General features: G+C 42.9%; 2 protein-coding genes and 1 pseudogene across 5 annotated transcripts in view; all 3 read left to right on the forward strand.

The window, feature by feature from the left end:
* The first annotated feature begins 19,125 nt into the window (after positions 1-19,125).
* On the forward strand, positions 19,126-217,220 carry ATF2 (activating transcription factor 2). 4 transcript variants are annotated; one of them, XM_073633852.1, is made up of 14 exons: positions 19,126-19,488; positions 25,312-25,475; positions 52,024-52,094; positions 56,547-56,643; positions 58,304-58,422; positions 58,980-59,108; positions 65,243-65,299; positions 80,314-80,489; positions 91,618-91,732; positions 109,743-109,829; positions 133,993-134,142; positions 140,791-140,997; positions 173,183-173,288; positions 212,816-217,220. In XM_073633852.1, exons 3-14 carry the CDS (start codon positions 52,047-52,049, stop codon positions 213,043-213,045), a joined length of 1,521 nt encoding a protein of 506 aa, XP_073489953.1. In that variant the 5' UTR covers positions 19,126-19,488; positions 25,312-25,475; positions 52,024-52,046; the 3' UTR covers positions 213,046-217,220. The 4 variants fall into 4 exon arrangements, with proteins under 4 accessions (XP_073489953.1, XP_073489954.1, XP_073489957.1 ...); XM_073633853.1 differs by having other exon boundaries at positions 19,126-19,338; XM_073633854.1 differs by lacking the exon at positions 19,126-19,488 and adding an exon at positions 22,667-23,173.
* A 20,409-nt stretch (positions 217,221-237,629) lies between these two features.
* LOC141101968 (5S ribosomal RNA) lies at positions 237,630-237,748 on the forward strand (annotated as a pseudogene).
* Positions 237,749-266,685: 28,937 nt separating this feature from the next.
* CHN1 (chimerin 1) overlaps positions 266,686-288,358 on the forward strand; it is a 194,131-nt gene continuing 172,458 nt past the window's right edge. Inside the window, exons 1-2 of the mRNA XM_073633857.1 lie at positions 266,686-267,000; positions 267,095-267,181. Coding sequence (XP_073489958.1) covers positions 267,163-267,181 — 19 coding nt within the window. The 5' untranslated portion in view covers positions 266,686-267,000; positions 267,095-267,162. The remainder of the gene's footprint in view (positions 267,001-267,094; positions 267,182-288,358) is intronic.

Genomic DNA, 288,358 nt, shown 5'->3' on the forward strand with positions numbered 1-288,358 from the left:
TCCAGCAACCTTGGTACTTGTACTTAAAAGGGAGAGCCAGGGTTACTTTGGGCAGCATACTATAGGTACTGTGACATCTAAACTGCTTCTAAACACTTTTTTCAGCTGCACTCCCTGAGCATTTGTAATTTTAGCCTGGGTTCACATGAGTGAATTGGATGCAGGTTTCCCTGCATCCAATTTGCATTACGGGAGATTGTGACTGGCTCTCAATGGAGCTGGTTCACACATCTCCATGACAGCTACAGAGCAAATTGCACAGGGGTCCTGTGTCTTTGACTCTGTTTTTCAGGTCCAAATTCAGGTAAAAATCTGAGCCTGATTCATCCCTGAAATGGAGAACAGGGACGCACGGGACTCAGCAGGGCTCAGCAACCTGGTAGATCATGATCTACCAGTAGATTGCGGCCAGGTGACTGGTAGATCAGTCTGGGTATGCTGACCTGCCATTATAGAGCATCAAAGTGAAATGCAGAGGGACTACTCGTAAAGTTAAAGCTGTAGTAGGGAGCAAGAGCTGCATAAACAGAGGTCTCCTGCAGTGCTGACTCCTGTCACATGCGGAGTCATACCAACTGCACTCAATCTCTTTTCCTGGCTAGTGCACTCCAGAATTTTGCCAGCAGCAGGAAAGCTCTTCAGGTCAGTGAAGAAATACACTGGGCATAATGGTATAGGGCTGTTTTCACACTTGATACACTGCGGTTTGCCGTGCTGAGACGAAGTTCCGTTGCACCAATCCTGTGGGTTTGGTGCAGTTTCTAAAAGTGCACCAATGCAGTTAACTTAAAGTGGGCAACACTGCTTGGTGGTTGACTTCTCCCATGTTCAGGTAGATCTCCCCCTTTTTTTTTTTTTTTTTTTTTTTTTTTTCCCTCCCCCCTACTCCTGTGCTACAGTATACAAATGCTCAAGAACCTAAACCTGACACTAGTGTAACAATATTGGGTTTTATTTTTTATTTATTTCAGGTACTTATATAGCGTCGTCAATTTACGCAGCGCTTTACATATATATATTATACATTCACATCAGTCCCTATACCCTCAAGGAGCTTACAATCTAAGGTCCCTAACTCACATTCATACCTATACTAGGGCCAATTTAGACAGGATCCAATTAACCTACCAGCATGTCTTTGGAGTGTGGGAGGAAACCGGAGTACCCGGAGGAAACCCACGCAGACACAGGGAGAACATGCAAACTCCAGGCAGGTAGTGTCGTGGTCGGGATTCGAACCAGCGACCCTTCTTACTGCTAGGCGAGAGTGCTACCCACTGCGCCACTGTATTAGTTATATTGTTAGGCTGCAACCTGGGTAATTCTGTCATTGGCAACAAATCTGCAGCAGCTTAAAGTATAATTAAAGGCAAAACTTTTATTTTGAGGTATAGGAATGCTTGTCAGGTTTTATTGCTGCCCCCCCCCACTAAGGAGATTCACCCTCTTTGTCCTGTTTACCATTATTGAAAGTAAAAGCAAACCCCCTAATTCTGGGTTGTATCCAGAAAAATAAGAAAAACCTTCCTATGAGACACTAGTTCTGGTGACCTGGGGGTCCCCAAGGAATTCCCTTTGCAGGCATGTCCTCTCACTTCCTGTTTGGCTATGGGACAGGAAGTGAAGGGAAATCTCCACAATAGGACACAGATGAGGAAAAAAGTGACAGGGTTTATGACCCTCCCTTACTCTGTCCAAAATGAGTTTTTGCCTATGTATAGGATTTGTTCCCTCAGGTAGTCTCATAGTGAGATGGTATTCTGTTGCTAGCCCTAATGGTGGGGATGACAACTCGCTGCCTCGGCTACAAATGTGCATTTTGCTGGATCCTGCAGAGCAGTGTACCCGTAATCAGCGGTGATGCCAGGCTCCTAGTCAATCTCAGTATTGCTGTCTTCCTGTACGGGCAGAAGTGCAGGAAGATCAATGAACTATGACCAGTGCCCCAATTCATTGAAGGCTTAAAGCAGTCTGCCACAATGGAGGACTGTAGTTCTAGTCCATTCACAACTCTGAATGATGCTGTGGGTGCAGAGCGCACAGCTTTTCTCTTTAAATTGTGGGTGTGGGGAGAAGATCCTGCCTGCTGTCACAGCAGGGGATTTGAGGGTTGCAGGCAGGTGCTATTTAGTAACATGTTGCCAAAAATTAACTTATTCTTTTAATGTGCGATGTGTCCTGCTGTTTGGCACTTTAAGAAATGATTATCCTTTGTCCATTGTGGGATACAGGTTACCAACTCAAGTTATGTGACTACCTACAGTAGGACACTGGCAAACAAAAGTCAGCTGACTATAACCCCTCCAACAACTGCCATGCCTCAGCTTTATTGATTTTTGAAAAAAAATCTGTTTTTCCATACCAAATACAGCTGGTCTCTATGATAAAAGCTATCCAGTGTGGTCTAACCACCTCAGGACTTTGGAGCACTATGACTAGAAATGGTGGAGAGACATAATCTACCCAACCCTCCACCTCTGCCAATCAGAGGAAGCCTTGCATTTGTATATAAGAAAACACTGCATTGTCTGATGTACATACTATCCTGCATTTAGAGTAGTTTTTATCAACATTTTGGTCAGTGGGTGTTATTTACTAAAACTAGTGCAAAATCTGCAGGGTATCAAATCGACTTCCCAGTTTTATTGCCAAAGCTTAATAGAACAAACTGGCTACTATGTACAGCTGCACCAGATTCTGAGTGCTCCAGTTTTAGTAAATCAACCTGTGCTTCTTAATTTTCAGTCTCAAGGCACCCCACTTTAGGGCCTCGTTCACACATGAGGTTGGGGAATGATAAAATCATGCAGTTGAGCCATGTTTTACCACCCCACAACTGTGCCTCATTTAGCTGCAGTGACCAGGTTTGTGGTGTGCTGCAGAAATTTTACCCACTCATGTGAGTACCTGGGTATAAGTGTCAGGAAGCTAGTTAATTTGGTCAGGGTATAATTCTCAATCCCCATTAAATTAGTGGGTAAGATGCCTCGCGGGTGTAGAGATGTGACTCGTTGTACATCTTGAGGCTTGTATGCATTCCCTGATCATTCGATTGAGGGCGTATACTGCTGTGCAAAATGTAAGCATGTTTCCCTGGAAGCCCAGGTTCTGAATCTAGGGAAACAACTGTCAACACTGAAAAGACTCTCCATACTAAGAGTTGGGATCATACCTGGCAGGTGCCAGCATAGAGGTGGGTGGAGACAAAGGTGTAGGCACCAGAGCAGCGTAGATGGGTGACGGAGGGTAGAGGGGGGAGTGCCAGAAAGGCCGGTCCTGGGTTGGAACATCCCAATAAGTACGCCCCGTTGCGTGACAGTGGTGAAACTAGTCAGGGACCAGAATTAGTGGAGCAGAATGATGCCCTTAACTACCAGGGGAATAATTCCTCCAGTGAGGGTGGGGAGTAAAGCCAAGGGAAAGGAAAGACAGATTATGGTGGTAGGGGACTCAATTCTTAGAACGGAGAGGGCAATCTATCACAAAGACCTGAAGTGCCGAACTGTATGTTGTCTACCGGGTACTCGGACTTGGCACATGACCTGGTGGACAGATTACTGGGAGGGGCTGGGGAAGACCCGGCTGTCATGATGCATGCTGGCACCAATGACAAAGTCAGAGGAAGATGGCGTGTCCTAAAAAATGATTTTAGGGACTTGGGTGCTAAATTGAGGAAAAGGACCTCCAAGGTAGTGTTCTCAGAAATGCTATACTGATACCTCGAGCCACTTCCAGAGGATAGTATTGGCATTAGTGGTAGGTTGACTAAAGCACCTAAACCCAAGGTTAGTACAGTAACTAGTCCTATTTGTAGCCTTAGAACACCCAATAAGGAGATGGTATGTGTCCGTACTAAACTATGTGGCATGTTCACCAGTAGACGTCACGTATGACGAAACATGTAGGGCGTGGCCTCGCAGTGCTAGCCATCACGTGTTCTGGAAAGTCTATTTGCACGGGTGTTCTGCCTTTGATTATGCCGGCTTTTTTAATAGAATTTTAAATCTGGATTTTTATGTTCACTTGTGGTTTGTTTTAACCAATAAACATTTCAAACGTTATCACACTATTGGAGTTTTTCTCCTTATGCCGTTTTTTCCTGTATGTGGATTTTTCCATTTCCGAGTTCCCCCTTCGAGATTGGGACAGTTGGACCATCCCGACCATACGGAAGTCGGCGGTACATGCTGCCAAGACCAGGAGACTAACAGCTGGTCCCTGCAGAGGGCGAAATCTGCAAGCTAATAAGACCTTGCCACAGGGGAGGTCCATCTTTTGGGGTAAGCGTACATCTATTACTTCCTCCATCGCTATCAATGCACATCTGATTTGAAGTATCTTGGTGTACCAATCCTTAGTGTATGGGGACGAAATACATGAAGTGGACTTTCTGGTCAAAATGATTCATATTATTATGGACGGATTATGAGTGGCTTTTTTTTTATTTATGATCACTGATTTTTAACATAATTTCTCCACTTTTGTATAAACACTTTATGCACTTATTGTTTATATATATATTGTGTTTTTTAAGCACTCCTAATTTATTTTTCACTAAAGAATAAGTTTGTTGTTTTTTTGCTAGCGCAATTTAGTTTATTTTATATGTTCACCAATGCCAGGAGTCTGGCAGACAAGATGGGAGAACTAGAGCTACTGTTGTACGAGGAGGACTTCGATTTTGTGGGAATTTCAGACACTTTGTTCAACAGCTCTTATGATTGGCTGGCAACCATCCAAGGGTATTCTCTATATGGCAGGGATAAGGAGGGTAAAAAAGGGGAGGGGTATGCCTGTATATCAAAAATGATGTACAAGTTAATGTGAGAGATGACATCGTTAAGAGGGCTAGGGAGGAGGTGGAATCCTTATGGGTAGAGCTACAAAGAGAGGAAACTTAGGGAAAAGTAATACTGGGAGTATGCTATAGGCCCCCTAACCGGAGGGAGGAGGGGGAGGCGGACCTCCTCTCACAGTTTGGGTTAGTGACAAGTATGGGAAGTGTCATTATAATGGGGGATTTTAATTATCCAGACAGACTGGGTGGATGGACCTGCGCATTCATTTAAAAAAAACAAATTTGTTCTTCATATTTTTGGTAAAAAAAATCGAAATAAGCATATATTGATTTTGCACAAAAGTTATAGCGTCTACAAAATAGGGGATAGATTTGTCATTTTTATATTTTTTTTTACTAATAATGGTGGTGATCAGCGATTTTTTTTTTTTTTTTTTTTTTTTTTTTTTTTTATCGTGACTGACATTGCGGCAGACAGATCGGACACTTTTGACACTTTTTTGGGACCAGTGACATTTATAAAGTGATCAGAGCTAAAAATAGCCACTGATTACTGTATAAATGTTGGCAAGGAAGGGGTTAACACTAGGGGTGATCAAGAGGTTAACTGTTTTCCCTCAGTGTGTTCTGACTAGGAGAGGAGACCGATTGGTGTTCCTACTTAGTTAGGAACACACGTTCTGTCTCCTCGCCCCTGAGAGAACCGGGATTTGTGTATTTACACACACACAGATCCCGGTTCTTGCTCTGTCACGAGCGATTACAAGTGCCCAGCAGGCACGCGCATCAGCTCCGGGGACACGCTGCGGGTTCGCGTGCACTTGCTAAAGCGTCTTAAAGAGCCCATGTACAGCTATGACAGCTCGCGCAGGGGAGCCAACCTGCCGCAGTACAACTGCGGCAGCTGGTCGGGAATGGGTTAAACTGCGTAGAGGGTTCTTTACTGTAAGAGCGGTAAGGATGTGGAATTCTCTTTCACAGGCGGTGGTTTCAGAGGAGAGAATCGATAATTTCAAAAAGCTATTGGCTAGACACCTGAACGACCACAACATACATGGTTATACAATATAATACTGACATAAAAGCACACACATAGGTTGGACTTGGTCTTTTTTCAACCTCACTGACTATGTGCGGCAGGCTCTACTGCCTGATGAATGCATCCAATCAGGGTGAATGGTGCCACGCTGTAACCACATGCATTGCATGGCGGTGCTGCATTTAGGGGATTAAAACAGATGCCGAGAAGGTGACCAATTGCTTCCTCACCGCTTTTCAGAGGAGTAGCAGTCAATGCTGCTATTTTGAAGGAGCCCTAAAAGTAGCCCCACTGGCTTAGAAAATAAGTTCTGATTGGTCAGGATTAACAGTAATGTACTTGCAACTGCATATAGCCTTTTTTAACAAAAACAAAAAAAAACAGATTTGCTGTACCTGCACTGTGGGTTGAACTGTTCACACAGTATTGTAAGAGGGAAGTGGAACAGGTCTACCAGAAGCCATGATTGAGTGCCCACTGTGCTGTTGTACAAATTGGAACTCCACCTACAGTATATCTGCTCTCTTAACAGGGCTGAGACCAACAGAGCTTTAAACTATGCTATGATACAGTGAGAGCTTGATCAGGGGCTCAGGTGCATTTAATGCTGCGGCTCCACTAAACTCGGTAGGTTGACAGACTGATTAGAAGGTTAGCCTGTTATTTCTGGTCTCAGGTCTTTCAGAGCACCTATAGCTGCACAGACCTTCACATTAACATCTGCATATTCCTCTATGAGAAGTGGAAGCACCTTGATGGGTCTTGAACACACCTCTAAATGTCTACTAGATTTAGCCCTGCTCCACACTTCTGCTGGTGTTCAAATACAGTTGATTGGAATCGCAGCTGAACCCGCACTGGCTGTGATCCTTCAAATCACATTATAAAGCTTAGTTTTTTTTAAAAAAATGCGCTGCATCAGTGTAAACCTAGCCTTAGCCCCGATTCACACCTGTGTGGCTTTGATATAAGGCTACGCTGCACATCAGTGCAATTTGCACTGCCAATTTCATTGCGGCTTGCGACTTCATTTAACAGAAGTCAATGCAAGTCGCAATGAAATCTGTAAAAAGTAGTGCAGGAACTTTTTTCATAATTGTGACATGAAAAGTTCTATTGCCAGCAATGGGGTGTGACTTGTCATGCGATTTGGAACTGTCAACTGACAAGTTGCACTGGTCTGAACAGGGACCTAGACTCTTTGGGAGACATTTTGCTAAGCAGTGGTTCATACCCACTGGATCTGCAAGTAACCCACCTTCACTGGGAAACCACTAGGCCAATAGAGAGCATTTTCAAATGCTAGGATTCTACAGCCCAACATTGAAGTCCTTCTAAAACTCTGTACCCACTTGTAAGCCTCAAAGAGGAATTCTGGAAAATATATCCCCCCCGCCGGAAATCTGTTACCTGTGGCAGATTGTGTCAATTCCTTCATAAGGGATATTTTCCTGATTAAAGCAGGGGTGGAGCCTAAATGCGCAGAGCACTCTGGCTAAAGTGCTGGGATGCTGATATTGCTTCTAATGAGTGCCTAACCTGCATAGCCTTCAATACACATTTTTTGGACTTATTCATGACAGTTTTATCAAGGATGCCAGAGCAGCTATCTGCCTCAGCAAGAGAAATTTCAGTTAAAGTGGTGTTCCATCCAAAATTATACTTTTTAAATAACAATACCCCTATAATACACAAGCTTAATGTATTCTAGTAAAGTTAGTCTGTAAACTAAGGTCTGTTTTGTTAGTTTATAGCAGTAGTTTATTATTTTATAAACTTACAGCAGGCCAGGGCCATCTTAAGTGTGGGCATCTGAAGCCAGGCTGTATTTCTTCCTGTATCTCATCCTTGCAGATCTCGCACATGCTCAGTGCAGCACAAGCAGTGTAATAGGTTTCAGGTCAGGTTTCCATAGCAACGGCAGTGTCAGAGGAAGTTGCTGCCCCTTCCCAGAAGGCACTGCAAACAGGAAATGATGCGATGGGCCACTGCCAGGGAGGAGGAAGTGAAAAATGAATACAGCAGATATACAGTAGGTGCTGAGAAAAATAATAAAAAATTATCCAATTCGTTTACAGTGCAAAGTTTAGTGAGGGATGCTAAAGAGTTGTAAAAGTGGGTGGAACTCCACTTTAAGATCAGCTTAGTCCCCTTTCTTTTTTCCCTAAATTACTTTCAGGACAGCCTGAAAGTAATTTAGGGACAAGAGTAATTTAGCTACAAGATTTAAGCCCCTCCTGCTCCAATGGACCCTCAGATTCGGTGTTTCCTCCAGCGGGGAGACATCGCTGGGAACCAGGGCTGATCAACTGGGGAGGTTGAAGCCGTTTTTTCCTGTGGGGAGAAGCTCTCCCTATCTTTTTTTTCGGTTGGCGGAGCCTTGGGAAACGTAACGTTAGCCACCCCAGTTTCTCCTGAGGGTGGGGAAAAAGCTTCGGGGGCCACGCTCTCATTCTGTCCGGGGGGGGGGCGTCGTCATAGGTGCACTGTTCCCCCCCATGTTTGTGTGGCCAGTGAGGGAGCTTGAGGCTGGACCAGAAGACGTAGTGACGTCATGTCCAGTGGGGGCGTGCACTTCTGTCGGGGTTGCGGCTTTCGGTTCCAGCCACGGTTTATGAGAGAGGGCCAGGCTCTGGCTGGTGTGAGCCTGTAAACGCTTTAGATGTCAGCGAGCGGCTCAGGAAGCCGAGACCACCGCAATCCTCAGCTGGAGATGTCTGGGGCAGAGGAGGCCCAGACTACTCCTGGTAATGTCAGCACCAGCCACTAAGGTGAGAGGAACCCTGGGGTGGGTCCCTTTCCCTTTTACCTGATAGCTCCATGGGTGTAGACCCCTCTGGTGGTCGAGGGGTTGGGAGGTGGTACTGGGACCTTGGTGGTGTTTGGTCCTAGGGACACTCCTGGTGACACTCTGCTTAGGAGTATGGCCTTGCATTTGGTTTTAAAAGTGAGCTGGAGGACTGCACAGCCCAGTATGCTCTTTGTGCAGTAAGCCTGAGGAACTGCAAGGCCCAGCATGCCCTCTGTGCGGGAAGCTTGAGGAACTGCAAGGCCCAGCATGTCCCTTTTTTCAGTCAGGTTCAGCCCCAGGCTGGCCCCCCCAGCTCAGCAGAGTATTGCACCTGCCCGCTGCTCTTATCCTCCGCTAATGGAGGGGCATTAGGGGGGCACTAGTGACAAGCTGAGGAGGAACCAGTTAGCGCTCAGGTGGAGTCATAGGGAGAGGGGTTGGGTGGTGAGCCCTTTAGATCCTCTCGCTACAAGCTTTCGCTTGAGGGGGTGGAGGATCTCTTGGGAGACATCCGTACCATCCTGGGAATCCAGGAGAAGAAGCCGCTATTGCTCTATGACTAAATGTATCAGGGCTTGTGGGAACAGAAGAAGTTGTTCCTGGCCCAGGAAGGTCTGGTCCAAAGATTGGCAAGACTAAGGAACCCTTAGTTTCAAAGGCCCTAAAGCCTAGGTTTTCTTTTTTCATGAAGGAAGGTCCGTCAGTCGGTAGGGTACCCAGACTGGACTCAGCCTTCTATCAGGTGTCCATGCATACACACCTTACCTGGGAGAGATCCCATGGACAAGAGGATGGATCTGCTCTTGAAGGACACCTGGGACTCTACTTTGGGGCGCACATAGGGGCAGGGATGGGACGGAAACAATCTTGTTGTCCTTTCCCATGCTCTTGCGGGGGGTGGCATATAGTGCAGATGCCTCGACTATTTCACTGCATATGTCTGCCAGATCCTCAGCCATAGTCATCTCAGTTAAAGCAGTAGCACAGTGCGTCCAAGGCTAAGCTCTGCGGGATTCTCACGGAGGGCTTGTTTTGGTTAGGTCCTAGTCTGGAAACTGTTTTAGATCGGACAGCTGATGGGTGAGAGTCCTTTCCTGTCTGGTGTAGTACAGGGAAGCAAGCAAGGAATAAGTCTCACGCTCAGAGAGATTTCAGGGTCCCAAATGCAGACGTTCCAAGGAGGTCTTGGGGTGAGAAAGGTAGGGCAAAATAGGGGGTTCGTCCTCCCGAATGGTCAGAAGGAAGATTGGAGGCCTTTCTCCCATAGCGGGTAGTGGTCTCCTCCAATAATTTCTTTTGGGGATTGTAAGGAGGGGTCACCGGCTTGAATTTGCAAGCCCACCTTGGCCGCTCGTCATCAGTTTGCCAAGCTGCACGGAAAAAGCGCCAGCCTTACTACCCTCCCTGAAAAATCTTAAACATTATATCAACAGTGGCTTAGTGGCTGGCACTCCAGACTAGCAGCACTCAAATCATAGGTTCAGTCTCGGACAGGGTATCGCCTGCTTGGGGCTTGAATAGTAAACAGCAGAGTATCCTGAAAATAGGCAAGGGCCTAGTTACCAATGCCACATCAGTATGTTGTTTTGGAGTCAGAGGTAGAGAGGTCTGTTCTTCCTCTGTTGTTAAACATAACTCCTGACTCAAGGACTTCCCTAAATTCAGGGCCTGGGAGAACAGAATAACTTACAGAAGGCTCCATATTGACTCAGTCCCCCCCCCCCAAACTGCTTAATGGCATTTACAGACTTGAGGGACACTTATCTGCACATTCCCATGGTGGAGAGCTGTCAAAATTTTCTCAGGCTGACGGTAGAACCAGGGAAGGCAAGTGACTCGTGGGCATTTCAATAATCGCCTATCTGGACGGCCTGCTCCTATTTAACTTCAAACCAAGGTTAAGTCTCCTATTCTCATTGCACTGCATTGGTCCAGGAGGCTGTGGTTTCCAAGCCTGTACAATTTGGTGTGTAACCTTCCTGGATGCTACCAATCCGGGAGGACCTTCATCTCAGGGTCCATTCTGCTGTCCCCAGGTGGAGCGGTGGATTCTCACTGCGTGGCTTCCGAGGAAGAATTGCTGAAGGCAAGAGCTTCTCGGATGGGGTGGTGGCCCTGCTAAGTATCAGGAAAGGGGAAACCAGCTTCATCTACCGGAAACATTTTCAACAGCTGGTACGCAGAGGGCATTTCCAATCAGGGGCCCTCTTTTCTACAAATATTTCTGTACCAGGTGTTTTTTAAGAGGGTGGCCTCGAAGTTTCACAGAGGCCAAGAAACTATCCTGTCCTACAAGCGGTGGTCCCACCTTGGGGTTAAGTGCTCGTTTATCCTCTCAAAGGTGGCTGTCCTGAAAGACGTTTAGGGAAAATCAGAGTTACGTACCAGTAACGTCTTTTTCCAGGAGTCTTTCAGGACAGCACCGATACCCACCCAACAAATGTGTTTGTAATAAGGAGGCTGCCCACTGGCTAAGTGGGTAGCAATTGCCATCTAGCAGCATTGGGGTTGCTGGTTCAATTCCCCAACATGCTAATGGTGTCCCTGACAGGTGAACAGTCAGGAGGATTAAAAGTTATGTGTATGACATGTTCTTGTTCTCCCCAGGTGGCCAGAGGTACTCTTAGAAGGCTGAGGGTCCAGTGGCGTAGGAGAGGCTTAAATCTTGAAGCTAAGGCAGTGTTTCCTGTGAAGGGAGGAGCGAGGTCTCTCAAAGGTGACTGTCCTGAAAGACTCCTAGAAAAAAAACGTTACCAGTACATAACTCTGATTTTTCACCTACTCCTGAAGATGTCACACCTAGGCCTTCAAACCTGATTCTCGGGCTCCCGCATGACCTGGGATTCAGGAGAGTTAAGTGTTATTGCCTTTCTCTTTTTTTTCCTATTTAGACTGTTTGTTATTTGTTCCAATTTAATTCAATTGTGTGTGTGGGGGGGGGGGCAGACTTTTTATTCCATCTGAAAATTGTCTGGTTGGATCAGGATGTCCAGCTTCATGGTTTTGGTCCATGATTGGTGGCTCTCTCATGTTGATGCATTTCTTCCTGGTTAAGTAATGTTACAGTTGTTCCATGGGCATCAGGCGTGGTTACCTATCTCCTGGTCTGGCTACTCCCCCCCCCCCCTCCCCCCCCTTTATAGGTGGTGGTGGTGGTGGTGGGGGTTTCAGCCTCATCTGATGTCCACTTCAGTTTTGGTACCTTTAGGGCGCTCTTGAGTTATAGGCAGTTCCCATATTTAGTTCATGTCAAGTTTGTTAGCAGTTGGTTGCTGTTGCCCACCCCTCAATTGGAGATGCTTTTGAATATCCTGACAGTTATTGACTTCCTGTGTCCCTCAATGTATTATAAAGAAATGAATTAATACACTCACTATAATTTCTTTTCCTTGGAGTCTATTGAGGGACATCAGTCCCACTCCTCTGCTTATATTCATGCTCTTAGTACTAATTTCTACAAAACTGAGCCATTATTGTTGTAGGGCTGGCTTACAATTTTTTTTTTGTCTAAGAGTGTCCTATCTTCTGGTGGGGGGTAGTGTTATTTGACAGTTAATAATTTTCTGTGTTCATCAAAAAAAAGTCCAAGAAAAGGGATTTTATGGTAAATACAGATATCCTATATGCATACCTCCAAAAATTCTGACACTACAAAGAACTTAAAGTATGTAAAGCATAGGCAGGTTGTTCCAAACATCGTGGAAAACCAACCTCAGATCTTCTGTGGATGTAGGCTTCCTCAAATCAATCTGTCTCCTCATGTAATCCCAGACAGACTTGATGATGTGGAGATCAGGGCTCTGTGGGGGCCAAACCATCACTACCACTCCTCCTTGTTCTTCATTATGCTGAAGATAGTTCTTAATAACATTCGTTGTATGTTTGGGTCATTGTTCTGCTGCAGAATAAATTTGGGGCCAATCACACGCCTCCCTGTTGGTATGACACGATGGATAAATATTTGCCTGTATTTCTCAGCATTGAGGACACCATTGAACCTCCATTTGTGGAAATGCAGCTTCAAGCTTGCAAGGAACCTCCACCATGCTTCACTGTTGCCTGCAGACACTCATTATTGTACACTCTCCTGTCCTTCAGCGAACAAACTGCTACCACCAAATATTTCAAAGTCCGGATCCACAGCACCTGCTGCCATTTTTGTGCACCCCAGTCCCTCTGTTTTTGTGCATAGTTGAGTCGCTTAGCCTTGTTGCCACCTCTGAGGTATGGCTGTTTGGCTGTGATTGTTCCATGAAGACCACTTCTGGGCAGATTTCTCCAGGCATTAGATGAGGGAACCCGGGTCCCACTGGTTTTCCCCAGTTCTGTTTTGATGGTACGGCTGGTAATGTACCGATGTCAAATGGAAGTAAGCATGATGCATTTTTCATCTGCTGCATTAAAGTGATTCTAAAGACTTGGGTTTTTTTTTTGTTTAAAAATAACAAAATGTTATACTTACCTGCTCTATGCAGTGGTTTTGCATAGAGCAGCCCAGATCCTCCTCTTCTCAGGTCCCTCCCCGGATCTTCTGGCCCCTCCCCCCTGCCGAGTTCCCCCCACAGAAAGCAGCTTGCTATGGGGGCACCCATGCTGCTGCTTTGTGTGTCTATTCAGTCATGGAGGCCTGGGCCCACCCCCTCTCTCTCCGCATTGGCTCACTGACTTTGACAGCAGCGGGTGCCAATGGCGCCTGCTGCTCTCTCAGCCAGACAGCCGAGCCTCTTGTGCAACACCGCTGGATCGAGATGGGCTCGGGTAAGCATTAGGGGGGCTGCTGCACACAGAAGGTTTTTTTTATCTTGATGCATAGAATGAATTTAAGATGAAAAACCTTCTGCCTTTTAAACCACTTTGTTTCCTTGACCGATCACTGCGACTACGATCCTCAACATTGCCCATATGCTTTGAAATCTTTGCCTGGGATACTGCATCAGCATGGTCTCTATCTACCTTGTGTCTTGTTCCTGTTCTCAGTCTTGCCACGGTGTATGACCTGTGACATAAAAAAACTGTCTTCCACAACCTCACCTTAGGAGCAGAGATTGGCTGTTCCTCACCCAGGTTTAAGCCTTATTCAGAGCTGTTTCTGTTTCAGTTAATGACTGTGTTTAAGCCCCTGTTCAAACCGGTGCAACTTGTCATGCGATTTGACAGTTCCAAATCACACGACAAGTCACACCCTATTGTTGGCAATGGAACTGTTCAAATTGGTGCGACTCCGACTTCGTGGTGCCTCACCAAATGAAAAAGAGTTTCCTGCACTATTTTTTAAAAAAATTTTTATTGCGACTTGCATAGATATCTGTGCATGAAGTGGCACAGATGTCAGCCAAGTAGCACCTGAAATCGCGTTGACCTGCTACTTTAAAATCGTGCTACTTCAAGTGAGGTAGCATTCAATGTAAACCAGAAGTCAACCTACGTATGAAATTGATGATCTGCTTGGTATAATTGGTAAATCACCCACATGATTATAATCCTACAAAATCCCTGTGTGCAAGTGTAAGAACTGATGCTGGTTTGAAGCCAAAGTGTGGTCACACCAAATTTTGATTAGATTTACATTTTTCTTCTGTTTGCTCACGTTGCATTTTGTAAATTGATAAAAATAAACGATAAAGTATATATTTTGAGAAAGCATTGTTACTTTACAGCATTTCTTCACACCTGCCTTGTGAAATTACCTGGACCAGGAACCAAGAATATGCAAAAATCCATCAAGCACGTGTTTTAATTTTTTTTTTGTATCACCACTTTTCCTTTAGGCTCCATTCACACTAGCGTGTTTTTTGATGCATTTTGCAGAAATGCATGGGAATTTTTTAACATGGGTTCCTATGGAACATGTTCACATCAATGCTTTTTTGTAACTCAGCGTTTTTGGAAAGGGTCAGGGACTTTTTTTCATGCAAAATGCAGCGTTTTACATGTAATAGAATTCAATGGACCAGCATCAAGAACGCAAGTGCAGCGTTTTTGCAGCGTTTCTACAGCCTTTTTGCAGCGTTTTTGATGCGTTTTGTGTTTTTGGCCTCTTTTTTTTTTTTTTTTTTTAAACTGTATACAGTCTAAAAAAAACTGTAAAAAAAAAAACAAAAACGCAAAACGTGGCAAAAACACCGTAAAAATGCGGCAAAAACGTGGCAAGCATCACAAAAAACACTGCAGAAACGCTCAAAAGCAACATGCATAGGTGTGAATCGAGCCTTATGGCCTGTGTCAATCTGTTTATTATCAATTCCAGATGCTTCTGGGGTTATTTAGAATTATTTGACAGGTGCATTTGACATGCTTCAGGTAGATTTATCATTCCCATAGATTTCTATGAAAATGCAAAACTTGCTAGATGCAGACTCCCGTTGACAGAGGCCCTTGTACTGGCTTTTCAAACTAACAAATTAACTAATTATGACTGAATTCACACTGCTGTGTGTTGCAGTGTATGTGGTTATGCATGGGGGTGAAGAGGCCCATACAGTTTCCCTTTACTTTCCATCACTAAAATGCAGGACATAGATGTGAGCCAGCCGCATTGAAAAGAATAGAATTTCTGCTTATTGTTATACAAAAAAAAAAAAAAAAAAAAAGTGTTGCTTCATAAAAACAGACTAGTGTGAATAGGTCCTTAGGTTACATTCACACCTGTGTGATCTGATGTGTTGCCCAACGAGTATTAAAGTGGAATTAAGCCCATCATTTTCATTTTTTCACTAAGGCTCCATTCACACTTGTACGACTCCAAAGTTGCGCCAACTTGGAGTTCAACTTTGACGCAACTTTGGATGGGTGCAACCTGGATACAACTTTGGCTTTGACCAGTGATAATGGACAATTGTTGCATACAAGTTGTATTGTGTAACATTCAGGTACGACTTTCTTGCAACTTCTGAGAGTTAACATTGAAGTCTATGGCCCTCAAGATGAAAGTCAGACCAAAGTAGTGCATGAACTACTTTGAAATTGCTGTAACTTGAATGGGCCATACACACGATTGCATTTTCCGACGGCAAATGTTTGATGTGAGCGTGTTGTCGGAAATTCCAACCGTGTGTATGCTCCATCGGACAATTGCTGTCGGAATTACCGACAACTGTTTGAGAGCAGGTTCTCAAATTCCGATCATGTGTACACAATTCCGACGCACAAAAGTCCACGCATGCTCGGAATCAAGCAGAAAAGCCACACTGGCTATTAAAGTTCATTTTTCTCGGTTCGTCGTATGTGTTGTACGTCACCGCGCTCTCACGTTTGGAATTTCCGACAACATTTGTGTGACCACGTGTATGCAAGACAAGTTTGAGCCAACATCCATTGGAAAAAAATCCACGGTTTTGTTGTCGGAATGTCCGATCGTGTGTACATAGAATAAGTCGCACATATACAGTATTAGTGGTTATCATTGGAAAACATAGGGAACAATTTATCATGCAACTTTGATGCCAAAAGTTGCATGAGAAGTTGCAAAAGTGTCAATGGAGCCTAAATGGTAACATTTAAAGCTGTAGTAAACCGCAGTTAAAATAAAAAAACTTCCCCTGCAAGGCAGTGTCAAAATGTGCTAGTATGCATACCATACTAGCACATTATGAGAGACTTAGTTAAAATGCAGCCCTCCAGAGGCGCGCTGTCACCGCTGACAGGGCTGCCATCTTCGCCCGGTCTTCCTTCGGGGTCCGGGGCCTCCGGCTACATGAGTGACTGGGGGCACGATGATGTCACTCCCGCGCACGGGAGCTGCCATTTATGGCATTGCTCTGAAAGTCTGAGTCGATACGCCTGACCTTCAGAGCGCATGCTTCAGTGACGTCACCGGCTGCGTGCAGTGTGAGTATCTCCTAAAGTCCTAAACAGTGCAAGTTTAGGAAATATTCACAGTACCTACAGGTAAGCCTTATTATAGGCTTACCTGTGGGCACAAGTGGTAAAACTAAGTTTACTACCACTTTAAAGCATGCTGTGAATGATAACTGTCACAGTTGCTTGTGCTCTCATCCAAACTGTCAAGCCATCAAATGGCTGGTGTCATAATTAATAACGTGCAGAATTATGGCAACTAAGGATCAAACATAGGCTGAAATGTTAGTTTCCTTGGCTATAAGGCCTCTTTTACAAGGGACGTATGCATTGGCACCCTATGTGAGGGCCGTGTATACCCCCACGAATGTCAGATTGGGGGCAGCCGCTGTGACCCAATTACCAGCCATGGGGCTGCAGGGAAGACCTGTGCCCCCCCATGTGGGTATACACGGCTCTCATATGGGGCATATGCTCTGTGTAAACAAGGCCTGAAGGATAGGAGGGGTTAGTTCCTCTTTAGGATTGCCACTCATTTCCATGGAGCCCGTTCACACTGCTGGGCTGCCATGCATTAGGAAAGGTGCGTTTTCCTGGTGCATCAATGCGTGTTTTTTGCCCATATACTTCAAAGGCAGTGGCCTAACAAAATTACGCAGAACGCAAGAAAACGTGCGTCAAAAGTGCACCAAACAAGCATGGAAATGCAGACGGGTGTGAGCCTTTCTCAACTGTTTCACCACAGATGACCCTCAAAAATGATTTTAAGATCTTTGAGAACCCCTGCAAAAATCAATCAGAAGTCTGCCCCCCTACAATGGTGGTCAGCATGCCACACTTACAGATTGCCCAAAGACATTGGCATCTGCTGCTGGTTCTGCCACAGCTCAAGGAAACCCTGGTGAGCTCTGGAGGAACCCTGACTGGGAAAGGCTGGTTTAGGGATTTGTTTTAACCACTTCCTACCAGTAGGACGTCATATGACTTTAAGTGGAGATACATACCTTCCAACTTTTTGAAATGGGAATGAGGGACACCTATGGGCAAAAGCATGCAGGCATAGGACACACCCATTGCCACGCCCCCTTAAAGGAGAATTGTACAAAAAAACAAGATTGGTTAAACCCACAAGTGCTTTTTTACCACTACTATTCCTTTATATTGGCTTTTGGAATTTACAAATGCAGCAATTTAGAAATCAGATGAAAGGTTTAGTGCTGGAAAACACGTCTTAATAGATAAAAAGTGCATTTTATATAAAACTTATAGATCAGATCAAAATGAGGGAAAAATGAGGAGGAATGAGGGTCAGAGGGACATTGCTCCAAATCAGGGACAGTCCCTCAAAATCAGGGACAGTTGCCAGCTATGGAGATATCTGAATGATGCCTGCAGCTACAGGCATCATCCAGATATCTTTTTTTTTCAGCCAGTGATTCCCTACAGTGTAAAAGCCATTTTAGCCGCTGTTTAGCCCCTTGATTGCTTTTACAGGCGGCAGGAGGGGACATGCGATCGGGGAGCCAGAGAACGGATCCGGCGGGGGCGGTTGTCCATAGAGCTGGCCAGCTCTATGACCCTTGGAGGCTGAAAGGGACGTCATGACGTCACTTATGGTTTTGGCAAATGTAATCACTGAATTTTTTTTTTTTTTTTTTATGCTGTAAAGCCTAAGATTATTATTTTTTTTTTGGTCTCAGGTATTCCAGCATATAGGAGAGATGTGGGGACTTATAGACCCCAGATCTCTGCAAAGAGGACCTGTCATGCCCTATTCCTATTACAAGAAATGATTACTGCTTGTAATAGGAAAGAAGTTATTAAAAAATTAAAGGGAAAGTGTAATTTTTTTTTTTTTTTAATGCGTCCACATCCCCAGAAGCGAACGGATACGCAGGTATCACTGCGATCGTTAGAGCGAGCGCAATAACTCTAGCACTGGATATCCTCTGTTAACTGTAAACTGGTAACCTGTAAAAAATGTGAGTGTCACCTATGGAGATATTTAGGTACTGTAGTTTGCCACCATTTCGCAATTTTAAAGTGTAACATGTTTGGTATCTATTTACTCAGCGTAACATCATCTTTTATATTTTACCCAAAAATTGGGTTATCTATTGTTTTATTGCATTAAAAATTTTTTTTTTTATTTAAAAAAAAAGAAGTTTGAAAAATTGCTGCGCAAATACCGGGTGACATAAAAAATTGCAACAACCGCCATTTTATTCCATAGGGTCTCTGCTAAAAATTTATATATATATATATATATATATATTGATGTATATCTATATATATCTATATAAATATATATCTATAAAGATATAGATATATATCTAATGTTTGGGGGTTCTGAGTAATTTTCTAGCAAAAAAATGATTTTTCCACTTAGGAGAAGAACGCCAGAATTGACGGGCTGGAAGAAGCTTTATACTGTATGTGATGATTTGATGCATAGAGCGTTGTCCAATCACCACATTTTTTTTGCGGAGAGCCGGAGACATATTATGGATCGCTCATCACCTTTCTGTATAGAATTCAGAATGACAGGAAGAATCTGATTGGCTGTTATAGACACCAACACCGTTCCTTCCTCGGGCTCATTCTGGTATAACAATACCACGTAATCCAACCACCCTACAGCCGGTGACGTTGGTCAGTGGGCAGGGAAAGGTTCCAGAAAGGCGGTACTCTACCTCTGAAGCCCCCACCCACCTGAGCGCCGACGCCGCCATTGCCACTCCTGGCAGTCCCGTAGCCGTTCCGATGACGTCACCCTTTTGCCAGCACTCACCCTCAGCGGGAGCAGCGGACGGCAAACAGATTCCCCCCGCCCAGCTGTCAAGCGAGATATCGCGATAACCTGACAGGAGCTGGTGGGATTTGGCCTTGAGCAAGGTTCAGCCCTTGTGGGGGGTAAGTTTGTAAACACGGAGGGTGCTGAGCGGCGGTAGAACGGGGTCTGGCATGCCCGCTGCCCTCTAACATGGCGGAACGGGCACTACCATTGTCAGGCTGGAGCTGCTGAAGGACCTGCAAGGACAGCAGTCCCCATTCCTCAGGCAGGTAGGTTGGATGGAGGGGAAGGTGCTGCTCTGTCTGTCTGTCATGTCTGGTTGCCAAGGCAGCAGCATCCTTCTCTGGAGCCCCCTGGACCACACACTCCCCTGACACCCATAACAACCCCTGTCTGTCTGTCTGTCTGTGTCTAGAATGTTCCCTGACAGACACACACCTCCAGCTGTCAGCAATGAAGGAGCTCATCCTATACATCATGTCCTCCTCTCCATTCCCAGACCTTTGTAGCAGGAAAGGCTGGCGGGGGCAAATGCATGGCCAATGTTCTGCGCATGCGTCCCGATGTCAGCTACACGACTCCGCGTCACACCAAAATCACACTTAGCGCTAACACACTGCCATTATTTACCAAACCAGGCGCTCCGGAGTGTTATCGCTTTGTGCCATGCCAGCTGGCGTCCGCTGTTCATGTTTACATTGTAGACCCCAGCTGGATGACGGCTCCCGTTATAAACAATGGCCCGTCATTCCCACCTTTATACATCTTAGTGCTGATCTCCTGCAGACTTTCAGCTGCATTCCAAATCATTAAAGTGGTTGTAAACCTCAGACATGAAATATGAACAAAGCATATCCTTCTATAGTGTGTGCTTGTCTCAAATAAGAGCAGTAAGTGTCATTTCTGTCTGCTGCTTCGTTCCTTTGCATGAATCGCTTCTGACAAGTTTTCCGGACAACAAGAGAAAAATGGTGACAGAGGAGGGAGCTCCATCTGATTGACAGCCTCAGCTTTGTTGCTGTGGGAGGGGGGAGTCCCATCCCATCTCCCTCCCCCTCCCCTTTCCTTTTCCCTCCCCCTTTCCTTTTCCCTCCCCCTTTCCTTTTTCCTCCCCTTCTCCCCTTTCCTTTTCCCTCCCCCTTTCCTTTTCCCTCCCCCTTTCCTTTTCCCTCCCCCTTTCCTTTTCCCTCCCCCTCCCCCTTTCCCTCTCCCTCCCCCTTTCCTTTTCCCTCCCCCTTTCCTTTTCCCTCCCCCTCCCCCTTTCCTTTTCCCTCCCCCTCCCCCTTTCCTTTTCCCTCCCCCTTTCCTTTTCCCTCCCCCTTTCCTTTTCCCTCCCCCTTTCCTTTTCCCTCCCCCTTTCCTTTTCCCTCCCCCTTTCCTTTTCCCTCCCCCTTTCCTTTTCCCTCCCCCTTTCCTTTTCCCTCCCCTTTCCTTTTCCCTCCCCCTCCCCTCTCCCTCCCCCTCCCCTTTCCTTTTCCCTCCCCCTTTCCTTTTCCCTCCCCCTTTCCTTTTCCCTCCCCCTCCCCCTTTCCTTTTCCCTCCCCCTTTCCTTTTCCCTCCCCCTTTCCTTTTCCCTCCCCCTTTCCCTCCCCCTCCCCCTTTCCTTTTCCCTCCCCCTTTCCCTTTCCCTCCCCCTCCCCCTTCCCTTTCCCTCCCCCTTCCCTCCCCCTTCCCTTTCCCTCCCCCTCCCCCTTCCCTTTCCCTCCCCCTCCCCCTTCCCTTTCCCTCACCCTCCCCCTTCCCCCTTCCCCTTCCCCTTCCCTCCAATCAGCCCCCAGAGCTCTCTTCACTGAGCTCTGAAGAGTGTAACTTCAACTCTCCACCCCCTTTTTTCTGAACTCTCAGACAAGCTATACATTGTGGACATTGGGCCAGTTCACACCACATGCAGTCCAGTGCATTTTTTTTTTTGCTGCATCAAAAGCACATGGACAGTAGGTTATATGTTTCCCAATGGCATAGTTCACACACCAGTGCAGTCATTTCCATGGCATTCCAGTTCCAGAAAAAAAAAAGTAGAATATGGTGCATTTTTCCTGCACTGGAATGCGGTAAAACGCATAAAAATGCATCAGAATGCACTAGAACGCATGAAAAAGACATACAATATGCACCGGACAGTGGAAAAAAAAAAAACAGGAAAAAAGCATCTGTAAACATCAAACGCACTAGAACGCCTTAAAAACGTGCATGTAAAAACGCATCTTGAACAAATTGGAGTGCATTTGTGGTGTGACCCAGCCCAAAAAGAAGAAAAAAACACCAGGAATGCATCAAAAACACACTGGAACGTGTTAAAAAAGCACATTCAAAAACGCATCTGGAACAAATCTGGAGTGTGTTTTTGTGGTGTGAACCAGCCTGAAAAAAGCATCTGGAATGCATCAAAAATGCACTGAAATGTGCCAAAACCGCAATAAAAACGCGCATGCAGAAACTCATCTGGAGTGCATTTTTGTGCTGTGAACCAGCCCTTCGAGTGGATATAGAGAAGAGAATATTGCAGATAAACAGGTATAACGTATGTAGAAGGATTTGTTTCATCTCTGTGTATCATCTGAGGCCAGTCACTTCACTGGGTATATGTGAGGGTTTGCATCCACTTTAAGACAGTGAAAATGGTGGATAATCCCTGCGCAGTGTGTCAGCACAGCCACTTGTAGTCACCACCTGGGAAGCATGTGACAGGATGACAATCGGTAAGATACCACCAGCACACTATAGAAAGACATTAAAGCGGAATTTCACCCCAAAGGGGAAATTCCACTCTACCTGCTCCCCCCCCCCCCCCCCCTTAACATTTGGCACTTTATTTTTTTCGGGGTGGAGTGGGTACCTGTTTTTGTTAGGTACCTACTCCCCCACTTATAGTCAGATCGCCACGGCGATCCAAGCGGAAGTACACCCCCCCCCTTCCTTACCCTGCAGCCTTCTGGGACATGTCACATGTCCTAAGGAAGCTGCAGGATCATTCAGATATCATTTAATGAGCAGCTGGCTGTGAAGCCGCAAGCAGTCACAGCCAGCTGCCCACCGTTAGTATGCCGTCGCCAAGGGCCAGTGAGGAAAGCGCTGAATTGTGGGAGAGGTAAGTTTCTGTTTATTAAAAGTCAGACGCTGCAGTTTTTGTAGCTGCTTACTTAATTTTTGAAAATCGTCCTGAAAGGTCACCACTTGTTGGTGGGGAATAAATGCCCTATCCTTAAAGTGAAACTAAACCTTCCTATTGTTTTCAGCCAAGGAAGCTGCTGTCTTGGCCTCCATTTGATCTGCAACTGCCATGATGCTACACATGTGATCAGTTATGACACCAGTCATTTGATGGTTTGACAGTTTGGTTGAGAACACAACCAATATGACAGTTACATTCCCTACTAATCATTCCATGGCTTGACAGTTAAGTTGTGACAGTTATCATTTTCTGCATGCAACGGTTATATCAATGAATATAGTTGCACTTTTTAAAAAGAGGAACTAAACCCTTCTATCCTTTTCATACAAGGAAGTTGTCATCTTAGCTTCTGTTTGATCTGCAACTACCATGGTGCTGCACATGTGATCAGTCATTGGATGGGTTGACAGTTTGGCTAAGATCACAGCCAATGTGACAGAAATTCTGCCATTCCAGGAAAGTAATTGTTTTTTTTTTAATTGTTTAATTGATGGGTTTAGTCCTTCTTTAAAAAGTTACTTTAGTCAGAAAATGAAGTCCTGCTAGATCACATCAGGTTGGCCCCTTTTGCAGGTATAGCTGATGTAAAACATTTAAAAATAAGTGTCTATATTGTTTAAAATCCAGTAATACACTGTCTCACCCTGCTCTGCACATGCTCAGTTGCTCTCTATGTTTAGGCACTGCTGAAATTGTAGAGGCCGATCTACTGACAGCCATAGGGCCAGTTCGCAACACATGCAGTCCAGTGCGTTTTTTTTTCTCTGCATCAAAAATGCATGGTAAGTAGGTTATATGGTTTTCAATGGCATAGTTCCCACCAGTGCTTGCAGTTCCAGTTCCAGAAAAAAAAAAATAGAACATGCTGCATTTTTCCTGCACTGGACTGTACTAGAACATGGTAAAATGCATCAAGAATGCACCTAAAGGCACCGAAACCCACATGTCTTTACTTAATGTTAAGATTAAAGAGGGGGAAAAAAATGCACTGGGCTGCATCAAAACCTCATCAAAAAGGCGTCAAAAATGCATATGCAGAAAAGCACCTGGACTATGTTTCTGTGGTGTGACAGAATTAAAGGAGAATTAAGCCATCCTATCCTTTACAGGAAAGGAAGCTGTTTCTGTGTGATCTGCAACTGCAATGGTGCTTTACATGTGATCAGTTATGACACCAGCCATTTGATGGTTTGACAATCCGGTTGAGGACACAAGCAAATGTAACAGTTAGCAAACCTGGCATTCCAGGAATACTGTTTTTTGAAACAGTTAATTTGATGGGTTTAGTTCTGCTTTATGATTTACTGCTGTTCAGGAGGTCTATCCTCCAGCAAGAAGAAACAGGAGCAATGCTGGGGGCAGTTTATAGCACACACTCATTTTGGTAGCATAATTATTAATGTGGAATGTATGTTCCTTGCTAAAGAACGTTATTTTGTTATCAAGTTGTTATGGGTAAAGTTCTGCTTTACATAGTTGCCCAATCGGACATCAAAATGGTTCATTTAGATTGCTGAACTCCATTGCTCCTTGCACCCTAAACCACATTAAATGCATATGGGGACGAATTTACTAATATAGCACAGGATGTTCAAGTTGCAAAGTGACTGTTAATAAATAAAATGAAGATATGTTCGCTTTGAATGACCAATCATGTGCAGAGGAAAACAAAATGGATTTTTGTTAACACATGATTTGGTTCATTGAAGTAACAACAGCTTCCATTTTTTTTTTTCATTTGAGCAATGTTAACCGGTTCAATACCGGGCAATTTCACCCCCATCCTTCCCAGGCCAATTTTTAGTTTTCAGCGCTGTCGCACTTTAAACGTCAATTGCGCGGTCGTGCGACGTTGTACCCAAAAAAAATTGACGTCCTTTTTTCACCACAAATAGAGCTTTCTTTTGGTGGTATTTGATCGCCTCTGCGTTTTTTATTTTTTTTGCGCTATAAACAAAAGAAGAGCGACAATTTTGAAAAAAACACAATATTTTTTTACTTTTTGCTATAATAAATATCCCAATTTTTTTTTAAAAAAACAAATTTTTTCCTCAGTTTCGGCCGATACGTATTCTTCTACATATTTTTGGTAAAAAAAATCGCAATAAGCGTATATTGATTGGTTTGCGCAAAAGTTACAGCGTCTACAAAATACGGGATAGATTTATGGCATTTTTAAAAAATATATATTTATTTATTTTTTTAGCGGCGATCTCGATTTTTTTTCGTGACTGCGACATTATGGTGGACACATCGGACACTTTTGACACATTTTTGGGACCATTCACATTTATACAGCGATCAATGCTATAAAATTGCATTGATTACTGTGTAAATGTGACAGGCAGTGAAGGGGTTAACCACTAGGGGGCGGGGAGGGGTTAAGTATGTTTCCTAGGGAATGATTCTAACTGAAGGGGGAGGGGACGTACAAGGGGAGGAGACCGATCAGTGTTCCTCCGTTCTGGGAACACAGATCGCTCGCCTCAGAGCTGACAGGCTGTGGATCTGTGTGTTTACACACACAGATCCACATGCCGACCCGGTTAACGGGCAATCACGGGTGCCCGGCGGACATCGCGGCCGCCGGGCACACGCACTGGGTCCCGAGCAACGCGGCGGGCGCGCGCACCCCCTAGACGGCCGGGAATCCCAGGACGTCATATGACGTCCACCCAGGATGGGAGATCCCATCTGTGGACGTCATATGACTATGGGCGGGTAGTGAAGTGGTTAAGAGTCTCTACCCTTATAGTGAATTACCCCCTATATGTTTCTCTCTTTTTTTTTTTTCAGTGTTTTAAAGCAGTATTACAATCAAAAACTGATTATATTGCAGCTTATTCATTCTTAGATGTGATGGCTGCATTAGTTTTCTTTTTTTAAGTTTTTCTTACTTTATTTATACCTGTTATTCTAGCCACTCCCCGATGACGTCCTTGGTGACGAAACGCGTCGGGTTGGGCCAACGAGAGTGACGCAATCACACCAGCCGGAGCTTGGAAATTAGACACGCAGCACAAGGAAGGAATTAGGACGTCTGTATTTTGATATTATACACCTCTCGTTTGTTATATTGCCCTTGTGAGTATGTTTTAATATTTATAGTAAATTGATTTTAACCAAATACTACACCATGAGAGTCTTTTTGCTTTTCTCTTAACCTGGATGGATTCCTTTTGGAGTGTTTATATGGAGAGCTGTTGTCTGGAGGTTTGATGATTCCCTACCACTTTGAGTATACACAAAGCTCGTTTGGTCATCCGTTATAGGTGGTCAAACATTCTGGTAAGGTGCATTTACTAGAGCACGTTTGTGTGGTGGAGGGTTATTTCACTTCACTTGCTGGCAGAGAAGCTGCTTTGGAAGATTTGTTACTAAATTTCTGGAATTCCTTAAATAGAATTTTATTCTGTATGGACTTATCACATACAGACTTTATGTATATAATTCTTCACATGGTTTTTCACTTGTGTGGAGTGTTTTTCTCCTCTTAAATAGACTTATCTTTTTTCAAGTTTTTTTTTTTCCACTTGATTTAAAAGCAATTGTTTTTATTTAATTTGCCTACATATCTATTCTTGAGCACTACACTTCTTTATGAATTATCTGTATAGGATTTTGTATCAAAATCTTAAAGTGTTGGTGGCTATTTTTACACTTTAGTTCTGAGAGCAGTTTTTTTCTTCTAAGCGATCTTATAACATGGACATGTATACTGTTACTATATAACTACTTTAAAGTGGTTGTAAAGCCACTTTGTTTTATTCCTAGAATCCCCTGTGTTCGATTAAGTTATGTGCCCCAGTGTATGTGCTTTATAAGAAAAATATGCAGCTTCATACTCGTTTCAGAGCGTCGTTCTGTGCTCACGTGACCACCCGCCGCTCTCCTTCCCCGATCTGACAGCTGCAGCGCTGAGAATCCCCTGCTGAAGTCAGCCGAGGGGAGAGGAGGGGCTCTGAAATAAGGTATGAAGCTGCGTATTTTTTTATAAAGAACATACACTGGGGCACATAACTTAATCAAACACATGGGATTCTAGGAACAGAAAAAAAGTTATTATAGCAGCAGGAGGGGAGAGGCAGGGAGCAAGTCGGCACTAAGACTAGCTGACAGGCAGGGAGTGAGGGGTAGAGACAGTGGGCTGACCGAGGCACGTAAACTGATCACAGTATTCTAGATCAGCAGCCAGTTTACAGAGGGGAGGGCATCAGCCAGGTAACTTAAATTATAGAAAGGGACAAATTACACAGCACAAGCACTGTGCTGTTATTCATGCTTTAAATGAACAGGATCCTTTTTTTTTCGGGTTACAACTGCTTTAAAGAGGAAGTAAACCCTGATGGGGTTTACTTCCTTTTATGTTTACAGCAAAGCCTGCAAAGTAAAAGCATAATGAGCTAGTATGCATCACATACTAGCCCATTATGTGGCACTTACCTGCAAACAAAGCCCGCGCTGTACCCGCTGCAGGAAGCATCCATCTTCACCTCCCTCCCTTCCGGGGCCACGGAGGCACGTGACCTCACTCCCGTGCATGCTCGCTGGAGCCGCCAGTCAATGCACATGCTTGGGAAGAAACGGCACGGAGGTCCGTTTCTTCACAGCGCATGCGCCGATGGAATCATCGGCGCACTACAAGGTAAATATCTCCTAAACGGTGCACGTTTAGGAGATATTTCCAATACCTATAGGTGAGCCTTATTCTAGGCTTACCTATAGGTAAAACTCACAATCGGGGGTATACAACCACTTTAAGTTGTCAGTGCATTGGTACAATAGATATAAAAAGTCTACACACCCCTGTTAAAATGTCAGGTTTCTGTGATGTAAAAAAAAGGAGAAAATAAAAAACTAAAATAATGTGGTTGCATAAGTGTGCACACCCTCTTATAACTAAGGATGTAGCTGTGTTCAGAATTAAGCAGTCACATTCAAACTCATGTTAGATAGGAGTCAGTACACACCTGCCATCATTTAAAGTGCCTGATTAATCCCAAATAAAGTTCAGCTGTTCTAGTAGGTCTTTCCTGACATTTTCTTAGTCGCATCCTACAGCAAAAGCCATGGTCCGCAGAAAGCTTCCAAAGCATCAGAGGGATCTCATTGTTGAAAGGTATCAGTCAGGAGAAGGGTACAAAAGAATTTCCAAGGCTTTAGATATACATGGAACACAGTGAAGACAGACAAGTGGAGAAAATATGGTACAACAGTGACATTACCAAGAACTGGAGGTCCCTCCAAAATTGACGAGAAGAAAACTGGTCAGGGAGGCTGCCAAGAGGCCTACAGCAACATTAAAGGAGCTGCAGGAATATCTGGCAAATTCCAAAGATGAGATGCACCTAAGCTCCAGTTGTGTAGCAGGTGTGTCCACCTAATTGCCCGCTATGACGGATTGGGTGTTTTACCCTTTCCCTTCCCTCTTTTTCTGTTATATATGCACATTTGGTCTTTTATCAAATTAGCTATGAGTAAGCATCATTCGATGTGAAACGCGTTAGACATTTGATTCCCGTTGTGTCCACTTTTTGTTAATTGTCTGCATTTTGGGATTTTATTCATATTTTTCAATAAAGATGCTTTTTCACAGAGTGCGACAGTCCAGGATTTTCCTAGCTCCTTACAGTGAGGGCCTTTGGGAGGAAGGATGCCTCTTTACATTGGTGGTCAACGGGAAATGAAATGCCCCCTTACATTTATGGTCAGTGCAGGGAAGACTGCTGCCTTACATTGAGGCTTATTGGGAGGTAGAATGTCCCTTTACATTGGTGGTCATTGAGAAATAGAATGCCCCCTTACAGTGAGGGGAAAAAGAAATTTGATCACCTGCTGATTTTGTACATTTGCCCATTGACAAAAAAAGATCAGTCTGTAATTTTAATGGTAGGTTTATTTTAACAGTAAGAGACAGAATAACAACAAAAAAATCCAGAAAAACGCATTTCAAAAAAGTTATAAATTGATTTGCATTTTAATGAGTAAAATAAGTATTTGACCACTTCGAAAAACATGACTTAGTACTTGGTGGCAAAACCCTTGTTGGCAATCAGAGGTCAGACGTTTCTTGTAGTTGGCCACCAGGTTTGCACACATCTCAGGAGAGATTTTGTCCAATTCCTCTTTGCAGATCCTCTCCAAGTCATTAAGGTTTCGAGACTGACGTTTATTAACTCGAACCTTCAGCTCCCTCCACATATTTTCTATAGGATTAAGGTCTTAAGACTAGCTAGGCTACTCCAGGACCTTAATGTGCTTCTTCTTGAGCCAGTCCTTTGTTGCCTTGGCTGTGTGTTTTGGGTGATTGTCATGCTGGAATACCCATCCACGACACATTTTCAAGGCTCTGGCTGAGGAAAGGAGGCTCTCGCCTAAGATTTGATGGTACATGGGCCCGTCCATTGCCCCTTTTGATGCAGTGAAGTTGCCCTGTCCCCTTAGCAGAAAAACAACCCCAAAGCATAATGTTTCCACCTTCATGTTTGATGGTGGGGATGGTGTTCTTGGGGTCATAGGCAGCATTCCTCCTCCTTCAAACACGGAGAGTTGAGTTGATGCCAAAGAGCTTGATTTCTTTTTCATACATCATGGGACACTGAGTCAGGCTAATATTCATTACCTGCTAGTTATACTTCATCTCCAGGTGAATGGACACTGGTAGACCAAAGGTCTTTAGACAGGAAGTGATCCCCTATATAACCCCACCCACCAGTGTCTGCAAGGTGAATGGCATGGTTTGTTTGAGCTCTCTGAGCTCCAGGTCTCTAGTCCCACAAACGGTTCTTAAATGAATTAAGGGATTGACAGATCGGATCCATTTGTCACAGGCTTTATATGCTTAGGTAAATGGTATCCGAGCCTCACAAAGAAGACTCAAGATCCTGCAAGGTTTTGCCTGTAATGCGGCCTCCGGGCGCTGGACCTTGCAAAGTGGAATCCTGGACAACACAGCGCTAAGGCATTCCTGCAGGGTGCTGTATAGGTCCAAGGGAGTGGACCCTAAACAAGAAAAGGGTACCCAGTCCTTGAAGGTCCTCAAGTGACAGGAACCCACCGTGATGGGTGAAGTTTGGGCTCTTAGTTTCTAAGCTGCCCTGCGCCTGGACGGGTAATTGAAACCCCTTTACTTATTATTGTGGGGTGTCCCAGTGATTGTAACAATCAGTTAAGCTGGCTAGAGGCTGAACACCTGTGGGCGGCGACCATATGGGGGAGTTTTGGGCTCGCTGTGGGTCTTTGCAAAGTGTACCTTTTTTTTGCTTGTGTCTGGCTGTTTTTTACCTGTATGATGGAGCACGACGGTGCACCATTTCTGCTTGGTACACCATGGCGCACATGCTTTTGCAAGAGTGCCGCTGTGCTCAGCAGTGGTTTTGTTTTGGCAGCCATGGCGCACGTGCATTCGCAGAAGCGCCCCTGGACTTCGCAGTTTGGCGGCCATGGCGCACACTGCTTCACCGCACATGCGCAGTAGCCTTTACCTGGGTGCATGAAGATTTGTGTCATACGCGAATATAGCCACACCGGTTTGCCGGGACCACGCACATACATGTGCATGCATGCACAGAACGTTCCGGCACACAGCCAGCTTTTTTAAGCTGTATATGCCAAGCTTGCGCTGCTTCCAGAAGGCAGCTGTGGGACACAGAGCAGACTCTGAACAGGCACTTGCAGTGGCTCATTTCTCCTTACCCGGTTCATGTGAGTTACCAAGTGTTGCTTGGCAGGCTAAGGTGCTTTGCAGGATTGTTGCATAGGGAATTGGTGAGCCCTATTAAAGGATCTCCCTTCTAAGGTGTTTTAAATACCACACCCAAGTACACTTTTTTGTGGCTAGTAAATGTCTTCAAAAAAACGGAGTGGGACGTCAGTAGTTCCTGATGAACCTAGTCTTATCCCTTGTGTTGTATCCCCTGAAGGACCAGAGGCTTCCGGGCAATCTGAGCCGCTGCGCCTATCTGGTATTGTGCCTATAGTCAATGCTGCTGCTTCACCCTTTTATCACCAAGGATGAACTGTTCTCGGCTCTAGCCGGGTTAGAGCACAGGATGGCACGGTGGCAAGAAGCGTGACAGATCCCCCTCTCTGGAGCCTCGTAGTTTGGAACAGGAATGGGTTGAGAATGGGGAAGAGCTAAAAGCTCAGGATTCTGTGGAGGGCCAGGTGGATGAGTCTGCTTCTGAACAATCTGGACAAGAAGATATCCAGTTGATGTCTGCCTCTCAGTCGCAGAGGCTTTTCATCCTGACTCAGACCAAAATGGTTTGTTTTGCCTTCAATTGCCTCTTGCAGAGGTGACTGAGCCCCCCTGGTCCTCTTGGGATCCCTGAGGTCTCTTCAGGCTGCACAGGCTTTCCCCCTACACCCGCTGCTGGAACAGGCGGTGTATGCTGATTGGTTACATCCTGACAGGATTTTGTTCCTCTTAAGAAGTTTTCCCCTTTTTTATATCCCATGGATGAAAAATTTGTTAAAAAAGGGAGCATGCCAGCCATAGATGCAGCAGTCTCTTCCTCTAACAAGAACTTAACTTGTCCGGTAGATAACGCACAGGGCTTGAAAGACCCTGTTGGCAAGGAATTGGAGTTATTATTAAAGGCTTCCTTTTCTTTAGCCAGTTCAGCTGTGCAGCTGTTGCAGCAATTGGTATCTGCCAGTCCGTAAAGGATCAGGTCAAACGGCCTGATAGGCCTAACCAGGAGGATGATCTACCTGAAAATAAGACAGATATTCCTTGAGCACTGTGTTTTGCTGTTGACACCTTGAAAGGATTCAATACAGCAGGTTTCTCGTTTGGCTCTCTTGTCTGTACATATGCACAGACTTTTTTGGCTTAAGAACTGGTCAGCCGAGCTTCCTTGTGAAAAGTTATTGGCAGGTTTCCCCTTTCATATTGAACATTTATTTGGTGATCATTTGGATGCATGTATCCAAAAGATTTGCGGGGCGAAGAGTTCTCTACTTCTTGTGAAGAAAAGTACCAGGCATCCTTCATTTTAAAACTTCAGGGACTGCTTCCTCAAATGTCTCAGCGCCAAGGCAGTTTGGCCGCCAACAGGGCACTAGGGCCATTGTTGCAACTATACCAGATCTTTTCCATGACCTACCAACCTGATTGGGTAAAATTGGAAGCACAAGCTAGTACCTCACTCCCCATTGACCTTCTGCTCTGGATCTCCTCTAAGGAACGTAGAGCTATTCTAAGTCCCTCCCTCTCATATTCCCGGAGTCTCTGGGATGCGGTGTGTAAAATATATCCTCCTGAAAGCACCCCATACCCCGGTGGCCCCTATTTTTAGGAACCCGCAATTCCCTCTTGGACAACACCTGCAACAGTTCACATGAAGTTTCCAGTCATCCAGGACACAACCAAAGGTTTTGTTATTTTTTTTTTTTTTCTTCTGACGGGATGTGTGATCTTTCACCTGTCCCCTTCCAAGAGCGGGATCCTAACCAGGGTGAAACTGGCTAGGAATCCAACTAGCTTCTCTGGAGGGTTTTCCCTATATTTGTTTAATTCCTTTCTTCTTGTCCCCTGAAGAGTTGTGGAAATAACTCAGCCTGGCATGATACCCTACCTGGGAGCTGAATACAGGCTGAGGGTTGGCTGTTCTTTGCTCCTTAGCGGGGTTCAAGAATAACTTTAGTGATGGCTGGGGGCTGTAGGAGCATGCTGTAGCTATGGACCCGGCTGCCTATTGTTCCTAGTTTCAGGAGCATGTGCAGCGGTTTGGACATCCTTTTTCCTAGGGGGCACCCAATCATGCCTCCATCGTGTTCCAACATGCTTTCCTGTCTCCCTGGGCAATGCGGCCTCCACAAAGGAAGATGGTGCAAAGGCATTTCCCTCATCACTTCTGCCCTCACATTGGACAACAGTGGGCAAGCAAGGGATGAGGCGACCACTCCTGCTGGCAAGTTAGCAGCTCCTGCAACTCATGGAGTCCCAGTGTGGCATGTTCCTTTTACTTGCACTGGGCAGGGTACATCATGCAGTAAGCTTATTAACACCTTATGTTCTTTTCCTCCTATCTGTATGTCCTCTTGTCTGGTGAGTTTACCCTGTATTGGTAAACCGGCAGAAAAAGCAAGTTACCATTAAAGACACTGATGCTATAGAACTGGAAAAGGTTCTAGTGTTGGTTTACCTTGCAGTTGGGGGCCAAGAAAAGTATCCTAAAATAGAACAAAGCTTTCCCATTCCTTACGGATAAGGAAGCCGCTTTTTTGATCGTAACTGTTTTGGGAAGGTTTAATCTATGCCCTTAGTTCCTCTTTTGAAAGCGTTGCTTAGATGAGGAGGGACTGACTCAATGGCAGTTTCAAACTCTTCATTTTGGCCTCCCAGCAGTGACATAAATCTTTTGCCAAGAGCAAGGCCGAGGTCATAGTACAGCTTAGACTTCAGCAGGTTTCAGAAAATTATCACTTCCTGGTCTTTCAACAGACAAAAGACAAATTGATTTTGGAGTCCAATTCGTTCTGGAAACGTTTTCATTGATGGAAGCTATAGTATAGAAGATTACCATTATGGGGGTGGTTGGTGGGGGGGCGGCAAAGGTTTGAAGATTTCAACAAAACAAGCAGACACTGAATGTTCAGCAGCGAACAGCTGAATATTGATCCATCTATGGGCAGGCTGGTTGTACAGAAGCTGATTTTGAGATCGACTTCTATACAACCAGCCTGTTGAAAAATGTTTACTCCATTAGTGCCACTGGCTATAGCCGGCAGCACTAAGCAGTGTATTCCAACAGTGGGGAAGCCTCCCCGATGTCAAAGTGCAATAGCTCCACGGGAGGGATTCCCCCATCCACCTCAAATGTGTTGATGAGGGAATCAATTTGTTTATTTTTGTTCAACCTACTGGTTGAACAAAAGAAAATTAATTGTGTCTGGCCTGCCTAAGGCTGTCCATACACAGTTTGAATCTTGGCCGGTTCAGCAGGTACCAGCTGAGAATCAAACCATTATTGGGCAGGCTGAATATACCATGTTGATCAATCGATCAACTTGGGTACAACCAGCCTGTGTGATTATCTTGCGATTATCGCTAGAGGCTGCTATAGCTAGCAATAATCACTATCTTGTCTCCCCCCCCCCTCAGGAGAAGACAATGACCTAGCAGGAGGGATTCCCGCATCAAAACTGTTTCTTTCCTGGAACCCGTGGTTAGCTTAGGTTTTATTTACTTTGGAATCACATGTAACATATTTACTTTGTGGTGGTGAAGTTTTTTGTTCTATTATATTTTATTGTTGTTTGAATTATAAATGCAGTTGTTTATCACAGAAAAGAGTGCAGTGCTAGCTTTTTGGCTTTCCTTTTTTGTGAGTTGTCCATATTATACAGTTATAATTTGGGCAGTTGTTATACTTTTGAGTTCTTTGTTTTGTTTTTGTTGTTTTTTTTTATGTACTGGCATTTGTTACTCTTTGAAGAGATACACATTCAAAATATATTTTAAGAGTATTAAAGAGGAAGTAAACCCTGATGAGTTTACTTCCTCTTTGTTTCCCTGCAAAGGTAAAGCATAATGGGCTACTATGCATCGCATAGTAGCCCATTATGTGTCACTTACCTGACAAGGGAGCCTGCGATGTCACCGCTGTCCCTTCTTCTACGAAGCGTCCATCTTCTTTCCGGGTATTGCGGCTCCAGCGCTGTGATTGGCCAGAGCCGTGATGACGTCACTCCCACACATGCTCGCTGGTGCCGTCACTAACGGCATGATCGCCGTTAGAGACGGCACTCTCAGTGCACATGTGTGCCGTTTTATACGGCACATGCACCGTAGACATCGTAGCCTGTCTTTTGGAAATATCTCCTAAACCATGTAGGTTTAGGAGATATTTCTTGCACCTACAGGTAAGCCTTAATCTAGGCTTACCTGTAGGTAAAAGTGGTCTGTGAGGGTTTATAACCACTCTAAGCATTTGTTTTGAAATTCTAAAGAAGCCATCAGTACCGCTTTAGGGATGTGGAATATAGACCCAGTGGGACTGCTGGTTCTAGCATTGACCAGTCTTGCAGCAGGCATTAAGCAAACTTCAAACTGTTTATTTCATACCATGATAATAAATAGCCTGAACAAATTTCTGAAAGAGCATAATTTAGGTGTTAGCAAGTAAGACATTTAAAATTTGCAAATATGTGTAACCTGATTTCATGTATTACATGTATTACTGAATTCCATTCCCCAAGATCTACTAACCAGAGGTAAATTCTAAGAGACAGATTTAGGCCCCTTTCACACTGGGATGGTTTGCAGGCGCTATTGCGCTAATACTACTAAAATGCCTCTGGCAGCTTTTTTTGAGCTTTTTTTTGTTCATGTACTGCAAAAAATGCTAATAAAATGCAAATGCTCCTAAATGCTTCTAAAAGCTACTAAAATGCTATTATGAGCATTTTTCATCCAATGTTTTTTTTTCTAGCTTTTTTTGAGCTTATGAAAAATGCTAGTGTGAACAGAGCCTTGAAGTGAACATTTGCACAATTTAGTGTGTGAAGACTTTCAACTTCTTTTTTAAATCGGCCCAGTGATGTCAGAAATGGCGGCTGGTGCTCAAAATTTTTTGGGGGGGGCGCAAAAACAAACCTGAAATATTCCGTCAATTGCAGCCTCACTGCGCCCATCAAGTGCAGCCACTGTGCCCATCAAATGCAGCCACTGTGCTCATCAAATGCAGCCTCACTGTGACCCCCGCCCACCCGCTCACTGTCTGACCGGTACATACCCCATATTGGTGGCAGGTCAGGCAGCGGGTCACAACGGCAAGCTGTGGGATGGGCAGCGGATCAGGTGATGGCTCCTGTGTCCTCTATGCTTCCGGTGCATCTCTTCTTCCCTTCTGCTAGCCATCCAATAGGATCGCCTTTGTCTTCAGCCAATCACGTGATTGGTATTAGACCCGCGCTTCCTGATTGGCGGAGAGGCGGTTCATTTGCTTTTCTAACACACCTGGGTGGGCTCCGAGCGCAATGCTCTGCGCTGTGACCACCACACCTTTTTTGAAGCCTATTAGAGCCTATGGTTCTAATCGGGTGCTTAAAAAAAAAACACCCCCGCCGCTGTAATTCAGGCGCCTGGCGTCTGAAAAGGGGCCGGACGCCTGAATAGGGGGTGGCCACGGCGCCATGGGTAGATTCATGCAGGGCCGAAACAACTAACCGATTATGAAATTAATCAATTACTATTTTCATAATCGATTAATCGGCCAGTAACATAATGGGGTTAAAAAAGCTAAAATTGCCCTTTATAGTACAAAAAGAGCAAATAAGCTCTACTGTAAATATTACTTTCACTGTTGCACAGTAAAAAAACGAAGGGCTAATTTTAATTTTTTTTTTTTTTAACTCCATTATATTACTGAATGTCTTAGGCCTGGTTCCCACCCATGTGTTTTTGGGTGCTTTTTGCAGAAATGCACTACAGTTCATTTAACGTTCGCATCTATGCTTTTTTTCAGCTGCTGTGTATTTGGAAAGGGTCAGGGACTTTTTTCAATGCAAAACGGTGCTTTTTTGGTTCAATATACTTCAATAGAGAAGCTGCAGAAAAGCATGTAATATTACAGTTCTAATTGAAAATCTGCAAAACAGTCTAGAACTTTTTTTTTTTTTTTTTTTATTTATATAAAAAAAATTTGATCTGAGTCTGATTATATTTACCAGATTCAACCTCTAATAGTATATACTGTATCTCTCTTCTGTCTGTTATTCTCAGAGTGGATTAGAGATTTTGCTCTCTGACCATATAGTTGGTTATTTATTTTTACCACTGCATAGAGATATTTAAGAATAAATTGCCTTTTTTCAAACTTTTATTAACTAAATTATACACCACACTTTTTTTTTAAGGTTATTAACCGATTAATCAAAACAATAATTGGCCAACTAATTGATTATGAAAATAATCGTTAGTTGCAGCCCTAGATTCATGCTATGCATGAATCTATCCATTCTACATATAGGGGGTGGCACGATAGAGGGGGCGGCACCCGTGCGCTATTAATGGATGGGCTGCCCCTGGACTGAATACCAATTGTAAAGCTACCCATAAATGGATTGAAATTTGACCAGCTCCGCCACCATCCCCTCCCCATTTTATGTTACTTTATCCCCTGAGGGTCTTTTACCTTGGGCTGCCCCAACTGAGAGATAGCAGCACTGGGTTATGGAAAATTGTAACTTTAAGTACGATATTAGGCCTCCTGAGTAACATGCCGTTTTTTTTTTCTGTATACTTTCTAAATGTTACTGTTGGTGAGAGCACCCTCCATCATAGGAGGGGGTCCCTCCTATGATGAGCTGGATATCCCCATTTGGTTTTTGGGGATTCCTTGTTCATTGTGGGTTGCAGGGCGCGACCCCTTGCATTTAAGTTGGCAGTCGGCAGACCCGGGCTTCAGAGTTTCATGCTGCTTTCGACTTAGTGTTCCTCTGTGTGTCATGCTTACTTTTATCTGTTTTGGTTACTAATGAAGGTTTACAAAAATGAAAATAAAAACCTAAAGAAGCTAAATGGGACTTTATATGAGAGCACAAGGCATGTAACGCCAGGCGTCTCCATCCCTAATAATTTGAAAGAGGCCCTTCATACCTGCGTCCAACTTCTTTGGCATTCTTGTAAGTGGTCGTGGCGAATGGGGATATTTCCCCTTTTTCCCCACTCCTCTCCCTATACAATCCATTTATTATTTTGTACAGTTTATACAAACTAATTATGTGTTTCAGTACCTAGACATCTACCTCATTCTTGCTCCTGAAGAGTGGCAGTCGCTACAAAACGCGTCGCGCCAATAGATGCCCTCTCGTTCATATTTTTATTTATTATTAACTGCCATATTTATTAATTGGACTGTACCAACAATTACAGTTACACTTTTTACCAGGGAGACGCTTCAATGAAAGTGTTTTTTCTACCATATGTATAATATGAACTTGCTATGTCACTAGTGGATTATGCTATCAATACCACTGTTATATTTTATGTATCCTACTTGTATCTGGTTTTTATTATGGTCTACATTATGAATTTATTATGCCATTAATTTACCTTGTGAATACTATTATTGCCATATACTTTATACCAGGGCTTGACAAATTTGCTTAGAATCTAGGAGCCAGCTGAAAAGGTTAGGAGCCAGTTTTTTAAATCCTCTGCCCAGCGCCCAGAACTGCATGTCTGGGGCATTGGGCAATAAGAATTGCTCATGCCTGATGCCAAGCGAAAAAAAAAAAAAACCCAAAATATTATTACAAAAAAAAATCAACTTTTGTTTTGTTTGTTATAAGATTTTGCAAATAAGTTTTTTTTCCTCCTTCACTGTTGTGCTCTGATAGGCGGCACTGATGAGCACTGATGGGCTGCACTGATGAGGTGGCATTGAGGTTGGAACTGATGGGCACCAATAGGCAGCACTGAGGTGCCACTGATGGGAACTGACAGGTGGCACTGATAGGCAGCACTTAGGTGGCACTGACAGGCAGCACTAATGTGCACTGACAGGCAGCACTAATGTGCACTGACAGGCGGCACTGATAGGCAGCACTGACAGGTGGCACTGATAGGCAGCACTGATAGGCAGCACTGACAGGTGGCACTGAGGTGACACTGATGGGCAGCACTGAGGTGACACTGATGGTCAGCACCAATGAGCACTGAGATGGCACTAATGGGCAGCACTGAGGTGGTACTGACAGGTGGCACTGATGGGCAGCACTGAGGTGGCACCGATGGGCAGCACTGAGGTGGCACTGATGGGCAGCACTGAGGTGGCACTGACAGGTGGCACTGATGGGCAGCACTGAGGTGGCACTGATGGGCAACACTGAGGTGACACTGATGGGCAGCACCAATGAGCACTGAGATGGCACTGATGGGCAGCACTGAGGTGGCACCAATGGGCAGCACTGAGGTGGCACTGACAGGTGGCACTGATGGGCAGCACTGAGGTGGCACTGATGGGCAACACTGAGGTGACACTGGGCAGCACCAGTGTGCACTGAGATGGCACTGATGGGCAGCACTGAGGTGGTACTGACAGGTGGCACTGATGAGCAGCACTGAGGTGGCACTGATGAGCAGCACTGACAGATGGCACTGAATGGAATTGATGGGCAGCACTGACAGGCAGAACTGAGATGGCACTGACAGAGGGCACTGAGGTGGCACTCCCCGTCCACAACGGCGGTAAGGAACGGGCGACTGATCATGCCCGCAACCTCATCCCCAGCTGTCAAACTGAGAAGATGATGTCGGAGGTAGGCGGGCAGTGAGAGCACGCCATGCTCATCACAGCACCGCCCACCAGAGGAGGGCGCTGGATCGCAGAAAGGAGCGTGTATCCCGCTCCAGCAGGCCGCAAAGCCGTGGCCTCAATTTTGGCCAGCCCGACCTAAGTCTGCGCACCTGCGGGGGGGTGGGGGAGGCACTTTGCAGGAATCCAGACCGCTGCTGCAGTGTAGCCCAGGCGCCAGGATGCAATTTCCAGTCGCCATTGCGACCTGGCGCCTGGGTTTTGTCGAGCCCTGCTTTATACAATAAATCAGTGATTGCTAAATACCTGTTTTACAATATTATTGATGTTCATGGCTTTGGTATACCGAGTATTGCCCACTTTCATTTGTATCGTGACATCTCCAGGGATTCATGTTTCATATAAAGTCCCACCCTCTTTTCCTTTTTCAAATTATTAGGGATGGAGACGCCTGGCGTTACATGCCTTGCGCTCTCATATAAAGTCCCATTTAGCTGCTTTAGGTTTTTATTTTTATTTTTGTATACATAACAGGGATGGAAGCATGCACCCATATCCTTACCTACTATCTATATGCTGGTACCTTCCATTGTCATACTAAATCAGATGTGCAGCTATTCAAACACATATGCTTTTATTGTCTAATTAGAATCATATGTATACTTTAGGTGTAGAGTAGCTCAGACATGTGTTAATCCCCATTATTGCTATGGCCACCCACTATGCTGTTTTCATGGTTGCTGGGCCATGATATGTTCTGGACTGGTTCTCCGGACGGGATTTGCCCAGTCCCAGGAGCTGCGATGCGCTCCTGGGCCCCACCCCTTCCCTCCTCTCCCCATCGGATTGCCTAGGGATTGGAAGGACGCCCAATTGCGCATCGACGTCACGTTCATGGCGCCGTCGCACTGCGTCGCTCTATAGTGACGTCAGTGCGCCAACGCCATTAGTCCAACTGACGCCCTTCACGAGGTGGCCGACGCCGGACAGGGTTGGGCGGAATCCACCCCTCGTTTTGGCATCAAATCCCCCTCACAGGCCGTTTACGTGTCGTTGGTGGACACCCATTAGCCATTATGGAGTATTTATACTCCTCCCAGGTGATTCAGTTTTCCCTTAGGGCTAGCCCCCACCACATTGGGAAACTCTCATACTTCGCTCAGCTTCACTGGTAATACAGGTATATCTACTGGCTTTCCTTTACCTCCCTCCTTGATACCTTATGTATTCACCTTCATTCTCAATACTTTTTTATTGTTGCTATTTATGCTCACTCTTGGGGTTAGCTGGTTATCCCTCACTTTTACACTATTCCACTATTACTATGAAGGTCAATTTATCACTTTTAACACACTCTACCTTATGTTACTCTCTTGGTATCTCCATACAATCCATAGTCCCTGCACTAATATTCCCACCTTTTGGCCCGTTGTTCACTATCATTATTTTTATTCTGATTTAATTTTTGTATTTAGCCACTTATCATACCCTACCCGCTGGCCTATTCTACATTTTTCACCACATACCGCCTTCCCCCTGTTTTACAGATGTCCACTATCCCTGGATCACTTTTCCTATGCCTAAGGTGGCCAATCCCTAGGTTATATTGCTTCTTCCTGGCTATCCATCTCTGCTTGGGTTTATCCACCTCAGCTCCCGGGACTGACGTTGTTTCTGGTCGGCCCCCGGCCCTTCATACCTGCGTCCAGCTTCTTTGGCATTCTTGTAAGTGGTCGTGGTGAATGGGGATTTTTTTTCCCCTCTCCTCTCCCTATACAATCCATTTATTATTTTGTACAATTTATAACTTATAACTAATTATGTGTTTCAATACCTAGACATTTACCTCATACTTGCTCTTGAAGAGTGGCAGTCGCCACGAAACGCGTCAAGCCAATAGATGCCCTCTCGTTTTATATTTTTATATATTATTATCAACTGCCATATTTATTAATTGGACTGTACCAACAATTACAGTTACACTTTTACACGCTTCAATAAAAGTGTTTTTTCTACCATATGTATAATATGAACTTGCTATGTCACTAGTGGATTATGCTATCAATATCACTGTTATATTTTATATATCCTACTTGTATCTGGTTTTTATTATGGTCTACATTATGAACTACTTATGTTATTAATTTACCTTGTGAATACTATTATTGCCATATACTTTATACAATAAATTAGTGATTGCTAAATACCTGTTTTACGATATTATTGCTGTTCATGGCTTTGGAATACCCAGTATTGCCACTTTCATTTGTATCGTGACATCTCCAGGGATGCATGTTTCATATAAAGTCCCACCCTCTTTTCCTTTTACTAATGAAGGTTTATTGGCTGCGTGCTGGTTTCCCGCCTTGGGTTCCCCCATTTGTGCGTGGGTGTCTCTTGGTGCCGATGACCAGCTTCAGTAGCACAGTTATATTAATATGGTTATGAGGTTGTTTCTTCCTCTCTTCAGTTGTGCCTTTTAAATGTCCTTTTAATATGTTATGGGCTTAATGTTTTTTTTTTATGTATTGATGACAATTCTACTAAAGAAAGTTGCCGAGTGGTTCCGATGGGCCACTGCTCCCCCAGATGTGCCGAAACTTGGCCTGGGCAACAGTCCAGACCAACCTCCGACCCCCCCCCCGTAGGCCTTTTGTCCCACTACTCTGCGCAACCATGCTTTACTTGTCTTTTTTGCTCTGAATATTACTCAGTATTTTCATACGTGATCCTTTTTTTTCTTGTGCTATGCTTGACTCTCCTTTCTTTTCACCCTTTCTCCACGTGGTTTGTTGAGGAGCCAATTTATGCTTTTTCTCGTATTTACTGTGACACTAAATTGGTTGTTCCTGAATGTTCAGGGCATGAACTTGCCTCAGCAGATAGATATTGCTTGCTTGCAGGAAACCCATTTTTCAATTGCCTCTTGCCCTAAATATTTTGATGCTTAATATCCACAGGTTTTTTTGGCCAATGCTCCGACCAAGCAAAAAGGGGTGCACATTGCCTTTCGCAAATGAGTTCCTTTTAGGTGCACTAAACAGATAGCAGATCTGGACAGTAGGCATCTGTTGCTACAAGGTACTATTCAGGATACGGCGATTTACTATCATGACTTATGCTCCTAATTCTACCCTGGAACCTTTTTTGACCCATGTCTGTTGCTTACAGACATCCCACCAAAAGGGTACTCTTCTTCCTGTTGGAGACTTGAATCTTAACCCTTCTATGGACAAATATTGATCGGAACGCGCTGTCCCCTCCCCTGATGTCATGATCTGGTCGATCTCTGGAGAGAGTCTCATCCTCTGGATAAGGATTAAACGTATTATTCCCAGCCCCCATCATTCTCACTCTAGACTAGATCATATGTTTATGTTAAGGAAGCATAGTGGTATCTACTTCTATTCTTGCTGCCCCATGGTCAGATCATGATCCCGTTCTGGTAGTTTGCCGCTCTATTCTTGATAAACCTCAGCACTCCCCCTGGGTAATGAATGACTCCCTTTTATCCCTCGAAGAGGTTCAGGCTGATATTCTGAAAGCCTCTTCGTAGTTTTTCTGCACTAATGTAAGGTAGGTCCGGTTTCATCTCCTGTAACTCTCTGGGAGGCATGCAAGGCGGTTTTCAGGGGCCACATTATACAATTGGCTTTGAAGCCTAAACGGGATTGATGTCTAAGATTCAGAGGCTCGTCTGGAGGTATTCTCTACGGCATTTAAACTCCTCTTCTGCTAATCGTAAACTCTTGGATCAAGCCCGCTCAGAATTGGACCTCTGTCTCATGGATGGAGCTGAGCACATCTTATGTTGGTCCCGCCAGAAATGGTACGCTAAAGCGAATAGGCCGAATCAGTTGTTGGCCAACAGGCCTAAATTCACCCCTGTCACCTTGCGTACTCGACATAATGTACTCACTGGTAACCCAGTGCGGGTTTTGGAGGAGTTCCGTTACCATCTCACTAAACTGTATTCGGCCCCTGATCAGTCGGGCAGCAGTCGTCTCTCGCTCCCCACGCTGACTGAGGCTCATATGACCTTTATGGACCGGGACATTCAAGTTTCGGAAGTTCTCCGATGTATTAACTGCTTGCTGACCAGCCGCCGTCATTATACTGCGGCAGGTCGGCTCAGTCCCTTGAATCGCCGTAACTGTACGTCGGTCCCTTTTAACAGCTATAGCAGGCGCGCCCGCTGCACAGTGGGGGAGCTGATGCACGTGGCCAAAAACCGCAATGTCCACTGGCCACCCACGATCGCTCCACAGAGAGCCAGAACAGGGATCTGTCAATGTAAACAAATAGATCCCCCCACAACAAGAAACACCTCCCTAGGGAACACTTAACCCCTTGATCGTCCCCTAGTGTTAACCCCTTCTTTGGCAGTGTGATTTATACAGTAACCAGTTTTTTCCAATTTTTACAGCACCGATCGCTGTATAAATGTCACTGGTCCAGAAAAAGTGTCAAAAGTGTCTGATCTGTTCGCCGCAATGTCGCAGTCCCGCTAAAAGACGCTGATCACCGCCAATACTAGTAAAAAACAAAATTAATAATAAGAATGCCATAAATATATCCCTTATTTTGTAGACGCTATAACTTTTGCGCAAACCATTTTTAAAAATTTTTTTTTACCAAAAATATGTAGAAGAATACTACATACATATTTTTGGGGATATTTATTATAGCAAAAAGTAAAAAAAAAAAAAATATATATATTCAAAATTGTCAGCCTTTTTTTGTTTATAGTGCAAAAAATAACACAGAGGTGATCAAATACCACCAAAAGTTCTATTTGTAGGGGAAAAAAGGACATCAATTTTGTTTGGGTACTGACTCACACAACCGCACAATTGTCAGTTAGACCCCTTTCACACTGGGGCGGTTTGCAGGCGTTATTGCGCTAAAAATAGCGCCTGCAAATCGACCCAAAACAGCCGCTGCTGTTTGTTCAGTGTGAAAGCCCGAGGGCTTTCACACTGAAGCAGTGCGCTGGCAGGAGAAGAAAAAAACTCCTGCAAGCCGCATCTTTGGAGCGGTGAAGGATCGGTGTATTCACCGCTCCTGCCCATTGAAATCAATGGGACAGCGCGGCTATACCGCGGCTATAGCCGCGCTATACGAGCTGTTTTAACCCTTTTTCGTCCGCCAGCGGGGGGTTAAAACCGCACGGCTAGCGGCCGAATACCGCGGTAAAGCAGTGCTAAAAATAGCGCTGTTTTACCGCCGACGCCCCCTACCGCCCCAGTGTGAAAGCAGCCTTAAAGCAGCGCAGTGCCGTATCGCAGAAAATGGCCTGGTCATTAAGGAGGTAAATCTTCCGGCGCTGAAGTGGTTAAAGACTTAAAAGTGGGTAGATGACCTGGACCGGACGGTTATACGGCACTTTATTCTAGGAAGCTAGCTGATGTTATAGCCCTACATCTGACAGCAATGTATAATTCCGTTAAAGATATCCAGACTTTTACATCAGATCTTTTGACCGCTAAAATTCTGATGCTCCCTAAACCTGACCGTGATCACTCCTCTTGGGCTAATTTCAGGCCCATTTCTCTTATTAATATAGACATGAAAATCCTGAAAAAAATTTTGTCTAACTATTTAAACTCTTTTCTTCACCCCCCTTAATTAAGAAAGATCAAGTATGTATTGTACCGCAGAGGCAGGCAGGGGACGCCATCCGGCGAATATTGCAGTTACAACATATAGCCCATAGCTGCTCGTTAGAATCAATGCTTTTGTCTCATGATGTGAATAAGGCCTTTGTTACTTTGTTGTGGCCTTATCTTATGTCTGTACTTAGTCATTTTAGATTCGGTGTTTCATTCCTGCGATGGATGATAGTCCTTAATGACTCCCCTCGGGCTAAAATTAAATACTATGGATTTTGAGTCACCTCTTCTCAATATTGGGAGGGGTACTCGTCAAGGGTGCCCACTCTCGCCACTTCTTTCTGTTTTAGCTCCAGAGCCATTTATTGGAGGCGGTTCATTCCCATCCTGATTTAAACGGTATAGATGTAGCGCTCTCTTCCTATAAAATATCCTTTTCGCCAATGATATCTTGTTAACTCTAACCTCCCCTAGAATCTCTTTACCAAACATACTATCTCTTCTAGACACTTTTGCCTCTTTCGGGGCTTCGTGTCAACCCTTCCAGATCTAAAGCTCTGTCAGTCAATCTTTCTCATCCAGTATTAACAGATTTGAAAGCTGCCTTTCCCTTTCAGTGGTACTCCTCTTTGCCCTATCTGGCAATTCCCCTTACCTAAACATATGTGGGATTGTATCAGGCCAATTTCCCACCCTTGTTCAAAAGATTGTCTGATATGCTGTCCTCCTGGACCCATTTACCATTGTCCTGGTTCGGTAGGGTGACTTCTATCCGTATGTCTCCCAATCTCCCAAAATTGCTGTACTTCTTTCAGGTCTTCCCTGTTCCAATCCCTTCACATATTTTATGTATACACCACCAACGTAAGATTTTGCATTTTATACGGGGAACTACTCATTCTCGAATCGACAAGCAGGTTTTGTATGCTCGACGGATCAGTGGTGGCCTTTCGGTATCTAATTTGCAGGCCTACTACACTGCAGCAAGCATAGCTCCGCTCTTCCATCTTCATGAAACGTATCAGCTGCCGTTATGGGCCACAATTGATCTTGTTGATTCCGATCCCATTCCTGTCTGGTCTCTACCCTGGCTCCCTCCTATTCATCGCCCGACTACAATAGGACCTTGTTTAGCCCACTCTCTACAATTACGGGACTCAGTCAAATAATCTACAGGTTTGATTTTTTTTTTTCCCCTAACTCTCCACTTTTATGATTTCTTCATTGTCCATTATTCCCTCCATGTTGCGAAAAACCAGCCCAATTTTTATTGTGGACCACGAATGTGTTCAGGGAAGTGCATTCCCTGTTTACCCCTACTAAGATAAGGAAATGTAACGCCTTAGGCCCCTTTCACACGGACGGATAGAATGGTGCTTTTAGCTGCGGATTTTCTAATTTTCTACCGCAGCTAAAAGCACACAATGCTTTCCTATGGCCCCATTCACACACTGCGTTTAGCTGCGAATTAGATACATGCGGTTCCGTGCAGATAGAAAAAATAGAATTGACTGCGTCCAGGAGCGATTTAGCGCAGCTATCCGCACATAACCGTAGGTAATCGCAGTGCACTGTGTCAGCTGCGGATAACAACGCCGAGCTGCTCATCGGGAAAGGAAAAATTATTTTTCCTTTCCCGATGAGCGACAAGCACGGGGATCCGACTCGGATCCCCGTCAATGCCCGGCACTATTTGGTATGAATCTTGAGGGGGAACTCCACGCCAAATTTTAAATAAAAAACCCCCAGGGGCATACCTGGCTGCAGGGCTGGACTGGGATAAAAATTTGGCCCTGGAATTCATCCAGACCAGCCCACTTTAATTGTGCAAACAAGCACAAAAACAGTATATAAACTATACGCAATTGTGCAAAAAAACATAAGAGGCATAACTTAAGGAGTCCTCACTAACCTCTTTTATTATTTCACTTATTCTCCTCTGTATTTTTCTCATCTTTCTCACATCACTGCGTGAAGTTGAGGGCGAACCAAGAAAGCCATTACTTTGACAGGCTACCACTGAAACCGGCCCACAGAGCCATCAGCCCACCGGGAAACTCCCTGTAGTCCCAATGGCCAGTACATGCCTGCCTGGCTGGATGCAGTCCACAGAGCTTGAGCCTACCAATTCCCCTTTCTGAAGCCCTTTGAGTCCTATGTGACAGTGCCTTACACGAATCTCCCTTTCTTTGCTGACCGGAATCTCTCTTTGTATGGGTAATATACATTATGATTTTCCTTATACTTTCTTTGCTGCTACCCTTCACTGTTCTTGGATGGTGGGGGACCCTTGATGTCCTGTCTCACTTGTATTCATCCTATTCATTTAACCCTTACATTGGAGACTCTACTGTTTTCCTGCCACGCTGCTTTTTGTTTTACATGTTTGCAACAAACCCCCTGTTTTTTTGTTCAAGTACTGTACCCTCAGGTGACTGGGAGACCTGCACCTCATTTTAACATGCCGGTTAGACCTACCTGGAGACTCCTCCTTAGTTTCAAGTTGGTCATAGACCCACAGCCTCTTGTGCATATTGCCCCCAAGGGGTAAAGCTTCACCATGAACAGTCTGGGGATCCAAGCCACCCTTAGTTTTAAGGGGGTGGGGGTAGGGGGGATGGTTTGGGGTCTTTGTTTTTTTTTTTAACTGTTTAATTTTGCTACAAATGCACAGTATTCTGACTTATATGTTACTGAAAATGTTGATGATATTAAGAACTGCTTATAGTGGATCCATCTGGGTACAGGGCTATGTTGCTACCATGTGTTCAACTTGTCTCTATTTGCCCCAATGGCTAACTTTAATATAGTCTCCTGGAACGCCAGAGGGTTAAATTCCCCTGTAAAAAGATCCTGCGTGTTTCATTTCCTTAGGTGTTATAACCCACACTTGTGTATTCTTCAGGAAACGCACCTGGTGGGTAGTAAAAAAGCTAGGAGGGTCAGTATTTTGGTAAGGAAGTCACTAACCTTCCATTTCCTGAACTTGGAACTGGACCCAGATGGATGCTACGTTGTATTACATGCATAGATCGATGGACTAGAGTTAGTGGTGGTTGGATTGTACATCCCTCCTCCAGCCTCATCAAACATTCTGCATAAGATAACTTCCCTAGTGGCCACTTATGGTACAGATAATGTCATTGTTATGGGAGATTTTAATATGCCCCCAGACCCTGGGGTGGACAGGCTCTCCTCCACTGGAGGTCCTCTGACAGACTTGATGGCTTGAGCGGAACTCTATGGTCTGGAGGTGGAAGAATCCCACCTCTAGGGAATACACCTGGCACTCGGCCACTTACAAGACATTTTCTCGGATAGATCTTGCTTATGTGGGGGCCCTCTCCTCTGCAGAGTTCAAAATGTAAAAAATCTGCCTAGAGGGATTTCGGATCATGCTCCGGTCCTGCTACAAATCTCCCTATCTCAAAATAGACAGGACAGGCTCTGGAGCTTATTTAGATTTTGGATTAATGACCCAGAGGTGGCCGCTGCTTTTCACTCGCAGTTGCTTGGGTACTGGAGCACTAACCCTGGTTCCGCTGCCGAGTGGGATGCCTTCAAGGCTGTCAGTAGAGGACAGTATCAAACGTTGATTGGCCAGGTTCGTGGTAGACTGAAGGCAGACTTGGTTAAAGCGGAGGAGGCGGCTGCTAGGCTTGAGGAACGATATATTCTGACTAAAGACCTACAAGACTATAGCAATCTACAGGAAGCGACTGGGCGGGTTCTCCTACTACGTACTTCCCTGACTAGGAAAAAACTACTCCTGAAGTCGCAGAGAATCTTTAAGCAAGGTGAACATACAGGTAGATTCCTGGCCTGGCTTGAGTGTCCCTAGAATAGCCTCGCTCACTGGGGAGCTTTATACTGAGTCAGGCCCCATTCCAACCTGCTTTGCCACCTACTGTGCGGGACTGTACATGTCTAAGGTGAACTACACCCCACAGAGTTGGCCCCATACCTGGCAGAGGTAGACTTCCCAGTGTTGACGGACGAACATAGGAGTAGACTGGACTCCCCTATAACTCTGAAAGAAGTTCAGTTAGCTATTTCCTCCCTACAAGCTGGGAAGACCCCGGGACCGGATGGTTTTCCAACAGAGTTCTACAAGGTATACGCAGGCGACCTAGCACCCTGACTTCAGGCTATGCTCGTACACTCCTTACAAGAGGGAACGCTCCATTTATCTATGTCTGAGGCGATGATAGTGGTTGTACCTAAATCGGGCAAAGATCCAGAGCAATGCGCCTCTTATCGTCCCATTTCTTTACTGAATGTGGATCCTAAACTGCTCACAAAAATGTTGGCCCGTAGGTTAAATACGGTTATCACCGCCTTTAGTACACCCGACCAAACTGGCTTTATGCCGGGCAGGGGTACCAACATAAACATTAGGCGGCTATTTACTCATATCGGCATTTAGACCGAGGAACCCCCGGGAGTTGTCGCCTCATTTGACGCTAAAAAAGTGTTCGACTCTGTGGAGTGGGAATTCCTTTGGAAGGTCCTTGAATCCTTTTGGTTTGGGCCCAACTTTATTGGGTGGTTGAAATCACTGTATCGCAGCCCAGTGGCTAAGGTTCTGGTCAACTGGATTCTCTCTTCTCCTTTTCCTCTACATAGAGGGACAAGACAGGGGTGCCTGTTCTCACTGGGACTGTTTGCCCTGGCAATTGAACCCCTGGCAATTCTTCTCCAACAGGGCTCTAGAGTAAAGGGCATTAGGGTGGGGCCCCTACAGAGGAAGTTATCACTTTATGCAGATGATGCTCTGCTGTATCTCCAGGATGCGGACATGTCCCTACATGCAGCATTAGACATCATAGATAGTTTTGGACGTTTCTCAGAGGTGCGTATTAACTGGGAAAAATCAGTCCTGTTTTCTCTTAGCCCCTTGGGGGGGGGGGGGGGGGGGTCGTATCGCACACACGCCATTACAGTGGGTGGAAGAGAGTTCGCTTACCTGGGTATTAAAATCCGAGCTAATTTAGAGGCATACAGTGGGGACGGAAAGTATTCAGACCCCCCTTAAATTTTTCACTCTTTGCTATATTGCAGCCATTTGCTAAAAATCATTTAAGTTCATTTTTTCCCTCATTAATGTACACACAGCACCCCATATTGACAGAAAAACACAGAATTGTTGACATTTTTGCAGATTTATTAAAAACTGAAATATTAGATGGTCCTAAGTATTCAGACCCTTCGCTGTGACACTCATATATTTAACTCAGGTGCTGTCCATTTCTTCTGATCATTTCTTCTGATCATCCTTGAGATGGTTCTACACCTTCATTTGAGTCCAGCTGTGTTTGATTATACTGATTGGACTTGCTTAGGAAAGCCACACACCTGTCTATATAAGACCTTACAGCTCACAGTGCATGTCAGAGCAAATGAGAATCATGAGGTCAAAGGAACTGCCTGAAGAGCTCAGAGACAGAATTGTGGCAAGGCACAGATCTGGCCAAGGTTACAAAAAATTTCTGCTGCACTTAAGGTTCCTAAGAGCACAGTGGCCTCCATAATCCTTAAATGGAAGACGTTTGGGACGACCAGAACCCTTCCTAGAGCTGGCCGGCCAAACTGAGCTATCGGGGGAGAAGAGCCTTGGTGAGAGAGGTAAAGAAGAACCCAAAGATCAATGTGGCTGAGCTCCAGAGATGCAGTTGGGAGAAAGTTGTAGAAAGTCAACCATCACTGCAGCCCTCCACCAGTCGGAGCTTTATGGCAGAGTGGCCTGACGGAAGCCTCTCCTCAGTGCAAGACACATGAAAGCCCGCATGGAGTTTGCTAAAAAAACACCTGAAGGACTCCAAGATGGTGAGAAATAAGTTTCTTTGGTTTGAGACCAACATAGAACTTTTTTGGCCTTAATTCTAAACAGTATGTGTGGAGAAAACCAGGCACTGCTCATCACCTGTCCAATACAGTCCCAACAGTGAAGCATTGTGGTGGCAGCATCATGTGGGGGTGTTTTTTCAGCTGCAGGGACAGGACGACTGGTTGCAATCGAGGAAAAGATGAATGCGCCCAAGTACAGGGATATACTGGACGAAAACCTTCTCCAGAGTGCTCAGGTCCTCAGACGGGGCCGAAGGTTTACCTTCCAACAAGACAATGACCCTAAGCACACAGCTAAAATAACGAAGGCGTGGCTTCACAACAACTCCGTGACTGTTCTTGAATGGCCCAGCCAGAGCCCTGACTTAAACCCAATTGAGCATCTCTGGAGAGACCTAAAAATGGCTGTCCACCAACGTTTACCATCCAACCTGACAGAACTGGAGAAGATCTGCAAGGAGGAATGGCAGAGGATCCCCAAATCCAGGTCTGAAATACTTGTTGCATCTTTCCCCAAAAGACTCATGGCTGTATTAGATCAAAAGGGTGCTTCTACTAAATACTGAGCAAAGGGTCTGAATACTTAGGACCATGTGATATTTCAGTTTTTCTTTTTTAATAAAAATGTCAACAATTCTGTGTTTTTCTGTAAATATGGGGTGCTGTGTGTTCATTAATGAGGAAAAAAAATGAACTTAAATGATTTTAGCAAATGGCTGCAATATAACAAAGAGTGAAAAATTTAAGGGGGTCTGAATACTTTTCGCCCCCACTGTACCTGGAGAAAAATATTGACCCCTTGGTTTCCCAATTTGCTCGGAAGTGTCAGGCATGGCGCTCCCGCTATCTTTGGTGGGTAGGGTGAACTTAGTAAAAATGCTCTATGTACCCAAATTCCTATATTTCCTCAGAAATACCCCAATCCCGATTGCTAAGGTGTCCTTTGTAAAATTGGATAGTATAATTAGCTCTTTTGTGTGGGGGGGTAAGACCCCTAGGCTGGCTCAGACCACTCTCCAACTACCTCTTACTCAGGGAGGGCTGGCCCTGCCTAACCTTCAGCTGTACTACTGGGCTGCTGTGCTTGTTACGGTGCTTTGGTGGTGCTCAATTTGTAAGATATGCACAAGGCATGGTAAAGAGGTTGTTCCTTTTTATTTAAAAATAAAAAAGGAAAAAATTGTAAAATATCTGCAACCGAATAATGAGTCATTTTTTTAAACCACGCATAACCTGCTTGATTTTGTTACTATTGGTTTAAAGTGCAGTTTGATCCTTACCCTTCAGTTGTAGAATTATAAAACCTGAATGTTAGGAACTACTAGTTTGAACATAAAGTTCTATACATACAGAGCTCTATCAAGAAAGTGTCCTTGCCATTCCTGTTAAGTGTGTGGTGTGTGTGTGTGTGTTTTTGTAGTTTAGCTCATGATTAGCTCACAGGTATCATGAAAAAATTGAACTTTGTTCTCTAGTCTAAGCATGCACATTGCAGTGACCTAAGTGCCTTTGCACACCTATTAGATGCCATCACAGCATTGTGAGTTTCCTGTGTGTTCTGGGACTTTTTAAGGCAGTGCTTAGAGCTTTGATGACGTATAAACTGCAATAACCAAGCAGTCGGGTTACTGTTTATCATAATGAGCATGTGCCTACCTAATGACGTGGTGAGTTTGTAAACATATACTTTTTTTTCAATTAGAAGTGATTTTATATAAATTGTTGAAAGCTACATGTTTTATTATTTGTGTTTACCATTTTTAAGGCTTTGTTATAAGAGAAAATTACAAAAATGCAATGCATATACATATTGTCAAAAGGGAACATGAATTTATATACAAATATATGTGGTTATTCAGATATAATGTGCATGGATATGTGATAATGTATTTATTTCCCCCGCAGGTAAAAACAAGGACCTGTAGAATATGAGTGATGATAAACCATTTGTATGCACTGCCCCTGGATGTGGCCAGGTAAGACTCAACTCATGTACAGAGACTAAGCAAATATTCACAAGAAGTAAATTTGTATCTGTCAAAAACATAATACACTTTCCTTATCCACATCCTGTACTACTTTTTGGGTTCCTGCATTGTGAGAGCTATCAGGAAGCACTTGTGCTGCAGTTAGGCCTATATTTGACTAATGCCCTGTACACACGGTCGGACATTGATTGGACATTCCGACAACAAAATCCATTAATTTTTTCCGACGGATGTTGGCTCAAACTTGTCTTGCATACACACGGTCACACAAAGTTGTCGGAAAATCCGATCGTTCTAAACGCGGTGACGTAAAACACATACTTCGAGACTATAAACGGGGCAGTAGTCAATAGTTTTTGTCTCTTAATTTATTCTGAGCATGCGTGGCATTTTGTGCGTCAGATTTGTGTACACACGACCGGAATTTACGACAACAAAATCCTTATAGCCTGCTCTCAAATTTTGTGTGTCGGAAATTCCGATTGAAAATGTGTAATGGAGCCCACACACGGTCGGAATTTCCGACAAGGTCCTATCACACATTTTCCGGCGGCAAATCCGACCGTGTGTACAGGGCATTAGTCAAAACTTGCTTGGGATTACTTGGGGTTCCTGGAGCACAGGGGCAGCACTCTTAAGGTAGTGACAGCGGTCCACAGACTGTTAGTGTCTGCTAACTACACATAAGGTTAGTGTACATGCATTGCATAGGTTTTACTGTTTTTTTGGAATTCTGTTAAAAACCTAAAAAAAAAAAAAAAAAAATTACCTTGGCGTCACTTCCACTTTACCCACTGTTGAGCCATTGGGTGTTACAGACTTTAATATTCAACATCTTAAACCAAAATTCTAACACCAGATTTTTCCACAACCTAATCTTCTACTATAGAGAGGAATGTATACCTGTAGGTAATTTTAAAAAAAAATGATTAACATTTGCTTCAAAATTTTAGCTTCACCTTGCATCTGTTATGACTCCTTATTGGTCAATAAGGGCCTACAACATAATAGGGAGTCTGGGTAGTAGGTGTGGCCAAGCTCTGTTATGCATTAGAAGTCAAGATCTGCATAAAGCTTCAGCTTCTCTTATCTATTTTTCAATTGATTGTTTTAACTTGCAGTTTTCACTGAACATGACATCTGTTAATGTATTTTTTTCTTCAAATGCCCTGTATTCCCTTGTTTGTAAGTTGTATACATTAATGCTACAATAGACTGATCTTTGTTGCTACTGAAGAGGGGACTATAGCAAATAGGGTTCAAAAGTACCCTATAATGTTCACATTCCCAATTTAGGTCAGTGACTTTTTTTTTTTTCTCTGCCTACTACTCTACTCTACTCTACTCTACTCCTTCAGAACTTTTTATTTCTCTTCTATGATCTCTACAATCAAACCAGGTGGCCATCTTTGTGACTGCAGAGCCATCAAATTCTTATTACCCTGACTCATTATTTTTATTTGGGGCATGTATAGTAAAATGACTCTTTGCTATAGGAAAATATAATTATTCTTGAAGGGTTTTTTCCCCGTTGACTAATATTTCATTTATGGGTAGATTTTGGTGGATTGAATCAGTTTTTAATATGTCTCTAAATTGGCTTTTAGTCGTGAGCTTTCTCTTTTGGACTTTCAGGCTTTTCCTTCCTAGCCATAGAATCCCATTCTTTCTGCTGCAGGAATATTAGTGCTCATACTGCATTCTCCAGAGAAAACGAATTAAAAACCGAACGGGTCAATTTAGAAAATCACATGCAGAGGTCTCTGTATCAGAAACCCCACTTTTGTGGATTAGGTGGTTATTCAACCCATTAACATCTTCTCAAGATCAGTTTCAGGTGGCCAGATCATTTCATTTGTTGCAGAGATTTTCAGGATGTTAGAAAATGTTGGTGGCCAATAACAAGCATCACGATTGAAAACATTATTGGCTGAGATATGGTTAGAACCTTTTGTTTTCATTGCTGTTTGTATCTCTGTGGAGTTCACCTCCTGCCCCTGTTGCCCTTATCGAAAGGAAATGAGAAAGAGGGGGGAGGTTGGGACTTTAAATGAGGTGCGCATGATGCAGCCCAATCACACTCACAGAGGTGCAAACATATGTATGTTTGTTAAGGACCAATGATCAACATGGCATAAAAACGCATTGCATACATTAGACATAAAATAATTGCATATAGACAATAAATCTATGTATATACAACCATGGGACATGTGTAGGTACAATTATGCATCCTAATCCCCAAGCATAAAAGTCATGTGAAGTAAAAAACATCTGAAAATTGGTCAATGTGTGTTTGATGCACCAAAGGTACGCCCGACGCTGCGTTTCATGGACTTCAATCCACTCTTCAGGAGCCAGATGCATCTAAATTCTATAAAAAATGTATGAAAAGCAATATAGTTTCATGGGTCTAACAAAATCAGCAGAAAAGGGGGAAATTTGGGCATAATGGGCCATGCCAAAAAGGTTACTCACATGATAGCCAAAACTGATGCATTAAGATGCATAATTGTACCTACCCATGTCCCATGGTTGTATATACAAAGATTTATTGTCTATATGCGTTTTTATGCCATGTTGATCATTGGTCCTTAATAAACATACATATGTTTGCACCTCTGTGAGTGTGATTGGGCTGCATCATGCGCACCTCATTTAAAGTCCCAACCCCCCCCCTCTTTTTCATGATATTAAGGATGGGGGCGCACATTTTCCCTTGCGTCCCATTTAAAGTCCTAAGTTCGCTTTTCCCCCTATTGCTTGCATTGATTAGGGATGGAGGTGCTCATGATTGTAGTCCATCGCTCTCTTATGGCGGATTCCTACCGGGTCCGGCCGTAATTCAGCATGCTTTATATGGAACGTTTATTGCACTGACAGTTCACATACTTTGATCTTTTACTACTTTATACATTTTTTACTCCCTGTGGCCAGACTGGGTCTGTGTGACTCATTGTCGGTGGGTGGGCAGATGTCCTGTTTCCCGGGAGCTGCGATGCATGCTGGTGTCTGCCCTCCTACCTCCCCTCCACAGTGTTGGGGGTGGGTGGCTGGGCGGATCTTTCCACCGTGCATCGGCGCCATGCCCCCGGCACTGGGCATGTGACTTCCTTGGTTGGGCATCGCACACACAGACGTCCGGTATATGAGCTGGGCTGACATGCGGTGAGCTTCTCTGGCGTTCGCCGAGGTTTTACTCCACTGTCGTGCCTGCGTGATGCTGAGGGGAAGCTGGCGTTCCATGCTGGGGCTGCATCTCACTCCCTGCTTCATGCTACTCAGAGATGGTGCTGATACAACCTATGCACACCCTGATCCTCTCCTATTTATGTGGCTTCAAACATCACATGCATTCTTCAAGGTAATCTTCCGGGTGCTTTTTTCAATCACCTTGGCGATATCCGCAGCTTATATCATCTCGTTTTTTGTTACTTGTATCATCATAGATACATTTTATATATTTCCTACATTATAGAAGTCCCCTCCATTGTGGGGTGTTGGTGTGTGCGGTCCGGTGTTCCTCGTTGAGGTCCCCCTCTCAGCTCCGGGCCATGCTCCATGGCTTACCCCTGGCTCTGTTTTGTTGCACGGTCCCAGTTTTGGCTATCATGTGAATAACATTTTTGGCATGGCCCATTATGCCCAAATTTCCCCCTTTTCTGCTGATTTTGTTAGACCCATGAAACTATATTGCTTTGCATAAATTTTTTATAGAATCTAGATGCATCTGGCTCCTGAAAAGTGGATTGAAGTCCATGAAACGCAGCGTCGGGCCTACCTTTTGGTGCATCAAACACACATTGACCAATTTTCAGATGTTTTTTTACTTCACATGACTTTTATCTTGCTTGGGGATTAAGATGCATAATTGTACCTACACATGTCCCATGGTTGTATATACATAGATTTATTGTCTATATGCGATTATTTTATGTCTAATGTATGCAATTCGTTTTTATGCCATGTGGATCATTGGTCCTTAATAAACATACATATGTTTGCACCTCTGTGAGTGTGATTGGGCTGCATCATGCGCACCTCATTTAAAGTCCCAACCTCCCCCCCTCTTTTTCATGATATTAAGGATGGGGGCGCAAACTTTCCCTTGCGTCCCATTTAAAGTCCTAAGTTCGCTTTTCCCCCTATTGCTTTCTTATCGAAAGGAAAGCAAGTCTGTGGAAACCTTGCCAAATGGTGTAATGGTACAGAAATTAATAAACTGACAAAGCCTATTCCTTAATCTTTGCATGCCCCCCAAAAAAAGCTGAAGATTTTAATCAACTCCAGTAGGTGGGCAGATTTTCACTGTAATTCTTGGGTCACTAGCAGCACATATACAAACTGGGCTTTGAGTTATTTTGCTACAGCTGCTGTAATAAAATATTATGATCTATTATTTTCCTCGATAAACAATTTCTATTTTAAATTACTTGACAGCGTTTTACCAATGAAGATCATCTGGCTGTACACAAGCATAAACATGAGATGACACTGAAGTTTGGGCCTGCCCGCAATGACAGTGTAATCGTTGCAGGTTGGTATTCCTGAGGGAGAAGAGTCTGCTTTAATTCACACCTACATGAGATGTGTTGATTACTTACTCTGAAGTCTTATAGCTGTAGTGACTTCAGCAGCTTTGCATTAGCGTTTGCATATATTACGTGTTATACTTTTAAAAATAGGTGAACAGACCTGTTTGTTTATGCTATGATATATATATAGTTACTTTACATATCAGTGTTCCTTATGTCGATGTGTATGATGAAAGCACGCAAATCACAGGGCTCAACTATCTTTGCTTGTTAGTAGTAAAGTGTTGCAGCTCATGCTAGGAGAGAAGAGGGACAGGCTTTAGCTTAGTATTAGGCCCCATGCCCACTAGGCATTTAGCCACAGTTCATAAGATCCTGGTATTTTGGTGCAGAAGGAAGGCACAGGGGCACTGTCAAGCCCCTTGCTGACAGCCTGTAAACTTCAGAGGCTGAAAGCTGCTATGACTGGATGGGGTTGGAGTGGTAGTAATGGTTAGGACTATATGCACTCGGGGACAAATGCCCAAAATGCAAGCAGTTTTTGTTTAGACATTCCTTCATTTACATATATTTAACCACGTGTCTAATCGGATACTTTAGGCACAGATTTCTGTTTTCTCTAAACACAGCTAAACTGACTGCACCTAAACATGGGTAAATGAACAGTGTAAATGGAACCATTAAAATATTACCTGCATTTATGTGTGTTTAGACTTGTCTTCTAAGCGAATATCAATGCAGGCTTGACACTGGCACTGTAAAGAAGGCATTAATAAACTAGATCCGCCTTTTTCAACCAGGGTGTTCTGAGATTTCTTCAGGGAAGCCTTGGCAAAATGCCTAAAAATTGCCCCAACATTGTTTACAAGCCGGTGGGTGGATGAAACCTGCCTTTTAGTCACACAAAGCCACAAGTTTTTATTTTACACCATTACAACCATCTAGCTTCCAACCTCCTAACGACCAATAACATCAGTTGATAAGGAGGATGTCCATTGCCTGCATATCATCCTTGTTTGATCCTCCCTTGCCGCTTTCCATCAGATTTGGGGGTCTCAATAGCTAAGTGACGGATAAAAACTGAGGAGAGGAGAAACATTGGAATACTAGTCAGTATCCGTTTGCAAAAGTGTGTTTGTTTGGAAGAATGAATCACCTTTAACATTGTCCTACGTGTACTGATGTTGCTGCATTATGTAAAACTATTAAAATACATTTTACATTTTAGAATGGGGCACCTCAAGATTGTCCATAAATGTGGAGGGTACCTTGACTGAAAAAAGGTTGGGAAACCCTGAACTAGATGATCATTAGTGCAGACAGACTTCACCCAGTATTATGATATAGAAAATATGTATATATTTTTTTTATCAAGTTAATGCTGAGAAAGTTACTTGAATGAGTGCAGACTTGTCTTCAACATTACAGAACAAGCCCAATTAAATGTGACTACTATTAGCAGGTTGCATGTTTTTTGTTCATTCTTCCTGAGACCTCCTATGTTCGCTTTCAATACGCTAAACACGTTTAATAAAGTCACTAGTAAGCATTGTTTATTTACACCCTTAATAATGTCAGAATGTGTTCTGCGCTTCGGCTATCAACATAAGGTCAGATTTTGCTGCATATATTTGCCTTTTCTTTTACTGTTCGGAATTTCAGATCAAACGCCGACACCCACTCGATTCTTGAAGAACTGTGAAGAAGTAGGTCTTTTTAATGAACTTGCAAGTCCATTTGAAAATGATTTTAAGAAGGCATCAGATGATGACATCAAGAAGGTAAAAAGCTCAGTAGACAATGGAGTAAAATCTAATCAGGCTGGAAAATAAAAGGATACTGTAGATCAGTGGAGTTATGATAGAAGTTCTACTACAAAATGGAACAAATAGATAGTAATCACTATTTACGCAGTTTGCGGGTATTTTTTTCCCCTATTTTACAAATTTGGCAAATGGTTCCTTTAAATTAAGGCACGCACTTTTTTCTTTATTACTGTTATGAAGGTGTTTGTTTTATCATGTTTAGCCTCATGAACCAATTATTTACTGCAATCTCTTCATATATGCACGTTTCCTGGCAAACCTATGGGGTTAGATGTCACTAGTGATACTCTGAATAAGAACAGCTTAGCATGCCATGTAACTATCCTACAAGCTTTGCTATGGAGGAACACAAGTGTAGAGCAGCTCTTTATGAATGATGCTTCCAAAATATACAAAAGCCTTCATTATTAGAAAAAACAGTTATAGTGTTTACCTCCCCTAACATGTTCTTTTACTCTACCGTTTAAGTGTTCTCCCGGGTCTGCTTAATAATATCACATTTTCTACTTTAGATGCCTCTGGATCTCTCTCCTCTTGTAACTCCTGTTATAAGAAGCAAAATTGAAGAGCCAGCTATAGTTGAAACAACACATCAAGACAGTCCATTACCTCATCCTGAGTCTACCACAAGTGACGAAAAGGTTAGTAAGATTGTTAAACACCTTAATGTTTTCTTTCTGGTGTGTGATAGATAATGCTAGTTACATCGAAAAAGTATACCCAGGCAGGTTATAGTAAACCAAAAAGCCTTATATTATTCCACTATTAGTAGAATAGAGCGTTTTTAAAATGCTTTTAAAGGCTGGATTTCGTTTCCTAAAATAATAAACATGTTATACTTATCTTCTCTGGTAAGTATAATGGTTGCACAGAGTGGGCCGGAAGTATAATGGTTGCACAGAGTGGACCGGAACCTCACGCCAGTCCAGGCTCCACCTGTTCTCTGTGGGTGTCCATAGTGAGCTGCTTGCTATGGTGGAACAGCTGTGGGCTTGCTCTCGAGCCTTGCTGTGTGTGTCCATTGGCACACACAGCGTAACTCTGCCCTGCCCCCCGCTCCCTCCTCACAGCATTTGATTGACAGAAGCAGAAACCAACGCCTTCTGCTCGAGTCCCTGTGAGAAGTGGAAGAGAGGGAAGAGAAGACCTGAAGCCGGGACAGTGCTCAATCATTGACAGGCTCAGGTATGTGTTTGGGAGGGTAATAGTAGGTGGGATGATTTTTTAGCTTAATGCAGGGAATGCATTAACCTCCCTGGTGGTAATCCCAAGTGTGGCTCAGAGTTCATTTTCATCATCAAAATCGGTAACCCCGAGCCACACTTGGGATTACACCGTAGTATCCCTGTACTGTTACTTACCTTGTCCCTATGATCCCCCGATGTCCTTCGGCCGACGCATCCATCTTCCGGGTTCCTACCCCTGCGAGCGCCGCAACGCAGGGGGGTGGAGTCGGGCAGGAAATTCAAAAAGTTCAAAACATAACATACACACAATACATTGTAATCTGTTAGGATTACATTAGAGTATCAAATCATTTCACCTCAGTTTTTTCCCTAGTGCATTGTCCAGTGCCCTGCCTGCACTTTTACCATTCTTTCTGCCTGGAAACTTGAGAACGTCCATGGCATCCAAAAACCGTCCCTTTAGGACAAAAGCGGTTTTAGACAGCTAGAAAACAGCGATAGTGAATTAGAATCACTTTCAGAATTGAGCAATAGTGATTCGTGGGGAAATTCGTCATCAGACACTAAAGGTGACGACAGCGACAATTCTGCAACTGAGCTCAGTAATGTGCGAAATTGGTGCTCTATTGACTGTGGTACGGATCAGGCAGCACTCCCAAGATTCCCATTTACTAGAGAGCATCTGGTATGAAAGTGTCAGGGCTGGGCTCAGCCCTTCCTTCTCTGAGCTGGCCTCTCAGCTGTCGGCTAATTGCCAGCTCCTATCCCTCCACAGTGACTCACCTGTTGATGATATCCTGCTCGTCAGTCCTGCCTACTTAAGCTGTCCAGCCCAGATGATCTCTGTCTTCGCCTTGGTCACATCTCTAGAGACGCTCTCCTGTGTTCCTGTTAAAGACTTGCTTGGCTGACATTCCTTCTGGCTCCAGATCCTGCTTGCTGTTCTACTAAGCTCATCTCTGGATCCCTGTCATTTTGGCTTGTCTGACTACTCGTTCCGGTTCCTGGACTCTGGCTATGTTTTGACTACGTTTACTCTGTTTACCTTTTTTTTATTATTATTTAACAAGTGAGATTTAACTGTACTTCTGTCTCAGTCTGATTCATGGTTTCTGATAGAAAGTAGATGTTGAACACGACAACCCCTTGGCAATACTTACAATTATTTCTGACCGACGAGGTTATTGAAAATATAAATACTGAGACAAACCGGTTCAAAGAGCAACAATTCGCTACTATGCATCGGAAGTTTCCAAGAAGCAGAAAGTGGGAACCAGTGACCAAAGATTACATTTGGAAATTTCTGGGCTTAATAATACTTCAGCGAGTGGTGGGGAAGTGGTATTGGGCAACTAATAAATTACTTGCCACTCCATTCTTTTGCACAGTCATGTCAGAGTACAGATTTTCCCTGATCATAAAATATATATACCCTACAAAAACAACGAAGAATTTGATAAAACTACACATCTTGCACCAAAACTAAAGAAAATTTGGGAAGTATCTCAAATGATTCTAAAGAATTTCCAACGGAGCTATGTACCAGAGATATCAGCATAGATGAAAGTCTAATGGCCTACAAGGGAAGGCTCAACTTGGTACAATACATTGCATAAAAGAGAGCATGATTTGGCTTAAAATCCTGCATGCTATACGAATCATCACATGGCTCCGTTTGGAATTCAGTCATGTACACTGGAAAAGGAACAAAATTCAATCCAAAATACAGCAACTATGGAATGGCAACATCTTCCGTTCTTTCACTCATTGTTGGAAGGCAACATGGTTTAATATCATATTTCTGGAGTTTTAATTCCTAGTTGATACAGCCAGGTGACCTAAGTTTGAAGTTGCAAGTTGACCCAGCAGAATGTTGATTCATGCCCCCTGGCAGAGGAGTAGAGCTTGGCTCCAGACTACCTGGTGTAATAAAGATTGAAGTGTTTGATTAACATGTCTGCAAACAAAGCTTCAAAGAAGGCCACTGCTGCCAAGATGACTGATGGGCTGAGTTCAAAGAACAGCTGTCATTGAGGATTTGATCAGGGCCGGATGGCAATGTTTGATGGACAAACGCTGCCTCTAGGAACACTACAGCATGCTTCCTGGAGGATGGACAGATATTAGAAGGACTGCCTCTTATCTATTTCCCATTGGATGGAAGGCTAGATGGTTGTTGTATAGGTGGGGTCCGAATGCAGTTTAAAAGTGCTCATTGAATGGAGTGTCTCTCTTTTGACTCATGGCACTCTTGCCATTTTGAGCCCAGCTGACGAGACAATATATCAAGAACGACCTTACATAATGTATCATTGAGTGTTTTTGTTAGTGTTCCTATTTTCTTGGGAGATAAATAAGACCCTGGTTTATATAAGTAGTGTGTTTTTATTTTCAATAGCTAACCTTGTTATTGTACTATCACCAGTAACTATACCAGACCTGTGATGGTCTAGCTAACTATAGGAATAGACAAGTTAATACATATATGGTATAAATAGAGGGAATCCATAACTATAACCACCTAATATTTATTTAGCTCATTTAAGCCATTGCTAAATCAGGGCTATTGCGTAACAACCGACAACTTTTATACGCCTCCTGAACTTTGAGTTTCTTCTGCAAAACAAAACAGAGGCCTATGGAACCGTTAGGGCTAACCAGCGCGACATGCCGCCAATGTTTGGCAATAAGAAGCTGAAGACTGGAGAAATGGATGCCTGGAAGAAAGGCAAATTGATGGCACTGCGATGGCGTGACAAGAAAGATGTGTGCCTAATGAGCCCTGTTCATAGTACCTCCACTGTTATGGTACACACGAAAGGTGGGAAAGAAATCATGAAGCCACAAGTAGCGATAGACTACAATAATACCATGGGAGGTATCGACAGAGCCGACCAAGCAATGACATTCTACCCAGCAATGAGTAAATGGCAAAAGAAGTACTACAAGAAGATCTTCAGGCATCTTGTTGAGCAATGCTTGTGGAATGCCTACATTCTGCTAAAAAAAAGTGACAAGCCTGTGATTCATTCTGACTTCATTTGGAAAGTTGCCGAACGTATCTTTGTGAATCACCAAACACCATCAATGGCTGTGACTAGAGCTGGACATTGTGTTGTTGGCGTTTTCAACCCGGAACGCCTGACTGGTCGTTACTTCATGGACTACATCCCTCCAATTGACAAAGTCAGCACCTACAAGGATGTGCGTGGTTTGTTGCTTGAAGCGAGATGACAGTGGAAAGAAAATCAGAAAGGAAACCAGGTTCTATTGTCCTGAATTGTGACGTCAAACTTTGTGTAGTCCCATGTTTTAAAATTTTTCATACCCGGGATGTTTACTAAATCAATATGCAAGATCTAATATTACAGTGAATAGTAATATTGCACCCTTGTTTGGACGAATTTCAGTGTTTTTGTTTTAATTACATTATTGAATAAAATGTATTATTATATTATTATTTTTTATAATTCTTTATTATATTATCGTGTTTCAAACTTTATCATGCCCAGATGTCTACTAGACTCTTGTTTGGACAAATTTAAGTGAGTTATTTCTAAGAATTACAGGCCTACAATATAAAACAACAAATTTCCATTCAAAAATACTGACCTAATCAGACCGCCAGGGAGGTGCATCACCCGGTGCATCACGGATCACGGTAAATAGCCGCTGATCGCGGCTGTTTACCACGTGATCGTTCCGCCAAATGACGGAGCGATCACTTGGAAACAAACCGGCGTCACGTCATGATGCCGGTTCCTCCCTACCGATGGGTACAGTGCGGGGGGAGAGGGGGAGAGATTGCAGCAGCGCTGTGAGCTGGATGTTTAGTGCCCACAGCGCTGCTCAGTGTCAATCTGCAATACTCTGCAACACTGTGCAATACTCTGCCAATACTCTGCAATACTCTGCAAAACTCTGCCAATACTCTACCAATACTCTACCAATACTCGCCAATACTCGCCAATACTCACCAATACTCTGCCAATACTTGCCAATACTTGCCAAAACAAAGATGTATTTTTTTTTTATCGAATTTTCAGTCTTTTTGGATTTATAGCTCAAAAAAATAAAAAACCCAGCGGTGATTAAATAACACCAAAAGAAAGCTCTGTTTGTGTGAAAAAAAGGACAAAAATTTCATATGGGTACAGTGTTGCATAACTGAGTAATTGTCATTCAAAGTGTGAGAGAATCGAAAGCTGAAAATTGGTCTGGTTAGGAAGGGGGTTTAAGTGCCCAGTGGTCGAGTGGTTAATCAGGTATTCTTTATTGAAATTTTTTTACACACAAACAAAGCACCATGTTTCACAAAATCAAAACTAAATAAGAGTCAAGAGAAACAAACAAGTTAAAAAACAAAGGTTATACATCCAGTGTGTAAGAGAGGACATTGTGCTATCTAGAGTAGTACAAAGTGTTAAAGGGGTTGTAAAGGTAAAAATTTTTTCACCTTAATGCATTCTATGCATTAAGGTGAAAAAACTTCTGACAATACCGCCACCCCCAGCCCCCCCGTTTTACTTACCTGACGCCTCGAAAGTCAGCTTCTCGTTCCCGACAGCTATTCCTCCGCTCACCCTGGCCGCTGATTGGCTACAGTGGATGGATTGGAAGCAGCGCAGCCATTGGCTCGCGCTGCTGTCAATCACATCCAATGATGCGGCGCGCTGGGGGGCGGGGCCGAGTGATACAGTGAGCGGCTATAGCCGCCGGCTGTATCACGGGAGCGCGCCCGCAAGCACTAACCACCATGCGAGGGAGCTCGCATTAAGGTGGTTAATGCTTGCGGGGAGGAGCTGAAACAGCCGCCGAGGGACCCCAGAAGACCAGGTTCGGGGCTACTCTCTGCAGAAGGAGCTGCACAGTGAAGGTAAGTATAACATGTTTGTTATTTAAAAAAAAAAAAAAAATTTACCTTTACAACCCCTTTAAAGCAGATAAACACATCAAAGCGAGATAGATTCTGAGACCCACCACTAAGGAACTGATGCACACTTGGGGCGCTGAATATCAATATATAGGCACCAGTACTAATAAAAGTTCCACATATCTAATAGTACAGGCAGAACGACTTCCTATTACTTTAAATCGACATCTACAAGTGGGGAGGTGTGGGTTGATTCATGGTGAACATGTCTTATGATACTTGAACATGTCTTAGGACAACCCCTATTTTTCTAGGTCAGTTCTTCCCTATGTAGCTTAAAATGAACTGCACCCCACCACTGAGAGACGGTAGGGGGCGTGGGCGATGGCCATTTCTGAAGTATTCATTTATGGGCTAAAAACAAAGCCCTAGTCTAGTGCAAACTGACCTCCGCAGGAAGTGTGTCCTTCCGAATAATACCCAATATAGCTAACTTTGGTTCTAACTGTATCCACGTAGTGCAAATACTGTTAAGTATATTGAAATTGGATGACCAGTAATGGTAAAGTTTGGGGCATCACCACAGCCTATGAATAGGGGTACCTGTGGCATTAGTATATCTAGGACAGTTAGAAGAGGACCACTATAAAACAGAAGGGAATTGCATGTAATACATCACAAATGCAAAAAATAAGAGGTTTATTCCTTATTTAAGGATACTAAGAGGGACCATGGAAATGGAATATCAAAAACAGAAGACCCTCATCCTAAGGTAATCCTGAGGATAATGCAGCTTTTTAAATTGAGAAATTCAATGTATTTTTCACTTTTTAGGGCTGGTAAATGTAGTTCAGCATAGGTTACATATGTGTATTTGTGGTTAGGATCATCGTCCCCCGATGCTGATGTGATGGATAGAGCGATCTCAATTGAAATACACGCTCGGTTGATTTAGCATTTAACATGAATAGATAGGATAAAATAGGTATAATAATAATAATAATCATCAGCCTGTGTTTCCTACTTTCCCTCTGCTGCTTTAGACTCTTCATTAAGGTGATAAAATAAACAGTACTAAACAGTATTTTTATTTTCTTAAAATAAATCATACATATCCACCGATTAATGGCCATGTAATCTATGTAAACGTCCATGTGAGCTCCCAAACCTATCTACATCCCTAAATGCACTGGGACCATGGAGAATGACAGGAAGTTGGATCACAGAAGCAAAAAAAAAAGGAGGATTTGGAAGAGGCAGAGAGCAATAGAAGTTACTTTTTTACTTTTTGGAGTTGAGAATACATATCCGAATAGATTTTTTTTTTTTTTTTAAACAGAATTTGTTGTCACTTTAAGTACTTCCTCAGTGCTAATTGCTGAGATTTCTTCTTTTGACCCTTATGTGACTGCTCGGTCCTGCATTGACATAGGGGTCTGTGGAAAGAACTGCGCCTTGTGGTGGAGGACACAGGCATCTGTGGAAATGTGCAATGCTGAAGAGTATGGAAGAAGCTGCAGAGCTTGCACAAAGGGAAAGTAGGGAACATGGGCTGCCAGAGTACAATGCCTTGAAAAAAGTATTCATACACCTTGAAATTTTCCACATTTTGTCATGTTACAACCAAAAACGTAAATGTATTTTATTTGGATTTTATGTGATAGACCAACACAAAGTGACACATAATTGTGTAGTGGAAGGCAAATGATAGATGGGTTTCAAAATGTTTTACAAATAAATATCTGAAAATTGTTGCGTGTATTTGTATTCAGCCCTCTTTATTCTGATACCCCTAACTAAAATCTAGTGGAACAAATTGCCTTCAGAAGTCACCTAATTAGTAAATAGAGTCCACCTGTGTGTAATTTAATCTCAGTGTAAATACAGCTGTTCTGTGAAGCCTTCAGAGGTTTGAACATTGGTGAACAAACAGCATCATGAAGGTCAAGGAACACACCAGACAGGTCAGAAGTTTAAAGCAGGGTTCGGTTATAAAAAAAAATATCCCAAGCTTTGAACATCTCACAGAGCAGTGTTCAATCCATCATCTGAAAATGGAAAGAGTATGGCACAACTGCAAACCTACCAAGATATGGCTGTCCACCTAAACTGACAGGCTGGGCAAGGAGAGCACTCCACAAATCTGCCCTCGATGGAAGAGTGGCAAGAAGAAAGCCATAGTTGAAAGAAAGCCATAAAAAGTCTCGTTTGCAGTTTGCGAGATGCCATGTGTGGGACACAGCAAATGTGTGGAAGAAGATGCTCTGGTCAGATGAGACCAGAATTTTACCTTTTCACCTTCCAGGACGGCAACACATGAGAGATGATAAGCTCATCCCTACAGGAAACACAATCAGTTCACAGCTGTTAAAAGGCCCCACCTTCCCCCTTGTCCCTCAGTATTGATTGTATTTCTCCTAAAGCGAAACATTTATTATTTTCTTTGACCAGAAGACTAAAAAGTTGGATGGTACCCCTGTGAGCCAGGTTCAGGAATGCCGGTGAGGGCTGCACTACCCTGCCGCTTCAAGGTTCTCACAGGTTGCCCCAGGGTGTGGTGCAGGCAGTCTGGGTATTTCTAAGGTTCCCCCACTGTTGCACACCACTCAGCAGCTCGGTTCTCCTCCTATCCTCACCTGTGTGCAGCGGGCGCCATTTTGCCAGAGTCCAGAGGAAGTAAGACACGAGGGTGAGGACACTTGTGCGCTCCAAGCCTCACTCTGAAATTGGGACTCCCGGTCAGGGCAGGAAGGGGGCAGGGCATGCCCTGCACAACCCAGGAAGGGGAAATAAAGCATTGAGTAGACGCCGGACCCGCGTGGCTGTGGAGACTGAAGGTTCCCTGTCTTCTGCCTGGACCCAGTGAGCTGCAAGGAGAGAAAAGTCTGCTGTAAAAAATTCCTAGAGGTCCCTAAATTGGATGCCACCCGCTCCTAGGTGACAAAAAGGTCTGACCTCTCATTTGAGGATACAGGGAGGGAACATCCAAGATGCTATGGATTGCAAATTGGAATCCTTTTTGAAAAAGGCATGGGAGGCCACTTCCTCCACTATGGCCCCAGCATTAGTAGCTAACTACGTTGCCAGGAATGCAGACTTCTGGATAGGGAGGCTTAATAAGCACCTCTCACAGGGTAATGAGTCTCAAGAAGTTCTGGATTCCCTCGCAGTAATAAGAAAGGCTGTCGCCTTCCTAGCAGATGCACCTGTGGATGCAGTAAAAGTGTCAGCCAAGACAGGTGACCTTATTAACTCGGCCAGGAGGGCCATTTGCATTAAAGCCTGGGAAGGGGACCGCACTTCAAAGGCTAAACTTTGTGGTCTCCCCTTCGAAGGGTCCTTACTGTTTGGGCCGGGCCTTGATAATGTTTTGTCCAAGTCCTCCGAGAAAGGCAAGAGATTTCCTGTCAAATCTAAAAGGGAAAGGTACAGAAACTTTTTTTCTAGGCCCCTCGGGACAAAATCCGTAAAAAGCTAAGAAACAACCCAGCAGGAAGGGGAGGTACTGCAGAGGTAGGCAAAAAGGCAATTTGCTCTTTCCTTTTCCAGCCCAAAACACCAAAGATTCCAAGTGATGCCAGAATCAAGGTGGGGAGCCGACTGTCTCAATTCATTCCCCAGTGGGAGGAAATTTCAGACAGTCCATACATTATTCAGCTGATCAAGGAAGGCTACCGCCTAGAATTCTCAGCAAAGCCCCCGCTTATGATTACGGTAACACATCCTCCCAAGGATGCATTTAAAAAGAAAGCCCTACTAGAAGGGATTCGGGAACTGGTGGAACAGCAGGTAGTAGTACCAGTACCAAAAAGCCAGCTATACCAAGGCTTTTACTCCCATATTTTTGTGGTACCCAAACCATCAGGGAAGTACCGCCTTATCATAAACCTCAGGAACTTAAACAAATTCCTAGAATACTAGAGGTTTTCCATGGAGAGTATTTACTCAGTGGGAAAAACCTGCTAAAAGACGTCTTTATGACTACTCTGGATGTCAGGGATGCCTGTTTGCATGTCCCAATCCAGGCATTTCTGAGATTTGTGGTGGTAACCCAGAAAGGGACTCTGCAATTCAGGGTCCTTCCATTCGGGCTAGCAGCCAGTCCAAGGCTCTTCACGAAGATCCTAACTGAAGCAGTGGCCTATCTGCATCTCCAGGGAACAGCTGCTCAGGTAGAGGCAGATACCCAAAGGGCAGTTTTAGTCCTGCAGAAGTTGGGCTGGCTGGTGAGTGTGAAAAAATCATCCCTGGAACCGGCTCTGTTCCAAAACTACCTAGGCTATCGGGTAGATTCACGGGCCCAAAAGCTCTTCCTCCCAGGGAAGATGGTGGAGAGTCGCAGCTGTCTGAAGTCTGATAGGCGCACCTGTGTGTTCCAGGAGAGATATTCTCAGGGTCCTGGGACTCATGTTGGCTAGCATCCCAGCAGTCGCTTGGGCGCAACTGCATTCCAGAGACCTTCAATTTTTCCACCTTTCCTCTTGGGACAAAAGGAATGAATCCCTAGAGGAAAGTTTTTAGTTATAACCCCTCAGGTAAGATCTTCCCTGGAGTGGTGGTCAGTCCCAGACAATCTGGAAAAAGGCAGACTGTGGGGTCAGTGGGATCCACTGAAGCTCACCATGGACGCAAGTGCCTGGGGTTGGGGAGCTCACTTAGAAAAAGCCAAGGCACAGGGCACCTGGGACAAGGGAGTAGCCAGATCCTCTTCCAATCTCAGGGAGCTCAGAGCAGTGGGCGAAGCCTTAAAGGCCTTCGAAGGCAGAGTCTTATGCAAAGAAATCCAGATTTGCTCACAGTCTTATGCAAAGAAATCCAGATTTGCTCACAGTCTTATGCAAAGAAATCCAGATTTGCTCAGACAACGCCACGGCTGTAGCCTACCTAAACCACCAGGGGGGAACCAGATCCAAAGCCCTTTTGGACCTAGCAAAAGAGATTTTGAGCTGGGCTGAGCACAGGGTACTCACTGTCAGCAGTCCACATAGGGGTCAGGCAGTCAGGAACCAGACTTCCTCAGCCACCAAACTGTCAGACAGGGATACTGGGAACTGAACCCCAAGGTATTCCAGGTATTTGTCCAAACATTTGGCTGCCCAGAAATATAACTCCTTTTTTTTTTTTCCATAAAAGTTTTTATTGTGAACAAAGTGTTGATACACAGTTTTTACAAACAAAAGGTGGTTAGACAACATGAACATTTTTGATATGACTTTACTCGCTGAAACATAGCGAGTCAGATATGTTTATCAGAAAACTAAACAAGAAAAAAAACCAAAAAAAAAACCACCCAAACTCAAGGCCCTCCCCGTCATCTGAGATCTATAACTTTATAAAGCAGGAAAGCCACTTTGATCATAGCTCCTGGGGTAAGGGGCTATTTATAGAAGTGGCAGTAGGCATTTAGGTATATATCTGTTCGTTTATTCCTGAGCAAGTATGGAGGTGTTGGGTTTTTAAAGTGGGGTGTATCTGTGTGTGTGTGTGTGTATCTGTGGGGGGGGGGGGGCAGTCTCATCAGTCTTTTTAGTGTGGGGAGTAATTGGAAAAGTCAAACACATGAGCTGGAGTAGTCATAGGGATACATAAGTGGTTATCATCGTCCAGGCGGGTAGGGTAGGGGCGTAGGAAGGGGGAAGATATCAAGGGGAGGGGGACTCGGGTGAAGAACAAGAAAACAGGGGGAAGGAAAGGGAGGCCCTGAGGTATCCCCTCCCCGGTCTCCACCGAGCGTTAAGGGTATGAAGGGTTTCGTGAGAAGATCCCTGTCTGAAGGGGTTTTCCCCTTGGGATCTGCATTAGGGTGAGAGTGGAAAAGTCTGCGGGTCATATTGACTAAGTATGTTTCTAGGAAGAGTTACTTGGGGTGTCTCGGTCAGCTGTTAGAGGGTTCGGGACGGTTTAACCCCATGATGGAGGTATATCTCTCTGTGGTACAGAAGTGGGTGCAACAGGCCCATGTCCGGGAGTATTTCGATGGTAAGTCTCGTGCAATGTGGATTAGTTCCTCCATTTCAGCCACCCTACCCACACGGGTAAGCCATTCAGATATAGTTGGGGTAAGGGGAGATCCCCAGTGGGCTGAAATGCATAGTTTAGCTGCATTGATCAGATGTACCCCCAGAGATTTCCTGTATGAGTGGACTGAAATGGAACAGTGGTGGAGAATAAGCCTAGCTGGAGTATAATCCAGAGGGTATGTGGTCACTTGAGAGGTGATGTCATGTACCTGTGTCCAGAAAGTCTGGAGAAGTGGGCAGGACCACCAGATGTGTAAGAATGTACCTGCTTCATTTGAGCATCTCCAACATTTGTTTGATGTGTCTGGATTAAATTTATTTAGTAATTCAGGTGTACGGTACCATTGGGATAGGGTTTTGTAGTTATTCTCTTGTGTCGTGACATTGAGTGAGCCTTTGTGCGCTATTATGAAAATGCGTTCCCAGTTCTCTTCTGTTAAGTCTATTTGTAGCTCCCTTTCCCAAGCCAGGCATGCTTTGCTGTCTTTAAGGGAAGTCGAGGCATAAAGCATAGAGTAGATGTTCGCAATCATATGTTGCTGCGGTGTAGTTTGAAAGCATAGGTTTTCAAATGGGGTTAGATCTCGGGATAGAGATGGGTTTCGGTTCATTGTTTTAAGAAAATGGCGAATCTGGAAGTAACTCCATAGAGGGAGGGGGTCGCTATCTATTTGTTGGGAGTGAAGTACGGTCTAGAAATTTACCATCCTGAAAGAAGTGTTGGGCTAATATGTCTTTGTGTGGCCAAATATCTGTGAGGAAGTGGTTGGACATCCCTGGAGTGAAGGCCGGGTTAAGTCGAATAGGTGTAAGGGGCCCCGGGTTAGAGGAGAGTTGGGGTTTCTTACATACCTCTCTGAAGCTACTCAGGGTGGCTTCTATAAGGGGATGCTCTTTTAGGGTTCTAGGAATATGGCAAGGGAGAATCCAGGGGGTGTTTCTGATGGCCAGGTGGGAAAAAGTCTTCTAGTCTCACCCAATCTTTAACCCCCTCGTGTACTGTCCAGTCTACGATTCTTCCCAGATGGCAAGCTTGGGAGTAGTTTCGAAGGTCTGGGAGACCAATACCCCCTTTGGTTTTGGGTTTCGAGAGTTGGGCAAAACGTATCCGTGGGCGCTTAGGTTTCCATAGAAACTTCAGAGAATGCTGTTTGATTGTCTGAAAGAATGCTGCGGGGAGCTTGATGGGGATTGTTTGTAGCAGGTATAGGATACGGGGGGGATATTCATCTTCAGGATGGCCGCACGACCGAACCATGAGAAATGGGGTTTATCCCATCTGCGCAGGTCATCTGAGATTGTGCGAATCAATGGGATGAAGTTTTTTGCATAAAGGTCCGGTAAGTGTGTGGTCAATTGGATTCCTAAGTACGTGATGGCGTCCTGTTTCCATACAAAGGGGAAATTGTTTTGGCATTGGGTGACTAGGTCTTTCGAGAGGGATATATTGAGAGCATGGGATTTTGAGAAGTTGATCTTTAGGTTACATATTTGCCGGAATAAGTCAAAATCTCTAAGCAGGTTTGGAATCGAGGTTAGTGGGTCACTTAAGAATAACAGGGTGTCGTCGGCGAAAGCCGCTAACTTGTAAGTGTGTCCTGCTATGGGTATGCCCTTAATGTTCTCGTTCGATTGTAGGCAACGTAGTAGGGGTTCTAGGGTTAGAATGAAAAGGATAGGGGATAATGGGCATCCTTGTCTTGATCCATTCCGGATAGAGAAGGCGTCTGACAGGTGGCTGTTGACCCTGACTTTTGCTGTTGGTGTGGTGTATAAAGACATAATCGAGTTGAACATTCGATTCTGTAGTCCTAAGTGGCGCAAGACAGCCCCCAGGTAGTCCCAAGCCAGCCTGTCAAACGCTCTCTCAGCATCCAGTGATAGAAAGAAGCCTCCTTGTTTTTGGGTGGTTAGCCAATGGTGTAAGTTGATTGCCTTAATGGTGTTGTCCCTGGCTTCTCTGCCAGGGACAAATCCTACTTGGTCTTTCCTTATTATTGAGGGTAGGAGGGGAAGGAGACGGTTTGCTAAAATTTTGGCAAATAATTTAATGTCTACATTGAGTAGGGAAATTGGTCTGTAACTGGCGACTGACGTGGCGTCCTTCCCCTCCTTCGGTATGACCGTAATATGCGCTTCTAGTAATCTATGGAACGGTAGTGTTGTTGAGGTAAGGGAGTTAAATGCCTTAAGGAATGGGGCTGAAAGTATATCTACGAATGTCTTGAAATAGGGTGCCGAAAAGCCGTCTGGGCCTGGACTTTTGCCCGTTTTTAGTTGTTTAATCGCTCTCTTGAGTTCATCCTTGGATATGGGGTTGTCTAGTTCGCGGGCATCTTCCTGGGGTATGGGCTTGGGGCTGTACTTTTTAAGGAAGTCTGTGATAAGGGCTTTTCTAGGATTTTGGCCTACAGGCGCTTCAGGTTGGTGGGGTAGATTGTTTAGTTCTCTGTAAAAGCGTTCGAATTGAGACGCTATGTCCACTGAAGAACTTGAGTTGCCTAAGGGATCTTTTATGGTGTGGACGTTGGTGTTAGCTCTCTTAGTTTGGATAGCTCTGGCTAATAATCTCCCGCACTTGTTTCCCTGTTCATAAAGAGTTTTTGATTTAACGTAAATTTGCGTCGGGTTTTGCGGTCGAACTTTTAGGAGTAGCTTCCTAGTTTGTGTAAGTTCCAGGTATGTGTCTTGTGTTTGTGACTGCTTGTGAACTAGTTCTAGTCTCCTTATTTTGTTGGTTAGTTCTAGCAGTGTTCTGTTGTGCTTTTTTCCGTCTAACCTTAAGTGTTAAAAATTCCCCTCAGATGACACACTTGTGTGCCTCCCAAAGGGTGAGAGGTGCTGTCTCGGGGTTGTCATTCTCCAGGAAGTAGTTACCTAGGCTGGTGCGGATGTGGTTGATATCACTTTCTGAAGTGAGGAGTGAGGAATCTAGTCGCCAGATCTTCGTGACCAAATTCCTTTCTGGGAATGTTAGGGAGAGGGTTATCGGGTGGTGATCTGAAAGAAGTAGGGATTCAATGGTAGCAGATTTTAGGAAGGGAAGATCTTTTTGGGAGAGAAAGAGGTAATCTAACCTAGAATACCTATTATGGGGTGCAGAGAAGAAGGAATAATCTTTCTCATTCGGGTGTAAGGTACGCCATGTATCGTGTAGAAGGAGTTCTTGCATTTGTATCTTGATTTTGTCTTAGTGCTCTGTAAGGCAGGGTAGTGGACCCCGAGGAGGAGTCTAGGAGGGGTTGTAGTGTCACATTAAAATCGCCCCCAAGGATTGTACTCCCTGATTGGAAGCCTGCGAGGATGGTTGTGATAGAGCGGAAGAAACTGACCTGGGCATTGTTGGGGCTGTATATATTTGCTAGAGTGACCGTCCGATTATGAATAACGCCCTTTAAAAATAGATAGCGGCCCTCTGGGTCTACGGGGGAGTCTGTCAGTTGCCATGGAACATTTTTAGATAACAAAATCGATACTCGCTTCGTTTTGGCTAGTGAGTTGGTGGCATGGAAGGATGTTGGGTACATACAGCTTGCAAGGTTAGGGATGTTGTTCGTGCGGAAGTGAGTTCCTTGCAGAAACACCACGTCTGCCTTTAATTTACTCATCATGTTGAGGATTTGACTTTGCTTCTCAGGGATGTTTAGCCCTTTAACATTTTGAGAAACCACTTCAAGTGTGGAGTGTTGCAGACTAGAGTTTAGGGAAGCCATGGTATTTGGGTGTTATCGAGTTGATGGATTAGGCAGAAGGTGGAACTGCCTTTTACATATGTGGCTGATGTGGGTAGGTGGAATCTGTGGGATATTGTGCGCCCTTGTTGAGTCCTCAGTCGTTACGGTGAGGGATGCTACAGTGGAGACCAGGGGAGGCGAGACCCAGGTAGAGAAAAGGGGGGAGAGGGTAGGAAAAGGGGGAAGGGATTGGGAGAAAGAGGGAAGGAGGTTAGTCGTGTGGGGATTGTTAGCGAGGAATAGGGTGTTCTTGCCGGAGGTATAAGTAGTCCAGCTACCTTACACTGTTGGAGGTTGTGACGCCCGGTATGGGTCAACGAAGATAGTCACTATCCCGTTGTGTGGAGGAGTGGAAAGTGTCCGGAGGTAGGTTTATAGGATGTCTAGTCCATGGGAGGTCATCAATGGTCTACTTAAATTGTGGAGAGGGAGCCTGCTTTCATGGCAGAGGAGAGAGAGGTTAGGCAGAGGTAGTGAGGGATCTCAGATCAATGTCGTGGTATCATAAACAGTCAACATTATAGACAATAGAAACAGCAAACTTTAGGCTATGTACAGAGAGGATGTTGCGCTGTGCTGGTAAACTTGGAGAGGTCACCATCCTGAGAGCAAACAGTTTGGAACAGGAAGAGTTGCATAACTGTGCCATATACAAACATATCTTAATAAGTCGGACTTATTGCAATATATAAACTCGTATTTGGCCATGAGGATTTGTGAGGGCATTAGGAGCGTGAGGGGGAACATTTTCATAAAGGCTAGCTAGCTAAGTCTGTGAACTGGTCAAGATTTGAACAGTTCGGAGGGATAAGACAAAACCTCACCTCAGGTGGTTGTGTTTTCTAATAGTGGCCTTTAGTCGCGTAAAGTAATAATCATCAGTGCGTTAGGTACATAGTGGCATCTTAAGAATAAACAGTGGTTAGGACATAACTCAGCGGTGTTAGCCCTAGGGTTATTAGCTCAATGGTACATATCCACCATTAGGAGGTTCGTCCCACATGGAGGTCTCTAATGTGGGTACAACGTGTGATAGTGTGTTGTTCAAGGAGAGAGATATTTTCCATGTGGGACGGGCCCCCCCCTTCACAGACATATGCAGCAGGTAAAAAAAAAAAAATGGGGGGGCTGTAAGTACCTGAATAAATAAAGAAAAGGAAATACAAATAAGGATAAGAGAAAACAACATATGCAAATAGGAACAGAGTGGAATACCATTGGTTAAGAACCTTGCTTATACTTGTATCAAGCACTCGTTCCGTCATAATGGTACAACTCCTTTGGTCTGAAGAGGGTACCTGGGCGTGTGGGGGGGGGGTTGGGAATGGAGGGGGAGGGGGGTGAGAGGGGGGGGAGGAGAGAAAGGGGTCCCATGGGGTGTTGATAACATCAGAGGAGAGTTAAATTTGGATGGTAGAGATCTGTTCCATGCTGTCATTCGCAGTCTGAATGCCGGCTAACGGTTGGATAAGGACATTGCTGGATCGTATGGTAGCCAGTTATTTGTTCAGTTAATGTTCCATTGGTGTTGGATTCAGCTTGATCTCGCGTATTAGGGGCACGGTACTTTGGATTCTGTGGGGGTCTGTGGAAGAGGGTCATTTCTCCTGAGGGGATATTTTGTTGTTGAGCTTATATGGAGGGAGATTGCATAAGATCCTCAGTTAGTTCTACAATTGTAGAGAGGCAACAATGTCCATCCGTACATGGGGGGGGTAGGTCCGAGTCATGTGCTAAATAGGCCGTTTCAGTTCAGGTTTGAGGCGACGGTCAGCTTATTATCCTGTCCTGGATAGATGGGGCAGGGGATTGGGATGGGGAGCCACCTGGAAAAGACGGCAGCTCTGAGTATGAGTTATGCCATCATCGTGGGTCTGAAGGGAAATCATTGAGACTTGCCTGGCCCGCCTGTGGGCAGGGGATGCTGTTGGGCTTTGTCGATCTCTATCCCGCTGATCCCTTTGAGGAAGTGGTCTTGGGAAGGATGACCTGCGCCTTCTGATGTGGAAATCATCTCTTACCGTTATAGCTTCCACAGAGCTGGTTCTCTGGAGATGGGGGGTACGGAAGGCTCTGTACCAGTCCAGGAGCTCGATGAGTGGTATTTGTAGTGTGTTGCAGAACCCCCTGAGATCTTCCGGGACTTTCAGATTGGCAGTGCGTCCAGCATTTGATGCAGATAGGCAGAAGGGGAATTTCCAGCGGTATTGGATCCCTTTATGGCGTAGCAGATCGAGCAGCGTGCGCAGGTCCCTTCTGTTTTGTAGCGTTATGGGGGACAAATCTTGGAAAATCTTGATTTCTGCTCCCTGATACAGCAAACTGCGGTAATCCCTAGCTCTTCTCAGGATGTCCTCCTTTAATCTGAAATTTACTAGGCAGCATACCACATCCCTGGGAGGATCTGTGTCCCTGCCTCTGGGTTTGAGAGCTCTGTGTAGACGCTCACATTCGATGGGGGTCTCAGGGGGTCTACCTAGCAAATCCTTGAAGGTCTGGATTGTGGCTTGCATTAGGTGGTTCTGTTCTATGGATTCGGGAACACCCCTTACCCGTAGGTTATGGCGGCATCCACGATTATCCAAATCTTCCATGTGCCTATGTAAGTCTCTGAGACGGCTGTTGGTTGTATGCCTGCGATGAGTGCTGTAGCTGTTGTAAGGTGGTGTCATGGCGGGTTGTGGTTACTTCTAGGTCGTCAATCCGCATATGCATCGATTGAATATCTCTCCTGAGTCAATGCAGCTGCAAAAGATTCTTTTATATCTTCTACTACTGATCTGAGATCGCTCATGTTTAGTGGGCGAGCGGCAGAGGGGCTCTCCGTGCATTGAAAGCTTCTCCTGGCAGGGCTGAGGCTGGAGGAGCGTGCTCCGGAGTAGGCCGGAGTTGAAGCCGGGGCCTCGCATGGTCGAGCTCGGAATATTTACGGTATGTTATGTCCGGAAAGCGAATACGCGCCTCTCAGTGATCGGGATTGGGAACAGGACTTCGATGCTTTGTCCTTCAGTTTCCCCATGTCTGCGGTAACGAAGGGCTCCGATAGTCCGTTAGCAGGACCTCCATGGGACAGAGCGGGGAAGTCAGGCAGCCATTCCTTGTCGGCACCAAGCCACGCCCCCTTATATACCTCTTTGCCAGTTTCAAGAACAGGAGGGTAAAGAATTTCTTCTCCCTCTCTCAGGAAAGAGAGTCGGAGGGCCTGGATGCCCTAGCCCAGGAAAGGAAGTTCCAGTTGGCTTACGCCTTCCCTCCTCTGGCACTGATTCCTCAAGTCATTCAAAGACTCAGCTGGTCCTCGAGCTGCTTCCTCCTGGTTGCTCCATGGTGGCCAAGGAGGGTGTGGTTTGCAACCTTGAAAGCCCTGTCAGTAGTGCCTCCCTGGAGGCTTCCAGACCTACTCTCTCAGGGTCCAGTGTTGCACCCCAGACTGGAGTTTTTCCATCTAACAGCCTGGTTAGTGAGCGCCAGATCCTCCAAGGTAAAGGCTGCTCAGACAGAGTGATAAACACTCTCCTCTTGAGCAGGAAACCTGTAACCAGAAAGATATACTTTTTAAAGTATGGAAAACCTTTTGTATTTGGTGTAAGCAAGAACAGGTTGTTTCCACCTCGATCCCCATAATCCTATAATTTTTTATGGATGGGGTAGAGAAGGGTGTGGGAGTCAACACTCTTTGGGTACAAGTGGCCGTGCTTTCTGTTTTCCTTGATGCTAGGTTATCAAAGGAACCCTTAGTTAAAAGGTTTTTGGTGGCCAGAGAGGTTCCCGCTTTGGGACCTAACCAGGGTTCTAGAGGCATTATCTAGACACCCCTTTGAACCCATAGAAGAGGTTCCTCCTAAGTTCTTAAGTTTAAAATGAGCCTTCCTGCTGGCAATTACCACAGCTAGAAGGGTAGGAAACCTACAGGGTCTTCCCATTAAAGAACCTTTTTTGCTGATCCTGCTGGACAGGATCAGCCTCAGACCGGATCCTTTATATCTGGCCATGGTGTCATCGGTCTTCCATAGGACGCAGGTAATAAACCTACCATCCTTTTGTAACAACCTTAAAAATGAGGGGGGGGGGGAGAAATTCCATTGCTTAGATGTAAGGAGATGCCTCCTCCCTTATCTAGAAAGGGTTAAGGATTTTAGGAGATCCAATCACCTCCCTAATCCTCTTCTCTGGACCAAGGAAGGGACTTCAGGCCTCAAAACCCTCAGTCTCTAGGTGGATAAGGCAAGCCATTTCTGTAGCGTACGAAAGCTCAGGTATCCCTGCACCAGCAAAGTTGAAAGCACACTCAGCTAGAGCCCTGTCAACCTTTTGGGCCAAAAAAGCAGGAGCCTCCTGGGAACAAATTCGTAATGCATCCACCTGATCCAGCCAAGACACATTCCTGAAGCACTACCGAGTGGAGGTCTTATCGCAGCAAGACCTAGCCTTCGGACGAAAGGTGCTACAGGCAGTGGTCCCACCCAAAGGTAGGCCTGCAGATTACTTGATAATCCTCTCATGTGTTGCCGTCCTGGAAGGTGAGGTGAGAATACTGACGGTTACTTACAGATAATGTGGTTTCTATGAACCTTCCAGGACGGCAGGCCTACTTCCCGCCCTGTTATGGGTGGAGGAAAGAGTGTATACAACAGGTAATAAGTGCCTAAGTGTCTAAAAACCCCTCGTGAATCGGTTGGAGAATTACTTTACAACAACTGAGGGACAAGGGGGAAGGTGGGGCCTTTTAACAGCTGTGAGCTGATTGTGTTTCCTGTAGGAAGGAGCCTATCATCTCTCATGTGTTGCCATCCCTGGAAGGTTCATAGAAACACTGTTATCGGTAAGTAACCGTTGGTCTTTTGGCCTATCAGTAAAATGCTATGTTGGTGGAAAACTAACACTGCACATCATCCTGAGCACACCATCCCCACCGTGAAACATGGTGGTGGCAGCATCATGTTTTGGGGATGCTTTTCTTCAGCAGGGAAGCTGGCCAGAGTTGATAGGAGGATGGAGCCAAATACAGGGCAATCTTAGAAGAAAACCTGTTATAGTCTGCAAAAGACTTGAGAATGGGGTGAAGGTTCACCTTCCAGCAGGACAACGACCCTAAACATACAGCCAGAGCTACAATGGAATGGTTTAGCTCAAAGCACATTCATGTGTTAGAATGCCTCAGTCAAAGTCAAGACCTAAATCCAATTGAGAATCTGTGGCAAGACTTGAAAATTGCTGTTAACAGACCCTCTCCATCCAATCTGACAGAGCTTGAGCTATATTGCAAAGAAGAATGGGCAAAAAGTTCACTCTCTAGATGTGCAATGTTGGTAGAGACATCCCCAAAAAAGACTTGCAGTGAAAGGTGGTTCTACAAAGTGTTGACTCGGGGGCTGAATACAAATGCACACCACACTTTTCAGATATTTATTTGTAAAATAACTTTGAAAACCATTTATCATTTTCCTTCAACTTCACAAGTGCCACTTTGTGTTGGTCTATCACATAAAAATCCCGATAAAATCCATTTCCGTGTTTGTTGTAACATGACAAAATGTGAACATTTTCAAGGGGTATGAATATTTTTTCAAGGCACTGCATAATGCCCATTTTTTTGCAGGGACCTGCTATTGGAATTGTATTATAAGGAAATAATATAATTTATTATAAGCTATACATATATTCATTTGAAGAATCCTTTGGGATGATTCTCGCATCCTGAGACATGCCTTTATTAACCAGTAGGAAGATGAGATCAAGCTTAGCTTTTAGAAGAAGCTAAAATTTGCCCATAGTTTCAGTAACCTGTATCTCTGTATCTGCCTATTAACAGTTTTCCCTAAAAATACCCTTTGCTTATGTGTTTTTTCATTGTGTGCTCAGGCTACGGTTTACTTTATTATAGTGATTCTGAGAATGAATGAGATTTCTCTTATTGTGCTCAGGCTACGGTTTACTTTATTATAGTGATTCTGAGAATGAATGAGATTTCTCTTATTGTACCATGGGCAATGTTTGTGTTCATAATGTTTTTTTTTTATTTTTATTGCTAGGAAGTGCCATTGCCAACCGCACAGCCCACATCTACCATCGTTCGACCTCCATCTCTTCAGGTTCCAAATGTGCTGCTTACAAATTCAGAGTCAAGTGTTATTATTCAACCAGCGGTACCTTCCCCAACATCCAGCTCCGTAATTACCCAAGCGCCACCTTCTAACCGGCCCATAGTGTAAGTAATCTGCAACAGCACGTTGTCTTAATTGTTAGTAAAGGGAATTTGAATGTAAATGTGCCTTTCAAAAAGGCAGAGAAACAGCCTGAGGGGGCTACCACAGAAGAGAATCCTGGTATAAGAGGATTCCCCAGAAGCATAATGAACCTATCTGCCAGAGGAAGGGTTAAAACTTCTGTTTTACTGCAGTCAGCAATTACCAACTCATGTTTCGAGGGCACAACAGTCCACTTTGTAACAGCATACCTTGGAAAAGTGGACCTGTGTGCCTAAGAAACAAGCATCAATGGTTGCTGTTTGCAGTAAAAAGAGCTATATCTTACAGAGAGTTCTGTCCTTTTTTCACTGGTAACTGTTGAGGAAATTCTGTATCTCTTCCTGTCCTGACACCTATCTCCTGAGCAGGAAGTGAATCTCCCCAGCTGTCTGTGTCCCCATTGGGGGCAATTTCCAATACTTCCTGTTCTGACACCTGATTTTTCCTTTACTTCCTGTTCTTGTCGTATTGACGAGAAGTGAGGAGAAAACTTCCACATGGGGACGCAGACAACATTAAAAAGTTGGGATTGGTTCTTTCATTCAAATTTCAAATGCTGCACTTGGGAAGATAAACTGGGTGAACATTCCAATTTTAGTAGTACTGTTTTGTGTCATTAGACTGTTTTAAGAATAATCATGGTTTTGAACAAAATCTATCCTAATCATTTATGTAAGGCAATTAAAAACCCCAGTGCTGCTGGACTTCGGCTTGTTCAAGCTCCAGTTTGAGTTAACACTAAACTCTTAACTTATACACTGGCTTCACCTCTTGTATGGGCTACTTGCCTTTTCAAATGCCTTTGGGATAGGGCCAAAATATACAGTCCCCTCCAAAAAACAAAAGGGGCCAGAAATACTCTTGCACTGATGACTACTGATCTGGGCAAATGTACCTTGTCATTGCCCCAGCCTGCTGTGTTCTGAAATGTCATGAATGCCCCTGGTCCCGGTCATAGAGCAGAGCTTGGCGCATGTGTCCAGTATGACTGCCATTCCGTGGCTAGGCCTAGCACAAGTGACTTTTCAGAGGACCACCAGCAATGCCAGCATTATCCAGATCCAGGGATAGTCTCTTTCAGCTGAATATGGTAATGAACTTTCACTGAATTACCTTTCATTGCTACAGTGAATTTTTCTTGTATATGAGAAAAAAACAGGCTATGCAACCCAAAACTTTACTGTATGTGCAGCTGTATCAGTTGGGCATAAATTAGGTGTTACACGGAATTTTACGCCTGAGTACATTTTTGAGATGTCACAGAATCCAAACATTATACATTCTGATAATTGGTGGTTTGCTACAAAGCCCTGCCTCTCAATATGTTTTAGCCGGAAGGAGGTCCAACTTCTTCACTAAAAGACGCTCCCCTTGTTAAGGGGGATCTGCTTTGAATATATCGCATTTTGACTTGTTTACCTGAAAGTAATTCTTAAGGTGACTCACATTTGTAGGTACTTGCTGCTTAGTTTATTCATGGCGGTATTTTATACACAGCTTTTTAAGTTCTCCTTCTAGTGGCTGTCTGTATCCTTGCTGAAGATCTGGTGAGTTAAGAGAATATTAGCCAATCCATGCAGACTTATAGTGGGAGATTTACTACAACTGGTGCACACAGAATTTGCTGCAGCTGTGCATAGTAACCAATCAGCTTCTAGGCTTTATTGTCAAAGCTTAAGGCTCGGTTCACACTGGGACGACTTGGGATCCGACTTGTCGCCCCTCAAGTCGCCCCAAGTCGCCCCAGAAAGAGATTCACATGAGAGTGAATGGGAGCGTCTTAAATGACACTACTGAAGTCGCTCCGACTTCAGAGCGTACTCCCTGTACTACTTGGATCCGACTTGGTAGGCGACCTGTACCATAGAAATCAATGGAAGTCGCCTCCAAGTCGGATCTCTCTGTAAAGTCAAGCGACTTTGCAGGGAAAACCCCTCCCTCCCCCCCTCCCTCCCAGAGAGCTGATTGGCCACAGGCGAAGTCGCCTGTCATGCAGGCGACTTCAAGTCGCCTTGTAATTTGCTAAAGTCGCGTCGAAGTCGCGTCGAAGTCGCGTCGAAGTCGCGTCGAAGTCGCCGTGCAAAGTCGCGCTGAAGTCGTGTTGCCCCAGTGTGAACCGAGCCTTAGGCTACATGCACACAGGACGTTTAAAATAGTCTTTCTGGATGTCGAATTATTGGCAGGAAAATGCTGCTTTAAAAACGTGCTTTTAACAGTGTTTTTTAAGCGCGTTTATGCATGTTTTTCAGCATTTTTGGGTGTTTTTTAAATTACATCCAGTTTACATTCAGCTCTGCAATGAAAAAAACGCTGATAAAAGCACGTTTTTATGTGTTTTTTTTGGGGTCAGAAGAACTGCTCTTGAATGCAATTTTGGGGCGTTTAGACAACAGCCCATAAACTCCCCTGCTGATAAACCTCAATAAGCATCCATGTGTGCATGGACACATAGGATAGCATAGAGGGTAGTTTAAGGGCTGTTAAAAACAAAAAAAAAAAAAAAAACTCCCAAAAATGTCAGTTGATCAGCTTCAGTGTGCATGAGGCCTAAGTGAACAAATAAGTTTAAAGCTGATTGATTACTATGCTCAGCTGCACCAGATACTGTATGCACCTGTTTTAAATCTCCCCATAGGCTTGCATTGAGAGAGAGGAGAAGAGTAAGCCAGAATCACTGTAAATCCCTGCTATGTAGTAATAACGGACAGGATATGAGACCGGTAGGTGTGGCTGCACTCATGTTCATAAAAATGTCCATATATACGCAGAAAACATTTTTTTATAGCATTAAGACACACTTGTAGGATTACTTGCATTTACATTACAGGGGAACGTAAGACTAAACTTTGAGGAAAGGGGGTATTGTTGTCTTCCCTTACTTCCTATGTGATCACAGAGACAGTAGGTAAGGAGCAATATCTCCGTCAAGGACACAGATAGCTAATCCTGCTTTTAGTTGAGTGGGGAAGAGTGGAATCCACTGCCAGGTTTTTAATTACTTCAGTTTGCTCTTCAGGGTAGATTTTCCCTTAATTCTGTAAGGGGAATATTTCAAACAGGGACACAATAATAAAAGCCTGACAGAAATGTTACCCCTTACATACATTATCCAAAAAAATAGTTTTGGCCAATATTCACTTTAGGTTGATTATATTAATACTTAATCTACTAAAAAGTCTAGAGGTTTCCTTTAAAAAGGATGATCACTTTGTGTTTAGTATTACTGCTTGTTATGTCTGCTGAACCAGAAAGCTGAATTACTTAATCTAGAGCTATGTGTCACCTGTCTGGCTGTGCAGTTTAAAAAATGCATGAGAATTACAAGACTGACTAGAGAATTTCAGAACCTATGACATTACCAGTACCATAACCAGGACACTTATGCACTTCAAACAAAATTCCAAGCAAAATTAATTTAAATTCTAGGCCTCATTCACACGGACACTAAGACCTGTACATTATGAATGAGGTGTTTGTTTATGTGCCTGGAGCTGTGTGCTGGCAGCCTATTATTATTATACAGAATTTGTATAGCGCTAACAGTTTGCGCAGCGCTTTACAACATTAGGGCAAGACGGCACACTTACAATACAATTAGTATAGGAGGAATCAGCGGGCCCTGCTTGTTAGAGCTTACAATCTAAGAGGGAAGGGTCAAGTGATACAAAAGGTAATAACTGTGGGGGTGAGCTGATGGAGAAAATAAAAGTACAGTTGTTAGGTGGAGGCAGAATAGGCTTCTCTGAAGAGATTTGGGTTTTCAGGGATCATCTAAAACCATACAGAGTAGGAGATAGTTGGATAGATTGGTGTAGGGAGTTCCATAGGATGGGAAAGGTCCTGGAGACGAGCATGGGAGGAGGTGATGAGGGAGCTAGAGAGCAGGAGGTCTTATGTAAGTGAATGCATATGCAGCAGCTGTACAGATACAGCAGGAAGCGGTGCATGGCCCTAAATGCACACCATGTGCATCTGGGGCTGCTTTACCCACCCCTGCACATCTATCAAATTAGGATGGCAGCTGTGTCATGAAAGTCACTGCATCTACTTACATAGGCTACCCGCACATAGCTCCAGCCACACAAGCAACTGCCTCATTTATGTTGTAGGGCAGGGTTTCTCAGCCATGGTTCCATGGATCCCTAGGGTTCCTTCAGAGGTTGCTAGGGGTTCCTTGAGCAATGAGCAATTTCTGCCTCTCAGATAAGTTCCCACTGACACTATTGATCTTTTTAGCTATCTGTAAGGGGGTAATTCTTCCTAATGACAACAAGTGTAAGGAGCATTCTTCCCACTGACCATCACACTAATGCAGTGGTCTCTAAACTGCGGTTAGGGGGCCAGACTGCAGCCCTTTTCTTCCGGCCCTTGGGGCACTATTTCATTCATGGATACCAACAATGGGGCATAATTCCCCCCACACTGGGACCAGTAAAAGGGCACAATTCCTCCCCTATGACCCAGATGATGGGCACAATTCCTCCCAATGATACCAACAATTGGGCCCAATTACTCCAATGATGGGGACAAATCTCCCACTGACCTAAAAGACAGGATATTGTTTTCTCCCACTGATGTCAGGACCTTTTCTGTTTCCAATAGTCCAGTTCCCCAAAAGTCTGAAGGACAGTAAACTGGCCCCCTGTTTGGAGAGTTTGGAAAAGCTTGGAGACCCCTGCACTAATGTATCATGAACTGTAGATATAGTTATTTTTAGCAGGGGTTCCCCCTAGAAACGTATCCCAAGGCTTCCTTTGTGTTGGAAAGGTTGAGAAAGGCTGTTGTGTGGGTTTCAGCTCTTGTGTGAATGAGGCCTAAATAATCACAAAATCAGTGAGCTTTTAATTATACATGAAGGCAGCCATATTTGCTTGTTACATATATACTGTATGATGTACTTCCCACTTAGTAACCCAACATAGTAATTGCAATTTGTATCCTAAAGCGAGTCATTGTGTCTGCTCAGACCTCTGACTTGCTAAACACAATACAATCTAGATAGCTTATCTTGTAACTGATTTTGTCTCAGCAGTCACCCAGCAAAGATGATTATTTCACTGCCTGATATACAAATAGCCACTAGAGGGAGAATCTACAACTCTGCATATGAAATACCATCATGAAAATATGAAAAAGCAGGAAAGTAAAAATGTGAAAGTCACATGAAAAAATTACTTTCAGGTAAACTTTACAATCCTTTGTCTATTATCTCTACTTAAATAATAATTCAGTGTTATGGCATCAGTTAGGTTATGTTAGTTTAGTGTCAAGGGTTAAGATTATGTGTTAAGGTTAAAGTGAACTTCGGCTTTGTCCTCGCAAGGTAAAACAATAGATTACCTTAAAGTGGGGTTCCAATTTAAAAAAAAAAAAAAAAAATTAAAAGTCAGCAGCTACAAATACTGCAGCTGCTGACTTTTAATTGGACACTTACCTGTCGCAGGGTCCAGCGATGCGGGGGATCGAAGCCCCGCTCGTCCCCCCCCTCCACTCAGCGGTGCCGGCATTCTAACTGTGGGCGCCTGGTTGTGGCTTCACAGCCGGGCACCCACTGCGCATGCGCAAGCTGCGCGCTGTCACTGGCCCCGCAATCATCTGGGACCGGTCACGTGTCTCAGATGATTGACAAGAGGGAGGGGAGAGAGGCAATCTCCCTTCCTGCGCCGAGGGAAGTGACGTCAGGAGCCCAGGCACCGAAGGAGGCAGACTACGAGGGACCCCCCCTAGCAAAAGGCATTTAGAGGTGAGTAAAAAAAAAAAAAATTTTCTCCAAATGTTTTTTTTTTATTTTTTTTTTTTTTTTGGGTTGGAACTCCACTTTAAGAGCTTACCTCACTCAGGGGTAATGCTAACCTTCCCTTGACTCCCCTTCCCCTCTGATTGCCCACAGTAGTGAAGATAATAAGCCTGTGGAAGCTTCAGATCAGTGTGGTCAGAGCTTACACATGGCTTAGAACTCTCTCCTATGGAACCACACTGGTGCTCAGCCAGCTGTCGCATGTGCACATGAGTGAAGGAAAAGTAAGCGCATATGGGCGAAATGACCGTTTTAGGATTTGATTCTTTTTTCTTTTCATATGTCTTTATTTATTTACAGTATATTATATTCACATTTACATGAAGGATAAGCTGTCCAACAAAAATGATTGTGACTGCATTTGGGACAACCTATAACGCTGCTGGGGTTCCCTTTAGAGATCATCTTTTATTTAAATGCTTTCTTTTTTTTTTAAACTGTAGTTGCAACTGCTCAAGATGCCCTGGCACTGTAATGTTTTCTGGGGGGCTTGGTCTGCATGTAAATGTGAACAAAAAACATAAAGGAGTGTGAAAAAAAATGGAATTCATATACTAAATTACCATTACCATGTTATCAGAATGGAATATTTTTTTGCAATAAAGAAAAGAAAAGAAGTTCAGTCAAAAACTAAATCTATTTGTAGCCACATTCTAAAACTAATATACCTAACCCCATTATACCTAACCCCATAAAGCAAAAATTGCTGTAATATAGCTGCTGTCTTGTGCTATATTACATATTCCACAAATCTTCACCAGGTTCTCCGAGTAGTACACCCCCTGGTGGGTGGGCAGACCCCCCTGCCCTGTCCCTTGTTTTGCACATTTGCTGGTGACAGGATCTTTACATTTTATTTTATTTATGTTTCTTTTACACTGCATCTCTTCCTGATGTCTAAATGTATGTTTATGCAAGATGTATGTTTTTTTTTCTTTGTGAATAGAAATAAAAAGTTATTAAAAAAAAAAAAAATGCTATACATACCTTTTCTGAAGCAGATCGGGTCCAGTCTCCAGCGGCAGATGGTGTGTGCAGGAGACAGCCGACCCAGCTGGGAAATTCCTGGGAAGTGACGTCACCTATAGAGTTACTATGGGGCTTCCATTGTTGGCTGCCTCCTCTGCACATGCCTACGCATAGAAGCCGCTGCTGACAGCTCAGCATGGGACCGGAGCGGCTGCAGAAAAGGTATCTATAGAAATTTTTGCTTTACAGGGCTAGATAGATTCGTTTTAGAATGTGGCTGTGAGTAGATTTAGACCCCTTTCACACTGAGGTGTTTTTCAGGCGCTAAAGGGCTAAAAAAAAGCGCCTGTAAAGCACCTGAAAAAAACGCCTCCCCTGCAGCCCCAGTGTTAGAGCCCGAGTGCTTTCAGACTAGAGTGGTGCACTTGCAGGATGTTAGAAAAAGTCCTGCAAGCAGCATCTTTGGAGCTCCTCCAGCTCCTCTGCCCATTGAAATAAATGGGCAGTGCTGCCGAAGCGCCTGAAAAGCGCTTTGGCAGAGGCGCTTTTCTGGGGCATTTAACCCTTTCTTCAGCCCCTAGCGGGGGTTAAAAGCGCCACTAAAGTGCCAATAAAACTAGCGCCGGTTTACCGCTAACACGGGGGGTCTTGTTTTTGGCTGAACTTCTACTTTAAATTGACCCTCACATTTAAAAGCAAACATTTTATTATATTGAAGCTTGCCTATTCTTAGATGTGATGACTGCATTCGTGTTCTTTTTAGCCTTCTTTTTCTTTATTCTCACTTGGTGATCTGGCCAGGAAGTCTGTTGTCTTTCAACAGAACAAGCTGTCCTGCAGCTGTAGCAGTTACTGGGTTGAGACAGCCATTTACTACTGACAGCGATGTTTACAATGTACCAACTTTTATTTATTTAAAACCTTCAAATAAACTCTAATACAGTGGGTTAATGGGTGGATCACCAGGTGAAAACAGATGGGAAAAAGCCTATAAAAGAAAACAAATGCAGCCGACACATCTAATGATTGGTAAGCTACAATATGTTACATTTTTTGTTTTGGGTTTAATACAGCTTTTAAAGGTTAGCTAAATGGTTTAATGTTGGGTTGTGGTTAAATCTTAAAGGTGACATTTAGTATAATTGTTTTTTGGATACAGCATCATACATATTAGTTATGTATAATGATTTGCATCCCATTACCTGCTGGCTACTGCGTCTGCTAAAATTTTTTCCTGCTTTGCCTCTTCAGAACTACTGGGTACTGTCCTAAGCAGCTATCTTATGACACGTTGAGAGTTAACTTCAGCCTCTGCTACAGAGAAAAGTTGCACCACTTTCCTGCCCCATTCTTCCCTCCCCACTATTCATATTGCTGGTAGACGTCTCCCAAAATGCATTGAATTCTGGGTGATAGATGGGTGGTGGAGTAGTTGAATAATAGGATTACACTGCCCATTCATGAAATTCAGATTGCAGTAATACAAATTATGTTAATAGCAGAGAAAGAGAGCAAGGGGGCGGAGGAGTGTTGCAACTTTTCTCTGTAGCAGCGGCTGCCGTTAACTTTTACAGCGCCGAAGATAGTGGCTCAGGACAGTATCGGGCGGCTATGAGGAGGCACAGAAGGGAGGAGTTTTGTAGCTGCCTGCAGGTAAAGAGATGTATATCATTATACATGACTAGTATGTATTGTGCTGTATCCCCCCCAAAAAAGCTAAACTTCAGCTTTAAGGTATAATTTTGGGGTTTTTATAGGCATAGGCTGAATTCAAATCTGTATGTTACAGTAATGCATAAAATATAGTGTGGTTCTTGAATGGCAACCAAACATACCTAGCAAGCGCAGTAAAATGCCTATGCATTTAAGCGTGCCATAACCCCTAGATTTGAACCGCCCTGAGCGTTGTAGTGCGCTACAGTTAAAACATTGCTATAGAAACCTGCATTATAGTGTGCATGCAATCCAAATCAAAATGAATGGACTGCCTCATGGCGACGCTGGGAATAATGTTAAATAAAGTGTATGTAATAACACACAACAGATGTAAATCGGCCTTTTAGCGTTTAAGTTTGGCACTGAAAATAATTATGTAGGGTTCTAGCATTAAAATACAACGCAGCACTCTGTAGACAGTGGAGACTAAATATCATAAAGTTAAAGGTAGTGATTTCAGGGAGAAGACTTTGAGGTTGATGTACTAAAGGCACATAGAGCATGTCTACTTTGCAACATGAATTTTTACTTGGGTCAATGAATGAGGCAACGCCAAGTAAAAATTCAGCTTGCAAAAGATTACCAAATTACATATAGGAAAAGTAATAAAAACAGGCTTTTTGGTCTTACATGATTGGATGATTGAAGACAGTATCACTTCACCTCATTCACCAATAATAGGTAAAGAGTCTATACGCCTTTAGTAAATCAATCACACTGTGAACAGATTTTAAAAAAAAGGTGTGTTTTGAAATTAAAAAGCTGTCCCTGAGCATCGTATAAGTGATTGTGCCTAGGCTGTCTAGGAGCAACTCAGGAGAATTATATCAGCAAACACTTCATCTCTTCTTCCCAAGGGATTCCTGTTCTCACATACTTTCCTGTAGCTCACAAGGTGAGAGGTGGCTATAATTGCTAATCTGTGTGAGACAAACTGTGTACTCACAGCAGAGAACATAAAGGAGGTGGTACCAGAATTTACATGTTAGCAGATGCTGACCCTGTATGATGCCTAAACAGAGATGGGGCCACGCAGACACAGGGAGAACATGCAAACTCCAGGCAGGTAGTGCCGTGGATGGAGTTCGAACCAATGATCCAAGTGCTGCTAGGCAGAAGTGTTTGCAGGGGAGGCTATTCCATCCATGCTGTATAGCGTGGATGGACAAATTTATTAGAGAGAGAGATCTATGCATGTATGGCTAGCCTAATGCCCTGTACACACGATAGGATTTTCCGATGGAAAATGTGTGATAGGACCTTGTTGTCGGAAATTCCGACCGTGTGTAGGCTCCATCACACATTTTCCATAGGAATTTCCGACACACAAAGTTTGAGAGCTTGCTATAAAATTTTCCGACAACAAAATCCGTTGTCGGAAATTCTGATTGTGTGTACAGAAATCCGACGCACAAAGTGCCACGCATTCTCAGAATAAACTAAGAGACGAAAGCTATTGGCTACTGCCCCGTTTATAGTCCCGATATACGTGTTTTACGTCACGGCGTTCAGAACGATTGGATTTTCCGACAACTTTGTGTGACCGTGTGTATGCAAGACAAGTTTGAGCCAACATCCGTCGGAAAAAATCCTAGGATTTTGTTGTCGGAATGTCCGATCGTGTGTACAGGGTATTAGAGTTGTAATAAACACCTGCAGATGTTACAGGGATACATTACTTAGCATGTATCCACATAACCAAACAAATAGCTCTGAGGTTAGGTCCACATTTAGGATATACAATGTCCACTTCTTGAAGGTTTTTTTAGTATCTGGCTTCACAGTAATAAAGGTTATATCAACAGCACTTTCCATCAACAGAAGGTAGGAACACCTTTGATAGCCCCTATTTTACCCTGGCAGGGACGTGTTTTGCAGCTGCTGTGCCATTTTAGTAAAAAGGGAGTGTGCAATCACAGCATTGCAAATCAGTACCCTTATGGAATGTCCAGCATGCTGAGCAGGGTCTCTCTGTTCATCAGCGCCGGTGTAGCAAAGTGAGGGCATAGTCAATGTACAGCTTCTTTTAGAATGTTGTCAGAGCAAACCATAGCTATCTTGACTTGCCAATCCCTGTTTTCACTTTAAAACAGACATTTTAATGCAAAAATTAATTTTGCATTACAAAGTCGCATTTCTGAATGGGAGCAACATTATTACTTTTTGAAATGAGTCTTGTTGTGTAACTGCTTGCATTGTATAGTCACAACATGCAATGCAAAAAGATTACTGTATTTTAAAATCGACAAAAAAAAAAAACATTTATATTGGCAATAAAAGAAAAGCTTTCTTTGAGTTGGTAATGTAAAACTCACACTTATTACAGGCGATTTGGGCAACATAGCATTTGAGCAACATAGGATTCTAATTGTCTCGCTTTTATGAAAACAGTGAAAAAAGTGAATTGAAAATGAAGGGGAGTTTTGTTTTATTATCAGCTTTACACTACAAAAATATAACGAATAGTTACCTTTTGATTAACACCCTTTTTTTTTTGCCTTGCATAAATGGCCACAACATATATGTTTCTATTTTTCCCTTTATTTCTCATGCCTGTGGTTAGCTTGTTTTTAAGGTGAGAACCCTGCTTTTTTTTCTATCCTCAGACCAGTTCCAGGTCCTTTTCCTCTCTTGTTACATCTACCTAATGGACAAACCATGCCTGTTGCTATTCCTGCCTCAATCACCAATTCCAATGTACACATACCTGCTTCAGTCCCAGTAAGTCTGCATGTGTGTGGATTCTCCTAGTAGTGTTGATGTGTAGATATGTGTAGTGGACTATTCATTGTATACTTTTTCATTTCCCTTGTGTTCATCTCATATTACCATTACTTTCTTTTCTACGTATTCAAGATTAGAAAACATATTTTTGCGTATAAGTATACTTGAAGACCTTCTCCAGCCTAAGAAATTTTCTTTCCTAAAGGGGCTTTACATTGCATCATGTGAGGGTGAAAGCTCATTGTTGGAGGACGTTCTGAAAGGCAGGAGCAGGGCCGTCTTTAAAATTGATTGGACCCTGGAAAAACATTTGCTTTGGGCCCCCCCAGGGTCAGGTCAGGCAGCAATTGCAGTTGGTTGTCAGTTGTTACAGCATATCATTACTGCTCATTGACTGGATGCTAGAGGTTACCACAGACCTTATGACTCATCGATCAGTTGCTAGAGGTTATAGCACAGCATTTCTGCTAACCGATTGGTTGCTAGAGGCTACTGCACATCCTCACCGCTCACTGACTGGTTGCTAGAGTTTACATATTTTCTGCTCACTCATTGGTTGCTAGAGGTAACATGCTTACTGCTCACTGATTGGTTGCTAGAGGCTAAATGCTTACCGCTCACTGATTGGTTGCTAGAGGTTACATGTTTACCGCTCACTGGTTGCTAGAGATTACTGCACATTATTACTGTTTAGTGATTGGTTGCTAGTGGTTACTGCACATTTATTACTGCTCAGTGATTGGTTGCTAGCTTACTGTGCATCATTAACACTTATTGGTTGCTAGAGGTCACAGCACATAAATACCGCTCACTGATTGGTTGCTGAAGGTTACAGCACATCATCTCCTTATTGCCTGCACACCATGGACTGGAGAGGTGAAGGGAGCCGCCAATAGACAGAAAATTCCTAGAACTTGCTATTAGCAATGAGCAGAGCACACACAGCTATGAAGGTTAACTGAGTGCAGCTAGGAACAGAGCCCAATAGAAGCAGTATCCCTGAGGACAGGCTGTCAGAAATAAATGACTAGATATGCCACCTGTAGTAGAACAGTGTGGAGGGGTGAGCTATGTACAGAGTGCAGGGTTAAGGGGTGAGCTATGTACAGAGTGCAGGATTGAAAGGTGAGCTATGTACAGAATGGGATGAGCTGTGTACGGAGTGTAGGATTTAGGGGTGAGCTGTGTACGGAGTGCAGTATTGAGGGGTGAGCTGTGTACGGAGTGCAGGGTTTAGGGGTGAGCTGTGTACGGAGTGCAAGGTTTAGGGGTGAGCTGTGTACGGAGTGCAAGGTTTAGGGGGGAGCTGTGTACGGAGTGCAGGCTTTAGGGGCGAACTGTGTACGGAGTGCAGGGTTTAGGGGTGAGCTGTGTACGAAGTGCAGGGTTTAGAGGTGAGCTGTGTACGGAATGTAGGGTTTTAGGAGTGAGCTGTGTATGGAGTGCAGGGTTTAGGGCTGAGCTGTGTACATCCAAGTCCCCCCCTTCCCAAGTACAAAACTCTCCTCCCCCCAGATTCCAGCTTGGAGCTCACCCCCATCAATAAACATTCTTCTGGCATCAATCCCCCCTCCTCCCCCTTTCAAAACTGAGCACATTCATAGGGTGAGCTAAATAACGTCAGAGTGGGGCTGCAGAAGAGCAGATGTAACTTACTGCATGTCCGTGGCTTGGAGCAGCTTTTGCCTGTGTAGACCAGGGGCAGCTGCTTTGGGCCCCTCAACAAAGGCGAGCCTGGGCAGATGCCCTGTTTCCCCTGGGCAGGAGTGACCACCCTTGGACTTTAACGATGTAAAATAACTTGTAGGGGCTAGAAAGTTTTAGAACTGCTCAATTTTTTTTTCTGTATATTGCAACTTTCATTGTAGAAGCCACTAAATTCACTCTTTGTTGCTCAAAACCCATATTAAACAGCTGAACTAGTGGAGGTCCAAGGGTCACGACTCTGCCTTTGACCAGAATTCCTAAAACAAAGGTGTTTCCCACTGTTGAAATTGGAAAACTACTGAAAATTGGCATAATTGAATAATACTGTATGTTGTGTTAGGAGTTTTCTGTAATTATAAAGTTGACTCCTGCTTCAGATTCCGCACCCCTGAATATTTCAACATGGATGGAGTCGCCCACAGTTTTATGAGAGTCATATTTTCACATTTTACCTCCATAGCAAGTGAACATGGTGTTGCTGTTAATGTCTCCTCTTACTTCTGCATAGCTGGCTCATGTGCCACAAAGAGAAAAGGGAAGCTATCCGAAGCTTGTGATGCTCATGTTAACATTTATATTCCCTAGAGCAACTTATGTTACAATGCAATATATACAGTACATAAAGTACATATATTGGTATATGACACATGAAGACAACTATCAACCAATGATTTCAAAAAGTGAATATGTAGGGAAAGCTGTTTGTATAAATGAAAAGGAGTAGTTAAATACAGCTATCCTCACGTTATTATTGTGCTTTACTGTATGTCTTTATTGTATGATTTGTATATTCTATTGTTTGTATATTAAATATAAATTGCAGCTACTATCCCCTGCCTGGTTATAGGGATTCTCTTTCACAGTAACTGCGGTGACCAACATTTTGGACTCAATTACTTTGACATACACTATATTACCAAAAGTATTGGGACACCTGCCTTTACACGCACATAAACTTTAATGGCATCCCAGCCTTAGTCCGTAGGATTCAATGTTGACTTAGCCCACCTTTTGCAGCTATAACAGCTTTAACTCTTCTGGGAAGGCTGTCCACAAGGTTTAGGAGTGTGTCTATGGGAATGTTTGACCATTCTTCCAGAAGCACATTTGTGAGGTCATGCAATGAATGAGAAGGCCTGGCTCGCAGTCTCCGCTCCAATTCATCCAAAAGGTGTTCTTTCAGGTTGAGGTCAGGACTCAGTGCTAACGCCACCTTTTCAGCATGTTACATACCCCTATTATTATAGTGTAACATATTGTTACCCAAAACCCCACCCCTGTACCTCTACAGCTGGAAGACTAGTATGCAAAAGCCTGGCATTGCACCAGCGATTTACTGATCGCAGGTGCAATGCTTTGCAGGCTCCTGTGTGAAAAATAATAATGAATAATGTGCATTTATTACTTTTTAAATAAAATTAGCCTTTAACCCTAACAATAAAATGTAGCCTATACTCCCTAATCCCTGACTCCAACATCAACTAAACAACCCTAAGCTAAGCCTATACACTATACTAATCCTTTGTTCTGTATACTCACCTTATCCTGTACTGGGAACAGCAATGCCAAATCCTCACAGCTCTGGGCTAAAAGCGCTATTCTTTCAAGCTTGATCTGCTTTGTCTGTGTAAGTACACCTGATATTGCCATGACTCTTGGCTGCTGTTTAGGATGGAAAGGGCTACATGCAGGCCCAGGTTCTTATGCCCCGTACACACGGTCAGATTTTCTGACCAAAAATGTTCGATGGGAGCCTTTTGTCGGAAATGCCGACCGTGTTTAGGCTCCATCAGACAGTTTCCATTGGAATTTCCGTTGCACAAAATTTGAGATCTAGTTCTCAAATTTTCCCACAACAAAATCCGTTGTAAATTCCGATTGTGTGTACACAATTCCGATGCACAAAGTTCCACGCATGCTCGGAATCAAGCAGAAGATCCGCACTGGCTATTGAACTTCATTTTTCTCGTTTGGAATTTCTGACCAACTTTGTGTGACCGTTTGTATGCAAGACAAGTTTGAGCCAACATCCGTTGGAAAAAAAAAAATGGATTTTGTTGTCGGAATGTCTGATCGTGTGTACGAGGCATAAGAGTGTGTTTTTTGAGCAGTGTAATAGGATGCAAATGCTTTTCTAAGAGATCATCAGTATTAAACTTACCAACTCAATGAAACACTGAATCGTGCCAAGAGCTCACTTTGAAACTTGTGTCCATGAAATCCAAGTCCACCGTTGGCGTACAAATAATGTATTGGTTATTGTCCCCAGTTGCATTTAGGGTTAATGAGACACAGGGAATTTAGTTTTTAGAAATTGGAGTCTGTAGCAAGGAGGTATTCCTTTTCACAGCTAATCTAAAACACCACTTTAGTAAGTCATTTTCTGGTAAAACTTCATTCTTAGCTAATATTGCAGTTGGCTTTTGCAGATATGATTGGCTGCAGAGTGCTTCTTTGCAGTGATGCTCGTTGTATTACTAATAAATATACAGTGCATCTCTAGAGCCTTCTCAACAAAAGAAATATAGTAAGAATTCCCGGGAAAAAATCTTCAGTAGTATAAATTTACCATCCAGTGCCAACAGAAGTAGAATTCCGTACTTATAAGTGAAATAAGAGCCTCTTACCAAATAATGTGGACAATGTATAAAAAAAAAAAACAATGCACATCATCACTTGTTAAATAAATTCAGCATATACAGGTGTCTTCACCATCCAGTGCACATCACCAGTGTGTTAGCACTTAATTCCATGTAAGACTATTAGCCTCTTACCCCACGGTATGGACCGCTAAAGTAATACTAAACACTCACTGTTTAATTTACATTATCCCTTCTCTTTCTGTATATGGATGATTGCACTGTATTTAATCGATATAGAGCTGTCACATGACCCAGATCTTTCCCAAGCCTGTCTGCAGGGAAATATAAGCAGGGGAAGCTTCTAGTCCTCTGCTGCTGGTCACATGTTCCAAATAATAACAGCCTTTGGAATACAGAGTAAAAATAAATAATATCAATAAACTGTTTTAAATTGTTATACAAATATATATCAAATCTTTATTATTTTGTGGAAATGTAGGTGTGGGTTGGATTTCTGCCAGTCACAGGCTGTGTCATGCCCCTCCAGTCTGTGTCTTAAAATAAGAGCGAGTTAAAGCCACCATTAATCTATATGTAATATCCCACCCACATTCTGCTTAGCTGGTTAGTGGGCATGGAAGAGGAGGAGGAGGGAGTGGGCTATCATTTACCACTGTGTATACACTCGCATGTGTGACTCTGTAGTCACATGGGCTGCTCAGATGTGATCGGGAGGAAATGCTCAGCATAGAAACTCGCTGAAAACTGATCATGTGCAGTGTTGCCACAACAGCTGCAAAATCCCTAGCTGAATTGGGGATATGAACAGAAGGTGGAGATAGAGAGCAGCGTAATCAATCAGGTTTTTTGCAGAATACAGAAAAGAAATCTCATAGTGACTGAGTGAGTATGAACAGCATGTAATAGAAAGTTTTTATTTTTATGATGTGGGTTTAGTGAAACTTTAATAGTTAAATGGTTCATAATAGAGTGTATAGGAAGCCCAGAGCATGTGATACAGTCCAGGATTCTGCACAGGCTATGCGTAGAGTTTGGATGATGGGGGAATCCTACTCTCCCCCATTTTCGCTTTATCCCTGACCCTCAAATATGGGTGAGGTATGGTGTCAAGACATTGGCTGATATAATGCCTTCTGGGTTCTTGCTACCCTTCCCTCAGCTTTCCCGTCTTTTCCACTTGCCAAGAGAGATGTTGTTTTGGTATTTTTAGCTGCAGCACGCGGCCAGGGCACAATTTCCATCCGTGACGCCATCCCGCTCTGCGCTGCGCTCCAGCCCTCTCCTTCATTTCCCAGCTGCGTTGCAACCCTCTGTTTGGACACGCTCGAGTTCCAAAGATTCCTGCTGGACTGGACGCCAGCTCCATCTGGACTAGCGAGACATGGTAACAGTGCGAGCCATTGGACATTCTTGTGCCTTCATACAGATATCTCTAATGTGAGTTTTTAATGCACCCTCTTCCATTAAAAATGACAATGTTTACTCAGAGGCACCTGTGTCTTTCTCTCTCTTTTTCACAATTTCAACAACCACCCATTCTCCAGGGTTAACCTATTAAAAAGCTGCTGGTCCAGGGAGATCTAAAAAAAATCTCTATCCTCCCTGTATGGTGCGCTGCTCTGTGTCAACTCCCCTAAGATAGAGCGCTTGTGGGAAATTTAGAAAGATGTTCCTTGTCTGGATAAAGAGGACTGGGAAGACTGTCTGCAACAGGGTCTCAAGCTCGTCATCTCTTCCAGAGACAAATTTTTACAGGTCAAATTTCTGCGTAGGGTCTATTTTACCCCTTTGAGGCTTTCTCGGATGTCCCTGGGGCAGGACTCTTTTTGTCCCTGCTGCCGGATACACCCCGGGGCCCACCCCCGCAGACCTAATTTCCTGATGAAGCACTTTGGGTGTGGCTCAGACCTGACATCACGTTATCCGCCAGCTGGCATTCAACTTTCAGAAACCGCCTGGCTTAAACGGCATCCTATGTTGTGTAGCTGCTGTGGAACTTCTACTTTTGTAAGTGTACATGTTTGCTGGAATAAAGAAGTTACGTTTGGAACATACTATGCTATGATATGTGTTTATTGCTTTCTCACTTGGTGCTGTTAACTGCTGCTGCCATGGATGGTCAGATGAGTTGTGGTTTGGGGAGATCCCATTGCATCTGAAGCGCTTATGACCATTTCTCCTAATAGTCCATACTGTGGGGCAAGAGGCTGGATAGTCTTACTTGGCATGAAGTGTGAACACACTGGTGATGTGCACTGGATGGTGAAGACACCTGTATATGCTGAATTTATTTGACAAGCGCTGTTGACTATTCTTTTTTTTATACATTGTCCACAGTATTTAGTAAGAGGCTATAATTTCATTTACCGTATATAAGCACAGAATTCTACTTCTGTTGGCACTAGATGGTGATCTATACACTACTGAAGATTCTTTCTGGGAATTATTATATTTCTTTTGTTATGAAATTAGACTTTTTTTTACATTATTAATTAAGGACTTTATGGATTATTGCACTTAGAACAGTTTTGAAGTTAATAATTGTATGTTTTTTTTTTTGTTTTTTTTATTATGAAATATTGACAAATCAAATTTTTGTTTTATTTATTTGCATATTTATTTTGTTGAGAGGTATCCAGCACTGCACTGTATATATATATATATATATTTTTTTGGTGAATTGGTATCACAAATTGGGTGTTAGCCGCATTATCCTGAATTTGTTTAACCCTAGTGCTAATTTTTTTTTGTTTCTTTGCTGGTTTCATTATGTTATTAAATCCAGTATTGTTGAGTTGGATTACAGAAGCAGCAATAAGTGTTTTATTTGTGTATTTTCCTCATCTGGAGGCAATGCATGGCAACCTTTTTTCTTCTTTGTAAAGCTCGCCCTCTAGTGGTATGTCCTTGTTTTTTTTCTTATCACTGCAGTTTGAACTGATATTCAGAACAAATTTGTTCCCGTTTGACTTAGATAATTTGTTGCGCTTTATTTAAATGCATCATTAACTGTGAATAAACTGATTGTTTAAATGATTGCATTTTTAAATCGGTACTTAACCCAAAACCAAAAATGTAAGATATATTGCAGCCTACTCTATGTGTGTGTGTGTATATATATATGTGTGTGTGTGTGTGTGTGTATATATATATATATATATATATATATGTGTGTATATGTGTATAATATTCTCACAAAAGTGAGTACACCCCTCACATTTTTGTAAATATTTTATTATATCTCTTCATGTGACAACACTGAAGAAATTACATTTTGCTACAATGTTACATAGTAGGTGAGGTTGAAAAAAGACACAAGTCCATCAAGTCCAACCTGTGTGTGTGATTTAATGTCAGTAATACATTGTATTTCCCTGTATGTTGTGGTCGTTCAAGTGCATATATAATAGTTTTTTGAAACTATCGATGCTCCCCGCGGAAACCTCCGCTTGTGGAAGGGAATTCCACATCCTTGCCGCTCTTACAGTAAAGAACCCTCTACGCAGTTTAAGGTTGAACCTCTTTTCTTCTAATTTTAATGGCTACGTGTCTTATTAAACTCCCTTCCGTGGAAAAGTTTTTTATCCCTATTGTGGGGTCACCAGTATGGTATTTGTAAATTGAAATCATATCCCCTCTCAAGCGTCTCTTCTCCAGAGAGAATAAGTTCAGTTCCCGCAATCTTTCTTCATAACTAATATCCTCCAGTCCCTTTATTCGTTTTGTTGCCTTTCTCTGTACTCGCTCCATTTCCAGCACATCCTTCCTGAGGACTGGTGCCCAGAACTAAACCGCATACTCCAGGTGAGGCTGGCCCAGAGTCTTATAGAGTGGGAGATTTATCGCTTTATCTCTTGAGTTAATCCCCTTTTTAATACATGCCAATATTCTGTTTGTTAGCAGCAGCTTGGCATTGCATGCCATTGCTGAGCATATCATCTACTAGGACCCCCAGGTTTCCATCCTTGATTCCCCCAGAGATTCTCCCCCCAGTGAGTAGATTGCATTCAAATTTTTGCCACCCAAATACATTATTTTACATTTTTCCACATTAAACCTCATTTGCCATGTAGCTTCCCACCCCATTAATTTGTTCAGATCTACTTGCAAGGTTTCCACATCCTGCGGAGAAGTTATTGCCCTACTTAGCTTAGTATCATCCACAAATATAGAGATTGAACTGTTTACCCCATCCTCCAGGTCATTTATGAACAAATTAAAATAGGATTGGTCCCAGGACAGAACCCACTTTCCACCCCTGACCATTCCGAGTACTCCCCCATTTATCACCACCCTCTGAACTCACCCTTGTAGCCAGTTTCAATCCATGTACTCACCCTATGGTCCATGCCAACAGACTTTACTTTGTACAGTAAACGTTTATGGGGAACTGTGTCAAATTCTTTTGCAAAATCCAGATACACCACGTCTACGGGCTTCCCCTTATCTAGATGGCAGCTCACCTTCTCATAGAAGGTTAATAGATTGGTTTGGCAAGAAAGATTCTTCATGAATCCATGCTGATTACTGCTAATGATACAGTTTTCATTACTTGAATCTTGTATATAGTCTCTTATCATCCCCTCCAAGAGCTTGCATACTATTGATGTTGGCTAACTGGTCTGTAATTCCCAGGGATGTATTTTAGCCCTTTTTTAAATATTGGTGCTACATTGGCTTTTCTCCAATCAGCTGGTACCATTCCAGTCAGTAGACTGTCAGTAAAATTTAAGAACAATGGTCTAGCAATTACTTGACTGAGTTCCCTAAGGACCCTCGGGTGCAAGCTATCTGGTCCCGGTGATTTTTTAATGTTAAGTTTCTCAAGTCTATTTCTAATTCTGTCCGCTGTTAGCCATGAGGGTGCTTCCTGTGATGTGTCAGGATAAACACTGCAGATTTGGTTACTGAAGCCACCCGATTCCCTCCTGAATACTGAGGAGAAGAATAAATTCAATACCTTTGCCATCTCACCATCCTTTGTAAACAGATTTCCTTCCTCATTCTTTATAGGGCCAATATGGTCTGAGCTCCCTCTTTTACTTTGTCTTTTGTGTTCTATCTTAGCTGCTCTAATTGCATCCTTACATTTTTGCATTCTTTGTAAAGTCTGAATGCTGATGATGATCCCTCAGCCTTGTATTTTTTGAGGCCTTCTCCTTTGCTTTTATATGCATTTTTACATTGGAGTTAAGCCATCCAGGACTTTTGTTCACTCTTTTAAATTTATTTCCAAATGGGATGCACTGGCTAGTGCCCTTATTTAATATGCTCTTAAAGCAAACCCATCTCTCCTCCGTGTTCTTTGTTCTTTAGATTTTATCCCAATTGATATCTTCTAGCAAGGTTCGTAGTTTAGGGAAGTTGGCTCTTTTGAAATTCAGGGTCTTTGTATTCCCCTTATGTTTCCTATTTGTGTGATTTATACTGAAGCTAATTGACCTGCGATTGCTGTTTCCTAAATTGCCCTTTATTTCCACATCCATGATCAGGTCTGTATTGTTGGTAATCAGTAAGTCTAGTAACGCTTTGTTTCTAGTTGGTGCATCTACCATCTGACCCATGAAATTGTCCTGCAAGACATTTAGGAACTGGTGAGCCTTAGACGAATGCGTGGTTCCTTCCGCCCAGTCTGTGTCTGGCTAATTAAAATCCCCCATTATGATGACACCTCCCATCCTTGCCGCTAATCCAAATTGTAATTTAGGAGGTCCATCTCCCCTCTCCTCCCTTGGGTTAGGGGGCCTATAGCATACTCCTAGTATTACTTTCCCCTTAGTTTCATCCATTTGGACCTCCCTAGCTCCCCTAGTGATGTCATCTCTCACATTCACTTGTACATTATTCTTTATATACAGGCATACCCCTCCTCTTTTTTACCCTCTCTATCCCTGCGATAAAGGGAATACCCTGAATACCCTTGAATGGTTGCCAGCCATGTAAAGTAGTGAGTGTGCAGCTTGTATAACAGTACAAAATTTGCTGTCCCCTCAAAATAACTCAACACATGGCCACTAATGTCTAAACCACTGGCAACAAAAGTGAGTACACCCCTAAGTGAAAATGTCCAAATTGGGCCCAATTAGCAATTTATATTATATTTATATATATATTACACACGCAGTATCTCACAAAAATGTGTGTGTGTGTGTGTATATATATATATATATATATATATATATATATATATATATATATATATATATATAATATAGTGGCAGAGCAAGGCTCTGTCCCTATGAAAATGGGGTTAAAGTGGACACAGAGTCTGCATATCAGCTGAGTGCAGAGCTACAGAGCATACGTTTGAAACAGAGAAAACTACTCTGGCAGTTTTCTCCAGGTTTTGCTAGTTCCTTATGGGGCTCTGTAGTTTGGCGATCCTTCAGAGTCTTGGGTGGGACGGGATCTCCAACCCTGTGTCCAGGTCTTGTGGACAGCCCCAGCCCCAGGTGCACACAGCCCATATAACGAAGGGCTGGTGAGAGCAGAAAGAGAGTGGAGGAAGGTGGAGTTGGAGCAGTGGCTGCCTAGTAAGTGTCTCTGTGTGAGAATAGATGCTGTGTGCATTGAAGGGCTTGAAGCTGTGTGCGTCCAGGGAGCCAGAAGCTGTGTGCGTTGAAGGGCTTGAAGCTGTGTGCAGCCAAGGAGCCTAAGACTGTGTGCATCCAAGCAGCTCATTTGAGAGGCCTGTACCTATAGCAGCATTACTGCTGAAGAGTAGCCAGGTGGGCTAGCATTTTCATTTGGATTTTGTGTATTTAATTGAAACTTGGACCCCTGCGTGGGATTCCTGGATGGACTTTTGTTTTGTTTTTCCCTTTAATAAACGCGGCTACCAGGCCCTTAACTATAAATGCCTATCTGATGTGGACTCACTGCACCAAAACGCATCTATCCACTTGAGCTGAACAATCCCCAATGTCACTATATATATATATATATATATATAAGTTTAGACATGGTTCACCCACAGACATTAACCAAATTCAAATCACAGTTTAGAGCAAGGGGGAATACCACTATAGAAGAACTTGTTTCATGCCTCATAAGATGAGAAATTAGGAAAAGTAATCAAATTTATCTGATAAAATACAATAACTATGAGAAAAATGATCCAATCATGGCAAACGGATATATTCCAAAGAGCCATCTTGAGCTTTGGAAGCCCCAGAGGAGAAGGAGGAAGTCCAGTTACAGCGCAGCCGGAAAGTATTCACAGTGCTTCACTTTTTCCACATTTTATGTTACAGCATTCCAAAATGGATTAAATTCATTATTTTCCTCAAAATTCTACAAACAATACCACATAATGACAACGTGAAATAAGTTTGTTTGAAATCTTTGCAAATTTCGTAAAAATAAAAAATGAAAAAAATCACATGTACATAAAAATTCAAAGCCTTTACCATGACACTCAAAATTGAGCTCAGGTGCATCCTGTTTCTACTAATCATCCTTGGGATGTTTCTACAACTTGATTGGAGTCCACCTGTGGTAAATTCAGTTGATTGGACATGATTTGCCACATACCTGTCTGTATAAGGTCCCAAAGTTAACAGTGTCAGAGCATAAACCCAACCATGAAGTGCAAGGAATTGTCTGTAGACCTCGGAGACAGGATTGTATTGAGGCACAGATCTGGGGAAGGGTACAGAAAAATGTCTGCAGCATTAAAGGTCCCAATGAGCACAGTGGCCTCCATCATTTGTAAATGGAAGAAGTTTGAAACCACCAGGACTCTTCCTAGAGTGGGCCGCCCAGCCAAACTGAGTGATTGGGGGAGAAGGGCCTTAGTCTGGGAGGTGACCAAGAACCTGATTGTCACTCTGACAGAGCTCCAGTGTTTTTCTATGAAGAGAGGAGAACCTTCCAGAAGAACGGTCATCTCTGCAGCACTCTACCAATCAGGCCTGTATGGTGGCCAGATAGAAGCCACTCCTCAGTAAAAGGCACATGACAGCTCACCTGGAGTTTGCCAAAAGGCACCTGAAGGACTCTCAGACCATGAGAAACAAAATTCTCTGGTCTGATGAAACCAAGATTAAACTCTTTGGCTTGAACGGCAAGTGTCATGTTTGGAGGAACCAGGCCCTGCTCATCACCTGACCAATACCATCCCTACAGTGAAACATGGCAGTGGCAGCATCATGCTGCATGGATGTTTTTCAACGGCAGGAACTGGGAGACTAGTCAGGATCGAGGTAAAGATAAATGCAGCAATGTACAGAGAGACATCCTTGATGTCTCCCTGAAACCTACTCCAGAGCGCTCTGGACCTTGGACAGGGGCAAAGGTTCATCTTCCAACAGGACAATGACCCTAAGCACACAGCCAAGACAACAAATGAGTAGCTAGGGGACAACTCTGTGAATGTCCTTGAGCGGCCCAGTAAGAGCCCAAAATTTAACCTGATTGAACATCTCTGGAGAGATCTGAAAATGGCTGTTCACCAACGCTCCCCATCCGACCTAATGGAGCTTGAGAGGTCCTGCAAAGAAGAATGGGAGAAACTGCCCAAAAAATGGTGTGCCAAACTTCATCATAGTCAAAAAGACTTAAGGCTGTAATTGGTGCCAAAGGTGCTTCAACAAAGTTTTGAGCAAAGCCTGTGAAAACTCATGTACGTGGGATTTTTTAAAATAAATTTGCAAAGATTTTGCAAAGATTCCAAACAAACTTCTTTCACGTTGTTAAGATCATTAGAGCACAAGTCGCATGCCAAAGTCGGATCAGTTAAGACCGCGATCCGACTTCAGTGATTTTCAATGGGCTGAAGTAGGATCAAAGTTTGGACCAAAGTAGTGCAGGTAGCATTTTCAAAATCGGACCGACTTGTGTCAGACCGGTTAAGACGGGTCTCATAGGGAAACATTGATTTTCACATGTCATGCGATATGAGCGCCAAATATCGGAGCGTCTGTTGTACTAGTGTGAACCCGGCCTAAAGATCCCTGAAGTGCTGTCAAAACAGGTAGCTGTTTATTAGTGTATGCACCTGAGTAGCTGTGCTGTTCAACAACAGAACAATGACTGTTTAGTAGAGTTTTCATTTCACTTAGTAAAGGGGAATGACAGAGGAGTTTATCTCCATGTAAGGATTGTGTAGCTGAGAATTGTACATCTACCTGAGTATGATCTCATTAACCTTTTCAGCAGATGACCAGCATTATCTTCATTATCCACATGCCCAGTTTTATTCATTTATATATAATTATTTAAAGCTGAACTCCGGGTAGAAATGTGTGTGTGTGTGTGTGTGTGTGTGTGTGTATATATATATATTTTTTTTTTATATATTTTCTTATTCATTTCTTGGTGTTATAGTGCACAGTTTCCTTGCTAGTCAGAAATCCAGCCTTGTTTGTGCTGTGATGAGCCCTCTATTCCCCTATTATCCCATTCATAAGACCGGTGGCTGCTGTGTCCTCTATTCTCTTGGCCACCGGTCTTGTACATTCCCCTCCTGTAGTTCTCTGTAAGCAAGCAGTGATGTGATTGCATCACTACTCGCTGCAGTTGATGGATCTGAGAGTCTCAAACTCCCAGCCTGGTCTGCCCACTGTACAGGCCAGGAGTCCTGATTCATCTCATTCACACCCACAGCCCAGCCCACCCCACCCCACCCCACCATGCCGCCCAGTCAGACTGTAGTTATTAGTAATGTGAGCGGTGATGTGAATGGGCGGGACTGTGCGCGTGAATAAGATGGACCAGACTCCTGACCTGTCAACCTATTATCAAGATAGAGCAACATCAGCTGTGGGTGTGCGGTTGCCATCATCCCTATTTGTTTACAAGTACAATTGATATCCTCTACTGGGATTTTAAGGCAACCAAAAAATTGCATGAAAGAAGATTTTCTTTACATATGAAACATCTTTTACACTGTATTACATGTCCCTAAATAAAACTCAAATAAAATCAAGTATCAAAATTGTTCACACTATGTGGAATATGTTACAACGTTCATAAGTTCAATGGTACAACATAATAATATTGAAGTGTTGAGTGGTACCCCCAGAACAAAATAACACTGAGCAACCATAGAATCCTAAGATTGCCAGCTTTCTCCAATGGACTGGGATATCCAAATCGTTTCGAATCTTTAACTTTCATCTTTATCAGGGATAAAGTACCACTCTGCAAGGCAAGATGCTACAGATGAAACCTATTTTCAAAAGGGAAATTAACTTTATAATAGTGACAGCCTTTTCTCAGTATAACATTGGTATGCAACACTTACAAGAACAGCACTGAGCCCATTGTCCTTCCATGCCCAGGTGTCAGACCTCCCTGGAGATGAGTCATGAGCATACAAGGAGTATATGTTTTCATAGGTACTTATTCATACTCCCCAGGGGCATAATCTGGGCACCAAAAAAAGCTAATATATGATATAAAGTATACAATTTCCAGCTTCCACGAAAGAGGATGGTATACACTAACCTGCCACTATATTAGGTACACCTGTTCAATTGCTTGGTAACATAAATTCCTAATCAGCCAATCACATGGCAGCAACACAATGCATTTAAGCATCTATATGTGGTGAAGACGACTTGCTGAAGTTCAAGCCGAGCATCAGAATGGGGAAGAAAAGGGATTTAAGTGACTGAACATGTCATGGTCATTGGTGCCAGACGGGCCGGTCTAAGTATTTCAAAAGTTGCAGATCTACTGGGGTTTTCACACACAACCATCTCTAGGGTTTACAGAGAATGGTCCAAAAAAAGAGAAAATATCCAGTGAGCGACAGCTGTGTGGATAAAAAAATGCCTTGATGTCAGAGGAGAATGGGCAAACTGGTTTGAGATAATAGAAAAGTAACAGTAACTCAAATAACCACTTGTTACAACCAAGGTATGCAGAATCCATCTCTGAACGCACAACGCATCGAACCTTGAAGCAGATGGGCTACAGCAGCAGAAGACCATACCAGTTGGCACTCCTGTCAGCTAAGAGCAGGAAACTGAGGCTACAATTCCCACAGGCTCACCAAAATTGGACAATAAAGATTGGAAAAAACATTGCCTGGTCTGATGAGTCTCAATTTCAGCTGCAATGGTAGGGTCAGAATTTGGCGTAAACAACATGAAAGCATGGATCCATCCTGCCTTGTATCAACGGTTCAGGGTTGTGGTGGTAGTGTAATAGTGTGGGGGATATTTTCTTGACGCACTTTGAGCCCCTTAATACCAACTGAGCATTGTTTAAATGCCATGGCCTACCTGAGTATTGTTGCTGACCATGTCCATCCCTTTATGACTACAGTGTACCCATCTTCTGATGGCTACATCCAGCAGGATAATGCACCATGTCACAAAGTTCAAATCGTCTCAAACTGGTTTCTTGAACATGACAATGAGTTTTCTGTACTCCAGTGGCCTCCACAATCACCAGATCTCAATCCAAAGGAGCACCTTTGGGATGTGGCGGAACAGGAAATTTGCATCATGGATTTCTACCTGACAAATCTGCAGCAACTGCATGATGATATCATGTAAATATGTACCAAATTCTCTGAGGAATGTTTCCAATACCTTGTTGAATCTATGCCACAAAGAATTAAGGTAGTTCTGAAGGCAAAATGGGGTCCAACCCTGTACTAGCAAGGTGTACCTAGTGTCCAGTGAGTGTATATCTGCAACAAGCGAGGGTGATGCCAATGCCCAGGAGCCAAGTTTACTGAATATATTGATAAATCTCCCTCATGTAAACAAAGACATGAAAAGGAGCATAACAAAACCAAACGAAGATAATTTGTCCACATATATTCACCTGTCATTGGTTTGAGAGTAAGCTGAAATGGTTTCAACAAAACATTCAAAGCTAGGTACTTTGGTTGCCTTAGAAATCCCAGCAGAGGATATCAATTGTACTTGGCCTGTCAATCTATGCTGCATAGTGGGCAGATCGGATTGGGATCTGAGATGTGATTACAATTGGTCTGAGGATCTTGGTGAGAGCAATTTAGTGGTTAAGTCCCAAAGAAGATATGTACTGCTCAGGTTCTAGGAGAGATAGGTCTCTGGAAGTCAAAGTGAATATAGTGTAGTCGCCTATAAATCCAGAGTGCCTAATGGAGAGTGAATGGCGGTAAAGTTGAGTGGTGTAAGACCCAATAGTGAAGCATGGGAGAAACAGGCTTGGGTGTCACTAACTGTAAACAAATGGTGGTAGTGTCAGGCCTCAAAAGAATCTGGACCTGGATGAACCTGAGCTCGAGGGAGAAGACCTGGATCAAAAGTGCTGTCTTCTATGTTCTCTATGAGGGGGACGTACAAGCATTGGTGGTTCCTTGGTAAAGTCAAGCCACTTGATCTCAATCACCCCCAAGTAAAGAAATGGAAAAGGGCAGAGAAATTGTAGGATTATTTTTTTGAAAGTCCTTTACTATGATTTTGCTGTTACAAACTCACAAAACGGAGGCCACCCAAACCAGGGCGGTAGCAGAAAAGGTTGGCTACACAGAGTCCAAACCATGGAACAACACAGCCTCAAGTAGGAGTGAGTAGAGGCAATGGTACCATATACAAGTATATATCTATGTAGCCAACAACTGGAAAATAAACCAAAAACACAGAAACCATACTTAAAACCATATCAAAGCATTTTTCTTCTATCCCTCTGGCTACAGTACACCCAAAGGAAATTTGCCTCCATGGTTTAGATGTGGTCTGTCTCTCAGCCACTGCTTCCTCAGGAAGACTAATTTGTTTTATATTCTGGATGAACCCTACAAGGCTACGTTGCCTTCTCAGTTCACCATCTCTAGGTGATTTGGGCAGAACATCATCCAATTTTATGGTCTTGTGGAACACCACCCTTTCCTGTCAGGGTGCACTCTATTACTCTTTTTTTTTTTTTTTTTTTTTTTTTTTTTGGCATCATGCAACTTTTCTCAGTTTACAAGGCTCACAGCCTGGGCTTCTGTTTTTGTTTTCTAAGTTCTACTAGGTGGATGTTCAGGCCTAATTTGATTATAGCTTCAGGTATTGGATCCTTCAGGCGGCTCTTTGACCTGTATGCAGTGCATATTCTATTCTTTGATCTTGGGCCTGTAAGCTTTGTTGCTATATTGCCCACTCCTCTGTTGGACTCCCTTTGGACAACCAACAGTCTAATAATTCCTGTGTTTGTCAATGGACAAGAAACAAAATAGATTTTTTGTACTTGCCATAAAATCCTTTTCTTGGAGTCCATTAAAAGTCATGGGTTTCCCTTTTCTGTTTTTAATTTCATGCACTCAGTAACTACTTTGCAACAAAATTGAGGCATGATGGTTGTGTTCGGGGTTATCATATGCTGGTCAATGGCTTCTTTTTGTTACCAGTGTCCTTTACGCCTGTGGGCAGCATTAAAATCCAACAGTCTAGGAATTCCTCTATGCCCAGGGAGAAGATCTTAGTGGGTCCCAGTGCTTTGGTAATCGGACGGACAGCTGTTTTAATACTTCTCAGTATTGGTGAGACATTTATTCATCTACCTAGCATAAGCCTTAATATTATGCCAAAATAATTATATGCAAAAAAAATTAAGTGACAGGTGTCCTTTTATGTTGCAGCTTTATCTTGGATACACATCCAACATCTAGTAAAGTATACTTGTAAATTTAGAAAAAAAAAGCAATTTTATGTTTTTAAAATAAATAGGTAATAGGCATGTGGATAAAATATGTTTTCTACATTTTGCAGATTGTCAGACCCGTCACCGTGGTGCCTACTATCCCAGGGATTCCAGGCCCTTCATCGCCACAACCTGTCCAGTCAGAGGCAAAGCTGGTAACGCATTTTTTTAATGTTGTATTTTACTAATGATGGCAGGGTGTAGATTTATTACACGAATAAAGTCTTAAACGGTCAGTCCACCTAAAAATGGGATTTCGGGGTTTGGATGAAAGCTGACCAATTGAATCGCCCAGTAACTCCTTTTATAGCGGAATTCCACCCAAAAGTGGAACTTCCACTTGTCTGATTCCTCCCCCCTCACGGTGCCATGTTTGGCACCTTTCAGGGGGGAGGTACCTGTTTGTTTTTTACAGGTACCTATCCCCACTTCCAGGAGACTGGGCCATGGCAAATTGTTAGCAGCTCGGCCACCCTTCTCCCTCCCCTTCTGCCGGGATAGTGAGAGAACGCAGCGAGCTTCACGCATGTGCATTAGGGACCCGGTCGTGAAGCCAAAAGGCTACACTGCTGGGTTCCCTTACCCGTGATGGCGGTGGCGGCACCTGACCAGCCGATGTAAAGTAAGTTGTGAGGTGGGGCCTTCATGGATCAGACTTTTTTTTCAAGCAAATCCCAAAGATGCTCAATTAGTTTGAGATCTGGAGAATTTAGAGGCCAAGTCAACACCTAAAACTCGTTGTTTTCCCCAAACTATTCTTGAGCCATTTTTACAGTGTGGCATGGCACATTACCCTGCTGAAAGAGGCCACTGCCATCAAGGAATATCATTTTCATGAAGGGGTGTACTTGGTAACCAACAATGTTTAGGTAGGTAGGTAGGTGGTACGTGTCAAGTAACATCCACATAAATGGCAGGATGCAAGATTTCCCAGCAGAACGTTGCCCAGAGCATCCCAATGCCTACACTGGCTTGCCTTCTTCCCATAGTGCATCCTGGTGCAATCTCAGGAAAGAGATGTACACACTCAGCCATCCACATGATGAATACAAAAACGCAATTCATCAGACCTGGCCACCTTCTTCCATTGCTCCCTGATGCAGTTCTGATGACCACGTGACCATTGAAGGCACTTTTGGCTGTGGACATTGGTCAGCGTGGGCACCCTGACCGGTCTAAGGCTATGCAGCCCTATACAGAACAAACTGAGATGCCCATTTTTTTCTGCTGTCAACACTTCAACTTCAGGGACCACATGTTTCCAGCTGCCCTTTGATGCCAAATTAGATAATGCCTAACCTGTCTGTGATCTTCAAATTATGGGTGATTGGGGTGGGTGGGGATGTGTGTGTGTGTATATGTGTGTGTATATATATGTGTATATATATATATATATATATATATATATATATATATATATATATATATTATCTCTGCAAGACCCGTAAGTGCCTCTAAACCAGTTTTGGATTTATATGGATTTTGTTATTTTGTTGTGGGTGAGCGCCTGGGCATTTACTTCAAAAATAGAGTGCCCTGGCTAGCTTTGGAGCTATATATAGATAATTTTTCATTCTACCCACGTAAGAATTATTTTACCTCCCCCTTTTGTAAATATTTTTTATTGTATTTAGTATGTAAATATACTGTGTATATAAGCTGCCACAGTGCCCCCTGGTGTTATAATGCAAATACAGTTATGAAAGTGGGTATCCTGTTTTTCATATCACAAATTAAGAGTTATTGCTTGTAAATCATAATTATTTAGTTATATATATTTATATTTTCAGCATCCTGCTGACTAGGGTAAAACTGTAAAAGACAGAACTGTAACGCAGTTTATTCCTATGGCCATATGTAATGCAAATGAGTAACCATGGTAACTAATGCTTGGCCACCTGAGGTATAAATTGACATAGCTCAGTGTGCTCTATGATGGTGACATGAGAAGGGATGTTTCAGGGGAAAATATGAATATGTATTATGCATGCTGACCCTACATCAGCTGGCTTTTGCTGAGCTTTCATTTTGATGTTGTCAGTCACAATTCCCAAAGCACAGAAGATAATGGATGCGGATCACTGAATCATTGCGATCACTGTGAAATCCCCATCTGATGGCAAATCTCATTCTTGCAGTCAGACCTCAACATGATGCACTAAAGGTGCCTATGACCATACATACAGCACACTAGATCATTATTGACCAAATCTGTCAATAATTGGGCTACGTATGGTCCGCCCCAATATTCAAGACATCATTCTATATAAAGAATGGCCATGATGGTCAAACACAGGCTATGCCAGTATATGCAAACCAGCACACATGGCACTCTGCAGCATGGGGTTATCCAGTTTACCTTGTATCACAGTAATGTATAGCACTTTGTTGCTAAGTGCAGCTTAAGGCTAAGTGCACCCTTCCTTAGGTGCTTACACAATCTTCGTCCATTATATGATAGAAATTATATTCCATAAAAGGATTGGCTCTTTCCAGGTCTTTTCACTTTAGCTGTGGAGCTTCTAGCAATGCTCATTCACACTAATCCATATAGTCACATTCTGCGAGTGGGGTCATTGGAGCATAAGTTATCCTTATATGCAGATGGTTCATTGCTATACATGAATGATGCTCAATCTTCCTCTACCACTCTACAGACCTTTTATGGATTTTGGACATTTCTCAGGTAGTATGATAAACTGGTCTAAATCTTCACTTTTCCATTTAGATAACAGTGCACCATTGCTCGCAGTTCCTACCCCTTTGCAGCGGGTCCGGAAGTTTAAATATCATTATACAGGATTTGTAGAACACCAATAGTTTGCGCTGCACTTTACAATATAAGGAAGACAGTACAGTTACAACACAATTCAATACAAGAATGTTAGGAGAGCCCTACCTGTGAAAGCTTACAGTCGTATAGGGTGGGGCAAATGGTACAAAAGGTAACAACTGTGAATGATAAACTGATGGAAGAAATATAAGTTCAGTAGTTAGGTAGAGGCAGGATACGCTTCCCTGAAGAGGTGAGTTTTCAAGGATCGCCTAAAGGTGGACAGAATATGAGATAGCTGGACAGATTGGGGTAGGCAGTTCCAGGGGACGGGAGAGGCTCTGGAGAAATTGGGGTGGGCAGTTCCAGGGGATGGGAGAGGCTCTGGAGAAGTCTCAGAGGCTGGCATGGGAGGAGGAGACAAGGGAGCTAGAGAGCAGGAGGTCTTCAGAAGAGCAGAGAGGATGGTTTGGGTGATCTATTGAGACAAGATTGGTGATGTAGCATGGGGCAGAGTTGAGGATGGTTTTGTATGTTGTTAGTATTTTGAATTTTATTTGTTGGGTGATTAAATATTTAGAAATTAAATCTTACTTGATCTCAACTTCTTTTGAAACTTGATATCCCCTGATTATTTCCCAGCTGTAATCCAAGTGTAAATCCTTCTCTGTCCTTCGTAAGTAGAACAGATCTTATCAAAAAATGAACTTCCTACCTAAATTAGCCTATGTTTTCAGACAATCCCACATATGGAACCTCCCAACAAATTTTTCTGAAGATAGGTGTAATACCCGTGGCTTTAATATGGCCAGGTAGGCCCTCTAGAATAGCACTTACTACTCTACAACTCCCTACAAATAGGGCAGGCCTTGCCTTGCCTAATATGCAATTTTACTGTTTGGCATCTCTTATAGTCACTATTAGTTGGTGGTTTACCCTACCTTCTTAAAATTTAGCTTTGAATTTGTAGACAATTGTAAGTGGATTCCCTACAAACTTTACAGTTCCCAGTATGTCGAAGTTGGCTTTTTTTTTCATCAGAGGTCACTTTACCCATGAAAACAACACTGGGAGCTTGGTCAACAGTTATTAAATGGTCCTAAGCTCCTAACCACTGGCTGCTCACACCCCCTGTGTAACAATCCCACATTCCAACATTTGAATATGATACCAGACACCGCCACATGGACCCGAGCAGGTATTTGTTCTGGACCAACTTTTTCAGGCAGGTGAAATCTGCACTTTTGACTTTTTAAAAATGGAATTCAGACTTCCTAATTGGAATTTCTTCCAATACCTAAAAGTGAGACACGCTGTTAGAGCTCAGTTCTCACACACACACACTTGCTATTCAACAGAACCCTCTTGAATCCATGTTGGGAACATAGGAACTCCTAAAACCTCTTTCCTCTGTATATGCCATTCTCATGACCATCCAGAGCTTCAAAACCTCTGCTTAAACTGGAATAGCAATATATCAATCCACCCGCGAGAAGGATTGAGAAGATGGGGTAACACAGGGAACTGAACTGATGATCTCTGCCAGAAACCAGAAAATTTGTTCAACTGAATTTTCTCCACAAATTTAATACACTCCAGAGATTACATCACATTGACCCAGCCCTCTCCCATACTTGCAACAAAATGTTTGTGTGACATTGGTTTTACCTTATGGCACATGGTTCATGACTATTGGCGCCAGGCTGGTGTAAGTGTTAGGCATACCCCTGACACTGGACCTCCTTGTGTTTAATCTAGGCATCCAGGATAGTCTTTTCTATGCATCCTATTATGCCAGTCAGGGGATACTCCTCCGATGGAAACTTCCTTACCCTCCGTCCTATAGTGACTGGTGTTCAGCTATTCGAAGTGTGCTCCCAATGTACCAACCAACATATATGATCAGAGGCTGTCCAGCAAACTATAATAAAATTGGTTCCACAGGGGGATACGCTCTACCTGAATCTACTGTACAACCCTCCCCTTCCCACTTCCCTTTTTTATCCATGATCTATCCAGTGCCACTACAGCAGGGCACTTTTGCACATATAGTGGAGCACTAAATCCTCTACCCCACCAAGTGTTTCTTTACTACTATGTTTATGGCAAGCCATTGATGGGAACGACACATTGATAATGACCACCTTTATTGAAACCAACACTGTGATGCACACTTACTTAAGAACTCTGTATGTTGTACTCTTTTTCAATGCATATGTATATTGTATCTAAGATGTGGTGATCATGTAAATGTCTGTTTTTGTAAACTTTTAATAAAGTTTTACTGTTAAAAATAAACAGGGATGACCAACAAACGTATTCCAATAGCACTAGTAGGTGTATACAATAATCAGTCGATTCAGGAGTCATAAAACAATGCAATAATTTAGTACGCATTCAAATAATTTTAGTTGATGTAAGTTTAACCTACAGATTCGGTGCATCTCTTGTTGTGATAGCAACCTAAGAGAGTTAACCTCTCTTGTTCAAGCACCCTCTATGTTATAGATGCAAATATGCTGAGTTGACTGAGCTATAATGCATGTGTTGTTTGCAAGGATGCTTATTATTTTTTGCAATGAAAGCTGAACATAACAATCACTTAAAAATGATTATCATTGTGAAATATCATTTTATAGCGTTACATGAAGGCAAATAGTACTGAGTGTTAATAAAGATATTCTACTGGCATAGAAGAAGCTCCTTTCAGCCTCATTCTTTCTCATTGAAACTTTATACAAAGATGAGAGAGGAAAGTGAGCCATTGTTCGGACTCATTTACTTGCGTGCACATTTTCAGCATGATCTATTGAGCACATGTAAAAGGAAGCCCAAAGCTCCACCTGCTGGCTGTATGTAAGGTTGCTTAAAGAGAAGCTTCAGTCAGATGTGCAAAATTTAAAAGTCAGCAACTACCAACTGTAGCTGCTGACTTTTAATAAACAGACACTCACCTGTCCAAGGATCCAGCGCCATCCTCACCCGGATTGGTTCTTCACCGGACTTCAGGTCCCCGGCACGGACATGTTAACTGTAGGCAGACAGTTGTAACTCCTTGCAGCTTCACAGCCGGCGACCCACGTGTGAGCCACGCTGCACTTTGTGAATGGTCCCGCAGAGACTTTTCCCAGAAGGTTGCTGGCAGGGAGGAGTGGAGGAGAACTCCCACTCGGATCAGGTGATCCGAGTGGAAGTGGGAGCAGGTACCTGTCAAAACTAGGTACCCACTCCCCCCCCCCCCCCCCCCCCAAAAAAAAAGAAAAAAAAAAATGTATATATATTTACATAATCCAAATATGACAGAGGAGGAGGAGGAAGAATGGAACTTTCCCTTTTGGATGAAGTTCCCCTTTAATATTAATATGCATGTATTTTTAGTCCCAGCCATAGTAAAAATAAACTACATAAACCATTATGTATAGATAGAAAGAGGTGGGTGGCGCTGCCCCAATGTAAGTGTATAAAAATATAACAAGTGTGTTTATTGTCATGTACTACCCCTTTTAAATGTTACATAAAAGGATGATGCTACCGTATGAATCAGAACACAATAAATATGTATGAAAAATTAAATAACAACCCAAAAGGGGGGAGTACTCGGCTCTCATGCACAGCGCTGGATCATGAATAGGCTCAGGTAAATAGAAGGGGGCAGAGGGGGATTCTGTTACACAGAAGATTTTTTACCTTAATGCATAGAATGCATTAAGGTAAAAAAAAACCTTTAGGCTCCTTTCACACGGGCGGACCGACCGGGTCCGCCTGTCAGTTGTTTATTCAGACCCGATCGGACCATCCATTGCATTCTATAGAGCTGTGGATGCAAATGGACTTGTGCCCGTTGACACCCACCGACATCAGATCCTATCCGCTAAAAACAGGAGGATGGTGGATCTGTTTCCCATCTGTCAATGGGATCGGATGACAGTCTGGTGTAAACAAACAAACGGTCAGTTTCCATCTGACCGCTAATAGAGGAAAGTGGGCTGTGTCTGCTCTGCATAAGTGGAGCGGGCAAAGACCTGTCATCCACCTGCTTAGCGAGGATCAGCAGATAGATCCCTCGCTGAGCAGGTGGATCTGCTGGCGGAGTCTGGCAGTGTGAAAGAGCCCTTTAAACTTTAGCACAACACATCAATACAACTTGCCACCAACAATTTTCTATCAACAAAGTTTATTACAGGATGTCTTGGGGCCTGAGTCGACAGGCATATGTTTGCTTCAAGCAGGTGTTTGCATTCCTGTATAAGTCTATAAGAATGCTTGACTTACTGAAAACAGGTCAGAAGGAAGTCAACTACAGGTCAAATGCACCGGTCGATGAATACTGAATGATCTCGGAAGCGTCTCTAATTGATGCCATCAAGAGAAGGCCAAAGCTTGTCTATACAGGTCCTTAGGCCTCATTCACATGGCAAACCGATCCAAGGTGCATCTTCATGCATGCGTGATGCACAGGTGTTCCGTGCAGGCAGCCTGTTCATATCTATAAAGGGCGAATAGCTGCATTGATCTCCAAGTTCATCCTGGAGTGTACGGGTTTGATGCATGGATGGTAGACAGGGCTCTTTTGCACAGACCATGGTACAGTTGCAGAGGGTAGATGGCCCTGTACAGTAGATTGTTGCCATCACTAACAGCAAGAGTAAGTCACTGGCAGGATAAATGGGTATAAATCAATTTATAAAAAAATATAGGCACATAATGCTATAGAAATGTATTTTAAGGGGAAAATATGTATGTATGTATATACATAAATTTTATTATTATTATTTTTCTGATGCTTTTAGCCCGCTTGTCCACCCAAAATTTATTTCAGATTAGGGTTAAAGTCAGAGTACTGAATCATTTGCTAGCTTCTTGGGTAAATCTCTCTACCTAAATTACTACCTACATCCGGCTGCTGTGGCAGTTACTACGATGTCTAGGTCTCTCTGCTTAATGTGTAACTTATTTAACATATGGGGAATATAGCAGCAGAAGTGAGACTCCCTTCCCCTTCCTTTGCAGTGGCTTTAAGCGAGGTCATAGGAACTCTGACAGCTGGATTCCCAGAAAGATAAAAGTAGCCAGTTGGTGATATGTGTCCATCCATAACTGAAATTCCAGTTTTGGATCAATTACCTTTTCATTAAATGCTGTTCATGAGTTTATTACGTTTTAATCATTACTCCTAAGAGTATCTATGTAACTACAGGGCATTTTAATAGTTCTGTACACGTCCCTTCCTGTGTAATGCATTTCAGTGCACGTCTCTACTTTTATATTGGAGTGCTCTAGTTAAACTAACTGAAAGAGCTGGAGGGGGAGGGAAGCACAATCAAGAGAACATTAAAGCAAGTTCTACCCTGTGGGATCCGCCATGTAAAGACTTTTGTGACAAACTGTGAGTTATCTTTCTGCACGGTATGAAGCCAGTAGGTTTACTGCGGGAGGTTTCTATTGAGAGCTGACAGAGGGCAGGCTGGCAACTATTCAGAAAGCTACATTAACTTGGTTGAGCCCGGCATGGAACCTTGTGTTCAGCAGAATTCTCCTGACCTGCCTCTCTGCATGCCAAGCTCATCAGCAAGCACCTAATGAGCCCCCCTCTAAACAGACCCTTTCCAAGCCTACTTCATTTCCCCGTGTCCTCTGGGGGAGGAGAGACAAGACTTCATGAGGACTGATGATGCTGCAAAGACCACAATAATGATAATTAACTTGCTGAATTTAGAAGATTATGCTGTTAATTAGTTGCAAAATAAAGATAAGTAATAGAGTAGCAGATGGTCGGATAACACCCAGGAGAAGGAGGGTTATTACTCTGATGAGCTTTTGTGGCAGATATGAAATATGGATCTGACTTTTTCATAAGTTCTTCCTAGAGAATAGTACCTGGTTTCTAGAAGCTGATGATGGAGCGACCTATTCCTACCAAATTCTGACAGATGTCTGAGGGGATTGTTTTCAAGGGTACAAAATACACAACTAACAGAAGTCTGGGTTGATAGACGTTAATGGAAATTCATGTGTGTGCTATATTCTTTAATAATAGTGTCAATATATACAATATGTATATATTATGGTGATGGCAAAAATAAAGGCTCCCAAGACCTTCTGGAATCATTGTTTGTGATATGGGTGGATGCTCACTTGCTAAATCCCCCTCAGGTTTTTATTGTTTCTCAGGGGGCCATGTAAATGATATTTGCCTGCTGAAGTTCAGGAGTTTGTCTCCCCAGCCGCTGGGAATCCAGTAAACTGATCCTGCAAATTCGTGCACAAAAAATTATGTGGAATATCTTTGTAAAAGGTGTGACAGGGGTGAAGACAGGAATTATGATGATAAGATCTTAAAGTGATTCCAAAGGCTGAAGGTTTTTTAACCTTTGTGCATAAAGGTAACAAAACCTTCAGTATGCAGCTCACCCCCCCCCCCCCCCCCCAATACTTACATGCATGTTTTCTCTCTCCTCGTGGACACACAGACCGGGACTTGGGAGCGACTCGGAAAGTGGCTTTCTATGGGAGAACTCAGTGGGGGGGAGCACCAGGGAGGGACCTGAGAAGAGGAGGATCAGGGCTGCTTTGTGCAAAACCATTACACAGACTAGGTAAGTATGACATGTTTGTTATGGGAAAGTTCCCCCAGAGGGGTTTTTTAGCAGCGAAGTGAATAGATAATAAATGTAATTGGAAAAATACGTTCTTTATTCAAAAATTATTGGCATACAATGTTTCCACAAAAGTTAAAATATGAGCTCTAAAGGGGGCATGCTCAAAAATGCGTTTCAACCCATTTCGTTGGGGTCTTCTTCAGAGCATAGGTTTGCTGTAAAGAAACATTGTATGCCAATAATTTGAAGAACGTATTTTTCCAATTACGTTTCACTTCGCTGCTAAAAAAACCCCTCTGAGGGAACTTTCCCATAACATATTATCCGGGGTGTGCAGTACTACTACTTCTCTCCCCTCTTATTTTGTTTTTTTTAAACATTTTTACCTTTTAGTATCACTTTTTAATGAGAAATTTTTAAAAGACACCAGAAACAATAAGTAATTCCTCTGCATAAAATGATTTTGTTGCTAAAAAATAAAAATAAAAGCTGATGTCCACTAACCACAAGCACTACTCAAGCTGATAAACCTTCAACATCCGACACTTCCAGGAGTGTCTGATACCTGAACTGTGTTTGTGATTCCATCTGCTGACCCCCCCATCACTAGAAAACATCAGTGACATAGGGGCCAGAAGAAGGAACCAAAAGTGTGCTGATGCAGAAGTGCTAACTTCACAACTGTTATAGTGCCACCTATAACCAGAAGCCAGGGTAGCTGCATCAAAAATCCAGACCTTATTAGAGTAATGGATGTCACTTGTAACGTAGTTTGTAGTGTAGACTGTTGTAGTGTACATACCGTATGTGCTGCAAGAAAAAAGGTTACATTACTGTCCAAAACGTGCAGCTACTCCTTTGGCTAAGAGAGTCAGGAAAAACTGAACACCCAATACCAGCCTTTCGTTCGTGGAATTTCACTCTCTCAATCAACATTAACTTTTTTGAATCCTTATCCACTTGATCTCTGAAAAATGTACCCCTTTCATGACAAGGCTATTTTTGCTATATGGCACTGCTTTACTTTAACTGACAATTGTGCAGTCATGCAACATTGTACATAAATTAAATTTATGTCATATTTTTCCTACAAATAGCGCTTTCTTTTGGTGGTATTTGATCGCCACTGGGTTGTTGTTTTTTTGCGCTATAAACAAAAAATTACTGACAATTTTGAAAAAAAAAAAAATATATTTTTTACTTTCGGTTATAAAACCTATCCCATTAATTTTTTTTAAAGAATCACATTTCTTCATACATTTAGGCCAATATGTATTTTGCTACCAAAAAAAAAAAAGTTATTGTGTCTACAATCTATGGTGTATATACTGGAATGTGTATTTATTTTTATCTTTTGCTAGTAATATCAGCGATCAGCAACTTATAGCAGGGCTGCGATATTGTGGCGGCCAATCTGACACGAACTGACACTTTTGACACTTTGTGGGTACCAGTGACACTAATACAGTGATCCGTGCTAAAAATATGTACGGTCACTGTACTGATGACACTGGCATCTAGGATGATCAAAGGTTTAAATGTGTGCCTAACAAGTGTTTTTTGTTTATCATGTGGTGCTTTCACTAATGGATGTGCTGGATTTGTATTCCATTTGCAGTGAAACAAAATCCAGCACATCCCTGCTGACAGGACAGAGCTCTGCCTATGCAGAAGGGGAAATTGTGCTTGTTGGCATCCTCCCCCCTTCCACTGCCACATTTTTTTTGAAGGGGGGGACGGGTACCTGCTTTTTGACAGGTATCCACTTCCTGTCAGGTACGCTGCGGCGATCTGAGCCGGAAGTTCAACCCCCCTTCTTCCCCCGCAGCCTTCTGGGACATGTCACAGACCATTCTGGGACACGTCATGTGAGACCATTCACAAAGCGTGGCTTGCCCATGTGCAGTAGGAACCTGGCTGTGAAGCCGCAAAGCTGCACTTCCAGTTTCCCTTACTTAAAGAGATTGTAAAGGTACATTTAAAAAAAACATAGAATCATAGAAGCAAAAGAATCGCACAGAGCGTCTGGGAACCTCCTCTTTTCGGGTCCCCCGCCGGCGCTCCTGGCCCCTCCTCTCTGGCCAGTGCCCCATGGAAAGTCGCTTCCCATGGGGGCACTCATGCGTGCTCTCATGCGATTCCCTCTGCTGCATCCATTGACACAGACAGCGGGACTTGGCACCGCTCCCTAGTCACTGGTTTTAAATGACAGCACTGAGAGCCAATGGCTCCCGGTGCCCCAGCAAAACCCGGAAGTGAGGCTGGATTGAATGAGGTCTCAGGTAAGGTAAAAAAACATTTTTTACCTTCACGCAAGGAATGCATGAAGGTAAAAAATGTTTAGACTTTATACAACTACTTTTAGATCTCTGCACCTGCATCCGAAGCCGATTGAAGAATCGGCTCAGGTGAGGACATCACTGGATCCTTGGGCAGGTAAGTGTCCTTATATTAAAAGTCAGCAGCTATAGTATTTGAAGCGGCTGACTTGTAGCCTCCCTGGCGGTTTTCCCGAGTGTGGCTCGGGGTTAAAATTCAGTACCATTAGCGGTAACCCCGAGCCACACTCGGGATCGCATTGCAGGATCCTGGTGCGGCGTTACTTACCTTGTCCCCGGGATCCTGCGATGTCCCCCGCAGTGTCCGAGGGCTCCGTCCTCCTCCGAAGCCTCTCCGTGCCAGGCTCCGTTCCCTGCGAGCGGCGCGACGCACGGGGGCGGAGCCTGGCGGCAAATTCAAAAAACTGTCAATCATAACACATACAGTACTGTAATCTTACAGATTACAGTACTGTATGAAATGATTTCACATCCCTTTTGTCCCCAGTGCTCTGGCCCATGCCCTGCATGCAGTTTTACATGATATACACTGTTCTTTCTGCCTGGAAACTGGAGATTGTCCATAGCAACCAAAAAGTGTCCCTTTACGTCAAAAGTGGCTTTAGACCAGCTAGAAAACAGCGATAATAAATTAGAACACTTGCAGAATTGAGCGATAGTGAATTGTGGGGAAATTTATTTTATTACTATTTTTTTTAATTTTTTTTAATTATTTATTTTTATTTATTATATTATAATTTATGTTTTTGTGTTTCAAACTTTATCATACCCGGGATATCTACTAGACTCTGGTTTGGACAGATTTAAGTGTGTTATTGTTAAGATTTACAGACCTACAATATAAAACGCCAAATTTCCATGCAAAATAATGGTACCGCTTTCAGCACCTAAAATCCGAAATAATCATACCGCCAGGGAGGTTAATTTCTTTTGGGGGGGGAGCCTGAAGCTCCTCTTTAAAGAAATTAATAGAATAGCATTTTTTGTTTGTGGTGCCCAGATGCAGTGTAGTTCTGCGTTAACATTTCTGTCAGTGTTTGTTTTTGTCTCCTTTGGGGAGATTATCCCTCAGCAGCTCCCCCCCCCCCGTGATGCTCATATAACAAATGGGGGTTGTGGATGCTATTAGGACAGGATGACACAGACACCAATAAAAAACCTTGTCAGGAGTTCAGTTCTTTCCACAGTGTATTGAAAATGTGTTTTTGTGTCGATATTGTTTTCTATCACTTTTCCAGTCCTAACGGGAAGTGAAGGCAAATTTCCCCCGTAAGGGCACAATATTTAATAAAAACTTGTCTGAAGCTATAAAGCTGAGCATCCACCGATAGATGTTTTTGTTAAGTCTGCAGACTGAGCAAAAAAAATTAACGAAGTCTGCCCAGCTGCTTTTTTTCCAGTCATAGGCTGTCAGGCAGGAAGGTGCCAACAGGGACACCCACAAAGTTCTGCCAGATCAGTGTATGGCCAGTTTAACCCTCACACTCTAAATTTTTGGCTTGAGATGGGTTTGAAGTAAAGAGCAGGTAGGCGAGCTTCCGCCTTCTGTAAAGATAACCACACACGGCGTCTGCAGGGGGCATGTCCGGATGTGAAGCAAGGCAGACGTGCAGTAGCTGAGCTGCACTTCTACCTAAATCCTTTTGATCGTCCTGCCATCATGGTCGGCGCCCTCAAGCTCATATACTGGTGTCCGAAAGGTGTCTCTCTCTGGTTTCACGCTACTCCTGACCTCCTAGATGGCTCAGGGAAAGAGAAAATATGGCAAACACACAGTGCCCCAGGCTCGGTCTCCCCCATCGGTGGCCATCTTGGCCACGCGCTCTACCCCCTCCTCCTCATCCTGTGTAACAGCGAACACTCAGATGGCAACTGCAGGCATGGGAGACGCAGAGCGCTCATCGGCAGACCTGATGGCTGCTATCACCTCTATCAGACACGTGCTGCCAAAATCGACACAGTGACCACGGAGGTCAGTCTAATCAGGTATGATATGGACAAATTTTGGTCCCGAGGCGAGTCTCAGGCGGAATCCCATATATCCCAGGTGGAGGACACGGTGCATGCGGACTCCAGAGAATTGAGGATCCTCCAAAAACAGGTACAAACCTTGCATAAAAAGACCGTGCGCATGGAGAACAGACTCTGTCGTAATAATCTGCGGGTGGTGGGGCTCCCTGAACGGGCTGAGGGGGCCAAACCTGCTGAATTTGCTGAAGGGTTCCTCGCCACGCTGCTAGGTCTCACGGATATCCCATCCACATTTGTAGTGGAGCGGGCTCATAGGGTCCCTACTACACCATCCATTCCTGGTGCTCCACCTAGACCATTCCTGATTAAGCTCCTCAATTACCGGGACAGGGATAGACTGCTGGCAGCCGCCAGAAATGCCGCAAAGCTCTCCTTTGAAAACTCCAAGATCTCCCTGTACCCCGACTACTCACCTGAAGTGCAGCAACGTCGTCGCTCCTTCATGGAGATCCGCAAGCGCCTCCCGGAAGAACAACCTGACATACAGCCTCCTGTACCCCAGCAAGTTTAGGGTGCTAGATGGTAGTGCCACCCGTTGCTTTGAAACCCCTGCAGCAGCTGTTTCGTGGCTTGATTCCCGCTGATCCTCTTCAAGACCTCCTCACTAGATTACAATTCTGCCTGTTGCAGCCATTCATGGAGGCTGGGATCCTGCCATTGGCCACATGCTCCAGAAGCGGAGCACCTCGTCTACACGGCACACTGCTGAAGTTGACCCCAGTTTTTCCTCACCCCCCTTGCGTCTGGAACTTACCAAGTGGCTTGGCAAGGCTTCACGGGGTCCTAGCGACCTGAAGTTTTCGCCTTTTTTGACAAGTTCTGGGAACAAACCCTGCATCCGTTTTTTTTTTTTTTTCTTTTTGGCCCCCCTTTTTTTTTGGTCGTGATGTTTTTTTATATGGTGTCAGGGTAGGGAGTTATTTTTTTGGGGGAGAGGAGGATGTATGTTTTATGGATTTACATGTACTTACTGTTGCTCAAACATGTTTTAGTCAAAAGGCTCACACAGATAATGCTTTTTTCTTTGACAACCATAATGCGGATTGGCTTGCTGGTCTTATCCTGGTCCTGCACCCACCTGGTATTCCATGATGGCTAATCCTTGTAAAAAGTCTTTGACTATTTTGTCATGGAATGTCAGGGGGCTCAATTCCAAGTACAAGTGGTCGCTGCTGTTTCAATATTTGAAAATACACAATTCCCATATAGTTTTGCTACAAGAGACCCACCTAATGGGAAGCAGAGTAATGGCTCTCAATAAACATGGGTACAAAAAGCATTTCACGCGACCTACTCCACATACTCTCGTCGGGTGTCTTTTCTGATCAGTAAGCAAATACCGTGCACAATTCATGATGTCCATCTAGACCCCCATGGGAAATATGTTATGTTGGTGTTGACTATATACAACAGGAAATATATTATTCTCAAGGTTTACCTGCCCCCTCCTAGTCAGGTGCAGCCCCTGTACTCATTATATGAGAGGTTGGTTCCGCATTGCCCTGCCCAAATTCTATTCATGGGTGACTTCAACGCCACCCTATCACGAGACTTAGGCCCTCATCTCAAACTAATTTTAATTCTGATCTGGGTACTTGGGCACATCCCACGGACTTTACAGAGGTATGGAGATGGTTACATCCTCAAGACAGAACTTACTCCTGTTTTTCTACCACCTTTAAGACTTCATCTGGCCCTTGGGATCATAATCTGCTGAAATTGACCATTGGAACCCAAAGGTCGAGTAACCATGCCCTTTGGAGACTGCAACCCCATTGGATTAACCACGAGTCGGTTCAGGACCGAATTTCTCCCCATTTGAAGGAAGACTGGGTAATTAATGCGGAGTCAGCCTTCCCTGGGGTGACTTGGGATGCGTTCAAGGCTCACAGTAGGGGACAGTATATCTCTGCTGTGGCTGTTGTGATGGCGGAGCACAGAGATACCGCCTGCTCATTACAACACAAGGTTGATAGGGCCTTAGGTCAGTATTCCGGTCAGTATTCCGCATCGCCTACTGCTCCAAACTTTGATCACCTCTCCTCACTTAGAAGGGAATTGCATCTTCACATCTCTGAAGTCACTAGACTTGGCATAAAGTCTTGTAGGCAGGAGTACTTTGAGTTTGGGACCAAAACAGATTGCTGGCGTTAGCTAGCACAACAAGATAGACCCCTTGCAGTTGTCTCCAAAATCCTCACAGCAGATGGCATGATGGCCCTCTCACAGGAGGACATCCTGACTGAATTCACTAGATTTTACACTACGCTGTACACTTCCTCCTTGCCAGATGCTTTTGACTCTACGCCCATGACCTCTGTTTTGGATACGTTGGGCTGGCTCTCTGATTCCGAAAATAATCTTTTGGTCGTAGATTTCACCCCGGAAGAAATTACACTTTTCATACAGTCTTTCCCGGTGGTAATTGTGATATCCAGACATAGTAGGGACTTTGTGCAACTCAACCTGGATCCTGTGCTGGCTGGGGTTAAGACTAGACTGAAGGCATGGAGTAATCTACCCCTCTCACTAATTGGACGTATTAACCTCCTAAAAATGAAGGTCCTCCCCAAATTCACATAGAGTTTTAGAAACTCTCCATTAAACAACTTTTCACGTCCTTTATCTGGGGATCAAAATCACATATATATATATATATATATATATATATATATATATATATATATATATATATATATACACTTTGATTAGGCCTGTGGATGGCGGGGGAATTGGCTCTTCCCGACTGTTATAAATATTTTTTGGCTACCCAGCTAGTGACCGCCCATTGGTGGCCTGATCTAACCAATTCTGCTGTAGTGCTGGAGGCAACAATTGTCAACTCTCTGGAGGCCTTACAGGGGCTGTTTAGGGGGGAAAAGTCCCCACACCATCTCACTCCTTCCATGTGCACCACCATACAAGTGTGGAAAATGAGTGAAGCTCTGCAGACACCCCAGCCGAACTCTTTCTCCACATACACCATTGTGGCTGAATCCCAGCCTCCCACATTTTTACACCATCCCAGACCCACAGGCTTGGGCCAAACACAAAATTGTAAAGCTGTTACATATCATCACTAACACTGAGTTGTCTTCTTTCCACACTCTTTACAATCAAAATTTAATGTACCCGCACATGCCTATTTTAGATACCTCCAGATTGCTCATGCCTTCAGGTGTCAATTTATGGGTCAACCAGTAATGCTATCATACTCGGAATTGGGACTGGATGAGGATGACTGGAGGGAGATTTGGGACTTCCCCTTCTCCCCCCTGGTCTCAGCCAGGGATAAAATGGTTCAATATAAAATTTTGCACAGAGAATACTATATACCTCACAGGCTCCACAGGATGTCTGTGGCACAAGCATAGTTAATCCTGAGCCGAACCCTCTCCCCACATTGGGGTAGTAGTTTAGTAGATTGTTTTAAGTTATTATGTTATGTGTTGCTGTATGAGAATGAGACCTGTTGGTCTTGCCCCTGCGTGGGCTACAGCTGTATGTGCACTTTGAAAATGAAATGAAAAAGATTAAAAAAAGGCTTGACCAGCTTTGGTCCAGTTCTTGAAGAACCTGGCAAAGTTTGCTCTGTGGGTGGCCCTGCCGCCACCTTCCCACCTGACGTTCTTCAGTTGAAAAAGCAAAGGAGCTGGACTGAAAATTGAAGGTCTAAACAGTGGCTGTGCCCAATCAAATGCAGTCACTTTTCAGGTATTCTGACAACCGCTGGTGCCAGCTCTCAGAATTAATAGTAGCAGTGGGAGATTCTTCCAATCGTGCTGTATAGTGTGGATGAAGGAATATTTTAGATTTCTTTTAATTCGTCTTGCAGGCTAAACGAAAATACTCCAACCATGTAGATCTATTCGAGCAGAACTGTATGTTCTCAATGTACAGTTCACTTATACAGGTTTATATTTATTTGTGTCATGCTGATTTATGTCAGTCCCACCAGATGTGTTTGTGGCAGTATAATTTTGTAAATGGAGAATGAAGAAAATAAGTGCCATTCTTTAGACTAATCTAGCCATTGTTCTCTTCTGGCAGCTTTTTGTTTTGTATTAAACTGTACATACAGTTTGGTAAGCACCATTAACCCTCAACTGCTCCCAAAAGAACCAGCAACATATTGCTCTAGAGGGGTATAAAGATTAAGCAAATCGCATTGTGTACATTTATTTCATTTAACAAATCTAGAGGGGAATAAACAGTATCCTTGTTTTTGCCCTACAGTGCTAAGTCACACCTAATCAGTTAGTTTAAACTGTGTGAGACGGTGACATATTGCTCATGTCTGTGAGACCATACGGTATATGCTGTGTGTTCTGGGCACATGAGGAGATGATGAGATATCATGGCTCTGCTTGCCTTGCATGAGTTTGCTGTCTCACTCTGCAGTCATTCTTCACAATAATGATATTTATGTATTTTAGACTGCCTTGTATGTATAGCATCCAGATATTTTTATTTTTATTTTTTGCTCATAAACTACTACTGAACGAATGTCTATGTAGAAACTGACCTGCTGCAGATACACAGGAATGATGGCACCCTTATGGGCATGCTCTACCTTTTCCAGGGCTAACAAAGTGTAAACCACAATGCAGACCAGTTTCAGGATACCAGTGGTTGGTATCCTACAACCTGGTGTGACCAGAAATATGCAACTACACAAAAGGATACTAGACTCCAGTTTTCACTTTCAATAAGGTTACATTTTAATATCGTTCACCTTTGATTGGTTTACAATAAAATGAAAATGTTCATAGAAGACCAGATGCTTGTCTTTATTAATAGTGAATTAAACCAGGATAGTGACTAATGTAGCAAGGGTGTGTGATCCGCAGTACACTCTCTGCAAGTAGAGGAAAAAGAGAAAGTAGGATGGATAGAAAAGAAGAGATATGCCTGGGGAAAATAGGTCATGGGGGAGCAAGGAAAGATCGAACAGGGGGGTGAGGGGGGAAGAAGGCTCCAGAATCTCTTTTGTCCCTACTGATGTGGAAGCTTTATAAAGAAGTATAGCTATAGTCGGAAGTGACGCATGGTCTATTGGAATGGATTTATTTGGACCATATATTAAGACATTTCTTATGGGTATGCATGAGTATGCTTGAGAGTTTCTTATTCATGAAGAACAGATACATGTGTTGCTTGACCTCAGTAAAGAGTACAAATTGCTTCCTTCCATGCTTTCTCAATGGTTTGTTTGGCTGCCAACAGCACATACGTAGTTACTTTAAATTGGGGTTTAATGAAGTAGGCTTTGAGGTGTACATTCCAGTTTTTGTGAAAATAAGATAGTTTAGTCAAAAGAACAGAAAATGTGACGTAAAACAACAATGACGACTATAGGGAAGCTTGTGAAAACACATGTGCAGCAGTGAAAACTAACCAAAAAAAATAACTGTATGCATATGGCAGGACAGGAAGGAAGTGTAATCAGGGATATCAGGTCGAGCAGAATCAGAGGGGAATGCAGTGGGGTGGGTAGCAGAGCTAGCAGGAGCTGATCCAGAAAGGGTACAAATTCATAAATGTACAGAGTAGTGCATGCACACAGCCAAAATGCTGAGGCCCTGCACATTAGGCCAGGTGGGGCCAAATAATCTTAAAGGGGTTGTAAAGGCTCGTGTTTTTTCACTTTAAGGCTCGATTCACACAGGGGCAACACGACTTCAACGCGACTTTGCAACACGACTTCAACCCGACTTGTGGATCCGACTTTCAATGAACGGGGATCCGACTTGGATCCCCGCCACTGTGTTTGGTATGAATCTTAAGGGGGAACTCCGCGCCAATTTTTAAATAAAAATCCGGCATGGGTTCCCCCCCCAGGGGCATACCAGGCCCTTGGGTCCGGTATGGATCTTGAGGGGAACCCCCCTACGCCGAAAGGACGGCGTGGGGGGTCCCCCCAATCCATACCAGACCCTTATCCGAGCACGCAGCCCGGCCGGACAGGAATGGGGGTGGGGACGAGCGAACGCCCCCCCCCCTCCTGAACCGTACCAGGCCGCATGCCCTCAACATGGGGGGGGTTGGTGCCTTGGGGCAGGGGGGCGCGCTGCGGCCCCCCCACCCCAAAGCACCTTGTCCCCATGTTGATGAGGACAAGGGCCTCTTCCCGACAACCCTGGCCGTTGGTTGTCGGGGTCTGCGGGCGGGGGGCTTATCGGAATCTGGGAGCCCCCTTTAATAAGGGGGCCCCCAGATCCCGGCCCCCCACCCTATGTGAATGAGTATGGGGTACATGGTACCCCTACCCATTCACCTAGGGGAAAAAAAGCGTCAATAAAACAAACAGTACACAGGTTTTTTAAAATAATTTATTAGGCAGCTCCGGGATCTTCTTCCGACTTCGGGGGTCCTCTTCCGACTTCGGGGGTCTCTCCGCCGTCTCCTCCCGGTGTCCGCATCTTCTGCCGGCTCCTCCGCTATCTTCTGCAGCTCAATTGCTAGCGGTGGTCCGGACTTCTGCCTTCTTCTTTTCTTCCAGAGATGTTGACACGACGCTCTCTCCAGCTGGAATGGTCTCTGAACGCTCCGCAACGGACTTATATAGGCGGTGACCCCGCCCCCTTATGAGGTCACTGTCCCAGGGCATGCTGGGGCTGTGCCGTCATAAGGGGGCGTGGTCATCACCCGGTGACCACGCCTCCTAAAACGTCACAGACCCAGCATGCCCAGGGACTGTGACGGCATAAGGGGGCGGGGTCACCGCCTATATAAGTCCCTTGCAGAGCGCACAGAAACCATTCTGGCTGGGGAGAGCGTCGTGTCAACATCTCTGGAAGAGAAGAGGGAAGAAGATGATCCAGAGGTCCGGACCACCGCTGGCAAAAGAGCGCCAGAAGATAGCGGTGGAGCCGGCAGAAGATGCGGACACCGGGAGAAGACGCCGGAGAGACCCCCGGAGTCGGAAGAAGATCCCGGAGCTGCCTAATAAATTATTTTAAATACCTGTGTACTGTGTTTTTTATTGACGCTTTTTTCCCTAGGTGAATGGGTAGGGGTACCATGTACCCCATACCTATTCACATAGGGTGGGGGGCCGGGATCTGGGGGCCCCCTTATTAAAGGAGGCTCCCAGATTCCGATAAGCCCCCCGCCCGCAGACCCCGACAACCAACGGCCAGGGTTGTCGGGAAGAGGCCCTTGTCCTCATCAACATGGGGACAAGGTGCTTTGGGGTGGGGGGGGCCGCAGCGCGCCCCCCTCCCCCAAGGCACCAAACCCCCCATGTTGAGGGCATGCGGCCTGGTACGGTTCAGGAGGGGGGGGGGCGCTCGCTCGTCCCCACCCCCATTCCTGTCCGGCCGGGCTGCGTGCTCGGATAAGGGTCTGGTATGGATTGGGGGGGACCCCCCACGCCGTTTTTTCGGCGTAGGGGGTTCTCCTCAAGGTCCATACCAGACCCAAGGGCCTGGTATGCCCCTGGAGGGGGAACCCATGCCGGATTTTTATTTAAAATTTGGCGCGGAGTTCCCCATTTGAGCACAAGTCGCATGCCGAAGTCGGATCATGCGAGACGGCGATCCGACTTCAATGATAGTCAATAGGCTGAAGTCGGATCAAAGTCGGATCCAAGTAGTACAGGGAGTACGCTCTGAAGTCGGAGCGACTTCAGTAGTGTCTATTAAGACGCTCCCATGCACTGTAATGTGAATCTCTTTCTGGGGCGACTTGGGGCGACTTGAGGGCTTACAAGTCGGATCCCAAGTCGCGGTAGTGTGAACCGAGCCTAATGCATCCTATGGAGGAGGGGCGGCACCGAGTCATACATTCGGCTTCTATGGACGCCGAATGAATAACTCAGGAGCGCGCCCGCAAGGTATCCCCCTCGGGAGAGCGGTTCTCCTAGGGGGTTATCCAATGCGGGGAGGAGCCGTGAGAGCCGCCGAGGGACCCCAGAAGAGGACGTTCGGGGCCACCCTGTGCAAAACAAGCTGCACAGTGGAGGTAAGTATGATATGTTTGTTATTATTTTTTTTTTAATGAAGCTTTAGTATCACTTTAAAGTAGCCCGCATCACATGGTGACTAATTCTGCTGGCCATCGGGAGACACCCATTTGTGGACATAGGATTGTAACACTTCAGTCCAGGAACCACAGTCTCACTTGTCGGAACCCTGGCTATTTTGCATGTTCTTAACATCCAGAAGGTAATATTTATGACAGTTTCTTGTATCTGTATACGGGGATCTAATTAGAATATACAGTCCTTCAATTTTAGTGTCAACAGAGAAATTATTTCATTTTACTGGAAAATGATAGCCTTGTCTCTCTGTGGATGCTGTACTCAGTAGCAGTGCACATGTGCAATAGTAGCCATCCTATAAGTAGGAGGGAACATAGTGAGTGTTAGAGCCCTTAAAGTGTTACTAAACCCAGTAATATGAAAATAGTTAATCCGCCCCCGCCCACAGACTATAAATCTTCTTTTTACATTAAAATACTGCCACTATATACCCTTTTGACTGATCTGTATACCGCGGTCACGTGATAAACTGCAGGGTTTGCCAGAGTGCTGAGTGTTCAGGTAGGAGGAGTGGCACCCAGTGTAGTCTTCTAGTGCTGTAGCCATATGCTTTGCGTTCAGAGATGGTATTCTGGATACCTTGGCTGTTATGGGAGGCTGATCATCGATCAATCAAGATGTGACATCCCACCCAATGTGTTCTTTTTTAGTTACTGAGCATAGAGGAGGGTGGGGGGGACTGGACTGTCATTTAGGATCTGCGTACATGCCCACATGTGTGATGTCAATATCATGTGACCTGAAAAGCGCAGCTCAACAAGGAAATATTCTCTCAAGCAACAGAGACCAAACTGAGCATGTGCAGGGGGACCACTCTGACTGTGCACTATCTGGTCTTACCCAGAGAGACTCTACAGGATCTGTGCATATAGGATCAAAGAGCCTTTTTACACAATGCAAAGAATTAACCCTTTAAAGTGATCGTAAAGGCTCACTTTAAAAAAAAAAAAAAACTTTATACTTACCTCCTCTGTGCAGTTGGTTTTGCACAGAGCAGCCCAGATCCTCCTCTTCTCGGGTCTCTCTTTGTTGCTCCTAGTCCCTCTCTCCTTTGAGTGCCCCTCAGCCAGCAGCTTGTTACAGGTTGTCACCCAAGCTGAGTCATAGCTCCGTGTATCCATTCAGATACGGAGCCCCGCCACCTCTCCCCTGATTGGCTGAGTGACTTTGATTGACAGCCGCGGGAGCCAATAGCGCCGCTGCTCTCTCTAAGCCAATCAGGAGGATTGTACTGGATGGCTGAGGGGGTCCTGGACATCGCTGGAGAGAGAAGGAGCTTAGGTAGGTTAATTGGGGGGTGCTGGGGAGGCTGCTACACACTCCACACTGGCACAGGGAGAACATGCAAACTCCAGGCAGGTAGTGCTGTGTTTGGTATTCAAACCAGCGATCATAGTGCTGCTAGGCAGAAGTGCTAACTGCTTGGCCACTGTGCTGCAAATAAACGGGTACAACTTTTATAGGATGATTTGTTTCATCAATGTGTATCACCTTAGTGATAGTCACTTCAGTGGGTATATGTAAGGGTTTACAAGAATTTTACTTATTGCATAGACAAATCACCAGAAGGGACCACATGGACAAACAGGGATTTTTTTTTTCTCGTCTTAGGTTTGTTATATATTTTATCTTCCCATAATAAGACGTACTAATCTTAATGCATACCACATTTACAAATTTGCAGTTGTTTTTTCAATGCAGCCATCAGCAATCCTGCCCTCCTTAAAATGCTTTGTAGAGCTACATATACTAATTTTAGGAGACGGTGTATAGTGATCGTGTGTGTGTGTATGGCAGTTATTCACTTGGCCTTCAGTTTCTGTTATCGTTGAAAGATGTGGTTGCCCTAATTGCCATTGGATGATGGACATTAGAGATCCTGTGGGAAGTTCTTCATTGTACACGTACCTGTATTAGCATAACTTGAACTTAATGACCATTTATAAAATTAATGTGTCTTCCTAACTCAGGAAAACCTACATGTCAGCTAATAGGAATAATGAGATAAAGGTCACAGAGAAATAACCCCATATCTCTAGTGAGAGTGTCTTAATAAAAGAAGACCTCTGGCTTATGGTGGAAAAAATGTTCCCAGTCTTTCTTAAACCTTGACATCAGCACAGTATGAATGTTATATGTATTACCCATATACAAATATTGACTTTTAAGTGCATGCCCTCATGGACTTGTGCATGGTCCATTTGCTGAGTATTTTATTTATTTGTTTTATTAAAAACAAAAACAAAAAATAACAGGAACCATACATTGTAATCACAATTAAAAAGAACTGTAAAAATTATTTTTTTTGTTGTTAATTGAATTATTAAACAACTGTAAATGCACATGTAAAAACGCCCTGTTTTTGGTGTGCATGGGGACTCTGTGCTAGTGGCAGGCAGTGTGATTTGTAATACCCACCTCCCCCCTCCCAGCAGTTCTTAGTGCAGCTTTAATATATTTGATTGAAATGTTGTATTTAAAATATGATTGGCTTCGGGTTCCAATGGTTATTAATTTGTGTTTTTTCTTTAGAGATTAAAAGCTGCTTTAACCCAGCAGCATCCTCAGGTAACGAATGGTGAAACCACCAAGGGACAGAGTAGCGGAGTAGCAAAAATCCAGGCAGAAGAAGCTCATCCACAGTCCCTACAGCAGCCTGCCACTTCAACTACTGAAACACCGGTAAGAGTGAGTGTTATAGTACTGTGTGTATGTATAATGGGATAAGCAGCATTTTAGACTAGCTTGTTCAGCTTGTATTTCCTCACAGATTGTCAGTAAAACAATGTATGTCTTCAGTGACGTTTAATTGTAAGTTATAGGTTTATGAAAAAAATATTTTTGACACAGCTTCACTTTTTTTTTTTCCAAGTTTGTATTGAAAACTTTTTGAAAGTTTACAAAAAACACATAAAAAAAGTACACATGTAAATCCAGGTACATAAAGACTTCCAGCTGCAACAATATGTATATTCACATCGCAAGGTATCCATACGAAGCAGAAAAAACAGACACAATAAAGTACACCTGCTTCACATTGACATGATATATGGGTATGGAAGACTTCAGCAGTGTAAAGGCCTACGACATGTAGACAGTCAATCAACTGAACAGAAGAAGAAAAAATGTAAAATTCTCCATCTGCAGATAAAGGTACATAATCAGCGATAAATTATACTCTTCATTACTAGCCTATACCACTTCACACAGTCCTGTGTGGTTGATATACTAATAGAAATGAGCCCGGGTATGGCCCAGAAGATCGTCCAGCAACCCCAGATCAACATTATAATAACCTAAGCGAGAGAAGAGGCAGTGGGGCTAAGCCCGGTACCGCTAAGCATGGCTCTCACAGTTTAAAGAACTTATTTGGGTTACCCCTATGCTGATTGATCTGCCGCTTCTTTTAGTAGAGTAGTATTAACTTGTGTTCGCCAGTCATCAAATGTGGGGGGACCAGGAGATAACCATTTCATAGCAATGGTTTTACGAGCTATAAACAGTAGTCTTATTATAGATGTTCCGACTTAAGGTAGGAACTGTTCTTCATCTAACTCACCAAGGAGATATATTGCAGGAAGTAAGTTTAATTGTGTCTGGTAAGCTCTATTAATTGTAGCTACAAGTGTCCGCTAGTAATAGACCAATTTACGGCACCTCCACAGCATGTGAAGGAAGTCAGCTGGGGATCCCTGACAACGTGGGCACTCTGGGGAGTTTCTTCAACCCCACTGAAACAATTTAGGCAGGGTGTGTTAAACCCTGTGAATAATAAATCATTGAGATACCCTCTGGGTAGAAGATAACGACACCAAAATCACTTGTTCTAAAATATTTTGCCAGGAGTCATCAGATCTAGTTCTCAAATCCTTAACCCACCTACCTTGGTCCGGTAGATTTAAATGAACTAGGAAATAACTCAAAAGTTGTTTGTATAAAGAGGAAATAAGGTCTTTCTTATCAGAGATTATCACAAGGTAGATTATCGATGGCATTGATTGAGCTGTTAAAATTAATTTCCGAGATTGTGTGGCCAGTGCCTGCCTCAATTGAAGATATTGGAAAAACAGGGTGGTTGGTACATGGTAGGTTGGTTGGAGGTCCTGATAAGAGTGTATAATATTTTGGTTATGTATTTAAACCATGAACCTTATGCCTTTGGCCTAACAATAGTTTATAAAGCTTTACATTTTTACATTTGCTGCGCAATGCTTTCATAATCATATTTCACCAAGGAACATTTTACCTGGTCCGCCACCTGTTATACCTACCGCTTTATTTTAGGCTGTGCTCCAGTCAGTTGTATTAGTAAGACTGCCACAGGATGGTTTTGGGAGAATTTTTGTTATTAAATCAAGAACAAAATATGATTGCAAGTTGAGAATGTAGACATAGTAAGGAACAAAGAAAATTGTTTATGCTTATTGTTCTTTTAAAATGTCTGTTTCCAAAATAACAAAAGAGTATTGAAGATTATTAATGCCCAACTCTAGACACAACAAAAAATTAGCCAAATGCCATCCTGAAAATGACTGTTATGTCCAGGGTGCTATACCTGTTTTAGACCCTCCCAATAGCAATCCCACAACACTTTTTAAAAACATTGCACAGGGAGTTATTCCACTTCATAGGGGCCAGTTCCTGTCTACGCTTCTCATATACTTAGCTTACTATGCCTAAAGTGTCAGGGGGTATAACACTCCCTGACCGCATAAAACCTTACAGGGCAATGTACCAATCCAGGGGGATTGTCTAGTTTAGACATTATGAGTTCAAACAATACATTATTGTTGGAACAATCTTGTTCTGCTATCCTTCTATGCTGCTGACCGGAATTTATCTCAGCTCTCAGGAGTCACCCCCTTATAGACCCAACATTCCAGGTCCTTTCAACAGCTTGAGGACCAAATAGCCTCATTCTGGATAACTCTTGTCTTGCTGAAACTTATAGACTTGGAGGCTTTCTCTCTGCTTCTGGCCCAAATTCCAACACTGCTCTCCAACAGGTATTTAATTCTCCTCTGGATATGTGGCGCTTTCAACAATTGCGTCATTATCCGTTCTCCGTCGTTAAGTCCAGATTCGTCCTTTGAGTGCCTCTTTGTGGCCGCTGGCCCATCTTCCCATATGGTCCAGACTGCATATAAACTGTTGATTTAGCCATCAGAGCGTTTTATACCCACATTCTTGCTAAAATGGGAGAGGGACCTAGAGACCCCTTTCTCTCCTGCCCAAAGGGTGGATATCCTTTACCTTGCACAATACTAATCAATAGCAAATAAATTCCAGGAACTGGGTTATAAGGTCCTGACCAGATGGTACAAAGTTCTGCCAGTCCAATGTAAAACGTTCCCTTATGCCCCGTACACACGATCCGAAGATCGTATGACCGTTCTCGCTAATAGTCGCAAGTAGAAATTGAATAGCTAAAATAAAGTCATGAAAATTCTCGTACGACTTTCAATCGGAAGTGATGTCACGTGTTGTAATGTATTTGTATTGTATTTTCAGACGACAGCTATACTGACTAAACGAAAATCGTACGATCTGGAATCGTACGAGGAAAATTTCTGGGTCTATCCGATCGAATAATAACGGATGAACGGTCGTGATTGGCTGTCGAAAGTAGTGTACACACAATCCGAATATCGTACGATCCTTCCTCGGACGACCGTTTTCGTACGATATTCGGATCGTGTGTACGGGCCATTAGTCGTTCAACCTCTGCTGGCAGTGCGGGAAAGCGGTGAACATGCTTCTTCATAATTTTGGATGGGAGACGAATTTCAAGGCTTCTGGGCCCAGGGGAGGACCATTATTAAACATTTGAGGGACTGGGATTGGGGACTGATCCAAGCAAATATTTGTTACAACTTTCAGACCTTCCTAGACATAGATACAAGAAAACAATGCTGATTCACCTTGTGCATTCTCACCCTGTGGAAACAGGAATCCCCCCACTAAACTCACTGTCATGATCATAGGTCAGGCATATAGACCCATAGCAATAGCAGGCAAGAGGTTCCCACCAACCAGCAGGATATGAACACAAGCAGATCACCCTGGCGGATGATGTGGACTCACCAAAGGTTCAGGGGTCTAAGAACTACCCTGTATAAACCAGAGCAATTTCTGGTTGAGATCAGTTTTGCTGCATGCTAGTGCCAGGTTGCGGTCCTCAGAATCGTCCACTAGAAGGTTAGCATTCCAGGAGTCTGGTAGCAGATAGGGATCAAGCAGAAGCGTTGTCCGTAACAAGGCCAATGTCGCTAACAAGTGGCTGTAGGTGGGGATCAAGCAGAAGCTTAATAGAGGAACAAGCCAAGGTCGGTAACAAATGATTGCGTGTTGGGATCAAGCAGAAACGTAGTCTAGAAACAAGCTGGGGTCAGTAATGAGTGGTAGTGAAGATACGGGTGGCAGCAGGAGTGAAAGGAGAAAGATATTGGCTGGAGAAGAGCACAATAATCTGGCAAACCGGAAGTGCAGAGGCATGGCTTAAATAGGGAAGTTCATGGGAGGAACAAGGAGTTCAAGGTTCACCAGAAACAAGACAAAAAGTAAGTTTATCAAAGGATTCAGGAAAGGAACTATCCAGCATTGCAGGTGGCTCAGCAAGTAAATCCACTGCCAAACATGGCAGAGGTCATGGGTTCAGATCCTGATTTTGACACTCGCGCTGTGGTTCTCTAATATTACTGAAATCCATTATATGGAAAAATATTACTGCCATTCTTAAAGGGAACAATGATAAAGTTCAGGTGCACGTGGATCTACTAGAAAATGTTCACCTAAACTCAGGAATATGAGACTCTGCTGGCAAGTTAAGACTAACGCTTTTGGGTCCTTTTCCTCATGGCCACAGATACCAGGATACCCCAACCCCCCTCCACTTTTTTTTTCTGTGTGTTTTTTCCTCTTCTTACTTTTGTCCACTAAACAGTACTAGGACTGGGTAGGAGTCTGCAAGCCAACTTGCCTGCATGTTACTGTAGAGGAAACAGATATGTTATACTATCTGTGTAATGTTGAACAGGAATTTTTCTGTGTATTTTGGTCTTTCCTGTGCCTGTATATCTGTAGTGTATTGGTACATTTGGACTTGCTACCCTGTCATGATAAAAAACTTTTAAATAAAGAATTTAACAAAATATAAATAAATAAACCAATGGCGTTGGGCTGGGCCTGAAAATAGGTGCACATCTTATACAGACTAGTCAGAATAGGTGTTAAACTCAAAATTAATAATGTAATATATTGCAGCTTTCCAATCTTTGGAAGCAGTGGCTGCATGAGGTTTTTTATTTTTTTATTTTTTTTCCTTCTGTTTTGACCTAGTGATCTGGTCAGTAACACACCTCCATTATCAGAGTGCCCCTGCTCTGGATGAATGAGCACAGGGGGCACACCAGACAGCAGCATTGTCAGTCTGGTGGGAGGGTAGTGTTAAATGTACTATTAGATTTAAATAAAGCCAGACTCCAACTTACACTCACATAACCAGTTCCAGCAAATAGTGATTTCCTTTTAGGATAAAGGTTTTACATGAATGAATAAAGCTGATCATTGTAAGCACCCCTGTCAGTGACAAGTGGTTTGTATCATCCCAGTAAACAGATACGTTTGAAAGAGGGCTTGTTCTTTTTAAAAACAGACTTACTGGCTGGATCAACAGATGAAAATAAAGGAAATAAAACCTAAAAAGGTAAACTAATGCAGCTATTCCATTTAACGATTGGTAAGCTGCAGTAAAATAAATGTTTGCTTTTGGTTTAATACTGCTTTAGGAGGGGGGAGGGAGCGGAGATGTTTTCCCTATAACAGCCAGTAGCAACAATTGCATTTAAAATCCAGCAGGCTGGTTGTACCAAAGTTGATCGATTGATCAATTTGGGTACATTCAGCCTGCCCATACATGGTTTGAATCTTATACATCGGCACAATGGCAGCGGTGGGCAAATGGGCATACTTGTATGTCCCTATTTAATTGGCGGGGCTAGTGAGCGTGTGCGTGCCCGCTACATACAGCGTGACCGTGCCCGCGGGTCCCGTGGACTCTATGTCCGCCAGGGGCCCGCAGTCGTGTCACAGAGTGGAAGAACGGGGAGATGCCTATGTAAACAAGTCATTTCCCCGTTATGCCTAGTGACATGACAGGGATCTACTGCTCCCTGTCATGTCAGTGGTAGCCCCCCCCCCCACATTTAGAGCCACTCCTAGGACACACTTAACCCCTTGATCGCCCCCTAGTGTTTAACCCCTTCCCTGTCAGTGTCATTTACACAGTAATCGGTGCATTTTTATAGCACTGATCGCTGTATAAATGACAGTGGTCCAAAAATAGTGTCAAAGGTGTCCGATGTGTCCGCCATAATGTCGCAGTCATGATAAAAATTGCAGATCGCCGCCATTACTAATAAAAAATAATAATAATAAAATATAGCGTCTATTTTGTAGACGCTATAACTTTTGCGCAAACCAATCAGTATACGCTTATTGCCATTATTTTTTACCAAAAATATGTAGAGGACTACATATCGGCCTAAACTGAGGGAAAAAAAAAATGTTTATATATTTTTGGGGGATATTTATGATAGCAAAATGTAAAAAATATTGCGTTTTTTCAAAATTGTCGCTCATTTTTTGTTTGTAGCGTAAAAAATAAAAACCGCAGAGGTGATCAAATACCACCAAAGCTCTATTTGTGGGAAAAAAAGGACGTCAATTTTGTTTTGGTGTAATGTCGCACGGCCGCGCAATTGTCAGTTAAAGCGACGCAGTGCCGAATCGCAAAAAGTGCTCTGGTCAGGAAGGGGGTAAAATCTTCCGGGGCTGAGGCGGTTAAAAAAAAACAATATACATTAATAAGACTATTTATCTCAACTGGATATCCATTACTTTACCTTTTATGTCTAAAATAAATTGAAAAGACTTTGCATTCCTTTAATATCTGGATTTCGATCTTTAGTTTAATATATGGATATCATATTTCCTTTGAGAGTTTCTAAATTCTTTTTCTAAGTAGTTACAGTACAGGTTGTTCGGATGTATTGGAACAATTGTGATTCATATGTGTTGTTGTTGCTTTATGGTGTCTGAAATGGCACATGCTGCTTTTCAGCAATGAAAGAGAGATCGTATACTTCTGTTCCGTGTACTTCCTCTGCGTTTACTGAACAGAAGGCTGTTCTGGGAGATTACTTCACCAGCTGTTGTAGGACTTGTTTAAAGTTTCCTTCTCTCTTTACAGCGTCTCAGTCAGTTTGCTGTTTGGATAAGTTTTCGATACAGATCAGTGAGAGATCAACTACTTTGCCCTTGTTTTTCTAGGCTTCTCCAGCTCCCCCTGCACCACAAACACAAAGCACAGGGGGGCGCCGGAGAAAAGCAGCAAGTGATGACCCAGATGAGAAGAGGAGGAAATTTTTAGAACGGAACCGCGCAGCCGCTTCCAGGTGCAGGCAGAAGAGGAAAGTGTGGGTGCAATCCTTGGAAAAGAAAGCAGAGGACCTAGGTTCATTTAATGTACAACTACAGGTAACCGACTTCTATAAAAGTGCTTCACACAGTAGCATAACTTGTGAGCCCCAATGATGAGACAATATTATGTATGTAGTGTGATAAGAGTGACTAATATTTCCACACCGGTTGTCTATGGCACGCAGCTATAATGGACAATGTGGCTATGATGATGTAGAGCAATAGTAGAAACAGGGACATTCAAATATCTTGTAAGGGGAAATATTTGGATTGCTTGGCTGTTTTTTAATCTTATAAGACCTGCAAGTTTCTAAATTCTGGTCAGATTTGTAAAAATAGACCAATCAGCCATAACTTTATGACCGCCTACCTAAAAATCAGTAGGTCCCCTATTGCCACCAAAACAGCTCTGACCCATCAAGGCATGGACTCCACTAGACCTCTGAAGGTATGCTGTGGTATCTGGCACCAAGCTGTGAGTAGCAGATCCTTTAAGTCCTGTAAGTTGAGAGGTGGGGCCTGCAGGGATCGGACTTGTTATTCCAGCGTATTCCAAAGATGCTCGATTGGATTGAGATCTGGAGACTTTGGGAGCCAAGTCAACACCTCACACTCATTGTAATGTTCCTCAAACCATTCTTGAACTATTTTTGCAGTGTGGCAGGGTGCATTATCCTGCTGAAAGTGGGCGCTGCTATCAGGGAATACCTTTTCCATGAAGGGGTGTACTTGGTCAGCAACAATATTTAGGTAGGTGGTACGTGTCAAGAGAACATTGCCCAAAGCATCACACTGCCTTCATCAGCTTGCCCTCTTCTCTTCCACAAGTAAGCAATTCACATGCATCCGGCTATCCTCCTAATGTAAAAAAAAAAAAAAATGTGATTCACCAGACCAGAGAAGCTTCTTACATTGCTCCGTGATCTAGTTCCAGCTACGCAGCCCCATACACAACAGACTGTGATACCCATTTTTTCTCCATTTAGCACATCCACTTCAGGGACAACATGTTTACTTGCAGCCTTATATATCCCACCAACTTTCACATGTCATTGTAACGAGATAATCAATGTTATTTACATCTCCTGTCAGTGGTCATAAAGTTATGGCTGATCAGTGTAGGTACCAACAATAAATTCCCCAGTTCCATGCTCCCTAATCCTACCTCCAATAATAACTGAATAAAAAGAAACTCAAATTATCATATGACAATAACACCAAAGCTGTTGTATATAAGTATCAGTGCATATGTTTAGCTGTGTAATGGCTAAACAGCAATTTCCCCATCTATACAATAAAACAAATACAAAGTGTATAACCATAAATTATAACAATGTAACAACAAATTGCACATTTTTTTTTGTAATGTTTAGCCCCTGTTCAAACCGTTGCGACTTGTCATGCGATTTGAAAGTTTAAAATCGCATGACAAGTCTTACCCTGTTTGTTCCTATGGGACCATTCAAATCAGTGCGACTCCAACTTGCACCGATTTAAAAAAATAGTTCCTGCACTATTTTTGGCAATTTCATGTGCGACTTGCATTGACATCTGTGCATGAAGTTACACAGATGTTGGCAAACTGCACATGAAATCGCACTGACCGATGACTTTAAAATTCTGCTGAAGTAGCGCGATTTCAAGCCCACATTCGGTGTGAACTGGGGCTTAGGTCAATAACATATGGGTGACTCTGCTGCTAGTAACTCTGCAATTGATATTATGTCAAAATCAACAGTTGCAGGATCGCTAGGAGGCCTTGGATCGGAAGAAGAGAGTATAACCCTCGAAATGTGTATGCCGATTGGATCCAGGGTACATCCTCCCAAGCCCTAGTTGCTAAGTGGAAAATATGCCAAGTAATTCTGCGCTGCCCAAAAAACAAAACAAATAAGCAGCTAACACGGCCAATATGATATATGCATATAGAAAGAAGACAAAATAAGTGTAGCGCTAAAACAATCTTAAATGTCCAACATGGGGACAATGTAGTCCAAGAAATGGTGAAAACATCTAAGTGAAACTTAGAAGAAAGTCCTCCATGTTAATAACTAATAGTCCATAGAAATTACATGACTTCATGTGGGAAACAAATCAATAAGTGCGTGACATCTGGAGTGAAGACAAAAGAAGCACGCCGACAATGAGAAGGCTTACCGGATCTATTGGACCCAAAGAGACGTACGCCCAATTGGGTCAAAACAGGCTTAGGTGGTGGGTGACTGTAGGTAATCCAGAGAGGTTATGAAGATGGAGGTCCTGGAATAAACCGTGGAAACTATGTATTTTTTCTTCTGTCAACCTTTCACACCCCGATCTCAGCTTCACCGGAGCCGCTGCCCGAGGCCGAGCGAGATCACAATGTCCTGGACTCAATGCTATGGTGTTACCCGGAATCAGGCATCCCCTGCCAACGTGCACGCCCCCAACTGGGAGCTCCCCGTACTACAAAGATCTGCTGGGCGCTATGGGCTCTATACCTAGGCAGCCTAGGTATAGAGTCCATAGCGCCCGGCCTCGGACAGCGGCTCCGGGGAAGCTGAGATCGGAGTGTGAAAGGTTGACAGAAGAAAAAATACATAGTTTCCACGGTTTATACCAGGACCTCCATCTTCATAACCTCTCTGGATTACCTACAGTCACCCACCACCTAAGCCTGTTTTGACCCAATTGGGCGTACATCTCTTTGGGTCCAATAGATCCGGTAAGCCTTCTCATTGTCGGTGGCGGTGTGCTTCTTTTGTCTTCACTCCAGATGTCACACTTATTGATTTGTTTCCCACATGAAGTCATGTAATTTCTATGGACTATTAGTTATTAACATGGAGGACTTTCTTCTAAGTTTCACTTAGATGTTTTCACCATTTCTTGGACTACATTGTCCCCATGTTGGACATTTAAGATTGTTTTAGCGCTACACTTATTTTGTCTTCTTCCTAGTTGCTAAGTGGTCTGTGCAACTACATTTAACAAATCTGCTTTGTTTGTTATACCATCTGTAGGTAGATACATGTTCTTCTTTTTATCAAAAAGTGCACCCTCTCTTTGTGTTTTCTTTAGTTTGGTGTTGCCCCCCCCCCAGTACTGAGAGGGCAGCAAAGCGTGGTGCTTTTGTATCTGGAGCCAGGCTACGGATGTGTAGGAAGATCTTGTGGTAGACCACCATACTCATGTGCAGGAGGTGTAATGTTGATCGCTAGGAGGCTGCAAGTGTTATCCTTATGGAATCGCTTCTTCTGTAGCTGAGGCAGTGAGATGTCGCTCCCTAGTAATTAGGATTCAGCATCTTTCAGCGACAGAGCAACATTTTGCTGCGTGTGGCTTGAGAGGGAACGATTTCATAGTGACACACAGATTTTTTTTAATTTTTTTAACGTTCCTGCAGCTGGCGATTTATTTCTAACAGGAGAATTGTTTGTGTGTCAGCAGCCAAAGTCACAATGTCAGTCTCAGCACCAATACTGATTGAAAAAAAAAGGAAAAGGGGTCAGAAGGACAGGAAGTGAAGGAAAATCTTTCCAATGGGGACAGAAGCAGCAACAAAAATACTTTTTTTATAGCCAAGTTTGAGAAGTATAAAGGCTCTGTTTTACTTTAATAAACTGTGGGTTGGGTCATTTGTCATTCCCGCCCTGCAGCTCATATAAACAAAGAGGTGGTCTGTTATGCTAAGTACACACGGGCCGAGTATTGGCCCGTATCCGTCGGTTCAACAGGAAACGGCCGACATTCAGACAGTGTGTATAGCTGTCCTTCTGACAGAAGCCTAACAGCCAGCTTTTGTGGAAGGGACATGCTGGAAACCCAGCATTCAATTAGTGTGTTCTGGTGGGAGAAAGTCCCCCTGTCAGATTACAAAGGCACAGCAGGGAGATTGCCGTACTAACTACGCTTAGTTAGTATGGCGATCTCTCTCTTTTTTTTTTTTTATTCATCCAGCTGGATTGCGCCCCGCACCTCATTGGAGTAAAAAGAGAGCGCAAGGTAGAGTTGAGTTTGGGGGATGCCTGAGCTCATCTCTACTGACCCTCTTGTTCTCGTGTCAAAGGGATAAAAAGTGGTTGGAAATCTCTACCTGTTCTCAATAGTTAACTTAATAGCTGAGTTAAAGCATAAAGCTAAACTTCAAACTTTTTGGCCTCTCTTTTACTGAAATTGCTTAAAGCATTATTAAACCCAAAAGCAAACCTTTATTATATTGCGGCTTGCCAGTTCTTAGATATGATGACTGCATTTGTTCTTTTTTTAGACTTTCTTTAACTTTAACCTGGTGATCTGGACAGTAAGTCTGTTGTTTTTCAAAAGAACAAGCTCTCCTGCAAATGTATTACTTAGAGGGTTTAGACAAACCATTTACCACTGACAGGGATGCTTACAGTGATCTGCTTTTATTTATGTAAAAACTTTATCCCAAAATAAAAAAACTGTTACTTACTGTAACTGCTTATAAAATGTGAGCCGAAGTTCTGGCCAGATCACCAAAAGAAAACAAAGGGGGGAAAAGCCTATTAAAAACAAAAAAAAAAAACAATGCAGCCACCACATTTAATAATTGGTAAGCTGCAATATATACTGTAAAATTTCTGGTTTTGGGTTTAATTCCTTTTAACAATGCAAATTAGAAGCTGTAGCAAGGCAGATAGTCTTCTTTATTTCCCGACTGGAAGATGTCCAGCATCATCTGACCCTATTCTTCCCAACTTGACTGTTCCTGGCCCACCCTCTATCATTTATTGGATTTCAGTTCCTTTAACAATTGAGGTTCAGCATCACATATAGGCGCTACCACAGCTTCCTGTTTTAAGGAAGGTATGTATAGCTCCCTCTTGTCCCCTTCTACCAGCCATTAGCTGCTTATGTTGCAAAGAGACACATGAGGACCTAGTGAGGATCACTGATTTTGAAAATAGGTACAGTATGTAATAAGGGTTTAATTTATTTACTTCATTAGCATATTGATAAGGGAGGAGGACACTTCCCAATAAATCCCAAGTCTAGTCAAAAAAATGTTTTTCCCCATGTAGTGGGGCTGTGCCCGTACTGCATGGGTTAACTGCTGGTTTTGTTTAGAGGTGAACACAGAGCCTATACTTGCCCGATCCTTCGATGCTCTGGAAAACAGCACATACCCACGTCCAGCAGTAGACTGTGTTCCTGACGTCTTCACATCCAGAGCCGGTCTATGGGCATGAGGACGTCAGGTACATACCACCGCACAAGGCTGCTAGATTGCAGGGGACAGGAGCCACAGGAACTGGCCTTGCACTGGGAGGATTGGAGAATTAGGTGAGTATATCTCAGCTTTCCAATGCCCTAGACAAAAACGAGCAGCTAACCCATGCAGTGCGGGCAGAGACCCACTGCATGGGAAAATAAAGCACCCAGAGTTCAGCTTTAAGTTCATTGACTTGGAATTCACAAGGTCCTGAAGAGTTTAGTGGCAGGTTGGTGAAGTCACAAAGGGAACCAACATAAAACGCAGTCCGCAGCGGGTCCAAACTGCAGTGGTAGATCGCTGGTCTTTACTCCCAAAAAGGGGTTCAGCAGAGGGTCATATGACTGTGGGTTTAGGTAAGGTAAAAGGGACTCAGGAGGGGGCTTTTTTATATGAATGGGTAAAAGTGGGGTCAGTGGAATGGATATGTTATTTTACCCAAAAATAGGCCTTTTAACAGCTAACTGGGAGAGATACCCATATAATGATAGAAGGGCTGAAATACCTTTCCTGGAGAAAAGTGTTGTACAAATGACAAAAAGGCTTAGATAATAAATAAATGAATAAATAAATGGTCACTGTTTAGACTGGCTATCCCTCTCTTACACAGGGATCAATTCAATTCTAGGTTTTTGGCCACATGACCAGCACTGGGGTGAGCCTGGAGCCACATATTGCCAAGAAACAGAAGAATTTTAACCCTTTTATTGCTTTTTATCTATCACAGCTTTATATTGACATTTGAGTATGGGTTTCCATTAACTTTAAATAACTGAAAACTAATTTAGGCAAACCAGTGTATGAATATTGATTTACTAAAACTGGAAAGTGCAAAATCTGGTGCAGCTCTGCATAGAAACCAATCAGCTTTCAGTTTTTGTTTTCTTTTTGTTTTCGTTTTTGTTTTGTTTTTTTTGTCGAAGCTTAACCGAACAAGCTGAAGTTAGAGGCTGATTGGCTAACATGCACAGCTGAACCAGAGTTTGCACTTTCCAGTTTTCGTAAATCATCCCCTATGTAATTTAAGTATAGTAGCCCTATAATATTGTATTTAAAAAAACTCCCATTCTTTTAAGGTTAGCTGTAAAATCACCAGATACAATGAAAAAGAAGAAAAAACAGATGTATTGTTATCTAGTGACATTTTGGAACTAAAAGCTTTATTGCAAAAGTTTGCATTACATAAATGGTCTGCGGTTTCATGAAATGCCTTACATGATGAATCTTACAATTAGACGGCAGTGCTGATGACAGTTGTCATTTCAGCTGTATGTGTATTTGTAGCCTTCTGTGTTCCCCAGGCTGTAGTTTGGATAGGGGATCATTATGTTAATTCAGGCCATAACCAGCTGCAACTTATTTTGGGGCGCTGCCAAAGAAGAAACAACATCTTTACACACAGATAGTGACAAGTGTACTTGAAAGGATTTTTCAAGGCAATTAAAACCCGCGTAGTTTATTCCATTCATTAAATGAAACATATTCCGATTCTGAAAACAAACAGAGAGATGCCTCTTAGGGATGCTATAAAACACTGATGCTTTAATCATTTCATGGAATTCATTGTGCCGTCATGCTGCTGTGTTATCGCAGACTTTTGGAAGTAAAGAGGGGAAATATAACAATTTGTTTTTGTATGAATTTTATTTGAATAATTTACACTTTTATTCTATTGTTTCTTGTGCAGATAAATATAATTGAACATTTCTGAAGTTACGATTTACGCCAGATTTATAATCAAATACATCTTTGTTTCATTAAACAGTCTTTTTCTCTTTTAACATGGTCGTGCATCAACAAACTTTATATATAGTTTTGACAGCTAACAGAGAAAATTCTTCTAAAATATTAAAGGGGAACTTGAGCTGAGTTGAGAAAAAATAATCAGTTGCATAATATCCAACCATGTTCACAATTGTTTGATTTAAATGTGAGATCCACAAGTGCTTGTATTAGAACAGAACTCCAGGCCAACAGCTAAAATACACATGAAATACATACATTAAACAGTATGAGAGTTGTTTTACCTGCCAAAAGATTTATATTTTTGGCCATCCAGTCTTGAGAATTACACAGCTCTCCTACAAAGCTTAGCCCTGCCTGTCAGAAGAGACCTTATCTTTTTCTGCTACATATTTACTATCACATACAGGTCTCCTCCCCTTCCCCACCTTGTGACTGGACATAAAAAGGAGAAGCAGCACACTGATAAACTCTTGTCCCTGTTACTCTGCTTTCTGCTCCTGTCAGCATTCTCCTTATACTGTGCACATTGAGTTAGCTTTTTTTAGTGCTTTGCTCTCTAGCTCTCTGAGTTTTGCTGTACAGGCACTGCAGCATGTTCATTTGTGCCATTGATATTGTCTGGAGTTCAGCTATTAAAGCGGAGTTACACTCAAAAATGGAACTTCCGCTTTAAGGGAGGTGACCCCCATGACATGCCACATTTGGCATGTCATTTTTTTGGGGGGAGCGGGATACCCTCTTTTTAGAGAGTCCCAGGTCCCACTTCCTCCCGGCGCACCACGGCACCGGAAGGGAGATCACCTCTCCCCCCTCCCTCTCACCAATCATCTGGGACATGTCTCCGCTTTAACCTTAAATCTGTTCTCTAGGCCAGGAATCTCCAAACTTTCAAAAACAAAGGGCCAGTTTACTGCCCTTTAAACTTGAGGGGAGCCAGACTGTGGCCTGTGGGAGTAGAAAATGCAGCGGCATTGATGGAAGTAAATAATGCTATAGGCTTGGTGGTCAGTGGGAGTAAAAAAAATTACATCATTGGTGTCAGTGGGAGGAATCATGCCTCATCATTGGTGACAGTGAGAGAATTAGTTCCCCATCTCTGGTGTCAATGGAAGGAATAGTACCCCATTGTTAGTGTCAGTGGGAGGAATAGTGTTCAGTCATGTTGGAATAGGAAGGGGCCATCCCCAAACTGTTGCCACAAAGTCGGGAGCATGAAATTGTCCAAAATGTCTTGGTATGCTGACGCCTTTAGAGTTCCTTTCACTGGAACTAAGGGGCCAAGCCCAACCCCCGAAAAACAACCCCACACCATAATCCCCCTCTACCAAATGATTTGGACCAGTGCACAAAGTAAGGTCCATAAAGACATGGATGACTGAGTTTGGAGTGGAGGAACTTGACTGGCCTGTACAGAGTCCCGACTTCAACCCAATAGAACACCTTTGGGATGAATTAGAGCAGAGACTGCGAGCCAGGCCTTCTCATCCATCATCAGTGCCTGACCTCACAAATGTGCTTCTGGAAGAATGGTCAAACATTCATAGACACACTTCTAAACCTTGTGTACAACATTCATAGACACACTTCTAAACCTTGTGTACAACCTTCCTAGAAGAGTTGAAGCTGTTAAAGCTGTAAAGGGTGGGCCAACTCAATATTGAACCCTGTTGACTAAGACTGCGATGCCATTAAAGTTCATGTGCGTGTAAAGGCAGGCGTCCCAATACTTTTGACAGTATATTGTATATGCTTTTGGAAATCCGCACAGCCGTATGCCTGTCATTGATTTGTACGATTTGTACAGGCTGCTGACAGTGGACGCACATAACACCTGTGCTTCCCATGCAGGTAAAGACGGCCTTTTGCACGGGTGTTTTGGAACAGTACATCCGTGTCAGTGAGGCCTAAATATAAATAATCAATAGTGCCAGAGCCCCTTTATAGCTTTATCATTTCAACAATTGTAGGGTTCCGGCACCATCGCCCATTATAGGAACATTAAGACAGTATACACCAGACCTTGAGTAACGGCCTGTAAGGGTATACAGTAAGTCAGGAGACATAGAAATCTGTTCTCGTAACACATGATCATCTTGGGAGGCTGGTAAATTCTTAAGAGAACTTAGGACTTTTAATTTAAACCTTGCGGTTTTCAGACAGAACAAACCTTTAGGAGAAACACAGACAAGCTGTTGCCAATAAAAATTCTAGCACAATGTGGAAACCATGTAAGAGCCATATGGTTACTTAAGAGACTGCCTTATATTAACCCTGTCATTCCTAATTCGGCATATATGCTTTTTTCTTTTATTTCTTTTTTTTTTTCTTTTATAGCGAAGCACGTTCTATGACTCATTGGTTCATTTTACATAATCAGCAGCTAAACTGTAATTATATTTGACACAAGATGCATCCATTAAGAATTTGTATTAGTTTGATTTGTAGGGATCGTCTTGTACCAAGGTCACTTAGGTGGAACTGCTGTAATGGCGTATCCATTCCAGCTATTTATTTATTGGAGAGCCGTTATGAAAACCATACACTGATGTACCCTTTTGAGTATAGTGTGTATTTCTACAGGTGTTCACGTTTAAACAATGCTCACCTTATGTGTGAGAAATCGCTTACTGGAACTAAAGCTGGAAAAAGTATTCTTAATGTGTTGTAATAGGCAGTGAACTGGTATGTCTTTCTTTTACATGGATGCCAGAAGGGTTCTGTTTACCAAAAATACCCCCCCCCTTTCTAACATATGCTGACATGTTTTTATTAAGATTTGTCTTGCATACAAGGTTGGCTTGCATCTATAAATACCTTATTTTTTTGCAGCTGTGTAAGAGTTTTGTTTCACTTTTTCTTTGGGGGTTAGGGAGTTGGGACGGGCAGAATATTTAATGAGCCCAGATCTGTAAACAAATGTCCAACTAAGTTAATACTTAATATTCTCCCGTTCTATCTTCTAATACAAAATAAACAATGCATAATAATATATGTGTTGCAAGAAGTTGAATACCTAAGTGCCACTTTATTAGAGTACAGTTTAATGAAAAAAAAAAGTTTGTGAACCCTTAAGACTTTTCTGGATTTCTGTATGAAAATCTTCTAAAATGTGATCTATATCATTTATGACATATTCAAAAATTCTGTCTCATTAAACAAACTATTTACACAGCATTTTAGCATAGCAGCATAAAAACTAGAAAGGAGGCCTCAATCTCTCTCTCTCTCTCTCTCTCTCTCTCTCTCTCTCTCTCTCTCTCTCTCTCTCTCTATCTATATCTATATCTATATCTATATATACACAGGGTCTAATTTGATCTATAGTGTACTAGACTGATTTGTCCGCTTGGACGGGGTACCTCCGCAACTGTTTAGCAATCCACAAACCAAATTAGGAGAACCAGGCGGGTCATCCCAAGAAACAGAAGTTGCATATGGAGAACCAACCATGATATTTACTATCTAGAAAAAATACTTCATTGAAAAAATTTACCAGATATCAAAACTTTATAGGCCGAATGGCCAATATCTCCAATCACCAACAATTAAAAACAAAGTTGACAATGTTGTCACACACAAACAACAAGACAGGGCCCCACACTCACATTCATGCGTACTACAGAAAGTCCTCTGGTGAATTCCCCCTGGTACCGGGCCAAGGGACCAGGCAGGGAGTCTAGGGTCCAAATAGGTGCATGCCTAAGAGAAGGCTTATGCACCATAAGAACTCCACTGAATCCACATCACTGCCATCTGGAAATCCCAATGTCCTATGGTTTACTCCGGATAACCAACCGGGGAGAAAACAAGGGAAAGGACTACACTAAGTTTGAGTGGCCCTGCTAGGAGCTTCCCAACAGGAGGGAACTAAATCACGAGATATTGGAGATGATGGAATAGATGTCCACATATATAGTTGGCTTTCTCATATCACCTTGGGGAATTAGCCATCTATAAGTCTGCCATTCAGCTCATGAGTGAGAAATTAAATATTTTAAATGACAGCCAGTCAATGTAACATAGCACACGTGAATTATCATTCCAATGGCTCCAAACACATTGACATGCTCAGTGATTACAAGATGCAGTCATACAGCATTTCACCCTAAACAAGGGGTATACCCAATGAAGATAATTCAAAAGGCATGTGAACCTCTAGGATAATCAAGGTATTTTTTTCCAGCACAATATCAAGGGTTTTTTTTCCACGTAAATTTAGCTGAGGTTATTGCCAAAAAAGGAGGTTTCACTAGCTACTGAATATTGAAGTTTGTATAATTGTAGATTGTTTTGGATTAACTCCTGCTACCTTAAAGTGGATGTAAACCCGAATTTTTTTTTTTTTTTTTTTAATATACTGTAGAGTATAAGATTTGCTATCATTTGAGCCCAGTCTTGCCGCACCGAGTTAATTCATCTCTGAGCAATCCTCTTTTATTGTTCAGTAAGACAGTTCTTGACAAACTGAGAAAAACTTTGTCAAATACTCCCCCTTACTGTGAGTGACAGGTGATTTAAATCTCGTGCACTAGCCTAAGAGACATGCAGTATTTTTAAATTCCCTCCCACTCCTTTCTTCAGCAGCTCTGCAAGGATTGGCTGTTCCACACCTCAGCATGATTTGGCATGCTGAAGTCATGTGGTTACTTTCCTGTCTTTTCACTGGATGTTAGAGATCATAGCAGAAGTTCAGCAGAAGTTCAGTGTTAGAAATACACAGAGAAAATGCATATTGACAAGGGGAGTGTAGAGGAGGGCGGGGAGTCTACTGGCATCACAACTCCACCCACCAAGCTCCAGACAACAGACCCACCCACAGAATATGCAGTTTTTCGGGTCTAATAACAGACAGAGGGCAGACATTTGACAGGTAAAGATACATGCAGGAGGCATGTATATCCTTATAGATAACACCTATGGCAGTAGTTTAGAAAGGATGACATTGGGTTTACATCCACTTCAACTAATAAACATACAGTAGATAAATCCAAAACTACTATAGAGGTACTCACGGGTCATGCAGAGGAGGTAGATCAAAACAGCAGCGTTTTTTTCTTTATAGTCAACATTTCGATGCAAATCAATCCATCTTTTTCAAGCATACATGTGTAAAGTATGAAGAGTTGGTGGAACTCGAGGACAATTTTAGAACACTACCTTGTATCCTTTGCCATTTTACATAAACACTCTTGTGGCACATTTGGTCATTGATGGTGGCAGTATCTGGAGGGAAGGTGGAACTTTGAAAGAGTAAGGCTGGGTTCAGACATGCCGCGGCTCACAGCAGGGTGCCCGGTGTGTCCCTGTTCACCGATTCAGGTGTGTATTAGGTCAGAATTTCTGCCAGAATTCGCACCTGATTCAGAGCCAAAGACACACAGGACCCTTTCCAAATCTGGACCTCGGCCACCTGGAGGTGTGTGAACCGGTTCCATTGCAAGCCAGGCACACTCTCCTATCATGTGAATTGGATGCGTGGAAAACTGCATCCAAATCGCATAAGTGTGAACCCAGCCTAAGGATTGCACCACATTGCTCTAGGAAAGGAAACTCCTTTCTATTACAACAGTGCACCCACTACACAACCACAGTAGCTAAAGTCCTGTTCAAATCATGAAAAATGCTCCTCGCAAAAATTGTTGCGTGAATGTCTTCAGCATTCGTACAGGCATAATAAAACCTAATTGCCTGTATTATGATTATCTCTTATCTTTGTCAGCTTCATCTAGTGGCCATAATATGGTGTTTTTTTAAATGAAGTATTTTAGAAAATATATTATGGCCACTAGATGGAGCAGATGACATTAGGAGATAATCATAAAACAGTTAATACGGTGATCGTTGGTTTTGCCTATGCAAATGTTCAGGACATCCACATGGTAAATTTTTATACATAGACCTCTATGCGTGCACTACAGTGGGTTCTGAGTGCCATTTTCCTGGTGCCTTTATTCAGTCAAGAAAAAAGAGTAAAGGAAGGAAAGGGAAGTGTTTTCAGAAGCAGTGTTGAGAAGTGTGTGAAGTATTTATTTTGCCTTATGGTCTCCAATGCCTTCTGCTAGTAACAGACTATAATAATATTGTTGCCTAGCCAACTGTATTTTTAAAGGTTAGTATACTTTTAGGACCTATTAGCTCTTTTAAAGCTGAATTCCAGGCAGATATATAAAATATGTTCATCAGAATATCGCTTTTGCAAATTACATTTATTTGTACATGAAAACCTGCATAAAACCATTCCTCAATATGTCTTGATGTCCACCTTCTGTCATCTCCTTCACAGCAGAGCTTGTGGGAAAGTAAGCAATGACTTTGAGGTCCTTATTTATGGTTATCTACAGCTGAAACTGGTGCTACTTCAGCATCTGTTTGTTCGGTGCCCTACATCCATGAATGCTTGATTCTTAAAAACCTGAGCAATGGAAAGCAACCAATCGGATTCCTTCATTAGGTTAGAAAAAGAAAGCAGACATGTGACTTGTTCCCAGGAAAAATAGGCCTATTATTTCTATTTTCCAGCTTTTATGAATAGATTCATTTCTATTCTTCATGCATACAACCTAAACCTGTGCTCCATCACACACTGGCTGTAGAATATTCATGGAAGCATTTTCTTGCATTTGTCGCTTAACAAGCAAGCTACCAAGGGTTAAAATGCCCACGTTGGCGGTGATTTCAAGAGAACAAAGTCTTTGTCTGCCAACAGCAAAACCGTCGGCTGTGAAGAACAGAATGACTTGTAAAGAAAATTGAATGTCACAGAAATAATTAAAGCGTTCTTTATGTGCGCACATTAATCAATCCTGTGCTTTCCTTAATAACTCTTCACTTGACATGCTGGCAGAGCTGATCAGCATAGTGGGCAGTAATGACCCATGATTACTTTTACGTTGCATTTGATAGTAAAAGTAATACGTTTGGAGGTCTGCCTTTCGTGTGCCAGTTGAGACCACAAACAGTTTTCGACTGGCTCACATTGCGCTTAATGCTATAATTGTGCCTGGCGTGGGTGAAAGGCATTTCATCTATGCCACACATTGCCAGGTGGAAACAAAAAAAAATATAGGCTTAATATTATTAGCTTGGTGGCCTGATCTTGTGTTGCGGGAGTGGGATTTTTAGGTTTTAGCTGTCTTATATTTTTTGTAGAAGTTCTCTATCTTAAAGTGCTAGTAATCTGCTGAAAAAAAAACAAACAAACCTGCAAGACAATGGCATAATGTGCTAGTATGCATACTAACACAATATGAAATGCTCACCTTAGAACAAAGACCTTCCAGCAGCGCCCAGTCACTGCTGAGAGGGCTGACATGTTCTCCTGTCCTTTCTTCCGGGATTGGCGGCTCTGGCACTGTGAGTGGCTGGAGCCACAATGATGTCAGCGTCTGCATGCAGGGTGAATATCTCCTAAACGGTGCAGGTTTAGGAGATGTTCATTTTACCTACAGGTAAGCCTTATTATAGGCTGTAGGTAAAAATAACAAAGCGGGGTTTACTACCGCTTTAAAGATACAGTATCTTCAATGTTGTTATTCTTTGTCTAACAGTGCTGAGTACAGATGAATGTTTAAGATGAATACAGTTTTAAATTCCCTCTGTTTATGGTTTGTAGGCTTAAAAACCCTGCCCTGTACTTTGCTCAGTCAGGGAAATGCAACAGGTTTGCTTTAATTGCCTATCCCTCCCCAGCATATACCTATTTGTCTTCGCTCTACCGTTATTACACCCAGTGCTTGGAAGGAAATATCTGGTACTTCTAGATATGGCAGATAATGTGACCCAATCCATGTGATCATGCTGGACCAGTCAGTACTGTCCCCTGGGGAGTCCATAGTCCTGTGCATGCTATAATCCCATTGACTCATAGCTTTCCACTCAACTTTCCACTTGTACCTTTTTTGATGGTGGGGTAGCGAAAGAAACTTGATTATTTGCTGCTGGGGATGTCTAGGTTAAAGTGAGCCTGCTGTTTTGCCCAGCATGGCCAAAGCATAGGTTTACTCTATGGCTGTGTGTAATATAGTATAATATAAAAACTCACAGGCAAAGGCGAGCGAGTAAGAGAAGAGGTTGGTCATTTAAATGAAGCCAATGGTTTGCAAACCGACACATAAACGGTGAATCAATAGGCTTTATTAAAAGTTTATACAGACAATGGTATCAAGCAATATTTAAATGAACATTGGGTAAAATGTCATACAATGGGTAGTAGCATAGATAGCCAAAGATCAGCATAAAAATTGTTAGTATTATCACAGCTGATATAGTCGGTAAGATGGATAATAACATAGGTATAAACAACATAGCTGGATAAAAATAAGGGGCCACCAAGTGTCAGGATAGGTAAACGGTTATTGCAGGGTAATGCCTGCCTAATTCCTGGCCTCATAATCCTGTTGAAAAGAGTAATGGCATATGTATAGTAGTTTAAGTAGATAAAAAGGGGCTGGTAGCTCGACGCGTTTCGTGGTTCACGACCACTCATCAGGAGCAGACAAGTCATGTTTCTGAAATACGGATATAAAATGGGTCAAAAAAAGGTTGAGGTGGGTACAGGAGGACAGATAACCCGCCGATATTTGTTATAGTTACTCACGGGTAGCATAGGTAGACTGCGGCTGGTCAGATACGGCAGGACGTCCAGATACGCTGCAACCGGGAGCTGAGGCGGGCACCCCGCCGCGGCAACAAATACAGGCACCCCCCGGGGGGAAATACAGGACCACGAGGCACCCTAAAGATAAAGGTGGCAGGTGAACCATGGTGAAAAAAGAGAAAGTGACAGTGCACAGAAGGGAAGAAAGTGAGGGATGTAGGGTTGGGGGGAAGGGAGTGGGGGGGGGGGAAGGGGGGGGGCCTGTGAGTGGGAAAGTGAATGGGAGTAAGAGAGTGGTGGGTGAAGGTGGAAGGAGAGACCAACACGTGAGGATACCAGTAAAACCAAAGGGAAGGAGTTGCAGTGATGGTGTGAAGTGAGTAAAATATTAACTGTGAGACGTGGGTAAACTGATGTGAAAGGGGGACACCGACCACACAGTAGTGTGCTTCGAGTATATATAGGCGCCGCAGCGGGGGAGGTGTGGGTGTGTAACAATCTTTTTTTGCTATACCTCACTCTACTACATTTCTTTTCACTAGTCAAATAGCCATGCCCATGATGACATAGGGTGGATTTTCTAAAAATAGACTGTGCACTTAGCAAATTGCAGTTGCTCCAGAGCTTAGTAAATGAGGTAAACCTTCATGTTGCAAAGAATACCCAATCGCATGCAAGGATAATTAAAAAACTGCATGTTTGCTTGCACATGATTGGATGATGAAAGTCAGCAGAGCTTCTGCTCATTTACTAAGCTCTGGAGCAACTGCTCTTGCTAAGTGCAACGTCTTTTTGCCTTTAGTAAATCAACCCTATAATGTCATATATACTTTGTTACTAGCTCTCTGCCCCAAGCAATGTGAGGAACTTTGGACCTCAGTAGGAGGAATTTCAGAAACCATGGTGAAAAAAGCAGATCTGCTACCCACAGTCTAAGAAAAAGCAGGAATTAATCACATTTAAATGACTGTTTATTTCCTCATGACTATACTACTTGACAAGATGAAAAGGTCCCTTTGTGGGACTTAAATTCCATTGTTACTTATATTGGTCAGTAGGCTAAAAAATGTCCTTCACTAAAGATCCACTCATAGTCAAGATTTACATATTAAACAAGCAGAAGACAACCCAAGTTCTGTATAAATAGAATGGACCTTCTCTGGCGACCAAAAGTTCTGTGCTTTTTGACTTTCTTCAGATAAGCATAAATCAAACAAACGACAACTGTTTTTAGGTACTGTTGTTGGTCCCAGTCAGCTAAACAGCAAATGTTGCGGAGGGTAAATGTCTGTCTGTTATGTTTTGTGTATGTCCAGGAGGTATAGAAGAAAATAGTTGTTGAAACCCATTAACCAAAGCTATTCCTAATTTTGAATTGGTTCAACCTACAGATTGAACCTTGATAAATACTCCTGGACTATCAGCTATTGGAGTGGTGGTCGTTTATTTTTCTTGGTAGCCACTAAATTTAATCTGAAGCGTCTTTTTGATGCCCTTGCGTGTGTGAGAGGTGCCTAACCAGAGTCACTGTACTCTGCAATGTAGACCATAGATGAATCCAACTACAACTTCTAATTTACTGTTTTTTGTAACAAATAGGCAACATTTAAGGCTCGGTTCACACTACTACGACCTATGGTGTGATTTTGCCAGGCCACTTCCTGGCAATTTGCTGGCGACTTGAGCACTACTTTGATGCAACTTTGAAGCGAGGGAGGGGCTACACTGCAGGGAATTATGTACAAAACGATTCTGCGCTGCCCTATATGAAACAAAAGCAGCTAACACAACCAACAAGGCATGGACAAGAGAAAAAAAACAAAACAAGTGTAGCGCTAATGAAATGAATATCCAATATGTAAAAACTGTGAAAGTTCCCAAAGATAAGCAAAAAAGCATCAATATGAGAAGTCCTTCAAGAGACTGAAACTTCAAGGGGACATCTATGATGAAAATAAACACACCACCACCTGAAGATGAAGAGGCTTACCAGATGGGATGGACCCAAAGGGCATACGCCAAGTTGGGTCAGATAGGCTTGGGTGGTGAGTGACTCGAGACGACCTGGAAAGATGATACTTGTGGATAAACCGGCTTGTTACTGAATCCCTTTAAATGGTGGGTGGGGTCCTGTCTGATGCGTTTTGTCTTCATAGACGTCATTTGGGGGGTTCCCCCCACTGTAGCCACCAGGGTTTATATAGGGGGTCAAAAAATAATGAAAAAAAATCATTATTTTTTTGACCCCTTATATAAACCCTGGTGGCTACAGTGGGGGGAACCCCCCAGACGACGTCTATGAAGACGAAACGCATCGGGCAGGACCCCACTGTCGCCACTTCTTTTCTCAGCGCTGTTTTATCTGTTTTACCTGGATTTACATGTGAGTGTACATCTTTTTTAATAAATTACATATATTTTTTACGGATTTACACTATGTGGCCATTCCTTCTTTTTCCACTTGTCTACATCATCGTTTGGCTCTTCTAAACTCGATTCTGAGGGATACGATACCATCTGGCTTGCTTCATCTACATCGCCCCCCCCTGGTTTGGACACCCACCATTTAAAGGGATTCAGTAACAAGCCGGTTTATCCACAAGTATCATCTTTCCAGGTCGTCTCGAGTCACTCACCACCCAAGCCTATCTGACCCAACTTGGCGTATGCCTTTTGGGTCCATCCCATCTGGTAAGCCTCTTCATCTTCAGGTGGTGGTGTGTTTATTTTCATCATAGATGTCCCCTTGAAGTTTCAGTCTCTTGAAGGACTTCTCATAGTGATGCTTTTTTGCCTTTTTTGCTTATCTTTGGGAACTTTCACAGTTTTTACACCGCAGGGAATGACTGTGTAATCTTCCTGTAAAGTTGGATCCAAATCACATCAGTTAAGATGAGGAGGCAACTTACATTAAAGTTTATGGACACAAGTCAGATAGAAGTTGCCTTGAAGTAGTACTGGAACCTTTTCTAAAGTCAAAGTGATTTCAGTAATGCTAATTCGGGTAGCTCTCATTGACTAACATGGGATTTCACATGTCATATGACTTGGGGTCTCGCAAGTCGGTTCCCAAGTCGCGGCAGTTTGAATTGAGCCAAAAGCCAAATTTCAAACAAGAATGAAATTGAAATAGTGAATTGTGCATCCTTCCATCTTAATTCCAAACACCTTATCCCAAGCATCTCGCAGTGAAATTAATCAAAGTCTCAGTTTCCTCTATGAGCCAAGCTATTTTCCTGCCCTGGGGACCGGCAATGTTTCCTCACTTAGTATCTTCTTGGGCATCGGTCTACTCACCGCCCCATTTTCCTGCCTCTGAAGCCTATGAGCCTGCTGGAGGTGTTGCCTCTTCCAATAGGAGGTTATGCATCACAAAGAAGGACCCCAGGAAGTAAACTAAAGAAGAGAGGAGGATTTTCAAGTGACTGCGGCTTCAGGTAAGTAAATTGCGCATTTTGGATATTTTTTTTTTTCATACCAGCAGTTAGAGGGGGCTGGGGAGGTTAAAGTGGTTGTAAGGGCAGAAGGTTTTTTTTTTTATCTTAATGCATTCTATGCATTAAGATGATAAGCTTTCTTCTGTGTGCAGCAGCTCCCCTCAGCCCCCTAATACTTACCTGAGGTCCATCTAGATCCAGTATTGTTGCACGAGAGACTCAGCTGTCCGGGACTCCCCTCCTCATTGGCAAAGTTATTAACCCATGAGGAGAGAAAGGAGGTTGGGCTGTGCCATGGCTCCATGTCTGAATGGATGCAGGGAGCTCCGGCTCGGCTCGGTAATCCCCATAGTAAGCTGCTTGCTATGTGGGCACTCAACAGGAAGAATGGGGCCAAGAGCACCAAAGAGGGACCCGAGAAGAGGAAGCTCTGGGCTACTCTGTGCAACACCACTGCACAAAGCAGGTAAGTATAACATGTTTGTTATATTTAACGAAAAAAAAGACTTTAAGGTTTCCCGTTGCCTACATTTAGTTAAGGAGTACACTGACCTTTCTATCGATTCTACAATAAGCACATGGTCACAAGCAAAATATTAATATTTTTTTTGGTCACAGTGATCAAGAGCCCTTGTAACCACATGTTTTTTATTTTAAATCGCAAGTAGTATCTATAAACTTCTCGTCCTGTTTTAAACAACAAAAACAGCCAGAAAAAACAAAAAACAAAAACAACAAAAACAGCCAGAAAGGTACAAATAGTTGGATTTTAAAATGTATGCAAAAAAATAATGTAAATTCAATAGTTTCTGTCCATGCCTAAACTGAATAATGCATTAGTTTTACTGCTCAGCCTATACAGTCTATTCCACTTTCAATGCATTTGCCATCCTCTGCAATGATTTACCTTCACTTTGCAGCCAGTTCTCAACAGCTCATAAAGATTTTATGTGAAAGTTAACCCATTGGAGCCTAAGCCTATTAAAAATCTATATTCTTTGAAATCCAGTGTATTAATTGCATTGCAATGTGTGCTGTGCAGGCTCAGAAGGTGTTAACCAACTTGGAATTTATGGGTGATCTTTAGTTCAGGATTCTTAGTTAAAATTACTACTTAGAAAAAAACTAAAGTATGCATTGAAAGTAGTGGCTATATGGCTATGTTTAGTAAAAATTTAGTCAGACTGAAGGCGGTAACCTCATTGTGTGCTTGTCATTTAGGCCATAAATACACTTTTAAAGTATTTTACTGTATTTCTGTATGGGTTTTCTCCAGTATGGGCAATTAAAGGAAAATACTTTTACTTTATGCATGTTTTTCTTCATTTTAAACATTTAAAACTAAATCCTACTTAAAAACCAACTCCGTGCTCTTTTTTTAAGCTCCCTCAGGCCTGGTTGCCCACTAGTGTGATTTCAGATATGACTTGAGTCGCACAGAATCGCCTGACAATGGAAATCACATTGTTTTCATGGGTGTCCATTCACATCAATGCATCTCAGTATGGAATAATTTTGGAAAAGGTTCCTGTACTACTTTAGTGCAATTCCAGCACAATTTTGGCTCCATAGAATATGCAAATGACATTCAAGTAGCACGACATAATCGCACTGACAGTAACATTCAAAAATCGTATTGCAGCATTGTGAATCTAGCCTCAGGCCAGGTTTAATATTTAAAAGCAACTCAATACCCATCTCCTCTTTATTGTCTTTTTTCCACATGGTGTCTTCAGTCTTCTGGGTTAAATAATGACCAGTGTCATTCAACCCCTGGGACAGGCTTGTAGGGCATCATGGATCGCCCCCATTAGGGAGTGTCACCATGGCGCCATGCACTTGCTGTGTAATGGCGCAAAAAGGGGCACTGACATCATGAAATCTCTGCAATGAGAACAACCCATCTCCGAGAAGAAGTGGGGTTGAGCTACTAAAACTGGAGAGAGTGCAAAATCTGATGCAACTGTTCATGGTAGCCAATGAGCGTCTAACTTTAGCTTGTTCAATTAAGCTCTGACAAAAAAAAAAAAAAAAAAAAAACTAAAAGCTGATTGGTTTCTATGCACAGCTGCACCAGATTTTGAAAACAGTGAAAGGACTTTGCGCTTCAAATCTATCACATAAATAGGTGATGATGATGTGACCTTTAAAGTGTAGCTATAGTAACTGTGGTGACATAAACATCAACTGTGAATAAGCACCAATGTGAATAAACACACACAATATTCCACAAAATAATCCAAGTGTGCTAGTGACACAAATACTCCTTATGAATAGAAAGTTCATAAATGAAAAGTTCATAATAATCTCTTCTTAAATAAAAAGTTCATATTGGTGTGTAAATGTATCTGGGATCAAGTATGTGGGACGACACAGATAATGATCTTTTGATGGGGGGCTCCGGTGAACCCGGGCTCTCTAACCTCTCACCTTAAAAAAGCAAATATAAGCATCAAAATATCTGCTGTGGAAGGTCCTGTGTAATGCAGTTCATCGGTAATCCGGGTGATGTGTCTCAAATGGTTGGATTATCCTCCCGGTATACACCTGCCTGTGAAAATAGAGAGGAGGGGGAAGGGGGGGTTGTCCACCTCGGGCTCCACCAATTCAGTGGAATAGACAGTGAAGGGAGAGAGAGAGGCCTCCAATGGTGTAGTATATTGAACAAAGTGCTATTTATTAGATAATAAGGGTGGTCTCTTACATTAAAAACATCTTAAAACAGCATATACAGCATAAAAAAAATCTGGAGCGGCGTCCGAGGCGCCTCCTTACTGACTTCCGTTTACGTCTGCTCTCTGCCACGCAGACGTAACCGGAAGTCAGTAAGGAGGCGCCTCGGACGCCGCTCCAGATTTTTTTTTATGCTGTATATGCTGTTTTAAGATGTTTTTAATGTAAGAGACCACCCTTATTATCTAATAAATAGCACTTTGTTCAATATACTACACCATTGGAGGCCTCTCTCTCTCCCTTCACTGTCTATTCCACCGAATTGGTGGAGCCCGAGGTGGGCAACCCCCCCTTCCCCCTTCCCCCTCCCCCCTCCTCTCTATTTTCACAGGCAGGTGTATACCGGGAGGATAATCCAACCATTTGAGACACATCACCCGGATTACCGATGAACTGCATTACACAGGACCTTCCACAGTAGATATTTTGATGCTTATATTTGCTTTTTTAAGGTGAGAGCCCGGGTTCACCGGAGCCCCCCATCAAAAGATCATTATCTGTGTCGTCCCACATACTTGATCCCAGATACATTTACACACCATTATGAACTTTTTATTCAAGAAGAGATTATTATGAACTTTTCATTTATGAACTTTCTATTCATAAGGAGTATTTGTGTCACTAGCACACTTGGACTATTTTGTGGAATATTGTGTGTGTTTATTCACATTGTTGCTTATTCACAGTTGATGTTTATGTCACCACAGTTACTATAGCTACACTTTAAAGGTCACATCATCATCACCTATTTATGTGATAGATTTGAAGGGCGAAGTCCTTTCACTGTTTTTATTCTGTTGAGTGTAGTGTGAACACTTTTGACTTCGCTGCAGTCCTTAGAGACATCATCACTATACATGCACGTGTATTATTTTATTTGTTTTGTTTATTCATCTAATCACTTTAATCTTATTTTAGTTTTAGACACATTCCTTCACGCTACATAGTGCGAGGGACACCATCACATTTATTTTGCACCAGATTTTGCACTCTCCAGTTTTTAGTAAATCAACCCAAGTGTGTCATCTAACCAACCTGAAGACTTATGAAAAGTATAAAAAACACAATATACTTCTAGTGGGGGCTAATGAGGGGGATAGGGGTGTTGTCATTATTAGCCTTTATGGGCCCCTTCAGTTTGTTACAGGGGTCTGACTCGGATAACTTTTGAGATGCAACTTTTATAATAGCAGTGTGTCCTGAAACTATTTGCAAAGCTTTTAGCAAGCTTCAGGGGCATCTTTGTTCAAGGTTTTAAAGCGCCCTTCAGCTTTAGTTTGAGAATTTTAAACAGATCTAATTAGAAGTGTTGACTATCACTTTAAACATTCTGCTAGCAGGGTTCTATCATGTTTCAAGGAGTGCTAAAGCCCGTTTAAAGCCTGCTAGTAGCTTCCTTAAAGTGACAGCCAGCTTACCCATTCAGATCTGTGTTTAACAACCTCAGACAGGAGCTGAAAGTTGCTTCTTGAACAAAGCTGCCGACAATTGTGGAAAGCATTTCAAATGCTTACTGTACAAACTGCTCTTATACAGGTTGAAGCTCAAAAGGCCTAAGACTATGTATGCACATGGGATAAGGGCAAATGTAATTAGCTTTGCTGTGGTTTAAAGTACAGTTGTGCTCATAAGTTTACATACCCTAGCAGAATTTATGATTTATTGGCCATTTTTCAGAGAATATGAATGATGACACAAAACTTTTCTTTCACTCATCGTTAGTGTTTGGCTGAAGCCATTTATTATCAATCAACTGTGTTTTACTCTTTTTAAATCATAGTGACAACAGAAACTACCCAAATGACCCTCATTAAAAGTTTACATACCCCAGTTCTCAATACCGTGTATTGCCCCCTTTAACATCAATGACAGCTTGAAGTCTTTTGTGGTATTTGTGGATGAGGCTCTTTATCTTTTCAGATGGTAAATCTGCCCATTCCTCTTAGCAAAAAGCATCCAGTTCCTGTAAATTCTTGGGCTGACTTGCATGAACTGCATGTTTGAGATCTCCCCAGAATGGCTCAATGATATTGAGGTCAGGAGACTGACTCACACTGACTCACTCCAGAACCTTCACTTTATTCTGCTGCAGCCAATGACAGGTCGACTTGGCCTTGTGTTTTGGATCAGTGTCATGTTGGAATGTCCAAGTACGTCCCATGCGCAGCTTCCTGGCTGATGAATGAAAATGTTCCTCCAGTATTTTTTGATAACATACTGCATTCATCTTGCCATTAATTTTGGCCAAATTTCCTGTGCCTTTGTAGCTCGCATATCCCAAAAAATCAGTGATCCACCTCCGTGTTTCACAGTAGGAATGGTGTACCTTTTATCATAGGCCTTGTTGACTCCTCTCCAAATTAAGCATTTATGGTTGTGGCCAAAAAGCTCAGTTTTGGTCTCAACACTCCAAATGACTCTGTGCCAGAAGGTTTGAGGCTCGTCTCTGTGCTGTTTTTACGTATTGTAAGCGGTATACTTTGTGGCATTTGCATAGTAATGGCTTTCTTCTGGCACCTCGACCATGCAGCCCATCTTTCTTCAAGTGCCTCCTTGTTGTGCATCTTGAAACAGCCACACCACATGTTTTCAGAGAGTCCTTTATTCCACCTGAAGTATTTGTGGGTTTTTCTTTTGCATCCCAAACTATTTTCCTGGCAGTTTTGGCTGAAATTTTAGTTGGTCTACCTGCCTGTGGTTTGGTTTCAACAGAACCCCTCATTTTCCACTTCTTGATTAGAGTTTGAACACTGCTGATTGGCATTCTCAATTCCTTGGATATCTTTTTATATCCCTTTCCTGTTTTATACAGTTCAACTACCTTTTCCCGCAGATCCTTTGACAATTCTTTTGCTTTCCCCATGACTTAGAATCCAGAAATGTCAGTGCAGAACTGGATGAAAGATGCAAGGGTGTGTCAGGAGTCCAAAAACTCATTGAGCTTTTTACACACGCACTAATTGCAAACAAACAGATCACAGGTGAGGATGGTTACCTTTTAATAATAATAATAATAATTCAAACCCCTTTGTGTGAACTTGTGTGCATGTTATCAGGCCAAAATCACCAGGGTATGTAAACTTTTGATCAGGGTAATTTGGGTAGTTTGTGTTGTGATTATGATTTAAAAAGAGTAAACACAGTTGATTGATAATAAATGGGTTCAGCCAAACACTAACCATGAGTGAAAGAAATGTTTTTGTGTTATCATTCATATTCTCTAAAAAATGGCCAAGAAATCATAAATTCTGCCAGGCACTTTTTCATTTCATGTTTACATGGGGAAACATCTTCTTCTGTTGAGCACTGCTGGAAGTCGGAAAGTGTGATTAACCCTAGTGGGCTTAAACAGCATTTATGCCGAGCATGAGAGTGCAAGGCAAATCTTTTTGGTGAGTGCGGTTTCAAGGGAGGTGGATCACATTCACGATCGGTGTGGTGGAAGGAAAATTAAAAGTGTATAAGAAGATTTTATGTGAAATCCATCACTCTGCGTGGACTTTATTTTTTTTTATTTTTATCTCACTTTTTTATGACACTTTTTTATGTCACTTTTGTATTTCTTTGTTGCTAATACACAAGGATTTAACATTTTGGATACACAGTTTATGTAGCAATGTTCAGTTTTACTATCATGAGATGTTATTAATAAGTTAGATTTGTTGCCACTTTATTGTTGTGAACATAGCGCCACTATTTTTTCATTTAAAATACTGTTTTATTCTATTCTTTAATATAAGTGGCAGCTTTAGGGACTACTACGTATTTACATGAGCGCAGTGGTGGGACATCAAGTTTAGGTGCGCGGAACTTGCTGACTGTCATTTGAATACACCATTGTATCTTGTTCTAAACTGATCGCACATACCAGTTTACTCGTTTCAAAAATGTATGTACAGGCTGTACAAACTGTGGAATACAGGCACACTGTGTGTCTGCACCATGTCCTGTAATCCCGCCCCCCACTATTAAGAGGAAGAGATGCATGGTTTCATTACAGAACTTTTTAACCGTGTAAAAAAAAAGTCCGAAAGATCTGCAATTCCGGTGCCTACATAGTTATAACTTTATTACAAAGAGTCTTTAACATTGTATGTTCACAACTACTTTAAACCAAGATAAGATGTCACTGATATTGAAAAATACTTTGTCTATGCAACATCCAATTTTTAGGTATTATGTTGGAATCCCTGGGTAAGGGTATTTTATGAAAATCAGAAGATATCTGGTGTAAAGTTTGATTCTCTATGCACATAAACATTCCTCAAATATTTTATGGTGGGAAGCGTGAATGACTGGGTTTGTTTCTAAACTTGGGTTATTTCTTTACTGAAAATGCAAATGCTTGCTAATTGTCTTCTAATGTCGGTGTGCTCTTGTATTCTGATGTCATTGTTTTACTGTATATGTTATTAAATCATAGGGAAAAAAGGACAAGCTAAATAAGTCGCAGATAATATTTTAGAATGTGACACTAAAGTAAAAAGTGCTCTGTAATATAATGACTGAATATTAGGAGTGTTAAATGGGCTCTTCTCTTTTCTTCTCTGATTATATCCATTTCATGGGAGAGGGTTACTCCCTTCTTGACTACCGTACATTCTTATTGTACTCTGGAAGTCTTACAGCTTTTGTAAGGTTCATGCCTTACACTTTATCCTTAATATAAGCAGTAAGCCAGTTTAAAAGTAACTATCAGCATCTTATTTTGGAATGTTAAAGCTGTTGTAAACCCTTATGCCGCGTACACACGGTCGGACTTTCCGGCATACTTGGTTCGGCGGACCAGAGTGTGCCGGACAATCCGCCCGTGTGTGGGCGGCGGCGGACTTTTCCGGCGGACTTCTTCCCAAAAGCCCGCCGGACCTAGATTTGAAACAAGTTTTAAATCTTTCCGTAGGACTCAGTTTCGGGCGGAAAGTCCGCTCGTGTGTGTGCTGGTCCGACGGAAAGCCCGCTCGTGTGTAGGCTGGTCCGACGGACCAGATACGACGCGAGGGCAGGGTATTGCATCTCGCGCTCTCTGCAATAGGAAAAACAAATTTTCCTATTGCGGTGAGCGCGGTGCATGCCAGGCCCTTAGGTCTGGTATGGATTATAAAGGGAACCCCCTACGCTGAAAAAACGGCGTGGGGTCCCCCCTAAAATCCATACCAGACCCCGATCCGAGCACGCAGCCTGGCCAGTCAGGAAAGGGGGTGGGGACGAGCGAGCGCCCCCCCCCTCCTGAACCGTACCAGGCCGCATGCCCTCAACATGGGGGGTGGGTGCTTTAGGGGAGGGGGGCGCCCTGCGGGGCCCCCCCACCCCAAAGCACCTTGTCCCCATGTTGATGAGGACAAGGGCCTCTTCCCGACAACCCTGGCCGTTGGTTGTCGGGGTCTGCGGGCGGGGGCTTATCGGAATCTGGGAGCCCCCTTTAATAAGGGGGCCCCCAGATCCCGGCCCCCACCCTATGTGAATGAGTATGGGGTACATGGTACCCCTACCCATTCACCTAGGGAAAAAGTGTAAGTAATAAAACACACTACACAGGTTTTTAAAATATTTTATTAAACAGCTCCGGGGGGGGATCTTCCTCCGGCTTCGGGGGTCTTCTTCCGGCTTCGGGGGTCCCTCCGCTTCATCTTCTCCCGGCGTCCGGTTGGTTCTTCTCCGCTCTCTTCTCCCGGTGTTCCTGTTCTTCGGCCGGCTCCTCTGCTGTCTTCAAGTAGCTCTCTTGCCAGCAGAGGTCCGGACTTCTGGGCTTCTGGGCTTCTGTGCTTCTGGGCTTCTCTTCCCCAGATGTTGACACGACGCTCTCTCCTGCTGGACTGCTCTCCGAGGGCTGCGTTGTGACTTATATAGGCGGAGACCCCGCCCCCTTTTGATGTCACAGTCCCTGGGCATGCTGGGACTGTGACGTTTTAGGGGGCGTGGTCAACATCACCCAGTGACCACGCCCCCTAAAACGTCACAGTCCCAGCATGCCCAGGGACTGTGACATCAAAAGGGGGCGGGGTCTTCACCTATATAAGTCACAACGCAGCCCTCGGAGAGCAGTCCAGCAGGAGAGAGCGTCGTGTCAACATCTGGGGAAGAGAAGCCCAGAAGCCCAGAAGTCCGGACCTCTGCTGGCAAGAGAGCTACTTGAAGACAGCAGAGGAGCCGGCCGAAGAACAGGAACACCGGGAGAAGAGAGTGGAGAAGAACCAACCGGACGCCGGGAGAAGATGAAGCGGAGGGACCCCCGAAGCCGGAAGAAGACCCCCGAAGCCGGAGGAAGATCCCCCCCCCGGAGCTGTTTAATAAAATATTTTAAAAACCTGTGTAGTGTGTTTTATTACTTACACTTTTTCCCTAGGTGAATGGGTAGGGGTACCATGTACCCCATACTCATTCACATAGGGTGGGGGGCCGGGATCTGGGGGCCCCCTTATTAAAGGGGGCTCCCAGATTCCGATAAGCCCCCGCCCGCAGACCCCGACAACCAACGGCCAGGGTTGTCGGGAAGAGGCCCTTGTCCTCATCAACATGGGGACAAGGTGCTTTGGGGTGGGGGGGCCCCGCAGGGCGCCCCCCTCCCCTAAAGCACCCACCCCCCATGTTGAGGGCATGCGGCCTGGTACGGTTCAGGAGGGGGGGGGGGCGCTCGCTCGTCCCCACCCCCTTTCCTGACTGGCCAGGCTGCGTGCTCGGATCGGGGTCTGGTATGGATTTTAGGGGGGACCCCACGCCGTTTTTTTCGGCGTAGGGGGTTCCCTTTATAATCCATACCAGACCTAAGGGCCTGGTATGCCCCGCGACGGGGCTCGCAAGGTGTCAATCTCGCCGATAAAAGCGGCAAGATTGACATCCTTTTCTAGTCCCGTCGCACCTGAGTCACGTTCAAAATGAACGGACTTGTCCGTGTGTGGGCAAGTCCGTTCATTCTGAAAGTCCGCCGGAACTCCGGCGAAAGTCCGTCGGAAAGACGGGCGGACTTAGCCCGCCGGAAAGTCCGGGTGTGTGTGGGCAAGTCCGTCCGTTTTAAAGTCCGGCGCACCTGGCGGACAAAGTCCGTCGGAAAGTGTGCCGGACCAAGTAGGATAGAAAGTCCGACCGTGTGTACGCGGCATTACATATACCCAGTGAAGTGACAGGGCTCAGGTGATAGAGATGAAACAAATCTTCCTTCATACATTATACCTGTTTATCTGCAGTCTTCTCTTCTCTGCATCCGTTCAAAGTCCAGAAATTATAAAGCTTGTCTGACCTTTTAGAAAACAGAGGGCTGAGAGCTGAAGCTACTCACTGCAAAGCTCAGTGAGGAGAGCTGATTGGTGGTTAGAGATACACCCCTTCACACAGCACACAGAAACAGAGCTGAGGCTGTCAATCACAGGTTGCATGCTGGAACTCCCACCCCTTTTTTTTCTCTTGGTGTTAGGAAAACTCAGAAGTGACTTATGCTGATAACAGAGGAATGAAGCAGCACACAGAAATGACATTTAGTGCGATTAATTGAGACAAGTACACACTATAGAGGGACATTCTTTGTTCATATTTCATACACTACTTCAAATATGTGTTTCTTAGACACCATAGGGCTGAAAATAATAGTTTTAAAGAAAGTGAAAGTGTTTGATCCAGGTGTAATTTTTTTTACTGCAGGTATAAAACACCCTTTTTCTATTATTATTTTTATCAATGATAATATCACTATTGTTTGGGGTTTTTTTTTCCCTTCTTTTTATTCATTGTTATATTTTATGTCACTAGCTTCCAGAACATACATTATACTGTATATCAGTTTAGTACTATGTGAAATTAGTCAAATACATGTTTGTGAATGATAAGGTAATTTTGCATTACATTCTGTTTTATGAATGCTTTAATTTCAGGTGATACAAAAAAATGCACCTTGCTACAGGGTTGCAAAAACAAATGTAGATTGCAGGGGTCTATTTGTCTAATCTAGGAGATAATGATTTACCTTTTAATAGCCATCATATCCTTTCACTGATAATAGGAATGACTCAAAATAATTAAGCTGTGCAATTGCTCTGGATGCAGTATATATTTGACCGTTGACAATTTTTCAGCCCTAATATGTATTAAAGTGTTACTAAACCCACAACAGTAAAATCAGTCTGTATATGCAGCATTGCATGCTTGTTATACTCACTGTGGAACTTAAGAGGTTAATCCTCTGCATTGTGTAAAAAGGCTCTTTGATCCTGTATGCACAGATCCTTCCCTCCTGCACGGTCTATCTGGGGGAGGCCAGCTAACACAGTCAGAGTAGCCAACCTGCACATGCTCAGTTGTGTCTTTTTATACTGGAGAGAACAGTTACTTGTTCTCAGAAATAGCCAGGTCACATGATATTGATACCACACATGTGGGCATGTATACAGGCTGCAGTGGAAATCTCCTCCTTCCTGAACTCTCAGCACTAGAGAAACTGTGAAGTTTGTCATGTAACCGCGGTATACGGATCATTCAAAAAGGTATATAGTGGCAGTATTTTAATGTAAAAAGAAGATTTATAAGCTGTGGGCATTGTGGGGGGGGGGGGGATGAACTATTTTCATATTACTGGGTTTAGTAACACTTTAACATTATGTATTCCTAGAGGGTCGGTGATATCGCCATTATAGAGGGATGGCAGTGGGCTGAATCTTATTAAACAGGCAAAACACAGCCTTGCATTTTTTGGCTTTGTCTCTTGCCACTGCAGAGTCTTTCTCCCTCTCTTTAGAGTATTAGGAGGAGACGTAGTTGTCCCCTATTTATTTCTTGTAATGTATAGCCCAACTGAACTAGTAATTTAAATCAGCACAATACAATCCAAGTGCATAAAAACAAAAGTAGTGCAAAGCCTTACAGTTGGTTTTCTTTAGAAATCAGTACAACCCGAGTAGATAAGCCTATGCCTTGCCAACATGCAGCAGAGTAGGACCCTTGCTCTTACCATGGCAGTAGTGGTCTCTGTGCAGAGATCTGATGCCACCTGCAGAGACACAGCTAGAGCTCTCCAATCAACAGGGAGAGCTAATAAAGTTGACTCAGTGGGAAGTAAATCTAATCTTTGCAGAGAGACCACTGCTTTCACACATAGGGCCAGGGTGTTTCCCTGCAGCTTACTGACAGAGAACATTTTTTTTCTACTCACACTGTGGACCCTAATACTTACCTGAGCCCTATCTAGATCCAGCATTGTTGCATGAGAGTCTTGGCTGTCCGGACTCTCCCTCATTGGCTGAGACAGCAGCAAAGCTCCATTTGCTCCCACTGCTGTCAATCAAAGTCAGTGAGCCAATGAGGAGAGAGAAGATGCTGGGCGGCGGCTATGTGTCTGAATCGATACACGAAGCTACGGCTCGGCTCGGGTGCCCCCATAGCTTGCTGCTTGCTTTGGGGGCACTCAGCAAGAGGGAGGGATCAGGAGCACTGAAGAGGGACCCGAGAAGAGGAGGATCTGGGCTGCTTTGTGCAAAACCACTTCAACAGAGCAGGTAAGTATAACATGTTTGTTATTTTGAAACAAAAAAACAAGACTTTCGTATCACTTTAAGCCTGGTACACATGGGCAGAATGTCGGCTGGCATTTGGCCCGTGTGTATGGCAGCTGGTTGGCTGGCTACTGTCGAAGGCTCATGACCAAAAAAGGTCTGCTGACCAGCGCCTGATCAGCGCTCTCAGCCAATGGTTGAGAGCGCTGACCGGAGTGTTCTGGGTGGGGGGGGGGGGGGGGGGGGGGGGGGGGGGGGGGGGGGGGGGGGGGGGGGGGAGGTGCTATCCCGCTGGCAGAGCACAATAGAACAGCAGGGGAGATTGCCTTACTAACATCAGCTTGTTAGTACAGCAACAGACATGAGCTATAATTTTTCTCATTCAACCAAGCGGATCGTTCTGGTGGTACGGGTGAGGCTTAAGACTTTGCACTCTTTTTTGTTTTGATGCACTTGGAAACACGTTTGCTGATTTAAACTGAAAGTTCCATTCATTTTTAGGCCAGTTCACACCTGAATTACAAAGGAACATGGTTCGCATTCCAGTGCGATTCAGTGCAGTGCAATTGGTTCACATCGAAAGTCGTGCATGTACTGCTTTTAAAAAACTCGCTCTGCCAGATTGCATGGCAATATGGTACCATGTGATCTGCAGCAGGCAATTGCACTGCGTTTGCGATCTGCGTTTGGGGGGCTGTTAGGATCACATTGAAACCACACCACAATAAAATAAAAGTAAATTAACAGGGACAAGTCCCCCCAAAAATGCTTTGGTGGGTGGAGTTGCAGCAGTTTTGGCACCCAGTTTTTCATGAGTAGAAGATGATTCAGTCTAAGTGTAGATTGACTTTCTGTTTGTAAAAAAATATGTACATTTTGTGAAGTCATATTCTGTAAATGCGCTAATAAAGTTATATTGAATACTGCAAAGTTCTTCTGAAAAGCATCAACTTGCTGTATGGATGTTAGCACTTTTCTGTGAACTTTGAGAACTTCTTCCATTCGTTTCTAAAGAGAAAGTTTTCCCCTTTACCTCTAGAATGAAGTCACCCTGCTGAGAAATGAAGTGGCACAGCTGAAACAGCTTCTTCTGGCTCATAAAGATTGCCCTGTAACCGCCATGCAGAAGAAATCTGGCTATCATAGTGAGTAATGTTCCATTACCCATGGCCTTGGGCTACGTCAGTGAAATACTGCCAAAATGAACCACGCTTCTATTAATACAGGGAGGTGCACATACACTTCTAGTGTTTTAACATTAAATATAGAAAATAGGGGAAGGTTATTGCTCGCTACATTTAGATGCTGTTTAAACAGAATTAATTTCCACTCTCCTCTGAGTAATATTTTTTTGCTACACTTGATTAACGCCACTGTATGTCTCTAGCACTTTAAGCTTTTAAACATTTTTTTCAATGAATGCTGTTTAATTAGTATTGTATGTGGAAAATCCCTTAAGTTTTTGCATTTCAGATTTGGGGTGTAGAGTATGATTAACATATGCTGAACACACTCAAAAGCCTCTCTAGTGTCTGGAGAAAGATGCATAAAAATATATGAATGTGGATTTTTATTTTCATTTATTCCCACGCCTTGAATTAAAAATGTCAGTTCTACATGTACAGAATTTTGATGTATTGCTGGTTTGAAGGTAACTGATGTCATAGCTTACAATTGTTTTAATTTTTGCTTCCTACAGAAAATTGCTAAAGTATAGCCCAAATATAGGCATTGTTGGGTGGATCTGGTTGGAGTTTTGATGGATACGAGTATGGCTTAAGCTGTGGCTGCATGAGAAAAAATAGCAAATAGGTTCCTAAAATATTTTCCTTAAAGGAGAAGTACAGTCCAAGCTCGTTGGGCTGTACTTGTCCTGTGGATCACAGGTGTGCAGTTTGTTCTGAACTCCTGTGACCCGTTTTCAGCCATCAGCGGGCTGAAGCCTGCTATCAGCTGACATCACAGAGGCTGCAGAAAGATCGCAGCCATATGGTCAAGATCCGCCCAGGAGCCTGGACTCTCTCAGCGATCCACTGAGAGCCTGAGCCAGCCACTCCCGCCCCCTCAACAGCCCAGCGCTCCAGTGAGCACGGGGGCAGAGCAAAGAGGCGGTGACTAACAGTCACCAGCTCTCTGCTCACAGTGCAAAGTGATCAGTGGTCTTTCCTCGGTTCTCAGTCTTAGAGCCAGCAGGGGACAGATGTAGCATCAGAATGATGCTGCATCCACCTACTGTAGGGAAGTATGATTTAAAAAAAAAAATACCAAAACATCTCTTTTTAAATAAATAGGGACTGCCAAAGAACACCTGGACTTCCTCCACACCTGCTTTTCTGGTACTGCACCCCCTCTGTCACAAGTTGTCTGGCTAGAAAGGAGCAACCAAGTCATACTGAGCAATTAACTAGTTCAATATTGTTGAATGCGGTATAAATACACTAGCTTGCAAAAGTAGTAGTTTACCATTATCATCGAAAGTGAAAGTAGAAGAAAATCCCACATTTTAGGTTGACATCAGAACACTTTTAGAGGGAAATCTTCCAATGGGGACACTAGTGATCCTGGTGACTCCCAGGTATTCCTTCACTTTGGAGGGATTTCCTTCCACTTCCTGTTTTGGATATGGGACAGGAAGTCTCCAATGAGACACAGATGGCAAAAAAAAAAAAAAATGATAGGGGTTATTATAACCCTCCCTTACTCTATTCAAAATGGGAAAAAATATGCTTTTGCCTTTTGTTACGCTTTAACATTTTAAAATGGTGAAAATGTTTTAATTTGATACAGAAAATTACTTTTGAAAAAATGCAAACATTTGTTGGTTGCATAAGCATTCACCCAAATAGTAAGATTTGGTAGAACCACTTTTGCCAGCTATTACAGCTGCAAGTATTTTGGGCTCAGTTTCTCCCAGCTTTGCTATTTGGATCCTGCAATCAGCTTTTGCCCAATCTTGTTGGTAAAATTTCTCTTGCATTCAGATTGGATGGGAACTGTTGGCAAACATTTTTTTTAATCTTCCCATAGATTATCAGCTAGATTAGAATGAACATTGTCTTACCATAATAAGACATCTAGGTTCTGCTTTGTTTTTTTTAACCACTCTGATGTAGATTTGGCTGTGTGTTTACATTTATTTTTAGGGTATTGCCACAGGTATAAAATACTTGTTAAATCCCCCAGTGGATCCAGTGCACATCACACTTCTCGCAGTTTTAATCTAGGCAGTGGTTAGGTATAAAACTGAAATTTTTATTAATGTCAGAGCGGGCTGTAGCTCTTTCCCAGGCTGAAGCCCAAATTGTGGGTGTTCTTATGGGGCAGTAGTCCAGCATTGAAGCCCCCACACCCTCTACTTTCTGCAGCCCTCTATGTAATATTGCCCTGCCCTCTATGTAATATTGCCTCCTCTTTGCTACCTTACTTGTACATAAAATACTACACAAGCCCGCAACAACACAAGCCAGATACTATAATTGTCCCAGAGAGACGAGTGTAGAAGGTCACTTGTGTTGTTGGGCTTGTGTTTTTGTGAATGACCGTGCTCCTCTGCAGCTGCTGTTCACAAGCCAACAGCCTAATATTTTATCTCCTCTTGAAAAATAGCATGAAGGTCTGGGCGCAGTCAAGCTAGTGTTTATGTGCATGTAAGGGAGCAGACGGGGTTGTATGAAAAGGGGGCTGTGCGGGCTCTGTGTGCTCTCTTGTTCATGCTCCCTCTCATCTGAGCTGTCACTTGAAACTGGTGGCATCTCCTTTGTCCAGTGTTGTCCGATAGCAGTAGAGGTCGGTGGGGTCAGCTATCTGGCAATGCTTTTTAGAAACCATAGCACAGATTTAAGGTGTTTTACCTTAATGCATTCTGGGTTGTATGATTAAAAGGGGGCTGTGCGGGCATTGTGTGCTCTCTTGTTCATGCTCCCTCTCAACTGAGCTATCACTTAAAACTGGTGGCATCTCCTTTGTCCAGTGCTGTCCGATAGCAGTAGAGGTCGGTGGGGTCAGCTATCTGGCAATGCTGTTTAGAAACCATAGCACAAATTTAAGGTGTTTTACCTTAATGCATTCTGTGCAAAGGATCCCCCCCAGCTCTCCCTTATACTTCCTTGAGCCCAATCTTTATCCAGTGCTCTGCCTGAGAGCAGTGGCTCTCTTCTCTCATCCCCTCCTCAGTGGACATGGAGGCTCCTGCTGCTGTCAATCAAATCCTCTGACGAGGGACTAGGGGGAGCGCCAAGCCACGCTGTCCGGGCCTGTAGACGCAGGCAGCATGGCTTGGGTTCGAGCCCACAAGAGTACCCCATAGGAAGCAGCTTCCTATGGAAGGTACTCGCAGAGCAAGAGCCAGGAGCCCGGCAGGGGACCCTAGAAGAGGAGGATCAGGGCTGCTCTGTGCAAAACCATTACACAGAGCAGGTAAAGTTAGATGTATATTGTTGGGAAAAAAAACGTTTACAGTCACTTTAAACAGGGAAAGGTACTAACCCTGTATCAAACATTTGATACATGTGTCAATACATTGATACTGAAAGGTAAATCCTGCCCACGCTTAGTTCTCTTAGAGACTGGGAGAGAATTGCCCTAGAATTGCCAGCATTGCTAAGTGTTTGGATTTATTCATCTTGCCCTCAATCTTGACCAGTTTCCCAGTCTCTGCCAATAAAAAACATCACCTCAACATAATGCTACCACCATTCTTATTAACTGTGAGGGGGGTCCTCATGGTTACATCCAGTGTTGGCTTTTTGCCACACATAGGACTTTGTGCTATGCCCAAAAAATTGTTTTGGACTCTTTAGATCAGAAAGTTTTTTTTCTGTAGGTTTTCTGTGTCTACCGCATGCCTTTTGATAATATTCAGATAGGTTTTAATTGTTTTTTTTTTTCATTATTAGCTCTCTTCTTATCACTCTTCCAAAAAAGAAAAAAAAATCCATTAAAAAAAAAACTTTTTGTCATGAGTCTGACTAACAGTTGTCCCTTAGAAAGTTGGCCTCCTTGCCAAGTCATTCGAAATTCATAAATACTGTATATTTAGATTTTTTCTTTACATTTTTAATAATTAATTTACCAAGCAAATATTAAAAATTGTTTTTTTTGTTTTGTTTTTTATAACCCAACCCTAATTGATGGTTCTCATCAACTGTATTGGGGAAATGAAAGATGAACAGGACACGTTTGAACACTTTGTCCAATCATTTCTATTCCCTCAAAAATAAAGCAGTATATGCAGCTGTTTGGGTACCTGTTTCTCCTCCCTCTCAGTTCACTTAATAATGTATACTTGGGCAAGCGTACATGTTTAGAGGACACCCAGCTGCTAGACATGTTGCTGTGCAATACGTTCATATCTGCACATTTACCCTTCTTGTGCTTTTGAACTCCTTTTTCCTTTAGACTCTTTAGGCTTGGTTGAGACTGGTGCAATGGGGGAACCAGCGTGGTTCCTGTGCCGGTTCCCGCATCGCACCTGAATCACCGGCGATTCACAATGACATCTGCGAACTGCTGCCGGTGTCAGTGTAAAGTTAATAACACCCCCAGATTGGATCGCAGTGCGAACTGTTAAATGGGGCAGGAATCGGATCGCATAGGTGTGAACACCCATGCAATCTGATGCCAGTGCAGACCAAAAAAGGGTCCTGCACCATTTTGGTTCGAATGTGATGTGATTTCAGCCATACAGTTTGTATGGCTGAATTCGCATTGCACACACATTGCATGTGATCTGCCCAGCAATGCAGTGCAAATCACATGTGATGTCTGTGATCGTACAAGTGTGAACCCAGCCTAATTCACACTGTTACATTGTGGTAGTGTGCAACTGTGCTATATGCATTGTGATGTTACAAGTGGCGCATGTACCTTTTTTGATACGTTTTGGTGCGTTAGGCAGCTCAGGTGCGTTTACAGCTGGATTCACATTGTTGCAGAACGTTATCTAATTGGATATCCAGTAAAAAAAAAAAATTTTTCATAAGTTGCATTTGTGTTATTATTTTAGTTGACTAAATGAATATTATTTTAGTCAACTAAAATATGACTAAAACAACTGAGATGACTAAAATACGACTAAAACTAAAATGGCATTTAAGTCAAAAGAATAAAATGGGACTAAAACTAAAATGCCATTTTAGTCAAAAGACTAAAACTAAATTGAAATTTGACTTCAAAATTAACACTGGTCTGTAGTGCATGTTCATACCTCAATACCATAATAAATAACATATTCGATTTTTCACTCCAGCAGTATATAATGAGTTTGGAAATTGTAGAGAAATGTTAACTAATGCATTACAATTTAATTACACCCATTAGTTTTTAGACGACTAAAATTACGACGAGCCGAGAAAATGAAGTTCAATGCTTCCGAGCATGTGTAGGAATTTTGCGCGTCGGAATTGTCACAGACGATCGCATTTACGGATAGGGACTTTTCCTGACCGAACAATTGAGAGCATGCTCTCAATCTTTTGCTGGCTGGAATTTCGCCAGCAAAAGACCGATGGAGCATACACACGGTCGCATTTTCTGATGAAAAACTCTCATCGGTCTTTTGCGGGCCGAAATTCCGATCATGTGTACGTGGCATAAGACTAACACTAAATCGAAATTTACTGCCAAAATTAACACTGGTGTTTAAGGCCTTTTTCACACAAGCATACTATATTGTACGTCCATGTTAGGGCCATGTTTGCCCGGACAGGTGTTCTGGGAATCTGTGTGCAGGCAGTCTTTCATGTGAGTTGGGTGTGGGGTTCGGGCTGTGAACTGCACCGACACGGCTGTCATATTGGGAGCAGTGGCTGTGTCTGTGCAGTAACTACATCACAACTGAAATGAATGGGACTGACTGAACGGGGATGTACAGAACAACTGTGTGGTCAAAAGGGCTTGCCTGTGAACCAGCTAAATTTTAGAGTTTTTACCATTGTCTAATTTACCTTAAATAATGGTGCCATTATCCAATGCATGATTATGCCTACATCATCCTTCTGTATACACAAAGAATATACAGTGAATAAATAGCTGTCATATGTCTTAACATCAAGATGTGACTAGTCACCTCAGTGACATTTGGAAGGTTAATTGAGTCTTCCCATTTCTTTTTCTCTCGTGTTTTTGGCTGTGATGTACAATGTTCCAACCAGCTGCTGCTGCTGAATAAATGGCCAATTTTTGTCCCTGGTACACAAATTTTTAACAAATAACAAAGCTGGGAATGCATTAGGCAACACTCATAATATATAACCCACAGCTTTCTCCTTTATGATTTAATGATATTCCGGGATATTTGTAAATGTGAAGATTGTCCCTGCCATATGCAAGCACTTCATTTTAATTTGCCAGTGTCAGTAATTCAGGAGGATAAAGAAACATTTTGTATTGCATGCAAACAGTTCCTCAGGTGCTCGCGATAAAACTTAATAGCCTCCATCTTTACTTGTAGTCATTTTAAGCTGTTTTATCAGAGCAGGCAATATTTTTTAATTTAAAAGAATTGAGCGGTAAAGGCAACTTTCCATTTGCCATATATATTGAGAGAGCTGATTTTGTCATTTCTGAGCTGATAAATCTTACTCCATGGATGCGCAGTCATCTGACAGGGCTGCAGAATAACATTTTGCAGTAAATTGGATGGGTATAGGCATATGTTGGAGATTGGTATTAACAATGATTGCAGAGAGGATGAGGCTATTATCCTTTACATCTGATAAACCCACATAATGTCAGATAGACGTTCCCCAGATCTGGCATTGTACGCTCTGTTTGTCTTTGATATGCTTCCCATATCCTTGTAAACAAGCCGGGTGTATTTTAATCCGGCCAAGAATGTATTTGTGGCATTGCGCAATTATTATAGCTAAATTCACTGTCATAATATGGAATTGGGTTGCATTGAATAATTACTGAATGCTGATATTTGCCCACACAATACAATGTTTTTCAATCAGATGAAGCACATACTATACAATTTTATATATATATATACAGTGGAGACAGAAAGTATTCAGACCCCCTTAAATTTTTCACTCTTTGTAGCCATTTGCTAAAATCATTTAAGTTCATTTTTTTCCACATTAATGTACACACAGCACCCCATATTGACAGAAAAACACAGAATTGTTGACATTTTTGTAGATTTATTAAAAAAGAAAAACTGAAATATCACATGCTCCTAAGTATTCAGACCCTTTGCTCAGTATTTAGTAGAAGCACCCTTTTGATCTAATACAGCCATGAGTCTTTTTGGGAAAGATGTAACAAGTTTTTCACACCTTTTTGGGGATCCTCTGCCATTCCTCCTTGCAGACCCTCTCCAGTTCTGTCAGGTTGGATGGTAAACGTTGGTGGACAGCCATTTTTAGGTCTCTCCAGAGATGCTCAATTGGGTTTAAGTCAGGGCTCTGGCTGGGCCATTCAAGAACAGTCACGGATTTGTTGTGAAGCCACTCCTTCCTTATTTTAGCTGTGTGCTTAGGGTCATTGTCTTGTTGGAAGGTAAACCTTCGGCCCAGTCTGAGGTCCTGAGCACTCTGGAGAAGGTTTTCGTCCAGGATATCCCTGTACTTGGCCGCATTCATCTTTTCCTCGATTGCAACCAGTCGTCCTGTCCCTGCAGCTGAAAAACACCCCCACAGCATGATGTTGCCACCACCATGCTTCACTGTTGGGACTGTATTTGACAGGTGATGAGCAGTGCCTGGTTTTCTCCACACATACCGCTTAGAATTAAGGCCAAAAAGTTCTATCTTGGTCTCATCAGACCAGAGAATTTTATTTCTCACCATCTTGGAGAACTTCAGGTGTTTTTTTTTAGAAAACTCCATGCGGGCTTTCATGTGTCTTGCACTGAGGAGAGGCTTCCGTCGGGCCACTCTGCCATAAAGCCCCAACTGATGGAGGGCTGCAGTGATGGTTGACTTTCTACAACTTTCTCCCATCTCCCGACTGCATCTCTGGAGCTCAGCCACAGTGATCTTTGGGTTCTTCTTTACCTCTTCTCCCCCCGATAGCTCAGTTTGGCTGGACGGCCAGCTCTAGGAAGGGTTATGGTCCTCCCAAACATCTTCCATTTAAGGATTATGGAGGCTACTGTGCTCTTAGGAACCTTAAGTGCAGTAGAAGTTTTTTTGTAACCTTGGCCAGATCTGTGCCTTGCCACAATTCTGTCTCCGAGCTCTTCAGGCAGTTCCTTTGACCTCATGATTCTCATTTGCTCTGACATGCACTGTGAGCTGTAAGGTCTTATATAGACAGGTGTTTGGCTTTCCTAAGAAAGTCCAATCAGTATAATCAAACACAGCTGGACTCAATTGAAGGTGTAGAGCCATCTCAACGATGATAGGAAGAAATGTACAGCACCTGAGTTAAATATATGAGTGTCACAGCAAAGGGTCTGAATACTTAGGACCATGTGATATTTCAGTTTTTCTTTTTAAATAAATCTGCAAAAATGTCAACAATTTTGTGTTTTTCTGTCAATATGGGGTGCTGTGTGTACATTATTTATTTATATATATATATATATATATATATATATATATACACACACTATCTCACAAAAGTGAGTACACCCCTCACATTTGTAAATGTTTTATTAGATCTTTTCATGTGATAACACTGAAGAAATTACACTTTGCTACAATGTAAAGTAGTGAGTGTACAGCTTGTATAACAGTGTACATGTGCTGTCCCCTCAAAATAACTCAACACACAGCCATTAATGTCTACACCGCTGGCAACAAATGCGAGTACACACCTAAGTGAAAATGTCCAAATTGGGCACAATTAGCAATTTTCCCTCCCTGGTGTCATGTGACTCGTTAGTGTTACAAGGTCTCAGGTGTGAATGGGGAGCAGGTGTGTTAAATTTGGTGTTATCACTCTCACTCTCTCATACTGGTCACTGGAAGTTCAACATGGCACCTCATGGCAAAGAACTCTCTGAGGATCTGAAAAAAAGAATTGTTGCTCTACATAAAGATGGCCTAGGCTATGAGAAGATTGCCAAGACCCTGAAACTGAGCTGGCCAAGACCATACAGCGGTTTAACAGGACAGGTTCCACTCAGAACAGGCCTCGCCATAGTCGACCAAAGAAGTTGAGTGCACGTGCTTAGCGTCACATCCAGAGGCTGTCTTTGGGAAATAGATGTATGAGTGCTGCCAGCATTGTTGCAGAGGTTGAAGGGGTGGGAGGGTCAGCCTGTCAGTGCTCAGACCATACAGCGCACACTGCACCAAAATTGGTCTGCATGGCTGTCATCCCAGAAGGAAGCCTCTTCTAAAGATGATGCACAAGAAAGCTCACAAACAGTTTGCTGAAGACAAGCAGACTAAGGAAATGGTTTACTGGAACCATGTCCTGTGGTCTGATGAGACCAAAATAAACTTATTTGGTTCAGATGGTGTCAAGCGTGTGTGGCAGCAACCAGGTGAGGAGTACAAAGACAAGTGTGTCTTGCCTACAGTCAAGCATGGTGGTGGGAGTGTCATGGTCTGGGGCTGCATGAGTGCTGCCGGCACAGGGGATCTACAGTATATTGAGGGAATCATAAATGCCAACATGTACTGTGACATACTGAAGCAGAGCATGATCCCCCCCTCCTCTTTGGAGACTGGGCCGCAGGACAGTATTTTAACATAACGACCCCAAACACACCTCCAAGACGACCACTGCCTTGCTAAAGAAGCTGAGGGTAAAGGTGATGGACTGGCCAAGCATGTTTCCAGACCTAAACCCTATTGAGTATCTGTGAGGCTTCCTCAAACAGAAGGTGAAGGAGCGCAAGGTCTCGAACATCCACCAGCTCCATGATGTCGTCATGGAGGAGTGGAAGAGGACTCCAGTGGCAACCTGTGAAGCTCTGGTGAACTCCATGCCCAAGAGGGTTAAGGCAGTGCTGGAAAATAATGGTGGACACACAATATTGACACTTTGGGCCCAATTTGGACATTTTCACTTAGAGGTGTACTCACTTTTGTTGCCAGCAGTTTAGACATTAATGAATGTGTGTTGACTTATTTTGAGGGGACAGCAAATTTACACTGTTCTACAAGTTGTACACTCACTACTTTACATTGTAGCAAAGTGTCACATGAAAAGATATAATAAAATATTTTTAAAAATGTGAGGGGTGTACTCACTTTTGTGAGATACTGTATGATTGGCACAGGCAGATTTTGTGAAACTATGTCTGGTGCATTCTAAACGTTGTAAAGCATAGGCCAAATTCATATAGTTGTCTTGAACTTGTACTTGAATTTGGCTCGTCCTGAGCCACTTTTATAATGCATGTGAGACACTTTCGCAGAATCTGTCTGAGACAATTTTTCTCTCTCTTTGCCAAAAGTGATAGTACTCTCCCATAGTCTAGGGAATATTGGCTGTCACCAGCCTGACTATGCAACGGAGCAAGGTGTATGAATCACAAGCATGGCTGAACCAAATAACACATTTTTTGAAAGGTAAATTGATTCCCATATTTCTACTGTGAGTTTAGCTATTTACCTAGAGTTCTTGAATAGTATTTAAATACAATTAAACTGAACCTGTCAGGTCAACTTGTGTGTATAATCTAACATGACTGGCCAGTCCATTCCTGTCTTCCATTTAGTTCATTTTGCCTCGGGATCTTGTATTCTAGTCAATAATAAAGCAATACCTTTCTTGGTATTGAACACCTTTCCCTGGCATACAGCTATGAAATGGCGTACAATGGCATAGCCTCTACTGACTGCTGAGATTCCAGTATCTGCCAGTTAAAGAGGGAGTCCCGCGAAAAAAAATAATTTAAAATTCAGCAGCTACAAATACTGCAGCTGCTGACTTTTAAAATAAGGACACTCACCTGTCCCAGGGTCCAGCGATGTCGGCAGCCGAGACCGAATCGTCCCTCGGTCCTCGGGTGCTGCCGCCGCCATTCTCTGTAAGGGAATCAAGAAGTGAAGCGCTGTGGCTTCACTTCCCAGTTCCCTACTGCGCATGCGCGAGTCATGCTGCGCTTCCTAACTGGTCCCCGCTGTCTCTGGGACCCGTGTGTGTCCCAGCAGGCAGCGCGGTGGGGACGGGAAGAGGCATAGACTCCTGTGGGAGTCTATGCCGGAAGTGGGTGCAAATACTTGTCTTAGACAGGTATCTGCACCCCCTCCCCCCTGAAAGGTGCCAAATGTGACACCGGAGAGGGGGAGGGTTCCGAAAAGCGGAGGTTCAATTTTTGTGTGAACCTCTGCTTTAAATAACAGGTATTATACAACAAACAGGTCCATGAATTGTTCAATCATAAGGTTTATTCAGTAAATAGAAGGCACATCCAATTGCTTATTTGAATAAAATGCTAAACAGGCATGGCTTGGTGCCAGGAGGAGGCAGGCTTAATCATGACTTAGAAAGAAGCTAAGGCACTCTGGGCCTAGGATGCAAGGACCTCTCCAGGCACAGAGAAAGTAAAGACAAGCACTGTTCTTGGCCATTAATGTTATTTTATACACTTTGGTAGACTTGAGAGGTACAGTACCTAATGAAGAGGTATTAAACCCAAAACCAAAAATGTAATATATTGCAGTTTACTAGTCATTTAGATGCAGTCTCTGCATCAGTTTTCTTTTCTTAGGCTTTTCCCCTCTGATTTCACCTGCTAATCTGGCCAGTAACACACCTTCTTTATAATAGGGCGTACACACGGTCGGACTTTGTTCGGACATTCCGACAACAAAATCCTAGGATTTTTTCCGACGGATGTTGGCTCAACTTGTTTTGTCTACACACGGTCGCACAAAGTTGTCGGAAAATCCGATCGTTCTAAACGCGGTGACGTAAAACACGTACGTCGGGACTATAAACGGGGCAGTGGCCAATAGCTTTCATCTCTTTATTTATTCTGAGCATGCGTGGCACTTTGTCCGTCGGATTTGTGTACACACGATCGGAATTTCCGACAACAGATTTTGTTGTCGGAAAATTTTATCTCCTGCTCTCCAACTTTGTGTGTCGGAAAATCCGATGGAAAATGTCCGATGGAGCCCACACACGGTCGGAATTTCCGACAACACGCCATGATCGGACATTGTCCATCGGAAAATCCGACCGTGTGTACGGGGCATTAGAGTGCCCCCACTCTGGATGAAGGAGCACAGGGGGCACCTTTGGACAGCAATCTAGCAGAGGGGATTGTTAGATGTACTAGCAGATTTAAATACACTAATAGGTTGAAATCAAACTCCAGCTAACTCCAGTTTTTTCACCCCTCATTTTGGGATGAAGGTTTTATATAAATAAATACAATTTAATGATAAATAAATGAAATAAATTAAAAATAAATAAATTAAAAATAAATAAATTGATTAAATTAAAATCTGGGTACCACCTATACGCTGAAGACATCCAAATTTATTTCTCTACCCTTTAGCTCACTCCCTCTGTCTCCTCACGTGTGACTAATTTACTATCAGGTATATCAGTCTGGATGTCACACCACTTCCTCAAACTCAATCTATCCAAAACAAAACTTATAATTTTGCCCTTTCCTCTGATCTCTCTGTCAAAATCGATGGCACAACTATAAGCCCATCCCCACATGCCAAGGTTCTAGATGTAGTCCTGGACTCCGAACTCTCCTTTAAGCACCACGTCCAATCACTGTCCAAATCTTGCCGCCTCAACCTCGCAACATCTCCAAAATACGTCCCTTTCTAACCAATGACACAACAAAGCTCTTAATTCACTCGCTGGTCATCTCTTGCCTCGACTACTACAACTCCCTTCTCATTGGCTTACCCCTACATAGTCTGTCACCTCTTTAATCCATCATGCATGCTGCTGCCAGACTCATCCACCTTACCAATCGCTCTGTGTCTGCTACCTCTCTCTGTCAATCCCTCCACTGGCTTTTGCTCGGCCAAAGAATTACATTCAGAATACTAACAACTACGTACAAAGCCATCCACAATTTAGGCCCCAGCTACATTACTAGCCTAGTCTCTAAATACCAACCTACTCGTTCTCTTCGTTCCTCTCAAGACCTCCTGCTCTCTAGCTCCCTCATCACCTCCTCCCATGCTCGCCTCCAGGACTTTTCCAAAGCCTCTCCATTCCTATTGAATGCCCTACCCCAATCTGTTCGCTTATTTCCTACTCTATTAGCTTTTAGACGATCCCTGAAAACCCTTCTCTTCAGAGAAGCCTACCCTACCCACACCTAACAACAACTGTTATTTCATTTTCTCCATCAGCTCACCCCCCACAGTGATTACCTTTTGTTTACACTTGACCCTCCCTTCTAGATTTGTAAGCTCTAACGAGCAGGGCCCTCTGATCCCTCCTGTAATGATTTGTATTGTAAGTGTACTGTCTGCCCTCATGTTGTAAAGCGCTGCGTAAACTGTTTGCGCTATATAAATCCTGTATAATAATAATAATAATAAAAGCTGATAATTTTGAGCACTGTAACTGATACATTCTGCTGGAGAGTTTGTCCTGTTGAAAACGACAGATTTACTGGCTGGATCACCAGATGAAAATAGACGTAAGAACTCCTAACAAAGAAAATTAATTCAGACATCACATCTAATGCCCATGCACCCATCACATACATGGGTCCTATTCCGAACAAATTTTCTTTCGAAAATCAGAAATTTTGTGTGTTTTGTCCGATGACGCCACCATTGATTTCAAAATTGGACCAACCAACCCTTCAATTTCACCTCATGTTGCTACAGAAAAGAATTTTCGTGGCCGCAAATCTTCTTTTCCTTCCAGGTCACAGCTCATGCGCATTTCTTTTTCGATTATTTTTCTTGCACGATTCGCCCATCATTGATTAGAAATTTGTTAGTTTTTCCAAAATTTATCAATATGCCTGATCACTCAAATTTGATGGCTGCACGAAAATCAGCTGTTGCTATAGCCCGCTAATGGTGTGAAATTTGAAAGAAAATTCTTTGGTTACAATTTTTGAAAGAAAATTAGTTCAGAATTCGCCTTGTGTATGGCCGGCTTAAGAATTGGTAAGCTGCAATATAATTAATGATTGATTTTGGGTTTATTACTACTATAATATTACCCTTTTAAAACCCACTAAAACCTTCATAAATAAATAAGAATGACCGTGCCTATTTTTCCTAGCCTCCTCCTCCTGTAAATTATTTGCCTAAACCTACAGGTGCTCTTTAACCACTTGCCGTCCGCCATATAACAAAATGACGTCGGCAACGTGGTTGCGATATCCTGACCGGACGCCATATGACATCTTTCAGGATATCAAGCCGTTGCGCGCCCTAGGGGCGCGCATTGCGGCGTGTCACTCTGACACACCGCAACTATGATCTAGGTAAAGCGTCTCTGAAAGAGACTCTTTACCACGTGATCAGCCGTGTCCAATCACGGCTGATCACGATGTAAACAGGAAGAGCCGTTGATCGGCTTTTCCTCACTCGCGTCTGACAGACGCGAGTAGAGGAGAGCTGATCAGCTGCTCTCCTGACGGGGGGGGGGTCTGTGCTGATTGTTTATCAACGCAGCCCCCCCTAGGATGCCCGCCCAGGACCTCCAGGATGCCGCCAGGACCACCATGGATGGCCATCACACTGGACCACCAGGTATGCCACTCTAGACCACCAGGGAAATGCCAATCAGTGCCCAGGCAGCTGTCAATCAGTGCCAAAGAAAAATGCCTGCCAGTGCCACCAGTGATGCCTATCAGTTAAATCTATCAGTGCCAGCCATCAATGCCCATCAGTGCCACCTATTAGTGCCGCCTATCAGTGCCCAGCAGTGCCATCTATCAGTGCCACCCATAAGTACCCATCAGTGCAGCCTTTCAGTGCCCATCAGTGTCACCTATCAGTGTCGCCTATCAATGCCCATCAGTGCCACCTCATCGTGCCGCCTTATCAGTGTCCATCAGTGCAGCTCATCAGTGAAGGAGAAAACTTACTTATTTGCAAAATTTTATAACAAAAACAAAGAAAAACTTCTTTTTTTTTCAAACTTTCGGTCTTTTTTTATTAGTTTAGCAAAAAATAAAAACCGCAGAGGTGATCAAATACCACCAAAAGAAAGCTCTATTTGTGGGAAAAAAATGATAAAAATTTAGTTTGGGTACAGTGTAGCATGACCGCGCAATTGTCATTTAAAAAGTGTCAGCGCTGAAAGCTGAAAATTGGCCTGGGCAGGAAGGTGCGAAAGTGCCCTATATTGAAGTGGTTAAATTAAAGCAGCCATAACTCTTTGCCAGTATGGTTATTTTACATTTATTCAGCATCAATCTTCTGCTAATGGTTAGATCAGAACATCTGCTGTAAAAGTTGGGGTGTCCTTACAACCACCTTTACACAGGATATTAGTAGAAAACATGTTCACTAATAACCGCTTGGATCATGATTGCCAGTCTCTTTAGAACATAGCAGCGATCGGCCTTAACTCTTCTATGTGTTAAAACATCATCATCATTATCTTACTATTCCAGTATGTTTGTTGGTTGGCAGAGCAATTTGCGCAATTGCCATGTACAATTTACAGTGATGTATTTTCTTCCTCGTCTTAATTATCTTTTTAGGATCTGTTCGGAATTGCTAAATTATTAGATTCAGCGTATGCAATAGTGGATGTTTTTCATGTCCTGAGCCCAATTAATTTGTACATCTCTGGAACAGCTGGTGGCATTTAGACTCTAAATAGTGCTTATTCTCCTGAGTGCACACCATTACAGTCAGGTGTTGGAAACATCGCATGAGCTATTTAATGGAAAGGCAGCCCCATAAATGTGAAAAATCATCTTTATTTGCCACAGAATCATTGCAAAGCGTGTTTACATCACATCTATAATTATATTGCATTAGTTGAATTAAAAACTGTTTACACTAGAAAATTTAAAAGAACAATCCTGCGCCTGTTAATATATATTAGAGATCACAGGGAGAAGACCGTTTTATTTCAATTGTTTCAGTCTAGAATGGAAAGCAGAAATAAGGGAGGTGTACCAATTCAGTAAATATATTTACTTTGATGGTGTGTGGCCTAGCTGTGCCATATGTTTTTAGTTCAGGATGTGTAGGAAATATGTTAATATTTAAAGGAGACTATTATTGAAATAATGAAAATCTATAAAATCTATACATAGCAGAAATATTTTTATTGTATTGGCCAGCCCATTTTGATAAAGAAAAATCTTGCCCTAGCGTATTCACTACATGATGCTGTCTACCTGGCTCCCATCCACAGATCTACCTCTTTGTTCCTATGCAAAACTAAATCATTTCAGAGCTCCTTGAAACTGTAAGAAAAAAAAGCTATGCACAGACTAATATTTTTGTTTGTGGCCCCTAGCTCAGTTGATGCAGGAATTTCAACTGGTGGATTAAAATATTAGCACCCTAACCCCTAAGATATGCTTAAAGTGGTTTTAAACCTTACTTATACCCAGTGAAGTGACTAGTATCAGGCAATGCACAGAGAAGAAACAAATCCTCCTACATATATTGTACCTGTTTATCTGCAGCACTCTCTCCTCTATAGCAGTCTTTTTCAACCAGAGTGCCTAGGCACCCTGGGGTGCCTTGAGGTTTCTTCAAGGGTGCCAATGCAAAATGCCTAAAAATTGCTCAATCTTTAAGTCTGTCAGACTTGACAAATAAAGATCTGGGTAAACAGGCTTTTGGTTGCGTCAGAGCTGCAAGCCAACAGGAATTTAAAGGAACTTGATGCAGCTAAGGGTCTATGTCAACAGACTTTGAGCTTGTGTTTATGGGCAAATGCACCTATTTTTCCTCCAGCATTTGACATCAGTTTTGGATCCTTCTGAGATCCTTGACAGTTATTGACAGATTCTTTTAAAGCGGGGCTCCACCCAAATTTTGAACAATATCTGTATGTATTCTCTTCCTTGCCTAGATGCTGACATGCCGTTTAAAAAAATTTAAATCGCCGTAATTACCTTTTATTTTTCTATTCTTCTTTGCACTTCCTGGTTCTCCTCCCGTGGGAGTAGGCGTGTTTCTAGCCTCTCCCAGACTCCTGGGAGCTAGTCTCAGGCTTCCCAGGATGCCACTGAGCATGTGCGGGAACGAGCGGTGAATGCTGGGAGCACAGCATTCACCATATCCAGGAAATAAATGCTTGTGGGCTTCAAATGCCCACAATGAAGATGGAAACCGCCTGCAGTGAATAATATAAGTTATTCTTTCCGACGAAATCTGACACAGGGGGACATATTACACACAATATGTGAGTATGTAATGCTGAGAAGAAAAGTTTGTGAATGAACTCAAAAAAAAAAAAAAAAACGATAGGTGGACCCCCGCTTTAACTTGCATCAACCTGCTTCAGTGCTAGTTCACACCAGATGCGGTTCCGTGCGCTTTTTTTCTGCACTAAAATGCAGTGTTTTCCATGTATTCTAATGGCTCTAGTTCACACCAGTACAGTCAGTTTCCGGACAGTCAGTTGCGGTCAGTGCAGAAAAAAAAGTAGAGTGTGCTGCATTTTTTTTTGCACAGAACTGTACTGGAACCTAGCAAATTGCATCAAAAACGCATTGGAACTGCGTGTGGTGTGAACTATAAGCAAAAAACGATCCGGAACGTATCCGGAGTGCATTTTTATGGTGTGAACTGGCCCTAAAAATGCATGCACAGTGTTTTCCATGTATTCCAATGGCTCTAGTTCACACCAGTGCAGTCAGTTCCAGTCAGTTTCCAGTGCAGAAACTGACCGGAAACTGACTGCGTTGGTGTGAACTAGAGCCATTGGAATACATGAAAATCACTGTGCTTGCATTTTTAGTGCAGAAAAAAAGCGCACAGAACTGCATCTGGTGTGAACTGACCCTTAAGCTCCTTTTCCATCCTTATTGTGTTGTATGGGAGAAGAAGCAGTTCTGAAGTGAAAAAAGAGCCTTTGAACACAGGCCCTTAGAAGGAGGTCAAAAGAATCAATGAAAGGATTCAAAAGCATCCTACGCTTATCTCGGATGCAAGTTATATGCACCTGAGAGAATGCAGCATTTGCCCATCTACACAAACCCTAGTGCAAGTTTCTCATGCATGTGCCCATTTGCACAGTGTGCAGCAAACAACAGTTTGCCTTACAGGCATTAGACTTGCAAACTCCTAGTAAAATTTCCAAGTGCTTAACTCTGGGCTGAGATATTTCAGCAAAATATAAATACTTAAAGTGGAAGTAAAGGCAAAACCTAACTAACTCTAAACCTACTCCCATCCCCATTCTAAGCCTAATCTATCTAACCCTGTAAACGAAAGATCGCTATACTTATCTATTCTGCAGCTGCTCTGGTCTAGTCTCCAGCTCTGTGTGCAGCAGAAACAAACCTATAGACTTACTATGGAGCTTCTGTTATCGGCTGCCTCTCCTACACACTGAAGCCACTGCTGACAGTTCACCATGGGAACAGACTGGAGCATCTGTAGAATAGGTAAGTATAGCATTCTTTTCTTTACAGCTTTAGATAGATTAGGCTTAGAATGGGGGTGGGAGTAGATTTACTAGTAGTTACTAGTAGAGTAGTTAGTTAGGTTTTGCCTTTACTTCAGTGTCCCTTTCCATTTATTATGCTGTCCCATCTAACGATTTCTCTACATATAGGCTGGATAAAGCTCTTTTCTGCTCCCTTTCTCATGCCAACACTCTCCAAAAATTCCCAGATAGCAGCTCTGAAAGCTTAACATAAAATCCACTTTGCCTTCAGAAGTCCAATGGCCATAGCTGGAAAGTGAAGTCTGTCCAAATACAATTACATCACTACCCTTCACAAGATTAGTTGATATTTGTTGACAGCACTGTCAATAGGATCCAAAAAATAATGTCATACTTCTATGGCCTCATGCACACTGCAGCTTAAAAACGCCTTACAGGCGTTTAACTTTTTTTTTCTGCCCCTCTATGTTAGCCTATGTGCACACATAGGCATTTAAAGGTCTTTAGAGGCAAAAAAAAAATAATTTGCACTTTCAGGAAAGGTGCTTTTTGGCAGGAAAAACTGCAAACACACCTAAAGGCATTCAAGCACTAGGAGCATTTATTCATTTCAATGACCAGAACAAATTAATATTCTAGCCAATGAAATAAATGAACGCCCAAGCTTTTGAAGCTCTTTTTGAAGCTGTTTTTCTCCTGCCAGGATAAAAGCATTTAGAAGAGCCAGGCAAATGCCCAGTGTGCATGAGGCCTAAAAGTAAAATCCTATTTTTTTTACACAGCATTTTCACAACTGCTACCTAAGGCTTGCTAGAGAGTTTTGACATGGAAAAAGGTGCAACAAGGAGCTTACAGCTGCATTCATTTACAGGAACTGCTAGGCTGAGTGCACAAATGTGGCTACAATATCTATTGCTTGTGATCACCCAGCTAGTAATTGCTAGTGATTGCTACACATGGGCAGCAATTAAGTGTAACATCTAATAACAATCGCTATTAGTAGCTCACTGGTTCAAATGTGGGCGATTGATATTATTTCTAGATTACTTTACATGATTTTGGAATGTATAGCAATCACTAGCGATTAGTGATCACAGGTGATGATCACTATAGCAAAAATTATTAGCCCAGCCTTAAAGGGGTTGTAAAGGTTTGTGTTTTTTCACCTTAATGCATCCTGTTTTACTTACCTGAACCCTCGAACTTGTCCCACGGGGACGCGCTCTCTCTCTGCCCGGGTTTCTCTGCTCTTAATTAGATAGATTGATAGCAGCACAGCCATTGGCTCCCGCTGCTGTCAATCAAATCCAATGACGCGGGCGCTGGGGGGCGGGGCCGAGTCCTGCATTCGGCCTCTATGGACGCCAAATGCTGGACTCAGGAGCGTGCCCGCAAGGTAACCCGCCGGAAGAGCGCTTCTCCCAGGGGGTTATCAGATGTGGGGAAGAGCCGAGAGAGCCGCGAGGGACCCCAGAAGACCAGGTTCGGGGCCACTCTGTGCAAAACGAGCTGCACAGACATGTTTGTTATTTATTTATTTTAAAACCGAACCTTTAGCTCTATTTCACACTTGTGCGGTGCGAATTGAAGCTCAGGTTTCACTGGGGAGATAAAAATCTCCTGTTCAAAGAATTCATTGCGTTTTTGCTCAGTATCAGAGAGCGGGGGGGGGGGGGGAGAGGGGGAGATGTAGTGAGGAGAAGTAGAAATTCCTTGTTCAGAACGCAATGCATCTGCGAATCAGATGCGTTCCCAAAGGAGATAATAGGCATGTAGTTCGCACCGCAATGCCCAAAAAACACACACGTTTTTTGTGCAATGCGCAGTGCGAATGCAACGCACATATGTGAACCAGATGCATTCATTTGGGCACTTTATGCTAATGTCTTGTTTGGTGAGCATTGATTCTGAGCATGCGTGTTTGTACTTTCAACTTTTGTGTGATGGACTTGTGTACAGACTATAGGAAAATCTGACAACAGACTGTTGTCCATCGAAAATTTACCAGCCTGCCATCCAACATTTGTTGGCGGAAAGTTGGACAACAATTGTCTGATGGAGCATACGAACGGTTGGATTTTAGGTCAACAGTCTGTCATCACACGATTCCCTGCCGAAAATCCGATCGTGTGTACAAGGCTTTAGATGGGATAACTTCAGGAATAGCAAGGGTCATTTTAAAATAGCATCACAGCTTATCGCTACATGATAATAGTTGTAAGGTTTTTCCAAATAAAAAGCAGAGAGGGTAAAAAGACAAGAGAAGAGGACAGGGAGAGTCCTTTATAGTGTATTTTATTGGAAGCATTCTTTATGTTTTTAAAAAGTTTAGTTGAGAAAAATGGCTTTCTTTACTTTTATCTGTAAAGGTCGCCAGTACCTAGCTGGATCTCTGCAACCTCTTATAGGCGTGTGGAGAATATATGTCTCCACACAGAACTTTACAGCTTATGGTTTTGGTTGCACTCTGCCAAGGAAGATCCAGAACCTTGTATTTTTCAAAATGATGGTGCCAGTTATAAACTTGAAGTGGCTCACAGTTGTGGTGACGTAGTAATCCATTGTAGTAGGTAAAGATTAGATGTCAGGTCAGGTATTCATTAAAAGAGCTTTATTGAAGGTAAAACTGATTTACAGCACCAGCAATGAATTTCATTGCAAACTTCTGGCCACTAACTTAGGCAAGATGCATGACAACTCTTGACATCGCATGAAAGATGTGTGGCTGTGCCATTCAGAGAATGTGAATTTACAAGGTCCTCATCCTGCTCATGTGCTCCACAAACCCAGACCCATTTGTTCCTATGGGGAGAGCCCTACTCTGCAGGACTGCTGGAGGCCCCCATATGTACATCTCCCCACATGAATAAATAGGGCCGTGGCACTCACATGCAGGATGGAGATGACCTGCACGGAGACACTAAAGCATGCCTTAAAAGACAACTTTTACCAAAAGTACAGATGTCCTCTATTCTAAACCATGTTTTAAAAATTTGGATAGAGTGTGAAGGTGTTGAAACCAGGGTTTTATTGCTGTATATGTCCCCGCTGGGGAGATTTACCCTATTTTGTCCTGGTGACCATTGTCAATTACAATCGTAAAAAAGGTTTAAAAGCTTTATCGTGAACAGCAACGTACGATTTTTAAAAACTTGCTGTCATTTCTCTCAAAACAAAAGTTATTAGCAATGGAGAAATGTGAGAAACTGCTGGACAAAGAGTCTTGGATTTATTAAATCCTCTGCTAAGAGAACTGTTACAGTGTTCAAATAAATAATTACGTAAGCTTTAGCTAGAAACCCAAAAGAGGACACATTTTAATGGCAGTAACAAAATACAAGTCATTCTTAATCAAGCTGTTCTCTATAATGGATAGACAAATCTATGTATGATGAGCATTACAAGTTTTGTGTGTATACACTATGAGAAATGTAGTATTTCAACCAACATTATATGACTGCTGCACAATGTCCATTTAGGACATAAATCTAAAAGAGGACTTGACTTGTTAATCTATTAATGATAAGCATTACAGTTTATATACACAAAGAGAAATCTGGTATTCCAGCCAACACTACTGTATCAATGTCCCATTGTGTATTAGAGTTGAATCAGGTCTTTATTGCTGTCTGTGTCCCCACAAGGAAGATTCACCCTCTCTATTTGTTCTGATGACCATTGTCACTGTAACAAAGTAAGGGAAATTCCAAAATTTTATAGTTTTCATCTGAGTGGAAATGAAAGAGAAATCTTCTGATGGGGGACTTATTCTGGTGACAACTGTCTAAGAAAGGATTTCTCTTCACTTTGAATTCCTCTCATTTTCTGTGATGTGTCTGGGAAAAGAAGTTAAGGGAACTCTTCCTAACAGAACATGGATGGCAAAAAAAAAAAATGTGACGGGTTTAAACCATTTCTTACTCTATCCAAAACTACAACAGAAGCTGTGGCGGGGGGCCTGCATATAGGGGGCAGACATTACTCAGCACTTTGGAGGGAGGCCCTTCTTACTTACCCTTAGGTGCCTGTGTATTGTTATGTTGTTATGGTGGCATTCGCCTCGTGTGCTTTCCTGATGGCTTCCTAAAACTTTTGTACCATAGTGGTAGTGGATGGTTATTATGCCTGGCTTGAACATTCAGCACTCGGGTCTTAACCACTTCAGCCCCGGAAGGATTTACTCCCTTCCTGACCAGAGCACTTTTTACAATTTGGCACTGCGTCGCTTTAACTGCTAATTGCGCGGTCATGCAATGCTGTACCCAAACGAAATTTGCGTCCTTTTCTTCCCACAAATAGAGCTTTCTTTTGATGGTATTTGATCACCTCTGCCGTTTTTATTTTTTGCGCTATAAACGGAAAAAGACCAAAAATTTTGAAAAAAAATGATATTTTCTACTTTTTGTTATAAAAAAAATCCAATAAACTCAATTTTAGTCATACATTTAGGCCAAAATGTATTCTGCCACATGTCTTTGGTAAAAAAAAATGTCAAGTGTATATTTATTGGTTTGCGCAAAAGTTATAGCGTCTACAAGCTAGGATACATTTTCTGGAATTTACACAGCTTTTAGTTTATGACTGCCTATGTCATTTCTTGAGGTGCTAAAATGGCAGGGCAGTACAAACCCCCCCCCCAAATTACCCCATTTTGGAAAGTAGACACCCCAAGGAAACTGCTCAGAGGCATGTTGAGCTCATTGAATATTAATTTTTTTTGTCCCAAGTGATTGAATAATGACAAAAAAAAAAAAAAATTAAAAAAGTTGTCACTAAATGATATATTGCTCACACGGGCCATGGGCATATGTGGAATTGCACCCCAAAATACATTCAGCTGCTTCTGCTGAGTACAGGGATACCACATGTGTGGGACTTTTTGGGAGCCTAGCCACGTACGGGGCCCCGAAAACCAATCACTGCCTTCAGGATTTCTAAGGGCGTACATTTTTTATTTCACTCCTCACCACCTATCACAGTTTGAAGGCCATAAAATGCCCAGATGGCACAACCCGCCAAATGACCCCATTTTGGATAGTAGACACCCCAAGCTATTTGCTGAGAGGCATGTTGAGTCCATGGAATATTTTATATTTTGACACAAGTTGCGGGAAAGTGACAATTTTTTTTTTTTTTTGCACAAAGTTGTCACTAAATGATATATTGCTCACACAGGCCATGGGGATATGTGGAATTGCACCCCAAAATACATTTAGCTGCTTCTCCTGAGTATGGGGATACTACATGTGTGGGACTTTTTGGGAGCCTAGCCTCGTACGGGGCCCCAAAAACCAATCTCTGCCTTCAGGATTTCTAAGGGTGTAAATTTTTGATTTCACTCTTCACTACCTATCACAGTTTCGGAGGCCATGGAATGCCCAGGTGGCACAACCCCCCCCCCCCCCCCAAATGACCCCATTTTGGAAAGTAGACACCCCAAGCTATTTGCTGAGAGGCATGGTGAGTATTTTGCAGCTCTCATTTGTTTTTGAAAATGAAGAAAGACAAGAAAAAACTTTTTTTTTTTTCTTTTTTCAATTTTCAAAACTTTGTGACAAAATGTGAGGTTTGCAAAATACTCACTATACCTCTCAGCAAATAGCTTGGGGTGTCTACTTTCCAAAATAGGGTCATTTGGGGGGGGGGGTTTGTGCCACCTGGGCATTCCATTGCCTCCGAAACTGTGATAGGCAGTGAAGAGTGAAATCAAAAATTTACGCCCTTAGAAAGCCTGAAGGCGGTGCTTGGTTTTCGGAGTCCCGTACGCGGCTAGGCTCCCAAAAAGTCTCACACATGTGGTATCCCCGTACTGAGGAGAAGCAACAGAATGTATTTTGGGGTGTAATTTCACATATTCCCATGGCATGTTTGAGCAATATATCATTTAGTGACAACTTTGTGCAAAAAAAAAAAAAATTTGTCTCTTTCCCGCAACTTGTCACAATATAAAATATTCCATGGACTCGACATGCCTCTCAGCAAATAGCTTGGGGTGTCTACTTTCCAAAATGGGGTCATTTGAACTGTCCTGGCATTTTATGCACAACATTTAGAAGCTTATGTCACATATCACCCACTCTTCTAACCACTTGAAGACAAAGCCCTTTCTGACACTTTTTGTTTACATGAAAAAATTATTTTTTTTTGCAAGAAAATTACTTTGAACCCCCAAACATTATATATTTTTTTAAAGCAAATGCCCTACAGATTAAAATTGTGGGTGTTTCATTTTTTTTTTCACACAGTATTTACGCAGCGATTTTTCAAACCCATTTTTTGGGGAAAAAACACACTTTTTTAAATTTTAATGCACTAAAACACACTATATTGCCCAAATGTTTGATGACCTAAAAAAGATGATCTTAGGCCGAGCACATGGATACCAAACATGACATGCTTTAAAATTGCGCACAAACGTGCAGTGGCAACAAAATAAATACATTTTTAAAAGCCTTTACAGGTTACCACTTTAGATTTACAGAGGAGGTCTACTGCTAAAATTACTGCCCTTCATGGTGATACCTCACATGCATGGTGCAATTGCTGTTTACATTTGACGCCAAACCAACGCTTGTGTTCGCCTTAGTGCAAGAGCAGGGGGGGGGACAGGGGTGCTTTTTTGCTTTTTTGTATCTTATTTTTAAACTGTTCCTTTCATTTTTTTTTTTTTTTTTTTTAATCATTTTTATTGTTATCTCAGGGAATTTAAATATCCCCTATGATAGCAATAGGTAGTGACAGGTACTCTTTTTTGAAAAAATTGGGGTCTATTAGACCTTAGATCTTTCCTCTGCCCTCAAAGCATCTGACCACACCAAGATCGGTGTGATAAAATGCTTTCCCAATTTCCCATTGGCGCTGTTTACATCCGGTGAAATCTAAGTCATGAAATGCTCGTAGCTTCCAGTTTCTTAGGCCATAAAGATGTTTGGAGCCACTCTGGTCTCTGATCAGCTCTATGGTCAGCTGGCTGAATCACCGGCTGCATTCTCAGGTTCCCTGTTGAGACAGGAGAGCCAGAGAAAAACACGGAAGACGGTGGTGGTGGGGGGGCATTCCCTCCCACTGCTTGTAAAAGCAGTCTAGAGGCTAATTAGCCGCTAGGATTGCTTTTACATGAAAGCCAACCGCTGGCTGAAAAGAATGATACCAAGATGATACCTAAACCTGCAGGCATCATTCTGGTATATATAATATAAAAATATCCCCCTGATGAAGGCACGTGACCCTGTGCCGAACACGCGTAGGGGAGGGGCCAGGACGGACGAGGAAGCACACAGCTGAATAGGGAGAAAAATACTTACCCTGCGGCATACAAACCAGCGGTTTTATATAGCGTTATATTGTCTGGTGCACAGCAGCACCAAGAGAATGTGAGTACCCCTCTGTGGGAAGTGATTTTTTTATTTAATAAAATAGTGTTTGATAGTATTACACTATGTAGTCTCTCTTCATTTTATGAGTGGATATCTATGGAGCCTTTCAACCCAGAGTGAGTGGAGATCGCATCAGTTATATCCTGCAGAGCCCAATGAGTGGCTACCAAGCGTGATTTGACATAGCTAGCCACTGTGTCACACGCTCTGAGGTGAGCGCAATCACTTTGGGGGGTTACCAGAACAAATCACGGTTGGTGTGCAGCACGGATTCATTACACTGGACCTTTTTTTTGGATTTCGTTGAACACGGATACACTTTTGTTTTGGATATTTTAAAAAGACACTAGAATATGGAGATTGTTGAACACTGATTATAGTGACTGCGTTTATAAAGCACAGAGCACTTTTTCGCAATTTTGTGTTATTTGAAAGTTTGCATGTTGCACTAAATGTAAGATACTGCATGTTGTTTGAGGCATCACTTAAGTAATTGTATTTTGGTGTTATTCATACATGCACATTGCACTTTAACTGTTTCATATACCAGCATAACACATAGGAAGTTATTTATTTTTGTTTTATTTATTTATTTAATATTTATTTAGAAATGATTTAGGGCACTGTTATATAAGATTATCAAGCGCAACGCAAACATTTTTTATATTTAATTTTGGCACGACTATGAACGCGTGAACTGCGTTTGCGGCTGGATATCTATATAATTGTATACACTTTTTACGTTATTTATATATTTTTTAAAAAAAAAAAAAAAAAGAAAAAATATTTCACGTTTCGCATAATTTTTACACGTAATTTTGCACATTAAGCATTGGATGATTGTGGCTCACAAGATTCTCCTCATCATTCTGGTATAACCACTCAAAGTCGTGAATGGCGTACCTGAAGACACAAAAATGGTTAACAATAAAACACAGTAAACGGTAAAGTATAAAAAATTGCATACCTGAAAAGCAAACGTGATAAAACATACTAACAATAAAACATTGCAGAATAGAATACAGTAAAAAAGAGCAGAACAATAGAGAGAGAGAGAACAATAAAACAACAACTATTTTTTTTTATCTTATATTTTTTTTTGTGTTTTTTTTTTGTGTTTTTTTTTTTTTTTTACACTTTTTTTTGTAACTGTAACTTTTATAACTGTAACCGGTTCCAGGTTCGGGTCTCTCAAAATGCGATGGCATCTTGGGAGACCCTGTGAAAGTGTGCCTAGTCTGTGCAATGCTGTACCCTACGCTAATACTCAACTAGTGAATGGTAGCGTTCAAAACATTCACCAATGCAAAGACCAGGATTGTCAGGACAGGCGGGAAAATAATAGCGGGTGTCGTGCCTATATCCGCGCTTGCTGCAGACACGTCATCTTTTTTGGGGGGGGTTCATTGGGTAGGGGTACTCGGGAGGACATAAAGAAAATGCCTCTCATGCAGCCGACTGCATTTGTTTGGGGATGTGAATGGGGAAGTACGGGCGCTGCAGAAGTGGTGGGTTCCCAATTAGTATTGGCGAATGCTGCAGGAAGGGCACTATGGGCACGACGGGCCTGTGTTTGTCTTCTTGGTGGCAGCGGGACACTACTCGTGCTTGCCACCTCACCAGCTTGAACTGCACTTATGGGACTCGCCACGTCATCAAGTGTTACTGCAGTGGTGGTTTGACTACGACCAGGGTGTACTACCCTGTTTCCCCGAAAATAAGACCTAGCGTGATTGTCGGTGATGGCTGCAATATAAGCCCTACCCCCCAAAAAAACCCTACCCTGTTTCCCCAAAAATAAGCCCTACCCTGAAAATAAGACCTACAAGGACTTTAATTAGGGCTTATTTGGGGGGTAGGGCTTATATTGCAGCCATCACCGACAATCACGCTAGGTCTTATTTTCGGGGAAACAGGGTAGGCCGCTGGTGCTTGCCAGTTCACCAAAAACAGGCCTGACTCTGTGAACGCTGCAGTTATGCGTTTAGTGTTTTGTAAGTGACAGTGATCGATCGATACTGCACTTGGGTGGGCTGGGCTGGGCGGAGAGGCAAAACGCAGGTGCTAGCAGGTATCTGGGCTGATCCCGCTAACACTGAGTTTTTGGGAACCCTAAACTGCTGGGGACGCTAGTATAGATCTGATCGTATCAGATATTGATCCATTCAGATACTATACCACTAAGGGAGGTGTACGGTGCGTGCGTGGGTGTTAGCGGTACTGGCGCTAACCTGACGCTGCCTGGGGCTGGTGCTTGCCAGTTCACCAAAACACTACCAAAAAAACTGTTAGCGATCGCAGGGATCACTGACTCTGCGAACGCTGCAGTTATGCATTTAGTGTTTTGTAAGTGACAGTGATCGTTCGATACTGCACTTGGGTGGGCTGGGCTGGGCCGGGCGGAGGGGCAAAACGCAGGTGCTAGCAGGTATCTGGGCTGATCCCACTAACACTGCGTTTTTGGGAACCCTAAACTGCTGGGGACGCTAGTATAGATCTGATCGGATCAGATATTGATCTGATCAGATACTATACCACTAAGGGAGGTGTATGCTGCGTGCGTGGGTGTTAGCGGTACTGGCGCTAATCTGACGCTGCCTGGGGCGACGCATATCACCGCCGGGCGATCAGGGGGCTAAACCTTTATTCGGTAATAAACGGCGGGTGCCCTGACACTATAAAAAATAAACGAACTAACCAGCGTCACCCGTAACGGTTATACGGTGATCAGTGGTGAAAGGGTTAAGTAGGGGGCAATCAAGGGGTTAAAACATTTATTAGGTAGTATATGGGGGTCCCTGTTGCTATAAAACGCTGACGGCGAACCTAAATATTTACCTCCCTAACTAGCGTCACCAGTGACACTAATACAGCGATCAGAAAAATGATCGCTTAGCGACACTGGCGATGGGGGGTGATCAAGGGGTTAAAACTTTATTGGGGGGGGGGTTTAGGAGGTTATCCTAGACCTAAAGGGGGCTAACACTAACTGCCCTACCACACTAACTGTCACAAAGTGACACCATGCAGTAATCAGGAAAAAAAAAAAAAAAACTGCTTGGTGTCGGGGGGGGGGGGGGGATCGGGGGTGTAATGTGTGCCTGGCATGTTATACTGAGTGTGTGTTTTACACTCACATTCCAGTCTTCTCTCCTCGGCGCCGGAATGGAAAATGCCGAGCCAAGGAGAGATGACATCATTTCCTCTGCCTCTGTGTACAATACAGAGGCAGGGAAATGATCCCATTGGCTGGGAGCGATCGCGAGGGGGGGGCCACGAATGGATGGCCTCCACCGATCGCCGGGGAAGATTTGCCGACCGCCGCAGGCACCGGGGGGGGTCCGACCGGACCCCCCACCCGCGGGCAGGCAAGGACATACCTGTAAGTCCTTTTGCCTGCCCGTGCCATTCTGCCGACGTACATCGTCGTGCGGCGGTCAGCAACTGGTTAATATGCTCCCTGTTTCTGAACTTGGGAGATACCTGGCTCTTCTCGCCCTGGTGTCTTTAATTGCTTGATTTGGCGGGACCCGACTTTACACTATTGGGTCATGCCCAGCACAGAGAGAGTCTATTGGAAGGTCTGCTGAGCTAGGGTAGTGGTTTATGGGAAAGTTGGAGAAATAATGCATCTAGGATTGAGGGAGAGGGGAGAGTTAGAATTTATAATAGGGCAGATAAGTCTGACACTAATGGAGGTGGAATTAGGGAAAATAGGGGGAAGGCTGACGAGGAGACCCAGATGTTACAGGCAAACATTGGTGATTACAGTACTATTTGTACAGGAAAGATGGTACATAAATTGCAAAATGCAACAATGGAGTAAAGTGTTTGTTCGCCAAAAGTCTGCCAAGCAAAATAGGAGAGTTGGAAGCTTTGGTGCATGAACAACACTATGATCTATTGGTATTGCTGACTTTTGGTTTTATTAATGAGGAGATACAGCTAAAAAGAGCTGCAAGAGCTGAGACAGTGGTTATGATGGGTGATTTTAACTACCCTAGTTTAATGGCATTGCACGAACAGTGAAAGGGCAAATTTATAAACTTATTACAACACAATTTTATATGTAATACCGTTTCCCCGAAAATAAGATCTAGCGTGATTGTCGGTGATGGCTGCAATATAAGCCCTAGTTAAAGTCCTTGTAGGTCTTATTTTCAGGGTAGGGCTTATTTTTGGGGAAACAGGGTAGGGCTTTTTTTGGGGGGTAGGGCTTATATTGCAGCCATCACCGACAATCACGCTAGGTCTTATTTTCGGGGAAACAGGGTATATAGAAGCCTTAACTAGAAATAATGCTCTTCTAGACCTGCTATCATGTAAAAACAAGATGAGTTTATCATAAATGTTCATATAAAAGATAAACTGAGCATCAGTTTTTAAGCAGTTCCAGAAACCTTTTTTTTGGGGGGGGTTTAAATGGTTTGTCTTAACCCTCTAACTTTCACTTTTTATGCACAGCTTGGTCTGGTAAAGGGAGTTAAAGTGATATCTAAATCTTGTTTCTTTTTTAAATAACAAACATGTTATACTTACCTGCTCTGTGCAATAAATTTGCACAGAGCAGCCCAGATCCTCCTCTTCTCAGGTCCAAACTAGCACTCCTGGCCCCTCCTTCCTGTCAAGTGCCCCCACAGTAAGCAGCTTGCTATAGGGATACCTGAGTTGAGCCGCTGCTCTGTGTGTCCATTCATAAATCACCTGGACCTGATGGCTTGCACCCACATGTCCTATAAAGAATTGGGCTCTGTTATTTCAAAGCCATTTTTTTTAATGACTGATTTTGCACCAATGGATTGGTGCAAGGCCAATCTGATGCCTATGTTTAAAAAGGGATCAAAATCTTTACCAAGTAACTACAGACTAGTAAGTTTAAAGGGGTTGTACTTCTGACCCTGACCGGCCCCCCAGCCCCCCCCCCCCCGTTTTACTCACCTGAGCCCGTTCGTTCCCTCGTCGGAGACATGTTCTTTCTCTCTGCCCGGGGTTCTCGGCTCTTGATAGCCATTGGCTCCTGCTGCTGTCAATCAAATCCAATGACGCGGGTGCGGGGGGTGGGGCCGAGTCCGGCATCCTGTATCTATACATGCAAATGCTGGACTTGGGAGCGCTCCCGCAAGGTAACCCCCAGGGAGAGCGCTTCTCCCAGGGAGTTTACCGATGCTAGGAGGAGCCACGAGTGCCAGAAGAGGAGCATCGGGGCCACATTGTGCAAAACGAACTGCACAGGTGGAGATAAGTATGACATGTTTGTTATTTAAAAAAAAACAAAAAAACAAAGGTTTACAATCACTTTAACTTCTATGGTCGGAAAGGTTGATAAAGGACCATATAGAAGAGTTTTTGCTAGAAAAGTTGAGATGATTCATGAAAGAGTGAAGTTGTCAAACAAATGTACTTTCTTTCTATGAGGAAGTAAGCAAAACATAGACAAAGGAGTGACTGTGGCTATAGAATACTTGGACTTTGCAGAAGCGTTGGGCAGAATTCCACACAGATGACCAATGTGTAAATGAATCTGTAAGCTCAGAAAAATGAGTTTATAAGTGGACAGAAAACTGGCTTAGACCATATTCAGAGAGTAATGATTAATGATTCATACACTGAGTTAGTGAATTAGTGGTATGCTCCAAGGTTTAATGTTTAATGTTGGAACCCTTACTTTTTAACCTGTTAAAAAATTAGATTCCTGCCAGTTTCTGCCCTCCTCCCTGTAAACTGACCACGGTTTATAATGGCAGCTGAGCCCTGACACCATGGTCAGTTTATGTGCCTCTGTCATCCGCTGTCTCTCCTCTCTGCTCTCCCCCCTCCCCTCCCTGCCTGTCAGCTCGGGAGTCTGTGTCTCTGTCTCCGCCCCCCCCCCACCCCACCCTGCTGTTAGTAAAAAAACTACAATTTTAAAAAAAACACTGACAGCCCCTCTCTTTTAAGCTGCCATCCTGCACTGTATAAGTGTTAGAAACAAAGCCTCTAAATACCTTTTTGTGCTGTATCTTCAGGCCGGTCACGTGACTCCCGGCTTCTCCGATCCAGGGCTGCAGCGGGAGAGGCCGATTGGCTAGCTCGGCGATCTCGTGACTCATGGCCGGCGTCAGAGGGAGAGCTCTGCTCCTTCTGTAGCTCTGGATCATAGTATTAGAGCTGCCGAGAGTCACGTGACTGGCCTGAGGATACATCAGAAATAGGTATTTAGAGGCATCGATTCAAACAAAGACTTAGACCCCTTTCACATTGAGGCAGTTTTCAGGCATTTTAGCGCTAAAAATAGCACCTGTAAAGCGCCTGAAAACTGCCTCCCAAGCCACCCCAGTGTGAAAGCCCGAGTGCTTTCACACTGGGGCGGTGCGCTTGCAGGACGGGAAAAAAAGTCCTGTAAGCAGCATCTTTGGTGCGGTGTGGGAGTGTGGCTCCCACACCGGCCCTGCCCATTGGAATGAATGGGCTCCGCTTCCAATGCACCTGAAAAGCGCTTCAGAAGTGCCGCATCATGGGCACTTTTAACCCATTCTTGGGGCTTAAAAGTGCCCCACTACCGCCCGAAAAGAGGCACCAGAGCGCCACTATAACAGCGGTATATCGCCGCTAAAACAAGCAGTGCTTTACCGCTAAGGCTGGCACCGCCCCAATGTGAAACTACCCTTATACAGTGCAGGATGGCAGCTTAAAATAGGCGGGCTGGCAGCAAAGCATAATTTAGGGTTACAAACCCTTTAAGAGGTATAGACTTCAGGGAAAGATACATACATATTTCAGATATAATCTTGTCCTTCTACAAAGCATTGGTAAGACCTCATCTGGAATATGCAGTTTCATTTTGGCCACCAAATCACAAAAAAAGGATGTAGGGGAACTGGAGAGAGTGCAGAGAAGGGCAACTAAACTAATAGGAAGCATGAAGAAAGAACCTCAGCTTTAAAGAAAGGTTAGCTGAACTGATTTTATTTTCCCTTGAGAAGAGGCATTTAACCGCTTCACTGCCACCAGTGGCAGTACCAGCCTGTAAACTGACTACTGGCTCCCTATAGCACCTGGGAGAGTTTTCACTTGTTTAGCAGGCTGTCAGCTTTTTAGTGGAAGTAATTCAGGCAGCTGCAAAGCAGCCCGATCACTTCCACACACACAGTAAGGCTTAATGTACACGGGACATTTTTACAACCTCTCCTGAATGATTTAACTTGACAGATAGTAACCCACGTATAAAACGTCAGTTTTGCCGCATTTACGTGCCGCACTTGTGTTTAGAAGCGTTTGAAGAAAAAAGAGCCAAAAATGAAAAATGCCTGTAAACGAAACGGGGCTAAACGTGAGTTGCCACGTTTGGCGTCAGAAACTTCGGCCTCTGAACTAATTTTTTTGCCTTCAAAGAAAAGCCTATAAACGCAACTGCCTTAAAACGACATTAAACGAACCTGTGTACGGAGAACAGATAGTCAGCCAAGCCAAAAGTCAGGGATCAATGTAGTGGAACAGCAAGCAGGATCTGGAGCCAGAAGGGATGTCAGCAAGGCCAGTCTTTAAACAGGAACGCAGGAGATAGTTTCTTGTGATGTGACCAAGGCAAAGGCAGAGCTCCTCTGGACTGGGACGGCTTAGGAAGGCAGGACTGACGAGCAGGATCATCAACAGTTGAGTAACTGTGGAGAGAGATAGGAGCTGGCAATTAGCCAACAGCTGAGCGGCCAGCTCAGAGAAGGGAAGGCTGAGCCCAGCCCTGACAATTGCAAGGGTCAAGGGGGCACTCTACATTCTGAAGAAAAGAGGTTTAAACTTCATATATGAAAAGGGTTTTGTTTAAAAAGGATACATCCCTAAATGCACTTGGGATTAAGAAGGATTTTTTCCCTGTTGGAGTAAATTGGACCATGCTTTATAGAAGTTTTTTATTTCTTCCTCTGGATCAACTGAGTATAGGCTTCTGTATATTGAGGTTTTCAAATTATTTATTTATTTCTTTTATCGGTTGAACTTGATGGACTTGTCTTTTTTCATCCTGATTATATCTGCAGTTTAGGCATGAAAAAGAAACCAGCATCCTGTGTTGTCATATTCTACTAACGGTATGCAAAAGAGCAACATCATCATGTGTACATTAGTTGGTCTTAGGCGGCATGCAGTTCAGTAGAGAGCAGGCAGATTTCTCAGCATCAGTCATTCTCATTGACAAATCTTCCATGATCTTAGAGTCCCTTTTTCCAGACCATTCATTTCAATAACAAAATCCTATAATATTATGTGCATTTATTGTATTTTGTCCATGTTATTTATCTGTAAAAGCCTCCCTTGTTCAGACATCCAAAGGCCCTGAGACTGCTACAGTGCGCCACCATCTTGGATGTGATGTCAGCAGCCCCAGCAGGTTTAGAGCTGACAATCAGGAGATGCACTATAGCATTCTTCCTTCCCCCAGCAGCTACATAAAAGGTTTCAAAGACCTTGGCCAGTGAAGAAAGCAATTAGACACTCCCAGGAGAGGAGAGGGCTAAGACAAGCAAGGATAGAGGAAACTGTCATAGAGAAGTATAGTTGATAAAATAAGTGAATGAAAATAATTTATGGAAAGGGAAAAAAATTGCAAGTAAGCACTTAAAACTGTTGTATCCTATAAACAGAACTCTTAGGCACTATTGGCTGGTTTGCATGCCATTCATTACTATACAGTAGATTCAGTGGCGTCTCCAGCTTTCATATTTAGGGGGGGGGACAGGGACAAAAGTAGGGGGGCAACTATAAAATGCAATTATATATATATATATATATATAGATCGATCTAGATATAGATATATATCTATATCTCAATATATATATATATATATATATATATATATGTATCCTGGGGCCCTTTACTATGATCCCACAATGGGCCCTTTCACATGTTCTGCAGTGAGCTCCCTTCCTACTGTATTGGGGCCCCCAGAGTGGCAGAAAACAAGAGATATATGTCACCAGCATACCAAGAAAATATAAGGGTCCAAAGCAGTGGGAGAACTATCAGGGTTGCAAAGGTTGTCTTGCCACCGGGCCCTGGTGTTCTGCCACTGTGGGGTTCCCCAGCCTTCTCTTGCTGTCCTGCCCCTGCTATTGACAGCGCTGGTCTGGCATTTCTTGGAATTTACAGGCTGGTTCTCCTGTCCTAAGGACGGGAGAAATCAGTCTGTTTTTTCAGTAACTGAGAGTCCTGGTGGAGTCCTTCCCGCAACTCGCTCTTCTCCCTGCCAATGAGGATGCAGGGGAAGGAGCAGATCGGGCAGCCGTGGTTGTGTGAGTGCTCACATTATGCAGTGTCAGCGAGCAGAGGGTGGGGGGAGGAATCACCCGCAGGAGCTGACTGGGGACTCGGGGACTCTCTCCCTCTTAATAGAGACTGTGTTACTCCAGCAGCGGCCCGAGTAAGATGCAGCATCCACTACGAATGCAAACAAAAAGACATTGCCTTTTTGTAAAAAAAAAAATATTTTTTTTTAATTGGGGGGGGGGGGCACATGGAGGGGCACAGCATAATGTTGGGGGGGTCAGGGCCCCCTCTGCCCCCCCCCCTAGGGACGCCATTGAGTAGATTATGTTACAGATATAGTATGGTGTTCTCCAGGCACTGTAATATTTTGTATTATCGCCATCTGTGGTCTTCATGCTTCTACCTCTTTTTCAGTGAGTTCTATGCAGTATAATTCCTTTTTTTATTGCTTTACCAATTTATTGTTCTGCATATTTCCATTTTTGCTGTCAAGTTTGAGAAAACCATATTATATGTTTGTGTTCCCACTCACACAGCATACCCAGAAAAAATAAAAAGTGTGTTATCTTTTAGGAGGGGTGGTTTCTGAATGTTTAACCCTTTTTTGGGACAGTGTTCAAATGTAGTTTGCAGCTAATAATGAAGAACTGTGAACACAGTACAGACAGGGTTAATTCTGTGACACATTACTCCACAGGCCCCTCCTAAACATTACAAAGCAGGGAAAGCATGTAATAATTTTTAAGCAAGTAAATAGCACTTAAAAAGGTAACCAGCATTGTTTAAATGTATGCTATGTTAATGAGAACATGTACAGTGGGGGGGGGACAAGTATTTGATCCCCTGCTGATTTTGTACGGTTGCCCACTGACAAAGAAATAATCAGTTTATAATTTTAATGGTAGGTTTATTTTAACAGTGAGAGACAGAATGACAACAAAAATATCCAGAAAAACGCATTTCAAAAAAGTTATAAATTGATTTGCATTTTGATGAATGAAATAAGTATTTGATCCCCTATCAATCAGCAAGATTTTGGGGCTCCCAGGTGTCTTCTATACAGGTAACAAGCTGAGATTAGGAGCACTCTATTAAAGGGAGTGCTCCTAATCTCAGCTTGTTAGCTGTATGAAAGATTCCAGTCTCTCCACCATGGCTAAGGCCAAAGAGCTGTCCAAGGATATCAGGAACAAGATTGTAGACCTACACAAGGCTGGAATCGGCTACAAGACCATTGCCAAGCAGCTTGGTGAGAGGGTGACAACAGTTGGTGCGATTTTTCGCAAATGGAAGAAACACAAAATAACTGTCAATCTCCCTCGGTCTGAGGCTCCATGCAAGATCTCACCCTGTGGAGTTTCAATGATCATGAGAACGTTGAGGAATCAGCCCAGAACTAAACAGGAGAATCTTGTCAACGATCTCAAAGCAGCTGGGACCATAGTCACCAAGAAAACAATTGGTATCACACTACACTGTGAAGGACTGAAATCCTGCAGCGCCCGCAAGGTCCCCCTGCTCAAGAAAGCACATGTATAGGCCTGTCTGGATTTTGCTAATGAACATCTGAATGATTCAGAGGAGAACTGGGTGAAAGTGTTGTGGTCAGATAAGACCAAAATCAAGCTCTTTGGCATCAACTCGACGTGTTTGGAGGAGGAGGAATACTGCCTGTGACCCCAAAAACTCCACCCCCACTGTCAAACATGGAGGTGGAAACAATATGATTTGGGGGTGTTTTTGTGCTAAGGGGTCAGGACAACTTTACCGCATCAAAGGGACGATGGATGGGGCCATGGACCATCAAATCTCCTTCCCTCAGCCAGGGCATGGAAAATGAGTTTTGGATGGGTATTCCGGCATGACAATGACCCAAAACACACAGCCAAGGCAACAAAGGAGTGGCTCAAGAAGAAACGCATTAAGGTCCTGGAGTGGCCTAGCCAGTCTCCAGACCTTAATCCATAAAAAATATGTGGAGGGAGCTGAAGGTTCAAGTTACCAAACGTCAGCCTCAACCTTAATGACTTGGAGAGGATCTGCAAAAGAGGAGTGGGACAAACCTGGTGGTCAACTACAAGAAATGTCTGACCTCAGTGATTGCCAACAAGGGTTTTTGCCACCAAGTACTAAGCCATGTTTTGCGAAGGGGTCAATTTATAGCTTTTTTTAGACTGATCATTTCTTTGTCAGTGGACACGTACAAAATCAGCAGGGGAACAAATACTTTTTCCCCTCACTGTAACCCATATAAAGCAGTGTTATCCAAATTTGACTGCAAAAGTAGAAATAAACTTTAAAGTGTATAGCCAAAAATAACCATTATCATTGCGACAGAAATTCATGGCAAATCCAAAGATTTTGAGTTTTGCTTGCCCTGTGTGGAAGCAGTGGTCTTCTTGCAAATGTCCAATTGCACCCTGTGTGCCGGGTCAGAGCCAAAGTTCTCTAAGCAGGGAACATGGGCTTTGCTGATTGCAGAGTTATAGGTCTGATGTGTCAGATAACTGCTGCTGCATAGAGAGCAGGGTTCCTTCTCTACAGTCTAGCAGAGGACAGGCTTTTCTACTCAGGCTGCGGACACTTTTGAAAGAAAATGAGCTGTAAGACTTTGCACACCTGTTGTTTTGCAACAGGAATGTATTGAGCTGATTTAGGGACGGTTCACACTGGTGCGATGTCAGAGATGCAGTGACTGCAGTGAATATGACATGCAATCTCTGTGCGATGCGATTTCAGCCATAAAGATGATATGGCTGAATTTGCATCAAACTCACACAAGACACTTTTTTTGTCCGCAGCAGAATCGGATCGCATGAGTGTTCACACCCATGCGATCCGATTCCTGTCTGAATTTGCAGATCGCACTGCGATATGCGAACTGATTTGGGGGTGTCATTACCTTTTACTTGACACTCAAAGCAGTTCGCATAGGGCAGTGTGAACTGCCACCGGGGAACATGCGATGCAGTGGATTTGCAGGGTTCCTGCATTGCAGCAGTGTGAACCAGCCCTTAAACTGAAAGTTCAACTGGGCTTTAAGAGGTTTTTTTTTTTTTTTTTTGGGTCCTCCATCTTACACATTTTTGTAAAATTGACAGCTGTTTCACTTTGTGCAGTAGTCACTGTGGCTACAAGAGCTGGGTATAAATCACAAAAATCCTATGTACCAAATGCAGCAAAGACACCTCTGTGAATTGGTGCCTGGTGTCAGATGAAACAGTGAAACAGGTGAGTATAGCCCATCCACCACAGACAACACTAGCCTCTCAACTCACGGATTCCATCTGAAAAGGTCACACAGCCTTATCCCACAACACGGGGCATGAACCTCCAGCGATCCAATGTAGGTACAAAGACTGGATTCCCCACAAGGCACATATGTAAATTAAAAAAAAAAGGATCAAGTGCTCTTTATTCCAGCAAAATATAAAAAATTCACTTATAAATAGAGCACTTGAGCCAAGTGCAAGCAAGACAGCATAACAGTATGTTTCAAACCATAACGATGGCCGCGGGTGACGTCATACGTTACTCCTCCCCCCGTACACGCTACGTCCTGTGGGCAGGACTTCTTCAGCAGGTCCCCCCTGTACCTATTGAATCGCTGAAGGTTCATGCCCCATGTAGTGGGATAATGCTGTGTGACCTTTTCAGGTCGAATCCATGAGTTGAGAGGCTAGTGTTGTCTGTGGTAACTGGGCTGTACTCACCTGTTTCACTGTCTCTTCTGACACCAAGCACCAATTCACAGAGGTGTCTTTGCTGCATTTGGGACTTGTCCCTATGGACATATATTATCATTGATTCAATGTTGCGCTGCACTGATTTTACAGCTCTAAAGTAGTATTGGGGATATAAGCTAGGCAATCATTATGTGCTTCGTGTGCATTATATATTGCTTAATGTATATCCAAACACAAAACAAAAATTTTAAATATTGAAGCTTTCGGGGGGGGGGGGGGTCTGTTTTTTTTTCCTTCCGGTTATTCCTGTGAATAAAACACTTCTGTCCTGTGTTGTGCTCACTTATTCCCCTGTATTTGTTGAACCATCACCTTGTTTTTGCTTTCAGTTAATCTCATAGGATGTGACAAGGATACAGCATTTCTGGCAGGATCATTAGGCATTTTTGTACTTGCTGAAAATGCTTTAGCCTGAAAATGTAAAACTAGTTCAGCTACCACATTTAGGCCCCTTTCACACCAGTGGACCGATTGGGTCCACCTGCCCATTTTCCAGGTGGACCCGATCAGACCACCCATTGATCTCTATGGGGACGCTGCCACCCACTAGCATACGATCTGAGCTGCTAAAAATGAGACGGATGGCGATACGTTCGCCATCCGTCCGGCAGGTCAGATCGGATGACAATCAAATGTAAACAGACATGCAGTCCGTTTTCATCCGGCCGCCCCATAGAGGAGAGCAGGCACGGACCTGTCATCCGTCTGCTCAGCGGGGTCACCAGTCCACCAGGACTGGTAAGCTGGAGCATATATATTTTGTTTTTTAATTTAGATATTTCTTTATATTATCCCTTTAAATAAACAGTTTTTTCTTTTTATATGTCTGCTTCCTTGGACCAGGCTGATTTGATTTTGTTTGTCCTTTTCTGAACTAGATGCTGAAAAAGATGAGAGCTCTGAAGACATTTCAATGCCCAGCAGCCCACAGACCGAAGCAATTCAACATAGTTCAGTCAGCACGTCCAATGGTGTGAGTTCCACCTCAGTGGCAGAAGCAATAGCAACATCCGTTCTCACCCAGATGGCAGACCAGAGCACCGAACCAGCTGCTTCACATGTTGCCGTGGCACCACCTCCTAATCCTCCTCAGTCTTCAGGAAGTTGATCGCAAACCTATCAATTGCACCAACTCTTTGTAACCATTGGTGATTATAAGAGAAGAAAAGTGCATTATAGAAAAAGGTTCCCCGACACTCAGGCCTACGAGCCAGCAATAGGGCGAATTAATACCTCCATAGAAGGTTTTAATCGGCTCTTTTTACTGTCTCTTTTTTAATGCACTTTTCGACTTTTTAAAGGAGCTTACGTGCACCTTTCCTACTAGTTATAAATTGATGAGCAGCTTGCAATTTTCTCTCTCTGCTTATTTGGTACATGCACATGAGAGCTCCTCAACTATGTGGGGTGACTGGTATTCTCGTGTCTGCTGTACCTTTTAAGAAGGGCTGGCGTACCTTCCAGGCAAGCCTGTTCTTATTTTGGTCAGTCCTATACAAGTCCTGGTGTTTGTACTCTAATGGTGGGACCACACTTTTGCAGAGGCACTTTGTAAGTGGTTTGTGGCTTCCTGGTATATTTTTCAGAATTTTGCATCTGAGACCTCTGCTTTCATTTAAAGCAGATTTTAATTAGGTTTTTTTTTTCTGGCTGGCAGGTTCCTTTCCTGAGGAACCTATTTTTTAATGCACTTGCAGTGAACTGCCCCTCCCAAGTGCATCTCCCATGCTAGTTTTTATGCTAGGAGTTACCATTTGTTCTCTATAGATGAGAGATGTATGAAAGGCCAGGCTTAAAGGTATAAAATCCTATCATTTTTTTACACAATGGAACAAGATTTGTTTTATGTTCCCATACAATTTACTGTCCCTGTCTCATCAAAAAGAATTTTTAAAATGGGGCTAATTGTTTGTTTATATTCTTTTAAAAAGTATCGGAATCCTCTTTTGAGACCTAGTGCAGGCGTTCTGGTAAAATTAATTGTATGTGATATTTATACCAAAGTTCTGCATAGTCCCTTTTAATCTTTAATCAATGGTTTTGTGCACTAGGCCTGATAAAAAAGAATAGGTAATTACTTTCTTTTATTGTTTTTGCACAAAAAGAAGAATAATGGCAAATGTATGTTTTTGTAATGTTTTTTTAATTGCACATGATTTGTGACTTATTGACAGTTACAAACTTCTTAATCGGGACAGTCACTGCTTTATTTTATATTTCTTTGGAAATGAAAGTTGCTTGGCTCTTTAACTTTAAAAAGTTCTAGTCTAAGTGCAATTCTTTAGTTTATTGCCTTTTTTTTTTACTTTATTTTGGAGAACGCATTGAAAATCGTAAATATAATTCATACCATGGAGTGCTAGTTTATTAGTAACCAGTAGAATAGTTTATGGAAATTCACATCTTTATGTGCTTCACTGGCTCCCCAATGTATGTTTACTATGAGTGTAACTGCCAGAAAAAGAACCTGAAAAAACAACAGTACATTAGACAACTTGAAACATATTTTCCTCACTGTGTTTGCAAGCTGACTCGTACTTAATTCTTGTGAAAACACTATCATCTTTCTGTAGCAAACTTTTGATACATTTCTTGTGGATAAGCAAATAAGTATCTAAGTATCTTGGAAATGTGCATTTTTCTTTTTTTTTTTTTGTGAATGTGTGAGTTAGTAGTGCAAGGGGTTGGGGGGGGGGGGGTTACAGAGGAGAGAATGAAGCCCTTAGATTAAGCCAGCAAACTATGCTTGAATGTTCTGAGATGCCTTCGATGTAATGCTGGCTTACAACTGCAATTTCAAATAGGTTTAATAACAAACATTCCATAATGTAGCTTGTGCTAGGGAAAATGATGATTGTAAGTTCCACATTCTCATGATAAATGTTGCCTGCAGGATACTGAGTCCTCTCTGAAGGGTTGCCAACTGTCCTTTTTTTTTTTTTTTTAACGGGAACAGCCTTGTTTTCCTTAAGCAGACTTATACAGTAAATGTAACCAACCTTTATTTTATTATTCATCTTATGTGATATTATGAAAAGGTAAAGGAACACACAATTGTTTATCCTGTAATAGTGTCCATCTTCTATTCCTTAACGTGTTATTAAACCCACAAAAGTAAAATCAGTCTGTATATACAGTAAAGCATGCTTGTTATACTCTCTGTGGAACCTAAAGGGTTAATCCTTTGCATTGTGTAACAAGGCAGCTTGATCCTGTATGCACAGCTCCTCTTCTTCTTCCATTGACTCCTGAACATGTCCAGATAAGACAGAGCCTTTTGAGTCAGGCTGCACATGTTCAGTTTGGTGTGCATTTCTAGAGAATTTTTTTTTTTCTTGGGAGAGTGCATGTAATCAGCACAGGGTCAATCAGTACTGTCTGGACAGAGGGTCAGAGATCCTGGATCCTGATAGGACATCTCAGTGCAGAATGAAAACACCTACAAGCTTTACCAGGAACTGATAGAAGTCACAAGACTACTAAATACTGCTGCTGAGAAAAGGTATTTAGCAGTTTATATTTATTAAAACCCTGGCCCTGGGTTTAGTAACACTTTAAGTGCCTGGTCAAGTTCTCTCAAAGCCCAGTTCCTATCTCCCTCCAGTTCTTCCCTTGGAAGTTGCCCCCCCCCCCCCAGCTGTGGTTTATTTATTTATTTTTTCATACTTACCTTTTTCAGATGTCTTCAGCCCAGTCATTTGATGCATAGGTTCCTCTCAACATCTTTTCAAATGTGGGCACTTCTGAATGAATAAGTGCTGCTCTCTGCACCATTGTATGAGTGTAGGGTGCCATAGTGCCCCCCACTCAAGGAGGGGTCCATGACATTCTGCACTCACAGGATTTCCTCGGTCTTTCAGGTTGACTGAGGAAATCTAGAGGCAAAAATGAATTACTGTGGGAAACCGTGCTGGAGAACAGGTAATTATTGCAACAAGAATTGTTTTTTTTTTTTTTAAATCTTTAAGATTTCTCGGTAAAGACCACATGACTAGTGCCCCCAACACTGGTCATTTGACCAGGCACTGGAAAACAGAATTATAATTATTACATAAATATTAAATTCTATTACTTTTTTTTTTTACAATGTCAATGAATGGATGTTATAATAAAGGTCCTAATTTTATATTTTAGGTTTGCTTTAATTTATATTATCTATTTACCAAGTTCCCCAAAAAATGCTGTGTAATCTGGGGGAATGATATACAGGCTGATGATATTTATTTTACTCCTACAGGCTGATAACCCAACAAACCTCAACATTTTATTTTCATGTAGGAATGTTGGCAATCCTACCTCTCAATGTGCCATTATTAATCTTGATTCACAATGCAATATCTCACAAGAATCACTAAAAGTGTGTTTAAGTGACTTCAGATCACTTTGCAAAATTCTCTTGTATATAATCAAAACTTTTGCAGCCTACCTGCAACAGTGATCACTTCTTTCTTACGTTCCTCAAAATGGTAAATGTCATGTACCCTGTCTGAATTAAATATTTTAATCTAGATGACGTAATTTATATAATGTTTTAGATTGAGTTCTAAATGCAAACTAGATTTAAATGAAATTGCATCTGTCATATTTTAGGACCGCTGCAAGTCAGCATGAATTAATCACTGGATGAAACTGTAGTAATCCAAGCTGAGGACAATGCACTACCTTTTTTATTGTTAATAATTTTATTTTATTTTTTTTTAAGCTGAAAGGGCATACCGTACATTCTTCTTCGTCTAATGCCAATTAACTTCAGCTGCATAAAATGTGAATTCTGCAGAAAAGCTTTATCTTTTATTTGTTATTGGAATAATAGTTCATTTGTGATATACTGGTTGTGAAAGAGAAAATCATGTTATTTATACATTTCTTTTTTTTCTTTGTATTATAAATTTATCCAGCTGTAAATTAAACTTTGCGCAAGTATGGAGAGAAAATGTACTTGGTGAATGGTGTTAGTTCTAATATTAGAAAAAAAGTGCATCTGTGTTCGACAAGTAAATAAGTAAATTATTTTGTTCTTAATCCATTTCACTTGTCACCACGTCTGTATGTAGCTATTTCTAATGTTTGGATTCAGCATTTCACAAACTGTACTGCTTCATTTTAGTACAGTTTGCATGAATAAATTATGTATAAAGTATAATAAAACATTATTCAAATTGTTTTTATTTTTATTAATCTTTATTATTCTGTTACTGTATTTCCATTGTTTACAAGACGTCTTTATGATCTGTCTAGGAGGCAAGCACATATGTACATTGAAATAAACATTTTAAAAATTAATGTAAGATTGTTGTAGTTGTGTTAGTCATTTTGTTTACATTCATATAGGAAAATGTAGCTATTATTCCTATGCATGTACACTGCAACAGACAAGTGCTCATGTATACTGTAGAAGAGTTTCTGAATCATTTCATACACAGAAAAGAGATTATTTAAAAAAAAAAAAAATGTAAGAAATCCATTTTAGTGGGGGTTTTTTTGGTCATGTAACTGAAATTTTTGGAATTAAGTCTTTTTTTTTATTCCTTTGCAAAAAATTGCAATATTTTGTTTTTAAATTAAATGTTTTAAGTATTCAAATCGCAAACAGAAAACCTATTGTCACTTTGCTTGATGCAGGGTCTGCATACAGATATATCCCTATATATTTAGTTTTTTATATATTTTAAATATTCACAGTATTTAATGAACCTCCAGTTACAAAATGCAAACAGGGAACATAAGAAAATTGTATATTCAGGATCCTATAGAAATGATATGGATAATAATAATAATTATTATCAATATGATGTTTGATTGTGTTATAAAATGTGTAGAAGAAGCTGCACTGTTAGCAGGCCCTGAGGACCAGGGTAGCCCAGCTGGAATAGGAAAGGATGAACCAGTGGTACACTACAAGTGTAAGAAGAGATTATGTTGGTCTTATTCTCACTATAGGATTATAGAAATAGAATAAATAAAGATATAGACTGGGAAAAAACTGTGGACAAATACATTGAGGCTAACTTACTAAAGAAGCTGAGACTCTTCACACAATAAATTGTGTGAATATTTTTTTCAATTATCCAATCATGTGAAAAGCTGATTCCTGTTTACTCTTTTCATCTGCACGATTAGGTGCAAGTATTTGCTTTTCACATACATAAAAAACTGAAATTAATATTCACACAATTTATTGTGTGAAGATTATCAACTCTATTAGCAAACCAGCCCGCATGTGTTATTGAGGGATTTATAAGTAAAAACAAAAGGCTGATTATTACACTGGCTTGATTGAAATATCAAATCAGCCTAGAAGGTGACAGCCTATGTGATATTGAGGGCGGCAGTTCTAAATATATAAGCATTATTTACAATAAGCTTAAATAAAATGTGCTTTTCCAGCTGTTACTGAACTATAAAGGTCATGCCTACTTTATTAATTTAATGCTGGGAAGTGGGGTGAGGAATGTTTAAATAAATGGTGTGAGTTTAGTCTTTAAGTGCAATTTAAATATATTTAAGTTCTATTTAAAAACTTTGTCTCTGCCGTTTGTGTTGCCATGATTACACCTGATTAGGCTGATCAGGCCATCATTCGATATTCTGTTTGAGGTTGATAAAAAATCAACTCATGTGATATCTTTTTTTTCTAATGAAACTAGAAAAATAATGTTTCAATACTTTAATGGATTTAATGGCATTTTTAAGTGTGTGGTGTATCAAAGTGGTTTTTTTTATTAGTTTAATTAATTAGTAATCAGATCTACAGTCTATCAAATGAGATATCTGGTAGCACTGATTTAAATAAAATATTTGAATTTGTTTATCGAGCTACGTCATGTATGTTTGCTCGTTGGAATATACCCTTTAGGTTTCACCTTCAATATCCTTTGCATTTTGATGAATATCTATCTATGGCATACTGTTATATTTTCTTCTATGTGTTTCAGTTATTTAAACTTTTATATTTTTGTTCCTCAAATTTTCAATAAGCATTATTGGAAAATATTGTAATTCAATATTTTCTAAATATTTATAGTATAAAAAGAAATATCTCAGATATGTTCAGGCATTTATATTAAATTGAAAATGAATAATAATATTGTGTTTGCCTGTATGTGCTGGCACAGAAGAAGAAGCTCACTTACAAAATATACAAAAACCTTCATAATTAAATAAACATAAAGAACAAAATAAGTAAATCCTAATCTAGATAAAAATGCCTCCATTGAGTGATTGTTTCATTTGTGTGGCGCTCAGACGTCCCCCGGCAACTGCGGTAAGACAGGTTTAAAAATCTTGTGTAACCTCCATTGTTCCCTTTCACCTAAACTAGCATCGGAGCTATTGTACCGAGGCCCCTCCTCTCTTTAAACAGTTTATACTTGACTGAGACCAGCTTGCATACTTGTGTCCCTTAGTGCTAAGGACAGCACATCCACACTCTTAAGCCCATGGTCAGCCTTTTTTTTTTTTTTTTTTTTGCAGCATATTGTACTACATATGTACTAGAGGTTCATAATAGGTTCTGAAACTTGTAGTTCTGTAACTAAATAGCCATGGGTTACGTTTCGATCCTATATACTTTCTGGCATATTTCTATTTTATTATTTGAATAATTATTAACAGATTTTACTTATAAACTATATGGATCTGAACAGCACAAATATTTAAGAGATGAGATCATCTGGATGGCAGCAACCTGTGGTCGTTTTGTGTAGCTGAAAAACCACTAGCAGCGCTGATATAATATGGAAATAGGTGCTTTTGATGTGGTACAGCATAGCAGCTAAAGGTACAGAATTGTACATATGCAACTTATTAATAATGTGAATTAACACATTTTTGACCAGACATAAAGACCTGTATTAAATAAGTGAAAGATGAGCTATAGTCCTTGGCAACCAGTTGAGTTTAAGTGCTTATCGATTCATAGTACAGAATACTGAAAGATGACTTCTAATTGGCTGGAACAAGTTACTGCACTTTGCATACTTCTTACCAGTGTAAGGTTATATTATCCAAGTGGTGGCTATTTTTTTCTCTGAGTTATATTTAGTAACAAGGAATGTTGACACCTTTTGCAGCCAAAAGCTTATATGTTCTTATTAATTCAAACTGTGGATTCTGAAACTTTTTTAAAGCTTAACTCCAGGCAGATATAAAAGGCACAAATCATTGCAGTTCTGTAACCATTAAATCCTAAATGTATTTTTTGTAATGCAAGCAATGGAGCTATCTGCATTTGACTTGGTATTAGTCTCTTGCAGTTGACTTTACAGCACAGCTCAGACTGGGAGAAGAAGAATGAACACAAGGGGCCAACCAGGTATGCTGCAATGGCGTGGGATATTATAGGCTGATAGATATTCCAGATGATTCTCTTCCCAGTGAGAAATCTCTAAAATATTTGGACGTCTTCATGTGCCATCCTACTTGTAACCTGATGGACCACCCTCAACTTTAACTGATTAGAGGTGGCTTGCACATGTCAGGGCCACCAATCTTAGGCATAAAAACTGTAAAAATGTGCCCCCAGAATTTCAGAGCTTGCCCAACAAGAGATTCTTATCCATCGTTCATCATGTTAGCAATTTTCTGACCATCCTTGGCAGAAGAATTCTCTAATTCAGGTCTTAGTGATTCCAAAGCTCAAATAAGGTAAACTGAAATACCTGGCAATGCCAACTGGCCCAGGGCACTACCGAAATGATAAAGGTAAGAAGTCCCAGAAACTTCATACAATTTCTGGCCGACATTCAAGGCTTCCATGCAATTATTGGGAGCTTGATCTGGTCTTTCTTAAATTGTCCTTCTTCCAATTTGAGATAATTACTTTGTCGTTTATACATTTCTCGTCTTGAAGAGGACCTGTAAAAATACTAGGGATTGAGTTGGAAGTAGCTGGCTCCTATGGTGATTCAGCCGAATCTGGCCAGTGTACAAAGTATCACCTCCTCGAGGGACTGCAGGATCTTTGGCGAGTTGAACAAAGTCTGCAAATCGTCCAGGTACTGATAAATCTTATAAAAGATTTTGGACTGATGGAAGGTCTCTGGTCCCACATCCCCAAGTCTAATCCATTAAGCAATATCTTTCTTTAATTTAAAAAAAAAAAAAAAAAAAAAGGTTAGGCCAGTCCTTGTATATATCTTCTGTTTCCAACCATCATGCCTCAATCTTTGGTTGGTGTCCTAGGAAGTTGGATACCTTTTGCTCAGCTGTGCAAAAATTTTATTTTTTCTACAATTTTTTTTTTTTGGCATTCTTGATCCTTTGTGTCTTTTTTTTGCCAGAATTGCTTGGGTATATTTGTGCCCGGATAGAAATCTGACCTTGAGTGTGCTATCCCACTTACTCCTGCACTCCTCTCTGCTGTGAAATGCATTACCGTTATTGGGTTTTTACTCCTTATGTTGCTTGATTCTTTTCAAGCCCTATTCATCTTTTTAAGTATTTCCTATATTCCTAATCTGTAGGAATCAGCTTGCTATAATACACTAATTTATACTTCCCATGGCACAGATCACTGTTTTCCCTAATGTCTTCTATTTTTTTTTATTCCGCTCAGTGGAATTTCCAACATATTTTCACTGAAGAATCCATGCCCTGCACCCAACAGTTTCCTGCAACAGGGTGCTAAAATTTTAACTTCCTATATCCAATATCATTGCCTTCTTGAGGAAATAAATCTATGGGATAATCTGGAAACCCTTTTTCCATAGTTACCAAAATATTGTTGGTCTTTCCACATATTAAGCACTGTTCCTTACCTCATCCTCCTTTGAAAAGCAGACTATTTTCATAAATTTTAATACAATTTTCTAATTTGAGCATTGGGAGTACTTATCCTGATAATGTTTCCTTCTTTGCAAGGAAACATAATTTACCAATTCTGCTTTACCCCCACGAAAGGCGAGCAAATAACCTTATTATCCCACGGCCCTTTCCCTTGGTGAGATATCGTAAACCAGTAGCCTAAAGCCTAGTACACACTGGTCAAATGTCAGGCGGCATCGGCTGGTTCAATATAAACCTGCTGACGTTTGGTTCATGTGTATTACAATCGGTCCTACAGAAGCCAGCCGAAAAGGTCTGCCGATCGGCTCCCGATCAGTGCTTTTAGCTAATGGCTGAGAGCACTGACTGGAGTGTTCTGGCGGGGGACCGCCACCCTGTCAGAACACAGTAGAACAGCAGGGGAGATCACTGTACTAATATTGGATAGTTAGTACAGCGTCTCCTCCTGAGCTGTCAGTTTTTTTTTTCGTTCAGCCCTGCTGGGTTGAACAGAAAAAAATCTACTAGTGTGTACTAGGCTTTAATGGCACCTGATTCCTTGGAATTCCATCTGGTCTCAGGACAGCAAATGTTGGTGCAGGCAACCAATTAATGTACCTGTTGGAAACTGGTACAAGAATTTGTGGCAAGCACCATGTGCAGAGGTGCAGTGAGGCCAGAGTTTCTATACACATTCCAGACACAAGTTCCCTTTTAGGTCCACTCCACTTGCGAATGACAGCAATCAGTGGACAGATCTATAGCCTGTAGACAGTAGCTATTGACTGTAGAGTCCACCCACTGCCTGCTGTCAGTCACAAGGAGAGAGCGGACCTGATGGAGATTAACATCATGATCAGGCTCCGCCCACTGTCGGCTTCACTGGTTGCTTGGAGGACAGCGGCCTTAACAACCAGTTAAAGAAGATCCAGGACTGTTGAGCAGTTAGAATCCTAGATCAGGCAAGAATGGGACAACATTCCTCTCCCAAAACTGCAGCAAATGGTCTTATCAGTTCCCTGACATTTACAGAGTATTGGTAAAATAAAAGGGAATAATACACTGTGGCATACATGGCCCTGACCCAACTTTTTGAGATGTGTTGCTGCCATAAATTTCAAAATTACCTTAATTTGTTTCTTAAAATGGTACATTTTCTCAGTTTAAACATCTGATATGTTTTCTATTTTATATTGTGAATATAATATGGGTTTATGGAATTTGCAAAAAGCGCAAAAAAAAAAACTTGTTTGCTCCTTTAAAAAATTGATTGCATGTGTTGTCTTAGACAACACTAACAAAGGTAGATCCTGTTTGTGATAAGATGAAGCACTACTAAGCTGGAAGCAGATGTAATGAGTACATCTGGCTTATTGGAAAACATAATTTAATGTGTGCATTCCCTACAAAAAAAAAAAATCTATACATATATGCACCACACCCGCTGTAGATCTATCACATCAGGCCATCACCATTGGAAGTCCTCAATTTAGGTTTTTATTACTTTTACATATCTTTAACAGATATGGTTTTCACTCCTTTCCGTTATCTTTTCTTCCTATACAAAATTAACAGCAAGCAAGCATCAAATTTCCAATTTCCTGTTCATTCAACATTTTTCTCAATGCATTTTGTAAACTGAGTTAATATGAGAAATCCACAAACCACTTCAAATTTAATATCAGAGTTTAGTGTTATGGGATGGCTTATGTATTATTTTTCAACATGGCATTGAATGAGGTCATACTCTTTCTTTTACACTCCCATAATTCTTCAGTATGTTGTCAACTGCTAAAAATGAATTATTTGTGCTGCATTCTGGTTCTGTCACATATATGGAACAGGGAATGAGACCATCCATGGCTGTTTTAGTGAGATGTGACAAGTAGATTACTAAATAGGTGGCATGTAATGACACAGTTATAGTAACAAGATGTTCAGAAACACTTCAAAATTTTAATAATGAAATTACTTCAGTTGTCACATCTTACTGCCATCTAGCGCCATATATTAGGGGTGTTTTTGTAATAACCCTTACTGCTTATATGTGATTTTTACATATGCAATTAGTTTGAGTTTTAAAATCCACCTTCCCAACATAGGGACCATGTTGGAAACCCAAATATACCGTTCTGCAAGCATCAATTGGGTCTCTGTCAAGTTTTTACTGCTGTTAGTGACTCATTTGGGAGGTTTTTCCCTCATTTCGTGTTTCATTATCAGAACAGAAAGTGGGAAATTATCTAATAGCAAGAAAGAGAGCAATAAATGCACATTTATTTTATATAATAGAGAAAGCTTTTTTTATTGCTGTGAGCCTTCTGGGGGTGACCCTTCACATCTTGGTGATAACTACCCCACACCAGTACTCACCTGTTGAGCCATTTGTTGGCTGCAGAGAAGGTGAAATACCCAATACTTCCAGGTATGTGGGAGCATGTTGACACTCTCTTGTTCCCTTAATGCAGTACAGCTGCAGTGTAGCCAATAATTTGTACAGGGAGAAAGTCCTAAAGCCATGTACACACGGGCGGACTTTTCAGCATCAAACGTCCGACGGTCTTTTCGACTGAGTTATGACGGACCTTCGGACGACCGGACTTGCCCACACACGAACAGACTAAAGTTCGTTCATATGAATGCGATGACGTACGAAGGGACTAGAACAAGGAAGTTCATAGCCAGTAGCCAATAGCTGCCCTTGCGTCCTTTTGCTAACAGGGCTGAATTGTACAGTCTATGTACTCTAATATGTGCAGAGTTAGTTAGTACTATGTAAAGTGCTGGCCATCCAATTTCCAAATCATGGCCATTCTGGGAAGCAGTGGCGGCTCAATTTTTTTTTTTTTTGGGGGGGGGGGTGCAAAAAAAAATGAAAAATTCTGAGAAATACAACAAAAAAAATCAAATGCAGTCACTGTGCCATCAAATGTAGCCACTGTGCCCATCAATCACAGCCACTGTGCCCATCAATTCCAGCAACTGTGCCCATCAATTGCAGCCACTGTGCCCATCAAATGCAGCCACTCTGACCAACAATTGCAGCCACTGTGCCTTCAAATGCAGCCCCACTGTACCCATTATGAGGGGTTCACTTCCCACCATCATCCCTGTGCTGAGTTTCCGCCAGGCATGTTCACCTGCTGTGCCCATTATAACTGACCCCACTCCCCACTGATGCAGCGCATCAGCAATAGCCCACTGACACCTTGTCCAGCAGCGGCATATATGCCCTGGCCGATGCCCATGGATGCTCACCGGCCGGCTGCCGACTCCTCCTGGCCTGCTCAGGCCTTGATTTCCATCCCTCTGAGACGCTCATGAAACCGGAAGTGGCGTCACGGCTCCGAGGGAAAACACCACTCATGTCTTACGGCGGTGCTAATCAATCAAAAAAAAAAACATCAACAAGAATGAAGGACAGGAATTGCATTGCGCCACAATGCAGCAAACAACCCCACAATTGAAGCATCTCATCTGCAATCATGTGATTGCATTGATGTCACGCTTACCATAGTGAACTGTGTCCGGCCCCCAAACACAGTGCACTTAAAAGCCCCCCCCTTTTTTTTTTGTGACTAGCTTTGGGGAGGCCGCGCCCCTATTTGCCTACAAGGGAGGGAGGTGTCTGATGATCATGCCTTGTAACTGCCTAACATTTCCAAGGAACAGTTGCATGATATTTTCCCTCAGAAGCCAAGATGCCTGGAAACTTTGTAAACAACGCAGATAACTTCTGCTACATTTGTGGCGAGGTTACATTTGCATCTCAAAAGTGCAGTATGACAGCAGTGGTAAATAGGACATACCACCTATATTTTGAATGCAAAATAGGGGATCAGGATAAGAGTTGGGCCCTCATTATCGTTGCAATACATGTGCAACTTATCTACGTCATTGGTTAAACAAGAAGAAAAAGTCCATGCCTTTCGCAGTCCCAATGATGTGGAGGGAGCATGAAAATGTTGCATGAAAAACCAATATATGGAAAGTTATGTTATTGGTATCAATAAAAAGATAAATGCATAATGTTTGGTGTGGCACCATTCTCATTGCTATTTCACATTTTCAGAAAAATTATGGAGCATAATTGCACATCCCCCTCGCAATTTTGAACTATTTTGATGCAGTTTTGACCTGAAGCTGTATCTTAGAAACTGGAGCCAATTAATACTCAGGACTTCATTTTCCTTTATTAGTGACCCAATTCTGGTAAAATTTAGCTACTTTTCATTTCCAGGCTTTCTCCTTGTAGACTAGTGTAATCTGTGCCCATTAAGTCAAAGTGGGGGGGGGGGGGGGTAGGAGAAGGGTGGAGAAATGAGTCTGTGAGAGAGGGGTTTGAGGATGTCGCCAAGGGGAAGCTGTTATAGTTTTTAGTAACCAAGGTTGACAAAATCAATATGTAATATGTGTTTATGCATCCACGCAAGCTCATGTTTTTCTTATTTTATGTATATGATTATATGTTAGTTATCTTAGTCCAAGAGGTGATATGTTTGTTCTTGTGTTTTTGTTTTTTTTTTTTTTGTTCTTTTTGTTTTCTTTTTATTTATTTATTTTTTTATTGATATTGTTTAGTTTAATTTGACATCATTTATGTAACTGAATGTATATCACAGGGTGCCTCTCTTGGTGTTGTCCTTACAATGATTTAAATGTGGTTTTATTTTTGTGTTACATGTTTAATAATAAAAAAAAAATTACTTTTAAGTCAAACGAGCATTTGTGCATCAGGTAGCGAAGTTGCATGAGAAATTTGGCTTGCAATCAAGGTTCCAAGTCCTCCCAAACGTTTCAGTGGGAATAAAGTCATGGCTCTGTGCTGGCATCTTGAGATACTTCAAACCAAACTTGTCAGACCATTGGGGGGACTTACTAAAACTGGGACACACAGAATCTCGTGCAGCTGTGCATAGTAACCAATCAGCTTCTAACTTCAGCTTGTTCAATTAAGCTTTAACAATAAAACCTAGAAGCTTGGTTACTATGCACAGTTGCACCAAATTCTGTGTGCACCAGTCTTAGTAAATCTCCCCCACATTTTTTTCAAGCTGACTTATGACTGACTATGCACAGGGGTACAGTCATGCTGAAACAAAAAAGGGCCTTCTCCAAACATTTTAAATCAATTCACATGATTCAAATCAAGGTTTAAAATAAGCCAGTCCACAACCATCCATGACTTCGATTTGAGCCATTCTTTGGTAGATTTGCTAGTGTGCTTCAAATAATTTTAGCACCGAAATCTGCTTTAACTTCAATTTATAGACAGATGGCCTCAGATTCTCATCAAGCACACTTTGATACAATGCAGGATTCATAGTTGACACTATGGCACCCAACAGTTACTGTGATTAAAGTGATACTATATATATATATTATATATATATAAATAGTCTCTTTTCTATAAAAATAACAAACATGTTATACTTACCTGCTCCGTGCAGTGGTTTTACACAGAGCAGCCAAGATCCTCTTCTTCTCAGGTCCCTCGCCGGCCCTCGTGGCTCCTCCCTCCTGCCGAGTGCCCCCACAGCAAGCAGCTTGCTATAGTGACACCCAATCCGAGCCGCTGCTCTGTGTGTCCATTCAGACACGGAGCCGCGGCCGGGCTATGCCCCCTCTCTCTCCTCATTGGCTCACTGACTTTGACAGCAGCAATTGAGTGATTTTAAGGAAAAAAACTGAGACTTTAGTATCACTTTAATTTTCTGCATGCTACTTAAAAGATAAGTTCACCTTTTGTAACATATTACATGCTACACCTGTATTCAGGGTGTAACATGTTACTGTTGCAGCAACCCTGTGAATAGGAGACCTGCAAGTACCGACAGCTATTGCGGCTGTCTAATTATAGTTCTTAAAGAGGAACTGCAGTCTGCTCACATAATTTGTAATAAAAACATCTTTGCAATTCTGAAGCTTCCCTCCAATATATGAATAATAACACAAAAACTTTTCTTTCACTCATGGTTAGTGTTTGGTTGAAGTCATTTATTATCAATCAACTGTGTTTATTCTTTTTAAATCATAATGGCAACAGAAACTACCCAAATGACCCTGAACAAAAGTTTACATACCCCAGTTCCTAATACCATGTATTGCCCCCTTTAACATCAATGACAGCTTGAAGTCTTTTGTGGTATTTGTGGATGAGGCTCTTTATCTTCTCAGATGGTAAAGCTGCTCATTCCTCTTGGCAAAAAGCCTCCAGTTCCTGTAAATTATTGGGCTGTCTTGCATAAACTGCACGTTTTGAGATCTCCCCAGAGTGGCTCAATGATATTGAGGTCAGGAGACTGAGATGTCTACTCCAGAACCTTCACTTTATTCTGCTGTAGCCAATGACAGGTCGACTTGGCCTTGTGTTTTGGATCATTGTCATGTTGGAATGTCCAAGTACATCCCATGCGCAGCTTCCTAGCTGATGAATGCAAATGTTCCTCCAGTATTTTTTGATAACATACTGCATTCATCTTGCCATCGATTTTGACCAAATTTCTTGTGCCTTTGTAGCTCACACATCCCCAAAACATTAGCGATCCACCTCCGTGTTTCACAGTAGGAATGGTGTACCTTTCATGATAGGCCTGGTTGACTCCTCTCCAAATGTAGCGTTTATGGTTGTGGCCAAAAAGCTAAATTTTGGTCTCATCCCTCCAAATGACTTTGTGCCAGAAGGTTTGAGGCTTGTCTCTGTGCTGTTTGGCATATTGTAAGCGGGATACTTTGTGGCATTTGCATAGTAATGGCTTTCTTCTGGCGACTTGACCATGCAGCCCATCTTTCTTCAAGTGCCTCCTTATTGTGCATCTTGAAACAGCCACACTACATGTTTTCAGAGAGTCCTGTATTTCACCTGAAGTTATTTATGGGTTTTTCTTTGCATCCCGAACAATTTTCCTGGCAGAAATTTTAGTTGGTCTACCTGACCGTGGTTTGGTTTCAACAGAACCCCTCATTTTCCACTTCTTGATTAGAGTTTGAACACTGCTGATTGCCATTCTCACTTTCTTGGATATCTTTTTATATCCCTTTCCTGTTTTATACAGTTCAACTACCTTTTCCCGTAGATCCTTTGACAATTCTTTTGCTTTCCCCATGACTCAGAATCCAGAAATGTCAGTGCAGCACTGGATGAAAGATGCAAGGGTCTGTCAGGAGTCCAGAAACTCATTGACCTTTTATATACACACACTAATTACAAGCAAACAGATCACAGGTGAGGTTGGTTACCTTTAATAGCCATTCAAACCTCTTTGTGTCAACTTGTGTGCATGTTATCAGGGTATGTAAACTTTTGATCAGGGTCATTTGGATAGTTTCTGTTGTCATTATGATTTAAAAAGAGTAAACACAGTTGATTGATAAATGGCTTCAGCCAAACACTAACCATGAGTGAAAGAAATGTTTTTGTGTTATCATTCATATTCTCTGAAAAATGGCCAATAAATCATAAATTCTGCCAGGGTATGTAAACTTATCAGCACAACTGTATACTGTGACTCTGTACTTGCCAAATATGCTGCAGAAATCTCCTTCCACTGAGCCTGGCTGCATCCATTTTAACTGTGGGCAGCTGACGCTGCTGCCTGTTCACTTCCTGGATGTATACAGACACACAGAGGCATACCTCCAGCTCTGCAGCTTTTATTGGCCCTCTTGTGACTCATTCACCCTCCCTTTCTGGCAAACTCTCACAAGAGTGAGAGAGAGCTGTGCATGATGTCATAAGCCTAGGCTTTTTTTACCAGACAAAGGAAAAGGAAGTGGGCTGTAAAAGGTATTTACTGGCAGAAAAAAATGTTTTACTATCCAAAGTTAAAACAACAAGGGCAAAGGATTTAATAGATGGAAAGATGAAAAAATGACTCAAGTTCCGCTTTATGAACTACCAGGGCACTGTTGAGCACTCTAGGTAGTTCATTGATGCTTCCTGTCCGTGTGTAACTGCCTCCCCATATGAGGTATGAGCAGATACACTGACAGTCTGCAAAAGCCCTGCATTGCACCCAAATCTGCTGATCATGGGTGCAATGCTTTGCAGGATCCTAGTAAAAAAAAATAATAAATGCACTTTTTTTAACCTGCAAAAAGATATGCATTTATCTTTTTTTTTACAAAGGTGAACTTATCCTTTAAATTGGTTCTTTCAAGTGAACTCAACAAACACAAGTAGAATTATGTGGCCTTGGGAATTGTTATGTATAGATACAGTATATTCTTTCATAGCAAACATCTGCTTAGAATCTAAATTCATGCTTTATTTATATTATCTAAAATAATAAAGATTTTTTTGTCTTCAGTTGAGGTAAATATAGAACTCTTTCTACAAGCATTGCTCCACCGTAAATATGTCTAGAGTAATAACACATAGTATAATAAACCTTTCAGGTAATATCAATTACACACATATATCATATTACCTTGAAAAGTATGCAGTACCCAGATATTGTTAGATAAGATGTGCATATTAAAGCAAACACACTATATAAATAAGATGGATTTCTAACTCATCTGTCTTTATAGGTTCTCAAATGTATATGGTTTCCTTCCACCTAATGTTATTGCTTTTCCTCTTACATGTATTACCTAGTACAGAATAAATAATATGTTTGAGTAATACGCCATCTAGTGGCAGTGAAGCAACCTTAATAAAAAAAATCACTAACCAAATTTCAATAATGCAAAAATCAATTTGAAAATGAACTCACACCATCCAATAAGAATCAATCTTTCGTTGATTGGATACCCCTAAACTACAGCAGGAAATAAAGCCTGCTTCCAACAATTTTCTGTTTGAGTGTCCCACACTCCAACACGCTATTGTACACAATGCAGTTGCACCAATTGGTGAACTTTCAACTACAAAAAGCCTCACTTGTGAGAAATTGACTGGTAACCTTCAGTGTATTTTAAAAGATTATAATGTTGCTGTATATTGTTTCATGTCAGGAATTTATGCTGACTTAAAGTTACTGAAAGGCCTACTTTAATTTTAAAAAAATCAAGAAAAAAGGAAATATGTCAATAATGAAAAGTGTATACTGTGCTGTGACCCCTCAATCCAGCAGCCAGCACAGCTGTAGACAAAGAGCTAAGTAGGTAGAAAATATAAGTGCAGCGCTATGATTGCAAAAAAAGGGAAACATTGTATGTGATTCAAACATATATGTGACAAAATGACACAAACTCTAACATAATAGGTGTGAATGGATATTAAGCAATGTGCTAATATAGTGACTGCACTACACACAAATGTCCAAATTGAACGAAATGATGAAATACAGTCCAATTAGGTTTGTGATCCAATACACATGTGGGAAGTTCCTGGCATTCCTGGGAAACTTGGAGTGAAAAAATCGAAGCAAAGACCACCACCATGAAAGAGGGAGGAGGCTTACCAGATAATATTGACTTGGCGGGGCATATACCACCCAAGTCAACAAGGCTTGTTGGGTTTAAACCACCCAATGGGGGACAGCAGATCCTGGAACTCCATCAGTCGATCAGCCTTGGACAGTCATGAGATGTTAGCTGAAGGCTCCAGGAGTCTCGGGGAGCATGAAAACTTATTGTCACAGGAAGGGTATCATGTAATAGAAAAAGGGGGCTGACATAGCATGATACCGTTTAAAAAGAAGGTGGTTTATAAAAAATATAAATTCAACACTCACATTTGGAAGAAATTGATACAGCATGTAAAAGCATGAGGTGATGTTAGCGGAAGTTCCACCCAGCGCGTTTCGACTGCACAGTCGTCATCTGACTGTGCAGTCGAAACGCGTAGGGTGGACCTTCCACTTAATAATGACCTATCATCAAATATCACCTCCTGATGAATTGGTCGTGTACTCATCAACTTTACCAAATACAGAGTTTCCATTTTTATGAGTAGCAGTCTGGTGCACATTTGCAGCAGACTTGTTATTCAAAGTCATAATTTTGTAGAAGGATCTTTTCTGCTCTCTGTACTTCCCTCCGGAGGCTACATATCCCACCAGGCATTGCTACAATGTGCCAATTGAAGGACTATGTAAGGGTGCAGAATTAAATATGAGGGCATGGTGCAGCGAATAGATCACTTCTTTGCAAGGCTAAGCAGGGTGCAAGCACATACAAATCCTAGAGGGAGCAAGCAACCATGGTGCCCACGTTCTAAGGCCTGCTGACATCACAAGTATCAATTCCCGCACCACTGCTGTCAGCTACCTTCCACACCATGAAAGTAGAATTACTTTAAAATTAGATGAAGTGGCACCAGGACTGGATTTTGACCTTGGGTGGCTCAGAGCACTTCAGATTCATTGGGCCCCTCATACACAGAAATTCAAATCCACAGCAAAGCACCAAATTTACACATCAAAGTCTGCTTACCATATGGCACTGGAACGAACAAGTTAAATACACAGTACTGTGCAAAAGTTTTAGGCAGGCATGAAAAATGATAAAAACTAAGAATGCTTTTAGAAATAGAAGTGTTAATAGTTTATTTGTATCAATTAACAAAATGGAAAGGTAATGCAGAGAAGAGAAAGCCAAATCAAATCAATATTTTGTGTGACTACCCTTTGCCTTCAAAACAGCATCAACTCTTTAAGGTACACTTGTACACAGTTTTTGAAGGAACTTGGCAGGTAGGTTATCCCAAACATCTTGGAGAACTAACTGCAGATTTTCTGTAGCTCCGTTGTCTTAAACAGAGGCTGCCAATAAATTTAGCTGTGCTAGGTTGTCGTTAACCTGGCTGATTTGTAGCCTCCATGATCATTTGTGTTTTCCCTTAAAGTGGAAGTCCATGCAAAAACTAAAATTCCTGCATCTATAGACACCACCGATCTAACACTAACCTATCTAGCCCTGTAAAGAAAAATGAGTATACATACCTTTTTTGAACCCGATCCGACCCGATCTCCAGCAGCGGAAGCTCTGTAAAGGACACGGCCGACAACAGCTGTGAAATTAATGGGAAGTGATGTCACCCATACACTTACTATGGGGCTTCCATTGTCGTCTGTGTCCTCTGCACCCGTATAGCTGTAGTTCCTCCCCTTTGCCAGTGGGTGTCACTGGTATCTTTGGCATTAGTATGATGAGCTGCAGTAAAACTGAGTTATGAATATGCATATTTTTCTCAGCCAATCAGTAGGAGTTTCATGGCCACTGAGCATGCTGGGAAAGAGAGTAAATATTTGGGAGGTCAAGTGATCAGGGTCCTCCCACCCAGACCTTTATCTGGTGTGGATGAGTGAGGAACAGCTGTTCTGGGTAGGCCTGATGCTGAAGGCCTAGCCATGTGCTTGAAGCTCTGCCAGAGAGAGCCTACTTGTTGCCTGGAGGCATGAAGTAAAGGACAGAGATCTGAGATGAAGTAACAGAAGTTACTCTGCCATAGACCAGGAACTGTAGAGAGCCTGGGAAACTGTCAAGATGGCCTCCTCCTGAGTTCTTCTTTCAGTTGCTATAGGAGACAGCTGTTGCTACAAAAGTACAGAATGCTGGATACAGTTTAAAGGCTCTTTTCTTTAATCGTACATCACAGGACACAGAGCCATAGTAATTACTATGTGGGTTATAGTTCACCTTCAGGTGCTGGACACTGGCACACCCTAAACAGGAAGTTGCCTCCCTATATAACCCCTCCCATACCGGGAGTATCTCAGTTTTGTAGCAAAGCAATACACGTGTATACTAGAAAGAATGGCGGGACCTCTGTGTCCCGTGATGTACTTTAAAAGAAAAGGATTTTACAGGTAAGCTATTATAAAAATCCTAAGATGTTAGTCACGAGTGAAGATGTGCTGTGCTGAGCTCCACTGGAGCAATCCTTGCTGGGGCTAGCTATGCAGCCGGATCCATTCAAAGTGTCTTTTTTGGGCCAAATTGAATGGTACCCGGGCCTCGTGTCCGAATAAATGAGGTCTTTGCTTGTAAACGCTTCTCTTTTTAGAGCTGGACTCGGAATCCAGTACTTTGGTATTTTAAGCCATAAAGTTTTACTGGCGGGGTGTTATTATAGGTCCAGGATTGTGGGTTCCCTGAGGGTCCCCAGTTCCTGAAGGTTTGTTCATGGAACCCACCGTGAAGGGTGAAGATTGGGTCTGTTGGTTTTACCACAGAAAACCCTGCGGTGGGAAAGGTAAGTGGAAATTTTGTAAGGAATCTTTAAATTTTCTTATGAAATGTCTCCTTTAAAAAAGTAAATGTTGTCATGCTTAAGTGTCACCACTGGGGGCTGTATGGAGCACATACCTTCTCATGCTTTCCTCAGAGATCACGCTGTGTCACAGAAGCAGCAGGCTTTTTCCTCAGGCTAGCAGGCAGCCCTCCAGTAAGTTTGGGGGGGTTTTGCTTCCACCAGACACCCCCCACCTAGGCTGAACTCTCCCCCTCTTCACGAGGCTGAGCATTAAGGGAGAGCTAAAAAAAAGCGATCGGGGAAGCCGTTTTCTTTCACCGCCCCTACACGGCGGCAGCTTTCAGGTCTCCTCCACGCCATCTCTCCCTCACACACAAGCCGATCCCGTAGGGTCGGAGGCCCGCGCTCGCGCTTTGAAAGAGAAGGGGGGGCTTAAAGCGACGTTGGCGTCTTCCAACGCAGGAGTGTGTTTTAAAAAGAAAAAAACAAAACTTTTTGCTGGCTGCAAAAATTGTCGGAGGGACACAAGAGCAAAGAGGGGCATGAAAGAGGTTGGTGACACAGGCATATTTCCTATTTGACACACTATTTGCATCAGGCTGAGCATTAATAGCAGCGGCAGTGGCTGAACTATTGCTCAAGCAGTGGATGCGATTTCTTCTGGTAGTACCTCTGCTTTGTGCATCGGGCTAAGATCAGAAGGGGGGGTTGAAACACCCCTAAAAAAGAGCTAAAAGGGTCTCCCACAAGCTCTGGAAAACCTACTCATCTTTACAAATGGCATCTTCCCCTGAGAGTGGGTGGCTGGTCAGAGTGAGCATCGGGGCCATGAAATGTTTGCAATTGTTTTCCACACTGCTGCCCCTGTTTATGTTATTAAAAAGATCTTTTTTTCCTCAGCCATGATAGGATTGAAAAAAAAAAAAGGTAAGCGGCTTTAATCACACTCCAGTGTGGGACTAAATGCGACAGGTTCTCTTCCATTACCCAGGACCCTCAAACTGAGGAACTAGGGGCAGGAGAAGATGAATTCCCTCAGGGGACTGTGTTGAGGCTGATGACTCCTCTTATGAGGTGTCAAATGCGAGGGGATCAGCTTCACAATCTGTAAGATTGATGGTGCGATTTCTTGCTGAATAGTCTGCTCCACATTTATGTACCTTTAACTGAGTGTTTGGGTTCGCTAAAGCCTCCTCAAGCTGTGCATGCCTTTTCCTGTCCATTCATTGCTAGAAAAGTTTTTTTCTATCTGAGTGGATCACCCAGATAAGCAGTTTTTTCCCTCCTAAAAAGTTTTCACACTTTATCCTATGGTGGAGAAAATTCACTAAGTAGGGTATACCAGCAAATAATGCTGCTATATCCTCTGTGAATAAGAGTTTGACTTGTCCGGCAGACAGTGCTCAAATGCTTAGGGATCCAACGAATAAAAAGTTGGAATTACTATTAAAAAAAACAAACACTTTTTTCTCTGGCAGATTGAGTGTCTCAGCCTGCACTGACAGTAATTGGTTAATCGTTAAGAGACCAGTTTAAACAGGTGTTCAAGGTTGTCCTGCTCAGCAGGCCCAGGATCTGGCAGCTTTATGTTTGCAATAGTTGCTATGAGAGATTCTATCCTTCAGGCCTTGTGCCCTTCGCTAAGCACAATGCATGAAGCTCCTGGCTAGTCTTCCTTTTTGCGGTGAAACAGCTATTTGGGGATGTTTTGGATAATACATCCAAAGAAATTCTAGTGGAATAAAGTACCTCTTGCCTTTTAAGAAAAGGAGTAAATGTATTTTCATTTTAAAGCTCCTTCTCCTGTGCCAGGGGCATCAGCCTCCAGGCAGTCACGACGGCTTCCGCCGTCAGGTTCAAAAGGTAATCCTCAGAGTTAACCCCAGGGACAAAAGAGGTCTTGGGGGAGGAAACCTACAAGATACTGAAGCCTCCTTAGGAGGAGGCACCCCCGCTCGCTCGAATAGGGGGAATTCTTCTGCAGTTCTCAAGGATCTGGCAGGAAGAGTGTTGAGACGAATGGGGGACTTCCTCAATAGCCCCAAGGTACAAACTGGAGTCCTAAGAGTTCCCTTCTCCTCGTTTTCTCAGATCAAACGTTTCTAATGATTCAGAGAATAAGAAGTCTTTTTCTAAGCATTGGACCATCTTTTGACAAAAAGTGATCATGGTGGTCCCCATGTAAGAGCAGAGGTTGGGGTTTGGTTCAAACCTCTTTTTCATGGAAATCTGAATGGACATTCTGGATCTCAAAAATCTAATTTCAATTACTGAATATAACCACTCTTTTTTCACATGGCGTCAATCCAATCCAATATCTCCATCCTACAAGGAGGAGAACTTCTGGCGTCAATCGACATCAAATTTCCTCGCTCACTAGTAATATCTACTTTTCAAGGTGGAAAAATCTTCATTTTCAGTGTGTAGCTCTGCTTTTCGGTCTAGCTACTGCACCTTGAGTGTTTACAAAGGTTCTGGCCCCTCTACTTCCAAGGTATAACAATTATGGTTTACCTAGACCAGGGTTCTCAAACTGGCGGCCCTCCAGCTGTTGTGAAACTACAAGTCCCATGAGGCATTGCAGGGCTGATAGTTACAAGCATGACTCCCACAGACAAAAAGGGATGATGGGATTTGTAGTTTCACAACAGCTGGAGGGCCGCCAGTTTGAGACCCCTGACCTAGACGATCTGTTGTTCATAGACCAGTCGGTAGCCCGTTTAGACCAAAGTATGGTCACCACATTCAACTACCTGGAATATCTAGGTAGGATTCTCAACTTAGAAGAAATCTTCTTTAAAACCATGAAGAAGGCTAAAATACTTGGGTCTGATCATAGATACACCCAGAAAAGGGTATTCTTGCCCCAGGCAAAGATCAGTGCCATAAAGGAACTGATTCAGGTGGTCGAAGCAAGATGAATTCTTCTATTCAGCTTTGCATGAGGTTGTTGAGAAAGATGGTGGCTTCATTCGAGGCCATTCCTTATTGTCAGGAAAGGGTCCGTCCGCTGGTAAGATCTATCATTTGATGTGCAGTAGTGAGGTCCACCAGCAGGTGTGTCCTGGCAGTTTGGAAGCGTCAGGAGAGTCTTTCCCTGCTAATTTTATGTCATCATTGGGCCGCAGTACTGACGTCCACCAGAGGATGGATCCTGGCAGCATGGAGCAGACAACACTCCCTGGGCTCAGGTGTTACATAAGGACAATCCCTGGCAGTCCCATAAATACCCGGCAAGCCCTCACATGCTTGCATTGGTATCTTTCTTCCTTGCTCCCTGACCTGTACCTGTGACCTGTATCGTGCATCCTGTAACCTGTATCTGAACCTGAACCTGCACCTGAGCCTGTACCTGATCCCATCCTGATTCTGTCCCTCCTGTGTTCCTGTTCCCTTGTAAGCCTGATCCCATCCATTATCTCCCTCTCCTATCCTGCCCTTGTTCAGTTGCTGATCCCCTGTGTATGACCCTGGCCTGGCTAACGTGTTTGATTTCGGTACTTCCCTTTGGCTGTATATATTATCTGTTGTCTGTGGGTTTCTGTTGGTCGGTTGAGCACTATTTGTATTGGGGGTGTTTACTTATTTATATCACTTATCTTCAATAAACATTATTCTTATTCACTTTACATGCGTTTTGGTTTCCTCTTTGCAGTCCACACAATCTGGTCACACCTGTTCATGACACTTATGCTCAGTTTCATTCGAGACTGCTGCAAAACAGTATCCTATCGGCTTGGAACAAAGGGTTCAAGCTCTAAATTCCCAATGTGTCTGACTCCAAAGCCTACGGCCACATCACCCTGAAAGTGTCCGATCTCGTTGGATCTTAGAGCCTAAGCAGGGTCAGGCCTGGTTAGTGCCTGGATGGGAGACCGCCTGGAAATACCAGGTGCTGTAGGCTGGGTGCGCCGGAGCCTCAGTTTATGGTTGATAACCACAAATCTGCAAAGGGGAAAATCCTTCCTTCAGTTACCTGGGAAATGGTAACTACATATGCCAACCTTTTTTTGGGTTGGGGAGCAGTCCTGGAAGAGGCAACTGTCCAAGAGAAGTGGCCCAGATCAGAAAGGGCCTTGCCCATTAACATTCTAGAAATTCAGGCAGAACACTTGGTCCTGAGGGCCTGAACGTTCAGTTTACGGAATTGTCCAGCCAGGATTCAATCCGACAATGCCACAGCAATGGCCTATATTAATCACCAAGGGGGCATAAGAGGTTGTGCGGCCCAGAGAAAGGTGAATCATATCCTATCTTGGGCAGAAAATAATGTACTTTGCCTATCGGCAGTCTTCATTTTAGGATAAAAAAATTGGACTACTTGAGTCGCCAGCAGTTGTTCCCGGGAGAATGGTTCCTTCACCCTGATATCTTCCTGTCAATAGCCAACAGCCTTTTTTTGGGCCGATACGACATATTCCCTTGGTCCTTTTTGAAAAGGAAACTATTTTTTCTGGTAACCATATCTGCTGCAAGAAGGATATCAAAACTGGCTGCTCTTCCTTGTAAAGAGCCATATTATTATTGTTTTCAAGGATAAGGTTGTTTTGCGTCCTCATCCTAACTTTTTACCGAAGGTAGTATCAGGTTTTTATCTAAACCAGGATACTGTTCTACCTTCATTTTTTTCCAGAACCTTGTTCTATGGAAGAAAAATCACTGCATTTTCTTGATGTGGTTTTTTTCGTGTTGCCTGAAGGTCCTAAAAGAGGACAGGCAGCATTCAAATCTACTATTTCTAAATGGATTCGACAAGTAATCGTTCAAGCTTATGGTTTAAAGAGGTAGTTTCTACCCTCTCAAATAAAAGCGCACTCTTCTAGGGCTGTTAGTGCTTCGTGGGCAGTGCATCACCAAGCCTCCATGGCTCATCTGTAAGGCCGCAACTTGGTCTTCAATCCATAAATTTACCAGATTCTATCAGGTGGATGTAAAAAGACATGATGATGTTTCCTTTGGGCGCAGTGTACTGCAGGCAGCAGTATAAGTCCTCTGATCTCATGGTGCCCTACTTTTGTTGTGTCTCCCTCTCCTCAGTTGGCATCGCTCTGGGACATCCCACATAGTAATTACTATGGCTCTGTGTCCCGTGATGTACGATTAAAGAAAATAGGATTTTTATAACAGCTTACCTGTAAAATCCTTTTCTTTTGAAGTACATCACGGGACACAGAGGTCCCGCCCCTCTTTCTATTATACACGAGTATTGCTTTGCTACAAAACTGAGATACTCCCGGTATGGGAGGTATAGGGAGGCAACTTCCTGTTTAGGGTGTGCCAGTGTCCAGCACCTGAAGGTGGACTAGAACCCACATAGTAATTACTATGGCTCTGTGTCCCGTGATGTACTTCAAAAGAAAAGGATTTTACAGGTAAGCTGTTATAAAAATCCTATTTTTCAGTACTGCTCTCTAGCTTTCTATTTTTGTCCAAGGAGTCTACTAGTCTGTTGCTTTATTTGACCTAGGGTGTCCTGTGCCCTACCCCTTTCTCCCTGAATTGTTTGTTATTCTGAGCAATAAACTCACTTTTTGTTCTGCATAAAAGTAACTGGCGCCCATTTTTGTACCTTGTCCACTACCCACGATGTCTAGCAACCTGCACCCTGAGGTGAAACGTCAGCCCTTCATGTGGATGGAGGCTGCCTCAAATCCTTCTCTCTTCATGTAATCCCAGAAAGACTTGATGTTGAGATCAGGGCTCTGTGGGGGCCAAATCATCACTTCCAGGACTCTGTTCTTTACACTTGAAAATAGTTCTTATTGACATTGGTTGTATGTTTGGGGTTGTTGTCCTGCTGCAGAATAAATTTGGGGCCAATTACACTCCTCACTGATGGTATGGCATGATGCAAAAGTATCTGCCTGTATTTCTGGTTTGACGCCAAAGGGTAGTCACACCAAATAGTGATTTGATTTGATGTTTCTTCTGTTTGCTCACTTTACATTTTGTAGATTGATAAAAGAAAACAATTAAAATATAAATTTTTTTAAAGCATTCTTACTTTACAGCTTTTTTTCACCCCTGCCTAAAACTTTTGCACAGCGCTGAATATCTGACATAAATACATGTATACATGAAAACACATGCCAGCAAACCTCCAGTAGAATTTTAGGTAAGACAGATTACAAAGGTATGTTGTGCTATGTACTCTTTAGTATCCTGTCAGGGCTGGGCTCAGCCCTTCCTTCTCTGAGCTGGCCGCTCAGCTGTCGGCTAATTGCCAGCTCGCATCTCTCTCCACAGTTACCCAGCTGTTGTTGATTCTGCTCGTCAGTCCTGCCTACTTAAAGTCATCCAGCTCACTTGATCTCTGCCTTCGCCTTTGTCAACATCACAGAGGTTTTCTCCTGCGTTCCTGTTGAAGACTTGCTCAGCTGACATCCCTTCTAGCCTTCTGACCTTCTGATCCTGCTTGCTGTACTACTACGTTTACTTCAGGCTCTCTGACATTGGCTTGGCTGACTACCCGATCCGGTTACTGAACTCTGGCTTGTTTTGACCACGATTACTCTGTTTACCTTTTTATTATTATTATTAAACAAGTGTGATTTAAATATACTTCTGTCTTGGTCTGATTTATGGTTCCTGATATATCCATAGATGACAATTGCTTACTCAACAATTTACACAACAAAATTAAACTGTGAACCTATCGATGTGAAAATTCTAAACTGGTTGTAAACCTCTGAAATGAAAAATGAACAGAGCAAATTCCTCTATAGTGTGTACTAGACTCAATCCTAAGCACCTAATGTGATTTCTGTCTTCTCTCTCTCCCCTCTGCTATCTGCATGAGTCACCTCTGACATGGGATGCCCAGGGGGTGATTGACAGCTTCAGTTGAGCATTTTTCCCTATGAAACTGTCTAGAAGGGGGTGTGTCCATTCCCCCCACTCAGGTCTCATATTAACATTCACCTCCCTTGCTATGAATGAATGAATGATTTGTATAGCGCTGCAAATGCGAACTGAATCACCTCAAGGCGCTTATGCTGTTAAGTGTGTGACATCAGATTCCTGTCTTCTGCCTGCTGGAGCTCAGAAATATTTCTATGTACCACCTGAAGCTAGTCACTTCAGAGGTTATGTAAGGGTTTACAACCACTTCAAGTTTATATAAGCTAAGTACAGTAAATTTCACCAACCCACAGCTATATGCATCACACTAAATATGTAAAAAAAATGTCCTTCTTTCTACATTTGGCATTTGAAAAATCTTTAATGTATCACCTTTAGAATGCAGCTCTCTACATCCAGTAGGCACAGAGCACTTTCCTTTTTAGGTCATCATGGTTCTTAGATAATTCTTTATCAGTGCCAATTTGCTTAATGATCTTTCCCCTGAACAACTGGTAACATAAAGCTACAATATATTCTACTAGCTACATTAACACTTGGAAGGTATCATCAAGTTCTTTATCATGGAGTCAAACTGTTGAGAGTGAGACGTGACCTCAGCTTGGCAAAGGCTGCATATTGGCCAATCTCGTCTATAAACACCTTACTGACATCACAAAGCAGTGATACGTTTATTGGCTTCATTTCTCATCTCTGCATCAGGTAGACAGTATAAGTTGACTATGGCTTTAAACTTGTCATATACCGATTAGTACACCAATGGCTTCACCAGACACTCAAAGATGATGTGCAGGGAAGAGGTGCAGGGCAACAATTTTAGGGGGGCATCAGTTTTAGGGGACTGAAGCTCCTCTTTATGTTCCAGATCCTGGTCAGCAGAGCAGTTTTAATAGTGTCCATTTTGTATTAATGGGGCCCTTCTGCCAGGGGGCCTAAGCAACACAAAAGCACCAGGTATGCCATATACTGAGGGCATGTGGCCAGTAAAAAATGGGACTTGTTGCCAATGTTATAAATAGGAAAGAAATCAGAAGGCCAAAGTTTTTTCCAGAAAAGATGGCATTCTTACAGGGTGCTTGAAATGTCTAAGCCAGGGTTTCTCAACCAGGGTTCCTGCAGGGGTTACTAGGGATTCCTTGAGCAATGAGCAGTTTCTGCATCAGATAAATTCCCACTGACACCATTGATCTTTTTAGCTACCTGTAAGGAGGTAATTCCTCCTAATGACCAAAAGTGTAAGGAGTATTCTTCTCACTGACCATTACATTAATGTATCATGAGTTGTAGATATAGTAATTTTTAGCAGGGGTTCCCTGAGCCTGGAAAGTTATTTTAAGGCTTCCTCTGTGTTTGAAAAGTTGAGGAAAGGCTGGTCTAAGCTGACACAAAGCTATACCTTCTAGGACAAAAACAACTAACCCCATTTAGGATCTCCAAATTCTTCCCTAACCTATTCCCCCCTCTGTTGGAGAGATTGTGTCTTTACTGGCTCTGTGTCATATCTTCTGGCACTGGAAGACCATTAAATCATTTGGAATCAAATAATTAGGTTGATATGAAATATTATGGCTATCATCCACCCATTCTTGGAACTAGCAATCCTCCATCTCACCAGGAACGATTTCCCTATTCGTTTTAGAACATTTTTACTTGCAGCCAAATCTCATATAACACAAAACTGGCACACTACTTCCCTACCGGGACTTGCAGACATCATAAGAGATGTCAATCACTATGTGCATGTAAAAATAACTCCTACTCAGAATATTACCCCTCTTGGTATCAATGGCTTTCTCACCCCCTCTGTAACGTATGAAAATACTGCTTGCTGAAAATTCAATTTCTCCCAAGATTCAATATGATATTTAATACTTACCTGCCCTTGGTACTGGCTTTTGGGATACAGATCTGACAAATATAGTTATTTACACTGTTGTATGTTATATATGTATAATTCCCTAGTTTTACTTGATACTGTTATTTATGCTGTCTAATGATGAATGACAGTGGCGGTGTGTCCATAAGGGCGCACGGGCACCGCCCCCTCTCTCCAGCCCCCCACTATGACCAATGGATAGATTCATGCATTGCATCAATCAGGTGCTCGGGTCTATTATCCATCACCTGATTGGCTGAAACGATAGGCGCTGCTATTGGACGCCTATCAGGAGGAGAGGACGGGAGATGAGGATGGCAGGAGACACATGGAGGACCCCGCTCGTTGCCGTCACCTGCTGCCCCACCGAGACAGGGTAAGTGCCGGGCAGACGGCGAGTGGGTGGGGGGGGTCACACTGGCAGAATTTAATGGTACACTGGCAGCATTTGATGGGCAAACTGGCAGCATTTAATGGGCACACTGGCAGCATTTGATAGGCACACTGGCAGTATTTGATGTCACAGTGGCAGCATTTGATGGCACAGTGGCTGCGTTTGATGGCACAATGGCAGCGTTTGATGGCACAGTGGCTGCAATTGATGGCACAGTGGCTGCGTTTGGCACAGTGGCTGCGTTTGATGGGGGTTTTTTTCAGAAATTTTCGGTTTGTTTGCGCCCCGTCAAAAACGTTGAGCACCATCCGCCACTGATGTATGATAAGATCTCGATTACAATGTATTCTACTAATTCTTGTTTACTTGACGCCTTTACCTTTATTACTTATCTTGTAACTTGCTGGAAAAGATTTAATAAAGAAAAGTTGAAAATAAAAAAGACAAGACCCACAACATGGGCAGTTTTTTATGGCATAATAGGTAAAGAGTTGCGATTATAAATCTCAATAAAAAGCTTTACTTGCAAGCCAGTAACTAACTTCTACAAATGCACATTTAGCCTTTAAACAACATTTATTAGGCAAGTTTCTAAATGTACAATCCTGCCATCTAGTGTCAGAAGTGTGGATGTGCTGCTGGACAAACCGATCATTGGAAGTTTGCATTCTTATAAATGTATACAATATGATACAAACCAAGAGAGACAGATTAGCATTACCTGTCAATGAAAATAACCTCAACTAAGAGAAATATGGGACCTGGCATCACTGAACCATGGTTCTAATAAAGCTAGCTCCCTCACTGTTATTCTGATTCAATTGTTTCAGTACTTTCTAAATCACTAACCCAGAATGGGTATGTAGATGAGAAGTTCTGACTGTTGGCTAAATGCTTGCTCCAGGGCAGTGATGTGTCTCAGAAGTATTTAAGCTAGAGACAGACAAAAAGGATTTTCACATGGAGATCAGCAATGGATCCTCCATGGTTTTTTTTCAGCACAGGGTTTCTTTAAAGAGAGCCTGTCGCTTTTCCTGACTTTATCCCCGCATCCCAGAGTGTTTTTCATATCTGCAATAAATAGTAAACAATAAAAGAAAGAAAAATCCCGTATACCACAAAATATAATCAACAAATTCCGCTGATTAAGATGATAATTCATTAGTGTGTCTTTTATATAACATAGTAGTGTGGTAAAGCTCAAAGTAAATTTATTGTTTTACTTTAGGACAGCTTTATTACCCTTTCAATGCTACATTGCAACGCATGCAGGGAGAACAAAAATGGTTTGAATGAATTGTCAGCTTAATATTAGGATAAGATGAAGTCAGTTTGCAATTGCTGAAGCAGATTTCCGGCGTTTTTTTTTGTTTTGTTTTTTTTTTTTAAACATCCTATATCCAACGGGATTTACCCCCCTCCTGACCAGAGCACTTTTTGCCATTCAGCACTGCGTCACTTTAACTGACAATTGTGCGGTCGTGCGACGTTGCACCCAAACAAAACTTTTTTACCACAAATAGAGCTTTGATTTGGTGGTATTTGATCACCTCTGCGGTTTTTATTTTTTGCACTATGAACAAAAAAAGAGCATCAATTTTGAAAAAAACACAATATTTTTTACTTTTTGCCTTAATAAATAAAAAATGTTTTCCTCAGTTTAGGCCGATATGTATTCTTCTACATATTTTTGTTAAAAAAAATCACAATAAGCGTATATTGATTGGTTTGTGCAAAAGTTATAGCGTCTACAAAATAGAATAGAAAAAATAGAATAGAAAAGAATATAACAGAAAATAAAAGAATAGAATATAATAAAGTAAAACAGAACAGAATAGAACAGAAAATAAAAGAACAGAATAGAATGGAATAGAATATAAATTAATAGAATAAAAAAAGAATAGAATAAAATAGAAAGAATATAACCATCCTCTGAAATTTGAATAGAAAATAATGTAATTAAAAAAAACATTAGAATAGAATAGAAAGAATTCAAATAGAATCAATTAGAATAGAAAATAATTGATTAGAATAGGAAGATGGTTATGTTATTTCTATTCTATTGTGTTCTTTTTCTTTCTATACTATTATATTATTTTCTATTCTATTCTATTCTAATCTATTGTTTTCTATTCCATTCAAATTTGAATTGATTCTATTTGAATTTTGGGAAATAATTATATTATTCTTATTCTATTCTATTGTTTTTTAATTATATTCTTTTCTATTCGAATTTCAGAAGATGGTTATATTCTGTTTTATTCTATTCTTTTTTTATTTTATTTATTTATTTTCTATTCCATTCTATTCTGTTCTTTTATTTTCTGTTCTATTCAGTTCTGTTTTACTCTATTTTTGCCTTAATAAATAAAAAATGTTTTCCTCAGATTAGGCCGATATGTTCTATTCTTTTATTTTCTGTTATATTCTTTTCTATTCTATTCTATTTTTTCTATTATATTCCTTTATTTTCTATTATATTCTATTCTTTTATTTTCTGTTATATTCTTTTCTATTCTATTCTATTTTTTCTATTTTATTCCTTTATTTTCTATTATATTTTATCCTCTTTGGAAATTGAAAAACTATTCAAATTTGAAAACGATTCGAATTTGACAACGATTCGAACTGATTAGAATTTGAATTCCCAAAATTCAAATCGATTCGAATATGAATAAAGAAAATGAATTCCAATAACCAACTAGAAAAGCTACAATTTCTGGGGAAATTGTGTGAAGTGTTCTTGCCTCCACTGGAGTGGGCGGAGTAACTGGGAGGCGTGGCCTGAGTAACTGTTGTGTGGTTGGAGTGGCTGGAGTAACTGTGGAAAGGTTGGACTGGGCAGAGTAACTTTATGGAGTGGGCAGAGTAACTGTGTGAGTGTTTGGAGTGAGTAAAGATAGTAAACATTACACTAACCAATTGATTGATCAAATTTAAAAAGTGCACATGACAAGCTTGATAGAGTGAGAAATGCATTTCAACTTTTATTTATTTATATAGCACATTTAATTGCAACGTTGTTGCCCAAAGTGCTTCACAGTTACATTAAAACATACATTTATAAAAACATTAGGAGCATTATCAAGCCTAGCAGATGAAGGTATGAGCACATGCATTTGGGGGGTCTCAGCATCTTGACGTAGAATGGAGGTGAAGGTGTGCTATCTGTTTGATGATAATCAGTGTTTACAACCACTGTTTCCTGGCAACGCTCATGCCCTGTTTATGCTTCACAACCACTGCTGAAAACACAATACACAGGATCATGATAGCTGTAATAACTGTGCAGTACTTCAAACGGTCGTATTTTAAAAGCTATAACGAAGAGCTTTATATTGTGAGACTCACAAGACCCAGACCTAGATTTTGATGCATAGTATGTCTCTGAAATATTAAAAATGAAGGCACAGTCGCAGTTTAGATATTGCCCTTCAAATTTGAAGTGGCTAAAGTGGAGTTTCAATGAATGTCAATGGACGGCGTGAGTTGCACACAAATGATCATATTGTGAAAACTTTCAGGACTATGGCTTAGCCGTGGACATGTTTAGTGGCAGCAGGGATAGCTGAACGTTTTGATATAAGATTTGTGTGGGTGGGCTTGAAAATGAGGGAGTGGTGGCAGTTTAGAAATCATGTCCTGATTTTTCAGCTTTTGTCACCTCCCACAAAAATGACGATATTTCGTGAACCATTCGGCGAAACGTTCCACAAAGTAATAGCACACCAATCGGGAACAATCCGCATGTGTCGGTATATTACTGTCTATGTAGTGTAAAAGCTATGGGAGGAGTTAGGGTGGTAAATTTGGCTATAATAAGAATAAAAATATATATGTGAGATAACAGTAAGTGGTCTTGCTATGCAAGAACACTTAATTAAAATTAATTTAACTAAAGGAATTTATGTAAATAACGAAACAAAACAATTTTTTTCATTCTGCACATGTCTAAATTCCATTGACATTGTGTTCACTTACATGAGCATTTGAGGCTTGCGCAGTAAACACAAATATCACCCAGATCATCAGACAGACTAAAATACCTTAGCCTCCAGTAGTTTGACTACTTTGACCGCAAATCTGCTTCTGCACAGATGTACAAAATTTTCAGGCCTGAACATACACACATGCTGCTAGTATGTCTGTACACACACACTGCCTGATAGAATACACCAATCAGCAGTCCTGTTCATGAGAGGTTAATCAATAGATTGATAAAAGAAAACACATGAACTCAGCAACTCCTCCTGCTGTGGCTCAAATTCAAGCAATGAGACCGATATGTGTACGGGGCTCTTTAAAAAATTCAATGATCTGACAGTGTGTAGGAACTGAGAGCAGGCCTTCTTTAAGTGCCGGTTCACACAGGGGCGGCTTCAAAGTCGTCCGAATCTGAAGCCGCCCGTACAGCAAGACTTCAGCGCGGCTTGCAAATTCCAAATTGGATAAATCCCTACCTGTCGGCTGATCTTTTTTTCTCCCACCTGCAGTTATCTACCTTGGATAAGATGGACCCTTCACTGCCTCCTGGTGGCCAGTCCTCTCGCAACAGGTATGAATGTGGGATTATCCCGGTCTGCCTGCTGGGTGGGAGGAGAGTGGGGTACAGCGCACTAGCTTTAACGTATTTGTTTCCTCTTTTTTTCCTTTTCTTTCCCACAGCCCTTCCAAGTCTGATCCAGAGCACAGTTCCCACAGAAGAAACGGGTCTTCGAAATCACACCACCGGCACTCTTCCTCCAGATCAAGGCACCGCAGATCTCCTAAGTCCAGACACCACAGTAAAGATTCTCCCCACCCCCCCCCCCATCTCACCCCACCAAAGGGGTGGAGGAGTCGTGTTGAGGGTGTAGTCTCTCTGTGACCGCTGTTTTTCCAAAGCAGCTGACGAGAGGGAGAGTGCAGACCAGCACCTGGAATCATTAAACGGGTCGTGAGAGAATCCCTGCAGGAGAGAGAGGCTAGGAAGCCTTGTGACCCCCCCACCAGAGCCACTATGCTCTCCAACGGGAGAGGGGCAGGCCCACGAGACATGGGAATCTTCCCAGCCGAAGCCACCCATCTGTTCCTCTCTCGGATAGCGAGTCGGAAGCAGAGGATCCAGGGATGAGCTTCGAGTATGCCCTGGTTCCCTCTTTGGTGAGAGCTGTAAGGGAAACTCTGAATTGGGAAGATCCTGTAACTTCTCTGAAGCAGATGAAATTCTTCAAGCATCTCAATAAGGAGCGTCAATATTTTCCCTTCCTCACTGAAGTAGGTGACATCATCTCTGATGAATGGGGCAAAATGGACAAGAAGAGGATCATGCAATCTAAAATTCTGAAGCTGTATCCCTTCAGGAAGGAAGAGGTTAAGCATCTCGAGTCGGATCCCTTGGTGGACGCAGCACTGATGAGACTGGTTAGGTATGTGACTCTCCCTCTGGAGGACACGGCCGCAGTATCAAAAGCCTGGGAATCTTGGTCAGACAGCATTGACGAGACCCTCAGAGGTATCTCCAGTGAAGTGGCCAGAAGCTTGCCTATCCAGGAAATCAAACTGGCGTCCGCCTTTCTGGGGGAGGCTTCCATTGATGTCATCCGCTTAGTGGCTGAGGTTATGCTGGTGGCGGTCACAGCCCATCGTGCCTTATGGCTTCGTCCGTGGTTGGCCGATCCGGCTTCCAATCAGGTTTGGTACCGAATTCCCTTTGAGGGCACATCCCTTTTCGGCAACAAACTTGATAGCGCCATAACCCAGGCCATGGGTGGCAAGTCAGGTTTCCTCCCTCAGGATCGGTGCTTACTGAGCCAGAGACACACTTTTCCAAGAATACAGAATACCAATTGCGTCAGAGAGGCGTGCAGTTACAGGCCTGGCCGGGAGTTTACAAGATCCTGGAAAGCCAGGCAGTCTTCATTCAAGAAACCCGCAAAGGGCGGTTCTCCCGGCAGCCGGGAATCCACAAAGTCTTTTTGAGATTGGGCCCGCTCAGGCATGCCGGGTGGGGGATTGTCTTCTCTGCTTTCGGCGTGTCTGGGCGGCCTGAATCCAGGGCTTCTGGACAGTCAAAACGGTCTCCTCAGGTCACAGCTGGGTCTTCAGCAGCACCCCCAGACTCAGATTCATTCCTACGACTCTTCCATGTTCAGAAGAAAAAAAAAAGATCCTATTGGCCTACGTAAACTCTTTGTTGGAGCAAGGTGCAACCATTGCTGTTCCGGATGGCGAACAAGGCAATGGCATGTATTCTCCTCTGTTCATGGTACAGAAAAAGAACGGCATATGGAGACCGGTCTTAGATTTGACCTATCTCGACTACATCATCGAAAAAGAAAAATTCAAGATGGAGTCTTTACATATGATCCAGCAGTCAGTCCATCCAGGAGACTGGTTGGTGTCAATCGATCTGAAAGACGCCTACTTCCACGTTTCGGTGGCTGCGGACTTCCAACAATTCCTTTGCTTTGCAGTAGGCCAGCAGCACTTGCAATTCACCTGTCTCCCCTTCAGTCTAACAACATCACCTTGTGTCTTCTCCAAGGTCTTGTTAGCTGTTGTGGCTTTGCTCCGAGTCAAAGGGATTCGTCTTCACCACTACCTAGACGACCTCCTTCTCCTAGCTTAAGACAAAGGTCAACTTTTAGAACACAGGAGCCTGGTCATCTCCACCCTTTAAGAGTTCGGGTGGCTCCTGAATCTAGAGAAGAGTCACCTTAAACCCGCACAGTCCCTCGTGTTTCTTGGAGCTCACTTCAACACGGTGGAGCACACCATCTCGCTGCTCAAGGAGAAGATTGTAGTAGTCCGAGACAGAATCCGCTCAGCCCTCACTTCTCCGCTCTCCAGTATCTGAAGGTGATCGGCACCATGGCAGCTACAATTCCCATGGTGAAGTGGGCACAGTGGCACACGCGGCTTCCAAAAAGGGTTCCTCCAACAATGGAGATCCGACAGCAAGAGCCAGAGCATCCACCTCACTCCAGCTATGGGAGTGTCCCTCCTTTGGTGGCTCCAGGGGAAAAATCTTCGCAATTGCCACTCAGTTGCTCCTATCACATGGGTCATGATAATCTCAGATACCAGCAACAGGGGCTGGGGTGGAAGAGGCACAGGGCAGATGAAACTCCCCTTCTCTCTGGATTGTGTCCAGCATCCTGGAACTGCGGGCTGCCTTTCAGGCGCTTCTAGCGTTCCATCACCTAACAAAGAAATTCTCAGTGATGCTCAGGTTGGACAATACAACCATGGTGGTCTACATAAGGAGGCATGGTGGAACCCGCAGCTGGTCCCTGTTACGGGAGGTGCTATGATGGAGCCAATCAGAGGAAGGAGCTGGGCTCAGAGGAACTTGTCCAACATTTCCGCAGTCTCCATACCCGGGATCCAGAATGTGCAGGCGGACTTCCTTTCTCATATTCAGATGAACAACAACGAGTGGTCTCTCCACAAAGAGGTGTTCGAATGGCTCTTGGCCCCAGGGGTTTCACCAGAAGTCGACCTCTTTGCTTCCCCATGCAACAACAAGTTGGCCAAGTACTACTCAAGGTTCCAAGACCCTCAGGCGTATGGGATAGATGCTCTCATGGACCAATGGAGGTTCCACAAGGCTTAAGCGATACCTGTGATACTCCAGTTTCTCCGGAGGATCAGAACAGAGAAGGTGGAAGTGATAGTAATTCCTTTCTGGCCCAACAGGCCATGTTTTCCTCTCTTGACACTCCTCAGTTATCGGGACTCCTGCCACTCAGGCCGGATCTATTGTCTCAGGGCACAACCCTGCACCCCTGTCCTTCTCACCTGCACCTCAGGGTTTGGTTCTTGAGAGGGGGAGGCTTGAGGCTCTAGGTTGTTCAAAAGAGGTCATTCCGACCCTCCTTAATGCCAGAAGGAAAAGCACCAACAGGGTCGATGAACGAATATGGTCCAGGTTCATGGATCACATGTCTTCCAGGCCTAACCCTTGTAGCCCTCCGGCAGTCCAGGACATTCTTAGCTTCCTACAATCAGGTCTAGACCTATCCCTATCAGTGAGCTCACTTCGGGTACAGGTATCGGCCATCTCAGCATTTACAGGAGTTTCATGGGCCAATCATTCCCTTGTTCACCAGTTCTTCAAAGGTACTATCAGGCTTAGGCTTCAGAGGAAGCCAAGGTTCCCCAAGTGGGACCTCCCTCTTGTTCTGGATTTCCTTTCTCAGCTCGGATCAGATCCCGACAAGCCGCTCTCAGTGAAGGATCTTGCTCTCAAGACCACCTTCCTGGTGGCTGTTACTTCAGCAAAAAGAGTGTCTGAAATCAGAAACCTGGGTTCGAAGGAACCTTTTCTAACTTTCTTTCCAGGCAGAGCAGTGTTATTTCCCATGCTGGGGTCAAATCCCAAAGTTATCACAATTGTCCACGAAAATCAAGAAATTGTGCTTCCCACCTTTAGAGCAACGGAAAATCAAGATGTCCATCCCCTTGACATGGGTCACACTCTGAAACAATACCTGGAAGTCATGGCTCCCTTTCGACAATCGGATTTTCTTTTCATCCTTCTCCACGGAAAAAACAAAGGAATGCGCGCTTTGGTTAGATCCATTGCTGCATGAATCGTATAGTTCATTCAAAGGGCTTATAAAGCAAAGGGCTTGGCTCCTCCAGAGGCAGTGATGGTACATTCAACCCGGAGTATCTCGACCTCTTGGGCAACTTCACGCCATGTCGCTCCCGAAATAATCTGTAGAGCGGCTTCCTGGTCTTCTATCAACACATTTGTGTCTCACTACTGTGTTGAACCAGCTGCCTTATCGTCTGTTAATTTTGGTCTGCAAGTACTGTCAGTTGAAGATTGTCACGGAACGTCCCACACTCCGCTTGAGTGCTTCCGTCAGTATACCACTTCCTCCCAGTCTGGAAATAGATATCAGATATTCCAACTGCACATAAGCACAAAACAAGACGAGACTTGTTTCACTGCTAACATGGACTGTTTTATTAGAACCAAAATTACAAATCTTTATATACCATTACAGGAGGTTCCCCCCTCCTGCTCATATTACTCTAACAATACAACTGTAACCTAATTAACATGAGCTAGTTTACTAAATCATTTACCCAGACTAGGTGACTCAGAGACATGACCTTTGGGTTTAAGACTTTACGTCTCCTGGCTCAGTGACTATTCAATACACATTACCATAAACATCAACACAGGGTTAATTAGAACAAACAACAATGTGTGGAATACCCTTAGAAGGTGTGGTAAGCCAGGCTAGACTCATTTACATTAAACACATTATAGCAGACATCCGACAGGTGAGTGGAGTTGATGATATTAGCATCTCCTCACAGTATGAGTCCCAACAGTATGACTCAGTCACTATTGCTAATATGGCAAATACAGGGTCCCCAGAGTCTGTGTGTCCTGGGGGACAAGAACTTGAAGCCAAAGTAACAACACCTCAAGGGTACCCCAAATGCCAGGGCCCATAATCTGTAGGCAAGAGGCTGACATTCAGTCCCCTCCAAAAGCCTCTGTCCCGGGTGAGTCTGTCACAACAATGTTAAATAAATTTGGTTTCTTTGCTCAGCATTTGCCCACCCGGGTGTGTACGGCAAGTTATTTCCCACACGTTGCTGCCATGGAGTCTGTCAGGAAAACTGAAAATTTCCTATCAAATACTTACCGTAATTTTCCTTTGCTGATAGACTCCATGGCAGCAGGAGTTCCCTCCCAAATGTCTGGAGTAGGCTAGTTATGGAACACGGCTGGTAGCCCAGAGAAAAGATTTATGGGAGAGGTGTCCTATAGGGTAGTTATGGAGGCGGGGCTAACCCACGCGTTGCTGCCATGGAGTCTATCAGGAAAGGAAAATTACGGTAAGTATTTGATAGGAAATTTTCAGTTTTAATTGCTGTACACATCCAAGAATTTTCTGTCTGGGGTGGATGACAGTGAACTGTTGCAGACAGAAGTGGCCAGATTTGTATTATTATTTTTATTATTATAAATAATTAATAATAATAATAAATCAACTAACCCCTAACCCTAATAAAAAGATAGGGCAGCGCTAAAAATTCAATCAATTAGTCAATGAACATATACAGTAAGTGAATTGGCACACACAGTACAAAGAACAATTTATAAAAAGAAATTATACACTTAATTCTTAAAACTCATATAAAACAAAGTCCAAATATGCAGATTTCACAGAAATCAAAAGTCCTCCTCTGTGCTCCATATAAAAGAACACCGCTGGTAAAAAGAAGAAGGAATATGCGAACCAAAAGACAGATCCAGCTCCACACCCAGTGCGTGTATAGCAGAAGGCTTACCAGAAATAAATGACCACTGGATTACAGGTGGTTAGACAGGGTGCATTGAATTACGGTCTCCCTCAGACCATAACTGGCTCCATCTGCTCGCACTGTTCCAAAGTAGCTCAAAGACAAAAGCAAGAATGCGCTTCCATAGTGCAATATAAAAAACGAGTTTATTGTTAAAAAATACAAATTGCATTTACAGAAATCGAAGTAAAACCAGCATGAAAGATAATCCAGGCATGTAGCAAACATTTGTGGCATTCCAGTGGGCTTCCCTCTGGGCTTAAAGATCCATCCACCAATCCGGATAGAGTCACGTGATGACGTCATGGTGGTAGGCCCCACCCTATTCATCACATAGAACATCTTCTGGGGATAGGCCGAAAATAACCCCTAACCCCTAAGCAATTAAATAGCAATAATACATAGATAATAATAATAATAATAACACATAAGTAATAATCATAAATAAAATAACGCCTAACCCTAGCCCTAACCCCAACCCTAGCCCCAACCCCTAGCCATACCCCCTACCCCTAACCCCCTAACCCTAACAAAAAAATAAATATAAAGAAAATATAAATAAATAAATGATAAATTTAAAAAAATCATAAATAAAAGTGGATGAAAAAAGCTGAAAAAACATAGCAAACAAATGATGACACAGATGATATTTTTCTCTGCTAATTTCAAAAATTTCAAAGCTCAAAAACGCTTTATATACACTGTAAAAGAACGCGCAAATAAATGCACACCAAAATGCCAGAAAAATGCCCAAAAACTTGTTTTTTTTTCTCAGGTGTGAATGCAGCCTTATTCTTCAAGTGAACTGTACACATGAAGAGGTAATTAAGAGATAATACATTTCCCAGTGTATCATCCACTTTGCTTCAGCTATTCTTTGCCATAATACAAAAATGTAGTAGGTGTCTGAAGGAAACAAAATACAGATCCAGTATGCATTGTAAGCACGCATTATTTTGGTTCATTTGAAAGCACAGCCCACACCCACCATTGTCCTCATATTATGAAAACAGAGTACATAATTTGAAACAGAACAAAGAAATATTAAAATTAAGAATGAATAGAAGTTTTGATAATCATTGTTGATGTTAAATACAAACTTTTTGGCACAGGTCACTGAAATGTACTAATTTCTGCAGGAACAGTTACCTCCCTTCCTCAAAGAGCACGCCTGCTTTCCGTCTAGTCAAGACAATGGGGGAGATTTATCATCTGTGCCATAATGCCAGTTTGTGCTATAGAAGAGCGGAATTATTTTCATGAAACAAATTTACAAAAACGTTGCCACTTGATTGATAGATTCTCCACTCTGGAGCTCAGACGTGCACTGAGCTTCCTCCTGATCACATCTTATAAGTGTATCTTCTTACAAGCAAACTTGAAATTCAGCAATAACCTTCATTGAAAATCAAATGGCAAACTAAACAATAATTCATAGATAAACTGAATTCCCATCTTTTTATGTAAAAGTCTGACTTGTGATTTGACTGGTGTGTGTCTCACTGGTCTTAAAATACTAGAAGACTTTAAGACCTTTAGTAAGCTTCACACTGATAGGTTCTCTATATGGTGATAGTTAAAGGGGTTGTAAAGTCTTGTTTGAAAAAAAATAACACACATGTAATACCTCCTCTGTGCAGTTGGTTTTGCACAGAGTGGCCCCGATCCTCCTCTTCTGGGGTCCCTCCGCAACACTCCTGGCTCCTCCTTTTCTCGAGTGCCCCGATGGAGAAGCGCATTCCCTGGGGGCACACGTGTGGGCCCGCTCCCGTGTCCTGCTGCTGCGTCCATTGACACAGACAGCAGGAATCAACCCTGCCCCCTGCTCTAGTGTCACTGGATTTGATTGACAGCAGCGGGAGCCATTGGCTCCCGCTGCTATCAATCTATCCAATGAGGACCCAAGACACCGGCTGGAGCTGCTGTGCTCGCCCCCATCGCTGGAAAGACCGGGTTCAGGTAAGTAAAAGGGGGGCTCTAGGGGGCAGCCGCAGCACAGGAGGTTTTTCATTTTAATGCATAGAATGCATTAAGGTAAAAAACCACGAGGTTTACAACCCCTTTAAAGTGGTTGTAAAACTCAGAAATGAGACATGAATGAGGAATATCCCTCTATAATGTGTGCTTGTCTCAATCCAGAGCACTAAGTGTAATTTCTGTCTGTTGCCTTGTTACTCTACTATCTGCATGAGTCACTGTTGACAAGTTTTCCTGAAACCAAGAGGTAAAAAGGTGACGGGGAAGGGAGCTCCAGCACACAGCTTGTGACTGACAACCTCAGCTCTGTTCCTATTTGCTGTGTCCAGTCAGCTCTCACTGAGCTCTGTAGATTGTAACTTCAGTTCCTCATCCCCTGCTTTTTTGAGAGCTCAGACAAACTGTATAAGTTCTGCACTTTGAACGTTTGTAGAGAAGAGAACACTGCAGATAAACAGGTACAACCTATGTTGGAGGTGTTGTCTAAACTCTGTGTATAACCTGAAGATAGTCACTTTGTTGGGTAAATGAAAGGTTTTATAACCACTTAGTAATTCAAGATGGGTTGTTTAATTCTGTAATAAAATGCAGCAATCTAATATAGAAAGGGCCGAGACATCAGTCAAACTCATTTGTTTTATTGGGTTTTAAAGGTTGACACCACATCTTGCTGTAAAAAAACAAAGCAACTTTCATGCCCCATACACACGATCGGACATTCTGACAACAAAATCCATGGATTTTTTCCGACGGATATTGGCTCAAACTTGTCTTGCATACACACGGTCACACAAATCTTGTCGGAAATTCTGAACGTCAAGAACGCGGTGACGTACAACACGTACGACAAACCGAGAAAAATGAAGTTCAATAGCCAGTGCGGCTCTTCTGTTTGATTCCGAGCATGCATGGAACTTTGTGCGTTGGAATTGTGTACACACGATCGGAATTTACGACAACGGATTTTGTTGTCGGAAAATGTGAGATCCAGATCTCAAATTTTGTGTGACGGAAATTCCGATAGAAAATGTCCGGAGTGACCTTCCGTGCCGGTGGATCGGGTGTGCGGGACGCCGCTCCGACGTGCTGGCGCTCGCACACGCGCGGTGGGGGCTGCCCCGCGCACATCCAGTCCAGGGAGCAAGCTACATAGGTTTCCCTGGCAACTGTCCTAGCTATCAGCTGTGAGCTATTATAGCTCCAGCTGATTAGGATCAAACACCCTATAAAAGCCCTAACTATACCGCTCCCAAGCCAGGCATTATTGCACTGGTTTTGGACTGAGCGGTTGGTGTTTCTGAAGCTTCCCACTGATAACAGGTACTGATGTGATTTATAATAATGAGTTCTATTTACAACTTTGTATACATGTCCCTATCTATACTAATGAACATTTCTCTAGCAATCATATTCATTTTATTTTAATTTTTATACCTTCCAATAACCTTGAATAACATGTTCCTATTTTTATTTATGAACATTTCTCTAGCAATTACATTTACTTTACTTAAATCTTTATACATCCTTTGTTCAGTACACATCCCTTAAATGAAACTGTTGCATTTGTCTGTGGTCATGATAGATATGAAATCTTTGGGCCCATAGGTAACAGGGCACCCTTATACACAAATATATAATTAACTACTATTTAGACATAGCTTTCTACTTGTCCTCATTTAGAGATACAGACAAATTTGCAATCTTTTCACTTAGATTAATCTCAATACAATTCATATATTATACATCATCTGTCTAGATGGAAACCCCATTTATTATTTATTTATTATTTTTGATTTCCTTTTTTCAGATGGCATTTGCCATCTCTCATTATCCCTTTCAGCACACTAAGTAGAATCCCTAAATACAAACTAATAAATAAACAGATATATTTATTTTGAACTACTTTTTCTTACATTACTTACTATTGCTATCTCCACATTTCCTTTTTACTCTCAGGGTTTCCTTTTTTGCCTCAGTATATTCCTCTGGTCTGGCCATCCTCGGTGGAGTGCATGAGGGACTTTTCCTCCCTTCATTCTTTACCAGAACTCTCTTCTGCACAAAAGATCGGCATATACGTTTTTTATGATTGATCTATTACCAATCCGATAACCTGATGCCATTCCAATTGCAAGGTCCTATGATAACCAACGAACCTTTGCTTAAACATCTTTATTAATCAACTATATGTAAGTGCTGAAATGCTAAATCAAAAATTGATATTTGTTTTTGAGCTTTGTGCCTTGGATTTCCTTGAAACTGATTTTCTGTACATTTAACTTCATTTTAGATAAGGTTCTCTCAAATTTTCACACCCCTGAAGAAGAATTTGACATATATTGAAACGCGTTGGGTGTAAAGAGAATTCACTATTTACTTCTTTATAATAATATACATGTGATGTATGAACAACCAATGCCTTGTTACAATTGTTTTTAAGGTTTTTCAATAAAATTTACATTTTTATAGATATTTTTGTATATTGTTTCACTACTTTGAGTGCCTTAAAAGTCCATTTAGGGGAACCCCTTTTGCTTTCTCTTGGATTAATTATCGGATGTGGCACTCTCCCTTTACTACATGGTCTGCCTGTCAAACCTTTTTTGTACCAGCTACAGAAGCCAGGGAGAGCTTGTTAACAGCATGTAAATAGTTGTAAATAGGCTTGCAGGTAGCCTAAATTGTATGTATGGGCAAAAAAAAAGTATTCAGTACATCTCTCCTATGCATGCAAATTTCCCAGTGTTTTGTATTTTTAATACAGCTGCAGGTACAAGAAAATACCTGTTGTTCCTCCCAGAATTCCAGTGAGCTCTTAACTTCCTGTACTCCCTGCTTCTGCTGCACTGAAATACCAATCATTGTTATCAGTCCTGTCCTGTTCTTCTCTGTGGGTTACAGATCACTTCCCCATATGTTGTGAAGATGATAAAGAGAAGGAAAGACACTGGGCCCAATCTACTCGTAGCTCTCCATGTCCAAGCAGCAAGCAGAACCGACCCCACACTATCATCTTCCAGGCAAAGTCAGTCCATTGACCTGTCCATAGGGATGAATGGACCTTTTGATCAGGTTCACCTGAAATACTGACAGACGGGCCTGAACATAACGGCTGTGCGAAAGGGGGCCTTAGAGGTTTGTATTTCTGTCCAAAGATTACTACAACATTGTCACAAAGGACAGCCCTGTCAGGCTGATCAGAAGTATACAGTATCTGTCTCCTTGTTGTTATTTTACATGCACTATTCTAGATAATTAAGGATTTCTAAAGCTAGTTTTAGGGCTCAATAACCAGCATAGGCTAGAGCCAAATTAGGTATCCTACAGCCACTTCTGGTGGTTAGAGGTCTGGTTGCATGATTAGAAACTACTAGGGACTAGGACAGAATAGATAGGCTGTCTCTGAGTTCCATTGCCACACCATGGCTTTGGCTGGTGAGAATCTGTATTCCAGGCTGGTTGGACAATGGTTGAAAGGTCTCCCCAGCATAGGTGTGCACACAGGGTGGTGGGAGGTTCTAAATGGTTGCAGGAATGCAGCCTGAGAACTGTCATGTCAGAAATGACTGTTTATGCAGCCATCATGGCTGTATAAGAAATCATAGAACAAAAAACGATCACTTCCCTAGAGTAGTGCAATGTTACTATGGTACCACTGCACTGCTCTGGTAACAGGAAGTGATAAAAAGAAATTGTAAGAAAATATTGTAAAAAAGCAAGAAATGTTTTATATATTTATATATATATATATATATATATATATATATAAAAATGTTTACGCTAAGATGACTTCGCCACTGCTGTGGCAGTTATAATGTACAATGGCTGGCTGCTCTGATATCACTGTATGTCAGTGCTGCCAGCCATTGTCCCTGATCACCATCACACCAGTCATTTTGTCACTAATCATTGCAATACCAATCATATTCTTCCTAATCACAGCTACACTAGTTACATTTAATCGAAGAAAAAGCTGCACGACCGCATTCTGTTAACACCTTTATTGTAGACAGTTTAAAAAATTCTGCTGGTACAAAGACATCAGAGGCACAGGATCAATGAAAAGCTGACATGTTTCACGCCACTATGGGGTGCTCAGTCATAGCTGTTGGACGCTGGAATGACCATCCATATATATGGGGATGAGAAAAAGGTTGATCAAACAGGAAACAGGAAATCCTTCTGATAGGCCACCCACATGGATACATCAGTCTAAATTCCTGGACACATACGAAACACCTGGAGTCATGCAGGTGCATGGGATATCTTAATCAATGAACTTAAACACGACATCCCAAAATATATATATATAGCAATGATATTGTAATGCAAAATATGTCACTGATTCCGGTACTACTACGTATATATCACTGTGATAATCACAGTATAGGAGGGATAATATAGCTTTAGTCTGTCAATTATCTTATTTAATGGAAAAAATCCTTGAAATCTCAGACAAAGAGAGGATCCCATGGGGACACACGAACAGGAAACGTATGAAAACTAAGCTGACGGGGACATGTAGACTAAAGCCGCATACACACGATCGGATTTTCCGATGGGAAATGTGTGATGACAGGCTGTTGGCGGAAAATCCGAACGTTTGTACTCTCCATAGGACAATTGTTGTTGGATTTTCCGTGGACAAATGTTGGATAGAAGGTTTTAAAATTTTCCGCGGACAAATGTCTATTGTTGGAAATTCCGAGCGTGTGTACACAAGTCCGTCACACAAAAGTCCAAAGTACAAACACGCATGCTCGGAAGCAAGGAGGAGCCAGAAGCGGTCGAATGTAACTGCCTACTCCCAAACTCCCAAATTTTTTTATTGTGCATTAAAAAAAAAGAAAACAAATAAAATTAGACATGCTATCTGCCAATACAACTTAACCAAAAAGTGCATTCTATGCATCCAAAAATATAGAAAATATAACAAACCAAATCATTATTATTCAACCAAAAAATAAAATAAAAGCCTCATGCATGTGTCCTGCTTCTTAATATAGGGCGTCAACAATGCCAAGAGTTGGTGAAAGCAGGGGTCCGTCATCCAGAGATAATTCCGAAAATCATCTGGATTATTCTCCTGGAGCTCCCGCAGCAAAGGCATATGACATAATTGGTCACGATTAATAAAGCAACCAATTTATGGTCCAAGAACTCCTCCTCCTCCTGTTCCTGGACTGGACTTGGGTCAAAGCAATAACTCCAAAGCCAATAATAAATAACACGTTATCTCCTCAGATTTCCGCAACATGTCTGGTTGACGAACCAGACATGTTGACGTGGTTGACGTGTTTTCAGTTCAGAAACTAACTGAAAAGCACGAAATGAAAAGCGCTAAATGAAAAGCGCAAAATGAAAAACGCGAATCAACACTCACCAAACTTCTACTAACACGAAATTAGCAGAAGGAGCCCACAGGGTGGCACTGAAGAGCTGAAAAAACTCGTACGTCACTACATTCGTGTTTGTTGGCCGACAATTCCTTGCCATTTGTATGCAAGACAAAATCCAGGCACATGCCTTCGGACAAATTCTGAGGTTTTGTCTGTGGAAAATCCGATCGTGTGTACGAGGCTTAAGTATACAGCAATATGTGAAAAGATAAAACCAGTATACAGGCAGGGGCTATAAATGGAATCATAATAGCTTTCCTACAGGAGTGTCTGCAAAAATCCACCTATATGGCTACAAATATATAAAAATATATACATATAGTGTAAATGTCCCAAAGGAATTGTACAGAGGCACATAAATAGAGAACCACTAGAGTTGTCATAGGAATGTGAAATGGTACAACCCAAAATTTGTGTAATTTCTTTTACTTTCACTTTCAATGATAATGGTAAACAGGACAAATAGAGAGGGGGAATCTCCTTAATGGGGGCACAGACAGCGATGACAGGGGTTCTAATCCCTCTCCACTCTGCCCAAAACAAAAAAAAAGTTTTGTCTTTAGTTATACTGCGGCAGGTTAGCTCGGCTAGGCAAATTGCCGTAGCTGTACGTCGCCGCCACGTGTCCCCGGAGCTGATGCGCGTGCCCAGCGGGCGCGATGACCCCCGGGCACCCGCAATCGCTCGTGACAAAGTGAGAACTGGGATCTGTGTGTGTAAACACACAAATCCCGGTTCTGTCAGGGGAGAGGAGAGAGATTGGTGTTCATACTAAGTATCATATGTTCATACTAAGTAGGAACACTAATCTCTCTCCTCCCCTAGTCAGTCCCATCCCCCCTACGGTTAGAACACACATAGGGAACACAGTTAACCCCTTGATTGCCCCCTAGTGTTAACCCCTTCCCTGCCAGTGTCATTTATACAGTAATCAATGGCTATTTTTAGCACTGATTGCTGCAAAAAAAATCAATGGTCCCAAAATAGTGTCAAAAGTGTCTGATCTGTCCACCGCAATGTCGCAGTCCTGATAAAAATCGCAGATTGTCGCCATTACTAGTAAAAAAAAATAATAATAAAAATTACATAAATCTATCCCCTATTTTGTAGATGCTATAACTTTTGTGCAAAGCAATCAATATACGCTTATTGTGTTTTTTTTTTTTTTTTTACCAAAAATATGTAGAAGAATATATATCGGCCTAAACTGAGAAAAACAATTGTTTTCGTTTTTTAAATTTGGGGATATTTATTATAGCAAAAACTACAAAGTATTGTGTTTTGTTTCAAAATTGTCGCTATTTTTTGTTTATAGTGCAAAAAATAAAAACCACAGAGGCGATCAAGTACCACCAAAAGAAAGCTCTATTTGTGGGGAAATAAGTACATAAATTTTGTTTGGGTAAAATGTTGCATGACCGCGCAATTGTCAGTTAAAGTGTCGCAGTGCCCAATCGCAAAAAATGGCCTGGTCAGGAAGGGGGCAAATCCTTCCAGGGCTGAAGTGGTTAAGGCCCCTTTCACATGGGCGCCTCCGTCTTGTGAATTCCACTTGCTCAGCGGGGGATGAGCAGGCAGATGACAAGTACTGTCCGCTCCCCTGTGCAGGGTGGAAACGGACAAAATCCCGCTCTCCTTTATGGGCAAATTGGGTGTAAACAGACCACCTGTCTGCTTTCATCCGACCTGCCAGGTGGATGGAAAATAGGACCACCATCTGTTTGGATTTTTAGCAGGCAGAATTGGATAGCAGCGGTTGTCATGTGTCCGCTGACATCCGCCACCCATAGGGGAGACTGTAGGGTCTGATCAGGTCTGCCTGATAAACTGACAGGTGGACCTGATCTAATTGTCCAAGTGAAAGGACCCTAAAGGAAAAGTACAGCCAAAGCTCAGTTCGTTCTGCACTCCTGTGACCTGTTTTCAGCAGACAGCTGAAGCCTGTTGTTGAGGGACGTCACAGAGCTGGTCCAGGCTCGAGAAAGATCATGACAATGGAGTCGGATCCGCCCACATGCCTGGACCAGCACTCAGCTCAGCCTCTCAGGGAGCCACTGAGAGCCTGAAGCGGCTGTTCCTGCCTCCTCCATAGCCCACCGCTCCAGTGAGCGAGGAGGGGGCAGAGCAGACAGTGGTGCTCGGGGAGCCCTGAGAACCAAGTGATCTGCAGTGTTAGATCGCTTGGTTCTCAGTGTTAACCTAGACACCATTATGCTTTTGTTGTTTTGATTTCTTTTAGATTTACCTTCAACTATGTAGTGCAAGGGCCTGCCTGATGCATACAAACTGAAAGTGTTTAGGTTTGACCTTTTATTATATGTTTTTGGTAAATCTAAAGGAAAAAATCTAAAGATTATTGTATAGTGTGTATCCAGCTTTAGAGCTGGTGGTGGTGGTGGTGGGGGGGGGACAGATGCAGCATCCACCTAGGTGAGTATGATTATAAAATTAAAAGTCCACACTTCTCTTTTAAAGAGGAGCTCCAGTCTGGGCAAAACAAATTAAAAGTCAGCAGCTACAAATACTGTAGCTGCTGACTTTTAACCACTTCCCACCCGCCAAATAGCACAATGACAGCCAGAAAGTGGTTGTATTATCCTGACTGGACATCATATGACATCCAGCAGGATAGGCCGCTAGCGCGCAGCACGGCGATCAGTGGTTTGGTGTGTTAGTCTGACACACCGCATCTCCAATCCCTGTAAAGAGCCTATGACGTATGCTCTTTACCATGTGATCAGCTGTGTCCAATCACAGCTGATCACAGTGTAAATAGGAAGTGCCATTTATGGGCTTTTCCTCTACTCGCACTGACAAGGCACGAGTAGAGGAGAGCTGATCGCCTGCTCCCCTGATGGGGGGGGTCTGTGCTGATAATCAGCGCATTGATTGATACAGTGCAGACCCATCGAGGGTGCCCACTAGAGCCCACCAGGGATGCCAATCAGTGCCCATTCGAAATGCCAATCTGTGCCCATCAGTGATGCCTGTCAGTGCCTCCTAATCAGTGCTGCCTATCAGTGCCACCTATCAGTGCTCCCTATGAGTGCCCATCAGTGCCACCTATCATTGCCCATCAGTGCTGCATTTCAGTGCCATCTCATTAGTGCCCTTCAGTGCAGCCTCATTAGTGCTCACCAGTGAAGGACAAGACATACTTATTCATAAAGTATTATAACAGAAACGTTTTTTTTTTTTGCCAAAAATTTTGGTCTTTTTTTATTTGTAGCGCAAAAAATAAAAAACCCAGAGGTGATCAAATACCACCAAAAGAAAGCTCTATTTGTGTGAACAAAATTATAAAAATTTTGTTTAGGTACAGTGTTAAATGACAGCGCAATTGTCATTCACAATGCGACAGCGCTGAAAGCTGAAAATTGGCCTGGGCAGGAAAGGGGTGAAAGTCAGGGCCGGTGCAAGGGGTGGGCGGAAGGGACGGGTGCCCTGAGCGGAGCAATTTATTGTAGGAAGGGGGCGCAGCGCTGGCAGGCAGTGTGACGTTAAACTTTCTGGGCAAGTGACTATCACCGGCCGCCCCTACAACATTGCAGAGCTGCGCCTGCTTGCAAAGCTGTGCAGAGGCGGGCTGCCCCGAGTACCACACACTGGGGGGGGTGTCAGGCTGGCCCCCCCTCCGCGATTGAAGCGGTGGCAGCGCCGCAGGTTTAGGCAGCGGCGCAGTGACAGGCACAGGAAAAGGCGATCTATATTGTGATGCGAGGGGGAGGGGGTGCAGGGGGGTGCAGGGTGACACCGCTGCACCTACCATCCTCTCCTCTCGCGGCCGCGGGCTATCTGCCTGTGTGATCCGGGATGTCACACAGGAACAGCCAAGCAGAGTGAAGCCACCTCCGCCTGCTCTCTGTTTATGTGTAAACAGGGGGAGGGGATATGCTGAGCCTGTGCCGCCGCACTGATCTGAGGTACTGAATGGGGGGGTCTGCACACTGCACTGAATGGGGGCTACACTGAAGGGGGGGCGTCTGCACTGAATGGGGGGCTACACTGAAGGGGGCGTCTGCACTGAACGGGGGGGGGCTACACTAAAAGTGGGCATCTGCACTGAATGGGGGGGTCTGCACTGAACGGGGGGCTACACTGAACAGGGGGCTACACTGAATGGGGACGTCTGCACTGAACGGGGGCTACACTGAAGGGGGCGTCTGCACTGAATGGGGGGGGGGGCTACAGTAAAAGGGGGCATCTGCACTGAACGGGGGGGCGTCTGCACTGAACGGGGGGGCTACACTGAACAGGGAGCTACACTGAATGGGGACGTCTGCACTGAACGGGGGCTAAACTGAAGGGGGGGCCTGCACTGAACGGGGGGGCTATACTGAAGGGGGCGTCTGCACTGTAGGGGGGGCTACACTAAAAGGGGGCATCTGCACTGAATGGGGGGGCATCTGCACTGAACGGGGGGCTACACTGAACAGGGGGCTACACTGAATGGGGGCGTCTGCACTGAACGGGGGCTACACTGAAGGGGGGGCCTGCACTGAACGGGGGGCTATACTGAAGGGGGCGTCTGCACTGAAGGGGGGTCTGTGTAACATGCAGGGGGTCCAGAGCTGCAGGGTGCTGTGTAATGTAAAGGGGTCCAGAGATGCAGGGTGATGTGTAATGTAAAGGGGTCCAGAGGTGCAGAGTGCTGTGTAATGTAAAGGGGTCCAGAGATGCAGGGTGAAGTGTAATGTAAAGGGGCCCAGAGATGCAGGGTGAAGTGTAATGTAAAGGGGCCCAGAGATGCAGGGTGATATGTAATGTAAAGGGGTCCAGAGATGCAGGGTGAGGTGTAATGTAAAGGGGACCAGAGATGCAGGGTGATGTGTAATGTAAAGGGGACCAGAGATGCAGGGTGATGTGTAACGTAAAGGGGTCCAGAGATGCAGGGTGATGTGTAATGTAAAGGGGTCCAGAGGTGCAGAGTGCTGTGTAATGTAAAGGGGTCCAGAGATGCAGGGTGAAGTGTAATGTAAAGGGGCCCAGAGATGCAGGGTGATGTGTAATGTAAAGGGGCCCAGAGGTGCAGGGTGCTGTGTAATGTAAAGGGGCCCAGAGGCGCAGGGGGCTGTGTAATGTAAAGGGGTGCAGGGGGCTGTGTAATGTAAATGGGTCAGTGCGGGGGATCGCTGGACTCCAGGTTAGCAGGACTGGGAGGGATGGGGAGGGGGTCCAATGTAAGTTTACCTTACAGATTTTCTGTAAAGTGAACTTACAGTTTAACCATTTGCCGACCCGCCGCAGTAGATATACTGCGATGGGGCGGCAGTTACCGTATTGTATTGTTGTATTGTTTTTAGTGTTTTCTGGTTTTGAAAGGACACTGACTCTTTCTTTATACCGGTGGGGGGGGGGGCAGTTTGCCTTCTTCGCCCTGGGCACCTGATGGCCTTGTCCCAGCACTGGTGAAAGTGCCCATTATTGAAGTGGTTAACATAAGGACACTTACCTGTCCAGGGCTCTGGCGATGTTGGCACCCCAAGCTGATTCATCAATCGGCTTTGGATGCAGGCACTGCCATCTTCACTAAGGGAAACTATGGAGCCTTTAGGCTTCACAATCGGTTTCCTACTGCGCACGTGCAAGGCACGCTGCACTTCCTGAATGGTCCCTCCAGTCTTGTGGGACCTGTGTGTGTTGGAGGAGGCGCTGGAAACACTGGGAGTGATTGTCAAAGCCAGGTACGCCCTCCCCCCAAAAAGTGCCAAATGTAGCGGTGGAGGGGGGGAGGATGTGAACAAGCAGATCTTCCCCTTTTGGGCACTTTAAGGATGTTCTCTTATTTACTTACAGGGTTAGTGCGATATCTTCTTGGGGGGGGGGGCATTTCTCATACAGTTATCATATAGTTATTGCCGGTCACATTTTAAATTTATTTCAGGGTCTGCATTGTCACCACCCATCTACACTTCAGGGCAGATGTCCACCCTGACTGGCCGCCTCTATGGTTCTCTCCTGACAGGTGCACTTTAATGTGACTGCTGAGTGCACACATGGCCCGGCTCTGGTCCTGTCACAGCGCCCCCTCCTGGAGGAAGGCGGGCTTCTCTCAGGGGAGAGGACCTGATAGCAGGCGAGCTCCAGGCACAGGGCGACAGAGGTAGCGCGGATTTCCTGTTGTCAGGACAACCCAGGCAGCCGCCAGCCTGACCGCCGCCGCCTGTGTGTGAGGAGCCGCAGCTGGTCATGTGGGGGAAGCAAGATGGCGGCCGGGATCCTGAAGGATGCGGCGTGACTGCGACCTCTGCGAGGCGTCCATTCAGAGAGCCCGTCTCCTGAGGCAGCCAGACTCCGGCTCTCCCCCCGCAGCGCTCCTTTCTTCCCTGTGTGAGGTACGTCCTCCCCTCCTCCTCCATCCCTCCTCCGTGTACACCTGGCCATGGTTTATGAAGAGCTCATCATAACTTTCATCTCTTCTTCCTCCAGCCTCTCCATCCTCCCGGACTGAGCCCATGTGAGCCCGCCCCAGCTCTGGGCTTTGTCAGGGTGCAGCCATGGCTCTCACCTTATTCGGTGAGTATGATCTCCATTCATTGTGGAGTCTTCATACATCTTTATCTATTGTTTCCAGGCTCAGCCTATGGGCGTGTGCTGTGTGCTCATACCGTATTGTCCTGTCATGTCTGTGGGGGGAATGTCCACACTGAGGGGGCTCTCCATATACTGAGGGGGCTCTCCATATACTGAGGGGGCTCTCCATATACTGAGGGGGCTCTCCATATACCGAGGGGGCTCTCCATATACCGAGGGGGCTCTCCATATACCGAGGGGGCTCTCCATATACCGAGGGGGCTCTCCATATACCGAGGGGGCTCTCCATATACCGAGGGGGCTCTCCATATACCGAGGGGGCTCTCCATATACCGAGGGGGCTCTCCATATACCGAGGGGGCTCTCCATATACCGAGGGGGCTCTCCATATACCGAGGGGGCTCTCCATATACCGAGGGGGCTCTCCATATACCGAGGGGGCTCTCCATATACCGAGGGGGCTCTCCGCACACCGGGGGGGGCTCTCCGCACACCGGGGGGGGGCTCTCCGCATACCGGGGGGGGGCTCTCCGTATACCGGGGGGGGGCTCTCCGTATACCGGGGGGGGCTCTCCGTATACCGGGGGGGGGCTCTCCGTATACCGGGGGGGGGGCTCTCCGTATACCGGGGGGGGGCTCTCTGTATACCGGGGGGGGGCTCTCTGTATACCGGGGGGGGGCTCTCTGTATACCGGGGGGGGCTCTCTGTATACCGGGGGGGGCTCTCTGTATACCGGGGGGGGCTCTCTGTATAAGGGGGGGCTCTCTGTATACCGGGGGGGGCTCTCTGTATACCGGGGGGGGCTCTCTGTATACCGGGGGGGGGCTCTCTGTATACCGGGGGGGGCTCTCTGTATACCGGGGGGGGGCTCTCTGTATACCGGGGGGGGGGGGCTCTCTGTATACCGGGGGGGCTCTCTGTATACCGGGGGGGGGCTCTCTGTATACCGGGGGGGCCTCTCTGTATACCGGGGGGGGCTCTCTGTATACCGGGGGGGGGCTCTCTGTATACCGGGGGGGGGCTCTCTGTATACCGGGGGGGGGCTCTCTGTATACCGGGGGGGGGCTCTCTGTATACCGGGGGGGGGGCTCTCTGTATACCGGGGGGGGGCTCTCTGTATACCGGGGGGGGGGCTCTCTGTATACCGGGGGGGGGCTCTCTGTATACCGGGGGGGGGGCTCTCTGTATACCGGGGGGGGGGCTCTCTGTATACCGGGGGGGGGGCTCTCTGTATACCGGGGGGGGGCTCTCTGTATACCGGGGGGGGGGCTCTCTGTATACCGGGGGGGGGCTCTCTGTATACCGGGGGGGGGGCTCTCTGTATACCGGGGGGGGGGCTCTCTGTATACCGGGGGGGGGCTCTCTGTATACCGGGGGGGGGGCTCTCTGTATACCGGGGGGGGGGCTCTCTGTATACCGGGGGGGGGGCTCTCCGTATACCGTGGGGGCTGTCCAAATATTAAGGGGTCTCCACACACCGAGGGGTCTCTCTGCACGTTGTCCGGGGATCAACGCAAGCACAGTGCTTGTTACACAGATTGTCCTGTAACACTGTGCATAAAAATGCAACAATCAAGAGCCCTGTGTCACTGCATACTGTATTGTGTAGTTCAGTGCTCTCCAAACTACCCTACCACCCTTTATTGTCCTTGGGGCAATATTCCTTTTACTGAAGCCAACCCTGGGGCCCTGTTTCTTGCCGCCGACGTCAACCCTGGGGCCCTGTTTCTTGCCGCCGACGTCAACCCTGGGGCCCTGTTTCTTGCCGCCGACGTCAACCCTGGGGCCCTGTTTCTTGCCGCCGACGTCAACCCTGGGGCCCTGTTTCTTGCCGCCGACGTCAACCCTGGGGCCCTGTTTTTGCCACCGACGCCAACCTTGGGGCCCTGTTTCTTGCCGCCGACGCCAACCTTGGGGCCCTGTTCCCATTGCTGAGGCCAACCTTGGGGCACTGTTCCCGTCGCTGACGCCAAAAACGGGCACTGATACCGTCGCTAAAGCCAGGGGCACTGTTCCTTCCCCCAGTGGCTACAGGCACTGTGTAATTTTCTTACTCCCACTGACAACCAGACTTGAGGTATATTTACTCCCACTGGCTTTGAGGCATTTTCTACTATCACTGGCCCCAGTCTGGCCCACCCAAAGTATGAAGAACAGTAATCTGGCCCTTTGTTTAGAAAATTGGAGACCCCTGTCATTGTTGAATAAAGTGTCATTCTGTGACTGTTCAGTAAAGTTAACCCCTCGACTAGTGCTGCCAGTAGACCAGGGGTCCAGTGTGGCTCCTTTCACCATTTCGGGTCTGATTTCAGCCCAAAAGACGCACAGGACTCCTGTGCAAATTGCACCGGAGCCACTGTGGAGATGTGTGAACTGCATAGAGAGCTGGTCACAATCTCCTGCTGTGTGAATTGGATGCAGCAACACCAGCATCCAATTCTCACTGGTGTGAACCCAGCCTTAAGACTAAGCTTACAAGTGTAGCACTCTCTGAAAAGTGGTCCATGATGAATTGCTTTTCAGATGTGTGTAGAGCTGCAGCAAGCAGGTGTTTTGGAAGCAATACGGCCATCTCCTTAATGCCTGCTTTTTTTTTGGGCAATTTTTGGTTTGTGAAAGGATCAGAGGACAGCCAGTCCATTTACATCTGATGTCTAAAAGAGCAGAGTGTGCTGTGTCCGGGTCATCCGGCAGCCCAGCTCAGGAGGGCATCAGCGAACAGATCCCCTGCTGAGCAAAACCAGATCCAGCTTATGTTAAAGGGGCTTTAATAAATGATCTCTGACAAGCTGATGTAATGCGTTTCTGGTCTATAACTGTCTATAACTGATAGACAGCCGTCTCTGACTATCTCCTGTCGCATGTCTGATATTTAAAAAAAAAACAAAAAAACATTTTCACAGTTTTTTTTCTATGGCATTACGTTCACTTGACTATTATGTACAGTCAGTGATGTCAGGGACTGAACTAAGTAAGGCCAAGTAAGTTGCCCACCACTGCTATAGATTATATTGCATGTAACTTCGATTTTCTTCCATGGTATTTACATGTAAAAGACACCTTTTGTGCCGCCATCTTGGATATGCTCAGAGCTGTCACTCAAGTTACACTCCATAGAATCCCCATTTGCTTCTCCCCAGCAGCTACGTAAAAGTAAATGAAAGGGTGCAGAGAAGCTGGGCCAGCACAGACAATTGTTTCACACTCCTAAAAGTGGAGCGGGCTATGACTTCATGGAGGGAGGGGATGTACTAGTAAATTGACTCTTCCTAAAAAAAAAAAAAAAAAAAAAAAAAAAAAAGAAAGTTCTAACACATTAAAAAATATGTGAACCCCTGCCTTGTAAAACAACCCATTCAGTTTAAAACTGCATATTGTTTTTTCTTTTTTAGATGTAAGCATTTGTGAGCTTTCATGTTTTGTAATGTGACAAATTCCAATATCGCCCTTCATTCAGGCTACCTTGAGCATAGCGTATTCAAGGTTGATACATTTTTTTTTTAATGTAAATTTTTTGTGTATCTCTTGTTCAGGAGCTATTTTTGACTCCATGGACTTATTATAGGAACACCTGAAGAACATGCATAACGTGTTTTTAAAGTCTTTGGACCCAAAATCTGCCTGCAAAGAAGCTGGTCTACTTACTTGGGTGGCAGGTGCCTGAATGCGCAGATGTGAACAGGAGCCATTTAAAAAACATGTGGCTGGGGTCTGTGTTATAGGGCGAGATCCAAAATATTTAACCGCTTCTGCCAGGATGGATTTAATTTAAAGTGGTGTTCCGGCCGAAATTATACTTTTTAAATAAAAATACCCCTATAATACACAAGCTTAATGTATTCTAGTAAAGTTAGTCTGTAAACTAAGGTCTGTTTTGTTAGTTTATAGCAGTAGTTTGTTATTTTATAAACTTACAGCAGGCCGTGGCCTTCTTAAGTGTGGGCATCTGAAACCAGACTGTATTTCTTCCTGGATCTCATCCTTGCAGATCTCGCACATGCTCAGTGCAGCACAAGCAGTGTAATAGGTTTCAGGTCAGGTTTCCATAGCAACGGCAGTTTCAGAGGAAGTTGCTGCCCCTTCCCAGAAGGCATTGCAAACAGGAAATGATGCGATGGGCCGCAGCCAGGGAGGAGGAAGTGAAAAATGAATACAGCAGATATACAGTAGGTGCTGAGAAAAAAAATAAAAAAATATCCAATTTGTTTACAGTGCACAGTTTAGCGAGGGATGCTGAAGAGTTGTAAAAGTGGGTGGAACTCCATTTTAAATCATAATTTTTAGGGATGTCCCGATACCGATACTAGTATCGGTATCGGCACCGATACCGAGCATTTGCCCAAGTACTTGTACTCGGGCAAATGCTCCCGATGCTTGCTGTGATCGGCGCGTGGGGGAGTTACAAAGATTCTCCCCCAGCGGCTTTCAGCTGCTTTAGTGACATACAGCTGTGATCGCTCACCGCTGACTGTCACTGCATCTTCCTCCGTGCCCCCTCCTTTCCTCTGTGCCTCTCCGCTGTCCCCTGCATTCCTCTCTCCTTATCTGTCCCTCTCAGCTGTCCCCTCCGTTCTGCTCTTCTTATCTGTCCCCTCCGTTCTGCTCTCCTTATCTGTCCCCTCCGTTCTCCCCCTCCGTTCCTCCGTCCCCCTCCTCCTCCTTCCTTTGTTTATGGAGAGAGTCAGCTGACTCTGTCCATTCACATAACTGATACATTGTAATCACCTGTGATTACGATGTGTCAGTTTATGAATGGAGAGAAGCTGCGGTCTTCTCTCCATTCATTGTCAGTGCAGCTGACGCTGCAGAGAAAGGGACTGGGGAATCTCTATCCTCTGTCTCTTTCTCTGTCTCAAGGGGGAGATATCAGAGGTCTGTTAAGACCCCTGATATCTCACCAAAGCCCCCCAAAAGGGCTGATTAAAAAAAAAAAAAAAAACAATAAAGAATAAAAAAAATATTATTGTAAAAAAAAAAAATTGTAAAAAAAAAAAAATAACACACACATACAACGTTCACCCCCTCCCCCCCCCCCCCCCCAAAAAAAAGCAAGCACTGTTAAAAAAAAAAAAAAAAAAAAAAAAAAAAACAAAAACGAAAACAAAAAAACTGTCAGTGACATTAAAAAAAAAGTATCGGTAATCGGTATCGGCGAGTACTTGAAAAAAAGTATCGGTACTTGTACTCGGTCCTAAAAAAGTGGTATCGGGACAACCCTAATAATTTTTAAAGGGCAGCTGTCATCTCTGTCCTGCAGAGGCTCCTCCTCTGACCCGCTGTTGACTCACCGACCGTCCTATTCACTTTAATGGGATGGCTGGTGATGTGGCAGCAGCAGGTGAGTGAATGCCTGTTAACAGGCGCTGCCATGATGGATCTGAAATGTTAGGTGCTCTTTTAATGAAAGGACTTATTCTTGCTGGTAGTTTAGAATCTTTAATATTTGCAAACAAAATTTAGATTTCCTATTTAGAATAATAAGCTGTCAGGTTAGTAAAACGGCGATATCAAAACCGATTCAATCATACAGTTTGTAGTGTACATAGATTTACACAACAATGGGTTAAAGGAATATTCCTGAACTTTGTTTTATCTCATGGTTACTGTGAAATTGTGTGAATGCATCAATGCAGTGCATGTTATCTCAACTTGCAGAGCTTGGATTCATTTTATGAGTTTACCAAAAATGTAAATATTGCAGAATATACAGCCTCATGCTACATAACTAAGCTCTATTTCATGCTGAATAAACTAAATTTTTTTTTTTTTTATTAATGTATCTTAAACAGAAAATTATATTTAGGTAGATCTTTACTCCAAAAGCATTTTCTTAAAATAAATGTGATTAAAAATCTAAAAAATCTGATTTGGAAAAAAAAAAAAAAACATTTTTTTTTTTCCAATTGATTTTTATCCACCCTGACTTCTGTTAATCCGGCAGCTTTCAGCAGTTGTGTGATCAAACATGACCAGTTGTCGTGTGTTACTGTATTCTGATGCTGCTTGCTGCCTTATGAAGCCTAATATTTTACATTCCCTCCAAAGAGGTATTGTATAATAGATGCAGTAGATCTAGGGACTCCAAGTGTAATCTAGGAGGGTAACTCTATCTGTTCTGACTTCTGCTGAGATGAATGGGATTGCACTTTGGGAGTTAAAGATCAATGCACTGGCAGATGTTGTTGGCTGCAAAACAGCTGCAGATGAATTAATTCTGGCTGCACTTTGTTCAGTGATGAAACCTTCCTCTGTCATGTTTTCGAAGCTCCACGTTAGTGACTTAAAGTATTATTTATTAATCAAAACTGGTTCAGAGGAGGCTGATATTAAAGCAGAACTACAGTGTATATGAGCAGTTAAAACCATATTCTCAATATTATTTGTACAGGGTTTTTTTTTTTTAATCTGCGTTTGAAACTTTTCATTATGAGCTGCAGTCACGCGACTGCAATGCCTCCCCGTTCACGCAGCTGGTGGGCATGTCGCTTTCCTCATGTACCTCCTTTTTTAAACCAATCTCATAAATGAGAATGCTTGGGTGTTGTCATTAATGAGAATGACAACATAGATGGGACGGGGCCCAGATGGGCGTGTCAGGGGCAAAACTGTGCTGTGTTACTTGCACAGACACCGACAACAGTACCAGAAAGCAAAAAAATCTTCTGTGTGCAGCTCACCCCAAACCCCCCCCCCCCCAACTAAACTGAGCCCGAACTTGATCCAGTACTATGCCTGACAGCGACTCTCTCCACTCTCCCACTCTTTCTCTCCTCACTGGACATAAAGGCTGCAGTGAGCAAAGAATGGGGGTTGGGAACATTGACACACGCAGCAAGGCTCTGGATCGAGTCTGCATGAAATACCCCCAGTGCCTCAGCACTGCAGTGAAAACCATGGGGGAAATTAAAGTGGTTTTCCGAAATTATACTTTTTGAATAAAAATACCCCTATTATACACAAGCGTAATGTATTCTAGTAACGTTAGTCTGTAAACTAAGGTCTGTTTTGTTAGTTTATAGCAGTAGTTTGTTATTTTATAAACTTACAGCAGGCCGTGGCCATCTTAAGTGTGGGCATCTGAAGCCAGACTGTATTTCTTCCTGCATCTCATCCTTGCAGATCTCGCACATGCTCAGTGCAGCACAAGCAGTGTAATAGGTTTCCGGTCAGGTTTCCATAGCAACGGCAGTGTCAGAGGAAGTTGCCGCCCCTTCCCAGAAGGCATTGCAAACAGGAAATGATGCGATGGGCCACGGCCAGGGAGGAGGAAGTGAAAAATGAATACAGCAGATATACAGTAGGTGCTGAGAAAAAAAATAAAAAAATTTCCAATTCGTTTACAGTGCACAGTTTAGTGAGGGATGCTGAAGAGTTGTAAAAGTGGGTGGAACTCCACTTTAACAAAAAGGAAATATGTCAGTTTTGTGGTGTATTTTCCATATGCCAAATTAAGTGTTTCAAGACAAGTTTTACATGATGTTGTACCAAATAACATTATAAGTTCTTTGTGGCAGTTCTGTAAATGTCTGATCTTGTGCACCAAAATAACGAAGCACCAAGACAGTGCTAAAATATTCACCATTACTAGAGTGATGTAAATACTGTAGTGAGGAGGGGCGGACAGTGAGGAGCAGCACTGCAGCAAGGAGAAGAGGGGAATGTGTATGGACAGGCAGCGGGGTGCAGCAATGCAGGAAAGAGAGGGGGAGAATTTTAAAAAAAACTAAACAGTAAAGTTAGCCTAAATTTTTTGTATAATGTGAAAGATGATATTACGTCGAGTAAATAGATACCAAACATGTTACGCTTTATAATTGCACGCACTCATGGAATGGTGACAAACTACGGAACCTAAAAATCTCCAGAAGTGACGCTTTAAATTTTTTTTTTATGGTTACCAGGTTAGCGTTACAGAGGAGGTCTAGTGCTAGAATTATTGCTCTCGCTCTGACGATCGCGGCGATACCTCACGTGTGATTTGAACACCATTTACATATGCGGGCCCGACTTCCGTATGCGTTTTCTTTGTTGCGCGAGCTCGCGGGGACGGGGGCGCTTTAAAACATTTTTTTTTCATATTTATTTATTTTTATATTATTAAATTGTGTTTTAAAAAAAAAAAAAATGTGATCACTTTTATTGCTGTCACAAGGGATGTAAACATCCCTTGTGACAGTTATAGGTGGTGACAGGTACTCTTTATGGAGGGATCGGGGGTCTAAAAGACCTCCAATCCCTCCTTTGCACTTCAAAGTATTCAAATCGCCGAAAACGGCAATTCTGAATACTGTATTTTTTTATTTATTTATTTTTTTAATTCGGCGCCATTGGCAGCCGAGTACCCCGGAAGTGACATTGTGACGTCGCTTCCGTGTTTACATTTAGGAGACTGGAACAAAGCCGTTTACAGCTTTGTTCCAGTCTGTGCATAGACACCGGAAGTGAAGGCTCGCGGATCGGGTCTCCCGGTGGGACGGGAGGCCCGGTCAGAGCGACGGGGGGGGGGCCTTTTAGCCGCTCGATTTGTTATCCCTGGAAAGCCGATCGCCTGCTCTAAAAAACGGTACTGGGATGATGCCTGCAGCTGCAGGCATCATGCCGGTATAACCCCTGAAAGCCGAGGCTGCATATCTGCGTACGCTCGGCGGGAAGGGGTTAAAGGCCTGGATTATTTCCTAAATGTATACAATATAACTGGGTACTGACACTTATAGGTAAAGTTGATCCCGGGAAAATCCGATTGCCTCTCGGTGGGTCAGGAAGGAATTTTTTCCCCTGCTATAGCAAATTGGATCATGCTTTACTGAGGTTTTTCACCTTCCTTTGGATCAACTGTGGGTGAAGGATTGCGTTTTGGGATTGTATGATTTTTTTTTTTTTCTTCTATTTTGGTTGAACTAGATGGACTTGTGTTTTTTTTTTTTTTCAACCTGACTAACTATGTAACCCCTTCCACTAGAGCTGCACAATTACTCGTTAAAAAATCGTGATCTCGATTCACCTCCCCTGACGATCTCTCCTGCTGAGTTTGACGATTCTTTCATATAAACAAGTGGAGAGATTATCTGCTCACTCAGCTGTCAAAAGAAAACATCCAGGCAGTCTGCCAAGTTTAGAACTTGAAACATTGTATCTATCTTCCTTGTTAGATCAAAGGGATAAACTTCTCTGTGTAAACAAATAACCTGGGCAATCTGCCAAGCTTTAAACAACCTGTAAATGCAGGAAGTTTAACCACTTAAAGTCTAAATCTTTTTCTGACACTTCTTAAGTTAAAATCAATATTTTTTGCTAAAAAAAAAAATTACTTGGAACCCCCAAACATTAGAGTGTGTGTGTGTGTATGTGTATATATATATATATATATATATATATATATATATATATATATATATATATATATATATATATATATATATATATATATATATATATATATATATATATAATTTTTTTTTTTTTAGCAGAGACCCTAGGGTGCAATATTTTATGTCACACTGTATTTGCCCAGCGGTCTTTCAAATGCAATTTTTTGGGAAAAAATACACTTAAATAAAATAAAATAAAATAAAAAAAAGAAACAGTAAAGCTTAGCGCAATTTTTTTTTGTTTTTAATGTGAAAGATGATGTTACTCCGCGAGAATCGTGAGAGAATCGTGATCTATCCTCTAAACAAAAAAATCGTGATTCTCATTTTAGCCAGAATCGTGCAGCTCTACCTTCCACCACCATTTGTGGTGGTATCCCTGGCTGCCCCGGACTGCAGTAAGTGGCTGGGAGCTTACCATAGAGGAACATCCATTCCCCCATCTCCCCTTGTGACAAATGAACCTGGAAGGAACAAGGATTTGATGTCCTAGATTGTAAGCTCTAATGAGCAGGGCCCTCTGATTCCTCCTGTATTGAATTGTATTGTACTTGTACTGTCTGCCCTAATGTTGTAAAGCGCTGCGTAAACTGTCGGCGCTATATAAATCCTGTATAATAATAATAATAACCCACACTAGTGTATGCAAATATCTCTTTAAAGCTGGGCCGATGTGTATATACTAGTGTCAGTTATAACACCGCTAAATGTAAGTGCATGAATGTATGTTTTAATAAAATAAGTTATAAGATATTGTAAAACTGTTTTTTTTTTTTTTTCTTTTTCCTTTTCCATCCTCCATCTGTTGATTGGCGTGATTAGCATTAATTGAGGTTGCTGCCGGAAAGTGAGATTTCTCGGAAGGCAGTGGTGGGTTGGAAGTGTTGTTTCTCTGCTATAATATAGGTTAAAAGAACCGCTTGCTGACCAGCGCACCCAATTTACGTTGGCAGAATGGCACTGGTGGGCATAGGTGTACAGGTACGTCCCTTTAAGAAGTGGTGTTGCGCGGGCGTGCTCCCAGCGGCGTGCGCGGTCTCCGTGACCACGTGTCCCGCGGACTCGATGTCCGCGATCGTGCCACGGAGAGGTAGAACGGGAGATGCTTTTGTGAATAAGGCATTTCCCCGTTCTGCCTAGTAACAGGACAGAGATCACTGCTCTCTGTCATCGGGAGCAGCGATTGCTGTCATGTGAGAAGTAGCCCCTCCCCTCGCAGTTAGAATCACTCCCTAGGACACGCTTAACCCCTTCACTGCCAGTGTCATTTACACAGTAATCAATGCATTTTATAGCACTGATCGCTGTATAAATGACAATGGTTCCAAAATAGTGTCAGAAAGAAGTCCGATCTGTCCGCCATAATGTCGCAAAAAAAAATGCAGATCGCCGCCATTACTAATATAAAAAAAAAAAAAAAAATGCTATAAATCTATCTTCTATTTTGTAGATGCTAAAATTTTGCCCAAACCAAATCAATATACGCTTATTGCGATTTTTTATTTTTTTTATTTTTTTACCAAAAATATGTAGAAGAATACATATCGCCCTAAACTGAGAAAAATTTTTTTGAAATTGTGTTAAATTGTACACTGATGCACAGACGGTTTTTGTAAACATTTTCTGGGACGGTAAAAGATGATACCTTTGCGCCGAACACTTTATTATTTTAGTATTTTTTTTGCACATTGTTTTTTTATGCACAGGACACTTTAAATGTATGCTTTATGAGAGTAAGTGTTTTGTTAATGAATTGACACCACGTTTTTTAAAAATTTTTATTAAGTTATTTGATTATAGCACATTTTTAGAAAATATGATTTGATATCGCATACAATTTTTGAATATATTAATGTTTACTTAGTTTGTCTTGGTAAAAGTGCTGTTTTCTTATATTGTACCGTAGTTTGTTGCCATTTCACGGGCCTGTACAATTATAAATATTGACATGATTGTTATCGGTTTACTGGACACAACATCATCTTTATTATCTTACCATAAAATTGTTTACACTAATATTAATTTTAGTGTGTTTTTTTTTTTTTTCCTGAAAATTTGCATTTGATAAATGACACTAAAATTGTAACATAAAAAATTGCACCAGCCACTTCTTTATTCTCCTGGGCCTCTGCTTTCAGAAAAGATGAAGTTTTGGGGGCATAAGTAATTTTCTAGCAGAAAATGCTAATTTTACTGTGCGAAAAAATTGTCCCGGATAACAAGCAAATAAACATGGAGAAAGGCTTTAAGTCCATCGGGTGAAACATGTTATAGGGTTGGTCCTGGTGGCAGGGTCATATGTTGAACCTTGTCAGCTGATTCAAGTTTTACTCCCAAAGACATCATCAGTGTGCAGGTTTTCCTTTCGATTTATACTGAGACGCATAGACATGCCTATACTTTTGTCAGTTACGTGATCAAGTGCTCTGAGGTCTTTGTAGAATTTGTTAAATAACAGGACAGTGCTTGTTTCTACACAGTATCCAACACCATCAAAATATGTTGATAATGTGCAACGCAATCTACTGTACAGTTCTTAACTTGCAGATGTTTTTCTGCCAGGTGCTATTCTTCTGCATTTTTATAGTAAGGTAGCTCATTTGTCTTTGAATAGACAGAACAGCCACAAATCATTACTACGTTCATATCTATTGAAATCCTGACAGGCATATTTGTAATGAGAAAGGTAAAAAGAGAAGTTCGGCATTTAGAAAAAAAAAAAAAAAAAAAAATTATACTCTCCTAGGTGGATGCAGCAGCGATCCCCCGCTGGCTCTGCACTGAGAACTGCTGATCGCTTAGTTCTCAGCATTCTGTGAGCAGAGAGCCAGTGACTGTCAGTCAGCACCTCTGTGCTCTGCCCCTCCACTGGAGCGCTGGGCTGTGGAGGGGGGCGGGAGGGGCTGGCTCAGGCTTTCGGCCGACCACTGAGAGGCTGAGCCAGCTTCCAGTCCAGGGTTCTGGGTGGATCCCGGCCATATGGTTGGGATCTTTTTAGAGCCTGGACTGGCTCTGTTATGTCAGCTGACGGTGGGCTTCAGCCCCCTGTAGGCTGAAAACGGGTCACAGGAGTGCAGAACTAACTGCACTCCTGTGATCCATAGGAGCAGTATAGCCAAAATAGCTTTGGCTATACTTTGAGCCCTTTTGAGTTACAGGTATGAAGAGCTCCATGATAGTGGGTTTGGCCTAGTATAGCTATAATATAGATGTGTAGTTGCCTAGTGAATGCTTAATGTTTTACTCATTTATGTCGGTCTCTTGCACATATTTTCCTTCCCAATGTTGACTGTGGTATTTTATTACATTTGCAAAAATACACGACTGCTGTGTCTGAAGTTAATTGAATTGTTTCCTTAGCAATTTTTTAGCAAAGTGGAGGTATTGTGGCTGCATAAAAAATGTTTATTTGGGGAAAAAAAGCACTATACTGCAGGATGGATTTGATTTAAATCAAGTCGATTTAAATCACTAGTAAAAAGGCTTGCTTTAAATCAACTCTATTTCAATCATAATTTTTAAAGAGCAACTGCCATCTCTGTCACGCAGCGGCTCCTCCTCTGACCCACCATTGACTCTCTGACAGTCCCATTCACTTTAATGGGGCGGCTGGTGATGTGGCAGTGACACAAAGTGAGGGACGTGACGACAGCAGGTGAGTGGATGCCCGCTAACAGGTGCTGCCATGATGGATCTGAAATGACAGGTGCTCTTTAAATGTAAGGACTTATTCTTCCTGGTAGTTTAGAATCTTTAATATTTGCAAACAAAATGAAGGTTTTACTATTTAGAATAATAAGCTGTCATGTTAGTAAAACAGCGATATCGGAACCGATTCAATCATACAGTTTGTAGTGTACATAGATTTGCAAAACAATGGGTTAAAGAAATATTCCTGAACTTTGTTTTATCTCGTGGTTACTGTGAAATTGTGTGAATGCAGTGCATGTGATCTCAGCTTGCATTCATTGTATGAGTTTACCAAAAATGTAAACATTGCAGAATATACAGCCTCATGTTAGATAAGCTTTATTTCATGCTGAATATTAATGTATCTTAGATAGAAAACTATCTTTAGATTTTAGATTTTTTTAGATTTTAGATTTTTTTAGATTTTAGATTTTTTTAGATTTTAGATTTTTTTTAGATTTTAGATTTTTTTAGATTTTAGATTTTTTTAGATTTTAGATTTTTTTAGATTTTAGATTTTTTTAGATTTTTGATTTTTTTTAGATTTTTTTGATTTTTTTTAGATTTTTTTTTAGATTTTTTTTTTAGCAGTTTCTTCTTTCTTCTTCTTTCTTCTTCCTCTTCTTCCCCAAAAATTTTCGACCAGTTTGATGACTTCCATCCTTTGAATAATTTGGGACCATGAAACTGAGAGAGATCCCCCAAGTAAGGGAGATAGCCCAGAAAAATAGCATATGTAAATAGGTAACTTCTATCTCAGCATCCTCGGAAGCATGCCTCACTCATTTCAGGGAGAATACCCTGAAGTCTGAACGGGGTACAATAACTGCTTGTATGTAATTTTACTATTGTTTCCTTAAAGTGGTTGCAAACCCCATTCATGAAATTTGAACTAAGCACATATATCTGCAGTGTTTACTTATCTCTCTCCATAGCTCTAAGTGTCGCTTCTTTCTGGTGCTTTGTTCCTCTGTTATCAGCATGAGTTACTTCTGACACGTTCTCCGGCACATGGGATTATATGAGCTAAAAATTTGTGTTGGGGAGGGAGCTTAGTGGGAGATGAGCAGGGAGCTTGCCTATTCAGAATACAGCTCTGCATGTTCCTTCTTTCCTCTGCCTATGTGGTGGTGAGTGTGTCCCTTTCCTCCAATCAGCTCTCACACAGTGTAAATGCAGTCTCTCCACCCACCCCTATGTACTGCTGAAAGATGAAGAAAGATTTTTTTTTAACACAATCTGCACTTTTAAAAGGGTGTAGAAAGGGGAAGCTTGCAGACATACAAGACTTTTATGTAGTATGATTTTTCATATGCGTATCATCTGAGGCTAGTCACTTCACTGAGTATATGTGGGGGTTTACAACCACTTTAATAGCGACAGATCTGGTGCATTTATGCATGTTAGAGCGAATCTCTAGCCAGTCTTCCATGTTCTGTTCCTCCCCAAGTTCAGTTTCCCATTGTATCTTTGAAGTGGTTTTGTCCATAGAGGATGACCCATTAAGGATACTATAGATGGTGGAAATGGTACCTTTTTATCCCTAGAGCAGTGAAGACAGATACGTTCAAAACCCTGTCAGTTTAAAATAGAAGTGAAAGGCAAAACATTTTTGTGTGTAATATCTATCATTATAAATACCTTTCTTCTTTTGTGATCACATAATCTCTGTTCCCAACTGCATAAGGGGCTTGGAGAGGTAGGGGTAGAGAGACAGCAGCACACTGATCCTTCCAGTGCATAGCTGTCTGGGAGGGTCGTGTTTCAGCACAAGTCTGATCATTGGAGGACAGCCAGGCTGTTCTCCCAGAACAGCCAAAAAATTGACCACGAGGAGGTGTAGTGCTCTCATGCCTAGCATTGTCTGTTTGAAATAAGAAAGCAGGAGAACTGGCTGGGTCACCAGGTATTTTACATAAATGAAGCATTGCAAGGAGAATAGGATAGTTTTAACTTAAGTACATGATACAACATGCACATGGGGATATAAAATAATGGTGTAACGTTCTTTAAGCTATAACATTATACCCTGGAAATTTGTCTATCTATCTTCAAAATTTAATTTTGATTCTGCCACCTTCCAAGTCTGAAAATCCTCTGTGGTGCGCTGTATTTCTGGAGGTGTATATTGTCTATAATATGCTTTTTGTTCCAGCTTCCTTAATACTTCTTTTCCCTTAATCGTCTTTCAGGACAGCCACCTGAGACCTTGGCTCCTCCCCTTTGCAGGAAACACTGCGCCAGCCATCTTTAAATTTCCTCCTCCCCTGCTGGTTCCTTCAGTTATTGTGTTTCCTACAGAGGGCAGACACCGCATGGAACCAAGTCCAGCGAGCCAGTGAAGCTCAGGATGGATGTCCTGGAAAAGGGGTACAGAACTCCTAGGACAAACTCGCCTAAAGGCTTACCTGCCAAATACGCCACCCTCCACAGTTCTGAATGCAGGAGAAAGCAGAGGGAGCCCCAATTCAGCGCTGGGTGCGGTAAGAGGAGGTCCGGTCCCCACAGACCTGCCCAAGCCCCTCAGGTGTCCACAGTGTGGAGAGCCGCGATGGGCTCAATAGATGTAAAATTCAGACGGGTAATGTCACAACCGGTGGAAGGGGCGGACACTTCCAGTTGACCCGCGGCTTCCGGTTCCAGACGCGGATCACTGAAGAAGGGGCCAGGCAAAGGCTTTAGAGGAGCCACGCTTGCTGTAGACAGCATTAGGCTCCATTGGTGGCACTAGCGATGTCGGAAGTGGAGATGCAGACTGCTCCAACAGAGGCCAGCTCCAGCCACAGGGGACCTGGGGAGGAGCTCCCCTTACCTCACCACCACTAACCCCATTTAATAGAACAAAAAGTGGTAAGCTATGTGCCACAAGAAGGAATCTGCAAGGGTTTCTACTCCCACGGGTTTGTGGTTCAGAAGTCCTTGGAAAAATTCAGACCAATACTAAACCTCAAACCTTTAAACTGATCAGTGACCTACAAACAATTCAGGATGGACTCAATATTTTCTGTAAAAGCACTATTACACCCAAATTATTACATGGCTTCCCTGGACCTAAAGGATGCATATTTGCACATCCCAATAGATTAAAATTGCCAAAAATATCTAAGACTCGCAATAAAAACAAAGTAAGAGACGTTCCACCTTAAGTTTCAGGCTCTTCCTTTCAGTCTTTCCTCTTCCCTTCGGATATTCACAAAAGTGTTGACAGAACCCCCGGCGACACGCCGAGGCATCGCAGTCATCTCCTATCTAGACGACTTGATCTTTGCAACCACTCCAGAATAACTAACCAAAGATCTGAGGTACACCCAAGATTTTCTACAAAAACTAGGGTGGTTGCTAAATATAGAGAAGTCCAATCTGCTTCCCTCCCAGCAGATTATGTACTTTGGGTACATCCTAGATTCAAAACAGCAAAGCGTTTTTGCCCAAAGAAAGTACAAAAAATTCAAGAAGCAATGAAGATGTTACAGAACAACCGACCATGCACAGTAAAATGGGCGATGTCCGCTTTGGGTCTATTAACCTCGACAATATCCCAGCGGTACAATGGGCGGGATTACATTTTTGACCACTACAAATCTTTATCTTTAAAAATATTGAATAACAGACGAGACTCACTAGACACACAGGTACATATACCAACACAAGTGAAAAGGTCTTTATGGTGGTGGAGAATTTAACCAAGGGACGGATGTGGACCTTACCAGTCACCCAAATAGTGACTACAGATGCAAGTGGCATAGGTTGGGGAGCCCATTTGGGCCCATTTGGGCCCACGGATAACACAAGGAGTGTGGAAAAACAAATGAAGAGATCATTGAATTGGAAGGAATTAAAGGCACTTCTAGCACTCAGACACTTCCAGGAACAACTGAAGGGTCACCACCACTTACAGATCAGGTCCGACAACACTTCCGTAGTTGCCTACGTAAGCAAACAAGGGGGAACAAGGAGTGGAACTTTGTGGTCCCTGGCAGAGGAAATCCTAAATTGGGGCAGAAAAACCTGTCCCTTCCCTGTCAGCAGTACACCTAAAAGGAGAACTGAATCAATTGGCCGACTATCTTCGGCAAGAAGAAATTAAGAGAAAGTGACTGGAGATTAAATCAAGAGGTGTTCAAAATTACACAAAAATGGGGAATTCCGCAAGTGGACCTATTCGCCTCAAAAGAAAACGCAAAAACTCGAGCTTTATTTTCTCTGAAAAAGGACAGAGCACTGGGGGGGGGGACACCCTAGCACAGAAACAGAGGTTCACCAAGTGTTACGCCTTCCCCCCGCCTGTATTTGTACCAGCGGTGCTAAGAAAATTCAGAACAGAGAATACCTTGATGATTCTTATTGCACCACACTGGCCCAGAACACCATGGTTCTCAATTCTGAAAGAACTTGCTGTAGAACTCCCATGGTTACTACCAATCCAAGAGGATCTCTTCTTTCAGGGCCCAGTGTGTTGTCCCCAAGTAGAAATGTGTAACCTCGCTGCTTGGTTTCTGAGGAGCAGTTGAAAGCTAAGGGTTTCTCAAATACACTACTGAATAGTAAAAAATTAGAGAGTGGCACCATATATAAAGTATGGACACTGTTCAACAACTGGTGTACAGTGAACTCCTGTGAGGCAGAGAGCTCAGAGGCGGTCCTAGAATATCTACAATGTGGAGCACAGAAGGGCTTGAGCCTCAACACATTAAAAAGCCAAGTGTCGGCAATCTCTGTTTATCAGGAAAAGAAACTAGCTTCCAATCCATGGATAGTTAGATTTTTTTTTTTTTTTTTTAAGGCTCTGAGCAGACAAAGACCAGTACAGAGACCACATTTTCCCAAATGGGACCTGTCTTTGGTGCTACAAACCCTGACGGGGGACCCATTTGAATTGCAAGAAACTTGTCCAATAAAATTGCTGACACTTAAAGCAGTTTTTTTTGGTGGCGGTCACAACTGCCAGGAGAGTTTGCGAAATAGAAGCCTTATCAACCAGACCACCTCCTCCTCCTTTTTTCACATTTTCCCGGATCGTATAGTTTTTAAGATGGATCCGGCCTTTCTACCCAAAGTTGCCTCAAAATTCCATAGAGGTCAGGATATTATTATACCTTCCTTTTGTACAAATCCTTCTGGAGAACAGGAGGTTAAGTGCCATAAGTTAGATGTAAGGAGGTGCGTCCTACATTTTTTTTTAAAAAAGGAAACCAAGCCTTTCAGGAAGTCAGATTCCCTCCTTTGTTTTATTTTCAGGGGCTAAAAAATGGCAGAGAGCCTCAAAGTGCACTATAGCCAGGTGGCTTAGAGAGGTTATTGGCCAGGTCTATACTTTGAGAGGTATGCAGAACCCAGATGGTATTAGGGCACATTCAACAAGGTCAATGGCAACATCACAGGCAGAGAGGGCTGGAGCAACGCTGCAGCAGATCTGCAAAGCGGCATCCTGGTCCAGTTTTGATACCTTTTGTCAAACACTACAGAGTGGATCTCTTGTCGACAAAGGATCAAGTCTTTGGACGCAAGGTCTTACAAGCTGTAGTCCCACCCTAGGGGAAAGTGCTTGTTTATCATCTCAGGTGGCTGTCCTGAAAGACGATTAAGGGAAAAACGAAGTTACTTACTGGTAACGTTCTTTCCAGGAGTCTTTCAGTACAGCACCGGTACCCACCCGAATAATATAATTTACTTGGGATTTCCTGAAACAGGAACTGTGATATTTTGTTGACTGTTTATCACACGTTCTTGTGTCTCCCCAGCAGACTGGAGGTGCTCTAAAAAAAACTGAAGAACCAGCAGGGGAGGAGGAAATTTTAAAGATGGCTAGCACGGTGTTTCCTGCAGAGGGAAGGAGCCAAGGTCTCTAAGGTGGCTGTCCTGAAAGACTCCAGAAAAGAAAGTTAAGTAACTTTGTTTTTCTGTATTCTGTTCACACAGCAAGGGAAGGGTGAGTGAAAGTTTTCAGGCTGTATTGAATTGACAGGAAAGGAAGTGCTGATCCAGCTAAAATATAACAAATGCTGAGCTGAAGGTGGGAGGTTATATAATCTTGTGTTTAAATCGGATTATTTCCCTTTTCCCATTGCATGATATGTGACTGGTAAAACAATTGACTCACAATGCAACGTAACCCAAAGGCTAGGCTTGCAAGGCTCTTTAGTAATAAATCTCCTTCCCGTGCCAGCTTGGGACTAGATTCTCAACTTGCTCCATGGCCCCATCCTAACACTGTTTGCTGGTTCTGTGTACCCTGTGGAAACAACATAGTTATAAAGGATCTGCACCCAAAATTGTTTTCTTATGTACATTGTAGCAGAATTGTCTGCAATTAAAAGGGAAAACGACAATGGCTGGAAGTTAAAGCAGAATTCAAGAAAAAAAAAAAAAAATGCGTTTGCTGCAATAATCACTTTCAAGTCAAAGCTGTCCCCTGCAGTAATTATTTCCCCACACTAGATGTCACCAGTCTTTCAGGTTAAATAAAACCACATCCTTTAACAGGCTTACTCTGCCTTCTTTCAAAGGAGATTTATGGTCACATACACTTTCATGTTATAAACTCAGCATTGTAATAACAATACAAGCACAAGATATTTTTGACAACCAATATAAGCTTAATTGAAAAATCTCTTTTCATGTAGTGAGTTCTGCCTGTCTGCTGGCCATCTCATTCCACAATATCCTGGATTTCCTGCATGCTTTGCAGCTTCTCCTCTGCTGTTTACTTTTAAATCTCACTACTACATATCCCATGGTACCTTGCTGCCTGCAAGCTGTGATTCTTGTACTGACACTGACTCCGCCTCCTGAAACTCCTCCTCTCAGCACCTCTGTAGATCAGAAGGCAGGCTCTGTGAAATGTGTGACACAGCAGTGCCTACCCACAGGACATAGTGAATATGTGTCACAGAAATCAAGGAAGTAAATGTACAAACTTCAAGACCTTTTCAGGGTAATAGGAGTAGGTTAGAAATAATTATAAAACATCGTGCTCGTGAATGAGTTTAAATTTTTATCATAGAAATGCTTCAAAGTAAATCTGTCAAAAGCTTGGGCTATTCTAACAGTGTTATACAAACATAAGAAAAGACACTGCGCTTAGGATAGGCCTACACTGTAACTGGAAAGGTTGCTGCCTCCCCTGAAAACGGAAACACTCACAAGGAGTGCCCCAGATTAGAATATAAATGAAGAAAAGAGGGGTGTATGGCGCTACCTAAAAAAACTGCTGTATCAAGGAAAGAATCAAATAGAGATATTAAATTGTACTAATAAGTGAGCTAAATGATATATATATAGAAGATTTCCTGCCTCAATAAGTGAAAAAGAGGAGGTATAGTATATAAACCTAAAAACCCAGCCTATAGCTCGATAGGTGTGCAGTGCTGTGGAGATGGGAAAGGACTGTGTACAGGAGAATAAGGAAAAAATGTACATGTAAAGCACCTCCTATTCATATATAACACTATCACATCTATATAGGAATTACAGGTTGTCACATCAGTGGGAATCAAAAACCCCCTTAATGGGATCCTCCAAGACAAATACAATAATTAGTGCAGTGGTCCCTAGGTAGTTATGGCTAATTAGCAGAGAAAACACAAAGTCTCTAGTATGCAGAAGAAAAAAATGAACAAAGGAAAAAATATAAAAGTTCCATATGCATAGTGGTGTCTGCATCAAATCTGGACAACATCAAGGTGACTTTGGTGCTTAAATATTATTCCAGGTGACTTCTGTGCTTCCCCTTCAGAATTCCTACTCACCGGATCCAGATACCCCTACAGGGGTAGTGGGCCTGTAGTGCTTATTATGGAGGTCACTGCTCCCTGATGTCCGCGATGGATGTTCCAGATATATCCTTATTGAGTAGTTGATTCTGCCGGGAAAGACTGTCCTTCTCTTTCACCCCGGCTTTCCCGCGGTCACACCGGAACACAGCGCCCTCTAGTCTAACAGTGCATTTGATAAAATTAATTCATATACACAGATTCCCTTCAGTGAGGAGGGGACATACCTAAACAATCAAAAAATCCATAGAGATAGGCGACTGAAATTGAAATGTAGTAATTGACTATTTCTTTCAAACTGGAGCTTGGCCTTGCCACTGCACAGGCT

The sequence above is a fragment of the Aquarana catesbeiana genome, linkage group LG06, assembly GCF_042186555.1.
Source record: "Aquarana catesbeiana isolate 2022-GZ linkage group LG06, ASM4218655v1, whole genome shotgun sequence".
In the NCBI taxonomy this organism is placed as follows: Eukaryota; Metazoa; Chordata; class Amphibia; order Anura; family Ranidae; genus Aquarana; species Aquarana catesbeiana.

Excerpts from the sequence above, each read along its gene's own strand:
- ATF2 (XM_073633852.1), top strand. The coding sequence starts at position 52,047 with ATGAGTGATGATAAACCATTTGTATGCACTGCCCCTGGATGTGGCCAG. Across the intron at positions 59,109-65,242 it reads CTACCACAAGTGACGAAAAG|GATACTAAGAGGGACCATGG; the intron begins GTTAGTAAGATT and ends TCCTTATTTAAG. Across the intron at positions 173,289-212,815 it reads GAAGAAATCTGGCTATCATA|ATGCTGAAAAAGATGAGAGC; the intron begins GTGAGTAATGTT and ends TTTCTGAACTAG.